Source organism: Muscardinus avellanarius, assembly GCF_963383645.1.
Source record: "Muscardinus avellanarius genome assembly, chromosome: 20".
NCBI classification, from domain to species: Eukaryota; Metazoa; Chordata; class Mammalia; order Rodentia; family Gliridae; genus Muscardinus; species Muscardinus avellanarius.
In genome coordinates this window covers 478,911-692,500 of record NC_137806.1, presented here as the reverse complement: position 1 = coordinate 692,500, position 213,590 = coordinate 478,911, and the positions used below count along the sequence as shown (strand labels likewise).

Genomic DNA, 213,590 nt, shown 5'->3' with positions numbered 1-213,590 from the left:
TGGAAAAGATGCTATTGGGTCAGGAGCATAAGTAACAGATTTGAGAGCGTTCAATACTTATGACTGTCTGGCATCCAGAGAGGGAGAGCACCATACTATATAAACAAGTGGGCCTGCTGAAATAAAAGCATTAAGGAGAATTATGCTGAGAAAAACTGAGCTTAGTAGCCCCCAACACTGTACAGGAGAATTTGTCATGAGGTTGTTGTAATGGAGCCCTTTTTAGCCAAGTAAGGTGATGCCAGTTGGGGTCCCCCAGCAGTTTGGCTGCGGTAGGTGTGGTGAAGATCACTGTAAAATGCCCAGACCACTGTGGTTGGAGATGTTTTGCTTGAAGCGACTTGAGGAGGACTTGGTCCCCTGGCTTAAGGGCCTTGGCTTATGGGTGTGAAGCTGCTTCTTCAGTCCCAGGTTGGGGAAGATATTGGCCAGCATGTTCCCTAAGGAGGTGCCTGAGAAAAGACAAGTAAGGGAGATAGGAAGCCAAGGGAGGGAGATCTGAAGGGAGAGAGTGAGTAAGCAAAAAAAGGCGACCATATAGCAATCCAAAGGGGCTCATGAAGGTGGGGCGTCTAGGGGTGGCCTGTATGAGGGCCAAAACCAATGGTAGGAGTTCAGGCCATGACACCTGCAGCTCCAGGGAAATTTTTGTTAGATGGTTTTTAAGAATCCCATTCATTTTTCTACCTTTCCTGATGACTGTGGTCCATATGTGATATGGAGCTTCCAAGAAATGCCCAGGGCTTGTGCCACCTGTTGAGTAACCTTAGAAATAAAAGTTGGTCCATTATCAGACTGTAAGGAATTAGGGAGTCCGAACCGAGGGAGCTCTGTGTCCAAGCATAGAGCATTGGCCACCATGCTGGCTGTCTCGTCCTTTGAGGGAAGAGCCTCTACCCAACCTGTTAGTGTGTCGACCATGGTAAGAAGATGTTTTAGTTTTTTGTGAGAAGGCATATAGGTGAAATCAATTTGCCAGTCCTGTCCTGGCAATTGTCCTGTCATTTGGTGGGTGGGAAAGAGGGGTGAAGGCCTCCCTGGGGAGAAACAGCAGCACAAGGAGAACAGGAGGCACTGACTTTACTGATCAGCTGCTGCAGGAGAGGAGAATAAAACAAGGAGTTTAGGAAATGTTTAAGTGTCATAGGCTCCACATGTAGGGAATTATGTATTGGGTTAACGAACTCTTTGGCCTGCGCCTCAGTCAAGGCAATTTTGTCCTATAAACAGGGCCTGTAGTGCATGGGCAGGAGAGCTTACCATCAGTCGCCTGTACTGAGATTGGAAAAGAAAAACTAGGACCCAAAAAGGATGGAAGGACTGAGTAAGCAACCAAAAAGGAGGTTGGCTTGCCTTGAGAATTACCCTGAGCTCGAGGCTGAGGAGTCTGAGAGCTGTCAGACTTCGGCCAGGCCAAGTAGGGCCAGCGGCAGGGCCTGGTCAGGAAGGGTGGTCCCACTGAGTTGATACCCCTGGGGCTCACTGCTTTTCAAAGGGCACTGTTCCAGTGTCCCTCCTGGCTGCACACCAGGCATGATTTGGTTGGTGGGCATGGTCTTGCTGCACTTGAAGCACTATCTTGGAGGTAGTTCTCGTTGCTGTCCTCCACCCTTAGGTGGCACTGTAGAGGGCTGAGCAGCCACTGCAGGCCCCAGGGCAGCTACCAGGGATCTGCCTTTTGGCAAAGTTTAAGGACTGATTTTTCTATGTCTGTGAGAAATGATCTTGGTAGTTTAATGGGCATTGCATTGAATCTGTAGATCACTTTTGGAAGAATGGCCATTTTAATGATATTTATTCTGCCTATCCATGAACATGGAAGGTCTTTCCATCTTCTAAGATCTTCTTCGATTCCTTTTTTCAATGTTTTATAATTTTCTTTGTAGAGATCTTTTACCTCCTTGGTTAAGTTTATTCCTAGGTATTTTTTTTTTTTTGTGGGTGATCCTGAGTGGAAGTGTTTTCTGAATTTCTTTTTCAGTGGATTTATGGTTGTTGTAAAATCAGAAAAGCTTCTGATTTTTTAAGATTGATTTTGTATCCAGACACTTTGCTGAATTTGTTGATCAGTTCTATAAGCCTTTTGGTTCAGTTTGTTAGGTTTTCTAAATATAGTATCATGTCATCTGCAAATAGTGAAAGCTTAAGTTCTTCTTTTTCTATTTGTACTCCTCTGATTTCCTTTTCTTGCCTTATTGCTCTGGCTAGAGTCTCTAGTACTATACTGAAGAGAAGTGGTGATAATGAACATTCTTGTCTTGTCCTGTTTTTAAGGGGGAATTCTTGAAGTTTTTCCCCATTTAATATGATGTTGGCAGTGGGTTTATTGTAGATTGTCTTTATGATGTTGAGATATGTTCCTTCTATTCCAATTCTCTGCAGTGTGATAAACATAAATGTGTGATGTTGAATTTTATCAAATGCTTTTTCAGCGTCTATTGAAATGATCATGTGATTTTTGTCTTTGATTCTGTTTATATGATGAATTACGTGGATTGATTTTCGTATGTTGAACCAGCAATGCATCCCTGGGATGAACCCTTCCTGGTCATGGTGTATGATTTTCTTTATGCGGTTTTGAATGCGTGTTGCTAATATTTTGTTTAATAGTTTTGCATCCAAGTTCATCAGAGATATAGACCTGTAGTTTTCCTTCCTTTAACTGTCTTTATTTGGTTTTGGTATTAGTGCGATGTTGGCTTCATAGATGTATTTGTGAGAGTCCCACTTTTATCTATTTCATGAAATAGTTTGAGGAGTATTGGGGTTAGCTCTTCCATAAAGGTTTTATAGAATTCACTTGAAAAACCATCTGGTCCTGGGCTTTTCTTTGATGGTAAGATTTTTATTGCTGTTCCAATCTCTTTGATTGCTATTGGTTGGTTTAAAGTTTCAATATCTTTTTGACTCAGTTTTGGAAGGTTGTATTTATCTAGAAAGTTGTCAATTTCCTCCAGATTTTCCATTTTGTTGGAGTGCAGTTTTTCAAAGTAGTTTCTGATAATCCTCTGGATTTTTACATTGAATGTAGTAAAGTCTCCTTTTTCATCTCTTATCTTCATAATTTGGTTTGATTTTCTCTTTTTTTAAGTTAAGTTGGCTAGTGGTTTTTAGTTAGGTTGGCTAGTGGTTTATCTATCTTGTTAATTTTTTCGAGAAATCAGCTTTTGGTTTTGTTGATTTTCTGCCTTTTTAATTCTCTACTTCGTTAATTTCTGCTCTAATTTTAATAATTTCCTGTCTTTAATTTCCTGTCTTTAATAACTTCCTGTCTTCTACTGGCTTTGGGGACCCTGGGGATCAGGGTCCTCAGAAAGTGGCATCTGCAACCCAGTTATTTCATGCCAGGAACCAGGAATTTCACAATGAGGCAACCAAGATGGCAACCTTGTGACTTCACCAGGTTGTGACTGTGCCATCACAAAATGGAAGCTGATGGGAGAGAGCAGTCAGAAGGATGGGAGTGCTGCAAAAAAAAAGACCTGGACATAAAGGACTTCCGACCATTTACCAGACCACTTACAAAAGTTGCTGAGACTGGTCAGGGTATTAAAATCCAGAGTTCCATTTTTGGGCCACCATGACACATTATTTTGAAATTCTGGCTTTCCATGTCTTGTCTGTGGGCAAGAACAAAGGAACAGGACACAGGCATCGCCAATTATCCTGGTCAATGTCTGGGAACGTGGGCCAAGAGGGCAGGAGAGACGTCTCACTCCCTTCTCAAGACCGGAGGATAACCTGGTCATTTGGGGGCAACTCTGACATGGCCACACATTTCATAACAGAGAAGCTGGAGACAAGAAGCCAGAAGGCAGAAGGCCAGAACCCACTGACCAGAGGAAGGGAAGGAATTTACCCTGTTTGAAAATAAAGGTGGTTGATCCAATTAAGAGTCGGAGAGTCAAAGTTCCCTGGGAATAAAGAGGAGGGCTCCTGAGAGGAGTCCCAGGGGGTCATGGAGGGGTAAAAAAAAAAAAATAGAAAAAATTTTAAAGAGTCCTCTTGGGTTTGGAGGGTTTTGGCACCAGATGCAATGTTGAAATTGAGTTGGGGGTCTCAAAGGAGTCAAACACCAGCCAAGTTATTAAAGGCCTCTTTAATTAAAACTGGCACCTTCAGACGAGGTCTGCCAACCGTGGGGGAAGGGACCGATGACTGAGCAGCAGTCACATGGTCAGCAGAGTCATGGTTGGCAGAGTCAAATGGCAGAGAGGAAGTGAGGGTATTTATGTAGCTGGGGTCTTGGGGTGGGGCTAGCAGCATGGGAATGCCGATCCTCTTGGAACATCTGGAGTCTGTCCTGAGATGTCTGGAGTCTCTCGATGTCTGGAGTCTCATGATGTCTGGAGTCTCACGATATCGGGAGTCTCATGATATCTCAACTCTGGCTTCCAGAGTTTAGCCTCCTGTCTCCACTGCAAGGTCCCATGGGGGAAAGGAGGGACCTGACCTATTAGTAATCACAGTACTTAGAAGACTGAGACAGGAGAATCACAGGACTGTTTCAACAAGTAGTGAGACTCTCATCAACCTAGTGAGACCCTGTTTTAAAATAAAAAATAAAATAGAGCTGGGGTATAGCTCAAAGGTAGAATGCCCCTGAGTTCAATCCCCAGTACCACACACACACACACACACACACACACACACACACACACACACACACGGAGCCCAGCCAAGAGCAATGCTAACTTACACATGACCACAGATTCATGTAGATGCTGAGCTGAGTCCAATCTACACTGCTGACCTGAGAATTGCTAGCTAAACGAATGGCTGCTACCCATGGTTAGGCAGAACAAGCTAACAGATACAGAGGTGTTTACATCTAGAAAGAAACCACGTGGAGTTTCTGGGGATGGGCATAAGTTATGCAAAAGGAAAGCAGGTGTCTAGGAAGAAAGAGCCCTGCAGGTTCTGGTTGGAAGAATGGTCAGAACCATAGGGAACTGAGAAAATCTTCACCAGTCCTTACCTCTGTCTACATCCTCAGTCTATGTCTACTACTCACATATGCTTTGGGCAAGTGAGCATTTTCCTGAAATCAAAGCAAAGGGCTATGTTATGTGTCTGTGAAGAAGAGAGAAGGGAAGGGGACACCTGTACTTGCAAGGGTGGGATTCAGGAGGGGCTTGAGGACCTATGATCAGGCAACAGTTAGGATCGCGAGGTAATAGGGAAAAACATATCCCACTTGATTTCTGGAAATACTGGAAGAGTGGTGTTTTTTCATTCTGAGTTGTTTATAAAAATCTTAGTGGATACGGTCATCCCACAAGCCAGACAACTTTGCTGATCAGGAGCTGACAAGCCAGGCAGCATTTCTATCTACCTTATATTTTATTTACCTTGATCCTATTGACACTTTCAATGGAAGGTGGCTGCTGAAGAAAATGTGGGGCCCCCAGTTCAGCTCTGGCATCTGTCAAAACCCCACACCATCACCAGACTCAAAATGAGTCTGGAGATGAAAGAAGAAATCATCTGTATCAACTGATGCTGGGAGCTAGGCCACTGCAGGGCAAATGTGAAATTAAAATGAAATTTGCATGAGGCGTGGTGGTGTACGCTTGTAACCCCAGCATTTGGGAGGCTGAGACAGGAGGATCTCACTGGTTCGAAGCCAGCTTCACCTACTTAGTGAGGCTCTCAGCAACTTAGTGAGATCCTGTTTCCAAATAAAGTATAAAATAGGTCTGGGAGTATAGCCCAGAGGTAGAAAAGCCCCTGGGTTCCACCCCCAGTACCACACACACACACACACACACACAAAGAACAACGTCGTCTGAAGGACTGCTTCAAAAGCATCTCTGCCAGCCACCACAGGTGCCCTGCGGGCTCAAGCCCCTGGAGTCCAGAGTGGTGCTCAACAATTTTAACTCTTATTCGACATCCATCTGAATTAATGACTGTTCCTCTTCATCAGCAACAAAACAAATGCACGATGTTAGTGAAAAATAAAACCGCTACTGCAACTACTGCACTGTAGTTCACCTACCCACTGTTCACAAGTGCTTGTTCTACTGGTGTGAATTTTAACCTGCCACAGACGCAGAGTTCTAGCAACTCGTGTTCTATACTCGAAGCTGCCAAGCACCAGGATATTGGGCTGCTTTGAGCATTTTCTTTCTGTTACCAGCAAAAAATTGAATCCACTAAGCCGACTCTAGGTAGCAGAAACAGAGCTTTGCCTGAGCAGGTTTGGATTATAGTGGGAGAAGAGCTATGCGAACAAGCAATAAATAAGAGGAATCGGAGTAGGATACGTCAGTTGGACACAAGTGTAGAAGGATGAGTCCATGGAGAGATTCGGAATGTGGGCGAAAGCTCCATGGCTGCACAGGGCGCCTGGCAGTCCTCGGAGTCCTCACAGTCCAACCTGGGGGAGCAGAGCCAGAGCGGGTCCCAGGGAGGAAGGTCTCAGTGTAGGGAGAGGAACAGTTGGATGGAAAGAAACAGAAGGCGCAGAACCTGCCTTTTTTGTGATGAGCTGAACCTTTTAGTTGTTTTGCAACGCAGAGACTGATAAGGTGACAACCTTGCAGTGGACCACAGCGTTCCTGAAATATATTCAGGAAAGGCCTGGGGATTCCCTTAAAAAGGACAACTCAAGCCACCCTTTGTATCCTGGAATCTAATGTCAAGTACTAAGTCCAGTATGGACAAATCTCTGCTCTGTAATGATGTAACCTGCCATTTATTAAATAATAATCACACCCAGGTTTGTTTATGAGACTACAGTATTTTAATGACTGTGTCAGTTGTCAGATAAGAGACTGAGCACCTGCTTGCTACGGTGTTCTGTGGTCGTCTGAGGAGCTCAGAGGATGTGTCTTGTCCTCAGAAGACTGCTCAAGGGAGGCAGCAAGAAGAGCAGCCGGAGCAGATGGACGTCCCCGAGTGTTTCCCTGGGACCCGCTGTGGCTTGTGAGACCAACGGCCCGTCAGTATTTGGAGAACCAAATGCCTGGTTTGAGGAAGAGTTCAGTTGGCCCCTCTCTTGAACAGCAGGGTCCTGGGAGAAGGTGGGCACCCCTAGGGAAGTCGTACTGCCCTCGTAGCAGCCCCATTCCCTGAGAAAGCAACGTCGGTTCTCCTGGTCCAAGGTGTGGACAGTCCCTGCCCTGTGGCTAGTGTTTGGGATGAGTTGCTGGCTCCAGGTTCATGCCTGGATTTTTTCATGAATCATAGGGGGCAGAGGGTGGTACTCATGGTGGATTCCAGCTGCACTGGGGGTGGGGGCTCAGTGCCTGGAACTGGTCTCAAAACTATGGCCGTCAGGCCCAGCAGCTCTTTCCTTCTGAGAGTGATCCTTAGTGAAATATATAAACTCAGAGAGTTCTCATCTTGTATCTTCCCAAGCTCTGGGTGTCGCTGCCTTGACCCCGCAGAAGTCCCCTAGAGGGCTGGCTCAGATGCAAGCAGCAAACCCGGACCCTTAGTAAGTGGCGCCACCCAGAGGCCTCCCCCAGCAGGGTGCTAGAGCTGGCCTCCAGGGCTCTCGGAGGGTGTTCTTGTCCCTTCCTGCACCCATGTGACATTTACCTCTGAGCTCACTGCTGTCGTGATGGCTTTACTGCCACTACAGATTTAATTGGATTTTAAAGCAATACCATGTCAAATTTCTTCTCATTGGACCATTTGTGATTATTTATAATATAGATGTTCTTTAAAATTGTTAGTGGCAAACTTCATTTGTTTTGATAAAATAAAGCTTTAATTTTTTAAAAAAATAAAGAATAAAATCCAGGGCTGGGGGTGTAGCTTGGAGGTAGAATGCCCCTGGGTTCACTCCCCAGTACTACAACAAACAACGAAATCCCCAATTTACTTGAGGTGAAAGGAGTACACAGACAAGAAAGGAAGCAGGAGACAAAATCCAGGATATTCAGTGAAGAGAAACAGTTTAGTTTGGCAGATGGGAACAGCCAATGTTTTGGAATACCATATGATGTATTTCTCCTCCTTAGTATTTCCAGAGTCAGTTTTTTTGTTTGTTTGCTCAGTTAGTTGGTTGTTTTTAAAATTCTGCAGCATTCCCTCCCAGTAAGCCAGGGGGCTGAAGACAATGTTTTGCAAGGAGAGGGAAACAGAAGGCCTCCCAGAACAAAGAAGCCCTGCTCATCTTGGAGTTCTAAACTAGACTTTCAAAATAATGTCTGCAAATAAAAAATAATACTCCACATTGGACTTTCCAGATGTAGTTGAGATTTTTTCAGGCTTTTTAGGGCAGATTGCAAGATAGGCTTCAGAAAATATGGAGGACAACCCAACTGAAAAGCCCTCCTGGCCGGGCGTGGTGGCGCACGCTTGTAATCCCCGCGCTTGGGAGGCGGAGACAGGAGGATTGCAGAGGTTCGAAGCCAGCCACACTAGCTTAAGAGACCCTGTTTCAAAAATGTCGCGCGCAGTGACGACTCTTACACGATCTTCCTCAAGCAGTTTTATTACCCCAGGTTCTTGTACAGTTACCATTCCTCTTTAATGCTCTCTCAACGCCCTCTCAGGTAAAAACAACATCAGTCTTCTATCCTCTCCCTCATCACTCCACCAACCCTCCTTCTGGCACTCTATGTCTCTGCTGCAGCACACACCGGTCACAATGGTGGCTTTGTGAACATGTCCGTCCCAGCTCGGAGCCCGGAGCAGTCCGCCAAGGAACCGCTCTTCCTGTCCACCAACCCTCTTAGCTCCTTCTCCTCTCCTTCTAGGGCATGCGCGCTTTTTAACCTTCTCCTGGGCGGGCAGGTGGTAGCACGAGGCGTTGCGTCACTAATTATCCGTAAGGCGCCTGATAGGGCTCACTGCGCAGGCTCAGGGCACCGCCAGCCTCGTGAGCCTCGTGACTTGGCTGCAAGCCCAGGCGCCATCTTGAGTCCACGCTGGCAACAAGCCTGGGTGCCACCTCGGTCCTGCCGAGTGGTCCCCAACATATCTCCCTTTTTGTTTTATTAAAATAAGGCTCGGGATCGTGCCTGTCTTAGGTTGCCGACCCTCAAGGACCATTCTTACCCGTCATTGGGAGAACAATAGCATGATTGTTTCCCTGTCTTAGGTTGAAAGGTCCCGGGGACGATCTTACCCGTCACTGACTACCGATCCAGCATACTGAGCCGTACATGGGGAGATAAGCCAGCTTCTAGGGCTGCCAGAGCTTGCACCAATATGCGCTGTTGTTGCAGTGCGCGTTGTCGAGTTCGCCTGATATATCCAACCATGAAACATCATGCTACCACCAGCAAGAATGCCCAGAACGCCATGCCACCCCAGTCTTTTAAAAAAACCCAATGTTCCGTGTATTAAGTCCATTCATTGTTGCACTGCGGCGACTTCCACGCGGGTAGAATTAATTGCAGCGATGGATGCTCATAGCTCAATCATGGTGTGTTCAAATTCACGGCTCCAAGTTCCTAGAAGCGTCTTGCTTAATTGACGAAACAAATTGCCTGCATGGGAGAAATTCTGATACTGCACATACGTTATACATATAGTCCAGATAATTGAGCTTGCTGAGCCATGCCAGCAGCCACATGTGAGGATAGAGCATTCATAGTGGCTGCAATAACTGCCACGGCCACAGAGGCCACAATTACAGCAATAAGAGCAGAAATTCCAAAGTCTCCAAGGGTGCATAGAAGCATAGCAGAAAGTCAGAAAACAGGTATCAATAAAACAACCTAAACTATCATTAACCAAGGTAAAGGAAGAGGGAAAGTAGAAATAATTCCCCAAAGATCTTAAAGAAAACAACTCATCTCTACGGTACCAAGCAGCAGCTTACAACTCTTACGTTAGGAACTAATCTTCTGACCTATCCTTTACACATTAGGCGCCTTTTCCAACTAACCTCAGGTGTCTTCCATCTATGGTGGCGGATTAGGAGAGGGAGTCGAATCAGGACCAGCCCGATTCTCTAACTTGCTTACACTAAAAAATATCCTCCTTAATGGAGCCCCCTTTGATCGGGGAAAATATCCTCCTTAATGGAGCCCCCTTTGATCGGGGAAATAACTTGCTTACACTAAAAAATATCCTCCTTAATGGAGCCCCCTTTGATCGGGGAAAATACAGCGCTGTCCCTCGCTTTTCCGCGAGCCTCGCTTATCCGCGAGCCTTATTTACTAAATATCCTCCTTAATGGAGCCCCCTTTGATCGGGGAAAATACAGCGCTGTCCCTCGCTTTTCCGCGAGCCTCGCTTATCCGCGAGCCTTATTTACTAAATATCCTCCTTAATGGAGCCCCCTTTGATCGGGGAAAATACAGCGCTGTCCCTCGCTTTTCCGCGAGCCTCGCTTATCCGCGAGCCTTATTTACTAAATATCCTCCTTAATGGAGCCCCCTTTGATCGGGGAAAATACAGCGCTGTCCCTCGCTTTTCCGCGAGCCTCGCTTATCCGCGAGCCTTATTTACTAAATATCCTCCTTAATGGAGCCCCCTTTGATCGGGGAAAATATCCTCCTTAATGGAGCCCCCTTTGATCGGGGAAAACATTAAAAAATATCCTCCTTAATGGAGCCTCCTCCTCCCTTTTCGGAGTCAAAGGAGTACTTACCAGCCGGCTGCCCGGGACTGCCGAGGTTCTGATCAAAGCGAAGTTCCCCGTACGGGCCACCACTTGTCGCGCGCAGTGACGACTCTTACACGATCTTCCTCAAGCAGTTTTATTACCCCAGGTTCTTGTACAGTTACCATTCCTCTTTAATGCTCTCTCAACGCCCTCTCAGGTAAAAACAACATCAGTCTTCTATCCTCTCCCTCATCACTCCACCAACCCTCCTTCTGGCACTCTATGTCTCTGCTGCAGCACACACCGGTCACAATGGTGGCTTTGTGAACATGTCCGTCCCAGCTCGGAGCCCGGAGCAGTCCGCCAAGGAACCGCTCTTCCTGTCCACCAACCCTCTTAGCTCCTTCTCCTCTCCTTCTAGGGCATGCGCGCTTTTTAACCTTCTCCTGGGCGGGCAGGTGGTAGCACGAGGCGTTGCGTCACTAATTATCCGTAAGGCGCCTGATAGGGCTCACTGCGCAGGCTCAGGGCACCGCCAGCCTCGTGAGCCTCGTGACTTGGCTGCAAGCCCAGGCGCCATCTTGAGTCCACGCTGGCAACAAGCCTGGGTGCCACCTCGGTCCTGCCGAGTGGTCCCCAACAAAAAATATAAAATAGGTCTGGGAGTGTAGCCCGGAGGTAGAAGGGCTTCCAGTACCACCAAAAAAAAAAAAAAGAAAGAAAGAAAAGCCCTCCTGCCACACAGAGGAGAGTCAACACCTTGTTTGGAGAGGAGATGACTGGGGAACACAGGAGAAGGAACGTGTTGCCTGTGAGAGCTTGGCCTACTTTGCAGTTGTAAGATATAAATGTTGGAGGCAGCCTGGAGGGGTTTGGGCTCCACAGAAGTCCTATTTCTGCAAAGCCAGGATGAGAGCGACTTTGAAACTCGTGAGCACAGGGCAGACTTAAGTCCCTGCCACCAGGCGCTCCTGCAGGACCCTGAGGCACCCAGAAGTTCCCAGAAGGGAACACGTGGTCTAGAAAGCCTTTAAGGTTGGAGTCTCTTGACTATGATTCATGAAAAAATCCAGGCATGAACCTGGAGCCAGCAACTCATCCCAAACACTAGCCACAGGGCAGGGACTGTCCGCACCTTGGACCAGGAGAACTGACGTTGCTTTCGCAGGGAAAGGGGCTGCCACTAGGGGAATACAACTTCCCTAGAGGTGCCCACCTTATCCCAGGACCCTGCTGCCCACAGGGCCAATGTGGGAAAGAGAAAGAGAAGGCAGAACACCCGAGAAAGGGAGGAGACCAAAATAGGGGGGGGGGGAGCAGTTAACAAAAAAGCTATTTAAATCAAGAGGTTTGACATTTTTAATTGGCCAAGTCAAGTTTCTCACCCGTTAGCAAAAAGACATGCAAAAATTAAGGAAGTTACGTATGTTTTTTTAACATCTGAGTCAACATATGTGGGGTTTTGTGGGGGGACCAGAGTACATGGAGAATACATTGGAAAGAGAACACTGTGAGTTAAGCCTGGGAGGAAGGTTGAAATGAGAGTGGATGGATTGCCGGAAGGGAACTCATGACCATTCTTGGTTCTGCTGATCTTGTCTGAATAGACGTGCTTCCTATCAACTAAGAATCAACAGGTTTTCTAGTGCTTATACGGAATCTTCATTCCTTTCCTGAAACATACATCCTCAGCATGATGGGCATAAATAAGAAACGGTCTACTTTTTGAGTAAATTGTTAACAATATTATCCCCAAAAGAAAAACTTTACACAACCACAGTGCAGGAAGAGTCTGATGGGCCAATGAGCAGGACGTGCCTTGGAAGTCCAGGTATACCAACCAGGAGTCTTGGCTAAGCACATCTGTCTTCCACATTGGCGACACCCATACACAGTGAAGGAAAGACCGCCCTCTCCTTAGACCTTCCAGATTGTTATTTTAGCTCATAATTAGATCAGTTTAAGAAAATAATCCAAATATATTGACCTCACAGATTAAAATGTGTTAGCTAGTCTTCTGTTTTAAATCAGAGTCAGCAGCTGTTTATTGCTTCAAACAGGACAAAATAATTAAAGTGATCCCTTAATGTTTTACACCTTGCAACTGAAGATTAGGAATAACCATCAAAACTTGAAAAAAGTGACACACGTTTCCTTCAAAGCAAAACTCGGGTCTGCGAGACCCTCCCCGTGTGTGAACAATGAAGCCAGACAACGTTTGGTTGGGGTGCCAAGTTCTCTGCAAACGGGGGGTCTGAACTCGGAGGGGAGGTGCAAAGGCACACAGAGGCTTTGCAAGCAGCCAAGCAGCATCTTGCCGTCTTCATGGGTCTGTCTGTAAGTGTGGACTATGTTCCCAGTAGAAGCTGAGCAAATGCTCATGGCAGTTTCCCACCCAAAAACATTTCTCACAGCTCCACCACAACTTCTCAGAGGCCTTCCGTCTCTAGAGTGCCAAGCTGCACAGGAATAGCAGGAACCTAGACTTTTCCTTTTCCCATAACCTAAACACCATGCAGTAGCACTTGGGAGAGTCTTAGTCTTTTCTTTCTTAAAGGCCATCTTGGTATTGTTACTTGCCCAGTTGCAAGATCTTACTATTGTTTTAAAAATGTAACTATAGCCGGGCGTGATGGCGCACGCTTGTAATCCCCGGGCTTGGGAGGCGGAGACAGGAAGATCACGCAGGTTCGAAGCCAGCCAAGCTGCCTTAAGAGACCCTGTTTCCAAATAAAAAAGTATAAAAATAGGTCTGGGAGTGTAGCCCGGAGGTAGAAGGGTTTCCTGAAACCCCAGTACCACACACACAAAAAATTAAAAATGTAACCATTCATTCTTAAACACCTAGTTTGCACCAGATCGTGTGCTGAGAGAACATGGGTCAGTTAGAATTAACAATATGCTGAATTGCCTGAAGTAATATCTTAGTGGGATATTACTATTATTGTGGGATATCTTAGTCTAGTCTGGCTAGTATAATAACTACTTTAGGGTAGGTCGTTTACAAACAATATGCACTGCTCACAGTTCTGGAGGTTGGATGTCTAAGCCCAAGGTTCCGGCAGAGAGCGCATGCCACATGGATGAAGAGCTCATGCCACATGGATGAGCTTCTGTCTGTCTTCATGTGGTGAAGGACAAAGGGGCTGACAAGCGTGCTCAGGCTTCTTTCCTCAGGCATCAGCCCTGATCCCCTCCTAAGTACCATCACACTGGGGGCCAGGTTCCAACATTTGAATTTTGAAGGAACAAAAACATTCATGCAAGGGGATTCTTGGGAGTGTGACTATGAAACTGTCCAAATCCTTAGTAAAGAGAGTCCCTTTCAGGCACTCTGAGTTGATCTGAAATTCGCTGACCCTGCTGTTAAGAACACCCAATCCGAGCCAGGCGTGGGGGCGCACGCTTGTAATCCCAGCATTCGGGAGGGTGAGACCAGAGAATCGCAGTTCGCGGACAGCCTCAGCTACTTAGTGAGGCCCTCCGCAACTCAGTGAGACCCGATTTCAAAATAAAGAGTAAAAATAGGGCAGGGGGTGAAGCTTGGAGGTTGAATGACCCTATCCCTAGACCCCCACACACAAAAATGCCCAATCCATTTTTTGTTACTATAGATTTGAATAGTTGACTTTTAAAATCAGCTGTTCCTACTTTGGCAATTTTAATACTGGTTGTATACACAAAAGAACAAAAAAGAGTGTCTTGCAGAGATATTTTTATGCCCATTTAATGGCATCATTATTCATGGTAGCCCAAAGTCAGCAACAACATATGGGTTCACCCACAGATGATCAGATAAACAAAATGTGGTTTAGACATACAATGGCATATGGTGTGTTCTTCCACTTTAAGGGGTTCTTCTTTTTTTATTTTTATTTTTTATTTTTTGTCTTTTTGGAACCGGGATTGAACCCAGAGCTTCACACCTGCAAAGCAGGCGCTTTGCCACTGAGCTGCGTCCCGGCCCCAATTCTTCCACTTTAAAATAGAAGAAAATTCTGACACACAACATAGATGAATCTTGAAGACATTGTTCTAAGTGAAATAAGCCAGATACAAAAGGACAAATATTATGATTCCATTTACACAAAGCATTTGGTATAGGCCAATTTATAGAGACAGAAAGTAGAATAGTGGTTACCAGGGGACGAGGAAGGGAGAATCAGAAAATTGTTTAATTAATGGGTATGTTTTATTAATGGAAATTTAGGTTGGGATGACAAAAACAATTCTGGAGATGCATAATGGTGATGATTGCATAACATTGCGAGTAGTCTCAATACCAATGACTTTTACACTTAAAAATGACTAAGATGGTAAATGCATGTTGTATGTACTTAAACTTATAAACTAGCTATGACCAATATTTAAAAGCACACCCAAATAAAATTTTAACTATATTCCTGTGGATGAATTGTATTGAAATTTACACATATTTGAATTCAAAAGCCCATCATGACAAGAGGAAAAACATGGCTCCGAGGAATTTGTCAGCAGGAGAAGGCAGTAAAACAAGAAGGCTGATCACTTGGCAGAGCTCAAAGGAATAACAAAACACACATGAAATGAAGCCAGTGTGTTGACTCAAAAAGCCCTATGATCTGAGCAGCTTGAGATCTGTCCAGCATGATGCCCCCTGGCCATCTATGTGGCTGCTGAGCGCTTGAAATATGGCTAGTTTGAATTGTGCTGTAAGTTCAAAATATAAAGCAGGTTCCAGACAAAATGAAAACATAAAAGATCATTAATTACTTTATATTGACTAAATGTTTAAAATTTTAGATGCATTGTGTTAAATATATTACAATTAATTTACCTGTCTTCCCTTTTTTGGTACTAGAGATTGAACCCAGGGGCATTCTATCTCTGAGCTACACCTCCACCCCCATTTTATTTTGTATTTCGAAACAAGGTATTTCTAAGTTGCTGAAGCTGGCCTTAAACCTGTGATCCTCCTGTCTCAGCCTCCCAGGTACTGGGATTACAGGCATGTGCCACCACATCTGGCTACCTGTATTTTTAATTTTTAAAATATGGCTACTAGAAAAAGTTAAGATACATAGCGGTTCATAGCATATTTCTGCTGGCCAACACTACTCTGAAAGTGTACTAGGGTGCTTCATGGAACCACAGCGTGAAGTCAGAGTTCATTTCATGGTTGAGGACTTTTTTAATGTAAGGCTTGAAATCAACATTGTTGGTTACTTTTAAGGCTTTTTCAGTAGTGCCAATTTTTTTTCTTAACATTGTTTTCTCAGGCACATTTCTTTCTATTCCTTCTTATTCCCTAGTTTGGGCCCTCTCAAGTTTATGCTGGATCTAATAAATAAGATGGTTCTTTATCTTATTTCCTCTCCTCCAATCTATTCAGTGTACCCTCCAAGATTAACCTTCAGAAAACCCTTACATAAATTTTTCTTCCTATGCTCAAAACTCAGTGGCTATAGTCTGGGGAATATGCAGGTCTGTGCTCCCTGGAGATTCTGATTCAGTATGTCAGGTAGGATCCAGGCTTTGCATTGTAATAGATATTAAGACAGAGGTCTGAGCAATACTGGTGTGTGGGATTAAGCTCAGATTCCTCCAAGTCATTTTCAAGTAATGATTTTCACCTGTATTACCTGGCTTTGGTCCAATCTGTCTGAGGGAGGATGGGAACATCTGTATCTAGAGAACTTCTGGAAGAAAATAGGCCTTTGTCCAGAGAAGTGTGTCTGCTTGCTTAGTTGAGGGCAAGGACCCTAAATTGACCATGATTGTCTAGAAAGTCAGATGAAGATTTTCAATCCTCTTCCTGAACATGGGACAGTCAGCCTGTTGAAGATTACATTTTTACACTTGATCTTAACCAAAAGTCCGAGAAGCGACGGTTACATATATTAGTGCTGAGATCATAACAGGAATATGTTGAAAAAGACAGATTTTTAAACTTTTTTCTGTGTGTGATGCTGGAGATTGAGTTGCAACCCTAGCCCTTTTTATGTTTTATTTTGAGACAGGGTATTACTAAGTTGCCCAGGCTTGCCTCGAATTTGTACTCCTCCTTCTTCAGCCTCCAGAGTTCCTGGAATTAATTACAGGCATGTGCCCATCCTGACCAAGAAGGTTTTAATGTGCCCTGTCTAACTAATTTTATTGGTTTTCTATTTTAATCAGCTACAAGCATCTTTAGGGATGGCGATATTAGAATTTCATCAAATAAATTCTCATTCATAAAAAAGTAACTGAATCATGAAACATCTGCCATTATATGACTGGGTGTGTTGATGAGATGGCTGGCTTATGTAAGGGGAAGTCTACCCTGAACGTAGGTAGATCTGTCCTGATAGGCACGGGATCTGGGTAAATAGGAGAAAGCTGCCTAGAGGAACGTGTGGTTCTTCCTGAGAGAGCACCTCTGCTCTTGCCTGGGATATCAGACTTCAACCATGAACTTTCATCATCATTTATCCAGAAAGTTGCCTGGCCTTTCCATCAGACTTGCTCTGTGCTTTGACAATCTATTCTGAAAGGCTCTCTACGTCATTCACTCTTACGCTTTCGTTCTGTGGTTCAATCATAATTGAACTAACCAAAGTTTCCCTAACACTTTTACCATTAGAAAAAATAGTGTAAAAAGTTAGCTTTTCATCACTATAACAAATAATGGAGACAACAAAATTACGGAGACAGGGTTATTTTTGACTCACAGTTTTGGAGGTTGCATTCCATAATCAGGAGGACCCTTTGCTTCAGGCCTGTTTTTTGTTTTGTTTTGTTTTGTGTGTGTGTGGGGGGGGGTACTGTGGTTCCTGGAAGCCCTTCTACCTCCGGGCTACACTCCCAGACCTATTTATGCTTTTTATTTGGAAACAGGGTCTCTTAAGCCAGCGAGGCTGGCTTCGAACCTGCGCGATCCTCCTGTCTCCACCTCCCAAGCGCTGGGATTACAAGCATGTGCCACCACGCCCGGACTTCTGGCCTGTTTTAAGCACACATCATGGTGGGCCGCCTGGCCGAACAAAAACCCACCTCATGGATGGAAAGTGAAAGAGAGAGGAAGAGACCACAGTCCCATAACCCCCTTCAAGGGCACACTCCCACCGATCTAAGGATCTCTCTGTAAGCCTCACCTGTTGACCTTTCCACTACTTCCCGATAGCGCTAAACAAAGGTTCTAATGAGCCTGTGGAGGAGGCTTGAGATCCAGACCATAATGGTGGAGAACACCACTACAGATTATCTTCTCGACATAATCCAAAAAGCACATACAATTATGAAGGTTTTAGTGTCCACTGCTAACTTGTCCTTGCAGAATAATTGTGCCCATTTAGATAGACCCTAGTAAGATACCTGAGCTTTTATCTTTATCAGTTCTCCTGTATTTTGCTATCAAAAGTATATAGTAATACTGTGCCTGAATTTAAGAGCATCATATAAAATTTGATTTTAGTTCCCTTCCCATTCCGTTCTCATTTAGGAGTGAAATCTACTTTGTGCAGGTAGTAAGTGCATGTGGACCTCTCCCCCAGCGCCTAATGCTTTTGAGGTCAAGAGACTTACATACATCACTTTCTTCATGTTGTCATTGACTCGTGGGAATTGACATAGCCTATTTCATTCCCAAATCTGCATAGAAAACAATCAAATTATTTGAACTGAGAATTTTTACCTTATTAACCTAATCCCATTAGGTCCAGGAAAAGGAAATATTTTACTCACTGCTTTGGGTTTTCTGTTTTCAGCAATAGAGGGTCTCATTTTCCCAAGTGAAAATCAATTTTCTAAGTGGTCTGAATCGTACTTTCTCAGTTACATGTAAAGGCCTTAGAGATGTATAATGAGCCGGGCGAGGTGGCGCACGCTTGTAACCCCCGCGCTTGGGAGGCGGAGACAGGAGGATCCGCGCTGGTTGGAGCCAGCCTCGCTGGCTTAAGAGACCAAGTTTCCAAATAAAAAGTTTAAAATAGGTCTGGGAGGGTAGCCCGGAGGTAGGAGGGCTTCCAGGAACCCCAGTACCACCAAAAAGAAGAAGAAGAAGGAGAAGGAGAAGGAGGAGAAGAAGGAGAAGGAGAAGGAGGAGAAGGAGAAATGTATAATGATAATACCAATTTTTATCCGAATAACAGGATCCACAGTGCCCAGTCTTAAGAAAATTAACCTCTGTTCAGTTTTAGATGCTAGAAAAAAAATCTTAAACATGTTGTCTTTTAGTGCAAATCTCCCTATATATATATATATATATATATATATATATATATATATACTCTGTGTGTGGCATGAAGATCACAGCAAAATTTCTAAAGGGACATCTTGAAAACAAATGAGATCAAGAGATCAAAGATCTACTTAAATTCCTCCCACCTTAAACTTCTTTCAAACTGAAAAGAGAGCACATTGCATTCCCTGGGTGTCCTGCTTGGGGGTAAAAAGAGAGGGAATAAAGTGTCAGAAAGAAACTGGCCACTGAAAATTTTTAAAGAATTAAAGTGCTTGATGTCAAATAGCACAACAGAAATATAACAAAAACCTACCCACAATATAAATAAAAACAAGTGAACAAAAGAGAGGGTTTTCACAGCACCCAGTAGCAGGACAATGGTGTGAACATCTGCGTCCGCATTTCCTGAAGGCTGTGGGGGCTTTCACTGCTTTGGATATTTTCTATTAAGACCAGAGTTTTCCATGAATGCTGTTTCACAAAAATAAGCCAAAAACTGACCTTTAAATTCAACTCCTCATTTGTTCACTTGAAAAAATACTACAATTTTCATGTTTAAGAATTTTTTTAAATTCTTGCTTAGAAATACACAAAATAACCTACCAGTTAACTTTCTGTTTCCAGATGGAAACAGATTCTTTTACAATGGCACTGTCACCTGTATTTTATGCGTTTGTTAAGCATAAAAACAGAAGCTCCAAGCTCCCTTCCACCCAGCACAATCCCATGGTTCTTTCTGTTTTTTTTTTTTTTTTTTTTTTTCCTGTTGCTTCCCTTTGCTTCCAGGAATACTTTAAACTCTGAAGGCAACGAGAGATACTTTCTCAACAATATTATCAGCATAACACATGTACTCGTTTCCTGGAGCTATCATAATCCATGGCTTTGGGATGTATTTTTAGTGATGTGAAACAGCTAAATGGTGGCTTTTAATGTTAGAAATATCCTCCACTTTTCCAAGTTCACAGATTCACTTTACTCTTTAAATTTAATTATTAGCATTAATGTCATTTCTCTGTTCGTGTTATTCCCTTTTAAAATCTTCTGTGAAAAGCAGTGAAGCTAACTGGTTGCGTTCTGAAACCTTAACCTTCTCAGAAATGCTTTATCTTTTTATTGGAGTGTCTCTCACCGGCATGATTTTCATCTTGTATGGTCTTTTCCTTTCATACAATTATTTACATTTAATTCAATTAGTTTTATGATCTTCTCCAAATTATGACAAACATATACAGTGCCTAATATTTTTCAATAAAACTGCCTTGTGCCTGCTCTTTAAAGTATTAACAGAGACTTGGCTCCTGGAGCTGATTCATACAGAGTTATTTTTCTGGCTATTAGGTGCTCAGGACAGTTAGTTCCCAAACATTTCGGCACACTGAGGCTACGTATGTGATTCTTTTAAGTGGATTCTAATGTTTCTTAACCTGATAAAATGCTATTAGTCTTTTGTAGCCACTTTTAAAAAAGAACTTCATGTGCTGAAAACAAGTTGAGTAATTTTATGTGAAATAATATTATCCTTACATCAGCATAAATTGATTTCTTTCAATAAAAGTTTTGGTAAAGCCCTGTGAGGGAAATAAAGTGTCTAATTGTTTATGCGGTCTAAGTCCAAGAGTCGAAAGCACTCTTGCTTATGTTTTTGTGATTTGAATGATCTGGTATGGTGGCACACCGACGTTTTCTCAGATGTTTGAAAGGACTAGGGAGAAGTATGGGTGACCTTGGGATGCTCTCTCCATCCAAGTGCTTAACTCCAAATTCCATCTAGTAGCCATTTGTGAAATCAGCACATCTCTGCCATGGGCTGCAAGTGAGCAGACAGAGCCCAAAGGACAGGAAAGCTGAGAGGTTTAACAGCAGGGAGTTCTAGACACTGGAGAGTGACTGTGAGCCACACAGGGACAGCCAGTGTGCTTTATTAAAATCACAACACATACGAAAGCATCATTAAAATGTATATATACACATATATTCTGTTTACATGTAGTCTCAAGTTCATGCAAAATTATCACAAATTTATTGGCTTTGCATTGCATCACATGGCATATCCCTAAAGCATGAAATGGAATGGTAATACCCAAGTTGTTTTCAGATGAAAAGTTCATTCTTAATCCACGTCTTTTCATTTACATTGTTTAAAGGAGTTGCTACTAGATGTTTCCCAATTAGGCTTTCTGGCCATGGGAGTGACACGTTCTGAGTTGTGTAAAATTTAGTAGCTCGTCCTGGCAAGAAACACTGCGAATTTCAAGTGTATCTTGCCTTTTCTGTAGCAAGAGCCAGCCTGCGGATGTTGGAAATGCAGCCAGCTGCAGCTTCCTGGAGATCTTGATCAGGGGACCCAACCATATCTAGTAGAAGCTGTCGCACACAGCAGAGAAAGAGAAAAAAACAAGTAAAGCCATTAATCTAAAGACATAAAGTGAGGCTTATGAACGTGATTTTAAGCAGTAAGTATTTTAAAAATTGACCAAAAGTATAAGAAATTTCACTTAGGCAAATGCAAATATAATGATGCTTAATTCTTCTTGCAGACCTGACCTTGTTATGTCTTGGAGGGGAGCTAGACTCCTTCCTCCTTTCTCGGTAGTGTGGATTTTGCTTCTGAACTTTTTCTTGCATCCTGGCTTTCTTTCTCCCAGAACGAACCATTGCACACCATCCCCGTTACCTAATTACATCAGTCCCTTAAGAGACTTTCACTCATGCCCAATGTCAAATAACTAGAACTTGGTTTATATTTGAAATATTTGCATGTGCATGCCTCAGCTTACCTTTCCAGCCATCATCTTTCTTCTACTCCATCATGTACTGTGAGATCATACTTCCCAACTTATCATGCCTCTTCTGATGCCTTCTCTCCACCTAACGTGCCTGCCCATCCTCTTCTGTCAAGTTTCTCAATCTACCTTTGTATGTGTACAGTACCGGGGTTGGCATGAACCCAAGCTCATTCTATCTTTAAGCTACACCCCAGCCCTATTTTATTCTTTTATTTTGTAACAGAGTCTCACTAAGTTGTGGAGGGACTCACAAAGTTCCTGAGGCTGGCGATCCTCCTGTCTCAGCCTTCCAAGTACTGGAATTACAAGTGTGAGCCGCCACACCCAGAAAATTTATCAATCTTTTAATATGGATCGAGTCAATTTTTCTATAAAACTGCCACTGATTTCCATCAAACAAACTATCATTTTTCTTTCATCAGAAATTTTATAGAAGTTTATTAAAATGTCTATGGCTATACTCCTTTTACCAAACATCTGAGCTAATGCTTTGTCCTTCTTTTTTAAAAAATATATCAAGCTAGAGGTGGTGGGCATACCTGTGATCCCAGCGCTTGGGAGACTGAGATAGGAGGATCACAGGTTAAAAGCCAGCCTCAGCAACTTAGTGAAGCTCTCAGGAACTTAACAAGACCCTCTTTCCAAATTAAAAAAAAACAAAAAACAATGTAGGGCTAGGGGTATAGCTCAGAGGCAGAATGCCTCTGAGTTCAGTCCCCAACACCAAAAAAAAAAAAAAGAAAAAAAGAAAAAACTCAAAAAAGAAAAATCATATCATATAGCTCCTAGCACATCGTTGATGCCAAGTAAGTGCCATCTACATAAATTGCAATTTTTAAAATCTAGGAACTATGATTCTAATTAACACATTGATATATGATTATAATGCATTAGTAGAAGTGTATTGAGATAGTAAAAGATAAAAGGTTAATTTGGATCAGATAATTTTTATACAGTAGCATTTGGGCACAGATGAGGATGATGCCAGAAAATGAAGATGACTTGACAAGCAAAGTCATGTTATAAAGAGAAGTCCGTGAAGTGTCTTAAATATGCCATGTGGCGGTGTATAGTTTTTATTCTCAACAAAGAAGTTATTTAAGCACTGTAATCAGGACAGTGACATGGGCATATTTGTATTTTAGAAAGCGGTCACAGCAAAATATAGAGAGAAAGATAATGCATTGCCTCATGCTACAGGTACTAAGGATTGAGTCAGGGTTAGATAAGGGGTGTGAGAATGGAATGAATTCAAGGGCTACTTAGGGAATAAATAACTATTTCAGTAAATGACCCCAAATACTAAACATTCAAGTGGAAGAAAATAAAAATGGTAATCTCAGATCATACCTAAATGTCAACTCCAGGGAGGGGGGTTAATGAAAAATAACAAACAAAAAGTAAAACGTTTAGATTGAATATGAGAATATATTGATCCAATCAGGGTCTGCAGGATGTGTAACTGAAGGAGAAGGTCAGGGAGGAGGTTCCTTGAGAGTCAATCTCTCTCTCTCCCTCTCCCTCTCCCTCTCCCTCTCTCTCTCTCTCTCTTTCTCTCTCTCTCTCTCTCTCTCTCCCCTCCCCTCCTCCCCTCCTCTCCTCCCTCTTCCTCCCTTTCTCCCTCCCTCAGTAACTCTCTTTTTAATGTCTATTTCAAATCCCTTTCATGTCTTTCATTTTTCTCCAGTCTCTAATGCTTCCATCCAGCCCCTATTTTCAGCAGGTGACCAGTAAGGGCTGCCTCTCAAAGTTAATAGACGCCACTGAACAGGAACTACTCTAACTAAAGCTGCAGCCTGTCAACGTCTTGGCACAGTTTTTTTCTTCTTCCTTCCAGCTGTGACAGATATCCCTCTTCTAGCAAGGGTTAGCATTCTCCACTCAGTCTCCCGCTGTCTTCTATTACATTTTACTAGCAAGTATTTTCTCTCTCTTCTCACTTTAACCTTTCTCATTTGTGTGTGTGTGTTTGTTTTGCAGGTCTAGGGATGGAACCCAGGGTCACTTGACCTCTGAGCTACACTCCCTGCCCTATTTTTTATTCTTTATTTTTTATTTTATTTTTTTGCGGGTTTGAGGATGGAACCCAGGGACATTTGACCTCCGAGATACACCCCCTGCCCTATTTTTTAATTCTTTATTTTGAAACAGGGTCTCACTGAGTTGCAGAGGGCCTCACTAAGTAGCTGAGGCTGTCTGCGAACCGCGATCCTCCGGTCTCAGCTTCCCGATGCTGGGATTACAAGTGTGCGCCACCACTATCAACGATAGATAGGATTTCTTAGTTGCTCAAGCCAGAAAGCTCCCTGCGTCATATTTATTTCCACCCTCATTTCCTTTACTTCTTCCCATTAATTACCGTATCTTTGAGATTCAACTATATGTCTTTCAGAGTCATGCATATCTATTGCCACTGTCCCCAGCGCTGTAAAGCCTATGGCAGCTTCAATATTGTCTTTGAACCCTGTCTCGAGCAATCATACTACATTCGGAGTATTTTTCTGGTCAATTTTCTCTAAATAATAGAGTATTACAAGTACTTTTTAAACATTTATATCATATTAGGTATTATAAATTAATCTAGATATGACTAAAAGCACATTGGAGGATTGTACAGGTTACTTACAAATAGTATGTCATTTATATATGGTACTTGAACATCTATAGATTTTGTTATCTCCTGGGGGTCCTGGGAAAATTTTCCTGGAACAAATTTCCTGGCCTCTGAGCAAAAAAAGCAGGGCAGTTTGGGCAAGCACATTTCTAGGAAATTTTGTGTATTTCTTCAACATCATTCAGTAACCTTCATGTAGGACAAAGGAAATCGATTACTGTACTGTGATCCGTATGAACAGTCATGTGGTCTGCACTGGGTTGAAAGGGAAGTGAAAACAGGAGGCTACTAATTTGGAAAAATTAGGGAGAGAGACTTTGATGATGCAGGAAAACAGTTCTAGTGGGATCAAAGCAAAGAAAGAAGAAATTTTATTCTGAAATTGTAAAATTTGGAGTTTAAGGTTCCATAGATACAGTTGTTTTGAGTATTGACAAAGTCCAGGGCATGGCCATGGAGCTGTAGATCAGAACAAGGGGTGCAAACACATGCGTGCATTTATATATTCTCATCATCCCTTTCTACCTCTACAGGAAGAGGAAATAGTGGGAAAATAATGGGAAGGAAGGATAGAGCAGGCACCTCTCCTTGGCCACCCTATCAGATGACACAGAGGACTTTGTATAGCGGCTCTTAAATCTCTTTCCTACCCACAACTTTTAAGTTATAAACCATAGTTTAGTATTCTCCTCAGTCTATTTGGTTATACCTTGCTATACTATAAAGTTTTAAAAACAGATATAATATACAAAGTTTAGACAACTTCTTCTAAATATTTATTGCATAGTTCATTCCCTGCCTTTCTCATATTTTTGTTTTTGTTTTTATTGGTACTGAGGATTGAACCCAGGATCGTTCTACCTATGAGCTACATACTCAAGTTTGTCTTATTTTTAATTTTGAAACAAGGTCTTACTAAGTTGCTGAGATAGGCTTTGCACCTACAATCTTCCTGTCTCAGCCTCCCAAGTACTGGAATTACAGGCCCGTGACACCTGTGCCTGGTTTGCCTTTTTCAGCTTTACAAAGATTTTACTGACTTCTGCTCACATCCACCATTTCCACCTTCATCGTCCCCGAGTGTTGAGTGGTAGCATCAGCCACTCACATTATTACCATCCCACATTATTACCATCACATGTATGCAGTTCTAGCCCTGATGCCACAGGAGCCTGGTGACTGTGCTTCTGTGTCCCAGCTGAGGCTTCCTTTTCATTTTTCTTTTATAATCTTGAACTTACTTCTTATATAAAAACAAAATGTTCCAGGGCTGGATTGGTAGCTCAGCAGTAGAGCATGTTTTAGCATGTACAAGGCCTGGGGTTCACTCTCCAGCACCCAAATAAAAACAAATGAACAACAACAACAACAAAAAAAAGCAAAATGCTCCAACCAGTTCCTTAGTAAATTGTGTAAAGTCTTAAGGATGTTTAAAACTTATTAATACTTTTCCTTTACATGACTTCCCTCTTCCTCCAAGTTCATGGTTTATAAGGGTTTATGGGTCCCCTCACTGATTTCATTACATTGTAAAATACAGTAGTAAAATTCTCCCAATAGTCTTTAATTTACAGTATTATGACTATATTAATTTTATTATTATAGCCAAGTTATCACAATGAGTTTGTTACCTGTAAACTTTTCAGGACCCTTGATTAGAGGTTCTGATGCTCCACTAAAAGCCTGACTTCCATAAGCAGTGGGACAATAAACATAATCTGACCTCCAAATCCCTGTATTTGTTGTTCAGTTAATTGAAGGAGAATAGATTGCCAGCTACTGCAGTTCCAGCAAATGTCTACCGTATGGAGCCAGCCTGCTCAGCTTCTAATCTGGTTCCTGGTCTCCCATAAAATAGTTTTGCCATTGTTCTTTAAATATAGGAAGAGATGAAACAGAATCCCAGGGGCAAACTCTAACTATCTTAGGAAGAAAGATGATATTTCAGCTTCTTTCTAGAAAATTCTATGTCAAACAGTATTCAAGAGTGTGGGTTTGAGGTCATGGCTTCTTAGATTTGCATCCCAATGTTTCTCCTGCCTAAGCAAGTTTTCAAACCTTGGAACCTTACCTTCTCATGTGTGTCATAGGTTTACCTACCTCTGAAGGTCCTTGTGAAGATGAATGAGATAATACACCTTTAGTACATGTCCAAAGACCAGTCTCACAGCCTCTTCCTGTTTACACCATTTGATCCCCCCTGCCTCTTCCAACTGATCCTCCCCTGAGCCTTCTGCTGATATGAGCTTGCAGTGCTGTGGTGGGGGAAGATGGAGGGCCCAGGCTGGGGAAATCTTTGCTGCAAAGGACACATGTGTACTTGCAGAAGAAGAAACAACAGATGGGAAAGGAAAGGAAAATGAGGGGCAGAGGAAAAAGCTTCCATCCTATTTTGAAGTCAGAGTTTGAAGGGCTTGGAGTAGGGATGTAATTTTAGGATCAACTCTAAAGTAAGAAAGATAAGCTGAGTATTAAATAAAACGATCTCCAAGAAATTTAATAAGAATATCAGTCCTGTGCTTTCTTTTCAATAAAGAGCAAAACTAGGATTAGAACTGTTTTAGCTGCTGTTTGTTTGACAGACTTTTCTTTCTCTGGCTGCAGCTCCATGTCAGGACTGGCCCAGGAGATGGCTTGGCTCCACAGGGGCCATGTATTTGAACAGCAAGTGCAGGGCCCAATACAAAATAAGTGCCCAACTAGTCAATGGGTTTATAAACTCCTGAGCCAGACAGGAACTGGCAAAACAATAGTTTATTTTCTGGAGGCCAGCCCTAGTTGGTTGCAGAGGAATGAGGAAAGAGGAGTGTTGGCCCGGAGGTCAGTCTAGGCCCCATCCCTTGGGTTCAGTGACCCAGGCCTCTCTGGGAATCCTGATCTGCAATGCTCTGTTAGAAGTAACCTCGCGCCCTGGGGCCTGTCAAAACCACACACATTTTACTCACTCTTCCTCAGACCAGGTTGCTGTTACTGCTTTCTCCCTCACCTTGGGCTCTGCAAGGGCCCAAACCCTTGAGGCCAGTGACATAATTTCACATTGAGTAAACCAGAGGCCTGTGAACTGGACAGCCAGCAGCATGCCAGCTGTTCCCAGAGTCAGCGGGGCAGGGCATTGGGGAGAGGCTCTCTGATTATGCTTTATGTTAGAAGAAAACGGTTAATCAATGCAGGTACCCGAATTTATTATTCCTTTTACCTGACAAACTTCTAGTCCTCAGTGTAGCAATAGAGTACTGCTCTTGATTTTTCCTAAGTTTCTTGCATTTACCATAGAGATTTATTCCATAGCCTTGATGGCTAGTAAATTTTTAGTCTATAAACTAGACCAATGAAGCTCGGCAGTCAGTCCACTATTTTATTATATTATTTTGTTTATACCGGGGAGTGAATCCAGGGACATTTTACCTCTGAACTACATCCCCAGCCCTATTTTATTTTTATTTTGAAACAGGGTCTCACTAAGTTGTGGAGGGCCTCATTAAGTTGCTGAAGCTGGCTGCGAACCTAAAATCCTCGTCTCAGGCTCCCAGGTACTAGGATTACAAGCATGTACCACCAGGCCCAGCACATTCCACTATCTTAAGTGCCTAAAATATGGACAAATGTAAACATACTAGAAAATAAATCGATTAAAGGAGGAAACTTGTGGCTTCAGATGATACATACTGCTTCGTTGAAATGTGAGTGTCTCGCTAGCATCAGATCACCGGGTTACCTAATGTTTGCATAACGCGAAATTATTTTTATTAGCTACAAAGCTTGCTATTTGCCAGGCACCATGATTTATTCTTTGCTGGTGAATATAGCCTTCTTTGCCCATTTTACTTGGCCAGAAACATTCTCAATCAAGGGCACAGAGCTACATTCAGAATTTTCTGGGTGCTCAGTTTATGTCATTCCAGAAGCACTCCCAGGACCTTCTTGGTTTTGCTATAAATTGGAATTCGTTGTTTGGGCTAAATTATATCTTCTTGTCTATGTTATTCCTTGTTTTGTTCTACACGCAAGGGCCATGCATCTAATGGTGCTTTACAAATTAAGTTAGCATAAGCTACTGCCCCAAGCCACCATCTGGACAATACGTACCATACGTGTCTTGGTTTGGAATCAGGCTCCAGAATATGTTTTTATTTTTCTAAGAGCTTCACAAGAAAATTAGGGCACTCCATGGAATGCTTTAAAACTAACATAAACAGCCACATAACAGAAACTTTGTACAAAATCCTGGATTTGGTAGGCAGCTAACAGACAAAGAACAGCATATGTTTTCAAATCACTAGCACACGGAGTCAGGTTAAGGAGATTTGTGATCTTCTATGATAATTATCTTTAAAAGAAGTGGTTTCTTTAGGAAAGTGAGATGTAAATTGGGTACAAGTGAATATAGAGTTTGGTATGCAATTTTTTTGCTATATATTTTTGATCTACTAACTTTTTCCAACCATAAGGACATTTTCAATATTATAAGGGGGAAAAACACCTCAGGTTTAACTTTTTGAAGTGTTTGTTCCTTTCAAAAAAATTTCCTCTTTATAATCCTCCTCCGTCTCAAATACATCTCCAACTTTCCTCTTTTTAATCCTCAATCTCCCCCAAACACACCCAAGGACTTTACATTTATTGTGAGCTTCATATATACACTAAAGGAAAACTAGCCCCCTTGCTTTAAAACTTAATTGCACAGAGCACTTTCAAACATCAAACAATTAACTTTTTACAACGTTGGAGTGAGCCGGACAAGGGGAGGGCACACTGAGCGCTCATGGCCGGAGCTGACGCAAGTGCTTCCGCCAGTGTCCAAGGCTTTGATCTTAGGCTGTGCCCTCAGTATGCAGATGTGACCCACAGCTCACATCCCCTGGAAAGAGGGACGTAGGTGGCTTGGGAACTGGTGTCTGCATTCGATTTTTACTTTTACATTTAACAGCTCATGATTTTATATAACATTTCAGTTGCATGAAAAATATGCACCAGTTTGAGTGATAACAGATTTTCTTGTGGTTGACTTCACATTGTTTGGGTGAACAGACTAGAAACATGAGTTTTAATTAGAGCCAGGTGAGCTCTGGAATACCTGCATGCACAACCCAACTTGGTGGATTTTCCAGAAAAATCTTGAGTGTCAGAGCTGATCTGAACAGAGAACACATTTGCCATTTTCCTGTTTACATGGCACTGTGCTGTGGTTGTAGCACGAATGCACAATTCAGTAACAGGAGATGTGTTTGGGCTCTGTCTGCTTGCAGAATGACTTCTCAGCTATTCGAGTTGGCCGGGGTTCTGCTGCTGCTTCAAGGGAGACTCCACCGCGGTTTCTTCACATCCAAGCTCTTGGCCCTGGTAATTCACTTCATATGACATCTCACCAAAACGCAGACCTCAAAACACACACACTTCACATTCGCTGGTGGGGGTAAAACTGATTCCTCTTGGTCAGTGAAAGAAATCTGGAGAGGTTTGGCTTTGAGTGTCATCTTCTACATGACAGAAGAGCGTGCCATGTGGGACGGTTTGAACGCCCCCACCAAGGCTCATGCTGGAATTTAATCCCCCATGTCAAGAAGAGCTGAAAAAGTTGAAGTTAGGAAATTCAGCTGAAGCAAAAAGACGTGGGGAAGACTACATAGAAGTAAAATCCGTTGAGAATATTTTGAATCATCAGTGCTAATCTCTTCCCCTGACTGATTATAAGTCCTAAAGAGGGGGAGATCTGTACCCAGCTCTCAGCTTCCCTCAAAGGTGAACAAGCAAATGGTGCGACTTGTGATAAGGGTCAAGGGACACGTGGGGCAATCCAGACTGACAATCACATGCTAATTATTATTTATAATGTCTCCAACAAAGAAGCAAAGTTACATTTGTTAAGGTCTCAGAGCAAGGTCTGGCCTACAGTAACCGCTCTCCAGTAGTTAGCCATTATTACTAGAAGACACTTTCGGTAGAAGACACTTTCGGGCACCGTAGTGCTCATTCTGACACTAGTAACAAGTCAGAAAATGTGCCCAGAATTGGCTGCACAATTGACCATTATGAAGAAGTCAGGTTGCTGCTTCTCGGTGGCAGGTAGCAGTCACGTGGATGGGCACCTCTACATGGACTTGTGAGCCCAGGTAAGGTCAGCAAAGCAGTCATCGAGCCCCTGTCAAATTCTGCTTCTTTGGCAGGTTCAAGTGAGCCCCAAGAGACAGGCTTAGAGTGCTCAGAGCCTTGGGAAGGCCGTGGTGTAGAATAGGTACTGAAGCCCTATAGAAATATAGTACAAGGAACACACTTCTCTATATTTTGTCCTTTGGGGTTCACTGTGGCCTCCCTCTGGTTCTAGTAAGAAATCAGAGAACATTTCTGTGTCATAAAAACTAAGAAATAGAACAGTCAACAACGTCATCAATAAGTGGTCAAGACAAGACCACATACAGGTTAGGATATCCGTTGGGCCCACCAACTGTCTATTCAGATGCTCAAAAGACAATATTAGCATAATCATACCCTGTAGTAGCTTTCTGAAAAATGTGCAAGGGAGGTAATCTTACTGTCTTATTGCTTCCAGTGTTACCATGCTATCATTGAAAAGCCCAAAGTAATTCTTACTGTTTCTTAGGGGGGTGTTATTGGTACATTATATCTCACATCATAGTGTAGTTCGTAGTGATGGTGACAGACATGTATGCTGCACTTGCTCAGTTTCCCCCTGGCTCCCTCCCTACTTCCCCCGCCCCCATGCAAGATTTTGAGATTGGCATCGGTATTCTCACATATGGACATAATGTCAGTGGGAATGTTTTCTTCTTTGATTCTCCCTCCCCCAAACCACCTTCCTTGCTCCACTGGGGTTTCTCCTCCATTATCTGAAATCCCTCTGGTGTCTGGATTACTCCCTAGTTCCCACATATGAGAGAAAACATATGACCCTTCACTTTCTGTGGCTGGCTAATCTCACCATAATGTTCTCCAGGGCCACCCATCTTCCTGAAACGATATAATTTTGTTCTTTATTGCTGAGTAGAATTTCATTATGAGTATATAATATTATAATCCATTCATCTGTTGATGGACACCTAGGTTGGCTCCATAATTTGGCTATTATGAATTGTGCTGCTATGAACATGGACACGTATGTATTAACATAATATTCTTATTTCAGTTTAGGAGTGGTATAGGTGGATCATAGGGTGGACCCATTCCCAGTTTTCTGAGGAGTCTCCACACTGATCTCCATAGAAGTTACTTTGATTTGCAATCCCACCAACAGCATGAAGAAGCACCTATTTCCCCACATAAGCATTATTATTGCTTGACTTCTTGATGATTGCCATTCAAATTGGAGTTAGAATACATAAATACTTTTCATGTATTTATTGGCCATTTGTGTCTCTTCTTTTGTGAAGAGTATATTTAGTTCAATTGCCCATTTCTTGTTTGGGTTGCTAGTTTTTTTAAGTGTCAAGTCTTTTAAGTAATTTGTGTATTCTAGATATTAGTCCTCCATCAGAGGACTATCTGGCAAAATTCTCCCATTTTGTAGGCTCTCTCTTTAGACTCTTGATGATTTCTTTTGATGATCATCAGAAACATTTTAGTTTAATGCCATCCCATTTATTAATCCTTGTTTTAATTTCCTGAGCTTTGAGAGTCTTGTTGAGGAAGTTTCTACTTGTGCCTATATGTTGGAGTGTTGGACCTATGCCCTCCTCTAATAATTTCAAAGTCTAATTCCCACGTCTTTGACCATTTTGAGTTGACTCTTGTGTAGCTGAGAGGTATGGATTTAATTCTGTTTTTCTACAATTGGATAACAAGTTTTCCCAACACCATTTGTTGAAAAAGCTGTCTTTTTTCCAACGTATGTTTTTGGCACCTTAGTCAAAAATCATTTTTTATTCTTGATGCTTGGTTGTGACATCCCTCTCTCCAGGTATATATCTTTTGAAGATTATAGAATCTTTTCTTTGTCTTTGTATCCATATTCTATAATTTCATAATATCCTAATATGTCATAGATCTATTTCTATCCACTGTATGTAGGGCATTTAAGGGGGCCCTTAGATCTGTCAATCTGTGCTATTCTAAACTAGAAAAAGGTTTTGAATCATTTGATTTCCTTCTCCCTATTTTCTCAGTCTGTTTATTCCTATCCCCCCCCACAAGCCATTGAAGAACCTTCTCTAATCCCTTGACAAGCAAAAGTCTACTCATCTTCATAACAGAAGGGGTCTAACCTCTGTTTTTCTCACCTTTTTCCCCCTGGAATTTCTGTCTCACTATACATGAGTTCCTATCTTACTGTTCACCTCTCTGTTGGTGATGTTAGCCTACCTGTGACTCACTCCACCAAGATCTATGTGCTCAGTCGTCAGGAACTCTTCCAACAATTGCCCCAAACCACCACCTGTTCTGTTCCATCACTCGCAACCATCTCATTCCCTTAATTCTGATAGTCTCGGCGACGCATTTGGAAGAACAAAGTTTAAGCACATTCTTACCAAGTTTTAACAACTGATAGCCTTGCTTAATCTTCCCAGATTCTAACTTTGTGTTCACAAATTTTAGAAAAGATAATTTTAGGGCAAATCTTTTATTTTTGGAATTTTAAATGATGTGTCAATATAACATGCATTTTATCAATGCAGTAAAATAGTTCTATTCAGGAAGATCTTTTGCTCCCTCCCCAAAAGAATGATACATGTAGACATTGCTTATATGTAATACTGACTTATCTCAGTATCCTGAGAAATTGGGATGGATCATATCCCTTAGCATATTCCAGGATAAATCCAGAGTTTCTGATAGAAGATTCAATAAAGTCACCCTTCAATATTGATCTTCTAACCTATTTTTCCTGCCATTTTGTACTTATCGTGTTATTTTTCTAGTTACGGTTCCAATTTCCACCCTATTCCCTCTCCCTCCCTCCTTCTCATGTTCGGCTTAGTGTTTGACATTGATGTTTGTTAAAGTACATCATGTGCATTAGAGAATTTCCTCTCCCCCTCCCATCACTCAGTTCACCTTATTTGCCCCTCTCTAGAATCTCCTTCTTTGTCTAGAGTTCTCCTATGACCCATTTTCAAATTAGTGCAACCAACTTAGGAAACAGTATGGAGGCTCCTCAGGAGAATAGGAACAAACAACATATGATCCAGCAATACTTCTGGGTATCTACCCAAAAGAAAGAAAACCAGACTACCAAACTAATGCATGTGTATCTATGTTCATAGCTGCACAATTCACCATAGCCAAACTAGGGAACCAGCCAAGATGCCCAGCAACAGATGAATGGATTACACAACTATGGAATAGTACACAATGGAATTCTACTCAGCCATAAAGAAAAACACAATTACGTCGTTTTCAGGGAAATGGATGGAACTGGAGGACATTATGCCTAGTGAGATTAGTCAGTCACAAAAAAATAAGAAATCAGATGCTTTCCTAATATGTGGAAGCCAGGGAGAATATGGGTTATAGGAGAAACTCTAGATGAAAGAAAGATTCTATAGATGGGCAAATAAGGTGAACTGAGGGATGGGAGGGGAAAAGGTGGAAATTCTCTGATGCACATGATGCACTTTAACAAACATATCAATGTCAATCACTAAGCCAAACATGAGAAGGAGGGAGGGAGAGGGAATGAGATGGGAATTGGGTACGGGCTGACCGGGCGATGCGTGCATGTATGTCTCCACCATCTTATACCTCATTAAGATGTATAACTACAACGCACCAATATAAAAAATAATTTAAAGTATTGATATTGCTTTAAAATCAGTTCAGATCTTAGGTACTAAGTAGCTGTGTTTTCCATTCTGGAAAGATTTTTCTTTTTTCTTTCTTTCTTTTTTTTTTTTTTTTTTTTTTGGTACTGGGGTTCCTGGAAGCCCTTCTACCTCTGGGCTACACTCCTAGACCTACTTTTTATATTTTTATTTGGAAACAGGGTCTCTTAAGCCAGCGTGGCTGGCTTCGAACCTGCGTGATCCTCCTGTCTCCGCCTCCCAAGCGCGGGGATTACAAGCGTGCGCCACCACGCCCGGCAAGATTTTTCTTTTATATCCATCTTTTCATTATTACATCTTTTTGGATAGGACGAGCAGGTGGGCAGGTCCTTGTTACTACTGACAAAGAAAGTCGGCAGAGAAGGCTCTATGAGAAAGTCAGCCCTCCAGGTATGTGGAGAATGGGGGTCCATGGGGAGGCTGTAGGCCAGGGCACCCAAAGGGAGACAGATGGCTATGCAGCTTTCTGGTGGTTCCATGCTCTCTGCTCTACATCTCCAGACCCAGAGAACAGGGTGGGAGGTGAGGACGATGTCACTCTTCACAAAGCAAATCCTGGCAGGGTGTAAGCCCAGCTAAGACTTCTCTGTGTTTATTTATAACTCTACTCTGGTTTTCTGTATTGCTGAGGAGTGTATTAGTCCATGGGGCTAAAATGCTATAAACTATATGTGTCATAGTTCTGGAGCCTGGGAAGCCCAAGATCAGGGCCCTGGCAGATTTGGTGTTTGGTGAAGGCTTTTCCCTCACAGAAGCCATCATCTCTCTGAGTCTTCAGATAAGGGGCCAGGGATTTCTGTGAGGTCTTTGTCTAAGGGCACTAAAATCTTATTCTTGAGGGCTCTAGCAGTGCACCAATCCCATTCCTGAGGGCTTGAATCACTTCCCAAATGACCCATCTCCAAATATCATGATCTAGGGAGTAAGAATTTTAACATATGAATTTGGACAGGCATTCAGACCTTAGCAGGAGTTTTGTGGTTTTCCCACATCGCAACTGGTGTCTTAGGGAAAGGCTGAAAGAGGGCGCTTGTAGCATAGGAGCCAGACTGGGTTTAAGCCAGAAGACCCTTTCCCTTTTCCTAGGAAACCTTTGCAGATAAGGCTGCTCAGCTTGTACTCGGATGGACCCTGGTCTATCTGATCAAGTTCTGGTTCTCTCTTAATAATGTATTCAAATAATATATGTGTATTGAAGGAAACATTCAAAACTATGAGACCTACATTTGTATATTATAATGTGTTAATATTTAAAATATTGAGACTATACATTTTTGTATCATAACCCAACCTCCCCCAAAATGATATTTTCCTTCCAATTTCATCACTACCAACCCAAGAAAGGCAAGAGCTAGGAAAAGGTGATGATAATAAAACAATAATAGCTAACACTTCAACAAGAAATCAGTGCTTACCACACATCAGGCGTTACTCAAAGTTCCTCATATGTACCAATTTAAAATACCCAGAACAAAATATTACTGTTAAAGTTCAAATGCTTCAGAGGTAAAAGTGCAGCTCAGAATAAGTAACTTGCCTGAGCCTGGGAGAATCAGGATTTGGAACTAAGCTCCAGGTCTCACACTCTTAACCTTCATGCATGTTGCCCTTCTTGGTTTTAGTGCTCACACAGAGTGCTGATCTGGTCTGGTCACAGGATGCCCGGGCTGGTACCCCTCACAGGAGCTGGTCCTGGGGCCATCACACCCATACTCAGTGTTGAACTCCACAGTGCTAGCCAAGCATCTCCACTTGCAAAAGTTCCACTCAGCAAGACCTTTGTTTCTGCGAACACTCCCTTGGGGATGTGTGGCTCTCCTGAAAGCCAGGTGCAACCTGTGAGGGCAGCAGGGCCTAGAGCTCACCTTTGTGGGTGCCTCTCTCTACCCTTGGCACATCATTGCTCCTGCACCATATTGGACTTATGGTTAAGCACATTCGGCACTTCTTCTGAGGTTGCCGTTACTTCCATCTTTGCCTTCTTGGGGCCAAATGCAAGAATTATTCAATAAACAATGTTTGGAAGTTCAGATGCTTGATGTATGTATTAGTTAGATTTCTGTCACTCTGACCACAATACCTGCCAAAAACAACTTCAAGGAAGAAAGATCTGGCTCTTGGTTTCAGAGGCTCAGTCCATGGCTGTTGGCTCCAAGGTAGAAACATCACCTCAGGAGCACACGGTGGTGGACAGCTCGGGGAAGCTAGAAGACGAGTTGGCCAGGAAGAGGCAGGAACACGTAGTCCTCAAGGCCGTGCCCAGCCCCTTCCAACCAAGACCACAAGCCTACAGTCACATTCTGTAAGCCCAACCAAATTGTCAACCCATCCATGGGTCAATCCACTGAGGAGGTGAGAGTCCTGACTCAGTTACTTCACCTCTGAACTGCTGCATTTCCTTTTCTGGGGGATGGTCTCTGTCCAAACCTTAACAGTGTATTTCAGTTCCATCAGCCAACAGGTTGAGCTTTAGAACCCACCACTCCTGAGTCTTTTTTCTTTTTTAACTGTAACTCACAATCCTTTCTCAACTCACCTGAATAATTTTTCAGTGGTACACAGTAGAGTTTACCTTTTTACTCTTTTGCCTGGGTGCAATGATTCCAGCTCTCAGCTGATTTGTATGTGCAGGTTTGATTTCATTGTGTCTGGTTCTTTCAAATGTCTTCACATTGTTCAATTAGAATCTTCTTAGGGCTGATCCTTGAATGACAGCTCTCAGTAACAGTACATCCACATGCCGAGGTGAACTCCATCTCTCTCTCTCACTCATTCCCTGGTGCCCCATCTCACATTCAGGTTCCCTAACTATACTCAAGCTTACCTTTCCCCCTCATGTTTTATGGCTCATAAAGACACTCTCACTCTCTCTCTCTCTCTCTCTCTCTCTCTCTCTCTCTCTCTCTCTCTCTCTCTCTCTCTTCTCTGCTTTCTTAAGACTCTTGTCAAAAACATCCTAGAAATATACATAATGAACCGGCTCACTGCTTTGGGAGCTACTGCAGCAAAGGAGACCATGAACTGTCTAGCGGCACATGTCATGCATTACCAGAATGCACGTCACAGGTAATGACATTTTCCCCATCCGTTTTATTGCTAACGCATAGGCCGAAATCATTTAATGTTGCATCCTGAAGGGTCTGCTCCTAACACAAGCACTGTTCACCATGACCCTATGGAGTGGTACAGCTCTCGTGTCTATAAACCAAGCTCTCACCTCTTTCAGCATATCACTTTACTCTGACGTAAGCAGTTGCTGAGATATCCTAGTAATCGTTAGAGGAATAAGGAATAGAAATAATTTTAAAAATCATTTCCCTAAAATCAAAGGGCAGAAGAAAGCGTCAGTGCCAGGTGTCTCTTCCCCATTTGCCATGGCAGGTGGAACCTGTGATGGAAGTTTTACCTTCACCACACGGGCTGGATTTCTCCCTTTCCCTGTTAGGCCTTCTGAAGTCCTCCTGGTATCACAAAATACATAATAAAGGGTAATTCAATTTACTCAGAATGGAGCCCCAGCTACATGACCAGGACAGACGTGGAGGTGACTTTGAGGTGCATTCCCGAATCTGGTACAACACTTTCTAGATTTACAGTCAGACTTCTAGGCCAGTTATGACTGCCAAGTACTCTGACACTGTGGCCAGGTTGTGGAGTTTCTGAAAATCATCAGCAATTTTAGAACATTAGCACCTGGCAATAGTTATACTCTGCAATGACTGCCTATATTCATCACCTCACTTCTCCAGGGTATAAGTTGGAAAAATATATATAGCAGAGAAATTAAAATTCTCCAGCAGCAGGTAAAATACATTTTAAAAATAAAATGCTTCATTGGAACTCAGCCCCTTTCTCTATTGCTTAAAAATTAAAACATGACAGGTGGTGTGGCACAGGCCCGCAATCACAGTACTTGGAAGGCTGGGAGAGCAAGATCGCAGGTTCAAGGCTAGCCTCAGTAACTTAGCAAGATCCTGTTTCAAAATAAAAATTAAAAATGATTGGGGGTGTAGCTCAGAGGTAGAACAAATGTCCCTTGGTTCAATCTCCAGTATAAAAAATTTAATACTTTAAACTCTGTGGCTCATGTGGCTATATAGATAAAAATACTGTAAATATCCTTCCTCAGACAATATTTATTTTGTCTTCACAAGTAGAGAGTATTTTGATATTCGGATATTATGGGTATGTGGCAAGATCAAAGTATGGGGAGAACAGCTCATTGCTTCCCTCCACAAACGTCTGCTATGCCCTTCTCTGTGGAAAGCCCAGGTCTAGCTCCTGGGAATGCGGGAGGAGACAAGGCAGGAATGGTTTCTCTCCTCTGAGATGCACAAAGTATATGACAGTACGGGAGGAGAGATGTGCAAGTCCCGGGAGACCACACACGGGGCAATGTAGGCTTCTGTGAGGAGCAAGAGTGAGTCTGAGACTTGAGGATGAGCAATTTAATGTGCGATGTGGGAATTTTCCTGAACCCCATGGGGAAGCTTTGGATTCAGAGATCAGCTAATGAATTGGAGATGGCAGAATGAGAGAGATGGCAGAAATTCCTCCACTGCCAATGAAGAGCAGTGGAGACCCACAGGGTCACCTTACCAGGACTGTGGTGAGTGCTTGGTGCACAGGACCCACTGAGGTGAGCAGCATCCAGCTTCCAGCTTGGACAGCCCTGTGCTCGGCTTGGCCCCACCCAAGAGCATGCTTTTCTTCACACATAACCAGCACATGATTGACAGGTTCCATGAGTGTATGAATTGAATTTGGGACAAACTGTTTAAACATAAAGATCCCCCCAAATAGTAGTGAAACAACCTGGAAGTTTCTTTTTCTTCATACAGGTTGAGCATACTAATCCGAAGCCCAAACCTGAAATTTTCAAAATTTGGAACTTTTTGAGCACTGATCACCACAAGTAGAAAATTTCACACCTAACTCATAGGATAGGTCACAGTCAAAATGCAAGCACACTTACACATATACATGTTATATAAAAGTACCTTCAGGCCATGTGTATAAAGTGTACGTGAAACATAAAAGAAAATGGGTCCCATCCTAAGGGCCTCTCATTTGTATATACCAATATTAAAATATCTGACAAAAACAATCGAAAACACCTGTGGTCCTAAGCGTTTCAGATAAGGGTTGCTCAACTTGAATAAAAGTCCATGGGCAAGTGGTCCAGCATTGTAGCATCGTTCTGCCATCTCCAATTCATTAGCTGATCTCTGAATCCAAAGCTTCCCCATGGGGTTCAGGACTAGAAATGTAATCCATGAAGATACATGCATCCCTTATGCAGGCAAGAAGCATAAATAGCACACATAACTTAGTTATACATTTCATTCATAAAAACTTAGTCACACACCAAGTCATACACACCAAGATTCAAAGAGAGGCTGGGAAATGTCCTCTGTGGCTGGATTCCATGTGCTATCATTAAAGAGAGAGGAGGATGGTGTTTGTGGACATCCAGCAGGCCCTGCTACAAGGGACGAAGGAGAGAGAGGCACAAGATAATGACAGAGGGGTAGACAGGGGTCAGAACATACAAGGTTTTGTTGAAAACAAAGAGATGCAATGTTAGTGTTTAAAAAAGTGCAAGGGCTAGATTAATGAATATTTGCTTACAGAGAAGGCTTTGATAAGGCTAGATACAAGCCAGTTCCCCCTATAATTCTCTCACTTAATTATCTATGTCCTTATTTCCCAACCACCCAAATTCTACATGAAGACATATCTGAGCCATAGGGTCTCTGAAAATATGTCCCAAGAACTGGGGTTTCAGCAGATTAAATATTTTCCACAGGTCCAGATATAAACCAGAACTAGCCTATATTTTCAGCTCTATACCGCCACCAACCCTAGGATGTACTCTGAGCTTACATGTGGTCCACCTTGGTCCCAGGAAACACCTAAGGACCCTGTATCTTAAAAGGGAAATATAGGCCCGTGTGTAACGTAGGAGGAACAAGGCTGCTTCACCAGCACACCCATATTTGTAAGTGCATTTCAGCCAAGTGACAGAGAACACAGTCACTCTCTCAGATGGCAGCGTCCTACCAGTGGGCTCTGGGAAGGGCATCGCATCCTCCGAGGACATGGGACCCTCCCCTACGGCACTGTGAGCACCAAGGTCTGCTCCTGAAACCCAGAACTGCAAGTCAGAGACCAAAGACTCAGCACCTGCTGTCTGAGATGAGTCAACATACAGGAACAGGATTCGAATATGGAGAGGTCAGGGGTGAGGAGAGGCAGCTTAGAAACCTCTCTCGCATCCCTTTCTTCAGCTCCAAATAAGTCCAAGAACACTCTGTACAGTAAGGAAGATGCTCTTTCTCCCTGCAACTCTCCGAGGAACATATTAACCTCTTTATAGAAGTGATGGGAGGACAAAGAGCCCAGAGAAGTCAGGGGGACTTGCAGCTGCAGCTGCAGCCAGGACTCAAATCCAGGCTCATCTGAGACCACACACACACACACACACACACACACACACACACACACACACACACGTGTGCGCGCGCCTTCCCCACACTCTTTCTCATTCAGTTGTTGGTACATTTTTTCCTCAGATTAATCAGTTTTCTAAATTTGATCAGTGAGATAATTTGGGAACATCTACTTACATCACACTTATATGTAAAGACATCTATATCTATGCCATCTAAAATTGTTTTCTTTCAGAACCCATCTAAATTTGCATATAAGCTATTGTTATATTCTGTCAAAAGTACATCTGAAAATTCTGATGTTCTTAATCTTCAAAAAAAAAAAATGGCCTATGGCAGCGTTTGGCAGTCTTTATCTTCAGGTTTTAGTGTCTTTGTCTCTATGGTTTTCTATCTGTAATGATCGGGTTCACATTACTAAAACACATACCTGAGACAATCAGCTTATTAGGAGAAAAGGTTTATCTCGGCTCACAGTTCAGTGGCTTTAGTCCATGATTGAGAAGCTCTTTGCTGTGGCTAAGGCAGTACATCAGAGAAGAGTGTGGCCAAGCAAAACCTCTCACCTCACTACTAGAAAGTGAAAGAGAGGAAAAGGAAGAGACTGGGTCCCAATCTCGTCTTCCCAAAGGCCCAGAGTCCTCCGACTAGGGTCCAGCTCTCAAAGTTCTTACCACCTTCAACAACTTTGAACTGGTAACCAAGCCTTTAATACACAGGTCTTTGGGAAACATTTAAGATCTAAACTATAGCACTATCTCTTTTTTAATGATAGAACACAACTCTTTAAGGATTTTTTTGTGTGTGTGTGGGCATGGGGATGGAACCCAGGGGCATTTGACCTCCGAGCTACACCCCCTGCCCCATTTTTTATTCTTTATTTTGATTTTAAGGAAAATGAAAAATATAATTAAGCTGTATTAGTGTTTTTTATTTAATTAATGATAATAATTACCACTTGGTTAATAACTTAAAAGTATTGGTTAATGATCACTTATTAGCCATGCATGGTGGTGTACGCTTGTAATTCCTGCACTTGGGAGGCGGAGACAGGAGGATCACGCAGGTTCAAAGCCAGCCTCGCTGGCTTAAGAAACCCTGTTTCCAAATAAAAATATAAAAAATAGGTGTCTAGGAGTGTAGCCCAGAGGTAGAAGGGTTTCCAGAAACCCCAGTTCCACCAAAAAAACCCTCAAACCAAATAATAATAATCACTTATTAATCAAATTGTTATTAGAGTAAAACGAAATGGTGTTGAAACATGGAGTACTGATTAAATAAACATCAAACTTAAAGGGTGTAGCTAAGTGAATCAAGCTAATGAAGACTTACCTGGTTTTTCAGAAAATACTGGGACCAGATGTTGCTTGCTATGATTCAGATGTGATCCCCCCCCCCCCAGAATTCCTGTGCTAGAAGCAGTGACCTCTACTGGCAATGATAAGAAGTGCTTAGACCTTCTGAAAGGGGATCTAATAAGAGGTCATTGGGTACTACCCTCAGAAGGGATCATGTGGTTAGTTTTCTTGGGACCCCAGTTAATTCTTGCAAGAGGGCTGTTGTACAAATGTAAGGCTAGCCAGGTGTGGTGGCGTATGCCTATAATCCCAGGACTTAGAGACAGAAGGACTGAGACAGAAGGATTGCAGGTTAGAGCCCAGCCTCGGTAACTTAGTGAGAACACGTTTCAAAAATAAAAAACAAAATAGGGCTGGGAGTATAGCTCAGAGGTACAACACACCACAGTTCCGTCCCCAGCACCACACACACAGAGTCAAGATGACGTACTCTGAACTCTGGTTCTCGGTGTCACCATGTCATTTCTCCCTCTCACATGCTCTACAAGGCCATGTTACATGTAGTGACCATGCAGAGTCAATGGGCCATCTCATCTTGGACTTTTGGTTTCTAAAACTATGAACAAACCTCTTTTCTTCACAAATTACCCCGTCTCCGGGATTTTGTTATGGCCATAGGAACTGGACTAATACACTGGTTAAGTTAGTCTCTAGAATAGTTCTTCCAGATCTCATACTTCCCACTATGAGGATTTCTGGGACTTACACAAGCATAACTAATGGCAGGTTTTTGTGTAAAAAAGGCATATTCAATCAGAGGGACAACACAATTTTACCTTAAAATAAGTCAGCCTATTTTCTGCCTCTTAGTCACATTAGTACAGTAATAGCAAGGATGCCCATATCCCTATCCTGGGCTCTGGGCCTGCAGCGTTCTACTGGTGGCACTCCGAGCATCTCACCACACACACCCCTTAGATGAATGTTCCCACCCCTCGTTGGCAAAGGCAGTGATTTTCGAAGAAGTAAATTTTTTTTATTTTTCTTCTCTGCATGAAAAAGGGAATGAAAAGCGCTGAGTTGATATCCTGGCATGTAGTTTCATTGGCAAGTGATCGTTCAGAAAAAAATACCTTAGAAATTTGTTTTTACAGAAATTTGATCAGATTCCCCACAATCAGAAAATTATAGTCTAGTGAAAAATAATAGCATTTGCAATAGCTAGTGCACAGATTTCAACTTAATTCTTCCAATACACAGAGGGATAAGTACAAACTGAGCATTTGGTTTCATTGCTATAAATAAAACAAAAAGGGTGCTTTTCTAGCTATTTTCCCCTTGAAGATTCAAAATAATTTAAGCGTGAATTGTGAAGAATGATAACATAAACGTTAGAAATATTTTCCTTACTTTTACTCTCAGGTAAACAAATATGTAAGAGAATGACTTATTATAAACTGAGACACTTTAGCCCATACGCTTTAGCCCATACGGACAAGCCTTTGTGTGTGATCACTTCACAGCCCCACATATGATTATCTGGGTTTAAATTTACATAAGCTAGAATTAGTTTGATCTTTCAAATGGAACCTTGTTTAGCACCTGTACTTTTAAATTTGTGTCCAAAGACATTTCAGAAACAGACATCTTAAACCACAGCAGTGGGCTGAGACTACAGAGAACACAGATCCTAAACACCTAAGAGTTTTGTGTGTTTCTTTTTAAACAACAAAAGCTAACTGATCCTGAAGAAAGCGCAAAAAGGAGTCTTAGAGGGACTGCTAATGCATGCATATTTTTGGTACATTAAAGTGTCCACTGTGCTAACTCCAGTACTGTTTGCTTCTTGTATATAACAGGATTGCTCTGTTCAAGGGAAAAACAGAAGATATTTTCTAAGTGCCAAGAACTACTTATTCATGAAGTCTGGAATGCCATTATTATTAGTAGTAATTCTTATGCTTAGCATCTGTGAATAGCATCTTAGGTGAGGAAACTATTTTGGGTCAACTGTAGGCCAAAAATAATGAGCTGGCCTCCTCGCCTGCCTTTGTATATTGAGTCAGATAGCTGCCAATTAATAAAACGGATTTTATTTTATTTTTTGGTCTTGGGACAGGTTTTAGAAAATGAAAATAAACAGTTGTTGGTATGTTTCATAAATTTCCAATGGAGGGAATATATTTCTTTAAGCTTAAAGGCTGACTGCACTTAGTAACCAAACAATTACGAGAAGCTGCCGGTGTGTTTCTGTGGTTTAGTGAAAGGGCCAAGTCGGAAGGAAAAGACATTCCCAACATTTTCTAAAGCAAGATAAATACAGAAACGAAATGTAGATGAAAGATGGAGCTGCTCTCTAGAGCTTCTGCCAGATTCCTCGACTTTTTGGCACCCTGATTGAATTTGGCAAATGGAACCAGCAGCAGTCTTTTCCACTAAAAGGAACAGTGCATACTTGACCATACTCTTTGTGCCTTTTTGACCCTTCCAAACAGTCTCTCTTGTTTAGAAAGTGAGTCTTTCTGCAATTTCATTGAAACGGATTACTTATCACCAAAAGAAAGCTGTGGGGCACAGCTTTTATTAAACAGCACCAAGGGACCTGCAGCTTAGCAGGAAAGTATCTTTTTTTTTTTTTTTTGAGAATAAAAGACAGATGTGCCAATCTTATGCCTTGATATCCAAATCTACTTAAATATGTGGAATCCCGGGCTCTATAATTCAGACAAGATAAGCTGCCTGGCACTGTTATTTGCTTTTATTTGTGATAAAAATTATAATTTTGATAACATGATGATGTTAAAGAAAAGAATAAGTCTCCCATTAAAAATTGTATTTTTATGGTCTCCAGTATTTTTCAACCCTGAATCATTTTCTTAGTTGGCAGTGATTCTAGAAAAAACTTATTTAAGTAGGAATCTCTACAAATACAATGCTCAGAAGTCAGAATCAAGGCTTCACTCAACCAAGGAAAGAGAAACTCATTCCTGATATGTCCTTTATGAAACTCAAATAGAAATTACTTTTAAAACAATCTTTTCTTTTGTTTCCTCTAAGCTAAACACAAATTAAAAATGAGGGGTGTTCAACTGTGAAATTCTTAATGTGATTTGATGGGTAAACGTTTGGTTCTTCAATGGCCCTAAATCCAGGCAGGCTTTGCATCCTGACAGTGATTTGAATTATTATTGTTTTCTCTATACCGTGCTTTCCTAAGCATTAGGTAGCAGCTAATTTAAAGCAGGGGAAGCACTGGCATATGTGAGTGCCAGATAAACCCTGCAGTTTCAGCCTAAAGTGTGGACCCAACAGTGACAGATATAAAAAGGAGTATCTGTAATTTGACAAATTTTAAATCCCCAAGCCAACGTATGAATGCTTCCCAGGTTTATATGTACATAAAATGAATGCTGTTTTGCATACATTTAAAATGGTGAAGGAGTATATTTTCTTAAACACAGGCTGACAATATAATAGTATACTTCATACAGTCACAAGAAATTTGACAAAAAGAGGGGAAAAAAAAGAAAAAGAACCAACTGTTACCTTGTTTAAATTTCAGACTGCTAAGTCCTACCTGCAGCTGGCAATAGCTAAGTCTGGAGTATCTTCAATAAAAATTATAAATAATTGCCTTACACATTTTACAATTTACATACATTTAATTTACAAAGCTTTCCTTATGCAAGAGCTCCTTTAAAAATAAAGTAATAATAAATAATATTAGCAAAAGCTAGCATGTAAAAATAAAGTAATAATAAATAATATTAGCAAAAGCTAGCATGTTAGAATTTTTCACTTTAATAAATAGAGCAGAACATTTTAGAATTTCAATATTATGTAAAATGCCCTCTTTTCATCTTTAAAATACTTGCAATAAATTCTGGGAAAAATATAGAAGACTCCCTAAATAACAGCATGACAAAACAGAGTGAATGCCAACTGACCTATCAATTTTTCCTGCCAGTCAGTTAGAAATTCACCTCCTGGTTCCTCACGGTAGTGCTGCCCTGCAGCACAGCTTCCTAGCTCAGGAGGCATGCACTCCATGTGTCTGCTCACCCTCTCCCCCACCCCAAACTCCGAAAGTCCTTCTGTAGAGTAGCACACTGCCTCCTTGTACACAGTTTACTGGATGGGTATTTTTTCTAAACGGACCAATCAGATCCCCTTCCTTGTAAATTGTAAATGGGAAAAAAAAGTGGCCTCCTTGGCGATGGAGAAGCAGTGGGAAAAATTGTGTGGAAACAGAGAAAGCCAACTTTTCAGAAAACAAAATAAAATAGCTAAGAGGGGTGGGGAAATGAGAGGTGCAAGGCTTTTGAGTGTCCTTGTTCCAGTACTTTCTTAGGGCTCTGCTGTTTTCTGGCTCATGAGAATGCTCTTTGGTGGGTGCCTAAGCTGACTGGAGTTCTAGCTGTTGCCTGCGGTCTACTGAATCCTGGTGGATCTTACATTGCAGCCACGGGTCTTGGATGCGCCAATTAGACTGCTGAGCTAAAGCTTACCAACTTTTGAAATGGAGACAGAGACACCTGTGTCATAAGGCCACTGTGAAGGCTAATGAAACAAGGAGTAAAGCACCTGGCCCAGTGATAAACACTCTGTGATTGATTGCTGCTGTTCTTTGTAAAATCGACTGTCCTGCACTGCGCATTTTATAAAATAGATATCATCCATTATCATAAGTATTGGCTAGAGACAAGCACCGAGCTGGGAGCAGCAGCATATCCTTGTACTCTCAGTACATGGGAGGCTGAAACAGAAGGACTGCAGGCTTGCAGCCAGCCTCAGCCTCCAGTAGTCTTCATCCCATCTCCATCTGTTTTCTTCATACTTTTCAACAAACTTGCTAATTATTTCGCCCATATACTTGCTTTTGACCAAGTTCTTCTTATTAACTGAAGAGGATTATGAAAACCTTGGGCCTGCTTTCTCCTGAATTTAGCAAGTGATGAATTGAAGGTTAGGTTGTGTCTATGTTGAGAATCTTCGTACTATATACTTATTTATTACTTTGAAGAAAAGTTACCTGGTGAAGATGGAGATACTTTCTACACTGGCACTAAGCAAATATGGTCATTCTTGAGCACAGAATGTGCTCAAGAATTTATTTTGGTGGTACTGGGGTTCCTGGAAACCCTTCTACCTCCAGGCTACACTCCTGGACCTATTTTTACATTTTTATTTGGAAACCGGGGCTCCTAAGCCAGCGCGCGTGGCTGGCTTCGAACCTGTGCGATCCTCCTGTCTCTGCCTCCCAGGCGCGGGGATTACAAGCGTGCACCGCCACGCCCGGCGTGAGCACACATTTTTCAGTCTTTCCCAAATAGCAATGCATAGTTTCCTGTGATTTCAGTAAATTTTCAGCTAATATCTGGGAAGGGAGTGAGGTAAAAATGTCCCTTTTCATACGTAGGTATTGGTATTCTAGCATTTTCAGGATTACTATGTTAGTCGGTATTCTTTCTGGTATAATCTATAAGATGTGTCCATCCATACAACTTGGAGAAGGACGATTTATTTGCTACAGTTTCCTTAGAGATTTTGGGGTTCAGTCCACGTGAAGACAGGGACCCTGGATCTCAGGGCATGGAGGCAGGGAGAGAGAGAGAGAGAGAAGGAAAGAGAGAGAGAGGGAGACAGGGGAGAGAGAGAGAGGGAGAGACAGAGAGGGAGAGAGAGAGGGACTATGCAGGGGGGAGGAAGAATATATAATCCCCAAGGATGCACCCCCAGGGACCCACCTCCTCTGGCCACGCCCTACCTGCATACGTTACCACCCAGATAAATCCACTAAACCTTCATGAGAGTATGACCCTCATGACTTAACTATATCAACCCTGAGCACTAATCCATGAGCTCCTCAGGGGGCATACTATATGCAACCATGACAATTATCTCGTTAGATGAGAAATTAAAAGAACATAAAAATATTTCTTAAAAGATTCTGTAGGGTCCAGGCAGGTAGCTCAGTGGTAAATCTAGCAGTTTCATAAAGTCCTGGGCTAGATCCACAGTACCACAAAAAACAAATAAATAATATAAAAAGATTGTATAAAAACATAGAACATGTCCAAATAGACTAAACTAAAGTAGATGCCAAGTAAGATCTTCAAATAGATTGATAATAGACTAAAAGGGAAAGTAATTCAGTTTATTTATTTTGTATCACAAACCATTTTTTTTATTTATTTATTTATTTATTTATTTATTTATTTATTTATTTATCTATGTACCTATTTATGATGCTGGGGATGGAACCCAGAAACTTGGGCATGCTAGACAAGTGGTCTACCACTGAGCCTCACTCCAGCCATTTTTGTTTGTTTTTAACTATTTAATATACAAGAAGTGTACTTTTTTCCCCCATGAGATTATGCCTTAATGTCCCCTGCGTCTGTAAATGATGGCCGGACCTTAGATCACAACTTCTTGGATTTCTGAGAGGGTATTGTTTAGAAGTCACACACCATTCCACCACCTTGACTGCTCTCCAGTGACACATACATACGTTACGCCAGTCAATCAGTTTGGTTGCCTCACTCCTTATAGTAGACTTGGATAATAGGAGGTGGATTGGGTAAGATTCTAGTTTAAAATAATAAATATTATCCCAAGCCAATTTAAGTAGAAGCTAGCAAATGAATCCTAATTTACAAAAAGGAAATGGTGGAGGTCTCATGATATTCTATAGGTGGGACTGTAGTTCAACTTCAAAAATAAACTAGAATCAGAAACTAGAAAGCCAGCACCTTGCTACACCTGTCTCGCTCTAACTCATCTCTTCTCACCTCTAGCTCTCAAGAAAGGGAGAGGAATTTATTTGGCTCAGGATGGGTTGTGGTGATGGTTGGATTAAACTTTGCAAAAACAAAGTGGATATATTATAGTGGAGACAGCTGCCTTGTGCAGGTGAAGAAGCAGGTATTCTGTTATTTCAGACCCTCCTGGGCACAAGCTTTCCCCCAAGTGCTCCCTAGATATTTTAGAAGACCACTAGCTCAGCTCACACGCAAAGGCATAGCCTGGAATGCACCAGAGTAAACTTACAAGGCACGAAAGAAGCTTCTGAAGAGTTGTTCTCTTAGATCAGAGTTTCATATGAATTAAACTTGTAAGAACCCAAATAACTGAGACTCAAATTTTAATTTCTGCTGAAAAGATTGTAAAACTTTCTATCATAAAGAAGGAAAGTGCTAACTAAATATTAAAAATGGCTAATTGGTTTAATAAACTCATGAAATACTTTCCAATTCTTTGTGAAGCAGCAAAGAGCACTTTGAAATAAGATCACATACACAGTTCTAATATATCAAGTGGAAAGCCCCACTGCTTGAATTGCCCCTGCATGCTGTCTTGCTTGCCCTGAGCACTGGCCTCTCATGTTTGCCAGGGAGCCCAAGGGTCCTTGAGACAGTTTGCAATCCAGTCATCTAATGCAGACGCACTGAAGCGAGCACCGCAGTGGTTTATGTCTCATGCCATGCATTGCTCATAAAGGTTTAGATACTTCACTTTCATGGGCAGTAGTTTCCTCACGTACACACTGTGTTTAAAATGGAAAATTCCCCTTTACCTGTTTGGTTCCAAGTTTCCATGCATTAATATGAAAGGAAACAAAAAGAAAATAAGGCTTGTGCTTAATGCCAAGATAGAACAACAGGTCCTGGGTTTACTTTTCTGTCTGAAATAATTTAAAAGTATAAAAGATATGTAAAACAATAATTTTCAAGATATCGGACATCGGATAACAAAGGACAGTGATTTCAAGAGAAGAAAAACAAAAAAGGTAAGCTCTAAGATCATCCTGGCCTACTTCTTGGAGAAAGTTCACCACCTAGAAAGACTTTACAAGCCATGGCAGGGAGGGAGAGATCAGACCAAGCTGCCAGTCTCCTTGACTTGAGCAGATGGAGCTGAGACCTGGGAAGGTGATAGGAGAGTCTTCAAGTCACACTGCCAGAGGGAAGAGAGCTGAGCAGAGAGCGCCCGCATGTCAGCAGACGTCTCCACTCTCCAGCACCAGGACCAGTCAGCAGCTGAGAAGAAAGTACTTCAGACAGGAAGCAAACCACCTAAAGAGATTGCATGAAACAATCACTGAAATTCAACAGAGAAAGGAAGAACGCCTGGGCCCACCACTTGGAGCAGAAGGCAACAAAATGCGTGTCAGGTGGAGAAGCCAGAAGGGTCTTGATTCAGTGGTGGGAACAAATTAGCCCTATTCTCGTCCTGCTAATGAAGAATAAAATCAAGGCCTGAAAGAATCAAACTATCTCAAAGTAATGTAACAGAATGCTAGGTCAAAGTCAAGAATATATATAGGTATACTTTAAAAAAAAATAAAAGCCAGCACTCAGCATGTTGAGTGGGATAGTCTAGGATCCAGAGACTCAGAGTGAGAACAATCAAGAGCCCAGAAATGCAATTCAGAAAAAAGACACTTAGAACTGGATTGTGCATGAAGGATATTTGTGTGAAGCTAAGATGAAACATGTTACATTGACACATGAAAGGTGAAGCCGGGCGTGGTGGCGCACAGCTTATAATCCCAGCACTTGGGAGGCTGAGACAGGAGGATCACACAGGTTCGAAGCCAGCTTCAGCTACGTAGTGAGGCTCTCCGGAACTTAGTGAGACCCTGTTTTCAAATATAATATACAATAGGTCTAGGAATATAGACCAGAGGTAGAAAGCCTCTGGGTTCCATTCATAGTACCACACACACACACACACACACACACACACAAAGGTGACCCAAATCAAAGTTCAAGAGATAAAAACTATAGTACTGTAGATATAAAGCACACTGTATAGAATGAGGCAAGCTAAATATTACAGAAAATAAATGAACCTTATATGAAAATAGATACATCCTAAATTGAAACACACAGATTAAAAAAGACTAAAATTAAAAAATAAGCAGAGCCTCGAAGATGCAGGAAACATAAGTAGCCAAATATATATGAATTTTATTTTAGTTTCTAAAGATAGTAGAAAGAGAGAGGGACAATAAAAATATTTGGAGGAATAATGGCTAGTTTTTTAAATTTTTTTGCAAGATTGGAGAAGCTCAACAAACCTCAAGTACAAAATACATGAAGAAAATCACACAAACGCACAAAGGTTACCATAAGCAAACTGTTCAAACCAGAGGAAACGATGAGATCTTAACAGCAAAGAGAAAGATACGATAGACAGATGAGCGGAAACAAGGGTTAGGAGATTTCATCTCGAAAACACGGTGAGAACAGCATGGAACAGTGTGTCTGTCATTCTGAACGTCAACACAAAATTTAATACCCAGGAAAAGTATTTTTTCAAAAGGAAAAATAAATCTCTTAAAAACATATCAAAAAGAAGCTAAAAGAATTCATCATTACTTAAATACATACTGTGTAAGTGTTAAGTTTTTATACTTCATATAGATTGGTGACGGCTTATTAGAAATCTGCAATTGAAATCATGAGATACTACTACAGACCTAATAGAACGTCTAAAATAAAAAGGGCTGCGGCCAGGCAGCGCAGCTTCGGAAGGGCCCCGGGGCCGTGGCCAGGACGCCCAAGGCGAGGCCTGCTCTGCCCGGGCGGCCAGGGGGAGCCCAGAAGGTCAGCGGTTGTCCGCCAAGCCTGCTCCTGCCAGAGTGGAAGCCCAGGAAGGCGGCGGGAAAGGATAAATCTTTGGACAAAAAAGTGCAAACCATAGAGAAGAGGGGGTGAAGGCAAAACAAGCCGAGTGGCTAATGAAGAAACTAAAGAAGACCTGCTGCAGAAAGCGGGGAGAGGAAAGCGAGGAGCGTCCGGCTTCCCACGAAGCCCAAGAGGAAGAAGCCGCGGATTAATCCCACCGCGGGTCGCCGGGGCTCCCTGGGTCCCTGCTCGTATTTTTATCAGCTATTTTGTAAACGCACGTTTTTTAGTGGCACTTAGAAACATTTTTAAGAAGGAGGGCGGCCGGGCGTGGTGGGCGCGCTTGTCATCCCTGCACTTGGGAGGCGGAGACAGGAGCATCGCGCAGGTTCGTAGTCAGCCGCGCTGGCTTAGGAGACCCTGTTTCCAAATAAAAATATAAAATAGGTCTGGGAGTGTAGCCCGGACGTAGAAGGGCTTCCAGGAACCCCAGAACCACAGAGGAGGAGGAGGAGGAGGAGGAGGAGGAGGAGGAGGAGGAGGAGGAGGAGGGGGGGGAGGAGGGGGAGGAGGAGGAGGAGAGGAGGAGAGGAGGGGGAGGAGAGGAGGAGGAGGAGGAGGAGGAGAGGAGGAGAGGAGGAGGAGGGGGAGGGGGAGGAGGAGGAGGGGGAGGGGGAGGAGGAGGAGGGGGAGGGGGAGGAGGAGGAGGAGGAGAGGAGGAGGAGGAGGAGGAGGAGAGGAGGAGGAGGAGGAGGAAGAGGTGGATGAGGAGGAGGAGGAGGAGGGGGAGGAGAGGAGGAGGAGGAGGAAGAGGTGGATGAGGAGGAGGAGGAGGAGAGGAGGAGAGGAGGAGAGGAGGAGGAGGAGGAGGGGGAGGGGGAGGAGGGGGAGGGGGAGGGGGAGGAGGAGAGGAGGAGAGGAGGAGGAGGAGGAGGAGGAGGGGGAGGAGAGGAGGAGGAGGAGGAAGAGGTGGATGAGGAGGAGGAGGAGGAGAGGAGGAGAGGAGGAGAGGAGGAGGAGGAGGAGGGGGAGGGGGAGGAGGAGGAGGGGGAGGGGGAGGAGGGGGAGGAGGGGGAGGAGGAAGAGGAGGGGGAGGAGGTGGAGGAGGGGGAAGAGGAGGAAGAGGAGGAGGAGGAGGAAGAGGAGGAGTAGGAGGAGGAGGAGGAGGAGGGAATCCCACTTCATCCCATTTTTTAAGTGTAAATGATTTTTTTTAGAGGTGAAACCATCTGCTGGTTGTCGTATTTTTTGGTACAACCAGAAAATAGTGGGCTATTGGATTGTGGGCGGCTTCGACTGTCTTTGGTGTCGAAGAGGTGGATGAGGAGGAGGAGGAGGAGGAGGAGGGGGAGGGGGAGGAGGAGGAGGAGGAGGAGAGGAGGAGGAGGAGGTGGAGGAGGGGGAGGAGGAGGGGGAGGAGGAGGAGGAAGAGGAGGGGGAGGAGGTGGAGGAGGGGGAAGAGGAGGAGGAGGAAGAGGAGGAGGAGGAGGAGGAGGAGGGAATCCCACTTCATCCCATTTTTTAAGTGTAAATGATTTTTTTTAGAGGTGAAACCATCTGCTGGTTGTCGTATTTTTTGGTACAACCAGAAAATAGTGGGCTATTGGATTGTGGGCGGCTTTGACTGTCTTTGGTGTCGAAGAGGTGGATGAGGAGGAGGAGGAGGAGGAGGGGGAGGGGGAGGAGGAGGGGGAGGAGGAGGAGGAGGAGGGGAGGAGAGGAGGAGGAGGAGGAGGGGGAGGAGGGGGAGGAGGGGGAAGAGGAGGAGGAGGAGGAGGAGGGAGAGGAGGAGGAGGAGGAGGAGGGAATCCCACTTCATCCCATTTTTTAAGTGTAAATGATTTTTTTTAGAGGTGAAACCATCTGCTGGTTGTCGTATTTTTTGGTACAACCAGAAAGTAGTGGGCTATTGGATTGTGGGCGGCTTCGACTGTCTTTGGTGTCAGCCTAGCATTCCACAGGCGGGGGTTAGTTTTATATCCCACAAAACAAAGCACACTGAGTGGGAATCTGGAGTCGCAGCCACGCATTTAATGTCTTGAGTATTTTAAGTTCTGTCTCCATGTTACTTTTTAGTAGAATTGCTTCCTCAAGAAAACCACTCCCTGGTCATCTCCCTGTCAGAGTTACGTGTACTCTGAAACATCTTTGGTCGTGGTAGTCCAGTTTTCTTAATAATTTTCTTTATGTGCTGCGAAAAATTGGAAATTTGCATATGTAGTGTATATGATATAAATTGTAAATTGGTGAGACTTAACAGCTTCTGAGCATTTTAAAATATGGCACTTGATACCTCCTTTGGGAAAATTTGCCTCCAAATTGGAAGCTGGAAATTCACTGGAGTAACTGAAAAGGAATCACAGTATGAGGCTTTTTAGATTTTCGGTACATGAGTTATGTGTGCACAAAGTGAAGTGTCTGTGAACTGATCCTCAAAAACCAATAAATATCAATAATGACAATGTTAAAAAATAAATAAATAAATAAAAAGGGCTGGCTGTACCCAAGTATTGACTTGGAGGTTTTTGTATACCACTAATTGGAATGTAAAATGACACAGCCACTTTGGAAAACAGTTTGAAAATGTCTTAAAAAGTTTATATGTCTACTATATGAACAAGTCACTTACTCCTAGATGTTTAAGACTAGAGAGAACATATGTCCACACAGATTTGTACATGACTATTCATACCAGTATTAAATTTCATGCGGGAAAAGATAAATATATTGTGATACATGCATATGACAGAATACTAATCAGCAATAAAAAGTAAAATATTTTACTTTTTAGAACATGGATAAATATAAAAATAATTAAGCTGAGTAGACGAAGCCAAACAAAAAAGCAAGGACATTCTGTATGTACCTATTCATATTAAGTTCTAGAAACTGAAAAATAAGCTAAATTGACAGAAAACAGATCAACAGTTGCCACAGGGTAAAGAGGGAAGGAGAGGCGGATTATAAGGGTATCAGGAGACACTGAGGGACCATTATCTTGGATTGGTAATGAACCATGTGTGAGAGTATATGTGTGTGCACAAACTTATCAAATTATATGGCTTACATATGCGTATGTATGTCAGTTTTCCTTTAATAAAGTCATGAGGATTTTTAAAGTTAAAATAAAAAGACTAAAAAATAGGGCTGGGAGTGTAGCTCAGAGGTATAATGCTCCTGGGTTCCATCCCCGATACCACAAAAAAAGGAAAGAAAGAAAGAAAGAAAGAAAGAAAGAAAGAAAGAAAGAAAGAAAGAAAGAAAGGAAGGAAGGAAGGAAAAGAAAGAAAAGGAAAAAAGGATAATCCTTTGTCAGAGTCTTACCGGAAAGAAGCTCTTGTAAATGAACCAACCACTTCCCTGCCCTGGCAAATACAGTGGGATAGGAATAATGCACTTCTGTTCTTTCTGTAATTTTTACACAGAACTGCTCAAAATTATCAGCCAGAAATTTGCATCATTACATTGAAAATATGAGAATTCTAAGAGATATATCAAAACGATTTGCTATATTCTCACTGGAGTTATTTATTTATTTATTTTTAAAACAGAGTCTGAGTTGTGAAGGGCCTCACTAAGTAGCTGAAGCTGTCTGTGAACCACGATCCTTAGTGTCCTGAATGCTGGGATTACAAGCATGCACCACCACACCGCGCTCTAAAGTATTATCTTTTAACATAAGCAAATCAAAAAATCCTTGTCACCACCTCTTGGCAGTGTTTCCACACAACCTTTAGAAACCTACTCTTCCTTTGGCTTCTGTATCTCCAGTTAGCCTGTTAATCACCCCAAGTGTACTTTCAGCTCTTCTCCCTGGTGTGTGTGCCCCTACATAAAACTGTAGACATTTCCCAGGCTTCTCTAAGTGCTGCCAGCCCCACCTTAGCCACCCTGCTTCCTGGCTTCAGACTTCTCAGCTGCTGCTTCTAACCGCCCCTACCCCACCCCAGCCTCAGGGCTTGCACTTCTGGAGAGGAAACCATGAGTCCCTAGGTGAGCACTTGCAAAGTGGCCAGTTCAACAGGTGCACTACATAACACATATTGGATCTTGAAGATTTGGTACCCTCAAAAAAGTAAAATATTAGTAATTTTAAATTAATACGTTAAAATCATATTTTGGATGAATTGAGCTAAATAAAGTATTTTACTAAAACTAACTTCACTATTTCTTTTTACCTTTGACTATAAGGAAGTTTAATTAGTATTATGTATGTGGCTCACATGACCTTTCCCTTGGTCAGCATCGCTCTACACCTAAAGTGTGGGCCATTAGAGTGAACAGCTCCTTCCTTCAGTCCCAGCCACTGACTCCTGCTCCTTCGCTGAACTGAGATGGACGCAGTGCTCGGTGTCAGCTGTTGCTGTGGAGGAAGTCATAGGACAAGGGAGCCAGCCCTAGAATGCGTGCTGAGGAGCCTTGGTCACTGAAATAGTCTGTGGACTTTGCCGCTGCAGTAGGGAAATGACACTACAAATGTTTTCCTAGAGAGGGGCAAATGGACCACCAGTAAAGGACCTGTGCTTTATTTATAGTTATCCACCAGCAAAATTAAGAGGCTATTAGGCATTGCAAACATGTGAAAGAAAGTCCCCCAAGATACCCGCAGACGACCCAGGAAAAGCTCCAACCAAAACAAACGTGATTTTCTTTGCTTCCTCTTCTTGGTCTCCACCCTCTTCAAACTAACTGCCTTCTCTTCCTAACTCATTAAGCTGTGGGGTGGGGAGCAGTTTCATGCTTCACATGGTAGGATACAATTCATATGTGATTTTGGATTTTCTATTGATTTGCATTAGAAGAAATCATCGGAAGCTGCATAGACACCTGGCACCGAGATGTCGACTGAAACACAGCCATGTAAACTGACGAAATGTGAAAACACTTTAGATTGTGTAATCTTGCTCAATAGCAGTAAATAATGTTAAATTAGAAATTTCTTCCTTTTTGAAATGGTGGGACAACGTAATCATATACAAGTGAAAACATTTTTATTATTCTTTATCAACATGAAGTTAACATCCTAGTATATGCTTATAATTTAGTTTTAGGAATTGTTACTTAGTTCATAAGGTGCTTTTTATGCCAGATTTTGCTTAACAGAGCATGTAAGACCAATTTGGGCCACAAAAACAGACTTATAATGAAAAGACCAATGCATTTTAATGAAAATAGAGCTTAATTTCAGAAAAAATTAATATATCTTTCAACTACAGTAGGTTTGAAAGATAAAATAATTGCCAAGATAGTATTATTTTTCCAAGATGTTTCATATGTGGCATGTCTAGATTTGACTAGATATGATTAACTAGAGATTTTAACTCTTGTCTAAAAGATCAAATTTGGGTATACATTTTAAAATGTAAATGCACCTGGTTGTCATTAGTTCCAAATTAAGATAATAATCAGTTATATATTATTATAAATTATATTATCAAGGAAACAAACTATAGAAAAACTCCAATGTGTATGCAGTGTGTGTGTGTGTGTGTGTGTGTGTGTGTGTGTGTGTGTGTGAGAGAGAGAGAGAGAGAGAGAGAGAGAGAGAGAGAGAGAGAGAGAGAACATTTTACCTCTGAGCTATACCCTCAGCCCTTTTTTATTTTTTTGTTTTGAAAACAGGGTCTCACTGGGTTACTGAGAGTCTTACTACATTGCCAAGGCTGTCCCTGTCCTCCTGACTCAGCCTCCCAAGTACTGGGAGTACAAGTGTGTGTCATCGTGGCTGGCTAAGAAGCTAACATTTTAGTTTTTCTAGTACATGTAAGCTATTCATATACCCTAAGTATTTTTATATTTATTACCTTTAAATATTCCAGTTGACTTCTAATGTGTAGATATATTAAATCCTATGTACAGAAGTTTTTCTAACTATATAATTAGCTAAAGTCAAAGAAAATATGACACACAGTCTTAAAACATATATCTTTGAAGTGATGCTTTGTTGTCATGGCTACTATTGTCAAGCCTTAGTCTAGGACTGTTTCAGCCATTTTTCTCCACTGTTTAATTGGTGCCTATGGGCATACTTATCATTTATTATTTATGTACTAAGAAACATATATCAAATAGATTTATTAATACTTATAAATTAATACTAATTAATACTGTTCTTGTGTTGTGCATTTTATTTAACTTAAATTATGGAATGATTGCTTATTTGACTAAGAACATTTATATGAGTTAGAGAAATTCTATTTCCATGCAACATCTCTGCGGCCTAAACCAGCATAACATGGGGCTCAGATATGGCTATGACCCCCAAAGGAGGGAGTTCTGTGTGCGCAGGCATCCCTGTTAGTACCTTAATGATTCTTAAGTTTCTTAGCAGCCCACATTTATAAGACTTGGACTACACCACAGACTTGCCCAACTTTACCTTTACTGCGCCATTCTCATGCATGGTGATACAGTTATCAGCATCTTCTGAGAGTTGGTACAAGGCTTGTGCTGTCGCTCGATGCACATTGGTGTCATTCGATTTCAGGTAACGCACCAACGGGGCCACTGCCCTGTGCTCACCAAAGGCCACTCTGTTTCTGCCCCACATACAGCAGCGTGAGATTGCCTCTGCAAGATGACGTCTCAACCTATCGTTATTCTGCATGAAGAAAAGTTAATAGACGGGTGTGCCTTGCAAGGGCTCTCTGATACCATGTTTGTGTACTCCTGCATACTATCAAGCAGATGCCAATGATCTAGACAGGTGCACTAGCTGGCTGCTTGGGTAGTGTCTTGCAGGAACTTGCATTTCGGTGGGTTGCCAATGGACCAACATTTAATTCAGAATTTTTTTTAATGAACAGGATGTAATCAGTGCCCGTAAAGGTGAGAAAGGTATCTGACACTGGTCATTTGCTCAAGGCTTAATTTCCTTTTGAGTAAGTGTACTCATAACGAAAAAGCTACAAATCAGCAAGTTGTTCAGTAATTAACATATTTATACAATATTTAATATTCTTGAAGAAATATTTCAATTAACCAAGATAAGTGGATTCATTCTGTTTCTTCACCCTAAGAACTCTACATCTTGGTAATATGCCTTGGTCCACAACAGGAAGAAGTCAGTGAAGCAATACAATGACATATCCTGGCTCTTTCTTTTTTCTTTCAGTATTCATTATTATGTAATTACCTTGCACAGTTAAAATAGGACAGAATCGGGTGCGTTTCTGTTCATTATTTGTACTATTATCTTCACTCAGGCAACAGTTTGGTGTGCTTAGTAACCTGACAAACCCTCTTAGGAACTCAGTCTTCTACACCAAATATTCTTCCAATATTTGAATTTCTGCTCTGCAAATTTCCTGTCAAGGGGTAGTCCAAGCTATGTGCAAACACTTCTCTGGTCACGGTGAAGTCATTGTCTCTCAAGTCTATCTGGCAGAACTCTAGGTAAACAATATAGTAATTGCCAAAGCTTTCCAGCTCAGAAATACCACCAACCAAAACTTGTTAAGGGGAGGGAGCACAATTCAACTTTTATTGTTGGCACTACCAACTATCTTAAGAAGAAAAATGGTGGTGGTGAAGACGATAGTTAACACTTACATAGTAGCACTTCTATTTGCCACCACTTTACTTGCCAGAGGAAAAAAAAAGTCAGCCTCAGTTCCCTAGGATCTTTTATATTAACGTTTTATGGCTTAAAATATACTTTTGCATATAGAGTGAAATGAGTTGAGGAACATCTCATACTTCACAAGCAATTACTATTAAACTTGAGTTCAGGACTCTAGACTTCAAGTTCCTACATCACGATCTGACAATACACATATAAAATTAAAAGCTGTGTTACTTACTGTATTTGCCAGCTTGGACAATAAAGGAACAACGCCATGATCTGTAATAACAGCTAAATTCTCCTGATCTTTTGCGATATTGGTAATAGCAGCACAGATGCTGGCCAAAACTTCTTTGTTATCCGACTTCAGTAAATTAACAACAAGTTCCAAACCACCAACAAAGGAACGAACCATTTCCCCTGCATCCTAGATAAAAATAAAGGAGGGGTCAGAAATAACCTATATACTTAGACAATATAAAAGTAACAAAGTTGTGAAGTATACTTTTGGGATAAAAACAAATTTATTTATTCTATAATATACATAATTTCTATGTATTTATGTATAAAGAATATATGTACATACATAACATGAATATATATAAAATATATACCAAACAAACCCACAAAATTTGGGTTTGTTTCTTTGTTTGTTTTTGGTATTGAGGATTTTACCTCTTAGCTACACCCCATTCCTATTTTATTATTTTGAAACAGGGTCTCACTATGTTTCTGAGAGTTTCCATACTTGCTGAGGCTGTGCTTGAACCTGTGATCCTCCTGTTTCAGCCTCCCTCGTACTGGGATTACAAGCATATGCCACCATACCTGGCTGACAAAATTTGAATGACTATTATGTGCCAGGCACTGTGAAAGCTAATGAGTACATGAAAGTTAATATAATATAAAGCTGATTCTTAGTACTTACAGTTGCTTCGTTTTATAAAGTCACTGCAAACACTGGGTGTGTCAATAATGAATTACTGCTCTTAGGGGAAACATCATTTGGGTTCTTACATTCCTCAGCTTGCTAGTTTCATCATCTGATCAATATATAACCTTGATTTGTGTGGTCCTGTTTGAAGACATCTTATTCCTTAGATGTTCTGAGTTCATTAGCATTGAACTCATGGCCTACAGCACTCTAACTCACGCAATGAAGCTTGTCTAACACGTGTATTCTCTCTGTAAGGTGCATCGAAGCTTTCTTGCCCTTAGGAACATTGGGCAGAGCCAGGCGTGCTGGCGATTGCTTGTAAACCCAGTACTTGGAAGGCTGAGACAGAAAGATTTCAAGTTTGAGGACAGCCTCAGCAAGCAGCAAGACTCCCATCAACCTAGTGAGACCCTGTTTTTATAAAAGAATAAAATAGGGCTGGGGTTGTAGCTCAGAGGTAGAATGCCTTTGAGTTAAATCCTCAGAAACACGCGCGCACGCACACACACACACACACACACACACACACACACACACACCCCACTAGGCGGAAGTCAGGGGTGTGGTGGGTGGTAGAGTGCTTGCCTTGCGTCTCGGAAGTCCTGTTTCAATCCCTAGCACTGAAAACTGAAGCGCAGCCAGGCAGCACTTCAGTACTACTCCACTTTAAGCATGAAATAAGAAGCACAGAAATGTGGAAAAAGCGACTCTATGTAGACTGAAAATGGGCTCTTATTCCCAGCTGAGGCTGAAACACGAAGGCAAAGCATTGCCTGTCTGAGCTCAGCAAGGAATATCTGCTCAGACAATTCAAGCGTTTTCACCTTTCTGTGCTGATTCAAGGATGTTCATGGGAATACTTTGTATATTGCTTTGGGGGTTACAAATAAAATTTAGCAAGAATTCATGAGTAACGTAGATCACCATACGCACTCTTTTGCCATCAACAACTGGTGGGAAGGGGGTATTAAGCAATTACAAACACAATGAACAGCACTTGGGGAGGAAGAGAAAATAAAGATACTACATCAAAGTGAATTTCAGTTCGTGTGAAGATTCAGTGAATACCTCTTAGAGAGAATACCTGCAGCTAAAGCCTAAGGGATGAATCATCACATAACATAGATTTGAGCATGAAAGCAAAGAAGGTGGCTTTTTTCTAGTTCAGAATTGTTGAAACATAAGAACGGGAGCTTGGGCAAAAATGAGACTTAAGACTTGAGATCTCAGGGCTCTTCTAAGGCGTGGTAGGGGGCATATGAAAGCCACCAAAGAGGTTTAACTATAGGGAAAGGATACTTTTTAATCATATAATTTTATTACTACATTATAGTCTCACATCACAGTATAAATCATGTTTACAGTGACATACATGCACACAGCACTTGGTGGGCCCTGCCCCGCCTCCCCATTTTTCCTCTTCCCAATACAGAGTATTGAGATTGATGCTTGTATATTCACATTTGTACACACAGTTGATGATAGCATTTCCATGAATGAATCTCAGTCTTTTCCCTCCCCTTCAGGGAGAAAGAATTCTTATCATTTGTACCCTAGGATATCTCTCAGGATATGGATGCTGAGTTGGTGTTAGCAAAGGGGCAAGAATGTGGGAAGAAGCCAGAGTTCAGATGAGAGGTAATGATAGTTTGGAGGAGGGAACCTGGAGTAGAAGGATTCATTGATGATTCCAATGTTTTTGGGTTGACTTAGTTGTACCTATGTTATAAAGTCAGGGTGTTCTTTTCTCTTCTTAGGGTGAAGAAGGGTGGTATTCGGTATGAAAATACCTAATTTTAATGATGTAGCCACAGACATTTAAGTGGAGATGTCTAGGAGTTTGAAAAGAGAAGCAGGCTGGAAATATAGGTTTAGAAGTTACCAGCATAAAGATTTGACCCTGAAACAAAGAGTATGGAAGTGTAGGGAGTGAGATAAGAATGTCCCGGTGTTTGGCCACTGGAAAAGCCAAAGTTTTGTCAGAGGATTCCGAAAACAGATGTTTGAAAAGAAATCCCCATTTCCTATGAGGTTGTATAGGGATGTTTATAATTTTCAGCAATTATTTGGCTTTATAACTTTCTTAAATAATAGAAATTAACTTCTTTGAAGTCCCAATTGTATAACACATACTTCATATAAATCATCGCAGTTAAACCTCATAATAACTATGCAAGGCAGGTATTATTACTTCCATTTTAATTTTTTTAACTGAACTTCACAGATGTTGACCTTATAAACTAGACTGTGGCCCCTGTAAAAGCAGGAGCTATGTCTTACTAACCTGGTGATCTTTATGAATTAATTTGGTTATCTCATCTCCATACCCCTAAATGCTCCCACAGTGTTCTCTGCCCTTGGCATAAAATTCAAACTCCAAAACTGGTTTACAAGTCCCTCCTGCTGTACCCCTGGATTACTTCTCTAGCCCTTCCTTTTTGTCTTGCTGCTCCAGCCCCCTCTACCCTAGCACAATGGCTCCCATATGAGCTAATCATCAGAACCCTGGGACTGTTCCTTGAAACTGTGATTCATTAAGTCTGGGTGGGACCTGTAGAAACTTCTGAAAGCTCCTTTGGAGAGGATGAACTTTAGCCAGTGTTGAGAACACTGGTTTGCACTGGTCCTGCAGGTGCCACGCCCTCCGATGCTGCTTGCACCCACTCCGTGTCTTTGCACATGTCTGTTTGGCTGCCTTCCTCTCAGCCTGGGAATCCCTACACATTCTCAGCTACCAACTAAGGAACCGTTTTCTTCAGCCTGTGTGAAGCAGCGCCTCCTATAATAGCTGGTTCTTCTATATATTATAGCAATCGTCACTCTGCGTAGTCCTGGCTTGTTTGCCTTTGAGCTTGAATTATAAGCTCTAGGAGAGCAGAGACTCTACCTTGCCCGTTATTGTATGTCCAGTGACTATTCTGGGTTTTAGCAATTGGTACATGCTCATCAACATTCACTGAATTCAACTGTAAACAAAGGGCGACAACAGAAAACTTTCCTGCAGGTGTAAACAACCGGAGTAAGCTTCTAGTGAACTCATGCCTGTCGTTGTAGAAAAGTAAGGGCAAAGTGACGTCACCTTCTCCACAACGCACTAACCTCTCCTGGTTGCCATAGTAACTAACATGGGTAACTATTAGTTTCCTAGTTTTCGATGACAAATAAAATTTTGATAGGACATTCATAAAATTATTTTGCAAACCTTAATTGCTATTTTTCTAAAATTTTATAGTAAAGCTTCTTAGTAGTACAACAGACATGGTATTTTCAGTTATAGTCTACATTGTTGCCTTACCACATATCTAAGCATTAGGATGCTATCAAATCGCAAAACTATAAGCATAATTTGATAATTTGTTAGCAAAATAATTTTTAACAAAATAATTGTTAACCTTCAAATATGCAACAAAATTAATTTTAACTCCCCTTTGAGGGGACATGGTAGTAATGTTTCTGAATCCCCCTCTATAAACAGAACCATAATACAGCAAAACAGAAACACAAGGGAATCATATACAGAACAGTACTAAGTGACAAGGTACCTGAACTGACTCCAAGATAAAGCAGATGGGAACAAGCCAGCAACTTCAGAGGGAAGGCAGAGAGATCTGTGAGTGCGCAAAGTGGCCAGAAACCCAGACTGCTCTCCAGTGCTCCCTGCAAAGCTCAGAGCAACAGCAGAGCTAGGAATGGCCTTCCGGGCTCCCGTGAGTGGACAAGACAACAAAGACGTGGGTTTGATGGTACTGGGGAGCACTGAGGAGAAAGAACTAGAAATTCCATCCAAATTGAGCACGGAGAGGACACTGGGATGAAGGAAGAAAAAGGTCTAGATCAAAAGGGGGAGAGATGGGTGAGGATATATCACCTATCACTGTGAAGACAGAGATTTTGAGAACTGAGACTAGTAATGCTGTCTTGATCCACAGCTCTCCTAAAAATCAGGAAAACTTGTTTCTCTTACTATTGAGTGCTATTTAAAAAACCCTATGGTCAATTCCCATATAGAATTATTTATAAGAAATAAAAACAATAAACAGCATAATAACGTCCCTATAAAAATAAAAGATGTGCCTATAAAATAGATGAAAACTGAAATATAACATTTTAATTTCACTTCATTTTACTTACTTTGCCGTGCTGGGGACTGCACCCAGGGCCCTACTCATGCTAGACAAACACTACCATTGAATCACTTCCCCAGCCTCTACCAACATTTTTAAATGACCTAAAATAAAACCATAGGAGCAATTCAAGAAAAATAAGTTAGAATTGTGCAGTTCAAAAATTAGGTGATTAGTGAATAAAACAATTTTTAAACAGAAGTGGAGCCGGGCGTGGTGGCACACGCTTGTAATCCCCGCGCTTGGGAGGCAGAGACAGAAGGATCGCACAGGTTCGAAGCCAACCTCGCTGGCTTAAGAGACCCTGTTTTCAAATAAAAATAAAAATAAAAAAACAGAAGTGAAACACAAAGTTTAGAAATGAAAAACATTATTTTGGAAATTAAACTAGAAGAAAAACGATAATGAAAAGACATAATGAGTAATCTGTTTAAATAAATAGAAGACATGAAAATTGCAAAGTGCTGGAAAAATAATTAATGAAAAAATTCAAGAGAGCAAATAGGCAGAGAAGATCTAACACACATGTGTAGGAGTTCCCAAGGATGAGTGTAATACAATTGGCAGGGTTTTTTTTGGGTACTGGGTTCCTGGAAGCCCTTCAACCTCCAGGCTACACTCCCAGAACTATTTTTTTTTTTTAAACAGGGTCTCTTAAGCCAGCGCGGCTGGCTTCGAACCTGCGTGATCCTCCTGTCTCTGCCTCCCAAGCGCGGGGATTACAAGCGTGCGACACCACCCCTGGCACAATTGACAGTTTTTAAAAAAAAAAAAAAACTATAATTTAAATAATTTTGCCCTGAAATAAATAAAATCTGAGAGTACACGGAACTGTAGCCTTTATACCTGTGAGATTGTATCTAGAATGGGCTAACATGAACATAAAGACACATTCTAGTGTAATTATTGGATTTTAGAAAACTCTTTGGCCCCCCAACAAAAAGAACCAAGTCATTCATGAGGAAAAATAAAATAGTATCATTAGACTTCACAAGAGCAATATTTTATAATAAAGGTAAGATAATAACATCCAAAATACTAAAGGAGAAAAATATTGATCAAGGTTCTAATATGGAGCCAAAATGATCTTCAAAGCATCAAACCATTAACATAAGACTTTCCTGAGAAATACACTTTGAGAATGAATGTCAGACCTCCAAAAGACTTTATAAAAAGACATTGACAAAAGTGCTATGGATATATACTTATGTTCTTTTTAATGTTGTATTTCATATTTGATTGACATGTATCAATTTTACATGCTAATGGGATTCGGTGTGATATTGCAACACATGCATGCAAGGTACACTAATCGAATCTCATCTGTTCAGCTGGCCATCATACATGTAAACTGTGCTAACATGTGTCACAGAGGACTTTTAGTGCACTGTTAACTTTGTCACCAAAATGAATCTTAACATTGGCAAGACACCATCCTAACCTTGCCATTGTGCAAGAAGTTTAAGGCAATTATAAATATGTAGGTGGTATCTCAATTTTCCTTAATAGTACTTCAGCAAGTGAATTATATAGTTCAAAATACTACAAATATCTGTAAATTCCATAGGAAAATATATCCTGCCGTTCTTGCATGTAGTGATGTTCTGCCACTAGGAAAATCACTGCATCTGTGAATTTCATATGAAAGTTATTTTTGTTGTTTTGTAAAGAGTTTAGATGACATGTTTTAAAAAAGTTAATGTTTTATAGTTAATAGTTAATAGTTTTTAATAGTTAATAGTTAGATTTCATCTAACTCCAATTAGAATGGCAACAATTCAAAATACAAACAACAAATGCTGGCGAGGATGTAGAGAAGTGGGAATTCTAATACTTTCTTGGTGGGATTGCAAATTAGTGCAACCACTTTGGAAAACAGTATGGAAGATCCTCAGAAGAATGGGAACAAACCTACCATATGATTCAGATACCACTTCTGGGTATCTACCCAAAAGAATGGAAACCAAACTACCAAACTAATGCATATGTATCTATGCTGATAGCTGCACAATTCACCATAGCCAAACTATGGAACCAGCCAAGATGTCCATCAACAGATGAATGGATTACAAAACTGTGGGATATGTACACAATGGAATTTTTTTTTTTTTTTGGTGGTGGTACTGGGGTTCCTGGAAGCCCTTCTTCCTCCGGGCTACACTCCCAGACCTATTTTATATTTTTGAAACAGGGTCTCTTACGCCAGCACGGCTGGCTTCGAACCTGCGCGATCCTCCTGTCTCTGCCTCCCAAGCGTGGGGATTACAAGCGTGCGCCACCACGCCCGGCCTTACACAATGGAATTTTACTCAGCCACAATGAAGAACAAAATTACGTCATTTACAGGGAAATGGATGGAACCTGAGAACATTATGCTAAGTGAGATTATCAAGTCACAAAAAGTAGACACCCAGATGCTCTGCTTAAAATTCAGAAGCTAGAGAGAAAAAGGGTCATAATAAGGTCACCTAACTACTGGGGATGTGAGAAAGGAAGAGGGAAATTTCCTAATGCATATGATATATTCATAAACATATCAAAGTCAATAAGTAAGCCAGACATAAGGAGGAGGGAGAGGGAAGGGAAATGGAGTAAAAATTAAGGATAAATAAGCGATGTGTGCATGGATGCCTCTACCATCTTGTATCCCATTAAGATGTATGACTACAATGCACCAATAAAAATTTTTAAAAAGAGGGCTACAATTTTAAGATACCTAGCCACAAACAAAAGAAGACCATTTTTAGCTCTGTGTGATGAATGGTACAGAAACTGATAAGATCAGAACAACAAGACAAATTTCAAATTATTCTTGTTTCTCTGGGGTCAACATCACAGAGCCTAATTTCTTAATTATCTTGTTCCTCTATCAGGAGACATACTAAGCCACAGAACTGGGGCTGTGTGGGAAAAGTGACAGAAGTGATCACATCTACCTCTGATCCAAAAACTTCCTAAGGTACATGGCATGAGATGCAAGGAGCCAAGCTCTCAGTGAGCATGGGCCTCCGCCACCAAGGACTTGGAGTGTTTATGCTCCGCGGGAGAGCAGAAGGCTAGACTCCAAAGCCTACAGGCCTGCCAACATTTATTTGTTTAGAAGGTGAGATTTCTCTCTCTTCCTTTTTTTTTCTTTTTGTATTTAAAGATTTTGAACATATGATGTCTTTCCTTGCATAGTTTCTATAGAAGGGGAGGATGGAAAAAGTACTTACGCTGCCAAGCCTGTCTTTCACTAATGCTAAACGACTGGGCAAATTCACCACATTTTCCACTTTCTCACATGCCTTAAAAACTGGTCTTTGCCAATTTCACCAGTGGTACAATATTGGTTTATGCACAATTCAAATGTTCATCTATAATGGGAAAATTCCTAGTAATAATAGTAACAATGACAGCCTAATCTTTTGCAGTTGATGAAGGACTTTCATACACATTGTTTCATAGAATCCTCAAAAAACATCCTCAAGGAGGCAGGCCTTCCTCATTTTATAATAAAAAAGGCTCAAAGTCCATGAATATTTAGCAAAAATAAATAACAATTAATCTAAGATCCCCGCAGGTCCCTTGGGGTCCTTCCCACTCTGTGTAGTGTACTTAGCTATGGAAGCCCTCGCTATGACATGTATGAAATCCAGCTCATAAACAATCAGAAAAATCTCCACAATCTAGGGGGTTCATAATTACAAAGAAGATAATGTTATGTTGCCATTAAAATTTCCTTAGACAAACAAGTCACTGAAAAAGAGAATATGAAACACCTTCATGGTGCTCTAAGGTAAAGGTGAAATGGTCGAGCAGGAAGAGGTGTCGAGTCCAAATTAAACAGAGTCAAGTCAAATACACAAATGGGATGAAAATATAAAATAGCAAAACACTGACATTTGGTTAAAATTCAACTAATAGGAAAATATTAAGATATTATTTATAGATAATGAATAAAACAGAAAACTGGATGTTTTGGCATAGCACAATTAAATTAATGGGTATGAAATTCTTTCTCTTGCCCCAAGCAAAAAAGACTGGCAGTTTTCTGATGAAGTGAGATACACTTAATACAGCTTTAAGGCACATACAGGCAAGTGCAGGATGACTTAAGACAAAACTTCTTAACCAGAAGAGCTATAAAAACACTGCTCGGTACCACACAGAGACCATATGACGCATAATATAGTATTTGAAAAATATTTAAAAATAGCACACTGTCTATAAAATTTTCAAAAATCCTACATTCACTTCAGAATAGCATGGCAGAGAAACCCAATCTGAACAGGCAAATATCCTAAAAGTATATTCAATTATTTATTATATTTAATTTATTTATTAAATCCTTTTAAAGTTCTAAATGCAACCTACATATAAGTGAGAGCAGTTTACTTGTGTTTTTCTACCACAATATCAGATTTCTATCTACTCCTAGTATTTAACAAGTCCTATAGCTTTAAAAAACGTACTGCTGAATTAAAATTACCTTACACTCCTAAATGTAATTTTTCTTTTTTCTTTTTGTAATTTTTTTTTTTTTTTTTTTTTTTTTTTTTTTTTTGCTGGTACTGGGGTTCCTGGAAACCCTTCTACTTCCGGGCTACATTCCCTGACCTATTTTATACTTTTTTTTTTTTTTTTTGGTGGTACTGGGGTTCCTGGAAGCCCTTCTACCTCCGGCTACATTCCCACAGGCTGCACTCCCAGAACTATTTTATACTTTTTTTATTTGGAAACAGGGTCTCTTAAACCAGCGCAGCTGGCTTCAAACCTGCGCGATCCTCCTGTCTCTGCCTCCCAAGCGCGGGGATTACAAGTGTGTGCCACCACACCCAGCTTTTTGTAATTTTTAAAAAAAATGTTATTGGTGCATTGTATTTGTACTTCTTAATGGAATACAAGATCATAGAGGCATACATGCACACATCGCCCAATTAGCCCCTACCAATTCTCACCACCCAAAGCAAATTTAGAATATCAATTATTATCCTTTTCCTTATGGACTGAAAGAAATATAAACTGGTTTCAGATAAAAATGATACAGTCCTTACAGTACAGATTTATACAGCAAAAATTAGACAATATACTTTGAGGGTTTTAGCCAATTGGCTCTCAAGAAAAATAAAGCATAGAAGTTAATGATTCTGATTTCTTTCTATTTCCCTAACCTAATTCAGATAACTTTCTTAAACATCACACATAACCGTGATTTTTCCATTTTATGGAATAAACACATCCTGTGTTTATTCTAGATTTTGATTCAACATTCCATTAATGAGGAAGTCTAAGTTGTGAGACGCCATTGTGCATCCAGAGGCTTACAGTTAATTATGTGACATTCTTAATCCATGACACATTCAAAAAAACTTTATAACAAATACAAGGTGCTAAACAAACATGTCATAAAATAGCTATCATTTATAAATTACACATGTATATATTTTCATTTATTTTTACATGTGTTTTTATTTTTAAATGTATGTATATTTATTTCATATATATACATATTTAAAAGTTCCCCACTAATACTTGGTAACCCACAGAATAAGGTGAACAAAGCAGATCCCTACTCAGATTCAGAAATATGCTTCTGAACAGTATGTTGTATAGTTCAGGCTAAGAACAAGACTTGGAATGATAAACTTGACAGAAAAAAATTAACTATATAATATTCTGTGTTTCCAAAACAAGAGTCAACAACATGTAAGAAATCTACTACCAAAAGTTTATTTATTGGGCTTGGTATCAAATTTCCCTATAAATATATGGTTAGTGTGCCAATTTGGTCTCATGATGAATATAAAATATATCATTTTATTAACTGTAACTATTCCTCATCTTCTTGAATGCTTTCCTAATTTTTTATGTGCTGTACACATTTAACCAACTTCCATATGTAATGGTTTTCATAGAACTCTTCTCTCGTTCCTCAATTTTTCTCTTAAAACAACCCCGATTTTAATGCAGGATTCCAGATGTGGTCCATCTAAGACAGAGTGTAGTGGGATATTTATCTTGCACAACCTTGACACAGTGCTTCACTGGAGCATGAGCTATTTAAGCAGTCATGTTACTCAATTTTTTCACATTAAGTTTTAAAGTCAGGTGAAATCCCTGTATCTTTTACAAATGAATTACTATGCAGCCAGCACTCCACTCTCCTGTACTTATGGGATTTCTAGCTACCCTTTATTACATTAATGAAGTTGAACAGTTTTCACATAAAAATAGAAGCTTTTAGATATAAATTTTACCTTGTGGAATTTGTCTATTTATATTTAATTATTAGAAAAAGCAAGTGAGTCTGGATACTTTATCCAATGATTCTTATATCAAAAAAAAGTCCTTGGGACTTCTGGGAAGATGGCGACCGAGAAAAGCAGGGCTTAAGAGCCCCGCTAACAACTAATCTCCATTACCACAAAATCAGCGCCTTTCATAGCCAGAAAACACCATCACCAGAGAAACAAAAAAATCACCAGGCTCCAGAGAGAAAGCAGACTGAGAACAGAGCTCAGAGCCACAGAGGAGATACACCGGCCTCACGCCCAAGGACGCGGCAGCAGCGCCATACTGCCGGTGGCAGTGGCGATTTCACCGGACGGCTACAGCAAGCCGAGGTAAGCCGCTGCGGAACAGCCAGGCGGGATTTCTCGCCGCAGGTAAAATCTAAAGCTCCCAGTGGCTGAGCTCAGCACACGCTGCAGGGATTCAGAGTGGAAATCAAAACCAAGAAGAAATACGCCAGCCTCACGGCCGAGGGCGTGGCAGCGGCGCCATATTGCCACCGGCGGCAGCAGCAGAGAATTCACCGAATCCAGTACAGCTACATCTGCGTACTCAAGAACAGTGAGTCAAATTGCGGGCCAGAGGAGAAATCCCAGTACTGTACTCCCTGGGACTTGACCCAGTGGGGGAGGAGCGGTGGCAGAGATATCACACCATAGGAGAATGTGCAACCCGGCACCCCCCACAGTCTAAAGCAGCCTCTATTGACTCTCTGGGTCGGAGACTCTGTGATACAACCCAGTAAAAGAGTAGTGGGGTCTGAGATACTACAGACTCGAGATCCAGAACACCTTAAGTGAAGTCATAGTGACCCAAGGGAAGAACCCAGAAGAGGCACAAACTTCCGAAATCATGGGAAAGAGGAATAATACTGGAGCAATGAATGCCCACAACCCCACAACATCAGAACCCGATAAAACAGAAAATCAGAGATTTCTAGAAGATCAAATCAGGAAAATAACTGTAGAAATAATAGAGGTGCTTCAAAAAGAACTCAGAGAGAGCCAAAAAGAGATAAAGGATGCAATTAATGAAGTAAAGGCCTCAATTCAAAGCACAAATAACCGATTAGACCACATGGAGAACAGAATTTCGCTCTTAGAAGATGATCATTCCAAAAATAAACGCATAGTTTCTAATGTAGGAAAAAATATCCGACAGCAGGAATCTGATATTGAAGAAATATGGGCCCATTTTAAGAGAGCTAACCTAAGAATAATTGGAATAGAGGAGGGAAAAGAAAGTGAAACCAAAGGGATCAACAATCTCTTCAAGGAAGTAATAGCAGAAAATTTTCCAAACATAGAGCAAGAGGTTGATACACAGGTCCAGGAAACTTATAGAACTCCCTTTAGACAGGATCGGAGAAGAGGATCCCCACGCCACATAATTGTCAAAATGACCAATGTGGAAGCCAAGCAGAGAATCTTAAAGGCAACAAAAACAAAGGGCCAAGTGACATTCAGAGGCAAACCAATTAGAATCACTCCAGACTTCCCAAACCAAGTCATGAGAGCCAGAAGGGCTTGGAGTAACATATTCCAAACTCTGAAAGAAAACAATTTCCAGCCAAAAATTTCCTACCCAGCAAAACTTTCTATCAAATTAGATGGAGAAATAAGAAGCTTCCATGACAAACAGAAACTGAAGGAATTTATGTCTTCAAAACCAGCGCTAGAGAAAATACTCAAAGAGATTAACTACAAAGAAGAAATAGGTAACACACACCAGAACCAGAGAAACAAGAGTTTCCATCCAACAGACAACTAAGATTGGTTATCTGTGGAGATTCATTATTTATGTTAGTCTTTTACCTATCTCTAAATGGTATTGTTTGCCTTTATTGTTGTTAATTCTTAGGATTTCTAGTTGGAATATTAATATACCTTCAGATATAGCATTTGGAAATATTTTATCCCATTCTATTAGTAACTGTTAACTCTGTTTACATTGTCTTTGGATATACAATATTTTTTTCTATTTTTTAAGGAGTTTGTATACTCTTCTGTTGCCTGTGCCATTGAAATCATATCCAAGAAATCACTGCCAATTTCAATGTTGTGAGGTTTTATGACCCAGATTTTCTCCTAAAAGTTTATAGTCTTAAAATTTATATTTAGGTCTTTTATCTATTTTGAGTTAATATTTGTATATGGGATTAGGTAAGGGTCCAACTTTATTCTTTTCCATGTAAGTATTATGTTTCAACAATATTTAGTTAAAAGATTATTGTTTCTACCACCAAATGTTCGTGGAAACCTTGTCAAAAATAACTTGACAATATAGGGAAGAATTTAGCTCTAGGCTTTTATTTAACTCCAATGGTTTATATATCTGCCTTTAGAATAGTACTACACTGTTTCAATTATTGTAGCTTTATATGGTTTGAAATCAGAAAATATATATCTTCTAGCTTTGTTCTTTTTCAAGATCGTTTTGGGTATCTAGAGTCCATTTTCCATATTAGGATAGATTTTTTTTCTGAAAAATAAATATATAAATATATGATAGTTTCACCTAAAAAATAGAAAAAAAATATTCTCTGGTAAGAAAGAAAGTAAAAAGAAATATTGAAATGTTATCTTTAAGTCATCAAAAGCTTGGTATCAGACAAATGAAACTGTTATGTGAGATTATCATTTTTAATTTTGGATAAATTGCTATGATGTCAACCACTAAGCCAAGCATGGGAGGGAGAGATGGGGAGAGAATGGGGTGGGGATCGGGTGAGGGCTGACTGGGCGATGTGTGCATGTATGTCTACAAATGTTTGTATCCCACTATGATGTATGAATACAGTGCACCAATAAAAAATAAAAAATAAAAAATTAAATAAAAAAGTCCTTGGGAGGCAATAAACATTGTTTGTAAGATGTTAGTTCTCAAACCTCATCGCACATGAGAATCACCTGGGAAGTTCGTGGAATTTCCTAAGCCCAATGGCATGGGTTGGGCTTCAAAATGCATAGGATGAAACTTAATCACCAATGTGATAGTATTAACAGGTGGGACCTTGAAAAGGTGGTTATGCCATAAGGGCAGAGCTCCCAGAATAAGTGGGAGTAAGGACTCTTTAGAGAGGCTTCACGTAATCGTTTTACCCTTCTGTGTTCTTCCAGTACGGATGCTGCGATAAGGCGCCATCTTGGAAGCAGAGGGCAGCCCCCACCAGACACAGTGCTAGCATCTTCACCTTGAACTCCCTAGCCTCTTGAACCATACGAAACACATTTCTGTTCTTTATACGTTACCCAGCCTGTAGTGTATTTTGTCATAGCAGCAGAAATGAACTAAGTCACCCAAATTGTACCCAATAACAACTGAATCAGAATGTATGGGGCTGGGAGCCAGCACTGTAAGGGTTTTTAGGTGACTCCAATGTTTGGGACCTCTGGGTGAAGAGTGTAAGTCTCATATGAGAATACCTGGGAACACAGGAACACATCCTGGTTTCATCACTGTTTACATAATAATATTGCTTATCTCTTTAGACTTTTAAAGAGCAGACTATATATAATATTTACATATGTTTCATATATAGCATATAACAAGGTGCTGTTACTGCTTTTAAAAATGTTTTGTTGCTAATAGTTTATATAACTAAAATATCAATATAATTAATTTTTCTTGAAATGTACTTGATTCCACTTATCATTCAACCTTATAAAGGTATTCAAAATACATATTTCAGATAACAACACACAAGTTACTATATATCCAATACTGCTTTAGACCCTAAAGAAAAAAGAGTTGATAAAATACAGCTTTGTTTTTAGATAATAACTTTATGCTTACTTATATGACTGAAACAATTTTCATTCAGACATTCATTTGGCAAATTAAGGGCCTCAGAAGTATAAGATGCTATGTTTTGCATTGTGGGAAAACAATAAATTCTAGACTAGTGGTTCTCACACTGGTTCTACTTTACAATCATCAGCAGTGACTTCTTAGAAATATGACACCCAGGCCTCAATCTCAATGACACAGATTTATTTCAACCTAGGCAGGATTCTAGTGTGAGAATATTTTCTTAAAGCTTTGAAGATTATTTTAATGTGCAGTCAGGGTAGAAAGCTGCCTATCTGGATAATTAAGAAACTGAGTTGCTATTATTTCCCAAATTATGCCATCAATCACTCAAGTGCCTTCTTTTATTTTAGGTATAAAGAGATAAACCAGGCATGGTGGTACACACCTATAATCTCAGTACAAGGAAGGAGGAAACAGGATAACAGGTTTCAAAATAAAATAAAATGGGCAGAAGGTATAGTCAGAGTTAGAATGGCCCTAGGTTCTATCCACAGAACAAAAAATAAATAAAATGAAAGAAGAAAGGAAAGGAAGGAAAGAAAGAAGAAAAGAAGGACTGGCTGGCATGGAATGATAGAATAAATACCTCAAAAACATAAACCTGAATAATAACAATAACACTGGCAAAAATTTGCAAAATCAACTTTTTTAGAGGCTTGAGATAAGGAGCATTAAAGAAAAATGCCTGAATCTCAGTAAAAACTATGAGCTCTGTGGCAATTTTAATTTTCCCTATTCCTATCCGCTCTCTTCCAGCTTTCCAGCTTTCCTTTAAAATGTATTACCATCTAGAGTTCCTCCTGGTACCCATCTCTCCCTAACTCTCACATATTAGGGAGAGCATCTGATTTATTTTTTGTGACTGACTAACCTCACTTAGCATAATGTCCTCCAGTTCCATCCATTTCCCTGAAAATGATGTAATTGAGTTTTTTTTTAATGGCTGAGTAAAATTCCATTGTGTACATATCCCACAGTTTTGTAATCCATACACACAAGTTTTTTACCACAATATGATGTATGAATATAATGCACCAATAAAAATTTTTTAAAAAATGTATTATCAGAGGAACTCTGCAACCTAGCAACCATAGGGAAAAAAAGGCCTGGGTTCGGACTTCCTCCAGCTCCCCCATTCTAAGACCAGTCACTGAGCTGTATGGCGACTCCTAGGAGAAACATCGTTTACAAAGCTTGTCTTTACTTGATCTCAGAGCTCGTCCATGAGAGAACACTATCCCTAGATAATTTATTATAAAATTTCTGCAGCAATTGTTTAGCATAAAATCTATTTGAGGTAGTAATGTCCATTGGGAGAAGCAAGAGGCTGGCCAGAAAATTAAGAGAAAAATCTTGGAAATGAAATGTCCAGTGAAAAGCTGCAGCATATTCCTGGATTTAAAATTCCATATACATGTGCAGAATTGTGTGCATCTTCTGAAAAGACCCAAGAAGGCCATAATTCCATTCTCTGCTGAACCTGGACCTTCTTTATGTAAGCAAAAGGAAAGTCGAAGACACAGTTGCAAGCTGTCATATGCACACAGGGCCCCTGATCAAAGAGTAGGAGACACAATGGTGCAGGACATTTGAGAAATGTCTTTCAACTTACTAATCGATGAGATAACTGAAGAGACCTCGGGGGCCACACAGAATAAAGAACACACATTTTACAAGTAAGTAAACACGAATAAAAAATAACAAAAACAACGAAAAGCAATGAGCAGAGACCCTAGAAAGAGGTGATTTGATTTCTAGTGTCTTCACATTTATTATTTAAAATATTGTTTTCAGCCGGGCGTGGTGGCACACGGTTGTGATCCCTGTGCTTGGGAGGAAGAGACAGGAGGATCGCGCAGGTTCGACCCTGTTTCCAAATAAAAATATAAAAAAATAGGTGTCTGGGAGTGTAGCCCAGAGGTATAGAAGGGTTTCCAGGAACCCCAGTACCACAATGTTGTTTTCAGCAACAAAACATGAGACACACAAAAAAGAAGAAAGTATGCCTCAAAGTGTGTTCCATGAAAAAACAGTGGTGAATAGACTCTGACCTCAGAAAGCCTGAACAATGTTAACTTTTTAGACAAAACTTAGCTCTTATAAATATGTACAGGAAATTAAGGGGAACCGTGCCTAAACAATCAAAGCTTGAGAATGTTTCAAGTAGTACAGAATATCAATAAAGAGATTTAAAATTTGTTTAAAAATTTGTTTCTTCAATTTGGTTGAAAGTATAATAACTGAAATGGAAAATTATTTAGAAGGACCTAATGGCAGATGTGAGCAGGCAGAAGAGGGGTCCAAGGGGTTTGAAGACATGTCAGTTCAGATTATCTAGTGTGAGAAGCCAAAAATAGGCATTGCCTCAGAGACTGCGGGACACCACCAAGTATATCAATATACACGTACAGTAGTTCTGGGGTAAAGACGACAAAGGGACAAGAAAAATATTTGAAAACAATAATGGTCAAAAATTTCCTAATTTTGATGGAAAACTTTAAAATTTGTTAACAAAACCTAACAAATTTCATACAGGCTGAACACAGAGAGATCCATCTTAAATATATCATAGGCAACTGTTGAAAAACAAAGAAACAAAGACATCTTGAAAGTTGCGAAAGAAAATGACTCATATGAGGGAACGCATTAACAGCGGACATTTCAGAAAACCTGGCCATGTCACTAAGACGGTGGACTTGGAAGCTTCAGACCCTCATTCTCCAATAGAAACATTAAAGAAACTACAGGGTGAGTCATACAGCTTCACAAGAGCTTCGGAAACCAGAGATCAACAGCAAACACGCAAACACCACACCAAGAAGAAGCTGCCTTCCAAACATTAGGACATTTCCTAGCATTTTTGCTTCTGCTTGCTCTGTCCCTATGAGCTGAGGGAGGAAATGTGGAAGCTGTTTCTTTTTTTTTTTTTTCTTTTTCTTTTTTTGGTGGTCCTGGGGTTCCTGGAAGCCCTTCTACCCCCGGGCTACACTCCCAGACCTATTTTATATTTTTTTTATTTATTTGGAAACAGGGTCTCTTAAGCCAGCTTTGATCCTCCTGCAGGATCCTCCTGCCTCCGCCTCCCAAGGCGGGGGTGGGGAGGGATTACAAAGGTGCGCAGCCACCATGCCCTGCTGGAAGCTGTTTCTGAATCTCCAGCGGAGCAGCGCTGCTTGAGGGGCGGGACTCAGATGAGACAGGACACTGGCCAAGTCGGGATCTCAGATCTCAGTGGTCCTTGAGGCTCTATTTAAGCAGAATGAAGTCTAGGACACAGTTGCAGAAAGTACAGAAGTTAATGGAAGGCACAGTGACACATAAAAACTACAGGGGGATTTCAGACTCCTGACACTCTGGGGCTGGAGATCACAGGCAGAGGAACACAGAGTATCTAAGACCCCAAAGACATAGTGTTTTGGTAAACAAGAATAGATGGAAAGTGACTTGTAGTATTCTAGTAATGTTTAACACCACCTTTATTTTTTATAGAATTTAAAAGTACATAAAGTAATTATAAATCTATGGTAATGGATACACAATATATAAAAAGTACTCATGACCTCAATACCATAGTAGGTGGAAAAAAGTGAAGTGCAATGGTATGCGGTTGAAATTAAGTTATTAGACTGCCATAACTATAGAATTTAGGCTATCATAACTTTAGAATTTTATATGCAATTCCTAAGGTAACCACAAAGAAAAACACACAAACTGAAAAGGAATCCAAATATGTCACTGGGCAGGGTCCTGGGAGGAACACACCAAGTGCTCTATGTTTGTCTCTTTTAATCTAGGATATATAATTACAACGAGCCAATAAAAGTATAAAAAACCAAACCCAGACACAAAGGAAGGGAGAATGAGAGAATGAGGAAAAAAATGTTATCCAACACGTAGAAAACAAAACGTCAAAAGAGTGTGTTTCCCTATCAGTCTTCACTGTAAGTAAATGGAGGGGCTCCCAACCGAAAGACAGATTTGCAAAATGTGTTACACATCAGGACCCAACAATATCCTGTCTACAACTGACTCACTTCAGATCTAACAATACATACTGGCTGAAACTGAAAATATGGAAAGAATTCCCTGTAAATATCAATCAAAAGAAAGCAGGGGAAGCTATACTCATGATTTGCAAAATGGACTAAGTCAAATTGTTACAAGAGACAAAAAGTGGACAAAAGGGGTCACTTCAACAAACTATAATTACAAACACACATGCAGCAAATATCAGAGCTAATAAAGTCAGAATCAAAAGAAGAAATAGTTACCTATGATAACAGTAGGAAGCCTTAATATCCCATTTTTATTCGTGAATATAACAACCAGAGAAAAGAGAGATGAGAAAACAGAGGACTTAACAGTACAGGCCAAGTGGACCTAACAGACGTATACACAGAGCCACAAGAGCAGCAGGACATGTGTTTTTTCTCAGTGCACACTGAACATTCTCCAGGATAGAACACATGTTAGGGCATAAAATAAGTCTTAAAATTTTTTGAAAGACTAAATTCATATCAAGTATCTTTTCTAAACAATAAAATAATACTAGAAGTCTATAGCAAAAGGAAAACTGGAAAATCCACAAATTTGTGCAAAATAAACATTTGGAAGTGATCAATGGATCAAAGAAAAATCACTATGAAAACAGAAAAACAACACAAAAGAGCAGTGAAAACAAAAAATGCTTATTCAAATAGATTAATAAACTGACAGACCTTTAGCTAAACTGATTAGGATAAAAAAGATAAAACCTGCCTGGCCTGGTGATGTACCCTCGTAATCCTCATAATTGGGAGGCTGAGACAGGAGGATCGCAGGTTCCAGGCCAGTCTCAGCAACTTAATGGGGTCCTTGAACTTGCAACTTAGCAAGTTCCTGTTTCAAAAAAGGGGGGTGGGCCAGGCGTGGTGGCGCACGCTTGTAATCCCCGCGCTTGGGAGGCAGAGACAGGAGGATCGTAGGTTCAAAGCCAGCCGCGCTGGCTTAAGAGACCCTGTTTCCAAATAAAAATATATTTTAAAAAAATAGGTCTGGGAGTGTAGCCCGGAGGTAGAAGGGCTTCCAGGAACCCCAGTACCACCAAAAGAAAAAAAATGGCGGGGAGTGGGAAGCTGGGGATGGTGGTGCATGCTTGTAATCCCCGTGCTTGGGAGGCTGAGACAGGAGGATCACGCAGGTTCAAAGCCAGCCTCGGCTGGTTTAAGAGACCCTGTTTCCAAATAAAATATAAAATAGGTCTGGGAGTGTAGCCCGGAGGTAGAAGGACCCTGGGTTCAATCCCCAGTACCACACAAAAAAAGGGGGGGTGGGGCTGGTGTTGTGGCTTGAAGGTAGAATGTACCTCTGAGTTCAACACTGAATATCACATAAAGACAAGATTTAAATTATTAAAGTTAGCAATGAATAGTCTATCATTAATTAATCTAATAATTGGGGGTGAGGCGGGTATGATTGACAGATGTGATGATTAACTTAATAAAGTAATTGGTGATAACAACCAACCATGCTTTCAATTCAGCAAACGGTTTTATAAGCAGCCATTTTGCATACACATCATCTGTTTAGACTGGGCTCTCCCTTCAGCCCATTTCCATTCTGCATACTTCTCCTCTGTCACTTTTACCCTTCTTACCCTGTCAGCTTCTGGTGTCGCTGTCTGTGGAGCGGAGACTGAGGAGCAGGGCATGTGGGGCGGGAATCGAGGTGAAGGCCACAGACAGGACTCGCAGCTAGGCCTTCCTGCTGGGCTCGCAAGATGGGCTTTGAACACTCATTTTTTGCATTTGGCCCTTCGTGACCCTACTTGAAAATCTGAATGCAAAAAAAATGTATAATAGAGTTTATTACTTTCATCTTTAGGATTTTAGGGACTGGAAGCCAGATGTGACTACAAATGATAGGAGACCTCAACAGGCAGGCAGAGCACAAGCGTGACCGCAAGGGTTGTGTACTGCATATGCTTTTCTAACGCTTTGTACCTCAACATGATGCAAAATTACAGTGCACCCAATAAAAAAGTTAAAAAAATTGAAGCCAGGCATGGTGGTGTATACCTGTAATCCAAGTCCTTGGGCGTCTGAGACAGGCAGATCATAGGTTCAAAGCCAGTTTTGGCAATTTAGCAAGGCTCTAAGGCAACTTTGTGAGATCCTGTTTTCAAATAAAAAGTAAAATAGAGCTGGGGGTATAGCTCAAAGGTAGGTTGCCTCTGGGTTCCATCCCTAGAGCACACACACAAGAGAGATTTTAGGTGTGTTTTTAAAACTCCGTTGGTTTGTTTGGCACACTATTGGACAGCTATCCGTTCTATGGCCCCAAAATGGCCAAACTGAAGCTCATAAATGGCGTTTACAGTGGTGCTTTCAGTATGGAACCAAACCCTCCAAACACCTTCTCTTTGGTTCCCTGATTGGGCATGGCTCACTGAACAGCCAGAGTCAGACGGAGAGTGATGTCAAATTCCTGTCCTGTTTGATCAGCTGTGCTCCGTCACACCTGTGGTCAGGAAGCTGGCATCATCCCCACTCTGCGCTCAACATTCCTGGCCAAGACTGCCAAGCATGTATTCCAACCTCACAGCAATTAAAGACATTTCTTCTCCTTTGGGAAATAATTCTCAAACTTCTCTGATTAGCTTCTCTGTTCAGAGAAAATCTTTATGTGATTGGTTTTGAAATTTTGGAGAGTTTTTTCTCACTCCGAGATCAAAATTCAAAAACAGACACTGTTTTTTAAACAAGTGGCAAAATTAAATTACAGAAGGTTACAAGACTAAAATATCTCCCAGAACTATTACAGACTTGGAAAAGAAATCATTTGCATTTTCTTCCTAAATCTACAACTGACTTATTTTACATCCACAGTATTCATTCTAAAAATAAAAATGTTTCCTTTCCAATTCATAAGAAATTGGTGATTATAAATTAATATGAATTATAGGCATTTTATAAAGAGGCAAGTATATTTAAACCATTGCTTTTTTTCTTACTAAAAACCGTTTAAAACTCATTAATGGAAAGAAATTGAATTAAGTAAATTACTGTAAATACTATTTAGTAGCACTCACAAGAAGTAGTGAAGTAAAGGCCTGAAAAGTGGCTGTGACACAATTACTCCTGTCCACGAGTCCCTTGCTACCATTCGATGTCTTGCTGTTCGAGGATCACCTATTTGAGCTGACTTTCTGCAGGAGAGGGTTTTGCTTCTTAAGAACAAAGAATTGAATACAGGGATTTTGCAGATTCAGTCGCAGCATTCTTTGCATCGTGACTTCCTAATACTGAACACCTGTTCAGCTGCCAGCTTTCTCCAAACATGTGTTTGATCATTCATCTTAAAAGCAATAGATTTTTACTTCCACATACAAATCTCTCACATTTTTAAAAAGCAGTTATTAGTCTGAAACTAGACTTGCAGCTCATGAAATGTACTATATAACATCAGCGCCAAGGTCAAATCTTAGAATCTCTGTTGTTTTTAGTGACCATAATTGGAAAATGAAAACCAAAATTTTTCCAAAATCTAACACAAATAATACCTTAAGGGGTAAAGTTTTAAATAAAAGTCTTTAGAAAAATGTACAGTGACTCTTTTGCAATTAGGTAACTTTAGTGTGACCTTCTGTTCTTCAGTTCTTGCTTGACTCAAGAATTATAGCTTTCTAACCAAAGAGGCTTATTTCCTGTCTTAAATATTTTTCATGTTTTATAAAGACTATAATACAGATTCACATTTCACACTTTATTTCCCAATCACATAATAAATATTTATTATTAATATTAGATAATTATTAAGCTGGAAAAGCATATCTTTTTATCCATAAGTTATCAAAAAGTCTTACATACTTGCTTTTCCAAAATGAAGGAAAGTTTTCTACTTTCTAATTAATATACTAATCTATTGCTAAAAAGGTCACTATTTCTTACTACAAAAATCCACATAACATTTGTGTACACTTAGTAACAAAATAGCTGTGATGTAAATGCAATGTCAACTGTCCTCAGGAGTCTTATCTCCATTACCCTACTCCATTACTAAAACCTTTGAAGCTGGTACTCTGCTGTCTGGCTTCATCACTGACAAGTTGAGTTAGATATTTCCCACAAGAAAGATGCAAAACATGCACTAGAAACAATTTCTACATTTTTTTTTTTTTTGCAGTACTGGGGATGGAACCCAGTACCTCTGAGCTATGCCCCAGCCCATTTTTTATTCTTTATTTTGAAACAGCATCTGAGCTGCAAAGGGCCTCACTAAGTAGCTGAGGCTGAGCTTATCCTCGAATCATTTTCTTAACTTAGAGATCTGAAAATATGTTCTACTGTAATATATATGCTGTTAACAAAATAAAAATAGGTGACATCTCTTTCAAATAGTTGACATTTCTCCACAGCCATACACATGGATGGACAAATGTGTGTAGTGGACCTGGGTTTCATGCTGTCTGAAAGACACAGAGGGACACTGAAGTGGAACACTCGGGCTGAAGATGTGGCATATGCTTGTTGTGCTGCCCTCAGCCACATTTAACAGGGACTTATTTCTGCAGCATGATTATCATGGTCATTAATCCAAAGGAAAAAATTATTTCAAATGATGTCAAATGCTATGATTTGTAAGTTAGTAAGCCCAAAACTTCTTGCAAATAATCATATGTGAAAAAAATGTGAAAAGGCCTCTTTGCACAATAAAAGGACATCTTTTTTGAAAGCTGGGCCATCAGCCGACTTCAGTGGGGAAAGGCTGGGAAGGATGCTGGAAGAATAGTCCAAATGATTTGCCAAGATCTTGTCCAGTCCCATTATCTTACTGGAAGCTAGACGCCTTGGTATGTTCAGAAAACATTCCCTGCCCCTACTCTTTCTCAGGATTTATGAGCTCATTAGAAAGAAAAAATGTATAAAATACTAGTTGATAATGAAAAACTGAATATAAATTGTGAAAATTTTTGTATGATAATGTAACATCAGACACACAATAGCCTGAGTTACAAGTACACATCACCTCTGTGCATATTCACATTTACATATGCCTTTGTATTAGCTAGCTCGAGAGGCAGTTGAGTTGAAAATGCACTATTAGATTACATCCCACCAAAAGAGTGAAAACACTTCCCATTAATCTGTGACATTAGAAAGCATATACGGAGGGAGCTATGTTCAAAGTTTTACAAGTCACGGGTAACTTTGTTTTCTCTATGTGAAAGAACATAACAGAAAGGCCCCAATAAAATTTTTATTTCACCTCACCTCATTCTTTTTTAACACTGGACACCTAATTGCATAAATAAATTATAATATAGCCATACAATAAAATACTATAAAGTTGCCGGGCGTGGTGGCGCACGCTTGTAATCCCCGCGCTTGGGTGGCAGAGACAGGAGGATCGCGCAGGTTCAGAGCCAGCCCCGCTGGCTTAAGAGACCCTGTTACCAAATAAAAAAAATATATAAAATAGGTCTGGGAGTGTAGCCCGGAGGTAGAAGGGCTTCCAGGAACCCCAGTACCGCAAAAAAAAAAAAAAAAAAAATACTATAAAGTCAAAGAAAGTTAGTGATAAAAATATATAAAGAATCAGAAAGGCCAGATGTGGTGGTGCACACTCGTAATCTCAGTACTTGGGATGCTGAGACAGGAGGATAATGGTTTGCAGACAGCCACAGCTACTTAGTGAGGCCCTCTGCAACTTAGTGAGACCTTGTTTCAAAATAAAGAATAAAAATAGGGCTAGGGGTATAGCTAAGAGGTAGAATGCCCCTGGGATTCATGTCCAGTACAAAAAAAAAAAAATCAGAGAGATATTCATTGTTAAGGGAAAAAATTAATTATTAATAGTGGTTGTTTTTAAGTATTTTTTTCCTCCTCTGCTTTTCTTTACTCTCTAAAACTTAAAGAAAGAACACCGTAACAAATTTATTTCTTGAAGCTTACTACTTACTTTTTAGCAGTTATCTTACAAAAGCAACTCTCCATTGCTTTCTATCTCCGATTTGGACACCAAAACAATACTCCCTAGTCAAATTGACCACTTAAGCTTTAATTAAAAAGTAATAAATGAAGACTCAGTTCCTCAGTCACACTAGTGACACCTCAAGTACCCCTTGCCACATGTGGCTAGCCACAGACAGTGCAGTGTCATCGGCATGGGGACTTCATCAGCTAGACCTGCTCACACCATGGTTTGACTGGGATCTGCATGAGTAAGAGGTCATCAATGTTAAATATTGTAAATGTGGTTTTTTCCTCTTAGCTATCTGAGCATACCATCTCTCGCACGCTCTACTCCTGAACTGTCCTGCCTTGGGAGAATGAGCTTTCTGGTAGTAAGATGCAAAGAAGGGCTGGGGTTGTCACTCAGTGGCAGAACTCTTGCTAAGAGGGGCAAGACCCAGGGCTAGATCCCAGCAATGCAATAAATAGATAAAGAAAGAGAGAGAGAGAGAGAGAGAGAGAGAGAGAGAGAGAGAGAGAGAGAGAGAGAGAGAAATTGCTGGGCATGAATACACCTGTCATTTCAGGTACTCAGAAGGCTGAGGCAGGAGGATTCAAAAGTTCAAGGCCAGCTTGGGCAACTGAGCCCCTGCCTCACAATAAAAAATTAAAAGAGCCAAAGGGTATAGCTCAGTGGCAGAATAGCGCTGGGTTCAATCCCCAGCGTGCGCGCGCGCGCACACACACACACACACACACACACACACACACACACAATGCAAGGAAGAAGATCAATACAATATTCAGCTTCTGACTTCTGACCTTAGAAAGTAGAATATCTCAAGACCACCAGAACATTGCAAATCACACTACTTCCTTGAACAATGCTAAATTTCAAGGGTCAGACCTGTATACTAAACTAATGGTCTCTGAAATTTTGTTCACATATCTCAGTAGACTTCTGAAGTATCCTCCTCATCAATTTTCAACAGACACCTAGAAATGTTTTCATCATAAATTTAGTGACAAAATTTGTATTTTCTGATAGCATATAATTAAAACTTTGACTCTGCATATTGAGTTAATTTGATTTACGGAAATGTCCCCCATAGATCCTAACCAGAAAATCAAGCCTTTATTGTTAAAATAATCATTGGTAACCTCCCAGTAAAAGTCTGTCTTCAAGTTTTAAAATTTATATAAGAGTATTAATTTCACATCTCTAATCTTTCTCAGTTCTGAATCAAAGTCAAATTGAAGGAAGGAGGAAAAAAAGGGGGGAGAGAAATAGGCCCTGTGCACGCTGCCTGGAGGAATAGGGAGTTTCCCCTTCTGCTGGTATTTCTTCCCAGAAGCTCCTTGGCTTGGCTCTCACTGGCCACACCCTCAGGAATTTTGTATCCCGAACGGTCTTTTTGCTTGGCATTCCACAAATGTTTTAAACTACTCCAAGCAATGTGCTTGTAAGATTATGGAACAATGTGAACCACACCTTTGCATCTTTCTCCATCTGTGTGCTTTTTCTAGATCTACACATGCACACACGCGCGCACACGCGCGCACGCGCACGCGCACACACACACACACACACACCTCACACATTATCCATTCCTTAAACTTGACCTATCTGGATTTTATTTAGTCTCCTTCTAGAAAGAACTATTAATTATCTTTTCCCTCCGTTTCCCTCTCTCAATTCACTTCTCACCCATTGCCATTTGGCTTAGGCTAGCAACTCTCAATGGACATGGCTCTGAACGGTGACCACCTACTCCCATATATGTCTTCTTCTCAGCTTTTGCAGGTAGGTGTCTTCTGAGAGGCAGATGGCACCGCTGAGCATCCCTTTCTTTCTAGATTGTCCATCTGGGCTCCTTGCAATCAACCTCTCCTGGTTGTTAAGTTGGGTCCTGCACTCATGTGACTTTGTGTCACATGACCTCTGCAGGGCAAGGGAGGGGCTGAAACCCCCCGCGAGAATTGGGCGTTCCCACGAGTAAAACCCCCATCTCGCGAGATGCATGCCTTTAAAAGGAGAGTCCGCGTCCTCTAGCTTCGGACAGGCGCGCGGGCCCCACGGTGCCTCGCCCTGATCCCCGGGAGAGCCGTGCCATTAAAACTTTACATGCCACGTGTACCGGACCTCTCTCGTGTTTTTCACACTCCGCCGTACTCACTTATTTTTATTTTACTCGCATTTAATTTTTTATTTTACTTATCATTTGGTGCCGAACCGGGAGAACTCTTGGGTCCCTCCCCATTTTTTTCCTTTTTTTTTTTTTTTTCTGTTTTTTCTTTTTATTTTTACTCTCTTTTTGAGCCCCGGACTCTCCGACCCGCCAGCAGCTCGACTGCGAGGTCCCACACCAGCGCTCCGCTTGCAGGCGTTGCTCCCACCACTGCCGCCGCTGCTGCCCCGTGCCTGCCCGGACCCGTAAGCCTTCTTCCCCAGCCCCGCGCTCTCCGGGAGAGCCGGCGGCCTTCTTCCCGCCCCGGGCTCTGCTGAGAGTCCGCGGTCATCTTTCCAGCCCCGAGCTCTGCTGAGAGCTCACGACCATCTTTCCAGCCCCGCGCTCTGCTGAGAGCTCACGGCCGTCTTTCCAGCCCCGCACTCTCCGGGAGAGCCGGCGGCCTTCTTCCCATCCCGGGCTCTGCTGAGAGCTTGCGGCCATCTTTCCAGCCACGAGCTCTGCTGAGAGCTCGCGGCCATCTTTTCAGCCATGAGCTCTGCTGAGAGCTCGCGGCCATCTTTTCGGCCCCGAGCTCTACTGAGAGCCGGTGGCCATCTTTCGGCCCCGAGCTCTGCTGAGAGCCGGTGGCCATCTTTCCAGCCCCGAGCTCTGCTGAGAGCCCGCGGCCATCTTTTCGGCCCCGCACTCTGCTGAGAGTCTGCGGCCATCATTCCAGCCCTGCGCTCTGCTGAGAGCCAGTGGCCATCTTTTCCTGCCCACGTGCTCTCTTCCGGAGCGCCGGCGGCCATCTTCCGCGGCCACCACCGCCGGGGCGTGCAGGCTCCACCGGCCGCCAGGCTGCTAGTTCCACCCGCCCGGAGCCAGGCTCCTTGGGTGATGCTGGCACCTGTTCTACTTGCTGACCTCCTGCACGGGCCAGGACCTCTGCCTGCTGCTTGGACCTCCTAAAACCGCCGTTCCCGCCTGCCCACGCCGCCCGCCGCTGGAATGGGACCGCGCCGCCCGCAGACTGCGCCACACTGCGCGCCTATGTCTTCTCCGCGCCTGGTGTTGCTTAGACCCGCCTGCCGGGGCCACCTGCCTCCTCCATCTAGGCGGCCGCCACTCTGCTAAACAGCCCCCAGCCCGCCAAGTCCAGCCCGCGCTCCAGCTGGTTCCTCCACTCGGACTCGCGCCCTGGCGCCCTTCACCCTGTGCCTGCCCACCCCTGCTGCCTGGGCCTGGCCATTCCGGTAAGCAGCCACATGGGATTACTGGGGGGGGGGGTCGCCAGCTTTGGCCCGCCATCTTGCACACGTGGAATCACTGGGGGGCCGCCATCTTGGCCCCACCATCTTTAACCCCTCCCACCTCATGGCCTCACTGGAGGCCTCGCCATCCTTAACCCCTCCCACCTCATGGCCTCACTGGAGGCCTCGCCATCCTTAACCCCTCCCACCTCATGGCCTCACTGGAGGCCTCGCCATCCTTAACCCCTCCCACCTCATGGCCTCACTGGAGGCCTCGCCATCCTTAACCCCTCCCACCTCATGGCCTCACTGGAGGCCTCGCCATCCTTAACCCCTCCCACCTCATGGCCTCACTGGAGGCCTCGCCATCCTTAACCCCTCCCACCTCATGGCCTCACTGGAGGCCTCGCCATCTTTAACCCCTCCCACCTCATGGCCTCACTGGAGGCCTCACAATCTTTAATCCCTCCCACTTTCCACTCCTAACCAATCCTAGGAGTCGGCGGCCATCTTTCCGGCCCGAGCCAGGTAGCTTGGCACTTGCTCTGCCTGCCAACGGCCTGCGCGGGCCAGGACCTCTGCCTGCCGCTTGGACCTCCTAAAGCACCGTTCCAGCTTGGTTCTCCGGTCACCGCCGGGACCTCTGGCCGGTTTGCCCCACCCGCCCCGAGCCAGGCTCACTGGCGGTGCTCCTCGGGGCCCAGCCTCAGCGTCTGGCGCATGCCTGGAAGCCCTTTTGTCTCCACGCCGCGGGCCCGGCAAGCCATGCCGCCTGCGCACCCCCACTGATCCCACCTGTGCCAGTGCCGTCCACACCAGCCACCGGCATCCGCGTGCCCTGGCTCCACCGCGCCCCCAGCAGCTTCTCAGCGCTTCTGTCACAGCCAGCGCTGGCCGACATCACTATACTCCGGTAAACTGCCTCCTTCCCTTGGTTAGCGGGTTCCGGACTTGGGTCTTCCAGTCCACTGGGACCTTAAAATCCAAGCGCTTGGTGACCCATTGTCCCATGGTCCACTGGGACCACGCTGTGGATGACCAGGTCATCCTCCGGTTTTGAGAAGGAATGAAGACGTTCTTCCCTATCTCTTAACCTCTGTTTCCGAACGATTGAGCAGGGAAATCGGGGACGCCCATTTCCTGTTCTTCGTTTCCGCCCGCGAACCAATTATGGGGAGTCGAACCTTTATACTAGCAGATGCCCTGAGAGCCTGTCTGCCTTGATACGAGTTGGGAAATAGGTTGCGGTGGCCCAGGAACAGTTAGAAACTTTTCTAAGTGGTCTGGTATCCCTCCAAATGCTCTTCCCCATCAGCTTCCATTTATTTTCCCGCCAGCTGCCATTTTGTGATGGCTCATAGTCGCTGCCTGGTGATGTCACAGTCGCCATCTTGGCCCGCGCCAGACTACAATTTTGCTGGGCGGCCTGCGTGGGCGTGCCCTAGGTGCTGTGGGAAACGCCGGGCCGGGGCTGGGGCGACACCCTCTGCCCGTGGGGAGTCCGCATTGCCATTCTTGCTGGACACCCGTCTCGGGACTTGCTCTTTGTGAGTATAGGTCCGTCGCAGCTGACAGAACCTTAACATAGCATCTAAGTTTTAATTCCAGAGAGAAACAGGCGGAAATTGAGCATACACTCCGACTTTGCCAAAAAGCAGATCCCTGGTAGCTGCCCTTCGGCTGGCGGTGGCGGCTCAGCCCCCTGGAGCGCCACCTAGGTGTGGAGGACTGCAACAACAACTACCTCCAGGAGCCTGCCTCAAGTGGGGCAAAGCCACGCCTACCAATCAGACTGCTCGGCGTGTGGCCAGGAGGGCCACTGGAACAGTGCCCTTGGAAAAGGGTGAGCCCCAGGTGCCTCAACACAGGGGGAGCACCTTTCCAGACCAGGCCCCGCCGCTGGCCCTACTCAGCCTGGCTGAAGACTGACGGCTCCTGGATCCCTCAACCTCCATCCTCTTTGCCAGCTCAGGGTAGCTCTCCAGGTACTGAGTAAGCCAGTCTCCTTTTTGGTCGCCTGCTCAATCTCATGATTTGTTTTTTTCTTTAATAGCCCTTGCCTGTTCAAGCCTCCTCAAGCGCACATCACTAAGCTGTCCAGGGTAACCTCCAATTCGCACTGCAGCTATGCACCCACCTGCACCCCCTTCTGGGGGACTGAACTCCCGACTCCTCCCGGCCTGGGGCCCCTGACGACGCCCCTTGACAGCAGGAAGAAGCTAGAGGGTCCAATCGTCATCCATTATCCCTACCATCAAAAGGCCGGAATGTTAAGTTGGGTCCTGCACTCATGTGACTTTGTGTCACATGACCTCTGCAGGGCAAGGGAGGGGCTGAAACCCCCGCGAGAATTGGGCGTTCCCACGAGTAAAACCCCCATCTCGCGAGATGCATGCCTTTAAAAGGAGAGCCCGCGTCCTCTAGCTTCAGACAGGCGCGCGGGCCCCACGGTGCCTCGCCCTGATCCCCGGGAGAGCCGTGCCATTAAAACTTTACATGCCACGTGTACCGGACCTCTCTCGTGTTTTTCACACTCCGCCGTACTCACTTATTTTTATTTTACTCGCATTTAATTTTTTATTTTACTTATCACTGGTCACTCCGCTTCTCCTCAGTTTCCCTTGTGATTCTGTGCGGTCACTGGTGACCTCCTGTCACCCCACTCCTTTTCCCTTTCACCCCAAGAATCAACTGTCCTACATGCCGATAACACCCACATTTGTATTTCCAGACCAGAATTCCCTCCAGACGTCCAGATTCGTATACTTAAGTGGTTGGACACCTCTGCCCGATGAAAGTAAATCTACCATCTTTTCTAAAATTGTGTTCTTCTCGTTTGGTAAAGGTCACAGCATATTCCTAGTTAGTCAAGTAACAAAACAAATTCAGAATCTTTTATGACCTCTTCATATCCAACATTCAGTCAGTCAACAATGCCTGATTCTACTTCTCCATAATTTCTTACATTGACTCTTCTAGTATGTGGCTAATGTACTAAGAAAATTATTCAAAGTATAGTGTATTTTTTCTAATTAGTCTAATCATTTTCATCCCAGTTATTGTAAAAGCTTAATTAGTCCCCTGCCCACTTCTTCTCTGACTTTTCCTGCTTCTCATGTCACTTACTCGTCTAAGACTCTTCAGAGGCTCAGGTGACCTGAGCTGCACACACAGAGGAGAGCTCAGGAGAGAAGGGGACAAGCGGTGGCCTCTTTTCCCTCAGTCTACCTTTCCCTCAAAGCAAGTAAGAAGAAAGCTGAGATCAAGGATTCAAAACACTAAGTTGGTGGAAACATGGAGGGTGCGGAGGACATATGAGGGTCAAGAGAACAGACCAGCAGGCGCTCTCCATGGCTCCTTGGGTCAAGTCTAGCCCTTGAGGCCAAGGGCAAAGACAGAGGAAGGCCAGGCTACGCTGAAGCTTTAACTGTAGCTCAGTTTCGGCTGCTAGCATAGGAGACCAGCCAGGTAATCAGAAAGGCTGCACAGGAATAGTGAATATATAAATACTGGATTTATCTCTGAAATCCAGGAATAAATAGGCAGATTTAGAGTTGAAGTCTGTAAGAAGATAGAATACAATTTATACACAATAATGGTACTAAAAATATTATCTATATAAAATAGCATCTCACCATAACATATTAAGCTCTATATTATATAAAGTAATTAAAAGACAATACAAAAATACAATCAAGAAATGGGCCACTGCACTAAATAGACACTTCACAAAAGAAGAAATACAAAATAACCAATAAATATATGGGGGGAAAAATGGGAATACCATTGACAATTAGGGAGATGCAAATCAAAACTACATTGATATTTTTAACTAAATTAGAATGGTAATCATCAAAAAGTCAAACAATAAGGACTGCTGAGGAGATTGTGGAAAAACAGAAACTCTTCTACACTGTTGGAGATTCCTGGAAATGGATCCACTATATGATCCAGCTATCCCACTCCTGGGTATCGTTCTAATCTAGTACTTTGAATAATCATTGAGAATTAATTAGTGTCTATAACATACTTTTCTAGGAAGTGGAAGGGCCTTTAGCATGCTTCTACCTCTTGCTTCTCTCTACCTTCCTTAATTAATTCACTCATTTTCTCATTTTTTTTGTGGTACAGGAAATTGAACCTGAGGCATTCTGCCTCCAAATTATACCCCCAGACCTATTTTGTTTTTATTTTGAAATAAGTCTCTAAGTTTCTGAGGGCCTTATTAAGTTACTGAGGCTGACCTCAAACCTGTGATCCTCCTGTCTCAGTCTCCCAAGTATTAGGATTATAGGTGTGTACTACCACACCCAGCTCAAAAATGTTTTAATTATCTGGTAGTTTGCAACCAGATTGTTATAGTGATAATGTTACCTGTTTTAATTTTATTTTATGGCATTACTTTGAGAAAAGTTCTTTTTTTAACATTTTAACCAATTTTGAAAGCCATATTATCAACACAAATTCATATTTAAATAAAATTCTAATTATATTTTTGTTCACTGTTGTTTCTTATAACTCATTCTGTTTCTTAGAATCTTTTGTTTTACCAGACAATATTCTAAAATTTAAAACATTATTAAAGAAAAGGTTCACAGCCAGGCATGGTGATGCACGCTTATAATCCCCGCGCTTGGGAGGCGGAGACAGGAGGATTGCGCAGCTGGCTTCAGAGACCCTGTTTCCAAATTTAAAAAAAAAATAGGTCTGAGAGTGTAGCTCAGAGGTAGAAGGGCTTCCAGGAACCCCAGTACCACCAAAAATAAAAAAAAGAAAAAGAAGAGGTTCACAGAAGGTAAACTTTCTAGGCCCTGTCATTTCTAAAAGAAAGATGTTTTCATTCTGCCCGAGCTCTGTCTCTGTACATGGTCCCTCCACAGCAGTCTTGTAGAATGCAGAATTCCAGGATAAAAAAAAAAAAAAAAACTCCTTTGAAGACAGAAAAGGCTTTGTTCCTCTTAGTAAATTATTTTTACTGTGAATGATGCTAGGTCTAAGGACAGTATGGTTCTTTCTCTTTTGTGATTTTCTTTTCTTTTTTTCAGTTTCTGGAAACCCTGGGTTTAGATTTGTGCACGTTTTCGTTCACTTGTTCTCCTGCTTGGCACTATGTGAATCTTTCCAATCTGAAGTCTGGAATCTCTCTTCAGCAATTCAGCTTTTGGGAACTTTAAAAAAAATGACTATTTCTTTCCCTCAACTACTTTCTTTTTATGTGTGTGTCCTATTTTCTTTTTACTTTAATTTATATTCTTAGTTATTTATTAGACTTTACCTTCCATAATCTATGGTTAATTATTTAACCATATTGATTCTAGTATTCATTCATCCTTCCTACTAAATTTTGCCAAAAAAAATCTAATTTCAAAAAACCTTTCTGACTATGAATTTCCCTTTTTTAAAAAAATAAGACGATTTGAACACTCTATTTCCCCTTGGTCTCTCTGAGAAAATTTTAATGGCATATTTTTTTCCTTACAGTTGCCCTTAAAGTTAGTTCTGCTTAGTAATCTTGGTTTATTTCTTTCATACTATTGGTATTCTTAAGAATTAGGTGACCCTGGGTGTTCATATTTGTGAATAAAAATCTGAGGTGATGAGGAAGTGACTGCAGAGGGTTTTCCTCAAGGGTAAGTGTACTGACCTTCACCCAGCAAGGTCATTTAGGGAATTCTTGTTCCCTAAACAGTCTCATTTAAATTTTGCATTTTAAAAAATGTCTTTGAACTTGTGTTTAAAGGATGAGGGGAAGGTACTGGGGGTTGAACCCAGGGGAATTCTACCTGTAAGCTACACCCTCAGGTCTATTTTATTTTTTATTTTGAAACAGTGTCTTGCTGAAGGTCTGGCTCAAAACTGCGATCCTCCTGTCTCAAGCTCCTAGGATTACAGGTATTCTCCCAGCTATCTTTAAACTTTAATAGGAATTATATTATTATATTTTATAACTAGTTCTGCAATTTGTTTTTATTTTGCCTAATATGTTTGTGAGATTTACCAATATCGATGAATACATTGATAATCAAAATTATATTTTAATTACTGTATTGTATGATATGGGATGAATAGACTACTACCATATTGTCCGTTTTCTTAGAAAGGCACATTTGAAATGTTTTTTACTTTTACTATTTGCTGTAATAAAAAATGGCCTGCTTAATAAATAGATTACCTCTACTCCTATCACAATTCACTTTTTACAGAAGACTACATTTAGGATGATATTCAGAGTCATTGTTAAATTTCCTTACTAAAAGTAAAATCCTTTAGATAAAAACAATTAACAGAAAGTAATAGCAATAGCAATAAGGATCTTCAAGGGAAATCTCTAAAACGTTAGAAAAATGCTAAGTAAAGATAAAGGCTGAAAAGAGGCTTGTAAAGAAAAAGGAAACAATAAAATTCACAAATGAAGAGCAAAAATAGACATCAGAAGTGTGTGTGTGTGTGTGTGTGTGTGTGTGTGTGTGTGTGTGTGTGTGTGTTGATACTGGGGATTGAGCCCAGGGGCATTCTACCTCTGAGCTATACCCAACCTTGTTTTATTTTTTATTTTGAAACAGGGTCTCATTAAGTTCTGGAAGCCCCGGCTAAGACTTGTAATTCAGTTGTTTTGACAGGTAAGAACAGTGAGGTTCAACCTACCCATGCGGCCTTTTCAAGGTAACACAAGCTAGAGTGGTCTTCCACTTTGGGCTTTAACTGCAATAGAAGCAGGCAGTTACATGATAGAGACTCATGCTTAATCTCCGTAAGTATTTCCCTTTTACTCAAGAGATAAGCACAGTGAACTTGTCTTTATCCTGATTTACTGGGTATTTGTTTCAATTGCACGAAATGACAGAAACTGGCAAGTACACCATCTTAGACTAGTTTCATCTGGCATTTTTAAACTGAGCAGAAAAAAAGGCATTGCTCAACAATTATTTTTGCATAAACACTGTTTGGCACTCTTTCCTCAAGATAAACATGACCAAAGGTAAGTCACAGGCACTTAGTGACCTGTGGTGGCGTTATTCGACAGTCCTGGGAGCCCTGAGGGCGAAGCACAATCTATTCCCACCTTGGCATTTTCGATGCACGGACAGAGGGCCCAGGCTGCGCTGGCCTTCACATCTGGGTGCGGGTTTTTCAGCAAGGACCATAACAATCGAACTCCATCTAAGCGATCGATTATTCTGTGGCAAAAAAAGTGAAATAATCTGTAATTGGTGCCTGAAAACGAAAACTTAAATATCCTACCTATTCACACAATGCCATATTTTTCTCCTCTTGACATTTTGCTTGAGTTTTGGGGATTTGGTTTTTTGTTTTGTTACAAAACATCAAGAACAGCAGGATTATATCATGCTGTTGAATCACTAGCCCTCTGATTTCGGTTTTAAGTTCACAACATGTAGAGCAAACTGCATGATAATTACGATTCATATAAACTTAAAATCAAGCCACATAACTTTTAATTGGCTGTACACACACTGTTACCTAAATGTAAAAACACTGGTTTCTTTCATATAATAACATCTAAATACTTTCCAAAACAAATATTTATGCCTCGAAGCTGCGCAGTTACCTTCTTTATTTGGTCTAGGTGTAATTGACTTACCTTACCATATGACATATTTTAAACTCCTTCGTCCTAATCTAGCATTAGGAATTAAAACCATTACACCACAGAGCATCCTTTGTTGGGCATGAATAACACATAACTTGTTTTCCATGTGCTCCCTTCCCAGCAGGACTAACATTGCAGACTGTGTTATAATTACTTAAACACACTGTAATCAAAATATCTTCATGACTAGCTGAAAATGAATTCTCATCAGGGTCATCTCTGCTCCGTCTGTCTTCTGTTTATCAATCAGTCCAGAGGGCACAACCTTATAACAAAGTCCACTGGGTACTCGCAGTGGCCAAACAAAACTTAATATCATTTACAAACATGGCTTTGTTCAGAAAGATATATTAAACTCAAGCAGATGAAAAGTTAAAGAACATCAAAAATCCTTTGATTTTTTTTACTCTCCTGTTGAATTAAACACATGTAGTATTTAGCCACAGAATGCCATTCAAATTTTTCCTCAGATATAAAATGCTACATTTCTTGATTAGCTCAGATGAGTTTGCCAGAAAAAAAATATTATTCCAAAAATTCCAAGAAGGACAGCAGCTTTGCACAGCCTTTTAAAACAGGATACAAACGGCCTGCAAGATATAAACTCATTTTTAAAATGACTCCTAATTTTTAAAAAAGCGCATTGAGAAAGTGTTTTATGGCAGAGTTTCACTAAATACTTAAAGCTTTCTGTCAGCATTTGCTGTGAGAACACAGAGTTTTCTCAATTTATGGAAATTGTAGAAACATACTTGGGACATCACAAAGAATTTACTTTTTAAATTTGTATTGCAAAGACCGTTGCCGTCTGTATGTGCTGCTGAAATATAATTAATATGGGTTTTTGCATCCTATATTTTTCACACAATATTTCATAATGAACAATAGTGAATAATAGTCTGCCCTGCTTTTTGGCAAATTTTGCAGAAATTTATCACTAGAAATATTTCACTCTCCACTGTTAGACCTAAGTTAACATTACGGTGGAAGTCAATTAAATGGTACAATTTCTGGCTTAAAAAGAAAAGGACACGTCAATCCTGGATACCCCTTCCCAGGCAAAATTTCACAAATATAAAAAATCGAATAATTCCAAAACTAGATCTATTTCTCCCCACTCTCAGGTTTAAGTGAGCTGTTTAGTTATGAAGAATGAAAATCATAGCTTCCATTACTAGTATCTTAAAAAAAATTCAGCCCAGGATGTATCTGAGGAAAACATTATCAAAAAACATCTGCAGGCGCAGGAACTAACACAGAACTTAGAGTTTAGCTTTTCCCTTCGATCCCCCAACACACACGCTTGGACACACTGCCTGCCTGCGCTGACTTCACCTCGCTCACGCGGCTGCACGGCTTCTCTGTTCTCAGCAGCAGCACCCTACCCCCGTCTCTGTCTTCTCGCATCAGGATTGCCACAGAAGACGCAACTTGGTTTTATGTCTTCAGTTTCCCTTCTTTTCCATCCATCCTATAAAATCCTTGTGAAATTAATCCTCCTGAAGAAATCTTTATAAGTTTCTGAAGCAGCTTCTTACAATAAGGAACCCAGCTCTGCAGCACAGGATTTCAGATTCAAGAGGAAGAGACTGCATATTTGTCCCTCCCAATATATTGAAGCAATTGCTCATAAAAGTCCCTGACCATCACTAAACACTAAGTACTAAGTACACAACCTAACATAGACAGTCAGTTCTTATTAGCAGGAGTGCTATGTTCCATAACGTCAGTGCAAACCGTGAGCGATGTGTTCATATGAGAAATACAACCTTTTCTTCCTGTGAGACTCTGGACTGAACCTTTCATAAACTGATCAGTATAGAGCTTAGTTTTGTGTGCTTCTGTTTTTAAAAAATCCTTATCTAACCTGTATTGTTGAATCATTAACATGACCGTAGGGCCAACAGCACCGTACCTCACCCTTCACACAAATGTTTCTTCTCTTAGGCACATTGCAGCCTTCTGATGCTTGGGACCCGGGATAGGGCTTCAGGAATGTGCACAGGGGCCATCTGAGACAGCTAAGGCACCAAGGCACAGCACAAAAACGCAAAACACACAACAACAGTACCCACAGACACCCTTGCAGGGTGAGAGCGGAAATACGGAGGCAGGATGCCACCTTTTCTGGTCTCGGCAGGCAACGGGTGCTCTGGACATCTCAAAACTGTCCTCTGGTCCCATGTATTCCCAAATGAGAGCCAAAGTATTAAAGTCCATTTGTACATTTTATTTACCAATAAAGTTGTGAGGACATGAATTCATCAACAGAGAACTTGTAAATAATGAGGACTGATTATATGTTAATTGCCCTTCAAAAAACTCCAGTCTAGTAAGAGAAACAGAGGTCATTATAACCTGTCTTAATACTGCTGCACTAGATGTACACATGGGATTCCATGTGAAGAGAGAAGACGCTATTTACACACCAAAGAAACCCTTCTCTCAACTATAAGAGAGTCCTGGGTCATCTCCATCTTTTACTAGAACACCCCACCATGTAATGTCTATAACAAAATCTTTGGTTTCTTCCTTCTTTAAACTTTTTCAAAAAATTTGCTGCACCCTCTTCTGGAGGCCATAGCATACTGTTTTGCCTAATAGTCATATACATGTGCTTTTTATTTTCCCCCTTCTTGGCACTGAGGATTGAACCCAGGGCCATTCGACCTCTGAGCTATAGCCCTAGCCCTATTCCATTTTTTATTTTGAAATAGAGTCTCACTAAAGTATCTGAGGCTGGGCTGACCCTGCCATCCTGCTGACTCAGCCTCACAAGTACCGAAAGCACAGGCGTGTGTTTCACCTTTGCAGTGACTGCCATCTTCTCGACAGCAGACTCACTTGCCCCAGATGCATGGGGCACACTACCACAGCTGAAAGTGACGGCTAAATTGAGCTTTCACAAGACAGTCATTGATCACTCTTTCAATAAATAAAAATCTCTCTCAGCAGAGATATATTTCTTTTTAAACTTCATACTTGCAAATTACATGTTCAAATTCTAAATATAACCAGTAATATTTTCATTTAAAGTTATCTCCAGCCAGGCGTGGTGGCGCACGCTTGTAATCCCCGCGCTTGGGAGGCAGAGACAGGAGGATCGTGCAGGTAGGAAGCCAGCGCGCTGGCTTAAGAGACCCTGTTTCCAAAAGTAAAAAAATATATAAAATAGGTCTGAGAGTGTAGCTCTAAGGTAGAAGGGCTTCCAGGAACCCCAGTACCACCAAACAAAAACAAAACAAAACAAAAAAAAACCCTCCAAAAAAAGCAATAAAGTTATCTCTAAGTTAAAAGCATATTTACACAGACTCTCTTTACATTTTTGCTTTTACATATACAGTGATGGGCTTATAGGCAGTATTAATAAATGTCATTGCTCCTTTTCAATAGGTCTACCCCCTTTCATATAGTGCTTTTTTTGATTACCGTCTTACTCTGAATTTATTTCCAATGGTATATTAGCTCTTCTCATTCTTATGTCAACTGAATTTTATATCAATTACTTGACTTTACAAAAATAAAATTTGATTAAATGTTTTCAAAATCTTCAACTTCATCATGCAAATCAAATCGCCTGACGAGCAGGTTAACAGCTCTAGAAAGATAAATAGATACTCATATTCTGGCTATTTTTACAAAGGCAAACCAGAAAAGACACAGCTGCTTGCTATGTTTCTTGTTTTCTCTTGCTGTATCAACATCTGGAGGACTGTTAGGAAGTTGGCTGGCTTGCCTGCCTATTGAGGCCACATATGTGAACAGCTTGTGTCTGTATTCATGGGCATGGGGAAGATGGTACGGTTTCCTTCTAGCAAAACCAATACATTTGTTTTGAAACTATAATTTTGGATGTTTTCTAAAAATTTCATAGTATTTGCCAAAAATTTCCCCGATGAATACTACTGTATAATAATATAGTTTAAGTGTGGCTGGCAGAATGACATAACATGGCCCCAAAGAACATGATGTTCTTCTAACCACAACATTAAGAGATGCAACCAACCCGGCATAGTTGGACTTAGAAAACTGGTCATAGGGAAGAAAGGAGTCTGTGAAACTGAATATAAAAGGTATACAAACTTAAAAACAAGGAAAAATCACAAAAACGAAATAACAGCTCAATGTCTGGTATATATTATTTAAAAAGACAAAATATATGTATAATTGGAGTTTTAGGAAGACAAGAAAGAAAGCAAAAGTGCTTGTAAAGTCAATAACTGAGATATTCTAAATTGCTGGGAGACAATGTACAGGTTCAAGAAGCTCAGCGAACTTCAAGCAGGATAAATGCAAAGAAAACCACTAATCTGCACACTATAACCAAAGTGCCTAAATCCAAAGATAAAGAGTATATATTAAAGACAACCAAAGCAAAAAGATATATTTTAGTACATCTGGGCTTCAATAACAAAATTCAATAAATTGAGTGGTGGCTTGTAAACAAATACTTATTTCTCATAGTTCTGGAGACTCTGAAAGTTAAAGGCATTGGCAGATTTGGTGTCTAGTGGGAACCTGTTTTCTGGCTTATAGAGGGCTGTCTTCTTCTGTATCCTTACTTGGTAGAAAAGGAATGGGAGTTTTTCAGGTCTCTTTTTAAAGTATAGTAGGTGTCCATCAACAGATGAATTAATAAAGAAAAAAAAGTATATACATATAATGGAATTTTACTCAGCCATGAAGAAGAACAAAATTATCTCATTTGTAGGAAAATGAATGGAACTGGAGAAATCATGCTAATTACCAATCACAATAGCATAAACAGACACCTCAAAATATAGCAAAAATGTGCAAGATATCTACATTGATAATTACAAAATGTTAAAACTGAAGACCCACATAAATGGATACATATATACCCTCATAATGGACAGGCAACAGCAATGTCATAAGATTTCCATTCTACCTACATTGATTTATATATTCCTAACATTACTTATTAAAAGGCCGTGAGGCTTTTTAAAATTTGTAAACAAAATGATCCAAAAATTTATATATAAATGCAAATCATCTAAAGTATCCTAAAGCTCAAACAGAAAGAGCTAAGAGTGGTGGCACATATCTGTAATCCCAGTACTTGGGAGGCTGAAACAGAAAGATCCCAGATTTAAAGTCAGCCTCAGCAACCAACTGAGGCCCTCAGCAACCCAGAGAGACCCTGCTTCAAAATAAAAAGTTCAGAAGTAGAAGACTCCTGAGTTCAATATCCCAGCCACTAAAAAGAAAAAAAATCTAGATGGTTCATACTACTTATTAAAAAGATATAACAATGAAGGTTGTAGTATAGTTCTAGCATAGAGAAAATATAGATCAATGAAAAAATATAAATCAGTGAATAAAAGAGTTCAGAAATAGAGCCACTCATTTATAGACAATTGAATTATAGCCGAGATACCAAGTTAATCAAGTTGGAAATAAATCAAGTTAATCAAGTTTCAATAAATGATAGTAGAACAATTGGATATTGTATGAAATATTAACTTCATCCTCCTTTCCCTCCACGCTTTAAAAACTAGCTTGTGGCTGGGCATGGTGGGACATGCTTGTAATCCCAGTACTTGGAAGGCTGAGACAGGAGGATTGCAGGTTCACAGCCAGAAAAATTAATAAACTGGATTCATCAAATTTCAGCTGTCTGCTTAAAGGCGACCTTAAAGCTTACTGGAAAAATGATTTTACAGCTCATGTATAAAGCAATAATTTGTGTCCAGAATATATAAAGGACTTCTTCAAATCAACAAAGGCAATCCAGTTAAAACTGGACAAAAGTCTTGCTCAGACCACAATAGGGTATCTACAGGTAGGCAATAAGGACATGAAAACTAATTCAATGTCATTAAAAATCAGGAACTAAAAGTGAATCTACAATGGCATGCTATTTCATTTTATCAGACTCACTCATTGGCACTGGTAGGGATGAAAAGTTATACATCCACTTTTGTGTATTATCTGGAAGTTTGTAATAAGCATTTACTCTGTAACCAAGAATTTCATGCCAAAAATATGCAAAACCAATGCAATGGGAACCAGAAAGTGGCTTTTGGGGTGGATGTGAGGATACACTTGAGGACGGCATGACCAAACTTTCTGGTGTGAAGGAAATGTTCCCTTCCTATGTTGGGCTGGTGAGTGTGTGCAATTGTTAAAACTTACCAAAGCAAATAATTAGGTGTAAAAACAACCCATCAATTTTGAACAAAAGTCAGACAAAAACAAGCCCATACAATATGATTCCATTTAGTTATACTCCAAATAAAAACAAAACTAAACTACACAGTTTATGGACATGCATTCTTAAGTAAAAATTTATGAAAACAAAGAAGATACTAGTAATCATAAAAGGCAAGAAAGGAGCACTCCCCAGAGGAAGCCAGGGTGCCTGGGTCCCAACGTGGGGAGCCAGCCAGGCTCTACTCTCGCTCCCTCGAGTGTTTGTTTCATAAATCTTTTCATTCTAGTACTTTATGAACGTATTCACCCGCAGCATTTGCTTTGCTTTATGTGTATTATACTTTGTAAACTAAAAGGTTAAAAAATGTTTTTTTCATTTTAAACACACATACATTACTCTCTCACACTGGAAATAGCACTAAGTATTCCATTTATTCAGCTATTACACTGAGCACATATTGCAACTAACTGGATGAGATATATGCAATAAAATCTGTGCAATTCTCAAATTTAAAAATCCCTGGAAGCCGGGCATGGTGGTGCACGCTTGTAATCCTAGCATCTGGGAGGTTGAGACTGAGGGATTGCAGTTTGCGGACAGCCTCAGATACTTAGTGAGGCCTTCTGCAATTTAGTGAGACCCTGTTTCAAAATAAAGAATAAAAAATAGGGTGGTAGGGCCAGGCGTGGTGGCGCACATTTGTAATCCGGCCCCCCCCGCGCTTGGGAGGCTGAGACAGGGGGGTCACACAGGTTCGAAGCCAGCCTCAGCTACTTAGTGAGGCTCTCAGCAATTTAGTGAGACCCTGTTTCCAAATAAAATATAAATAGGTCTGGAGTATAGCCCGGAGGTAGAAAGCCCCTGGGTTCCATCCCCAGTACCACCAAAAAAAAAAAAAAAATAGAGCAGTAGGTGTAAATCGGAGGTAGAATGCCCCTGGGTTCCATCCCCAGATCCAAAAGAAAGAGAAAGAAAAAGAAAGAAAGAAAGAAAGAAAGAAAAAGAAGGAAAGAAAGATCCCTGGAGCTTGTTTTAAATGAGTTTTAAGATAAGATTGAAAAGATTCAGTGATTCATTTAATTATCTTCATTCATATTTTCATCTCAGTTAATGCAAACTAGTTCAGCCACTATGGAGATCTGTGTGGAGATTCCTAAGAAAGGTGGGAATAGATCCACCATATGATCCAGCTCTACCACTCCTGGGTATCTTTCCAAAGGGGTTGAATTCAGAGAAATATAGCAACATATGCATACCTATGTTCATAGCAGCACAATTTGTAATAGCCAAAATATGGAACCAACCCAGATCTCCATCAACAGATGAATGGATAGCAAAACTGTGGGAAATACACACAATGGAATTCTATTCAGCCATAAAGAAGAACAAAATTATATCATTTGCAAGAAGATGGAAAGCCCTGGAGAACATTATGTTAAGTGAGATCAGCCAAGCACAGAAGGAGAGAAGGTACATATGTTTCCTCTAATATGCCCAAACTAGGAAACACAGAGGATACCAGTGCGACTCCAGATAATGGAGGGGAAATACCAGCAAAGTTTGAATGGAAAGATAGGAGAGGAGGAAGGCTGATCTTGATTAATGAGGGTCTACATCTGAACATGTGTAAAATTATGAATATGACATGGTTACCCTGGACAACCATTGGTGGGAGGGGTTGGGGAGGAGAGGGCACCAAATATAGTTTAAATGTATACTATTTATGTTCAATAAAAAATTGTTAAAAGAAAAAAATTTAGATGTTTATAAAAGTATACAGATGAAAAACAAAATGTGAAAGGAAAGGAAAACAATGTTATTGATACAAACATATAAAACATATATTCTTGTCTTTTATATACCCTGAAAGGTCAGAGACACTGGTTCTCTGGCATAAAGGATTATCTGGTAAGCCACAAAGAGATTATATCCCTTCTGTATACAAACAAGCATAGCTTTATTTTTTTTCCCTTTTAAAAAGAACACATAAACCCAATGTAAGAAGTCTTTAAATACTATGTAAATGTAACATAATTATGTTTCAACCACAGAAGAGAAATTTCGACTTACAGATTCCAGGACGTTACTTATTCTGTCCTTGTGTGCATGTTTTACAGAGGAGCCTTTCCTTGCACAAGCACACAATGCTGGACCGTGTAACCATCAGCTCAACAAATGTTTATTTTACAACATGCGGAAGGAAAATGTTTTATAGGATAAATTGTGGGAAGTTAGTATATCATTTAGGTAAATGGTGAGGTAAATTTTCTTAGAAATCTGGGCATTTCAGAACATTAATAAAACCACTTTGCCTTATTACCTTCTAAAGAATTTGAAATGAAACTCTTTATAGAAAATATTTACTTATATATGAAAGCTGAGCTTTAAATTTTAAGGTTATTTTGATACAGTAGAAAACTCAGGTCACTAAGATTTCAGCATGTTTTAAATCATGTGTGACCAAGCATTTTGTATACAAGAACAGTGGAGACTAAATAAATCATGAAGAGTTGATGCTGCTTTTTTTAAAAAAACTGCTGCATGTATGCCTCTATCATCTTTACTCCATTAAAATGTATGACTACAATGCACCAATTACAATTTTTTAAAAACTACTGGAGTTTGCTAGGATTCTTGACAATTCATATATCTGAAAGTTAATTATTTTAAGAAGAAGAATAAGCTGGGCACAAAGGCACATGCTTGTAATCCCAGAGTCAGGGAGGCTGAAAGGAGATCACAGGTTTGAAACCAGCCTCAGCAACTGCAGTGGTACGTGGCCTCACCCTAGACCCAAAGCAATGCAGCCAACCATACATGAACAGAAGGCCCTAAAACTGTAAGCCAAATAGCTATTTCCTCTGTATAAGTGGGTTATCTTGTTACAGTAATAGAAAACTGCCCGTTTTTCAACAGTGGAAGGAGAAAAGCATTTATATACACCAACAAAGATGATTAAATAATTAGGAATGAAATGGGTAAAAGGGACCTAAATTTAACCTTTAAACACTCTTTAAACCCCAAACCCAGACTTGAATCATGGAAGGTTCCTATCATTCTGCTGTGGTTCTGTGAGATGTGAAGGTCAGGTGAAGGTGGGTAAAATGTATGGGGACCTTCTGGACTCTGTTTCTGCAACTCTTCTGAAAGTCTAACACTATTTCAAAGTAAAGTTAAAGTGAAATTTTTGAAAATCAAAGTAAAGATCTGAGATGTGGACAATAAATCATAGATATTTCAGGAGTTTCTGGCTTTAGTACTTTCAGATGTTTAAAATTTTGTAATATTTTATTAGAAAACTATGTTTCCCTAAAACACAAGTGTTAATGGTTTTTTGCAATGTTGGTGTGATTTTATATACTTGAAGGTTAAATTACCTCCAGATGAATTCCATATATATCAAATAGAGACATTAAAATTCAACAAGAAAGGAAAATTCAGCAGGAATAAATATACCTTTTCATAAGCTTAACATTTCAGGATATCTACTATTCTGTTTGAGATCTCAGGGAGGGGAATAATTAATATGATACTATTTATATTGAGTTTTTAAAGCAGTAGTCTGAATTAGTAAAAAAGCCAATAGAGTTTTACAAAACCATGCTTTCAAAAAATCACTTTGGATTTATTATTATTAAGATGATATTTCTCATTCTTACTGAGAAATATATTAGGGATAAGAGTTGTATATTCAATGTATTTTACAAAGTTAATAAAACTAGGCTAAGAACATATATGTTTATCCTGATGATATGTGACCCAAGTTTTAGCCAGTTTAGTGACAGTCAAGTCACTAAAACATAAAACTGCTAGTCATTAAAACAAGTTCTTAACTCATGAATTATGTAAGACTTACCTAGGGGAGAAATATTTATCATTTCCTTACATCTAGTTTAAAGCTCAAAGATCCAATAAATTTTCCAATTCTAGCAATAATAGCCATGTCTGAAATATGAGGCCCAGCGTAGTAGAGTTTGGATTCTTACCAAAATAAAAATACTGTTTTCTGAAATTACCTTAGTGTGTCTATACAACCTGACTTTCCTTTTGGATTCATATATTATCATTTCAAATTGCTATTAATTGGAGTTACTGCTGTATTAGCTAACATTTACCTACCACTTACCACATGTCAAATACTTTATATACACTAACACACTTAATCATTATGCCAACCCAAACAAGGAGGTATCGGTAATATTCACATTTTATGTACATGGCAACCAAAGCATTAAGTCATTTTGTAACTTGCTGAAGGAAAAATAATTGATAAGTCGTGAAACTGGCATTGCACGAAGTGGTTCCAGAATCTATATGCTCAACCATTATACACCACTGAGAACAACATGAGATTATGCAAAGTGTAGGGACTTTGGTTGTATCGAGGCTATCATATAAAAACTGTACAGAACAATACAAAGTAATGACCCCGGGTGCTAACCTCAGATTCTACCATCCCGAAATAACGATCATTAACAGCTAATGCAAATGATTCTGGGCATCTCTTTGTGTCTGTAAGTAACATAGAAACGTGGACGAACACATGATAGATGAATAATACCCATAATATCTGGTGCAGTATCTACTGGCTTATTCATGCAAAGGATGATGTTTGCACATGTGCACACACTCACTCGGCACCAGCTCTGTTTCCATGTCAGTTGTACTGACATCATCAAGTTCTATAGGATTCAGATGATTCCTCTAATGGTAATTCCTCCACTGTTCTGTTTTAGTTTAATATTTAAATGAGTTCAATAGTCTCCAATGGTACCTTTTGCCATCGTCTGCTACTTTGAAATACCTTGAGTAATTTATTGATTGACTGGGTTTCTGTTAGTTTTTTCAAGGAGAGCTACTGAGTCTGCATTCACTAATCTCTTGTATGTTTGAGAATGTGTTATTGCCTTCATATCTGAAGGACTCCCTGGCTAGGATGAAATACTTGGCAATAACTTCTCTCCCTCAGAACGTCTCTTGTTTTAATTTTCTGCGTCTCTGCTTTATTTTTCAATAAAAAGTTTTAAAATAAACAAACTGAAACAATACGACTAAATAACCCAATCAATCTACAAATAGTAACAATAGACAGCTGTAACAATAAAATAAAAGAGATGGTTTTAGTAAATACAGACTCTGATAAGAGTCCAAATCAGGAGTGGGTACGCTTTCTCTGTAAAGTTCCCAATAATGCATATTTTGGGCTTTGTGGGCGGCAGAGGCTCTGTTTGAACTGTTTAACTCAGCCATTGCAGACGAAAGCAGCCATAGACAATATACAAACAAGTAGCCAGGGCTGTGGTTCCAAATGATTTATAAATCAGGCTAATGAGTGAATTTGGTCCAGAGGGCTGGCTTCTGTTCCCTAATATAGTTTTTATTGGTGCATACTAATTTTACAATGAGTGGTGAGTTTCATTGTGGCATATTCATATATGCATGTGACATAATTCGGTCAGTTCCCCTCCCCATCACCTCTCCTTGCCCTCTCCAGCTTCTTCCTACTTATCCCCTTCCTCTACCCAACAGTTTTCTTTGTATTTTCACAATATCCTTCCGTTCTCCTTGTTTTTCTTTCTCTCCAGTCTCCACATATGAAAGAAAACATTCATCTCTTCACCTTCTGAGCCTGGCTTATTTTGCTTAACATAATGCTCTCCACTTTCTTACAAATGGCACGTTTTGCTCTTCTTTATGGCTGAATAAATTTCATTGTGTGTGTGTGTATATATATATGTGTATATATATATACACACATATATATATAGTCACATTTTCTTTATCTATTCATCTGTTGACACATAGGCTGATTTCATAGCTTGACTATTGTGAATTGTCCTGAGATAAACATGGGTATGCATGTATCATGCAGACATTCCCAAACTTATTTTGCTTAGAGCACCCCTTTTCAGGAAAAAAAATTGCTATTCAGCACCACCTGAAAATCCAATTTCTGTAAATGAATAAATAGAAAGATGCAGTGACAACCTGCTTGCTTTTATATACCTATACTTTGTTCCAGTATGTCTCCTTCTGCCACCTAGGAGCAGTGTTACCTATTCGGGAACCTAAGCCTGAGCTTAAAGTATGCTGACTTTAATTCTTTTGAATAAATACTGAGGAGTGGCATAGCTGGATCACATGGTAGTTTGACTTTTAGTTTTTAAAGGAACTGCAACAGTGATTTCTGTGGAAATTTATATTCCACTAACAGTGTGTAAAAGTTCCTTTCTTCCTTACATCCTTGCCAGCATTTATTGTCATTTGGTTTATTACAATTACCATTCTAAATGGAGTGAGATGCAATCTCAATGTAGCTTTGATTTGTACCACTTATTCAATATAGTGCTTGAAATTTTAGCCAGAACAATTAGAGAAGAGAAATAAATAAAAGGAACAAGAATAAGAAATGAAGAAGTCAAATTATCTCCCTTTTTCATAATTCTATACTTAGAAGAATTTAAACAGTTCCATCAAAGGACTTCTAGATCTAACAAATTCAGCAAATAAGCAAAATACAAAATCAACATACAAAAAAATAGCCCTTTCATACACCAATAATGAATATGCTGAGAAAAAAAGTCAGGAAGAAAATTACATACACAATAGCTTTAAAAATACATAGGAATACATCTTTTTGTTTGGTTGTTTTTTGTTTTTTTGTTTGATTTTGTTTGAGTTTTTGTTTTATTTTGTGGGATTAAACCCAGGAGCATTCTACTTCTAAGCTACACCCCATCCCTACTTTTTATTCTTTATTTTGAAAAAAGTTCTCACTAAATTGTGGAGGGCCTCACTAAGTAGCTGAGGCTAGATGTGAACCTGTGATCCTTTGTCTCAGCCTCCCAAGTACTGGAATTACAAGCATGTACCAACATGCTCAGCAGGAATAACCCTAACTAAGGAGGTGAAAAGGCCTCTATAATGAAAATCATAAAACACTAAAAGAAGAAATTGAAGATGAAACAGAAGAAACTAAAAGATGGAAAGACCTCCCATGTTCATGGATAGGAAGAAATAATATTGTATAAATGGCTATATTGCCAGAAGCAATCTATAGATCCAGTACAATCATCTTGAAAGTCCTAATGATTCTTCACAGAACTAGAAAAAAACAATCCCCAAATTCATATGGGAGAAAATATGTCAAGGAGAGTCAAAACAATCCTGAATAAAAAATAAAAAAATGTTGGAGGCATCACTATATTCTATGTCAAATTATACTACAGAGCCATGTAAACCAAAACAGCATGATTCTGGTATAAAAACTGAAACACATAGTTCAATGGAATAGAAGATACAGAAGCAAACTCACACAGCTATAGTCATCTGATTCTCAACAAAGATGCCAAAAATATATGTTAATGAAAACAGAGTCTGCCGTGAGGCAAGGCTGATGTCAGGGCTTTCAAGGCCAGAATCAGAGACTGCTGAGCGATGAGGCCAGTGCTGAGGCCAGCATGGCCCGGATAAGACCCTGCCTTAAAGGCAAGGATGGTGCCAGGGGCAGCGAGGCCGGATCAGAGCCTGCCATGAGGCAAGGCCAGTGGTGGGGCCAGCGAGGCCTGGATAGGAGCCTGCCTTAAGGCAAGGCTGGTACTGGGGCCTGTAAGGCCAGGATCGGAGCCTGCCGTGTGGTGAGGCTGGTGCCGGGGCCACCGAGGCCAGGATCGAAGTCTGCCGTGAGGCAAGACCTGTGCTGGGGCCTCCAAGGTCAGGATTGGAGCCTGCCGAGGGGTGAGGCCAGTGCTGAAGCCAGCGAGGCCGGGATTGAAGTCTGCCATGAGACAAGGCCAGTGCTAGGGCCTCCAAGGCCAGAATCAAAGCCTGCTGAGAGGTGAGGCTGGTGCCGAGGCCAGCAAGGCCTGGATTGGAGAGTGCTGTGAGGCAAGGCCAGTGCTGGGGCCTCTGAGGCTGGGATTGGAGCCTGCCATTTGGCGAGGCCAGTGCTGGGGCCAGCGAGGCCAGGATAGGCGCCTGCTTTAAGGCAAGGCCAGTGCTGGGACCTCCAAGGCCAGGATCGGAACCTGCTGGGGCGTCAAGCCGATGCCGGGGCATTTGAGAGTGAGGTTGGAGCTTACAATGCAGCATCCACAGAGAAATATCACAGAAAATAAAAAATCAGATGCTTTCCCTAATATGCAAAAACTAGGAAGAAATGGGTAATATGAGGAAATCTAGTTGAAGAAAGGGTCCTATGGAGGAGCAATAAAGGTGATCAATCAGAGGGGATGGGAGGGGGGAAGATGGAATCTCTTTAAAGCACATGATGTACTTAAATATATCAAAGTTAATCACTAAATAAAGCATGGGATGGAGGGAGAGGGAGGGCATAGGATGGGGATTTGATAAAGGCTAATTGTATGATGTGTGCTTGTATATCCTCACAAGCCTTGTATTCCATTGAGATGTTTGAGTACAATGCACCAATAAAAATATATTAAATAAAAAATAAGTAAATTATTCAACTAGAAAAAAGATATTTTCTCTACTCCTATGATTTCCAAGTATGATTAATTTTGAATTTCTAAAATATACTTTTTGTGTATATATCAGAGTATAGATTGTCTTAACATTTAGAAATATGTTTTGTTTGGTTTGTACAATATACATTTGATAAAAAAAATTTTTTTGACTGATTTGTATGTTGAAATAAATTGATTTTTATAAATTAAAAAAAAAGAAAAGAGAGTCTCTTAAACAAATGGTGCTAGGGAAACTGTGTACACATATGTAGAAGAATGAAACTAGACCCCTCTCCCTCACTCTGTACAAAAGTCAATTCAAAATGGATCAAAGACCAAAACTTTACAACTGTTAGAATAAAACATAGGAGAAACATCCCAACATATAGATATAGGCAAAAGTTCCTGAATAGGACTCTTATAGCTCAGGAAATAAAACTAATAATTTATGGAATGGCATCAAACTAAAGCGCTTTTGTGTAGCAAAGGAAACAATCAACAAAGTGAAGAGACAGCTTACAGAACAGGAGAAAATCTTCTCCAGCTACTCTGTGACAGAGGATTGATATCCAGAAATCTAAAAACTCAACATCTAAAAAGCTAAATAACCCGTTCAATAAATGGGTAAGTAAACTAAACAGACACTTCTCAAAAGAAGTAAAAATGGCCAAAAATTATATAAAAAATGTTCAACATCTTCAGCCTCAGAATGTTTTATTATTATTATTATTATTAATTATTATTATTATTATTATTATTATTATTATTATTTTGGTGGTACTGAGGTTCCTGGAAACCCTTCTATCTCTGGGCTACACTCTCAGACCTATTCTTATATTTTTATTTGGAAACAGGGTCTCTTAAGCCAGCGCGGCTGGCTTCAAACCAGAGTGATCCTCCTGTCTCCGCCTCTCAAGTGCGGGGATTACAAACATGTGCCACCACGCCCAGCTAGAATGTTTTAATTAATATCTTTTGGCATTAAAAGAAGTGGTGGAGAAGCTGAAGCCAGCGTGTCCTCATGGTTTGCTTTTTTGCCCATATGTGCTTATTTTTTCCTTTATTTTTGAAATACAAGTAGCTTTATCAGGCTATGTGCTACTGTTGGTCATTCTGTATCAATAGTACTAGGATCTGTTTGGATTTTTTTTACTTGTACAGTCATAAGAAAGATTTCTTCTGTTATATCTTTAATTAAGACCATGTTTGAGCTGGGCATGGTGGTGCACGCTTGTAATCCCAGCATTCAGGAGGCTAAGACTGAAGGATTGTGGTTCGCAGGCAGCCTCAGCTACTTACTGAGGCCCTGTTTCAAAATAAAGAATAAAAAAATAGAGCCAGGGTGTAGCTTGGAGATAGAATGCCCCTGGGTTCCATCCATCCACAGACCCGCAAAAAAAAAAAAAAAAAAAAAATTATCAGTTCCAACTGATACTTGAGGAATACCAATTATGTTTATGTTGGATCACCCTGAGTTCCATATTTATTGACTTTTCTATTATCTTTCTCTTGGAGGTGAGTACTAGGTTTGAAACCAAGGGCATTCTACCTCTGAGCTATACTCCCAGCTCTCTTAATTTTAAAACAAGAACTCATAAGGTTGATGAGACTGTCCTTGAAGGCGAATTTCTTTTGTCTCAGCTTCTCAAATACTGGGATTATGGTCATGTGCCCCTAAGTCCAGCTTTTATCATTTTGATATTTTTTATTTTTCACTTATTTTCCTATATGTATATATACCACATTCCTGTCTGTTATCAGCTGTTTATTATATTTCCTTTGTCTCTATGCAGGCTTTTAGTCTAAAGATTATTTTCTATTTCTTTTCTGTTTTCTAACCACTTATCTTTTTAAAAAAACATTTAGGTTGCCTTATAGAAAATCTTTTGTAAAGCTTCATAATTTCTTTTGGCCATCTTACTAAGAGGGTAGATTTTATTTTAATAGCATTCGGAGTGTGGGGAAATTGTTTAAATTTATCTATTTGCCTGTGTGATGAAATTACCTCAAACACCATCCCACAAAAATCTCCCTTTCTCTTTGCTGTGGGAACACATCTCCATCCAGTTTTACACATTCAGAATGTCAATCCAGTCCACCCTACATCTCTAAAATTTTAGTTTTCCTGAGTGCAAACTGGTAATCATTGTCCTTCAAACTCTTTTCACTTTACTCTCTATCACAGCCTCCCTGAGCTCAGGAACTTGTAGACAACGTACAATGCTAAGTATATGTGACTTTTCCTAAGGCTCAGTTTCTCTTTATGTTTTATAATGTAAAATTAGGTGTGTGGTAGGAAATTTTCCACCAGAGTATTCTCCAGTTACTGCATTTTCAGGTGTACACAGAATGGTTATATCGTGCTATTCTCTAGAATAGTCTCCCAAGACCTGTCCACACCCCTAATCTCTGCTCTCTTTGAAAAAAAAAAAAAAGGTAACTATGCATTGGATGATATTGATGATATTGACATTTATTTGAAGAAAAACCTTTAAATCTAAAGAGGCATGTACTATCTGTCAGCATATGACATAGATCAATCATTCACAGCATCTTGAGGTGTGTTTCACAGCTTAAGATTTGGAGTTGTGTCTGGGCATGTGAGCCACACCTGTTATCCCAGTACTTTGAAAGCTGAGACAGAAGCTGAGACAGACCAGTTATAGAAGTGCAGATTACAATTATCATGAACATTTCTTCCCATTTTATTATGAGTATGTGTATATATGTATATTGCCTTACCCACTCATCATATCCTATAGAATTTATTAACTTTGTATCACTGTATTTAAGTTTTTGAACTTTATATGACATCATTTAAGTTGGAAAATACCAAGAAAAGTAAACCTCATTCAAGGATTTTTCTGGAGAAACAGTTACTGCATTTTCAGGTGTATATAGCATGGTTATATCATGCAAATATCTAGAGAATACAGAGAACTCAAGAAACTCACCACTAAGAAAACAAATAACCCAATCAAAAAATGGGCAAGTGAACTAAATAGACACTTCATAAGATAAATTCAAATGGCCAATAAATGTATAAAAATGTTCAATATGATTATCAAAGAGATGAAAAATCAAAACTACCCTGAGATTTCACCTAATTCCAACAAGAATGACAATCTTTAAAGACACAAACAACAGATGCTGGTGAGGATGTGGAGAAGTGGGAACTCTAAGACATTGTTGGTGGGATTGCAAATTAGTGCAACCACTTTGGAAAACAGTAAGGAGAATCCTCAGAAGAATGGGAACAAACCTACCATATGATTCAGAATACCACTTCTGGGCATCTACCCAAAAGAAAGGAAACCAAACTACCAAACTAATGCATGTGTATCTATGTTCACAGCTGTATAATTCATCATTGTCAAACTATGAAACCAGCCAAGATGCCCATCAACAGATGAATGGATTACAAAACTGTGGGATATATACACAATGGAATTTTACTCAGCCATAAAGAAGAACAAAATTACATCATTTGCAGGAAAATGGATGGAACTGGAGGACATTATGCTAAGTGAGATTAATCATTCACAAAATGTAAGAAATTGGATGCTCTCCCTAATATGCAGAAACTAGGGAAATAAAAGGTTTTCAAGGAACTCTAGATGAGGAAGGAGAAACCATACATGAGCAAATTAGGTGAGGAAGACAGGATGGGGGTAAAGGGAAACACCCTCACGTACATGATGTACATTCACAAACATATCAAAGTCAATCACTCAGCCAAACATAAGGAGGAGGGAGGGGAAGGGAATGGGGTGGGAACTGGGTGAGGGCTAAATGAGGGACGTGTGCATGTGGGCCTTACCACCTTGTGCTCCATTAAGATATTTACAATGCACCAATAAAAATGTTTTAAAACTGTGAAAGTGAGCCAGGAATGGCGGCACACGCTTGTAATCCCAGCACTTGGAAGGCTGAGACAGGAAGATCGCACAGGATTGAAGCCAGCCTCAGCTACTTAGTGAGGCTCTCAGCAACTTAGTGAGACCCTGTTTCCAAAAAATAGAAAATAGGTCTGGGAGTATAGCCTGGAGGTAGAAAATCCCCTGGGTTCTACCCCAGTATCACACACACACACACACACACACACACACACACACACACACACTGTGAAGTGCTTTTTGGATGAGAGTATTGTTTAAGGGTATTTCTGTGAAAATGTTTTTGGGATGAGAGTAAGGTGCTGGATGTTAATAAAGTAGTTTACCCTCTACAATGTAGGTGGGTTTCATCTAGGCCTTAAAAGGACAAAAACGGACCTTCCCTGAGATAGAAGGAATTATGCCAGCAGGCTGCCTCTAGATCCGAATTTCAGCTCTCCTGAATCTCCAGCCTGTCAGCCTACTACATCAAATTTTGAACTCACCAAACCTCACAACTGGATAAACCAGCTCCTTAAAATAAATTTCCCTCATAGATAGATAGAAAAGACAGACGTATAAAGATACACAGTTGTCCTTTGGTGCCCATGGATGATTGGCTCTAAGATCTTCCATGGTTTACCACAATTCATGCTTAAGTCCCTTACATAAAATGATATATTTGCATATAACTTATGCACATCTTCCCATATACTCTATATAATCTCTATATTTTTATAACACCTAATGAAATATAAATAGGTGTTTTACTATATGGCGTAGGGAGCAATATCAAGAACAAAATCTGTACATATTTAGTTAGTATAGATGAAATTATTTTTCTAAATATTTCAATCCATATTTATATCTTTTGTTCCCAAATAGCCAGTAATTTGCTTGAGGACTACGAACATGGCTTAAAACTTTTTGTCTCTTTCCCCTAATCAGCTTACAGTTCATACTGAGTTCTCAAAATGTGTGTGCTGAATTGGCAAGAAATAGGAGGGAGGGTGCCATGACTATGCTACTTAGAACTACAGAGGACTCTAGAGAATGATGGGTAGTTCTTCCATAAGAGGCAGAGGAAAACATTATTGACTGTACTAAGGTTTCCACATGGAATCTGATGACTGGTTGTGTAAATCCTCCCACATGCTCAGCTTAGCCTTCAATTTCATTCCAGGCATTTTTGCTCAATCAATAAAGCTTTGCTAAACTGTGTTTCTTATATAATAGCACATGTTATCTTTCATCATTTGTATACCTCAATTTAAGTGATAGTGCTATTCTGTGACCACCAAAGGTCTTCTGTAACATTTGTATGGAATCTCCCCAACACTGGGGCCACTTACATCATGCTTTCGGGTTCTACTGCACAAGAACCAACTGCTTTCGTGACATTCACCAGAAGAGCTTGGTTTATTCCAACGAGGAGGTTCACAAGTGGTTGAATACCACCACATTTCCGGACAATGACGCGGTTTTCGTGTTCCTGGCAGCACTCGCCTAAGGCCCCAACCACATTCACAAGCACTTCTTCAGGCTGATCAGTTAAAAGTCCCACCAGAGTCTCAATAGCTTTGTATTCCCGAAACCTAGGTTCATAGGAAAGTGAGAAACATGGAGAATAGTATTATTTTTAGCATAAAATTACCTGGGAATAGAAATGTCAGCTACAAATTACTAAATGCCTGCCACATTCTCATTCAGTCCCTACAACAACCTTACAGTGTACACACTAATTAATCCCCATTATCAGATGGCTGACCTGAAGCTTGGTAACCAGTAAAGCTGGCAGCCACAGACAGCTGCTCCAGATGTGTGCCCTGGGTCACTAAACAGACCAGCCTCTAGGACAGACAGCGTCCTCCCAATCTGAGTTCTGCAATCCACTCTGCTAAGAGCTTTTCCCATTTTATAGATTATTTTACATGAACAAAGTATAGTAAATATTTTATTAAATGAATGCTATATATCTTACTGTTAAACATATCATTTACATATTTTGTTTTTTTAAAACTCATTTTTAACAATTTTCGTTTTTAAATATCAGATACTCTTGCTTTAAACACATTGCACCTATTTGGGTTTAATACGCCTCTCAGAATAAGTAGTAGCTTCTGCTATTTACATAAACACTGTGAGCCTCAGATATTTTCAGTATTAACTATTTAATACATTTTAGTGTCTCTCTTATCATGCAGTTTCACTGTTTCTTTCACTATATTTTAAAACAAAAGGAAGCAAAGCATATATAGGTAAATGTCTGAGAATTGATAGTTTATATATACAACACTTTTCCTTTCAATAAATTTCAGCAGCATTTTCAAGTATCATAATTTGGCTGAATCTAGTGGTGGTGGTGGTGGTGGTGAGTGAGTGTGTGTGTGTGGTGGTGGTGGTGGTGGTGGTGGTGGTGAGTATGTGTGTGTATTAATTACTAGGTATTGAACCCAAGGGCATTGTGCCACTGAGATACTGTCCAGCCCTTTTTATTTTGAAACATGCTAGTCTTGAACCCATGATCCTCCTGTCTCAGCCTCCCAAGTACTGGGATTACAGGTATGTACCACCATACCGGCTGACAGAACTTGTAATTAAAATAAAAAGCTTAATAATCTTAGGTTGCCTTTAATCTAGCCAAAACTTCACTAGACATTCTCTATTGAGTAAACTTATTTTGTTAGTTAGGACATGTGAATTTCTTGTTACAGGAAGTTTCAGATGAGAGAGAAGAAGTTGTCCCAGAACACTCATTGAAGTATAAATGAACTCTAAACATGCATAAAGATAAATCTGAAGATTAAAATAGAACTTACAAGTACTTTGAAATAAATTATTTGGAAATAATTAAAATTCAATGAGCTCATGTTTGAAAATAACTTCTCTTTATGAACTTCTTTTTGTGAGTGGTTGACTGGCATTTGCCAACTCATCTGTTTATCTTTAGAAAAGCAGCAAGAACCATGTCTGCCTCTAAAGGTTCAGTGGAGATTCATCCCCTCGCCTTGACAAGCCTCGTAGACTTCTAATTCCAGTGGCGGTCTATACACAAAGCAGCCCGTTCACCTGGGACCGCGTCCAGCAAAGCCCCTGGCCCGCTGAGGTGCACTGCAGGTGGTGGGGGTGGGGACGTTTCTAAGATTGTCATCATGCTGCTACCTCAGCCTAAGATGAAAACTTTTCCCTTTTTGAAAATGGCATTCTAATCCCAAGAATGCGTTTCTGCGGCCAGGCCTTTGCCGCAGGATGCTGAGCACCGTCCTTACTTGATCACGTTCTCCTTGCTGATGGAGCATTTCCATATGGCCCCCGTGACGGCGGCTAGCCGCTCTTTATTGTCTGTGTTATTGAGCAGACTGGCCAGGGGTTTCAGGCCTCCGTGGAGCCTCACCAGGTCCCGAGTTTCCTCATCTTCAGCACACTGCAAAACAAGTCGCCCGAGTCTGTCAGTGATCAGGCATCTCTAGCATTATGTGGCACTGGGGACTGAAACCAGGGGCAGTCTACCTCTGTGCTACACCCTCAGCTATTTTATTTTATTTTATTTTATTTATTTTATTTTTGAAACAAGGTCTTAGTTGCAGAAGACCTGGCTAAGTTGCTGAGGCTGATCTTGAACCTAAAATCCTCTTGTCTCAGCCTCCCAAGTACTGAAATTACAAATGTGTACCACCACACCGGGCTCCCACTTTGGGCTTTTTTTAATTTGAGGACTGTATGAAAGTTATATGCAGCCAGTAGATTTTGAATTTTAACCTTTCCCTTGGTTACTGACGTGCAGCGTGCTACTCTCTTGCAGTACTGGGTACTGCCGTAGTGAGCTGTAGTTCTCAGGTGCTCAATTAAATCGACAACCAACACGCCACGGAACACTGTGCTATTAAGCTGTGGCCTTCTGTAGGGCGGGCGAATTCAACTTACCATGGGGTTATCAGGGTGCAGACTGATCAAAAGTCAAGGAGCAGAGTAACTACAAGACTCCATTTTTTCTTTTTGGGGGCGAAGTTACTGGAGATTGGGATCATAGGTGTGTACCACCATGCCAGCTAAGTAAATTTATTTATTTATTTATTTGTTTGTTTGTTCATTTATTTATTGGTGGTCCTGAGGTTCCTGGAAACCCTTCTACCTCCGGGCTACACTCCCAGACCTATTTTATATTTTTATTTGGAAACAGCATCTCTTAAGCCAGAGAGGCTGGCTTCGAACCTGCACGATCCTCCTGTCTCCGCCTCCCAAGTGCGGGGATTACAAGCGAGCGCCAGATATATATGTTTTATAGAAATGCATGTAATCAGATATATTGCAGCAAGTTTTATCTGTGGTGTATGAGCATGGTGTCTGCCATTACTATAGGACAGTGGTCTCTGAACCCACACATGCATGGAAACCTCTGGATGCTTGTTTAAAATGCAAACTCCCGCCTCCCCACCCTGAGGGTCGCCTGCGGGAACACTGCCCTGACACGCAGGCGAGGCGCTCGGGCGTCCCCACCTGGTAGATGGCCATGGCGCAGTGCTCCTGCAGCTGCTCATTCTCACTGTTGAGGTTCTTCACCAGGTTCTCAATGATCCGTTCTGCTTTGATGGCAGCACGGTAGTTTTCCTAGGAATAGAAACAGATATGTTTGCCTAATACATGGGTATATGTATGTGTATGTATTCATACTTATGCCGAACAAACTCTGCTTGTTTGTTTGTTTTGAAACAGGGTCTTACTAGGATGCTGAGAGCCTCACTACTTGAGGAGGCTGACCTCAAACCTGCCATCCCTGTCTCAGCCTAGCAAGTGCTGGGATGACAGGCTTGTGCCACCACACTCAGCTACTGAACAAACTACATAAACAACAAAGTCCAAGCTGAGAGTACTCATCCGACACAAAAGAAACAGTCAGCACTGAGAAAAACACTTTCACAAGGGTACCGAGTGAATTAATATACTGTTATTTGGCGTTCTTTTTCTAAAATGAAGCTTGACATTTTGAAAAAGTTCTGAACAGTCATAATGTTTCGATTTTTAAAATTACAGAACATCAAGGTAAGAGGGCAGAGGAAGCAGAATGGGTTTGGATACCTCTGATGCACATTCTTGCAATGTCCCTACCACTGGAATTAGCATGCTTTCATGAGACGTCTTCAGTAAACGTGCCAGCAGCGGGATGCCCCCTGCCTTTCGAATGGCTTCTTTATTCGAGTGGCTCTTGCTGCAGCTCCACAGGGCCAAAGCCCCGCAGCGAGCCACTTCCACATCTCTGGTTTCATACAGACTCGACTGGAAGGGCTCTGCTGAATTATGTGCACAGTCAAGTAAAGCCACCTAGGAGAAGGAAGGAATGCAGTGAACATGACGTCTTTAAACCCCAGCACAGCCGGGCGTGGTGGCGCACGCTTGTAATCCCCGCGCTTGGGAGGCGGAGACAGGAGGATCGCGCAGGTTCGAAGCCAGCCGTGCTGGCGTAAGAGACCCTGTTTCAAAAATATAAAATAGGTCTGGGAGTGTAGCCCGGAGGAAGGAGGGCTTCCAGGAACCCCAGTACCACCAAAAAAAAAAAAAAAAAACAACAAAACAAAACAAAACAAAACAAAAAAAAACAGCACATTCTTCACTATTACAGGGTTGCTCCCAAGATCACATCTATTAAACCAAGAATACTGTGGGGGTACTGGAGATTGAACCCAGGAGAACTCTACCTCTGAGATAGATCCTCCGCCCCTATTTTACATTTTATTTTGAAGCAGGGTCTCACTACGTTGCAGAGGGCCCTGATAAGTTGCTGAGACTGCCCTCTAATCTGTGATATTCCTGTTTTAGCCTCTCAGTACTGGGATTACAAATGAGAACCACCATGCCCAACTCCAAGAATACTTTTTTTTTTTTTCCGCAGTACTGTGGATAGAACCCAGAAGCATTCTACCTTGAGCTGCACCCCCAGCCCTATTTTTTTATTCTTTACTTTGAAACAGGGTCTCACTGAGTTGCAAAAGGCCTCGGTAAGTAGCTGAGGCTGTCTGCGAACCATGATCCTCTGTTCTCTGCCTCCTGAATGCTGGAATTACAAGGGTGCACCACCATGCCTGGCCCAAGAATACTTTTTAAAAAAATCAATGTTTATACTATACTGTAGGCAGTAAAAATTAAAAAAGGAAATGAAACCCTTCAAAACACCTGTAGTCCTAGTACCTGGGAGGCTGAGGCAGGAGGATTTCAGGTTTGAGGACAGCATCAGCAAGCTAGTGAGAATGTTTCAAAACAACAGATGAGGGAGTAGCTCTGAGGTAAAATGCCCCTAGGTTCAATCTCAAGTTCCACCAAAGCCAAAAAAAAAAAAAAAAAAAAAAAGCGAACCCACTTGTAGTTTCCACTTACTCATTGCTGTTCCTTAGCTCCGGGTCTTTACCAACACACCTCCATCTTCCTGTAATGCCTCTCCCTGGGGGGTGTGCCTGAAAAATACTCACCTCCCCCAAACTTGGGAAGCAGCGACTCTCTCTGACCTTTCTTCCTCCTCTGACAGAGACCTCTTTTGTCCCTCCACCATTCCCTCACAGATTTAATTACTTAAAACTCACCATAACTCTTAGTTTCATCTATATCTTCCCTGCCCCCAAACTGCCTCTGCCGCTAGGTTGTGACGCCACTGTGATCAGGGCCATACAGACCTCAGTTCCCAGCACTTCCTTCCATTAGTTAAGCAGAAGAATCATGATGGTAATAATTCATTCTCCCAACATTTAACTAGGAAATACTTCAAACACAGAAGTTGGTAGAACTGTTCAGCAATTGCACCAGAAGCAGTGGTATTCCCATGGGTTCTACAATAAACACCTTGCCATATTGGTTGCATCATGTGTCTGTCTATTCGTCCATCCATCTACATCTCTCTTATTTTTGAAACAATTAAATTGTATATGCCCTACAGATGACAAATCAGCGAAACTATCAGTAAACTTCTGAACACATTTCTCACTGTACACATTCACATTAAAATCCATATTAATCCAATATATTTACTAATCCTTTATGTGATCAAGGTTCTAGATATTGTATTAATCCTTTACTTGATCAAGGTTCTAGATATTTATTAATCCTTTATGTGATCAAGGTTCTAGACCACACACTATGGAAAACTCTCAAGTGCATCAGACATGTCCCAGGTGCCCAGGCCTCAAGGTGCAGACAGAATCCGTTCAGATAGAAGCTGAGGGACATCGTACTTGTTCTTACTAAGGAGGATGGACGCAGATTTATACACTGCATTCACCTTTGTTTTGTTTTGTTTTGTTGGTTTTGGTGGTACTGGGGTTCCTGGAAACCCTTCTACTTCCAGGCTATACTCCCAGACCTATTTTATTTTTTATTTTTTTTTGGTGGTACTGGGGTTCCTGGAAACCCTTCTAGCTCCGGGCTACACTCCCAGACCTATTTTATACTTTTATTTGGAAACAGGGTCTCTTAAGCCAGTGCGGCTGGCTTCGAACCTGTGTGACCCTCCTGTCTGCGCCTCCCAAGTGCAGGGATTACAAGCGTGCGCCACCACGCCCGGCCTGCATTTACTTTTAAAAAATTTTTTTTGCAGTACTGGGGATTGAACTCGGAGGTGCAATACCACTGAGCTACATCTCCTGCCCTTTTCATTTATCTGTTTTGAGACAGGGCCTCGCTAACACACACACACACACACACACACACACACACACACACACACACACAGTAGTTTTGGCGATACTAGGAATTGAATCCAAGGGTATTCTAGAGCTACGCCCTACCCCCCCCTTTTTCTTTTCTTTTTTCTTTCTTTTTCTTTTTCATTTTTTTCTTTTGAGACAAAGTCTTGCTAAATTGCTGAGGCTGTCCATGAACCTGTGATCCTCTTGGCTAAAGCTCCCGAATTCTGGGATTATAGGTATGTACCACCATGAGAGGTTAGTAAGAATAATTCCTAAAGACATATAGCAGCAAAAGAAGACTCCTAGAATATGCTTCGGCAGCTTCTGCATGTCTGCGGTGGCCGGGAAAGCCGGGGCGCCCCTCCCGCTCCCTGGTGGTACTCACCAGCTTGGTGATGCCCCCGTGCTGTCTCACCACCCGCCGGGCCCTCTTAAACTTGGCCACATTTGCAATGGTCTCGGCTGCCAAACACTTCAGGCTCTTGTGTGGAGAATCGAGTATATTAACCATGATTGGTAAGCCCCCAAGATCAACAATATTACGTCTGATTTGAGGATTGTAACTGATTTCCTTCAGGATTTTTAATGAACCAATCTGTGGGGGAAAGGAATAGATGCATGAATGCTCAATACACAACTAATGCTGTTTTCAGAAACTCCAAGTCTGCCTAAAATCCTTCCCCAATTCAGTTTTTTAAGAAATAGTTTCCATCCCCAAGGGTTATACACATACTCTATGTTTTCTTTAATTTATGTAAACAAACATCGTTCCTGAAGCACAAGGAATTCATTTAAATAGAAAGAGGAAAAGCAGGGAGAAAAGAAAGCACAGCTCAGAGAAAAGGCAGGTTGGTTATCAGCAACAGCAGCAGATAAAGAAAAGAACCCGACAGCAAAGCATGGGACCCAGCAAGTGCGTCTAAGTCCACAAGGAGGTGGTCCGAGACCGCCCGTCCACTACAAAATGCCACTCACCTTACATTTGACCTCATCCGTGTCAAGCAAATTTATTAAAACTTCAAGGCCCCCAACATCTCTGATGGCCAGCTGACACGTCTCTTGAGATAAGTTGAAGTCCCTCATTGAACACAAAGCAATCACTGTTGCCGTCTGATTTCCTCCCTGCAAAGACATAAGCCATAGAAAGGTTAAGCAGAAATTTGTACCCATAGAAATGTACCAAATGGTCATGAATCCGCCAACCAGGAAATGTGTCTACCTATATGTGGCGCAGTACATTTGTTTAAGTTCTCTGAGTGGGCTATAATTTGCTAAGTGAATCGTGTTGGGCTGAAGCATGGAAAAAGTGTACATAGCTTGTAAACTGCTATTCCAATTAGGAGTCCAGGTTTAAAGGTGGTCTGTCTTCTTTAAACAGCTATAATGTTTAACATATTAAAGAGTGTCAAGGGGCATGCCTTGGAGAGCCACTGAGTTATACGTCCTGTTGGGGAACGTTCCTCAGATCTTGAGCAGTGTGGCGTGCAATGGAACTTAGGTCTGAAAATCATTTTTACAAACTATGATATCGTGAAACACACACATAATATATATACAGATATATATTACATATATATACATATACCCCACACACAGACATACACACACACACACACACACACACACATACACACACACACACACACACATATATATGAGTTTTGTCCTAGTTTCCTAAAATCCTTGTATTTTTAATTTATTTATTTATTTATTTTTGTATTGGGGATTGAAGCCAGGGACATTTTACCACTGAGCTATATTCATAGCCTTTTTATTTTTTATTTTGATAAAGGGTTTTGTTGAGTTGCCCAGGCTGGCCTCAAACTTGCAATCCTCCTGCTTCAGACTCCTGAGATGCTGGGGTTACAGGTATGAGCCACCATGCCCCAGCACATCCTTGTGATCGTTACACCCATGGTGTCTTTTTTATGCTAACATTGACTGATGGCTGGTCTCCTCTACTTGGCTTCAGGATAGGAACTGATCACCAGAAAGAGTGAGGTGACAGTAAAGGGTTGGGACTGTTAGCCCCACGCCTTGACCTTACCAATGGCCAGTGACTTCATCCACTATGCCTACGTCATGAAGTCTCCATAAAATCCTGAAGGCTGGGGGTCGAGGAGCTGCCAGAGAGCCGAGCAGGTAGAGGTCTGGGAGGGCGCCCACCCACGCCCTTCCCTGCATCCAGCCCTATTCTCTGTTCATCTGTAGCCTTCTTAAGGTGCTTTGTAATAAAGCAGAAGTTCCTTTCTGGGTGTCCTGTGAGCCGCTGTAGCAAGTTCACAAAACCGAGGAGGATTGTGAGAACCCTACATTGTCCCGGCTGGTGAGAAGCACTGGCCACGACCTGGGCAGTGTGGGGGACTGAGTCCTCGACTGGGAGCTGATGCTCACTCCAGCTGGACCGGTCAGGACAGGTTGAATGTGGGGACACCCAGCTGCCCTCTGGGATGCAGGACTGCTTGCTTGGCCGTGGGAGAAGTCCCCATCCTGCTGTGGTTTCAGAAGCCTTCTGTGAGCCCTGTGGTAGCATGGGGAACATAAAACCTGAGAAAGAGGAGCATGCGGGAGGCAGCAGTGGAGACCACCTGGGGCAAGTGGAGCCAAGGGTGTGGGGAGGAGGAAACAAGACCTGAGACAGGTAGGACGGGGGGAGGAGGAGGGAGAACACCTCAGCACTGTGAGCCATGGCAGTGGCCTCAGAGCCACACCTTCCTGATGCAGACATACTGTGTTAAGACACAGACATACCATCTGTGATACAAAATACATTTCCAAACTTTTACATCTATATACTGTAAAACATGACTAGATAAAGATATAAACATAAAATAGAAATAACTATATATTGAATATTTAAACAGATAATGCTTATAGTATCTATTTTCTGTCTGTCGATCCACTTTTTCTGATGCTGTAACGGAATAGCAAGACTAGGTAACTTATGAAGAAAAGACACTGATATCTGGAGTCTGGGAAGCCAATATTAAGATACAATCATCTGGGTAGGGTCTTTCCTGGCAAAGGGCATCACATGCTAGAGGGCTGCTCTTTTAAGATTAAAAAATAGAGAGATTAAAAATATATAAGGATTGCTCACTGAACCATATCTGCCAAGAAACTAAAATCAGACAGGTCAGGACTGCTGTGAAAATCTGAAGAGTGTGTCATAATGCAGGTTACTTCTACTGCTTCTGAGACTGGGTGGTGGCTAAAAGTCCTGAGATAAATGCCAAAGTTGTTCATAAGACACAAAAGTAGTATTTCATTGGAGCTAAAAGTAAAATATTTTTGGATTGAACGTTTTTTAGAATTGTATTGATGTAATAGACTATACACAGTAGTGAGATGCGAAGTGTATGAGCACAGCCCATCTCATGGAGAGGTTCCCTCCTAACCCCACACACATGTTGGTGAGGTTGCCGATGGCACCTTCAATATGGACATACTGTTTGGTCTGTTTCCTTCCTCAAGCCTCCTTTTTCCCTCCCTCCTTCCCTCCCCCAATCTCCTTCTCCTATTCTGAAACTACAGAGAAAACAAGAAAGAAAAGGAAATTCATGAGGATAAACTATTTTTGTTAAAAGGTGCTCAAAAAACAGCCTCTGACTCCTGCCTTAAAAGAGTAACAATGGCCCCAAATCACCCTGTTTTAAAACAAATTATGTTTGTTTTCATTTTAATTATTGTTTCCATAATCTGTTCTACATATATATGTAACTATAATTCTGTATATTTTGATGGTTTGAATCTCTCCTCCTGAACTCATGTTGAAATTAATCGCCATTGTGACAGTATTAGGAGGGGGAATAGCCAAGAGGCCGAGAGGCAATGGGATCGTGAGGCTCTGCCTCCCAGGATGGGCTTGCCATTGTCTGGAGTGGGTTCGCTGTCCCGGGAGTGGCTTCATGGTAAAAGAAAGCTAGGGTGCTCTCTTGCTCTCCCCCGCACCATGTGCACCCTCTCCTCTCCTCTCCTCTCCTCCCTCTCCTCTCCTCTCCTCCTCTCCTCTCCTCCCTCTCCTCTCCTCCCTCTCCTCTCCTCCTCTCCTCTCCTCTCCTCTCCTCTTCTCTCCTCCCTCTCCTCCTCTCCTCTCCTCTCCTCTCCTCTCCTCTCCTCTCCTCTCCTCTCCCTCTCCCTCTCCCCCTCCCCCCTCTCCCTCTCTCTCTTTCTCCCTCTCCCTCTCCCTCTTTTCTCTCTCCTCTCCTCCTCCTCTTTTCTTTTTCTCCTCTCTCCTCTCTTCTTTCCTTCCTCCTCTCCTTTCCTCTTCTTTCTCCTTCTCCTCTCTTTCTCCTTTCCTTTCTCTCCTCTCTCCTCTCCTCTCTTCTCTCTCCTCCCTTTTCTATCTTCCCTCTCTCCTCTCTTCTGTCCTCTCCTCTTTTCTGTCCTCTCCTCTCTTCTCTCTCCTCTCTTCTTTCCTTCCTCCTCCCTCTCCTTTCTCTTTCCTCTTTTTTCTCTCCTCTCTCCTCTCTCTTTTCTTTTCTATCTTCCCTCTCTCCTCTCTCCTCTCTTCTCTCTTCTCTCTCTTCTCTCCTCTCTTCTTTCTCTTTTCCCTCTCCTTTCTTCTCTCCTCTCTTCTCTCTTCTCCTCTCTTCTCTTCTTTTTCTTCTCCTCTCTCTGTCTTCTCTCTTCTCTCTCTCTTCTCTAGCTCTCCTCTCTCTTCTCTCTCCTCTCCTCTCTCCTCTCTCTTCTCTCCTCTCCTCTCCTCTCTTCTTTCTCTCCTCTTTCCCTCCCCTCTCTCTTCTCGCTCTCTCTCCTCTCTTCTGCCCTGCTCTCACCCCCTCGCTCTCCCTTCCTCTTGCACGGGCCCTCTCCATGTGAGTCCTCTGCCTCTCCAGATGACAGCACCATGATATCAAGCTTCCCAGCATCCAGAACCGAGAGCGAGCAATACCTTTTCTTTATGAGTTACCCAGTCTTGGTATTGTTACAGCATCAGAAAATAGACTGACTTATAGGAAATAGAAGATAAGCTTCATATATTTGTGTATTACATTTAGTTATTTATATGCTCATATTTTACTCATTCATATGTTAAAATATGTAAATATTAATTTTAAAAATATGTTATATAATATATAATAGGCTTAGTACAGAAATGGAAATTACATACAAGCTTCCCCTCCATACAAGCCACTATCCCCCTTCATATCACATAAGTGCACAGATGCAAATCAACTTAGGAATTTAATACAATAATTACTGTTAAGATAAGAAAGAGAAATGGATTATTATAGGGCATGTATCAAAAAATGAAGAGAGCCAAGCATGGCAAGGACACACCTGTAACCCTAGCTACTCAGGAGGCTGAGCCAGGAGGATTGTATGTTTCAGGCCAACTTGGGAAACATAGCAAAACCTGTTTCTAAATTAAAAATAAATAGCCAGGCGTGGTGGCGCACGCTTGTAATCCCAGCGCTTGGGAGGCGGAAACAGGAGGATCGCACAAGTTCAAAGCCAGCCGCGCTGGCTTAGGAGACCCTGTTTCCAAATAAAAATATAAAAAGTAGGTCTGGGAGTGTAGCCCCCAGTACCACCAAAAATAAATAAATAAATAAATAAATAAATAAATAAATAAATAGAGCTAGGGCTATATGTCAGTGGTAGAGCACCTGGGTTCAATCCCTAGTACCCCAAAAAGTAAAAAAGTGAAGAAGGAAAGCCTTTATTGTTACTCTTTTTAAGAAAATCCCTTAATTTCCTTCTCTAGAAATGTTATGAACACCTTATTCTACTGTGACATAACTGGCAATGTCTATTTTTCAATGACTAATCCTCCCTCTGGGTAATTCCAGGCTGTCCTTATATTTAAGGTCACATTTCAATGACAAGGTGACAAGGCTCAGGCAAGGTTGTGCATGTTTATAATAATCCCAGTACTTGGGAGGCAGAGAAGGGAGGATCCCATGTTGGGAGCCAGCTTCAGCAACTTAGTGATACCCACAGCAACTTAGTGAGGCCCTGTTTCAATTTTTTCAATAAAGGGCTGGGAGTATCGCTTGAAGGTAGAGAGCCCTGGGTTTAATCTATAGTCTCTCCCCCCCCCCCAAAAAAAAATAGAATGCTAAGATATTTAATTTTATTATTTGCATTAAAATAAATTGTTTTGTAGCTTTTAGTGTCTTTTTTCCTTACTGTCAAGAAAAATGTTACCACCACTATTTCCCTACAATTTTTTTCTCTATAGTTGATTTTAAAGTATAAAATAATAAATCTTCTATTACTGTCAGGATATTAACTACCCTAACTAGAACTTTCTGTTTCTCTTATATAATTACTAAAGACAGGTATTTTGTAAGCCACAAAGAAGAATGTGCATGCTAACCATAAATAATTAAAAGAAATGAAATGACACACATAAAGAAGAAACAAAGACAACAAGAAAACCAATTCCTTCAAAAAACCTCATTCTCTGAATTGGAATGGTTAAAGGAGGCAGGAAGTCCCCCTACAGGGGCCCAACCCTTCCAACTTAGGAAACAAGAAGACACAGGGCAGGATCACACCTGTCAGCCCTGCCTGGCCTCTTCAGGATGGAGAAGAATGTGCTGTTGGGATCAAGATGTGCATAATCAAGGACTTTTCTTGATTGCTATTCTTGTACTGGGGATGGAACCAGGGGCATTGTAGCTTCGAGCTACAACCCCAGCCCTATTTTTTTAGTATTATTATTATTATTATTATTATTATTATTATTATTATTATTATTTTGGTGGTACTGGGGTTCCTGGAAGCCCTTCTACCTCCGGGCTACACTCCCAGACCTATTTTTATATTTTTTATTTGGAAACAGGGTCTCTTAAGCCAGCACGCGCGGCTGGCATCGAACCTGCGCGATCCTCCTGTCTCTGCATCCCAAGTGCGGGGATTACAAGCGTGCGCCACCACGCCCGGCTTTAGTCTTTTTACTTTTAATTCTTTAATTTTTTTGTGTGGGTTTGAGGATGGAACCCAGGGTCATTCAACCTCTGAGCTACACCCCCTGCCCTTTTTTTTATTCTTTATTTTGAAACTGGGTCTCACTAAGTTGCAGAGGACCTCACTAAGTAGCTGAGGCTGTCTGCAAACCATGATCCTCCAGTCTCCACCTCCTGAATGCTGGGATTACAAGCGTGTGCCACCACACCCCGCCTCTTGAGTGCTAGTCTTTATAATATTTGTTTGGTAGCAATATTCTGCTTATGCAGTTAGCACAATCTTTGTTTCTTGTTCCAAATTGTCTTCAATTTTGTTTTCTAGACTATTTCTACTTTTGAGCTCTTTCATTATTTATACTATAACCAACAGCATACATTTTTCAAAAGTCACTTTATTGGTAGATGCGTAAACAGTCTATGTTTTGCTGAGATATCTGTCTCTAGGCTGATTTTGAAGTCAAAGGACTATTTACATTATTGAGAAGTTAGATTCTTATAGAAAAATTGTAAATCAGCTTTTTTTGAAAATCTGGAAACATATTCATAGACTTGAGGGATTTTTTTAGAACAGTTTTATGTTAGGGAAAGTTAGTTTTTCCACATTTCAGGATTTAGTTCTGCTCTTGTCACTGACCACACTCCCCAAAGGATTATAAATCTTTCCGAATGAATACCAGAGGACGGGAGCCCAAATATTCAACATACAGAACCACAAACGTTAGCCAGTTGCTAGTCTTTAAATACCAGCCATGTCAAAGGATTTTCTAATGTTCGCGCCACTCTGTCCAGATGCCATAAACATCGAACAGAGGAGAAGCGGTGCAAATGCGCTCCTTTTTCAATTAAGTCTCCCCTGAGAACATAATTAGTTGCCAATACTTATTTTAACATTTTTTCATGCATTTACATTTGTGAGGTTTTTAAGAGCTGGATAAAATATAGTAGAATAGTGTTTTATTAGCTTCTGAAGGTTTTGTAAAACATTTCCAATAAACTTTTCCATCCCCAAATTGGTGCAATTCTTTTGGTAGCTGTCTGCCCCTGCCTCCTCGCAGAACTTTCCAGCTCCCATCTTCTGAACGCACACTCCTTCCTAGGACCAGGACCCATTTGTTCACTGTCACGACCAAGCCGCAAACACGCGAAGACAGAAGGAATGCTGTGTCCCCTCTTTCCTCAAGATTTGTTTTTGAGCCGGGCGTGGTGGCGCACGCTTGTATCCCCGCGCTTGGGAAGTGGAAACAAGAGGATCGCGCAGGTTCGAAGCCAGCCGCGCTGGCTTAAGAGACCCTGTTTCCAAATAAAAATATAAAATATAGGTCTGGGAGTGTAGCCCGGAGGTAGAAGGGTTTCCAGGAACCCCAGTACCACACACAAAAAATTTCTTTTTGAGAGACAAGGTGGATATAAGACATTTTTATCAGTAATGTTTTTATTATTATTATTATTATTATTATCATCATCATCATCATCATCATCATTATTATCATTGGCACTGGGGACTGAGCTCAAAGGCATACTACCCCAGTGTTATTTATTTATTTATTTATTTAATTTTCTTCCTTTCTTTTTTTTTTTTTTTTTTTTTTTTTTTTTGGTGGTACTGGGGCGGAACCCAGAGGCTTTCTACCTCCGGGCTACATTCCCAGACCCATTTTTATATTTTATTTGGAAACAGGGTCTCACTAAGTTGCTGAGAGCCTCACTAAGCAGCTGAGGCTGGCTTTGAATCTGTGTGATCCTCCTGTCTCGGCCTCCCAAGCGCGGGGATTACAAGTGTGCGCCACCACGCCCGGCTGTGTTTTTTTTTTTTTAAACAATAACTTTTGCTGATGTGTAATAACACTTTAGCTCTAGAATTACACTGAGACCTTGAAAGCGTGAAAGAAAGAAAGAAAGAAAGAAAGAAAGAAAGAAAGAAAGAAAGAAAGAAAGAAAGATCTTGCTGAATTGCTGAGACTGGCCTCAAACTTTAGATCCTCCTGTCTTAGCTTCCCAAATACTGAGATTACAGGCATGCAACAGAATGCTCTAATAGTTTATTACTTTAAATAAAATATTTGAAATAAGGATATATTACACTATCTGAAATATAGAAGCAGAAAAATGCTCCTCCTTTACTGTCAATAAGGAAGAAATAAACTGTGTGTGTGTGTGTGTGTGTGTGTGTGTGTGTGTGTGTGTATCTGTGGATGTAGTGTGTGTACTAGGGATAGCCCAGGGGGGTTCTACCACTGAGCAACACCCCCAGCCTTTATTTATTCATCTATTTATTTTTGCGGTGCTAGAGATTGAACCCAGTAGCATTCTATCTCTACGCTGTACCACCATCCCTTTCTTATTTTTTGTTTTGAAATAGGGTCTCACTAGGTTTCTGAGAGCCTCACGACATTGCTCAGGCTGTCCTCAAATCTGAAATTCTCCTGTCCCAGCCTCCCATATACCTGGATTAGAGATGCAGGACACCATGCCCGGCTTTATTTTTATTTTGAATCAGGGGCTCACTGAATTGTTGAGGCTGGCCTCAAACATGTGATCCTCCTGCCTCAGCTTCTCACACACTGAGATTATAGGCATGTGTCACCACTCCCAGCTAAAAATAAACTTTTACTGAAGTGAAATGAGCAACGTATTCCAGGTGCCTCAAGTCACTTTTATATTCTTTCGTTCAACATGTGTTCCACACTTACTATTCGCCAGTTCCGACAAGGCACTGGAGGTATACTAGTGAAAAACACCAGACAAGATTGTTGCCCTTATGGGACTTACAGTTAATGGAGGAGAAAGTTTTAACTTTCTTCAGCTCATCCAAATAAATGAAAATTTTAAAGTCTGAAAGTGCTATGAGGAGGCTCGTGGGCTGAGGAAGCACGGGCCAGGGACTTCACCCCCACCTGAGTGTTCCTGCAGAAGAGTTTTGCTGAAGCCTGGAGCGTGAGCAGGGGCTGGTAGCACAGGAGGCACCTGAGCTGACGGTGCGTTGCCAAAGCCCTGTGGGGATGGGAAGCGTGATCTGGTGAAGGGTTCAAGAAAGCCAGTGAGGCCATACCTGGTGGGAGAGTGGTACAAAGCGAGCTAAAGGCCAGAAGGCCGTGACAATTGTTAGGCTGGAGGGTGGCCAAAGGATTTGAGTCTTTAACTCACAATCGCCTAGCATAACTGGACAGGGTGGCACAAGCTGTAATCCCAGGATTTGGGACACTGAGACAGGAGGATCACAGGCTCAAGGACAACCTCAGTAACCTAGTGAGACATTGTTTCAAAACAAAAAATTAAAAGCATGCTTGGGGTATAGCTCAGAGGTGGAATGCTCCTGGGTTCAGTCTCCAGGAATCCCACCACAAACACTGATTAGCATGAACCAGTGACATTTTCAAAGATCCCTTCATCTGCCGAGATCCTGGCTAGAAGGTGAAAGTGTTGACATGTGGAGGCCATTGAGGTTACTGCAGAAATCCAGAGAAAAGAGGCTAATTTGGAGCAGGAGGTTGACCTGACTCATCATGTGCTATCAAAAGGGACTCTAAAAAAACCAACAACATGTTCTTGTTTTTTCTTTGTTCAGTAAAGGAGAGCATAAGCTGGTAGCTGAAACTCTGGTGGACAGGACACTTGGACAACTGTCATTGAACTTACTGTCAGCAGCCCCAGATGACCTCTGTGAGACAGGAAGGAAGGCACAGGCATGATCAGGACGAGCATGCCTCTCCTGTCCCTCGCCTCACCCCTGGCCCATCTCAAATGAAGAAGCAGTGGGTGAGGCCTGGCCAAGCGACACAGCCATGACGCAGCTGGCCGTCCAGCTGGCTTTGAACCTTCTCGCCATTTTCCCTCCAAACATGCCACTCAGAGCAAGAAAAGTGAGTCTTTGCCAATGACTGCCCATTACTGTGACAGAGGGCCCGATGCCCGGCAGAGGCTGGCTCAGACAGACTCTTCTTCTCCCAGGATAAGCAATGCAAAAGGTGCTCAGAATGAGTGGCAAACAGCCCTGTGAGTCAAAGTAGCAGAAATACACTGCTTTGCTTCTGTTTATTTGAAAACTATTTAATACTGATGATTCAGTGCTCATAAGTAAGGATCAGTGGAATCCCAAGGAAAAGAGAAAATACTTTCTCCAGAAGAAACATCTAATATATGCATATAATACATATATGTAAATGTACATGCACATAAATTAGATTAAGGTTGTCATGAGCTTACTAAAATCTTACATCAGAAATGAGTAAGGCAACTTCCGGGAAGATGGCGACCTAGAAAAGCAGGGCTTAAGAGCCCCGCTAACAACAAATCTCCATTACCACAAAATCAGTGCCTTTCATAGCCAGAAAACACCATCACCAGTGAAACAAAAAATCACCAGGCTCCAGAGAGAAAGCGGACTGAGAACAGAGCCACAGAGGAGATAACCGGCCTTGCGCCCGAGGACGTGGCAGACGCGGCAGCAGCGCCATACTGCCGGCGGTACCGGCGAATTCACGGGACGGCTACAGCAAGCCGAGGTGAGCCACTGCGGAACAGCCAGGCAGGATTTCTCCGCGCAGAGAGCATCTAAAGCTCCCAGTGGCCAAGCTCAGCACACGCTGCAGGGATTCAGAGTAGAAATCAAAATCAAGAAGAAAAACGCCAGCCCCATAGCCGAGGGCATAGCAGCGGCGCCATATTGCCACTGGCGGCAGCAGCAGCGAATTCAGCGAGGCCAGTACAGCTACATCTGCATACTCAAGAACAGTGAGTCAAATTGCGGGCCACAGAGGAGAAATCCCAGTACTGTACTCCCTGGGACTTGACCCAGTGGGGGAGGGGCGGTTGCAGAGATATCACACCATAGGAGAACGTGCAACCTGGCACCCCCCACGGTCTAAAGCAGCCTCTATCGACTCTCTGGGTCGGAGACTCTGTGATAAAACCCAGTAAAGGAGTAGTGGGGTCCGAGATACTACTGACTCGAGATCCAGAACACCTTAAGGGAAGTCATAGTGACCCAAGGGAAGAACCCAGAGAAGGCACAAACATCGGAAATAATGGGAAAGAGGAATAATACTGGAGCAATGAATGCCCACAACCCCACAACATCAGAACCCGATAAAACAGAAAATCAGAGATTTCTAGAAGATCAAATCAGGAAAATAACTGTAGAAATAATAGAGGTGCTTCGAAAAGAACTCAGAGAGAGCCAAAAAGAGATAAAGGATGCAATTAAAGAAGTAAAGGCCTCAATTCAAAGCACAACCGATTAGAACACATGGAGAACAGAATCTCGCTCTTAGAAGATGAGCAATCCAAAAATGAACTCATAGTTTCTAATCTAGAAAAAAATATCCGACAACAGGAATCTGATATTGAAGAAATATGGGCCCATTTTAAGAGAGCTAACCTAAGAATAATTGGAATAGAGGAGGGAAAAGAAAGTGAAAACAAAGGGATCAACAATCTCTTCAAAGAAGTAATAGCAGAAAATTTTCCAAACATAGAGCAAGAGGTTGATACAAAGGTCCAGGAAACTTATAGAACTCCCTTTAGACAGGATCGGAGAAGAGGATCCCCACGCCACATAATTGTCAAAATGACCAATGTGGAAGCCAAGCAGAGAATCTTAAAGGCAACAAAAACAAAGGGCCAAGTGACATTCAGAGGCAAGCCAATTAGAATCACTCCAGACTTCCCAAACCAAGTCATGAGAGCCAGAAGGGCTTGGAGTAACATATTCCAAACTCTGAAAGAAAACAACTTCCAGCCAAAAATTTCCTACCCAGCAAAACTTTCTATCAAATTAGATGGAAAAATAAGAAGCTTCCATGACAAACAGAAACTGAAGGAATTTATGTCTTCAAAACCAGCACTAGAGAAAATATTCAAAGAGATTAACTACAAAGAAGAAATAGGTAACACACACCAGAACCAGAGAAGCAAGAGTTTCCATCCAACAGACAATTAAGATTGGTTATCTGTGGAGATTCACTATTTATGTTAGTCTTTTACCTATCTCTAAATGGTATTGTTTGCCTTTATTGTTGTTAATTTTTAGGATTTCTAGTTGGAATATTAATATACCTTCAGATATAGCAATTGGAAATATTTTATCCCATTCTATTAGTAACTGTTAACTCTGTTTACATTGCCTTTGGATATACAATTTTTTTTTATTTTTTAGGGAGTCTGTATATTCCTCTGTTGCCTGTGCCATTGAAATCATAACCAAGAAATCACTCCCAATTTCAATGTTGTGAGATTTTATGACCCAGATTTTCTTCTAAAAGTTTATAGTCTTAAGATTTATATTTAGGTCTATTATCTATTTTGAGTTAATATTTGTATATGGGATTAGGTAAGGGTCCAATTTTATTCTTTTCCATGTAATTATTATTTTTTAACAATATTTAGTTAAAAGATTATCATTTCCACCACCAAATGTTCGTGGAAACCTTGTCAAAAATAACTTGACAATATAGGGAAGAATTTAGCTCTAGGCTTTTATTTAACTCCAATGGTTTATATATCTGCCTTTAGAATAGTACTACACTGTTTCAATTATTGTAGCTTTATATGGTTTGAAATCAGAAAATATATATCTTCTAGCTTTGTTCTTTTTCAAGATCGTTGTGGGTACCTAGACTCCATATTCCATATTAGGATAGATTTTTTTCTGAAAAATAAATATATAAATATATGATAGTTTCACCTAAAAAATAGAAAAAATTATTCTCTGGTAAGAAAGAAAGCAAAAAGAAATATTGAAATGTTATCTTTAAGTCATCAAAAGCTTGGTATCAGACAAATGAAACTGTTATGTGAGATTATCATTTTTAATTTTAGATAAATTGCCATAATACTAGATGTCAACTACTAAGCCAAGCATGGGAGAGAGGGATAGGGAGAGAATGGGGTGGGGATTGGGTGGGGGCTGACTGGGAAAAGTGTGCATGTATGTCTACAAAAGTATGTATCCTACTATGATGTATGAATACAGTGCACCAATAAAAAAAAAAAAGAAATGAGTAAGGAAAAATGCAAGGATTGCATACCTATTCTTTTTAAGTAGACATGGGAAGTTAACAGAAATGATTATTTACCAGAACATCCTGCTGACTACCATGAATAAAAGTTGGTAGCTAATTTAATTTGTCTTCCTTGAGTCAAAAGAATGAGATTAATAATTACAATTAATAAAAGAGTCAAGTAAAGTGGCTGAGTACAAGGGTTATATTTATAAATGAATAACTCTGTATTCTATGAAAAATAAACTGGAATGGGTGATTTGTAAAAAAAAAATCCTCATGCCAGTATTAGAAAAATGATAACATCTATGACAGAATCTCACAACAAATGCTTTAGATATGTATAGGGAAAGGCTATGACATTTTGGTAAAGTACAGAAATGAATGATCACATGATGTTTCTAAATCAGATAATTCAGTGTTATTCCAGTTTATCTGAAAGTCATTTATATTTTTATGCAAACCAACCAAAATCAAATAGATGAAAAATCTGAACTTGCTCTTAAATAAAAGCCATAAAACTACCAGAAGAAATGGAAAATATTTTTGCTCTCTTGGAATGGTTTCAGAACAATTTTCTCAGCTCCTAAGACCCAAAACCTATACACCATGTGAAAAGGAGTTGATGCTTACCGATGTGCAAGAGAGTGGATAAAATGCCATGGCACAAACAAAGAAAAACCGCAGCTAATACGTTCAGCAAAAGGGTTAATTTGCTTCATTAAGAATAGCCACACAGCAAAATAAGCAAAAGCTATAATACAATGGTTATGTGACATATCAAAATATCATCAACCTCACAACTATTTAAGAATATGCAATTTCAAACTTTTCCACATCAGAAGTAGACAATATATAAAATATCAAAACAACTAAAAATCAGTGAGAATTTATAGCAATGAGTTTTAATACTGGGTGAATCCTAGATAAATCCTAGATTTTAATCTTAGAGACCAAAAACTGCACATTTTAAATCCTAGATGATTTTAATAAAACCTTGGGAAGATTTTAAAGACTATTATTTTAATGTCTAGACTTCATCCCAGACCAATTTAATCAAAACTTCCATGAATGGTACCGGGGCATTGGGCTCTTTTGTTTACTGTTTTTTCTTTTTAAAAGCCCTGGCTGAATTTACTGCATCCAGAGTTGAAACCCACTGGTATATTACTGACACTTTCTGCAAAGATCCATTGAGGCTTATTACTCATCATTTTTCTTTAATTAAAAAAGTTATGACATGATCGCTCAAACAGTAGTGTGTCTATCTTTCTTTTAAAAATATCTTTATTGAGGTATATTTGATATACAAAAAACTGCACCTACTTAAGACCAACAATTTGGTAAATATAGACACATACAAATGCCTATGAATCACCACAATTAAGGTAAAAAAGCATTTTTCACCTATGAAAATTTCATTTTACCCTCTGTCTTGTGGTAAGAATAACATGAGATCAACCTTCTTAAACTATTTAAATACACAATGCATATTAGTAACTATATGCACTGTCTTACAGCAGATCTCTAGATCTTATCCGTCTTGCATAAATATTTTATAGTCTTTGAATCCTTCCCCATTAAAATTCTCAAATATTTAAACTGGGCGAGGTGGCGCACGTGGTGGCGCACGCTTGTAATCCCCGCGCTTGGGAGGCCGAGACAGGAGGATCGCACAGGTTCAAAGCCAGCCTCAGCTACTTAGTGAAGCTCTCAGCAACTCAGTGAGACCCTGTTTCCAAATAAAGTGTAAAATAGGTCTGGGAGTATAGCCCGGAGGTAGAAAGCCCCTGGGTTCCACCCCCAGTACCACAAAAAAAATTTTTTTTTCAAATATTTAAATGTTTATTTCCCTTGACCCAAGCATCTCAAACTTAAAAAAATCCATTCTGTGGAAACAGTGTACATATCCAAATAATACACAAAAATATTTACTGTGGTATTTCCTATACTAACTAAAACTGATTTGAGATAACCTAAAAAGTTATCAATCAAGGAATTGTTAAATTATGATGCATGCCTATAATGAAATACCATATAATAATTAAAATGACTGAGGAAGATATGAAAGATCAAGAAGATATACTAAATATAGAAAGCAGAATGAAAGATTATGTAATGCACTTGTAAATATAAATGATATATGTCTATATAGAGACTGAAATATATAGGAAAGGGTTCTCACTCCTTTTGTGTGGCTTGAATTTTGACAATGAACACATACTAGTGTGTTATTCTGTGTATTTTAAGGACTTCAACCAGAAGTAAGGCACTGGGCCCCGCATGGGCTTCTGCTGCACCCTGCCGTCACAGAGCATCAGCAGGCCACAGGACAGCCACACAGCTCCAGGGGGAAAGGGAGCCCAGGAGCCCAGCCCTGGCCAGCAGGGACTGCGAAGGCTGGAAAGCGACTGGAGTTTCATGTCCCTACAAATACGAAACTTCTGATACTGACTACAGGAGATTCATACTGAGATGCAAACTGGGACATCCGTGTGCCCGGCCTGGACCTCTCACTCCGTACTCGTGGTCTACTGCACGTTCTACCCGCTGGGAGCTAATCAGCACCACTTTCCTCCCGTGCATTTCGTTTCCTCAAATAGGTTTTTTGGGGAAAGCACACTTTGAGGAATGAAAAATAAACTTATTGCTGCAAATAAAGAGGAAAATAAATTTCTCCAACAGGTCTACTCTAGTTTTAGATCATTACATACAACTGAATCAGGATTCTTTGCCATCAGTGATCATATGACTAACTAGACAGGCATGTGTATCATGGACTGCTGCTCCAGCCAGGCTGGCTCATCGCACACACTCATGAATAAATGCATGAATTGAGTGAATTAGCAAACAAGTTAAAGCTCCAGAGGTCCCTTTGAGAGTCAGATGGTTGGCTGTTTGTTTGTTTGTTTTTATTCTGGCAATTGAACCCTGAGCCTAGAGCATTCTGCGCATGAACTCTACTACAACCAAGCCACACCCCAGCCCTGAGCTCTTTTCATTAGTTTCTGTTGGTGCCTTAGTCCCCCATTGCAATATAAATAATGTTGACAGTGACGTCCAAGCGCATGGCACTTGATGCCCTGCACCCCCATTTTCCCCTTCCAGTAAAGAGTACTAAGCTTTTGAACATTGTCATTATTCAGTAGTTAAGTCAATGGGGCCATATAATGCTAATTACTAGTAGTATAAACAATTATGACCCAGTAGCATTGTGTTACCAAACTCATCAATTACTCTGCTTTTCCCCATTTATTTATAATAGCCAAGAGGTAAGGAAAGTTTCAAGCTTAGAAAATAAAGCAGTTTTATTTATTTGTGGAGGACAGATTTCCCACTGGAGAAGCAGAAACTGCATTGCTTCCTACCATCTCCTTCACAGTAAAAATAACAGGACAAATGCCTCTTTGTGGGAAATATAAACATACAAATAACATGCATCCCAAGGAGCCAAACACTTCAAACGCATTCACTTCTTACTCTAAGGTATTTATGAGACACAAATGAGTAGAAATTTTATTGAGTAGAAATTTTGTTACATGATGGAATTTAACTATGATTTCTAACAGGTCATTTTTTTAAAAACACAAATGTCTTCCTACTCATCTTGCCACTGAAACTTTTTTAAAAAGCTTAACCCACATCAATGCAGCAGCATGTGTAATAATTTAAATAATGTTTAAATTTAAACATTAAACTTTAAACATTAAGATGTTTAAAGGAAGTGGTACTTGAGTTGACTCAGGGACATAAACAGTGACCACTGGTTTCCATTTTTTTTGAGTGTAGTTCTGGGGATGGAAACCAGGGCATTCTACCTCCAAGCAACACCCCTGGCCCTATTTTTTTTTTTTATTCTTTAGTTTGAAACAGGGTCTCACTGAGTTGCAAAGGGCCTCTCTAAGTAGCTGAGGCTGTCCACGAACCATGATCCTCCTGTCTCAGTCTCCCAAATGCTGGGATTACAAGTCTGCGCCATCACGCCCGGCCTCTGGTTTCCATTTTTGAAAGATCCATTGCGACAAGACTAAATTTACACTATCACAATTCTTCTCAACCTTTTTAAGTAAAAATATAGAAAATGCACACACTCTAATACTGCCTTCCAAAAATGAATATTGAGTGCTTTTACATGAAGTCGTCCTCATTTAATTGCTAACCTGAAAAATCTAAACAAGAAAGTAGACAGTAAGGACCAATTGCAAGGTCTGCAGGCCCACTGGGTCCTGAATCTCCTGACAGTGGGACAAAGTAACCAGGCAAGGGGCAGTGAAGATAGATGCTGGACATGGTCCCAGCCAGCAGCCGCCTTCTGTGTGGCCTGCAGCAAGTATGTCTCAGCTTTTCCACCAATGAAGCAGGGATCAAACTTCCTACCACTCCATACCCCAAACTCAAGTAATGGGAATGGAATGTAATTAACTGTAATTGATTTCAAAGTACATCAGATTCCTGGGATGAAAAATCATTTAGCTACCAATTACCACGTAAAACTCTGTAACCAGCTAAGGGTGTGCATGTGTGATCAGTTCTTGTGAGATCATTAGGGAACTGAGCCCTACAAAAGCAATATTTAACAAAAGTTTTAAAGCTTGAAAAATGTCTCTGCCAAGAATCCTCTCCGGAGAAAAGAATCCAAAACACCCATGGAGGGAGTCTAGGCGCCTCTTTTGAAGCTTAACGCCTGGCAGCATTTCCGAAGTGAACGTCATTCAGACGTCACTCTGACGCGGCTACTCCTCTCTGGTTATGGGGGAACCACTGGCCGTCTTCATTTTTCACAGTCTAAAAATTTAAACTCGTGGATTCAGAATAGAACAGAACAGAAGAAAAACAAGCTCCCTGGCTCACATGAAAGGTGAAGTTGGCATCACTGTTTTATGAATTCGAGCATTTAGAATAAACAAATTGGGTTCCTCCACTCACCTGCCATGTGGCCCTGCCTCTCTCCTGGGGCAACCCCCTGGCACCACCGCCTGTGGCCCTTCCTGCTCAGATTCACTTTGCACACCGGCTGCTGCGGACACCTCTTTCTATAAACCACTGCTGTCATCATCCTGCTCTCCACTCTGCCAGCTGGACTCTGTTCAAGATTCCAGGTGCAGAAACAGACGTCTCGTGGGGAGGAGGAACTCCTGGGGAAATGGGAATTAACTCCTGGGAATTAACTCTGGACTGCTTCATTATGTAAGTCCACAGGATAAAAGCATTAGCGTGAAGCACTTCAGAGAGGGGCAAACATCTCCACCTGGCTTGCTAGTATAACCCAGGTAAGCCTATAGCCGAGGCCAGGATGGTACTAATCATTAGCTCCATACAACAGCCCTAGAAAATGTCAGCAGGGGAGAGAAAGTATGATTCTACGTTCAGCCTTTGAGACCCCTGTGAACTCACTGAGGCCTAGCGACCATGTTCTTGACACTAGTCTCACCTCAAGCTCCTCTTACAGTGATGGATCCGTTAACACTGAATCCCTTACTCAGTCCATCTCTAATCCATGTGGACTCTTGTAGGCCTTCAATTTGGGGTGGAGTAATTCATTCTTCAGTTTAAGGACACTTACACTAATGTGTTTGAAACACAGAACTACTTACAATTGTGTCCTTTCTACATCTTACTTCACCTTTCTCTCTCTCTCTCTCTCTCTCTCTCTCTCTCTCTCTCTCTCTCTCTCTTTCTTTGTACTAAGGATTGAACCCATGGTCATTCTACCTCTGAACTAGACCCCCAGGCCTAATTATTTTTTATTTTGAAATAGGGTCTCGCTAAGTGGCTGCAGGTCCCTTCACTTTACCAAAGACTACCCGCATACATTTATTTATACTATTACAAATCTTATGACTAAGAAGTCCACATTTTCAAGGAAACAACATACCTCTTGATTATCCTCCTGTTTCACAAAGGGGTTCTCTACATAATTTAGAAATGAGTGAAACATCACTGTGTTTTAGAAACTCATGAAATTAGTGTGGAGCATAAATATTAATGAACCATCTTCTTCAGTCTCTGGAAATAAAGCAAAATCTTTTCCTTGCCAGATTTGGAAGCAGTCCTGGGCAGGGGAGAATAGAGTATGTATGTGTTTAAAGCTGGAAAGTGCAGAAATAAAACAGTATGTCTCCAAGGAAAAAGCAAGCTATTAGAAAAAAGAGAGAGAAGGGTGCAAGAGAAGTAGGGAAAGATACCCACAGCAGAAGGAATGGCACCGGCTTACAGGCAGGAAAGCCTGATCCAGAAGCCGAGATTGAGAGCAGCGAGCCCCATGCCTCGGGAGCCCCTCTTCCTTTGCATCGTTTGGGCACAGGGTGAAGGTACAAGTTTGTGCTCATTAGCAAGCACTCTGGCAAAATACAGAAATGAATTTAACATGATCCCTCAATACAAAGAGCAGCTAATAAGACAACCTGAATCCTCATGATTCCAACAGCAGAAAGGAAGTACTGATCAGTATGGTAGCTGTAAAGGGGAAACAGCTCACTTAGAATTAGGGTACAGAAGCAGACGTGGTGGCGCATGCCTGTAATCCCAGTACTTGGAAAGCTGAGACAGGAGTATTGAAGGTTCGTGGCCAGGCTCAGCTACTTAGTGAGGCCTTCTGCAACTTAGTGAGACTCTGTTTCAAAATAAAGAATAAAAAATAGGGCTGGAGGTATGGCTCAGAGGTGAAATTGCCCCTGGGTTCCATCCCCAGTACTGAGAAAAAAAAAGAATCATCAGAGTCACCAGAATTACCAGCTATGGATGATAAAAAGTTTCAGGAGGTTGGTGAATACATTTCAATATATTCATTAATTTAAATGTTAAATTGTGTTCTAAAAGTCCAGACAAAAGAATATAAACATATATAAAACTTCTACTAGTTAAAGTGAATGTATGTCAAAGCCAAATAATTAAATTCAAATTCTCTTTGCTTATGTGCCAAGATCTGAGCTCATAGTACTGGATAAATAATAAGCTATAGTTCATTGACCTGTTTGGGTATTAATGAGCTCATCAAGTTTTTTTTCAACAATCACAGACATTGCTCTACTTGGAAAATGGTAAGTAGAAAGTCAGGTCAACATTAACATTCTCTGCCAGTTTAAGTCTACATTGAAGCCATAATTTATAAATTAAAATGTCATGTGTATTTATTTTGAGATTACCTAGAGACATTCAATTTTGTATTTCAGAGACTTTTAATATCCTTTTGTGTCTCCATATAAAACATTTACCTGTGTCAAAAACCTTGAAATCATTGGTAGATATATTTTCTCTTTTATTGGCTCTGTTAAGAATATTTACCTGTGGGAACTATAAGAATTCCAAGCAATTTACTGTCTGGCCAAGAGTATCACATTTGCACATGATTTATTGATGAATAACTTGTGCAAGCTTAAATAGCACTTCATCAATAAATGTTTTCCTTAGCTGTTCTGGGACAGAAATAGTGCATCCTTTTTGGCCCAATATTATATGGACCGATCCTAAATAGTTGGATAGCTCACAAGAGCTATTCAATAATTAGGTTATTATGAGAAATTCTCTTTGCCGTTGTCATTGGGAGATATTGTCAAGGATGTTGGTTGCTCTTTCATCTCATGTCTGCCCCATTCAGTCCTAAGGGAGAAAATTTCTTCTGCTATTAGCACCAAGATCAGTTAACACTCATTGGCAACTGGTTTATTTTTTTTAAAAGATGGTAAGTCTTTCCCTCAGTGTATTAGCTCACTCTATTTTCCTCCTTTTATTGGTTGCTAGAAAACCTAAAGCAAAAACTGAAAGCCACCTGAGCAAGCCAAAAAGACTCCACATCACACATTTTCTGTAATAATAATCATACACAGTAGAAATGATTATTACTGCCAACAGTCAGAGGACTTTGCACTAAGTACTTTACACACGTTAAATTTCATTACTATTCATACCAATCCTAACATATGAGCACTTTTACTTTTCCATCTTGGTCAATGAGGAAACTGAGGCTTAGAGAGGCTGGTCAACACATCCAGGGCCATTGAGTACGTGGCAGAATCCCAGCCCAATGGATGTCTTTCCAACATCAAAGACAATGCTCTTAGCTACTCCATTATTCTACCCCCTGGCCCATCTCACACGTCTGCACCCTTACCTCTGCTTCTTTTACTAGTAAAATGAAGACAATGGACCAGGACTCTTCAAGAAAGCATTGAGTGCTCTTCTACTTACTTTTTTGAAAGGCCATATCTGAGCTTACAGGCCCTGTACAGCTGGAGGACTGGGTGGGAATGTTCTCTTTCTGATAGTTTTCTCAAAACAATTGAAGACAGGTGGGTGGGCATGGCAGCAAACACTTGTAATCCCAGTACTTGGGAGGCTGAGACATAAGGACTGTAGTTCAAGAATGCTATTCTGTATATACCTATAAAGTATATTAAATATTCTCTATATACCTATCAGGTCCATTTAGTTTATACTTTTCTTTAGTTCTGAAGAGTCTTTACTCATCTTTTGCTTTGAAGATTGATCTAGTGTTGTGAGTGGTGTTTTGAAGTCTCCCAATATTATTGTATTTGGGTCTATTTGAGATCTGATGTCCTGAAGGTTTTTTTTTTTTTTTTTTTTTTTTTTTTACAAATGTGGGTGTAAATATTTCTATCATCATATCTTCTTGCTAAATTGTTCCTTTTAATAGGAGGAAGTGTCCTTATTTGTCTCTTCTGATGTGTTTTAGCTTAAAGTCAGTTTTATTGGATATAAGCATTGCTACCTCTGCCTGGTTTTGGTCTCCATTCGCATGATATATCTATTTACATCCTTTTGCTTTTAGCCTATGAATATCTTTTGCAAGCAGCATATATTTGGATTATGTTTTTAAATTCACATTGCCAGTTTTAAATTCACATTGCTATGTCTTTTAATTGGTGAGTTAAGTCCTTTGATGATCAGTGTTATTATCTAGCTATGATTTTTGTTTCTTGTCATTTTGTGTTCTATCTTCTGTTTCATTTTGTGTTCTATCTTGTTTGATATAATATTATTTGATCTTTGTTTCCTTGCCCCACTGACTGAATTCATTGCTTCTCTGAATCTGAAATTTGCTTCTTTTTCTTCTTTATGATTTATTTCTTTAAGTATTTTTTCTACTGCTGGCTTAGTAGTTATGAACTTTTTGAGATTCTACTTATCATGAAATACTTTTATTTCTCCATCAATTTTGAATAATAACCTTGCTGGACATAACAGTTTTGGCTGGAAGTTTTTTTCCTCCAAGATCTAAATTGCATCATACCAGTCTCTCCTGGCATTTGTGACTTGGGTTGTGATGTCTGGAGTAATTTTTTATTGTTTTTCCCCTGGATGTCACCCATTTTTTTTGTTCTCACTGCTTCTAAGAGTCTTTCATTAGCCTCTATGATGGTCATTTTTATTATTACATGGCATGGGGAGGTCCTTCTTTGATATTAATGGTGTTCTGTATGTCTCTTGCACTTGTATGTCCAACTCTCCTCCATACTTGGAAAAATTTTCTGAAATTATTTCTCTGAAGAGATTACGAATACCCTTGGTCTTTGCCTCTGTCCCATCTTCCATGCCATTTATCTGTAAGTTAGGACATTTCATATTGTCCCATAGTTGTTAGATGTTTACGTTCTGTTGCAATATCTTCTGTATACAGTTGACTGTGCTTTTGGTTTTGAATAAACTGTCTTCTGACAGTAATATTCTGTTTTTCATTTCATTTAATCTTCCAGAATTTCTTTCTATTACTGTCTTCATTTCATTTATTGACTCTTTCATTTCATTCCAGGCCTCTTCCTCTTTCTTAACATCTCAATTTCTTTTTGCATTGCCCATACTCTTACTGTGATGCCTTTCATCATATTGAGGATCAGGATTCAGAATTATCTTTCTTGCATTTCTTAGCAGTCAGTATTTGTGATTTCCCTTATTTCCTCACAGTTCCTGGTTTTCATATTTTCAGAATTATTGGGCTTGTGTTTCTGTTGTCTTAGCATCTTCTTTCTTTTTATGAGTGAGTCTGTGGATAACCTGTCTGATCTAATTTTAGCAATAGGGATTTAGAGGTGTCAACAGGTTCATGCATGGGTAAGTAGTATTTTTTTTTCAATAATGAGGGTTAGGTGAGGGGGTAGGAGCTTCGGTAATGGGTACAGAAGTAGGATAAAGTAGAGAATCTGATTGAGTTGAGTAAGAACTTAAGTATAATAAGATAGTGTCTGGTTGAGAATGAGAGATGGTGATATAGTAGATTCTTGTAGTTACTATAGAGCGTTTAAGTATGGAGATATAAAATAGCTTGAGTATAAAACAAGGAGATGCAGTAAGAAAAATAGTTTTGAGAGAAGAAAGGAGATAGGATAAAGGGAGGGAGCTTGTAAAAGGAATGGGGAGGGAGCAAAGAAACATGCATATAAAAAAACAAACCACAAAAACTAACAATTATAAGTATAAATAAAAGACAAAAACCAACCAAAAAAATACTAAGAGAGCAGTACTACTAATTTATATATACAGGGCCTATATTATGTTTGTTCATTGTAGTAGATTCTGTAGTGTGTCCCAATATCTCTCATTTGCTTTGTAACCTATTGTCAGCTTTTGGACCCATTTTATGAGTGTTTGCGCCCCTCTCTCACCTCTGACTGCTTTGTTTTCAGATGTCAGGGTGGCAGGTGCACTGTATATGAGTTTCATGTAGGCACAGGGTTCTGCATTTTCCAGCCCTAGGCTCTGTGATTTTTGGCCCTGGGCTTTGAGCTCTCTCTCCACCTTCTGGCTCTGGACTCTGCACCTCCCATCCCTGGGCTTTGCACTTTCAGACCTAGGCTCTGCGCGCTTGGCTCTGGGCTCTGTGATCTCTAGCCCTGTGCTCTATTCATTTAGGCCCTCAGCTCTATGCTTTCCGGGCTTGGGCTCTGTGCTTTCAGGTCCTCAGCTCTGCGTCTTTCGAACCTGGGCTCTGCGCCTTCTGGCTCTGGGCCTGTGCCTTCCTACCTGTACTGGCAGAGGGTGTTCAGTGTAATTTCAGAGTGACTCCCTGTGATCCTGTGCTACTATGGGCCTTTCCTGTGTCTGTAGGTTATTACCTGACCATCTCAGGGGTGAACCACCAGATCTTAGCCTGCTGGGGTCCCTGAGGCTGCTCTGGGTGGTCATCCACTGAGAAACATGGTTACCTTACTGCTCTGCGGGCCCACATCTCTGGAGGGCACAGTGCACCACAGCAGGTATCGTCTTCTGGTGAGCGTACAGGCTTTTGGATCTTTTTCTTGGTCCCTGAAGCATGGTGCTTGTCGCTTGAGATGCTGGAGCTCTGCCACCACTTTCTTTACTTGCTAGAATTTCTTGGGGCTTCAGAGCTGGCAGCAGCAGTTCAGCCAGCAGCACAAAATGGCGCTGGCTGCCACACCAGGTCAGTCATGCGCTCAGGCTCTTTGCAAGGGATCTTGCAATCTGAGTACTGGATATTCTTCTGCCATGGTTCCCTTTTCTGTGTTTTCATTAATAAAAATTTCACTCCTTTGTTTTTCTTGTCAAGGAGCTGCCCTCTTGGTAGTTGCTTTTTATTTGTTACAGCTACTGAGATGTGCTGCATCCACAGTTGCCATTTTCTTCAAGCTCCTTTAGTCCATTTTTAGCTGACTTTTGTTTATGACATGAGATAAGGGTTCAGTTTCATTCTTCTGCATGTGAATATCTAGTTTTCCACAATTTCAGTCATTAAAGAGATTATCTTATCACCACTGTGTGTTCCTGGAATCTTTGTCAAGAATAAGTTGACTATACACCCATGGTTTATTTTGTCAGAGTCTCTGTATTTATGCTGATATCTTGCTTATTGGTTTGTTTGTTCATTTGTACTGGGGATTGAATTGAGGGGCATTCTACCTCTGAAATATACCCACAGCCCTTTTTATTTTTTATCCTGAAACAGGGCCTCACTAAGTCGCTGAGGCTGGGCTCAAACCTGTGATTCTCCTGTCTCAGCCTTCCAAATACTGGGAAAACAGGAGTATACCACTGCACATGTCTTCTGTTTTATAGATTTATAGCAGATTTTGAAGTCAGGTATAAACATGAAAATATTGTACACCTTGACCTTGACTTTGGTTTGGTCGTTGAATTTAAATTATTTTTGCTAGTTCAGAATTTAAATCAGTCACATGTCATATGGTGGAATGGACTACAACTTACATTCACATCTTCTTTGTATTTCTTTTTTAAAATCACTCAGAAAGAATGAATTTGAATATGTTACATATTAACATAATTGTAATATGTTATATGTACAACATATATGGCAAATATTCACACCCTGAAAATGATAAACATTATTGGTTATTTCCAAATAATGTGACAATTCAGAACTCTTAGCAAGATTGATAAGGTACATAGACTCACATGTCAAAATTTCAAATGTAAAGACTTTTTGGCTTCCATTCTTTTTTTTTCCACTGTTTTATGGACTGACTCAAGGGGCATTCTATCTCTAAGTTATACCCCTTACTTTTTTACTCTTCATTTTGAAACAGGGTCTTATTAAGTTGTGGAGGGCATCACTACATTGCTGAGGAAAGCGGTAAAGCTGTAATTCTCTCTCAGCCTTCCAAGTACTGGGATTACAAGCATGTGCCACCATGCCTGGCTCAAAATTTTTATTTCTTAGAATACCAGTAGTGGGCTTATATGAAGTATGCTATGTGTAGAAAATTACTAATATTTATTTCTGCAAAAATGACTCACATTAGCAGCGGGCACACATTCAGAGTGTAGAAACAGCTGCAAGTCCAGCTGACTGATTCGACTGTGACCCTTCTTCCCCCTGCGTTGCCTGGTTCCTGAAAGTGAGCACCTCGCCTTTGACCCTGCCATCAGCATTTTCTCCTCTTGTTTTTCATGATGTCTGTGGATCCCTTATACCTAGTAATAATTATTACACCTGGGTTCTCTAAGGAGAACTAGAATACATTTTCTCGTATTCCTAATTTCCTCTGTAACTTTTCTTGGGGTTCAGGGTTCAATAAAATAATTTTTTATCCTTCTGAGAAATACTGGTAATTTCCACTGAAGCCACGCCCATTAGAAGAAAGGAGAACATTTTTCTTGGAGAAGCTTCTTTAGCTCTCTTATGCCGACAAGACTGTGTCTATGTAAAGGACCTTTGTCAAATTCACACACAAAAAATGTGCTACAGACTTTTTTATATGCTAACTTGAGGTCACCTCAAAGCATGGAAAAGTATCCTTTTAAGTCCAGGAGTTACATAAATGTCTTTAAATGTACAAAGCTACTGGAAAATGCCCTTGGGCAATTGACCAAAGATATGAAAAAGAAGGAATGAGCATGAGGTAAGTAAAAATGTTTCTTTCCACAAGTACCTCTGGACTTCAGCTTTAAAGGAGTCCTAGATATAATCACTATCAGTTATCTGATGTCAAAATTTAACATTAATCTGGATTTTGACAAGTCATTTTCCCTGCCCTGCTCTTCCTTCAAGTACTTAAGTACAATATATGGGCCAGTTATCATAATATATATATATGTGGTACTGGGGATGGAAGCCCTTCTATCTTCATGCTACACTCCCAGACCTATTTTATATTTTTTTAAATTTGGAAACAGGGTCTCTTAAGCCAGCATGGCTGGCTTCGAACCTGCATGACCCTCCTGTCTCCGCCTCCCAAGTACAGGGATTATAAGTGTGCGCCACCACGCCCGGCTCATATAAAATATTTTTATACTTATCTGACATAAGAGAAAAATGGAAGTGAGACAATACATATTTTAGTCACCTACAATGGATCAGACACCATACTACTTATTTCAAATATTTTCTCAATCTTTAAAAAAACAGTCCTAAAGAGTGCAAGCCTGTTATGGTTAGATATATAATGTCCCCTAAAGAGTTTATATATTAATATTCAGAGTTTATTTCATTTCATCAGTGTGTAAATAAACCCACCCATTGTGATGGGTTTATTGGGTAGTAACCTAGGTGGTGGGTCCAGGCGCGTTGTCTTAGGGACTGTGCTTTGGTCTTTGGATCCACTTGCTTCCTCACTCTCTCTTCCTTCTGGCCTCCATGATGTGAGCACCAACCCTTTGCTCTCTCCCTCTCTGTTTGCAGATGCAATGCCCTGAGCTCTGCAGATGTAACCCAGCCTGACATGAACTGAAACTCTGAGATCTCAGAAAAACTGTGAGCAAATAAATCTTCCATTCTCTAAGTTATGTGGTCAGTTTTCTCGGGTTTTAGCAGTGAGAATATTGTCTGAGACAAGGCCTCAGTCATTTCATTCAATAGAATAAGAAAATTAAGACTCAAAACCATAAATTTTCAATAGCTACCCTGATAATAAGTGGTACAGCTTAAAATTTAACTTAAGTTCAGCTTTAAATATCCGTGCTCTTTCCATTATGCCATACTGAAATCATAAAATGGTGGCAAGCCACAATCTCTTGTATCCATCAGGCCCATCCTCCACTCCTCAGCCAGGTGAGAAAGGTGGTACCAGGAAGCCTGGCTGCACCTTGAGGACTATCTTGATGTCTCAAGGCAATAAGACCTTCCCCTCTGCACACCCAAATAACAGTGGTACTAACTACTCTTAGTTGAAAGAAACATATAATAAACTTATAAGCAGAATATATATTTGGGGCAAAGAATTAAAATGAACATTGCAAATAGAGTTCAAAAGGTCTTTCTCACCTTTAAGTATTTCACCAGCTTCTGAATTTGCCAGTACTCTGAAGGCAGGTCTGCGTTTGCTTCCTGACGGTGCTCAGTTGGCTCCTCATCTTCCTCACTCTCTGAGGAGCTGTCACTGATGATGTCCTCACCCTTATCAACACTCTTCCTAAAACACAGCAACACAGACCCACATGCGTGAGCTACAGCAAAGGCACGGGGGTAATTATCATATTTTAGTAACATGTCTATAAATAATAAATACACCAATACCTTCTAAGTTCTACAAGTGGGGACAAAGTTTCTGTACTCCTCTCCATTTGGTAAAGGTCACCACTAACAAATTGTGGCAAGTTATGTATATATAAAACATAGTACCTAGAACACACAGAAAAGTCTATACACAGAAATGCGCCCAAAAATACTATAAACAAATAAAAGTAGAATTCTAGAAAGGAAAGTGTTCAAGTAATCTACAGAGACAAAAAAGTATATAAAATGACAACTTAGGCCCTAAAATAACAGCAATTAAATGATAGTTAAATTATCTAGATATACCAATCAAAAGATAGTTTGACAGTAGATTTTTTTAAAAAGAGTGGAAGCTAGGTGTGGTGGTACATACTTGTAACCCCAGTACTTAGGGTGCTGACACAGGAGGATTGCGAGTTCAGGGCCAGCCTCAGCAATTTAGGGATACCTTGTTTTGAGGGGAAAAAAATAAAACAGAGCTGAGTGTGTAGCTCAGCACCAAAAAAATAGAAATAAAAGACGGAAGTCAATTATATGCTGTCTATAAAAAGTTCAATTCAAATAAAATGAAATGGAAATTTTGAAGGTAAAATGAGAAAATAATATATACAATGCAAATGGAACAGAAGTCGCTGTATTAATATCAGATAATGTAAACTTCACAAAAGGAAATTACCAGTGACAAAACATTAATTCACCAGAGAGAAGTTGCACTCTTAAATTTGTATATATCAAACAACAGAGATATAAGTTACATGAAGAAAAACAGAACAGAAATGAAAAAGATCTACAATAGTAGTTGTAGGTTTCAAAATCCCCTCTCAACAATTGATAGAATAACCAGAAATAAAATAAGCAAAGATATAGTCTAAATCAACAACACAATAAAACAACATACAGTGGTCCCCCTATGTGCTGTCTGCTTTCCATGATTTCGGTTACCCACTATGAATTGCCATCCAAAAATACTAAAGTGGAAAAAATTCAGAAATAAATAATTCATGAGCTTTAAGTTGCACCATTCTAAGGTCACATGCTGTCCCTCCATTGCTGCTGAAATGTGAATCATCCTTTGTACAGCATGTCCAAGCTCTATGTGCTCACCACCTGTTTTTATTAGTAGTGTCTCAATGGCAGATCAACTGTGATACTGTCACAGTGCTTACGTTGAAGTAGGCCTGGCATCATAACCTGACTCACAATGTCTACGGCATCGGCCTCATTTCATATCATTCTGTAGACACCGTATTATCTCACATCATCCAAAGAAGAATGAGGACTGTGCAGCATGATATCCTGAGGAAGACCACTCACACAGGCGTCACCACAATGTGCTGTTAATTGCTCTGCTATTAATATTGTTAGTCTATTATACTGTGCCTCGTTTAGAAGTTAAACTTTATCATAGGTATGTATGTATGTATACCTAAGAACATTTGGTATTATTTGCAGTTTCAGACACCCACAAGGGGTCTTGAACATAACTCCTGAAGATAAGGAGGGACTACTGTAACTTAGTTCTCATGTAACTTCACCCAGCAAAGGTCGCCATCTTGGTATTCTTATCCAGCACCCAAAGAATCTATACTGAGATTTCCTGGGCCATCAAACACTTCACCAATTATGAAATAACAGAAATTATAGAGAGCATATTCACTGATTACCATGAAAATCAGCAATGAAACATAATAGGAAAAACCTCCAAATACCCAGCAACTACACAGTGTACTTCTAAATAAATCACGAGTTGTCTTCAGCTAAAGCAGTACAGAAAGGACAATATATAGCACTGTGCTTACATTAGAAAATAAAAAAGTCTCAATTAAATAATCCAAAGAAACTAAAAATAAATAAACAAAAAAAGCAGAAAAAAGAGCAAAATAAATCTAAAGCAAACAGAAGAAAGATCATGATAAAGGTAAGAGCAGAAATAAATAAAATAAAAACAAAAAATATTAAAAATAAATAAAATAAAAAGCTACATCTTAGAAAAATGAGCAAGGGGAGACCCAGGCAGGTGACATAGACTTCACTAGAACTTAACCATTCAGAGGAAAGAGCTCAGTTTGGAATTCAGTATTACTAGTACTCAGACCCCTGCTCCTGGAGTCAAATAACTTTGTATTAGAAAGATATATATTCGATATATTTAAAGACGCAAACCAAATAATATGTGTGTGTATGATTTTTTCACTATAAATCCCACTATCATATACAGTTGCAATGCACCAATACAAAAATTTAAGAAATGAAATTTAGGATTAACATTTATTAGAGTTTCAGAGTGGTGGCTGGAAGAAATGGCGGAGATTCTACATGTGAAGTTTGTATACTAAAGGGGGAAAACTTTAAGACACTACTATTTTATGCTCTTTTTGCTTCTTTTCTAAGTGCAATATCCAATTTGTTTAATAGTTAATCTTTATAACATTTTATTTGGAAATAATTACAGGCATAAAGAAAGTTGTAAAGATGGTGTCGTGTGGTCTTACATGCCTTTTACCTTGCTTCTCCCTGTGGTTATATCTCATGTATAATACCATAGTAAAACCAGGAAAGTCTCCTTGGGACATGTGTATGTCTTTGATCACATGTGTAACTTTGTGTAATAACCACAGCAATCACTATACAGAACGTCTCTGCTGCCACATAGAACTCCCTCATGCTACCTCTCTATAAGTCATGCCAACCAGCTCCTCTTCCCCCACCATGCCCAAATCCTGGCAACCACTAATCTGTATACCACTTCCATAACACTGCTAGATGTCACAGTGTCAATATAAATATCTCAGAACCTAATATAATAGTAAGAACCCCATTGATCAATATATTAACTAGCCCATGTGCAAGGGGAGCTTTAGGAACTGGCCATGCTGACAAAAACATACCGAAGCATCTGTGTTCTTCCATGCGAAACAGACTGTCTTGCCTTTTCAAGTCTTCCATGTTTTTCCTCTTGGTCTTTTGTATCTTTTGGTGTGCTTTTTTGCCTAAATTGTAAATAAACTTTATTACTTTATGCTGATGCATAGGAAATAAAAGAGAGAAACATATACAAATGGTCCATTTCCTTCAGGCACACAAATGATGGGTATTCCTTTGAAAGAATAACAATTCCCAACTTCACCTGATACTTGGAGCTGTCCCTTTTGTTCCTCAGACACAGCCATGCATTTTAGAGACTGAAGGAGCACCGCATGCAGTATTTCTTTGTATTGGGAATGGATCTTCATGGGGGGCTATCACCTTGTGAGTCCTTCACACCATGCCTTCTCCTCTGGGTGCTTATTGCTTTCAATTTTAACTGCCTATGATTTCTTATATTCCCCATCCAATACTACAAAAGGACCTGCACCTCACTTTCCAAGTGCACTCAGGCTTAGCACAGTCCTCAACACACACTCTTTTCTCATTAAGGGAAGCCATAATTGAAAGAATAAGCACATGAAAAAAGTAGTATTAAAAATCCACTCCCCAGTTTACAGAGTTGCCCATACACTTTATTGCCAGACTCATTCTTTAAAACAGAATCACAAAACAGAAAATTTGATGAGAATCAGAAAAGTAAGAGTGTCTCCTCTTTCTACAGGACTCCTGCTTCCTGACAGTTCTATGGGTTTGTTTCAAAACAGAATCATCAAGAGGTTCTCAGAATCCCTGCAGATGAGGGTTCCCATGTCACCAACCAGGAGCCAGCTTTTTTTTTAATCATGTGACAGACACAGAACATTAAATATAAGCTAAAGTTTGTAAGTTATTGGTTAAATTTTTAAAACAGATGACAGTTTGGATATTCAATATCCTTCAAAGATCTGCATGCTCAAGGCTTGATCCCTAGGTTGGTAGTACTGAGGGGTTGTGGAATATTTAAAATGTGGAACCTAGTGGGAAGTCTTTAGGTCACTGAGGGAATGCCCTTACATAGGACTGTGAGAGCCCAGCCACTTCCTCTTTCTCCCTTTTGTTTCCTGGTCATAAAGCAAATGTCTTTGCTCTGTCACACCCTCTGCCATCTGGCATCTCTACCAGAAGCCTAAAATCAGTAGGTTTACTTATCATGAACTGAAATCTTTCAAATCATCAGCCAAAATAAGCCTTTTCCCTTTATAAGTTAATTACCTCAGGCATATTATTATAGTGACACAAGCTGACTAACACAGTGCTTCTGACTTCTCAGCATTGAAGGAACACTAGCTCTTAATTTTGGTACCTATTTATACAAGGTCCCAAATGGAACTAGTTTTGTATATTTCATACATTCATTAATAGAACGTTCACTTTACATAAGTTTGTTAATATTTTATACACTCTATGCTTTTTTATGGTATGAATGGTTTCTCTATTTATAGAGAAAATAACCTTTGAAGATTTCTCTAATTAACCCCATGTACTTTAAATCATTCCAAAGCCTTCCAGCACACATATAATCAGGTCCCTATCACTACGTTTACATTTCCTGTGCTATTTTTCACGTTTTATCATCTTTTTCATAATTTTATTTCATCCTGACTCATCAATAACATGAAAGCAAATTGTGCTCTTTCTTTCTCTCCAGAGTGCTCTAAACAAAAGCCAGGTGCTGTCAAAATCTTTCCACTTGGAATAGAGAGAGCGGCAGGAAAGGATAAACTCATACTAGAGAGGGATGTGCAAACGTCCACTTTGTATTTTTCTACCATGAAATAACTTCACAGAAAAAATAAGGCAAATATGCAGTGACTAAAGGATATATAAGAAAACTCATGCAAATGTCTACATACTCTTTGAAGTCAGCAACCGTGGCCCTCCAGTTTAAGCTTGGCTCCAATCTCTTGGTCATATGAGTCTTTCCAAAATTAATTTGGTTCTTCTCCACAATACTTTTTTCTGAACCAGTTATAGCTTTGTAGGAAGGAGCTTCTTCCTTCCTAGATGCCTCATCAATATGACCCTTTTGTTGTTCTTCATTGAATCTAATATCCTTTATAGGAAATTAAGAATACTTTTTATAATGATATAACCTCTGAATTACCTAGTCCCATCTGATGATTAACACTGATCATAAATCCAGGAAAGGAAATCTCAGATGCATCCAACTTGTGTTGCTTAGTACACAAGTTGAGTAAGAAAAAATTTCAAGGCCAAGGCCACTACTGGAGTTGGGCAGACAGTAGTATATTGCTACTAGAGCTCATGTAGACACAATAGCAGTTAGACTTACATACTCCTTACTACCTCTAGAAAAAATTAAGCTTAATCTCTGTTTTGACTGGAATATAGCATATGCAAATTGATTAAACCAAAAATAAACTGTTTTTCTTTTTTTTCTTTACTTTTATTTTTAATTTTTGGTAGCAGTGGGGATTGAAACCAGGGTGCTCTACCAGTGAATTATATCTCCAGTCCATTTTTGTTTTTGAGATATTGGAATAATCTCACAATATTTTAAGGCAGCCATCATAAAAGTACTCCAATTAATAATTATAAAGACTTAAATGAAAAACTAGAAATTCTCAACATATTCAATATTCAATAAATAGAAGGCCTCATCAGATAAAAAGAAGATATAAAGGGCCATATATAAATTTTGGAAATGAAATATAAAAACTAAAATAAGAACTATATAAGTTCAACAGGATAAAAATACAGAGGATAAAAGTCATGACATTAAAGGTTTTAGAAATTGCCCAACCTAAACAACAAAAAGGAATATATTTATAAAAGATGAATAGACCCTCAATTTCTTTGGGATTATCACAATAATAAAACTGCAATATTCATAGAGTACCAGAAGAAAAGGGTCACACTGAAAATGTATTCCAAAAATGCCTGAAATTTCCTCAAAGTTAGAAAAAGACATAACCCTAATATAATAATTACTGCACATTTCTCATGAAACAACATGAAGGTCCGAAGGAATTGGAACTTTTTTCAGGTGCTAAAAGAACACAATTGTCAACCCAGAATACTCTATCCAGTGGAAACATTCCTTAGGGATGAAATCAAGACATTCTCAGATGGAGCACTCGTCACCAAGGAACTTACCCAAAAGGATGCTAAAAGGAGTTTTTAAATAGAATGGAAATGACAAAAGAAAATTATATAATCAGAAAGCAAGAAAAGAACAACGGAAAGATCAAAAGCATGGGTAAATACGGAAGACACTCTTTCCCCTCTTGAGTTTTCTAAATGATGTTTGATGGTTGAAGCAAAAATTCTAACTCTGTCATCTTAGCCCATGTATGCAGAGGAAATAAAGACAAATATATTAGAAATGAGAAAGAATAAAAGGGACGTAAAAGAAGAGGTCTGTATATTTCACACTAATGTTGAAATTTCAATCCAGTAGATTATAAGAAGTTACTTATGTATCATATAACAATGTCCCCTGAAGAGTTCACGTATTCATGTTTAAGGCTGATATGATCCAACCATGAGGGTGGACAAATCCATTGAGACGGATTTACTGAGTGGTAACAGGCAGTGGGTGTAACTGGAGGACGTGGGTCTCTGTGGCCGCGCCCTTGGGGACTGTACTTCTCTCTCTCTGAATCCTCTTGCTGGCTCTCTTGCTTCCAGTCTCCCTGGGTGGGCACTGTTGGGGTTGGGGTGGGGGCTGAAGACTTGAAACAAATGAAGGACATGAGAATAGAGCCCATTGCTCTTTCTTCTACTTCCCTCTGCTATGCACCGAGCCCTGCGCTCTGCAGACTATGGCCTCACGTGGACTGAACCTCAAAATCTCCCAAAATGGAGCAAATAATCTCCCTTCCTCTAAATTATGGGGTCAGTCATTTTGATTATATCAGTAAGAGATTTTAACTGAAACACGGCTCTCATGACCCTTTTATATCAACCCTGAACATCAATACATGGGCTTGTCAGGGGATAGTCTATAGCTAACCCTAACAAGCAACCATTTAAAAAGTTATGCTAAGAGATATAGTCAAAGCACTATAGGTTAATAAAAATTGAGGTTTAAATGCTCAAATAATTCATAGAAAATGGTAAAAAAGAGAATAAACATAAAACAAAATTAACTGGTAGATTTAATCTCTAACATAATTAAGTTTAAATGATCCAAGTTTACCAACAGATACATAAACAGAATTGCACAAAGTGATTTTTCAGAATGGCCCAACTGCATGCTGTCTATAAGAAACTCACATCAAATAAAGTAATACGGGTAAAGTTCCTCAATTATTAGCACCAGGAGATGAATGATTCCCCTGAATTCCCTTGGTCAAAAAAGAAATCGATTCTCTGGAGCTTAATATAGACATAAGAGAATTATTTTAGCTACTGTGAATATTTTTACTGTAAGACCCCTTGTACTATATGCTCCAAAATAAAATATTTATAGCTAAAATATTTAAAGCTTTTAAATGTAAATATGCATAGATTAAATTTATCATAAAGTTTATTTTTAGTAGATAAATAAGAGTAAATGAGGGGTTAGGGATATAGCTCAGTGGTATGGCTTGGCCGGGTGTGGTGGCACACACTTGTAATCCCCGCACTTGGGAGGCTGAGACAGGAGGATCGCGCAGGTTCAAAGCCAGCCGCGCTGGCTTAAGAGACCCTGTTTCCAAATAAAACATATAAAATAGGTCTGGGAGTATCACCCGGAGGTAGAAGGGTTTCCAGGAACCCCAGTACCACCAAAATAAAATAAATAAATAAATAAACAAACAAACAAACAGTAAAGCTTACATTTTGAGGACAGTACAATATTTGGAAGAGAAAAAGAATGTTTTTAGAAAGGCAAGCCAGGGTGAGGTGGGATGAGAAGAGGAACCCAGAAGATCCGTGTCAGAAGCTCTGCATCCAACTAGCAAATTCCAAAAGAACAGAGAAAAAATAATTAACGATACAGTGTGGAAAATATCTTTCCATCTCTGACGGCCATGTGTCACCATTTATAAAAAATGAACAAAAACCATACCACCTAAATTAGAGAACATCAGGAAAGATCCTAAAAGTTCCTGAAGGGGGAAAGGCAAAATAAATGGGTTACATAGGGGAAAATGCCATCAAATGTTAAAAGTATTTTCAAACAAGTATTATAAAGACAAGTGAGAAGAATAAGATACTTTCAGGCATGCTAACCCTAAAGTTAGTTCCCTCCCCTGTGCTTCTTGTACCTAGGAAGTGCCATCAAATGATGACACCCCAAGAAAAGGACAACTCAAAGGAAGAGACATTCCTCGGCACGACGCAGGCCACAGCTTATGACGCGCAAAAGTGGAAGCCCAACGGCATTTCCCCTCAGGTGAGAAGCACATCTTGTGAGGATGGAGCTGACACACTCTTTAGGATAAACCAAGGAAGTAGTAACCATGAGATGCCCAGAAAGAAGAAAAATGATGAGCATCCATGCATCATGAACAGGGCTGCGTCTTAGTGTCATTATTCAGAAAAGAGGAAAAAATCCTACTTAGCGACTTGAAATATTATGTTGATCACTTAAAATCAGAAACAGTTTGAAAGTGCTACATTTGCAATATTTTTTTACTTTATGTTATAATGTGAAAAACACTGCTAATTAAAGAAAGTATCCAAAAATAAGTAACACTACTCTCCAATTTTCATACTATCGAAAGCTGTAGAAAAGTAATATAAAGTTGTGAAAGTTCAAAAAAGACTGTAAAACTTACCTGTTTTGACATATTTTCTGAAAACTTTACAGATTTGTCTTTTAAAAATGTGACAAGGTCTTTATAAATTTCACTTTTTCTCTCATAATTAATTTCCTCCTTATCATCAGTTTTGCCCTTTAGAAGAAAGAAGTTGGTGCTATGATTAATGTAATAGCAATAAAAAAAAAATCTGGTCAACACATGACAGCTAAGCACACTCTTCTCTCTAAAATATCCACGTTTTTTTTTTTTTCTTTTGTTATCTGTTTTGAGATGGAGTCTCACAGAGTTTCCCAGGCTGGTCTTGACCTCCTAGGCTCAAATAGATCCTCCTGCCTCAATCTCTTTAGTAGCTTGGACTACAAGTACGCACACGCTACCATACTTGGCCATGTCAAAGTCTTTGTCTAAGAATTGTACAGGCGAAAACCCTTCTCCCTTAACCCTATTCACCCATCCACTTAGCACGCACTGAGCACCTCCTGTCTGCTCAACACAGAAAAGCTCTTTGCTTCTGCTCTCCTCTACTGTGGAATGCATTATGACTTCAGGAGTCCTGGTTGATGAGGTCATAGTAGACCTGAAGGTCACAAGTCACTGTAGGAAGCCCAGGAGCTTGCCTCCTGCTCACTGCTCTCCTCCGCATGTTGTCTCGTTTCCTAGGGTTATTTTCTCTGTAGAGCTATCTGTCCTTCTGTCTTGCCTCTTTCCTTAATTTTCCTCCTTTCCCATCCCATTATTGTACCATAACTGATTATTCACATGCGTACTCATGGTGTGTTTTTTAAATTTTTTAATTTTTGAATATTATCCTTGTTTTTCTTTTGAAAACTGAGAATACTTAGGTGTTTTTTTAACAAAGTTTTATATATCTAGATCAATAGTCTTCAACTGAAACAAAGACTCTTTGAACATACTCTTGAAAGTCAAATAAAAATTCTTTTATCTTTTATTTTCTTTCTTCTCGTGTGTGTGTGTGTGTGTGTGTGTGTGTGTGTGTGTGTGTGTGTGTTACTGAGACTTGAACCCGGGCCTTCTATCTGAACTACACCCCCAGTCCTGTTTTATTTTTTATTTTGAAACAGGGTCTTGCTAAGTTTCTAAGACTGGCCCTCGAAGCCATGATCCTCCTGCCTCAGCCTCCCAAGTGCTGGGCGGGAGGAATGGCAGGGATGCACCACCATACCTGGCTTTCTTTTGATGCTTTAGAAAGATAAAATCTCTCATTAGGAAACAAGAGACAAAAGAGCTGAAGCCTGTCCCAAGTATTCTTTCTAGGGTTGGCTCCATTGTCCTGTGGTTTCCAGTGGCAGCTGGCATTGCAATGCATGTGTCTCCTGTCGAATGATGTGCGGCCTGCAGTAAGAGTGAAGGATGTAGCTTTTCCATGAATGTGCCTATGTGACGTGAGTATAATATTGTTAACCTGGATGTTCGGTGTTGGGAGAGATGGAAATGGGGACGAGGTGGGGGGGCTCCAAGGAATATATGCCATTGTCAACACGATCCACATTATGGTGTGAGACTATGTGCACCAATAACAATTTAAAAATAAAAGTATATTAAATGTGAAAAAGAGTGAAGGAGCAGGCTCCAGTGGCTGGAAGGAGAGCTGTTTTCATGTGTTTAATTTGAATGCCTGTTTAACATTTTGATGTACAGCAGTGCTGACCATAGGAAAGTCATGTGAGCCCTTTATTTAATATTAAATTTCTAAGCCGAGTGTGGTGGCACACACCTGTGATCCCAGTATTTGAGAGGCTGAGACAGGAGGATTGTAGGTTTGAGAACAGTCGCAGCAAGTAATGAGACTTTCATCAAAGTATTGAGACTCTGTTTCAAAATAAAAATAAAATAGGGCTGGGGGGATATACAGTAAAGGTTCAATCTCCAGCCCACCAAAAACATAAAAAACAAAGCTAAAAGGTAAATCATGGTCTACCTCCTCTGTTCATAAACAAACGATGTATAGTGCTAACAAGAAAATCCCCAAGGAGTGTAAGAAGAGATCTTACAGGTTATCAGGGAAGCCACACCAATATTTTAATCCCAGCCCAACCCAGGAATAACATCCCTCCACCTGTCCCTCACTTAAGCTTGAGTCCTTGTAGAATTTTCCTTGTGAGTCCAAAATTTATATTAAAGGCAATGAGGACAGGGTGTTGCAAAGGAGAAAGCTAAGCTTCTTCTGAGACATAAAAATGAAAGGCCTGATTTCCTCATCATGTCTCCATCTTTAAAGATGCTTTTTACTGTATGTTTCCCAACATAGGCCTATTTATGCCACCGGCTTCCCTCAAAGCCTACAAAGGGGCTCTCTTGCAGCCTTGCATGACACGGAAGAACTGGGCCTGACCTCCACACGATTTTGCTAGGGCTGCAGTACCTTCTGCCATTTTTCTGCCAGCACAGCAGAGATGGACCCAATGCACAGGCACAGATCACGGTGCAGCCTGCAGCAGAGGAAGCTGAGCGCACAGATCAAAGATGCATGTAGAAATCCTGGACCGAGAAAGGCAACCGCCACTGTGCCTGCATAGCCTGCAGCCAAACTACAAAAACACTGACATTTCTTTAACGTCAGGCGGGGAACCCTATCCTGAGTGCTGCCCTTTTATGCTTGAGTGTAACACCCAGTACAGCCTCGCTCACTCGATATTATCTGCCTCTTTATGATTTACATCTCAGATTGAAGAAAAGGATACTGGACTGACTGGTACCACTTCTAGCTAATTCAGTAAATTGGGATGAGACCAAAAACCAATGCTCTAATCCTGAAGACTCAGAAGGCTGTGTGCTATTCAGCTCAGCTCAGAGCCAGCTACTCAGGCTCTGTTCAGACCCTGTTTTGTAATATTTGGGCTGGGAATATGAAAAACTGTTTTTCTTCTTTGCCAGGTTAGATTGGATTTAATCGGGAGGAAGCTAAAAAAAAAAAAAAAGCCAAAGCTGGAAGAGGAAGGAGGGACAGGCAACCTGCCCCTTGTGCTCAACGCCTCTGTTAGAGGTCACCCAAGGGCAGTGGTGGTTGCTTCCAATAGGAACAGTTGGTAGTGATTTCTAGTTGGTTCTGGCTGGTTCTTAGGTGTTGTTGTTGTTGTTGTTGTTGTTTTACCCCCACAGCCATACAACCAGGCTCATCACACCCCCTCAGAAATGTCATTGTCAATCCAGCAGTGTTTCCTTTTAAAAGGTCCGGGTCCCAGCAGAGTCAGGTCTACAAGGCTCTAACTGGATAGCACCTCCTCCCCAGAGGTCTAGGTTCTGGCTTCACGGGGCACATCCTCCTGTGTAACTAATCCATGAACCTATTGTGTTAAAGAGATCATAGCTTTATAAAATGAAATGGGTCACTTTGAAGCCCATTTCTTAGAAGACTGGCTTAATGACCAGCAATGAGGAATGAGGCTGATTCTGAGACAATTTTGGATTTGTCCAGCAAATACATACCAAAGGAATCTGCTTGAATCCCATGGGACTGTATTCTACCCTCCACGGCCATCGGGACACAGCCCAAGAGATGACCCAGCATCGCAGAGACCCAGCAGGGAACCCACAACAACTGGCTTTGATTATGTTTTTTTTTCTAATTTAACTTATATTTATTTTTTAAATTTTTTTATTGAACTACTTACACCATTTAAAAATACTCCTTCTGCGCTGCAAGTAATGCACAAGGTTTCAACATCATGTGGCTTTACCAGCACATAACAAATTTCCCCACGGATCTGTCGCCAAGGTGGGGCTCGACATCCATTTGAAAATTCATAATCTGAAACCAATCATCAAGCCGTTAAAAGGAACTTAGAATTTTGGAAAATGTGTTAGCTTCAACCAAATAAATATTGCTGATTTTTTTTCATTTTCTTTTCCCTTTTTTTGTGGTACTCGGGATGGAACCTAGGGGCCTTCTACCTCCAGGTTGTACCCCCAGACCTATTTTTTTTTTTTTTTTAGAAACAGGGTCTTTTTATGCTGCTGAGAGCCTCACTACGATGCCGAGGCTGGCTTCAAACCTGCGCTTCTCCTGGTTCAGCCTCCCAAGTACTATGATTACAGGTGTGCAGGACCAGACCTGCTCATTTTCTTAAATATTTCATTCTAATATAGCTAAGAAACGTGTTTTAGAAATAGAGCTCTGAAAATGGAAATAATGAGAGCATACAAACCTGAAGTATACTGGATAGATTCCAAGACCGTATGGTCTCCTTTTCCAGAGAAACGCTGGAGGAGCTCTATATCTTTCTTAACAGTTCCTGGATTTAAACTTATTTGCCTAAAATAAAATAAATTTTGAAAATTTAGTATATTTTTTGTATAACTGAAGCTTGAACCCAGGGGCATTCTATATCTGAGTTACCCAGCCCTGTTTTTCATTTTTTTAATTTTGAAACAGGGTCTCACTAAGTTGTGGGGGGCCTCACTAAGTATCTGAGGCTGGCTGAGAACCTGTGATCCTCCTGTCTCAGCCTCCCAAGTGCTGGGATTGCAGTGTGTGCCACCACGCCTGGCTTTTAGAATAAGTGTTTTAAAACAATTTATTGGAAATGCATAAATATAATTCATTAGATCAGTGGGGATTTTTGTAATTAAAATTGCAGTTAATTTCAGCCTTTTTTTTTTTTTTTTTTTTTTGGTGCTACTGCGGTTCCTGGAAGCCCTTCTACCTTAGGGCTACACGCCCAGACCTATTTTATATGTTTTATTTGGAAACAGGGTCTCTTAAACCAGCACGGCTGGCTTGGAACCTGCACAATCCTCCTGTCTCCGCCTCCCAAGTGCGGGGATTACAAGCGTGTGTCACCACGCCCGGCTTCAGCCATGTTTTAATCTTATATATTGTTAAAATATCAAGCAATTAACGACTCATGTTGAATGTAACATTAATTATACTCAAATATTCATTTCATTTTAATGATGACATCATGCTATTAAAAATACTATAAAATGAAAACATTTTGGATGACACAAATTATGATATTTGTGCTATAAATTAATACTTTATATAATTGAATTAAGAGTCTTTGAAGATTAACAGGTAATTTAATGCCTTCAGAACCACATGTAATCTCACAAGGACAGTTTGTTTGTTTGTTTGTTTGTTTGTTTGTTTTGGTGCTGAGGATTGAACCCAGGAACATTTTACCTCTGAGATACACCCCCAGCCAGATTTTTTTTATTCTTTATTTTGAAACAGGGCCTCACTAAGTTGTGGAGAGCTTCACTAATTAGCTGAGGCTGGCTGCAAAGTTTTAGTTTTTAGGAAGGACTTGAATAAATAAATCCAATAAAAATGAAATATTGTTCCAATAAAAATGTAATATTAAGCCGGGCATGGTGGCACATGCTTGTAACCCCAGCATTTGGGAGGCTGAGACAGGAGGATTGCTGTATGAGGACAGCCTCAGCTACTACTTAGGCCCTTTGCAACTCAGTGAAATTCTGTTTCAAAATAAAGAATAAACAAATAGGGCTGAGAGTGTAGCTCGGAGGTAGAATGCCCCTGGGTTCCATCCCCAGTACTTAAAAAAAAAAAAAAAAAAGTAGCCGAGCATGGTGGTGCACGCTTGTAATCCCCCACACTTGGGAGGCGGAGACAGGAGGATCTCGCAGGTTGGAAGCCAGCCACGCTGGCTTAAGAGACCCTGTTTCCAAATAAAAATATAAAATATAGGTCTGGGAGTGTAGCCCGGAGGTAGAAGGGTTTCCAGGAACCACAGTACCACCAAAGAGAGAGAGAGAGAGAGAGAGAGAGAGAGAGAGAGAGAGAGAGAGAGAGTAATATTAACTCAATAACAATAATAGCCATATCTTTCTATTTCTTGCATTAAAATATTTTTTTGCAGTAGTAGGGATTGAATCCAGGGGCATTCTACATATGAGATATGCTCTTGGCCCATTTTTTTTCTTTATTTTGAAACAGGGTCTCACTAAGTTGTGGAGGGCCTCACTAAAGAGTTGAGGCTGGCCGCAAACCTGCAATCCTTCTGCCTCAGCCTCCCAAATACTGAGATAACAAACATGCCTCGCCATGCCCAGCCTCAAATCCTGAGAGCAGTTCTTAACAGGTTCTAGGAGCGCCTCTGGTGGACTCACAGTGAGACGTATTTGAGAGTGTGATTGAGGAGGTGCAGGTCGAGCTGTTTCAGCAGAATGGCGGTCTTCATCTTCGTCTCACTCTCAGAATCATCCTCTTTGGTAATTTTATCAATAATGTTTAAAGCAACAAAATCTTCATTCATTGTACTAAAATCTGAGCCCAGAATTTTTGCTACAGGGTCTCTGTTAGCTGGCAAGAAATAAATAAAAAGTAATTTTGTTTTAAAGAATAACAAATCCAGGAAAGCCTTCTTTCTCTTTTCTCTTTGAACAGGAGGAGGGTAGGAAGCAACCACACAGAGAGGTACTGTGCGCCTCTGCGAACGCACACTTTGAATCTCACCATAATGCATAATTATATTGGGCCAATAAATGTGTAAAAAATAGAAGCCTCGTTGAATATGTTTCTTGCATTAACTTTCCTCTGACCGACCCACCTAGAATCCATCTCAACTTCTGAACATCCACTGTGCTCTGGAACTTTTTCTCTCATATGTTCTGGCTTGTCTTCTATTATCTGTACTCATCATGTCCTTCATAGGACAGAGGCCAAGACTAACTGGCATGATGCTCTTTTTCTCTTATCTCTGTATCTCTACTATGAGGCATGCTCAGCACAGGCATTCAGTTAATATATTTAAAATGATTTGAAGACAGAGAAACACTTATCTTGTTAAAACTCATCACTAGAATTGTGTGTATGTGCTCCATTGCTTCATGTGCATAACTGCTCTCTTTCCCAAACAGTATGCTTCCTCCAGCCCACAGGTCTCCTTTCCCTATTGAGACTGAACTCAAGGGCATTCCACCTCCATGCTACATGCCCAGCCCTTTTTATTGATCTTTTATTTTTAAACATGGTCTCACTACATTTCTGAGGATTTCCCTAAATTGCTGAGGCTGGTCTTGAACCTGTGATCCTCCTGTCTTAACCTCCCAAGTGCTGGGATTATAGGTGTATACCATCATACCTGGCTACTGTCTGTCTTTTCCACTTGTTCAAACTGTTCATATTCTCAATGCCTTTTGATGTTAGAATTGAAAAAACAAATAGAACCACTATTTACACATTGTACCAAAATTATAGTGAAAAACTTAAAATACTAATTCATGATCAAGGCTAACAAAAGTGTGAAATTTAAACTGAGAGATGCTAGTAAATATAAAAAATGTAATATTGTTGAAAGTGAGGGAGAAAGTGGAAAAATCTCATTTAGCATGCTGCTATTCAAGAAAGATGAAATTATGTATTCATTGGGGCAGGGATGGGGAATGACTACTGGGCTAGCTTAGAAAGTCCGACCTGATTGAAATGATGACATTAACTCTCCACCTGAAATGGCTAGGTCTCCAGAAAACTGCACAAAAGGCTTAAGGCTGGGGAAAGTGCTGTGCGGGGAAGGAAGGAACAAGCCATTTACTCAGAAGTCCAACTTGCCAATCTATGGCTGTCATAAAGATTTATGAAAATACATATCGGTGAGTTCCAGGGAAAGACATCAACCTGACTACCGAATTTCACTGTGCAAGTGAGTTCTGAAACTAACGGTTGTTCTAAACTCTTACACAAATGGCAAATGCAGTCAAGAATAAATTAGCCAAACCAGATACACAGCAGTGTAGGTATGATGTTTCCTCTATTAACTACTGTTTTGAATTCAGCTTTATACTCAATTCCGATGTCCTTCAAAGGAAAGCAGCTTTGATAAACACATCACTGAGTAACAAGAAGGAGGCATGAGATAAAAGAAGCTACTGTAATGAGACTGGCATCTTTTTTGCTTGTTTGGTTTTAGTTTTTTTAGGACCATTTTTTTCACCTCACACAGAAATGGGCAGAACTGAGGTATTGGTCCTGGTGACCTGTCTTCTCTCTCAATGTAACTTGACAGTTTACAGGCCACGAGGCTTTCTAGAAGCTGAGGATATACTTTATAAATCATGTGCAAAAATTAAATGCATACAAATGGTAAAAGATCTTTTATTTTAGAGAAGACATTTGATATGAGCATAACTGTTCAGTTAAGGAAAACTAATGACCTTTTTATGAACTGGTATGTATAACTTTTCACCTTCCAGACTGTAGACACAATTCACAATAGCCAAATTAAGGAACCAACCAAGGTATCTGTCAATGGATGGACAGAGAAAATGTGGTATATATGCACAACGGAATTTTACCTAGTTTTACAAAATTATACCATTTGCAGAAAAATGACAGCCAAACTCAGAAAGTCAAAGGTCATAGGTTTTGTCTTATAGTGGAAGTTAGAAATGGGAAGCAGAAGAGATTTCGGTCAAACGAGGAGAGATTATCAATAGAATGGCGGACGAGGTTTGGAAAGGGAGTGGGGGAAAGAAGAGCAAGTCTTGAGGAAGGGAACAGTTCAAAGAACGCTGTGTTCACGTATGAGGGAGTCACGACCAGTGTCACCAACGTGTGGGGAGGGAGGAAGCGAAAACAGGTTGAGATAAGTAAGAAAATACGCTGAGCGATGTGTCCACGTGCTACCTCGTCACTAGGATTCTCACCACAGAAGTGTGAGAAAGACACCTAGTAAATGGAGCCCCAGGGGGCCGTGTTCCCCAAGGTCGAGTCCCGGATCACCTTCGATGCATGCCTGCACCTCCTTCAGCTTCGCATCTTTGGCAGCATATAACATGTGAGCCAGCTGCCCAAAGCTCCGAACTTGAATTTGTGGTATGGACAGAAACAGCAGAGGTTGATCATTTTTATCAACTTCTTCTGACTTGACTGTTGTTTCACTAAAATAAATGAGGGGAATAAAAGCTTACTGTTACCTGGATATCAGCAGAAGTTACGCTTAAGATGTAGACAGGCTATTCCTTTGTGTTAGGATAAGCAGCCCAGTCATGCCAAAGATGGCTCCTCTCCGGCTTCTCTTCCGGATTGTGCTGGCTGCCTCATAGCCAGCCGAAGGGGCCACGGGATGCCCAACAACCAGTCCCCTGATAACACACACTGGGGTATGAACCATCCAATCAGTAAGCGCCCCGTACTTTGCGATCTTCCGCTGTGAGCGGAAGCCCCCTCCTCCCAGCTGCCTGATATAAAAGGGAGCTGGGCTGTCTTAATAAAGCTTTTGCTTGCTTGCTTGCTTATCTCCGACGGCTGGCCTTGGGTCTTTCCTGCGCCGACCTTTCACTTTGTACCATCATAAAAAAGAAATATACTTTTTATTAGAAGCACATCTATTTTCCAACTTTATGTACATTCAGACACTTAAACCCTCAAACTTATCAGCATCCATACTGAGCAACAGGATATATCCAGGAAGAAAATTTTAAGCAATTTTTGGAATTTACAACTGAACTCAACTAATCAGTTTTTATTTTTGTTTCTCTAACAATGTATCGGTTCCTGGCATCTTTTAAAAATCACTATTTTTACAAAATCATTTGTGTTTTGTGGATTTCTAATGTTATTTTACTTATGAAATTTTTATGCCACAGTAGTTAGTGGTTAGAGAGTTTCTTGGCTGCACCATGTGTACAAAAAATAAAGCTATGAAAAAAAGCAAACTAGTTTTTCTGCGGATTATCTTTCTATTCTAAACTCACTAGTTTGGTTCACATTGGAAAAATAAGCTATTTTTTTAAATAGGCTTTTCCTGATCAGGAATATTTGGTCTCCTGGATTTATGTTTTTCTCCATTTTAATATTTGTTTAGGTTGACATTTAGTAAACATTAAGACATTCTTATGAAAGTGCTATTTTATTTATTTATTTATTTATTTATTTATTATTTATTTATTTATTTATTTATTTTTTGGTGGTACTGAGGGTGGAACCCAGGGGCTTTCTACCTCCAGGCTATACTCCCAGACCTATTTTATATTTTATTTGAAAACAGGGTCTCACTGAGTAGCTGAGGCTGGTTTCAAACCTGTGTGATCCTCCTGTCTCAGCCTCCCAAGCCTGGGGATTACAAGCATGCACCATCACGTCTGGCAATGAAAGTGCTATTTCTATAGATTTCTACCATTTAAATATGAATTTAATTATCTAGATTTTTTATTACATGTTGATATCCCTGTTAAAACTGTCTACATCTTGCTGGGCATGGTGGTATACGCTTGTAATCCCCACGCTTGGGAGGCAGAGACAGGAGGATCACGCAGGTTCAAAGCCAACTGCGCTGGCTTAAGAGACCCTGTTTCCAAATTTAAAAAATTATAAAAATAGGGCTGGGAGTGTAGCCCAGAGATAGAAGGGCTTCCAGGAACCCCAGTACCACAAAAAAAAAGCTGTCCACATTTTAAGACCTGATCTAACATATTTAAGTGACAATACAGATAAATAGAGATAAAATGTTCCTAGTTCATCAAGAAAAGCAAATCCAACAGATAATTGTTTACTTGCTACTATGCTATATTATTCAGCTTCTTGTTACTGAAATGAACTACCTAAGATAATCTACTTTAAAAAAGAAAAGATAGTATTTTTTGACTTACAGTTTCAGAGCTTCAAGTCCATAATCGTTTGCTTTGGGCCCATGGCAAGTTAGTATGTCATGGTGAGGAATAGATGGTACTGCAACCTATTTACCTTATAGAGTTCAGGAAGCAAAGAGAGAGGAAGAGGAGGAGCTAGGGTCCCAAAATCCCCACTCAAGGCCATACCCCCTCATGACATCACTTCCTTCTACTGGGCTCCCCATCTTAAAGGTTTATCGCTTTCCCAACAGTGTCCAGCCAGGGACCAAGGCTTTAACACATTGGCCTTTGGAGACATTTAGTCAAACCATATTGCTATTTTACTAGAATATAAATAAGCAGATAGGGACTAAGTTACCAAATAACCCCCCCCCGCAAATATCCTCATCCTAATTCCCAAAACCTGAAATTTTATTTTCTTACATAGAAATGAGGATTTTGAAAATTGATTAAGTTAAGGTTCTTGAGATGGGAAGAGTATTCTCAATTATGTGGGACAAATGTTAATCACAGGGATCTTTCTAAGAGGGAAACGGGAGTATTAGCGTCATAGAAGGCTATAAAAGAAAATAACAAATCATCCTTGGTCCTCCAGAAGTAATGCAGCCCCCCAATGCCGTAATTTAACTCTAAAACTTCATTTTAGATTTCTGACCTGAAGAACCATAAATAAAATATATGTGCTGTTCTAAGTCATTACGTTCAGGGTAATTTGTTACAGCAGCAACAGGAAGTTAATGCAGGTAATTGCCTGGTATCCAGATAGATACTGCTCTACCCTCAGCACCTCAAAGAGAAGGTACTCAAAAAAAAGCCTGTGGGGTAAATACATGGATGAAATATATCTAGACTTACCAGTGATTTGATTGTCTGCTGAATGTACATTTTTCTCTAAGATTAAGCTTCAGAAATAAAGTCTTTAGAATTGAGATTCCTTAATGGCCTATACGTAAAGGTTACCCACATTAAAGTACTTATGCTAAGTCTGACAGGATATCAAGCATATTAAGTTATTTAACTGGAGAAAATGAAACTCCTGGTGAGAGATTGGAGGACTCAAGGCACATGTGACATTTTTCACTGCTCTTACCAGTCGAAGCCTGTAACTTAGAGAAGTAGGTAAAATACCAGTTATAGAGAGGGATAAAGAATAGAGTTATAGCTTTCAGACTCAATTTTTCCTTGTTCTTTTTGCTTTTGGTACTGGGAATTGAGTGCAGGGCTATTCTATGTCTGAATTGTACATCAGATATTTATTTATTTATTTATTTATTTATTTATTTATAACAGGACTCCCTAAGTTCCTGAGATGGACCTCAAGCCTACAATTCTGCTGTCTCAGCCTTCCATGTACTGGGATTACAGGCTTGTGTCACTACACACAGCAAGTTCACCATTTTTGTGTGTATGTGTGGAACTAGGAATGGAACCCAGGAGCATTCTACCTCTAAGCTATACCCCAGCCCTATTTTTTTATTATTTAATTTGAAACAGGGTCTCACTAAATTTCAGAGGGCCTCACTAAGTAACTGAGGCTAGCCATGAACCTGTGATCCTCCTGTCTCAGCCTCCCAAGTACTGGGATTACAAGAGCGCCACCATGCCAGGCCAAGTTCAACATTTCTAACACCCAAAGAATGAGCCCTCAGACAAAAAGTACTGTGCCCATCTCTGGGAGGTCAAGAGGAATGTGCTGCAGATTCAATCCAATATATTGATGGAAAAATTTTAATACTGGAAATGGGGAAGGAGGCTAAAATTACTAAGTTTATACTAGAAAGTAAGAGGGCAGAAAAAAAGTCTTTGTTTTTCAATTTCTAACATCCAGTTTAGTGTCCAGAACATAGTAATTACTCAACATATATTGTAACATAGGAAACAAGGTTATACTGCAAAACTATTCAGCAGTTCTCAGGGGCAAAAAATAAGACCTCAGTAATGAAACCTTTGGCAGGGCTGGGGACATAGCTCAGTGGTAGAGTACTTGCCTAGCATGCCTGAGGTCCTGGGTTTGATCCTCATTACCATCACCACCAACAACAACAGCAACCAAAAAAACCTATTATTGCTAATTAGACTACTATGACTTAGAAAATTGACTAAGATATGAGAACTATCATCTCTTAAAATAGCACAGTTTAACAAAAATAGAAAATAACACAACTTTGTAGGTTGGGTATAACCTTAGAGATAATGTAATTCAGCCCTTCATGATATTAATCAGAAAACTAAGGCCCAGACAGGTATGAATTACATTTTAAATGTGGGTTACTGGGGGCCAAAGGTCTTTGTTCAGGCAATCTGACTTTGTTTTCACAGAACTCCAGCCAGTATATACTTCTGTTCTAACTCATACATATCACTGAGACACAATGGAGTGATATTTGCAAGTAAATTTTTTTTGAAAGGAGCAGACATAATTCAAAAAGCATAGTTCCACCAGAGGAGGGAAAATAACAGGTAATGACATTATTTCCATAGTGATTCTGAATACTATTCCATTTATAAATTTTCCATTCTAGAGGATCAAAGCACCACAGCTCTGTGTGCCACCAACAGAAGGTATCTTTTTTTATATTATGGTATAATTTTTCCTTAATTACAATGGTTGAGACTTCATTTTGAGGTGTGTTAGGAAGATTCTTAATCTCATTTTTCTGATAAGAACAAAAGCAAATGCAGATGGTATAAAAAGAGAGTCTATGACCTGCAAAAAATGAAAGTGAACTAAATAGACACTTCACAAAAGAAGAAATTCAAATGGCCAATAAATGCATGAAAAAAATGCTCAACATCACTGACAGTCAGAGAGACGCAAATCAAAACTACCCTGAGATTTCACCTAACTCGAACTAAAATGGCCATCATTCAAAACACAAACAACAACAGATGCTGGCGAGGATGTGGAGAAGTGGGAACTCTAATACATTGTTGGTGGGATTGCAAATTAGTGCAATCCCTTTTGAAAACAGTATGGAGAATCCTCAGAAGAATGAGAACAAACCTACCATATGATCCAGCAGTACCACTTCTTGGTATTTACCCAAAAGAATGGAAACCAAACTACCAAACTAATGTATGCATATCTATGTTCATAACCACACAATTCATCATAGCCAAACTATGGAACCAGCCAAGATGTCCATCAACAGAAGAATGGATTACAAAACGATGGAATATATACGCAATGGAACTTTACTCAGCCATAAAGAAAAACACAATTACGTCATTTACAGGGAAATGGATGGAACTGGAGGACATTATGCCTAGTGAGATTAGTCAGTCACAAAAAATAAGAAATCAGATGCTTTGCCGGGCGTGGTGGCGCACGCTTGTCATCCCCGCGCTTGGGAGGCGGAGACAGGAGGATCGCGCAGGCTCGAAGCCAGCCGCGCGCGTTGGCTTAGGAGACCCTGTTTCCAAATAAAAATAGAAAATAGGTCTGGGAGTGTAGCCCGGAGAAGGGTTTCCAGGAACCCCAGAACCACCAAAAAAAAAGAGAAAGAAAGAAAGAAAGAAAGAAAGAAAGAAAGAAAGAAAGAAAGAAAGAAAGAAAGAGAGAGAGAGAGAGAGAAAGAAAGGAAGGAAGGAAGGAAGGAAGAAAGCAGATGCTTTCCTTAAAATGCTGAAGCTAGGCATAAAAAGGGTCATAGGAGGAACAAGGAAGGAAGGGGAAACTATAGATGAGCAAATAATGTGACCTGAGAGGGATGGGGGGAGAAGAGGGAAACTGTCTAGTGTAGGTGATGTACGTTCACAATCATATCAAAGTCAATCACTAAGCCAAACATGTGAAGGATGGCAGATTAGTGCCACCTCTTTAGAGATCAGTGTTGGGGTTCCTCAGAAGACTGGGAATAGAACTGCCATGTGACCCAGCTATACCACGCCTGAGTAGTTTTTCAAAGGGACTTAAATCGAATCATTACAGTGATAAACGCATACCATGTTCATAGCAGCACAATTTACAACAGCCAAATTATGGAACCACCTAGGTGTCCATCCCTAGCCATAAAGAAAAACAAACTGTGTCATTTTCAGGAAAATGGACGGAACTAAGTAAGATTAAACAGTTGCAGGAAAATGGTAGGTGATGTTTTACCGTATGTGGGAGCTAGGGAGAAACTGGGATACAAGAGGGACTCCAGATAAAGGAGGAGAAACCCTAGCAGAACAATGGAGGGGAAGGGAGAGGGAAGAAGGATGCGGGAGGAAGACTCAATGAAGTAAACACTTCAGTCCATCAGTGTACATCGGAAACTATCAACGCCAGCTCCACATCACATACTGGTAAGGGGAGGGAATGCTGGGATCCAGGGACAGCTCACCAAGGGCTGCGAGCATGGATGTCTCTGTCGTTCTGAGCTTCGTTATGATGTATAATTACAATGCACCAAAAAAAGTATATTTTAAAAAAGAAAAGCTACCCTAAGGAAAAAATGCCTAGTAAGTCCGACAGAAGTAAATTATTCATGGAGTAGTTGTTTCAGACTACACAGAATCCAAAACGTCAAAACATCTCACTTAAGAGGGAATGCTGTACATGAAGACTGTATGCAGAGATGTAAGTATGGAAATAAAGCATAAAGAATTTGGACAGAGAGAGAGAAGGAAAAATCATGACACATTTGAGGAGCGTGTTACACCCACCTCACTAGGAGGCAGATGTGGTCATGTTTGTGCTTGGAACACAAAATTAGTGTGGAGGCCAGATGCAGTGACAACCTTAATATTCTTTGCTGTCATCTGCCTCAAAGCCATCATTGTGCAAAGCAGTTAATATGTTTTTAATTGGTTTTGCAGTGAGCTCATCTTTCAAAGGTTAAAAGAAACACTGAACTTAGTTGGGACGAACAAAGAATGGAGTAGGCATCCAGAAATGACAAGCACTTTGGGAGAAAGTGACTCTTGGAAGCGTTAGGCATAAAATACACCAATTTTTGTAATTCGCTGAGAAAGAAGACTAAGATAAGAAACAGAAGTTCTTAAATGCAGTGAATTAACGTTCTTGCATTCCAAATATTAAAGTCTGGCTTTATTGTCACAAATAATCCCCAAAGGAACAGGAGAAAGGCATCTACAGGAGGCTACGGCGAGGGAACTGTTTAGCTAGGGAAGTATTTTTTCTAAGATCAGACACTGAAACATAATTTCTATGCAAAACTAAAATAGGACAAGGTGGTAGAAAAGAGAATGCATGATGCACACAATAAACCCAGGCTGCATCTCCCCCAATGCACAACCATTTGCTTCCTTATCTGTCATACAATTCATGGTGGTATATTATTTAGAAAGTAACACATAATTATGTTTATATAATTTGTGTGCATACACGTAAGTATATATATTTAGCTGTGATCAAAAGGGAGAAATTGATAGCTGTCAGAGCAGGTGGTAGGGATTCTTTTATTTAATCCCAGTTTTGAAAACATCTGAGTACAGCACTAATTGTAAAGTCTCAATTCTCCACCTTCTCCCTGTTGCCTCCGGAAATGAGAGCTTTAAGTATTGAAAGGGCACGTGATTATACTTTGAATCACACAATACACCGAGAAGCACAAAAATAAAAATAAATACTGGAAGGGCTTTTGTTTGTATCAAAGGTCACAAACCAATGGCCACTGGCATCTGAGTGTAAGACAGGTGGAAAGATGTGCGGAGCAGAAGTGGGGCTGGGATGGGGACCTGGAGGATGCATCCTTTACCAAAAGAAAGTGAAGTCAAAATTTAAAAAGCAGGTAAGGGCTGTTTTGACCTGCTGAAATATCCCCAACCTTTATGTGAGTGTCTCCAGTTTGCAATCCTTCATTTAGCAGATTTCTGAGATTCCGAGAGGCTAAGTGACTTACCCCAAACCCAGAACCAATCAGCAAAAATGTGAACCACGGTGATATTAACTTCTGGAAGCAACTGAGCACCTTACCTGACAACATAACCTGACTCAAACGCCGAGGGTTTCAGATCTGTTTTCCATTCAAGTGGTTCCATAAACACAAATTGTGCCTCTTGGTGATGTTTAAAAAGGAAACCCTCTACAAATGTAATGATTTCTTTCAGTATCACTTCGTTCAGAGGCGTCATCTCCAGGGTTCCGGTCCCGTACCCAGCAGCAGTCCACTGGGCCAGTCTGGTCAGCGCCACACCCATGTGGTCCACGTGCAAAGCTGAGCTCAGGACGCGCACTGTGGCAGAGGAGAGACAGAGGGAGACAATGGTGCCCGCCTGTTCATGGGAGCAGCTTTCATTTCCAAGACTTTAAACTAGAACTACTCTGCTTCTTTTTCTTTCTTTTCTTTCCTCTTTTTTTCTTTTCTTCTTTCTCTTCTTTTCTTTTTTTTCTTCCCTGTGCATGTGGTACTGGGGATTGAACCCAGAGGCATTCTACCTCTAGGCTACAGCTCAATCCTATTTTATTTATTTACTTATTTACTTACTTACTTACTTACTTATTTATTTGGTGGTACTGGGGTTCCTGGAGACCCTTCTACCTCCAGGCTACACTCCCAGACACCTATTTTATATATTTTTATTTGGAAACAGAGTCTATTAAGCCAGAGAGGCTGGCTCGAACCTGAGCGATCCTCCTGTCTCCCCCTCCCAAGCGCGGGAATTACAAGCGTGAGCCACCACGCCTGGCCTTCTTATATTTATTTTGAAACAGGGTCTTGCTAAAGTTACCCCAGTTACTTGCTAAAGTAACCTTTGTCCTCCTGTCTCAGGCTTCCAAGTACTGGGATTATAAAACTGTGCTAGCCGGGCGTGATGGCAGGCTTAATCTTAGAGATTCTTAATCTTAGAGATTCCTTTTAAATTATCTAATTACTCTTCAATTCAATTAAATAAATAGTTCTAAGTAAAACTGACTAACATTAAAGGGTTTTCTAATTATATGACTGTCTTGAGATTTATGATATATGTAGGCCTAAGAAAAAAATTCAGACAGTTGGATGGAAAACCCAAACAGAAAATTCCAAGAGTGGAAAAAGAATTGGATAAGGTTGGCAGCAAGGTTCTGGTTCACAGCTCTGCTGGGGGCTGGAGGTTCAAGTGAGAAATGTTCATTCTACGTGGCCATGCATCATTGAAATTTCTGCTGGTAAACTGAACTCTGTCCTTCTCACTTTCTTAGACTATCTCTATCGTCTCAGTAGTGACGATGGACATGATCCTGTGAGTTCCGCTAGCTTCCCCAAGGACATTCTGATTAAGGATAAGAATGTGCTTGTGAATTTTAGTTTTTCCTGAAAATAGTAAGGAACATAATAATCCTATACCAGAATATTTGAACAATCCAAATCCTAAATTTCCTGCCCCCTACATTTTACACAGAATGAGAGTATTTTATTGTAATTCACAATTTTCTTAAGAGTAAATGTGACAGATGTAAAAACAAGTTAATTTTTTTGTGTGCATGTGTGGTACTGGGGATGAAACCCAGGGGCTTTCTACCTCTGGGCTATACTCCCAAACCTCTTTTATATTTTATTTGGAAACAGGGTCTCACTAAGTTGCTGAGAGCCTCACTAAGTAGCTGAGGCTGGCTTCGAACCTGTGTGATCCTCCTGTCTCAGCCTCCCAAGAGCTGGGATTACAAGTGTGTGCCACCAAGGCTGGCTTAAATTAGTCTTTTTTTTTTTTTAGAATGTTTACCTAATTTGATTATTAAAGTAGTATAGCAATAAAACTTAAAATAGAAATTCAAATGAAATAAATTTTCCTTCAGCTAAATTGAAATTGGTCATTAAAAGATGTTTTTAAAGATCTGGAGAACATAATAAGAAAATAATAAACACATGAAAAAACAAATTCTGAAGCTGGATGAGGCGGTGTACGCCTGTCATCCCAGTATGTGGGAGGCTGAACTAGAGGATCACAGGTTCGAAGCCAGCCTCAGCTACTTATGGGAAACCCTCAGCAACTTAGTTAGACTCTGTTTTAATATATATATATAGAGAGAGAGAAAATATTTATTGATAAATAAATAGGGCTGGAGTATAACTTGGTGGTATAATGCCCTCCAAGTTATTATAGGGTTCATTATTATCAAGGGTTCAATCCTTAGCACTAAATTTAAAAAATTAAAAAAGAATGCAAACAACTTCTGACATTAATTCAAAATGGGTATTTTTTTCAGAAATTCTATACTTTTTTCTCATTTGTCGTAAGAATGATATTGTTAGTACAATTCAACCTTCCTACCAGAATAAATGTACATAAAGTTAAATAAATGGTTATAAAGTCAAGTATAGAATATGCTTGGACTATTTTCATTCATACTATTACAAAGTTTTAGAAACATAAGATTTTAGAGAAATGACCTAGAGATTTTATTTTCTGCACTGGAGCAAATGTTGAAATTCAATAACAGAATTTCAGCACTTTCAAAGGGTCATATTTCCTGCTGGGAAGGGGTGCAGAAATATTGTAGAGATGTTTAGCTACCACAATAACAGGAAAGGGCTAACACTGGCATTTAATGATGAGGACCAAGAATGCAAAATGTTCTTCTCTGTGTATTACCCTGGAAGAAAGAATTGTGTTGTAACCTCTAGACATCTGGCTGGTGAAAGTCTTCAGTTAAGTAATACGTGAGCCTGGAATTTTTCTGTACTTACCAAAAATCCCAAAATATTTTTTTACTGTTTTAACGTACACTGAATTTTCCAGGATTGTAACTATCATGTAAGTAAAAAGGCTATACATAACTTATTTTACATGGAACTTTACCAAGAGCTCAGCATTTTGAAAAAGGGTGTTGGCAATGTTATTCACAAAAAAAAGTTGCAGTGACATATGTACCAACCGGCCCTTGGTTTACTACGTTCACAGTCCTTCTGGGTAAGGCTGGAACATGCAAAACTTCCTTATATAGTTTAGTGTAGTGGTACCAAAACATTTACAATTATTTCCCTCCATTTTACAGCTAGAGCACTCTCAGTGTTTAAAACCACATTTTATATGAGGGATTATTATCTGTGATTTTGATTTCAGAATAGAAAAAATAGCATTTTAAAATATTTGCTATAAAAACCAAGAGTTGAATCAGATAGCAATAGAGCAACTGATTTTACTTATATGATACATATCCATGTACACATGTGTACACTTATACACATATAGGCATATATATTAATTTTTTGCTAAAAATAGTATAAGATACAATATAAAAACAAATATGTGTGTATAGCTATACATATATGTGAATACCTATTTATATGCTTGTTTATATACAAAACATATTTATATACCTATATATTCACACATACATATATAGATAAGTACTAGTAAAGTAAAATATACACAATGTAAAAAATTTACTGTGAATTCTTTCTATTTCTAATTGATAGAAAATGCTTTAGAGTCAGTATTTGTGTTTGCACTGGCACTTGCGTTTACCAGTATTATGAGAATAAATATAAACTAAGAATAAGTGCAAATACCTTTATCTTATACAGAAAGGCTTAAGTGGACAGTCCTGCTCATTTTAAATTTTAATCATATTTGTTTTGGTGATCTCATCAAGATATATATATAGTACATGTAACATTTCCTTCCTGCACCTTTTTAAAAGGAAAATGTGAAATTATGTAAGATTGCACAGATCGATATAAGTAATATCTTAGGAGAGTCTTAAAGGAACTAAGAAATGCAAAAATCTTTACATCCTGAGAAATTTTTATAGAACCGTAAATGAAACTTACATTTGAATCTCTTCAAAGTGATTTTCTAAATCGCGTGATCTAGGAGCCTCAGCAATTCAGATGGCCGGCGAGCAGAAGTCCTAAAGCAAACCTCCCTCCGGTCTAGGACGGTCCGGAAGGCAGGTACAGTGTTAACAGAAAAACAAGAGGAACCTTCAGGTGCAGTCAGCATAACTAGGTAAAAAGTTCAGAACTAAGACTTTACCTACAGGGTGCTTCCTGTCGCTGCTCAGCAAATCCGTTCGGTTTTTTTTTTTTTTTTTTTTTTTTTTGCCTCACAACTATGGTTACAAGGTATACATGTAAGTTCCTAGTACAGAGTTTAGAACTAAAATTAAATTTTACAGAAAAGAATCATAGCCAGGCGTGGTGGCGCACACTTGCCACCCCCGCGCTTGGGAGGCTGAGACAGGAGGATCGCACAGGTTCGAAGCCAGCCTCAGCTACTTAGGTTCTCAGCAACTTAGTGAGACCCTATTTCCAAATAAAATATAATATAGGTCTGGGAGTATAGCCTGGAGGTAGAAAAGCCCTGGGTTCCACCCCCAGTACCACCAAAAAAAAAAAAAAAAAAAAAAAAAAAATTAGAGATAAAACAAAAGCATTTTAGTGCGTGCACTCGTTTTGTCTAGGGGTCCAGTAGAATTTGTTTTTCATTTTACAATCAGTTTCAAGCTTCCGCTCTCTTTAGTAAAATAACCACTCGGGACCGATTTCTGTGACAGCTGAGAGGAAGCCAAAGCAGACCCTGGAGCCAGGGCTGGAGACCTGAGCACAGCCTGTGGCCGGTGGCCGGGGACCCAGGCGACGGCAAAGCTCGACCAAGGGAAATCGACGACCCCCCCCAGGAGCGGACCGGCCGCGGAGGGCTCGCCCGGGCCCTGGTGTGAGGCTGGTGCTGGGAGCCGAGCCCACGGGAGGGAGGGCGCCGAGGGGTGGGCCCCGGAGAGGGCACCTCGGAGGGGGCGAGGGCCGGAGCAGAGGACGGGGGCTCCTCCGCCCTCGCCGGGACACCGGGCCGCGGGACTCACCGCTCGGCCGCTCGAGGTCCCGGCGGCGCCTGGGTTGCTAGGACGCGGTAAACACTCCTCGCAGGCTGCAGCTCGCGGCCTGGCCTCCGGGCGGGGGCCGGCCGGGTCGTCCCGCACCCCAGGCCACTCGGTGCCACCCCACTGGCTGGACTCCGCCGGCCTCTGCGTGGTCCGCGGGGCCCGGGCTCCCCGCAGAACCCCGAGGATGCTCCGCGCCCGGGTTCCACCGCGACCACCTGCTGCGGCCGCGCCCCTGGAGACCTGCATCCCCCCACCCACCCCCCCGCGCCGACGGCCCGCGCCCCTGGAGACCTGCATCCCTCATCCCCACCCCCCCGCGCCGACGGCCCGCGCCCCCTGGAGACCTGCATCCCCCCCCTCCCCGCGCCGACGGCCCGCGCCCCTGGAGACCTGCATCCCCCCCCCCTCCCCGCGCCGACGGCCCGCGCCCCTGGAGACCTGCATCCCTCATCCCCCCCCCCCGCGCCGACGGCCCGCGCCCCTGGAGACCTGCATCCCCCCCCCTCCCCGCGCCGACGGCCCGCGCCCCTGGAGACCTGCATCCCTCATCCCCACCCCCCCCCGCGCCGACGGCCCGCGCCCCTGGAGACCTGCATCCCCCCACCCACCCCCCCCGCGCCGACGGCCCGCGCCCCTGGAGACCTGCATCCCCCCACCCACCCCCCCGCGCCGACGGCCCGCGCCCCTGGAGACCTGCATCCCCCCACCCACCCCCCCGCGCCGACGGCCCGCGCCCCTGGAGACCTGCATCCCTCATCCCCCCCCCCCCCGCGCCGACGGCCCGCGCCCCCTGGAGACCTGCATCCCTCATCCCCCCCCTCCCCGCGCCGACGGCCCGCGCCCCTGGAGACCTGCATCCCTCATCCCCACCCCCCCGCGCCGACGGCCCGCGCCCCCTGGAGACCTGCATCCCTCATCCCCCCCCCCCCCGCGCCAACGGCCCGCGCCCCCTGGAGACCTGCATCCCTCATTCCCCCACCCCCCCGCGCCGACGGCCCGCGCCCCCTGGAGACCTGCATCCCTCATCCCCCCCCCCCCGCGCCGACGGCCCGCGCCCCCTGGAGACCTGCATCCCCCCCCCTCCCCGCGCCGACGGCCTGCGTCCCTGGAGACCTGCCTCCCTCATCCCCCCCCCGCCCCCCCCCAGCGCCTGGAGACCTGCATCCCTCATCCCTCCTGCGCCCAGCCGCTCCCGACCAAGGAAGAATTCGAGCAGCCAGGTAACACGAAACAGAAAGCAGAGGAAACAGTCCTTACAAACATTGTTGTAATTCTCCAAAAGTGTCCAGACAAGTGCATGCCTTGTGCCTTATCTCTTCAGAACCCTAAAAAAAAAAAAAAAAAAAAAAAGCGTCAGCTTTTCTTAGGATATGTGAAGCTTCGACTTCTCTCCAAAGTGCACAGCAGAACATTCTAATATATATCAGAAACGTAAAAGCTGCTCTTCAATAGTCAGACGGAGTGGAATGAGCCTTCCCATCTTTTTTTAATGTCTTCTGTTTATTAAGATGAGTTCGACCCCACCAGTAGAGATCACACTAAGAAGGACCCAACTCTGGAAACCCCCCCGGGTGGGGGCTGAGGGAGGAGAAAAAGAAAATATTGGGGTGGTGTAAAAAGGAGAATGAGAAGCATACTATTTTAGGGCGCAGGTTGCTTAGGAGCAAGTGCTAGGTCAATTAAGGTGAAAGAGTGCACCTTAAACTTTAGGAACGTCAAAGAGGCGAGTGTGGAATGAAGTCGGGGTCACATGCCAGGCCTGACCGGGGGTTCAAGAACAGAGCCTTTCTGCAGACATAGAAAAATATGAGGCAAAGACATCTGGCCTTTTGTTTTATTTTGTTTGGGTTCTTTCCTTCTTTTGCTGAAAGTATAAACGCTGTTAGTAGAATAGTTTTGACCAAAGGAGCCTCCATCTCTAGAGGAATCTAGGCTTGCAACTGATCAGAAAGGGGTCAATGCCAGCAGGTGTACAGGGAATGCCGGCAGGCGTACAGGGAATGCCGGCAGGCGTACAGGGAATGCCAGCAGGTGTACAGCGGAGTCTGTCAAAGAGGAGGCTGGCTGGGTGTGGTGGTGCTGGCCTGTAACCCCTGTACCTGGGAGGCGGAAACAGAAGGATTGCAGGTTCGAGGATAGCCTCAGCAGGTAGTGAGACACCAACCTAGTGAGACCTTGTTTCCAAATAAATAAAATCAGGCTGAGGGAGTGGGTTGAAGGCATCCACACACACACACACACACACACACACATACACACACACACACACACACAAAATGGATGTATTCGTCACTCCTGTGTGGCTATGCAGGCCACACGCTGGTGAGGAGCAGAGCCCACCCTTCAGAAGGGGTTGGGATATTCCTGAAAGGTTAGCTTCTTCAGGGACTTTATTTAACTTGTATATTTTAATTATCGACATAATATCATGGAGTCATTTCCAGGCACAACACAGAGAGCAGCCAGATATCCACAACTATTCAGGACATTTGACATTGGTTTGCAAGTTGGAAAAAACCAGTATCACCAAAACCTGAGCATTCACTCGCCTCTTGACAGAGTCACACCAAGTGCTGCCATCTATCATCGCTTAACCCCATGGCAAAATCTGAGCCTATTTAACCTGAGATTTTCCAAGAAAAAAGTACATAATAGAAGCCAGTATTCTAAACATGTAGAACCCAGATTTGTGATGACGGGGACCACAATCCCCACATGAGAGGTGAGTCTGGCCACGTCCATCTCCGTCTCTTGCCATTTGCCTTTAGGAGTCACGACCTTACATAGTAACTGTTGGATTAAGGCACACAGTGGACTGGAGAGAGGCTCCCATGCCTCACAGGGCACAGCTCTGAGCTGGCGCTTCACGGCGCCTTAGGAGAGTAGCCAGTAACTCCAAAGACTGTCAGCGCCCTTTGCTGAAAGTGCAAAGCCTGGCTGATCATCTATAGGAAGAAATATAAAAGAAGGTGGCAGGGATGGAGAGGAGGTTTGGGCCCAGTGACATGAGTGCCCTCTTGCCCACACCAATCTACCTAATGCCACTGCTAGGGGTCCAATCTGCCAATAGTAAAACTTCCCTGTCCCTGAGGAGACCAACCAGGCTATCATGGCAGGTCCCTTCCATCTTGGGAATGCCAAAAACATCCTCCCTTGCTAGTGCTGATATGCATTTTTAAAATGGATTTACCTTCCCCACCCACAGTACCTCTGCCAGCCCTATCGTCTGGATGGTATCTCACACAAGACTGATCATCTCCAGGAAAGAACTCGTTTTGGGCAGCAGAGACACAGCAGTAAGCTCGTGACTGAGGCCCCAATTTCACCATGAACCACACTGGCCAGAGGCAGCCATCCTAGTAGGATATCAGAGTAGCCTGTTGAAGGCTCAGCTTAGGTACCAGTATGGTGCAACTCCTCTCGAGTTGAGTCTCCATCCTCCAGGATGTGGTGCACGCTGGGAATGAATGGCTGGTGTGTGACACCTATGTGGCGTGGTGCACTTTTCCTTAATAGCTAGAAAGTATGGGTGTATGAAACAAGAAGAGAACAATTTTACCATAGCTAGCAATGATCTACTTATGAAATTCAGACTGCCTATTGATTTCCTCTAGGGAGTGTAATATATGTGTCCAACTGAACTTGAAGTTGTGACCTCCATTTGGTCACTTTGAGACCCTTATAGTGAACCACCAGGGAGAAAGAGAAAAGGAGACATACGCAGACAGATGGTCTGATTACTGATGGACCATGATCATGTGAGCCAGCATGCCACCACCATGAAGGAAGATATTTAGAACACAGGGCCCAGAGAAGTCACTTGGTTTACTCTTCTGTTCCTTCTAACAGTTGTGAATTGAAAACTCATAGCACACCTGACCAGGGCATAGCACACCTGACCTGCATCCCTCATCCCCCCCCCCCTTGCGCACACCTGACCAGGGCAGAATAACTAGGTGCTCAGATCCAATAGAAACAGAACTGTGGGTCATCCTACCAGGCAAGAATCCCATACCAGACAAGCTACAAAGGTTACGGTGTTCAAATACATGATCAGCTACCTTCTTCTAACACGTCTTCACTACTCCCTTCCTGTAGCGGCATTCCAACTCTTCAGGTGAGAAATGACAGGAAAGAGAGAAAAGGGAACAGGGCCTGGACGTCCTCATGGACCTTGTCCTAGGCCGGCTCTGATTCCCGTGATACTTTCTGATTACTGTGATACTTAGTGGGCTCTTTCCCCTGTGGATACTTTTCTTGGTTCTTCTGAAACCTAATTCATTGGTTCCCATTGTGTTTCGCTCTAGCCCAAAACAAGCACTATTCCTGCCCTGGTCTTGGGAACCGGGCAGCCCACTGCATCTGTTTACTGAGGGTTCATTCCACCTCCACTTCCCCAACTGTGTATTTTCCTCCTAATAAATCTGGCCCATGGGAAGCAGTCACATTACCCCCACTCTGGAAGTCCAGGCCAATCCCAGCACTGTGGAAGCTCTTTGCCGCCGCTTGCAAAGGTTCCGACTTAGAATGCCCGGTAGGCCTCAGGAAAGCCAGGCAGCCACGTTGGAGGTGGGCTTGCTTGCGGAGGAGGAGTCCCTGGGGGGCGTGGCCTTGGGTCAAGCCCTCCCCCTCTTGTTCTCTCGCGCCATCCTGACGAGAAAATGGAGTCTGTGATCTCAGTCTCCGCTTCCCACCCTGGGCCTTAAGCTCTGCAGTCCAGCTTCCATGGACTGAACTGAACTTCTAAAATTGCCGAAATCCATGAGCAAGTAAGTCTTCCTTTCTCTCAGTTGTGTGTGTCCAGGCTTTTTTGGTCAGAGCAATAAGAATGTTGGCAAGACAGCACTATACCCAGCCTTTCAACCCCAGGACTGCTCAGCTAGGAGCCTGCTATGGTCAAATACAGAGTACCCCTGAAGAGCTCGGGTGTTAATGTTCAGGGCTGATATGTTTTAGTCACAGGGCTGTGATCTTATCAGTAGATAAAAACGTTACAGTCCACTACAGTGGATTTCCCCGGGTGGCATCCTGGGCCAGTGGGGTGTGGCTAGAGAAGCGGGGTCTTTGGAGGTGGTGCTTGTGTTTGAGCCTCCTTGCTTGCTTGTTTCCTTGCTTTGGCAACCCAGGATTTGAGGAGCAGAGCTCTTGGGCTCTTCCTCTCTGCTTTGCTGCCATGGCCTGAACTCTAGATCGCACCCTTGCTTCACACAGACTGAATTCCGAGACCCCCAAGAATCTATTAGCAATAAACTTTCCTTACCGTAAGTTGAGTGGTCAGGCTTTTTGGATTATGGCAGTGAGACTGCTAGGACAGAGGCACACACGTGTGCATGCGTCCAACCCAGCCCAAAGGCAAAGGACATGCTTCTGCTCCCAGCACCTCCTGAGAGCACCTCTTTGTCCTTCCCCCTCATCTGGGGCCAGAGCACCTCTTTGTCCTTCCCCCTCATCTGAGGCCAGAGCACCTCTTTGTCCTTCCCCCTCATCTGAGGCCAGAGCACCTCTTTGTCCTTCCCCCTCATCTGAGGCCAGAGCACCTCTTTGTCCTTCCCCCTCATCTGAGGCCAGAGCACCTCTTTGTCCTTCCCCCTCATCTGAGGCCGGGGCCAGAGGAGTGGTGAAGAGAGGAGATGACCAGCACGGCTCTTTCCCAGGAGCTCTCCCCGCAAACCCACTCATTTCCCTTCTCTAGCTTCAATGTGTGAGTCACATAATTGATTTTCCAGTTGAAGCTTTCACAATGCTATATCTCAGTCTCTACCTCGTTCTGGAGTGACTTGTCTAATGTATGTATGTATGTATGTATTTTTGAGGAACTGGGTGTTGAACCCAGGGGCATTCTACCTCTGAGCTACACCCTCAGTCCTATTTTTTATGAAACAGTGTCTCACTAAATTGTGGACAGTATCAGTAGCTAAGGCTGGCCACAAACATGCAATCTTCCTGTCTCAGCCTCCCAAATACTGGGATTACAAGTGTACACCACCATGCCTGGTTTGTCTGTTGTATGTTGAGCTAGTGAAACAGTTCTAATTTACTATTTCTTAGGGATGTGTTCAAATTGCCAATAGTTATACAGCAAATCTATAGCGCATCTTGCCTTAGAAAGTGAACTGGGCATGGACTCTGTAATTTGGATCTTAAGTGCCAACTGAAGGCTCATCCACGAGGGCCTTGGTCCCAGCCTGGCACTCCTGGGAAGTGGCATAAACTTTCAGAGGTGGGGCCTAGTGGGAGGCCATATGTCACAAGTCCTTGAAGAGGATGTTAGGACTCTAGTCTCTTCTTTCTCTTTGCTCCTAGCCATTAATTTTGAAGGGGCCTAGTCTACCACCCTCCATCACCACTATCCTCTGCCTCATCACAGGCCCCAAAGCAGCAGGGCCAACCAAGCATGGACTAAAATTTCCAAAACTGTGAGGCAAAATACACCTTCCCTTTTTATTTTTACTTTCCCTGGTGTTTTATTATAGTAACAAATGGCAGAATAATACAATGGGAAACTATTTGCCCACAATGAAGCCATGGGAAGGTGTAGAGACATAAAACCCTGCGATAGAGTGAAGAACTAATGGAATAACCTAATCTGCAAAGCACCCTTCTTCATAATTTCATTCATCATTCATTAAATGTACTATAATCTTGGTCATTATTTCCATCCCAGTATTATATTCCAACCTGTAGGAGAATACCTAGGACGAATAGTAGAATTAATGGTTCACATTTGCTTCTTTTTAATGCAGGTATTTTAGATCTTTTATAATCTTCTTATACAGTGTCATATACAAAGTTTCACTGTTTTACTATAAGTTCTCTTTTATCTCAATAAGAATAAACAAGAAGATAGAATATTGTGAAAGTTTGAAACTCATTTTATGTCAAAATGTACTTGTTCTGGATTTTCAAAAAATACAAACTAAAGCAAAATACCCTGGAATGTAGGGAAAGTTATTTGATATAAAAATGTGTAGTCTGGCCAAGAAGTGATTACTCCAGAAATCCTCATGGAGAATAAAAGACTTAGTGTGAGACTAATATTTTGGAAAAACAAACTGAGGATTAATAATATCCGGGTGATGTCTCTCAATAACACCAAAGGAGACACTGATGACGTCTTCAAAGAATAGCTTCCAGATGCATAGTGAATCCTTGGCCCACACCACATGAAAACATGGCTACAGAAAGATAGCCCTTATTTTGAGAAGAGGATCATTCTTTGGGAGATCAAAGTATTTTCAACTTCAACTTTATGATATTATTAAGGAGATCACAGCCAAGAGCATTCACCTTTTCAAGTAATGAAATAAAGGATAAAGTATTTGCAATGCAAATTTACCATTCAGCATAATTACTCTGGTAGAAAATAAATAAGTTAGTGTTCATGGTGAAGTTTACTGATGTCATTGGCTGAAATATATATCAAAAACCTAGTGAACTGAGGAAAAATGATCATAAAAAGGGAGATAAGACAAGAGAACCAGGATGATGCTTTGCATGTAGGAATATTTTTAGGTACATATATTTTTTTGAAGAATCGGGAATCTGGGAATTGATTTTCTATAAACAATTTGTACCCACAGGCCCTTTGGGAAGAGTTCACATGTCATGAGTGGGAGACCACTGATTCCATCACTGGTAGAGCGCCCGCACTCTCATGCCCCTGAGGTCTAAAGTCATTATTGTCTCCAACACTCTCCTCTAGGATGCACACCTATCAAAATGCGCTGGGACGCCCTAGCTTCAGAGCTGACCTCATGCGGCACATTCAGTGAGATCACTGGCTTTTAGTCTTCCACATTAAATCTTCCTTTGACTTTCCTGGTGATTAATTTTTCATTCCATCTTACTTGCCAAATGTTTACACTTGGACCAAAAGCAACAGCAAGAGCGGCAGAAGCAGCCAGATGTGGCGGTGCACACCTGTAATCCCAGTACCAGGAGGCTGAGCCAGGTGGACTGCAGATTAAAGACCAAGTTACTTAGCGAGGAACTTGGCAAGTTAGTGGGACACTGCTGCAAAGTAAATTAAAATGGGGCTGGGAGTGAATTGCAGAGGTAGAATGCCCTGTGTTCAATCCCCAATAATAAATAGATAAATACTGTTAAAACAAAGGAATGGTATGGTCATATGTTTGATATAAAATATTAAAATTTGAAGCCCAGAGTGGTGGCACATGCCTGTAGTCCTAGTACTTGGGAGGCTAAGACGGGACCAGAAGCAGCAACTTAATGAGACCATCTCACATTTTTTTGTGTGTGTGATACTTTGGTTCCTGGAAGCCCTTCTACCTCTGGGCTCCCAGACCTAGTTTTTATATTTTTATTTGGAAACAGGGTCTCTTAAGCCAGTGCGGCTGGCTTCGAACCTGCGCGATCCTCCTGTCTCTGCCTCCCAAGCGCGGGGATTACAAGTGTGCACCACCACGCCCGGCGACCACCTCACATTTTAAAAAGAGTCCAAAGGTAGAATGCCCCTGAGTTTAGTCCTCAAACCCTGGGTCCCTCCTCCTCCTCCTCAAAAAAGAAAAAGAAAGAAAAAAGAAAAAAGAAAAGAAAAGAAAAAGGTAACCGAAGCAAAACTAGTTTCTAAGTAACACAAACAGACTGCAATCAGATATTATAGAATATAAATTAGAATGTGTGCAGTCTCTGAGGAATATTCTTGTAATCAATTAAGTTTCCTCGAACAAACATTAAGCACAAATGGGCCAGTTGGCACTTTGAATCGATATTAAGTGCTAGAACGAAGCGAGGGGACAAAAGAGGAAGTTTGAGTGAGTTGAGTAAAGCTTCCGATCTCCTGTTTCCTTCTAAATGGGTTAATTGACTGAAAGTAGGGGTAGAAGCGTAAATTAACAAACCGACTGTAAGCCAGCACCAGCTGTCACCGAGAGCACTGCTGTTGTTTTCTGTCATGATTATACCTAAGTATTAAAATAATAGTTCAAGAGCACATTGGTATTATGAAAACAAAGATAACTTTTTTCCTTCCTTTACAAAAATGTTTTTGTTTCCTGGGCTCCAGGAAGCTCACACTCTGTATTAAGTAAGATCAGATTGTGGGGTAAGAAACAGACTCCCCAAATGATGGCTTCCAGAAGAGAGAAGTATTCTCTGTAGCCTCAGGTAAATGGTCAGGGTCTGCAGAGATGTTTTCACGCTGCAAAGCCCCACAGGATCCAGCTCCTCCGGAGCACGAGGACCACGTCCCCAAGCTGCTCCAGCACTAGCCAACAGGAGCCTATTATGACGAGGCAAAGCTCCTGAACTGGCTTTAAAAAGAAAACCAGCACACCACATTTTCCTTTATAGTTCATTGGCCAAAAGTAATCATATAGAACTTTTTTTACTTTGTATATTTTGAAGCTATTTTAATAGGTACATAGAAATCTAAATTTGTTATTTGGCAGGCATTTAATTATTCATTTACATAATATTTAGCAGACATTTAAGTATTCATTTACATAATATTTACATAATATTTATTTACATAATATGTCATCCTATTTTATGCTATTTGCCCCATCTTTTCTGCTTTTCCCCTTTTCTTCTGTTGCCTTCTGTTTGAATTGATTCTTTTATTTTAACTTGACTTTGCTCATTAGCATTTGGAAGTTCTCAACTCTGATACTGTTCTATCAGTATTCGCCCCAAATATATATGCATATTGTTAATTTATCACAATCAAATCAGTCAATACCTTTACCTACCTCCTGGACATTATCAGAATTGTACCTCTGGAGTTAGATGAAATATGAGTGAGGTTTTTATTCACACTCATCACGAATATAAAGGATATGGGGTATGGTGGTCCCTGGCCGTAATCTACATACTTGGGCTGATGAGTTAGGACACTTGCAGGTCTGAGACCAGCCTCATCAACTTTGTAAGTTTCTGTTTTTAAATAAAAAATATAATAGGGACGAGGGTATAGCTCAGAGGTAGATCACCCCTGGCGTCAATCCCTAGTACTGCTAATAATAATAATAATAATAATAACAACAACAACAACAACAACAACAACAACTGAGTTGCCCTCTGCAACTCAGTGAGACCCTGTTTCAAAATAAATGAATGAGACAAGATGTGGAGGTGCTGGTCCTTGGAGCTGTAGTTCACCATCCAGTACTGACATGGTCCGAAAGGTAAATGGCTGAACGCAAGCGGCTTTCTCAGAATAAGTCACTAGCTGGCAAGCACTGGAAAACTCAAGTCTCCTCAGTGGAGTAAAGTCATATGTAAGTTGTGTCCTGGTCTGTTCTGTTAAATGGCGATAATCAAGTAATGTGAAATCAGACACAGACACAGCAGGGTCGCAGTCATCTGCTAAATTACTGCCTCTGGAACTCTCTGTATTTAGGGATAGGATATTAACCAGGGTCCAAAGATATCAAGATCAGAAGGGAAGTCGCACAGCCAACAGAAGGTTCTTGAATACTGGTATAGAAACCAGACCAAATCAACAGGGAAAGTTAAGACCCTAGAATTACAACAGGACACCAATATCAGAGAAAAGCTAGTATGCTTTAGCAGTGGCTTACACTCCTGAACACAAAAGTACCAGAACGAAGCACGCAAGAAGGCCTTACCTTGTAGTCTACCCTTAGGAAAAGCCTTCAGCTTTCCCAAAGAGTCCTGGAGATCTGCTCCATCTCAGCAGACAGGAAAGGTGAGCTCCATGACTGATCCTGTTTTATAATGATAAATGTAAAAATATCATTAAGTATATGGGCGTACAACTGCTTATTACTGTTATTCTATCACAAAGACACATACATTCTTTTAAACATATCATCTATGCAGACATTGATTAGCAGTATAAATGACTTCTATGAAGATTTACAATCCAAATATTAAACATACTACTTGGTAGCATGTTAGCAATGTGTCTAGTAACTACAATTTCCTTTGTTAAAGGAAAGTTAACTGACTAGTTAACTCCATACTTAACTATTCAAATCAGCATGTACACGATTCAATCAGTCATGACATTCAATAAGTGAAACTAAATTTTGGGGAATACCACCTTAAGGAGAAAATGTGGTCATTCTTCCCATGCCAACACATACGCTCAGACTGAATTTTTAGCTTTAAAGTGCCTTTTTAAAAATTCAGAGTGATCAAGAACCCAAATACTAGCAAAATGCTTATATCTGCAAAAGTTAAAGGAGTGTTTCAAATGACTACCACTTTCCACATTTAGAACTAAAAACTGAAGCTGGGTGTGGCAGTACACTACTTTAATCCCAGGATTTGGGAGGCTGAGACAGGAGGACGCAGGCTCAGAGCCAGACTCGGAAACTTAACAAGGTCCTCAGCAACTTAGGGAGGACATGTTCCAAAATAAGACATAAAATAGGGCTGGGGTGTAGCTCAGAAGCAGAACACCCCTAGGTTCAACCCCCAGTACCACAAAAAAGTAAAAGTGACATTAACAGCCCTCAATGACTTATTGTCACATTTTTGTCCTCTAAACACATCTCCAGGACATTTACATTGAATTTTGGGCCCTGAGAATAGAATCCCAAACATGAGCTACATACATATGTCTATTGTATTGTCTATTGTATTTATTGGGCCCAGTAAACCTTAGAAATATATATGAAATTATGAACATAAAAAGTTTGCTTCTCTCTCTTATAAATTTTGTTTACGAGTACAAATATTCTCTCATTAATTTTGTTTACGAGTACAAAATTAATATTCAACTTAGAAAGCAGGATACAAAGTTGTATATAAAAATACACACACAAAGGGGATGGCCAAATACCCACTAAAATTGTAACAGTGGTCGCGTTAGGGTTATAGGTACACGGAGGGTTAGTGTGTCTTCATTTCCCAAGTGACATAAAATAGGGTTATGCTACCAGTATGTACAGAAATTCTGGCACCACTGTACTCTGATCCAGATGCCTCCTGCTCACTAGTCCTCTTTGCCGAGCGTCTCCAAAAAGAATTTACTCAAATATAAGGAAGAGCCAGGTTTGGCAGTGCACACCTGTAATCTCAGTACTTGGTCTGCTAAGACAGGAGGATCACAGGTTCCAGAACAGCCTCAGCCTTTAGCAAGACCCTCGGCAACTTAGTAAGATCTTGTTTCCAATAAAATTAAAATAGAACTAGGATTGTAGCTGGGAGGTATACTGCTCCTGGGTTCAATCTTAGAGACTGGGGGAGCGAGAAGGAGAGAGAGAGGAGAAGAAAGGATGCGCAATTTAATGGCAACTTGATAGGAGATGTTCAACACTCACTCCACAATGAGAATTGAAAGTACCTTTGCCATTTCCCGAGTCCCTTCTGAGCTCAGGACCAGAAGACTCTTCTTCCTTGTTTTCCTTCCTCCTCCCGGTAGCTCATGGCCCCAGCCCCAGCCTTTGGCTTCCAGAATCCCGCACTGCTCTCTCTTGAAGTTATTCAGGAAATTTTGCCCACATCTTAGTCACTGCCTCGAAACTTGTTTACCAAGCCCTTCAGTGAGACACTCAAAAAGCAAAAGGATTCTGTAATTACTTGCCAGGAACTTTTCTCCTTTAATTGTTATTAAATAACCAAAATGTCTGCTTTAAAATAAAAAAGAAAGCAATGATCTGTACATTGTTTTGTGAGTATAAATTAGACTAATATTCCAAGACACCTTAGTGATAGCTACTGATGTGAAATGTACTCACCCATTGAGTTCCACTTCTAGAAACTCATCCTTCAGAACCATCAGAAAAGCTCACTAAAAAAAAAAAAAATGCCCACGGAGGTTTACTGCAATGGAATGTGCAGTGACAAAGCTGGAAGTATCGAAAATAGACTCCTCATCGTGAGATTCAAAGTGGTACCTCCATCTATGCACACAGCATCTCCCGACCCATCCCGCTACCCCTCCCTTCCACGCCAGTAAGGTTCTTGGTGGCGCCTGCCGATGTGGACCTGATATTACTTGTTTCCTTCCTCAAGCCTCCTGTTGCCCCTTCCCTCTTCCTCTCACTGTTCTTCTGGTGCCATACTTTACCATGAAGTTCATTTTTTTTTTACCTATTTTCTCTCTAGTTTCCACACAGGAGAGAAGGCACATGACCCTTGACTTTTTTAACCAAATTCACTTAGCATAATACTCTCTAGTTTCATCTATTTTACTGCAAATAGCATGATTTTGTTTTTCTTTACCCCCAAGTAAAACTCCACTATGTATAGACCACACTTTCTTTATCTATTCATATGTTGATGGACCTAGGTTGTTTCTATAATTTTTGTCTATAGATAAGCTTATGTATATATTTTAAAGTCAAAATATTAAACAACCTTCAAGTATTTTTCGAGGGTAAAGTGCAAACTATCTCCTAAGCCAAAGACTCTAAAGAGAAGGAAAGAAATGTCTGTGGAGGAATACGGCCAGCCCAAGCGCACAACTGTGGAGTTTCTGGTGTTCCCGGCAGCCAGACCAGAGAAGCGATGCCCAAGTCTTCCTTTTCCAGCCCGAGCGATGGGCACGGGAGATCTCCTTTCTGAGCGCAACCGTAAGAGTGGCCCAAGTGACCACCACGACAAGAAGTTACAGAAGTATGTAGATCTAACTCCTGCCACCAGGGACGGCGGACTGGGGGTCAGCCCAGCAGGCTGGTGAACTCCGCCGCGCTGCGCTCTCAATGCTGGCCTTCCTAGAGCGCTCCTGTTTTGTGCAATGGCACCAGATGGGCTCGAGTTCTCTGGTGAGTTTCTGTCAAACAAGTGACCTCTGCTCGTCGGTTTCTTTCATTACACCCCTTTCAGACGGCGAAACATCAGCCCTACACTTTAACAAATAGCACCTGGGCTTTTCTCATCTTGTTCCTTTCTGAAGCAGTCGGAAAACACTTTGGTATAAAAGATTTATGACAGCTTTGCTATTTTTTCTGTTTTATTTGTCTGCTAAATTCCAATTTTTAAAACATTATGCAGAAAGCCACTGGTGGAATCACAATGTCTAGAAATGTTAACTTTTCTGTAAAAATAAGGCCACTCAAATCTCGTTAAACTGATATTGTATTCACTGTGCCTCTTAATGCCCACGATCATTCCAAAGGACTTATAAAGTGAAGTCATCAAAAGGTTCCCAGCTGTACAAGTCTTTTGAAACTTTTCTGTCATAACAGTCTGTGTTACACATTACAAAACCATGCAAGGGGGCTTAAAGATAGTTTAACAAAAAGAGCAGAAAGGGAGAATATCCAGGTGGCTTTTTAAGTGTGGAACATAATAAAATGGTGTTTGGAAAGTATTATGCCAACATGTAATAACTAGAAAACAAGAAGGTCCATTTATCAGCTGAAGTGTGACTTGGAGTCAGAAATAGAAGAAATGCCGAGAATGCAGGGGAAACGATAAGCAAGCTCTTGCTAACTGTGCACCAGACAGAGCCCTTCAGCTGCAGGATAGCAGTATGGCAGAGGCTTCGGACCCCTCCTCAAGCTCTGCACCAAGGCCTTGGGGTCTGTGGAACGTCAGTCAGGGGCTTCTCGGGAAAGATGAGCCACTTGAGTATCTGAAGCAGAAGGGGTGGTGCAGAAGCTGGTCATCCAGGAGGAAGAAATGCTTAACAGTCATCAGAGACAGCTTAGAGACTCAGAGTCCCAGGGAGCCGCTGCCTCCTCTGGGCCAAAGGATCGAGGCCATCGTGGGGAGGGAGAAGAGATTCGCAGGTAGCGTCAGATGTCGCCTGGGCCAGCAAGGGATAGAAATATACCCTGGCCACTCCTCTCTGCTGCCCCATGCCCCTCCAGTGTCTGTCCCAGCCATTCTCAGCTTGGGAAATATTCTGCAGGCTCATTCTTTGTGTAAGAAAGAGCAGAGTAGAGAAAGGGTGTGCAGTAGATCCAAACACCGACAGGAGCAGGACCAGCACAGCGCCTGTGTCCATCGGCAGGTGCTGACTGAGTTCTGGGCAGACATCCTATCGGGAGGGACTCGTGTCGCTCTGGGAGGACACCGAGTGCTCCCGACTGAAGGGTGCAGTTGCTCAGAGGACGCAGATCCACCCCGATTGTTCCTTGCCATCTTGACAGTGCTGCTCTGCCGCAGTACTTATAGCAACCTTTCATTTTGCCCAAGCCCACTTTTCAAGGGCCCATTGGGCTCATCGTCTGGGTGCCCTGCTGTCATGCAGCCACCAGCCTTGCACAAAGCATACTTTCCAGCAACATCAGAGGGAGGTGGAATGGAAGCACAGCTGGGCAGCTGTCCATGGCACCACCTCTGAGGGACACTAGGAGACCAGTGGGGCATTAAAACAGCCGTGGAAATGTCACCATCTAGAAAAAAAGCAAACAAGAAACAACCTTGCATTTCTCAAAAAAAAAAATCTGCTAAAGGAGATACAAAGTTTATCCAGTTGGACCTCTTAACCCACTTCTTTTTTTCTTTCAGTACTAGGGATGAAACACAGGGGCATTCTACCTCTGTAGACTCTGAGCCCTTTTTAGTTTTATTTTGAAACAAGGTCTCACTAAGTTTCTGAAGTCCAGCCTTGCTAAGTTGCTAAGGCTGGCCTCAAACCTGTGATCCTCCTATCTCAGCCTCCCAAGTATTGGGATGACAGATATGTACCACCATCCCCAGATTTTGACCTACTTTAATACTCTGCCTTCTGCCACGCCCCAATTTAAAAGGCTGCTTTTTGTATCTGCTTAGAAACAAACAGAAAATAAAGTCTACGCAGTAAAATAAATGTGTTGGCTTATATAATTAAAAAAGGATTGGGATAAAATTCAGACCAGTCTTGATCCAGAGCTCGATGGTCAGCAGGTCCCTGCCATCTCAGGTTGGCTTCATGGTTGCAGGATGGCTGCAGCGGCCACACCTGCGAGGAGAGTGGTTCCCTTCTCAGCACTAGGCCTTGAGGTTGGCAACGTCTAGTGGCCAGGCTTGTGACTTCTTTGTATAGTTGATGTAAACACTGATCTATGGCACTTATGGATGAGCTAAGGTGTTTGAGATGAATAAGGGGAGTAGGGAATTCAGATCAAGGCTATTTGCTACTTACTATAAGTAATTTCCACCTTCTTGCTTTCTCTGACACCAACATTAGCTGGTGAAAATTGAGGATTTTCAACTATGAAAGGCACTGTGGATGGCTGGCCCAGCTGAAAGTTCTCTCTTAGCAAAGCCTGACGTTAGAAACTTCTCATCCAACATGTTAGGACTGCTATTGGTTAATTTAAATAAAAAATGAAGCATAATGGATACATTGCAAACATTTTATTTTAACTCATTTATGTTCACTAATATTTTGGCAGGAGGTTAAAGCCTTTGAAAATGTAGGTCTTTTCCTCATAAACCTTAACTGCAATTCAAAGTCAATTAAGATTTCCTGTTTCTTGCTGGGTGTTGTGGCGCACACTTGTAATCCCAGCATTCGGGAGGCTGAGACAGGAGGATCACGGTTCGCAGACAGCCTCAGCTACTTAGTGAGGCCCTCTGCAACTCAGAGAGACCTTGTTTCAAAATAAAGAATAAAAAAATAGGGATGGGGGCATAGATTGGAGGTAGAATGCCCCTGAATTCCATCCCCAGTACCACAAAAAAAAAAAAAAGATTTCTAGTTTCTTTTTTGTTAATGAGAGTGAGAATTTTAGGATTCCTGTGAAATATATGAGAATTAAATAGTTTTAAATTTTTATGAGTCCTCCTACTATTTTGGGGGGGGTTATGAGGATTACAGTAGAACTCAGGAGCATTCTGCTTCTGAGCTACATCTCCAACTCTACATTTTTTATTTTGAAACGGAATCTTGCTCAGTTCCTGATGCTGGTCTTAAAACGGATCTTTCTGTCTCAGCCTCACAAGTGCTGGGGCTACAGGCATGCACTACCATGTCCAGCATGAGTTCCCCTATTTTTTACAGTTTGAGAGCAATTTTTAAACCAATAGGCCTTTATAAAGTCTTTTCAAAGCTATTATTTTTATAGCAGAAACTATTTTTGCAATCAGTTCACTGAATTCTTTAACTGTGTAATATTTAATTAAAATGTAAAATTTTTACAAACATAGTTGGCATAAATAAGGTTGGGAGCAAAGATAAATTTGTTAGCCACAAAGCTCAGTTGGTGGAAATGGGTGTTCATGGTAAGCTTAGGGCAGCATCCCAGCCATGAACACACCGAGGACCAGGAGCCTCGGCAGGTGCTGCAGTGCAGGGAGGAGCACGGTAGGCGCTAGGCAGAGATCGGTGAAGATGGCAGCTACTGTGTTATGTTTCTTTCCTTCCTGCTTTTGGAAAGACCACTTACAGACGAAGCTTATATTACTCTCACAAGACCTAATTCAAGGCCACAAAATGCACTCAAAATCTCCCAAATCCTCAAAGAGGAACTCTTTTACACTGTTGGGAGTGCAAACTAGTTCAGCTACTTTGGAGATCTGTGTGGAGAGTCCTTAGAAAACTGGGAATAGATCCACCATATGATCCAGCTCTACCACTCCTGGGTATTTTCTCAAAGGGGTTGAAATCAGAGAACTACAGCAACATATGCATACCTATGTTCATAGCAGCACAATTCGTAATAGCCAAAATATGGAACCAACTCAGGTCTCCATCAACAGATGAATGAATTGCAAAATTATGGGAAATACACACAATGGAATTCTATTCAGCTATAAAGAAGAACAAAATCATGTCATTTGCAAGATGGAAATTCCTGGAGAGCATTATGTTAAGTGAGATCAGCCAAGCACAGAAGGAGAAGGAACCTATGTTTTCTCTAATATGCCCTAACTAGGGAGTAGTGGGATACCAGAGGGACTCCAGATAATGGAAGGGAAATCTCAGCAAAGTTTGAAGGGAAAGATAGGAGAGGAAGAAGGCTGAACTTGATTAATGAGGGTCTACATCTGAATATGTATAAAAGTATGATTATGGCATGATTACCCTGGACAATCATTGGTGGGAGGGAGGAAGGGAAAATGGGGGTGGGGGGAGAGGGCACCAAGTACAGTTTAAATGTATACCATTTATTTTCAATAAAAAATTGTGTAAAAAAATCTCCCAAATTCTGATTTTTTTTTCCCTATTGGGTGTCCTAATACTATATAGCTTTGTTTTAACCAGCTTTTTGGTGCAACGTACAAAGGTCTCTAGCTTTCCAGCTTGGGATAGATAGACTCACCCTTGTTACCTTCCACAAAGTTCAGTTAATTCTACATTTTAGAACTTATCCCTTTCTTTCTTTCTTTCTTTCTTTCTTTCTTTCTTTCTTTCTTTCTTTCTTTCTTCTTTCTCCCTCTTCTTTTCTTTTCTTCCTGTTTCTTTCTTCCTTTTTCTTTCTTTCTCTTTTTTTCTTCTTTCGTGGTGCTGGGGATTGAATCCAGGGGTATTCTACCTCTGAACTACACGCCCAGCCCTATTTATTATTCTTTATTTTGAAACAGGGTCTTACTAAGTTTCAGAGGGCTTCACTAAATAACTGAGGCTGGCCATGAACTTGTGATCGTCCTGTCCCAGCCTCCCAAGTCCTGAGATTACAAGCATGTGCCACCATGCCCTACTAGAATCTATTCTTTTAACACCTTATTCTATAATAACAAATTGTGAATATTATTTTAAGATTTAACGTTAGGACTATTTTTTGGAATTTAATGCAGGAGTTAAAGGGGAAAGGTGGCTTGAGGAAGGGAGCATCACATAGTATGCTACTTGTGATTGCAAGTAATAGGAAAGACTACTCAAACTGGCTTCCTCAGGAAGAATTGATTGGCTCATGTAAAAGCTCAGGAGGAAGAGGTTTCAAGAAGGCTCAGAGGTCCAGTGCTGATTGGATAGATTACGTACCATGCTAGGTGCCTGGATAATGGAAATTGCAGCTTACCATCCACATGCTTGGGCTTGGGGCTGGATTTGCTTGAAGGAAAGGATGTTGTCTTATTACCCGTCTCTGGATTAGCCAGCATTTCTGTGACCAAAACACCTGACAGGAACATCTTAGAAAGGTTGATTTGGGCTCACAGCTTCAAAGGTCCACTCCATGGTTGGTGGGTTCCTAGGCAACAACGCCATGATGGCTTGGTATAGGAAGCTGCTCAGCTTATGGCAAGCAGATAGAGAAAGAGAGGGGGGTGAGGGAAGTGGCCAGAAACAGACAGTCTTCAAGGCTACAGTGACCACCTCCTCCAACCACACCTAACCTCTGAACCTTTCTGAATTAGGGGCCACACTTTCAACACATGAGCTTCCAGAAGGCCATTTTAGACCCAAACCACAGCCCCCTCGAATTGCAAAGCCATGCTTCTGCCAGCTGTAGCCACCCAGCTACATCCAGACGGGCCTTAGGTGCTAAAGTAGGGGCTCTGAGATCAGCAGCGACAGTCGGGTTGGTTTGTTTTGACCTCTCTATCCTACTTTCCTTACACCAGGCACGTCACTTTTCGATGTGCATCTGCAGGTTGCCCGACTCGCACGCAGCAGATGGAGGCTGGCACCATCTGAGTCTTACTGCTCCTTGCATACCAGAACGAGTTCCTCAGCCACTCAGAGGCCGATCGCAACCTGGGCTGTGCGGTTCCTGCTGGCGGGTCGCCGTGGCAGGACCGACCTCTGCCATTTCGCTGCTTGTTCTCTCCTACGTCCTGCGTCTTTTTTGTTGGTTTCTCTTTCTCCAGCACTGTGTTCTTTTTGTTAAGCACATATCTTCTGGTCATTTTAGTTTTCTCGTTTTTCCTGTAGTTCCCAATTTATTTTCTCCTTGGCTGTCCTAGGGATTACTATGAACATTTAACCTAAAATAATCTAGCTCGAATTTTTGCCAGTTGAATTTCAATCATATTTAAAACCTTGCTAGAGGATGCTTCCTTCACATTCCTCTTCTTTTCTGCCACTAGTGTTACAAATTACACTTTTATACATTATAAGCCCATCAACACAGTTTTATTTTTGTATTATGTTAGTTTCATTTAATTTTTTGTAGGGGGTTTTCTGGAGATTGAACCAAAGGGTATTCTACTTCTGGGGTATGCCCCCAGCCCTATATTGAAATAGGATTTCAGTAAGTTGCTGAAGCTGGACTTGTGATCCTGCTGTCTTAGCCTCCCAAGTACTAGAATTACAGGTGTATCCCACCATGCCTGGCTGCTTTTTTTAAATTTTGAGATAACTAAAGATTAATGTGCAGTTGTAAGAAATAATGTAGAGACATTATATAAACAGTTTATCCACCTTTCCCCAATGGTAATGCCTTGAAAACTATAGTATGATATCATTATTAGAATGCGGACATAGCCGAATGTGGTGGTACACGCTTGTACTTGAGAGGCTGAGACAGAAGGACCACGGGGTTTGCGGACAGCCTCAGCTATTTAGTGAGGCCATCCACAACTTAGTGAGGCCCTATTTTAGGATAAAGAATAAAAAATAGGGCTAGTGGTGTAGTTTGAAGGCAGAATGATGCTCCTGGATTCCATCCCCAGTAACACACACACACACACACACACACACACACACACGAAACATGTTGACATTGAAACACGAAACATGTTGACATTGAAACAGTTGAGACATAGAACACGTCCTCCACTCAGGAATCCTTCCTACTACCCTCTTAAATCTACACCAGCCTTCCTCCAGTGTTTATCTTCTCCTTAAATTTTCTTCCATAATTGGATTTGCTCTCCAACTATGATTTTTTTGTTTCAATATTTTTTATAAACAGCATTCATTTTATATAACCAGTTTGGATTGACTTGTTTTATTCAAAGGGATTTTCTGGAGATTCCTCCAGATTGTTACAAATATTGCCAGATTATTGTCATTGCTAAGTAATATTCTGTGGTACAGATGGACTCCTGTTTGCCTAACTATTCACTGTATTGCAACTAGTAAAATCATATACAGACTTTTGTGTGAACACAAGTCTTTATTTCTCTGAGGCAAATGGCCAGGAGTAGAATTTCTTAGTAATATTGTACCTGCATGTTTGCTTTGAAAACTGCCAAACTTCTTTCTCCAGAGTATCTGTAGCATATTATACTCACATCTGCAAAGCACTGCCATTCCCTTTTTCTACTTCTTCACCTGTGTTTGCTATTTGTATTAGTTTGCTTACGCAATTATAACAAAATGACCAAGCACTGGGTAACTTAAACAACAGATATTTATTTCTCATAGTTGTAAAAGCCAGGAAGTGAAGACCAGAATACTAGCATATAGAGTTTAATGAGGGCCTTCCTTCTTTCCTTCCTTCCTTCCTCCCTCCCTCCCTCCTTCCTTCCATCTTTATTATTAAGATCAGGGACATTCGACCTCTGAGCTATACCTCCAGCCCCTTTTAACTTTTTTTAAATTTTGAAAATGAGTCTCGCTAAGTTGTGAAGGCTGGCCTCACACTGGCAAATCTCCTGCGTTAGCCTCCCAAGTACTGGGATTACAGGTGTGTGCTACCCCACCTATCTCTGGTGAAGACACTCTTTCAGCTTTTAGACCACTACCATCTCACTATGTTTCACATGGTGTAGAGGATGTGATTTCTTTCCCTTGTTCTCTTCTTATAAAGGCCCTAATCCCATCACGAGGACCCTATTCTTATGACTCATCTCACCCTAATTACTACCCAATGCCCCATCTCTGAATGCTATCACAATGGGGGCTAGCGCATCAACATATGAATTTAGAAAGACAAAATTCACAGGACACGCAGATTGTATATCCAGAGACTAGCTCTGAAGGGCGGGGAACGGGCCCTGCGATGTTATACATCCCCCTCCTGGGCAGCTGCATGCTGACGTCCTCCATAGTGCAGTGGTTCTCAGGTGTGGGCTCAGGACTGGAAGCCTTGCCTCCCTGAGAACTTGCTAGAAATGCCAGTTCTCGGACTCCCTGAATCAGAGTTGCCCAGCTAACGCTAGGACCTCAGCAGAGATCCTTGCCTCCTGATCTAAGAAGAAAAGCAGGATCACTTGGACTCTTACTGACACCCCTTCCCTTCCTCCACTCCCACACGAGGAGTGACTCTGTTGTGGAGGGTTCGTGCTTCCCCAGTGCCCTCGACCCCTGACCTTGCCATACCTCCCAGGCCCTTGCTCCCTAGGGCACTCTGTTTTCCTCCTCCATCCCCAGTCCTTTCCCGTCTGCATTCTCCAGGCCTTCGGCCTGTGAATATGCTCTACATATGCTTATGTCTTCCACCCTAGACAATTTCTTCCCGACACTCAGCTCCCTTGGTGAGGCCTAGCCCCAATTGCCATTCTTGTTCCAGCCTTGCAAATGAGCAAGCAGTGCACGTTTGGCCGTTCCCATGACCTCACTTCTGTCTGACTTCTCCCTTCAGCAGGCACCTGAAAATGTCTTTGCAGAGTAACCAGTGCCCATGCCAAGGCCAACAGGTGTTGCTCAGTCTCCACGCACACCCACTCCACCCATCCCTGTTGGTGGCTTCTCTGACACAGAAATGAGAAGTGAGGATCAATAAATGGATGACATCGCATTAAAGAGCCTGAAGAGAGAGACCATAGAATGGGAGGAGAACTTTCTTAGCTACTCCTCTGACAGAGGACTAACATCTATATACAGAGAAGTTTAAAAACCTAACACTAAAAAATAAAAATAAAAACTGGCAATTGACCTGAACAGACATTTCTTGAAGAAATCATTAACAATCAGGGAAATGGAAATCAAAACTATACTGAGATTTCATATAACTCCGATTGGAATGGCAATCATCAAGAATACAAGAAATAATAAAGTTGGCAAGGATGTGGGGAAATAGGAACCCTTATACACCGTAGGTGGGATTGCAAGTTATAATAGCTACGATGGAGATCAGTGTGGAGGCTCCTCTGAAGATGAGGTATGGCACCTCCATCTACCCAGACACACACTCCTGGGAGTCTTTTTAAAGGAACTGAAGTCAGAACATTCTAGTGGGACACGCATGTCCGTGTTTACAGCACTACAAGTCACAAAAGTCAAACTAAGGAAACAAACTAGGTGTACATCAACAAATAAACGGGATATTAAACTGTGGTGCACACACAATGGAACTTTCCTCTCCATAAGGAACAGAATTATGTCATTTGCAGGAAGATGGATGGAAATGGTGAGACACGAGTGAGACTAGCCAGTTTCAGAAAGTCAAAGGTCATATGTTTCCCTCATATGTGGAATCTAGAAAGAAACTGGGAAACAAGAGACTTGAGATAAACGAAGGGAGAGGTCAGTAGAAGGGTGGAAGGGGTTTTGGAACAGAGGTGGGGTAGGGCGGGAGGACTGGGATGATGGGATCAGTTCAAACAATCCCGTATACATGCACGAAGCTATCATTACCCGCTTCATATTATGAACAGGGAGGAGGAGGAAGCGGGCGAGACCCAGGGAGAAACGCCCAAGTACTGTGTGTGGATGTTCTTGTCACACTAAACCTCAGTATGACGTATGGTTATCATGCGCCAATAGAAATATCTATTCTTATAAAGTACAAACAGGCAAAGGCCTAGCGGTGGGACCCATGTGGTAAGAGAGAAGGGAGAGGTACACCTGAGACTATAGTGGTCATGTTAAACATGAACATAAAGGGAAATTTCTCATGCAAAGGAGCCATCAAGGTTACTGCGCTGGTCTAGGTAGAGATAGTGAACTTCTGAAGGTGTAGGAGAAAGCCAAGAAGAGAGAATGGAGATAGTTTCTCCCAGTGTTTGGTGGCTGTATGTTTCTGAGGGGTGAGTATACTACTGTTTAACATGTTACCACCTACATTGAACAGTTGGAAACAGCCTTCATTTTTAGCTCACTTCTGTGGGTCAGAGGCCTAGGCACGACATGGCTGAGTTATTTGGTCAGGCTCAAGTCAAGGTGTCCGCAGGGCTTCCCACCCACCTCATCCGGAGCTCAGGCTCTTCCGAGCTCATGTGGTTGTGGCAAGACACAACCTTGCGGTTGTCGCGCTGAGCTCCTTGCCGTCTTGCTGACTGCAGCAGGAGCTGCGCTCAGCTCCAAGTGGCCAGCCTAATTCCTTCATCCACTTTGAAGCCAGCAGCAGAGATGCTGTCAGCTCAAACCTCTGCAATGCACTTGGAGTGCGTTCCTACAGGAAAAACCTGACCTCTTTTAAGGGCTTACCTGATTATGCCAGGACACTCTCCCTTTCTTAAGGTCAACTAATTTTGGACCTTAAGTTGTATTTTAAAAATTCCTAGCCAGGCGTGGTGGTGCCCGCTTACAATCCCAGCATTTGGGAGGCTGAGACAGGAGGATCACGGTTCTCAGACAGCTTCAGCTACTTAGTGAGGCCCTTTGAAAAACAGTGAGATCCTGTTTCAAAATAAAGAATAAAATAATATATAGGGCTGGGGGTGTCGTTTGGAGATAGAAAGCCCTTGGCTTCCATCCCTGGTACCGCCCCCAAAAAAAAAAAAAAAGTTCCTTGAGACCAGAACCTAGACTAGTGTTTGGCTGAATAGCTGGGAGGTGTGTGTACTCAGGGAATGGGGATCTAAAGTGTGTCATATCAGAGCTAAAGTGTCGCCCGGTGAAGGACAGAGTAGTGAAGAGGGACCGTGAGCACTTTGTCTAGACACAGGAGAGACAGTGGCCCATTCATTCACTAAACCTGAACATTTTGGTGGAAACGAGAGTTCAAATTTAGATACACGAATTGCAGTGCTAAAAAGAAAACCAATCTTATACAGCAGCTTTTTGTACAGGTAGAAGAATATCTCCTACCATGTAAGCACTGAGCCTCAAAAGGATTTATTTTTTGAGAATAGGAAATTATTGATGGAAAAAAATAAGTTAAAGGAAACTGATCTTTAGGGCATGTGGGGTAGAAGAAATGTACTTTATAAAAATACTTTGCTGCACTCGGCTATCAGAAAGTTCCAAAGAATATCCTCCAACTCATAATGGCTTATAAAATGTGCCTGATAATTGGGGGCCAGGATTTTAGTCTTAAGAGAACCTGGCCCCGGGTTCTCATTACAGCAGCATCTCCATCTCGTGGCAGGGACAGGCAGTGGGCCAGAGCGGCCGTGCATCTTCCGCCGACTTAGACCTCCATGTGAAAAGTTACAAGTGATTTTCCTTCTTCCTTCAAACATATTCTTAAATCTAGAGCATCAGCCACGCAGGGAAGAACCTTCCACAGACTGCCAAGCAGCCTTGCTTTGTCTAGTTAGACACATTCCCACGATCCATCCCACTTCACATTAAGTCATTCAGATGCCAGGCACTGCGGGCAAGAGTGGAAAGCAACATATTAAGCGTTTCCCGCATACATCTGCAGAGATGGGGAGGCAAGGGCAGAGAAACTCCGGAGCAAGTAATTACACTGTCATCTGACCGGGGCTAATGAATGCACGCAGGAGGAGCTGGGGAACTCTAAGGATGGAGGCTAAGGTCAAAATCCACCCAATGGACCGCGAAGACAGTCTAAACGCAGGATTGGGCTGTCTCGTTTCCCTCTAGATCCCTTAGAGCCAGGACTCCACGTTAGTCATTAGGGTTTTCCTTTTAGAAGTTGTATATTTATTAATATGTTGTTAGTGTGCCGGAGCCAGCTGGCAAAAGTTCAGGTTCCGAAGAGAGGAGTGAGGACGAAAAGAATTCAACCTAAGAAATTGATTAAAAAATATTTAATTCTATTATGGAAAGATCGCCAGTACACTCCCGGGTCGCTATCTCTACTGACCGATCCCAGGTTTTTCACTCTCGTCCTATTTATACAGCTCCAGGTCAATTAACCCTCGTGCCGTCCACCTGTGCGCGTAACGGTCAAACCAATCAACCCTTGTGAGGTCACCACCTGTGCGTGCAACGGTCAAGTCAGTCCCACCCGAGCCTCTCAGACCTTGAACTTTCCATGAGCCCAAACCTTATTGGCTCTGGGCAAAGGATAGTCAGAAGTATCCTTTTAGGGGAAAACCTTAATGGCTCCCCACACTAGTGCATTACAATTTGACGCCATCGTGAGGCTGGACGTGGCAGAAGCGTGCATGCGCACCACAGGGCAAGGTGGTCAGTGCCTGCACTGCCCGCTGTGCACTGCCCTGTGCCTCCCTCAGCCTCCGTTTCTGCCTCACCTCCCTTCCCAGCCTCTCTTTACTTACCTGAAATCCCTGCTGTTTCCTATTTCTCTCTACTTCCACGTATGAGAGAAAACACTTGCCCTTTGATGTTCTGAGACTGGTTGATCCATTTAGCACATTCTCCAGTTCCATTCTCATTTTGCAAATGACAATTTTGTTCTTTATCACTGAGTAGAATCCCACTGTACATATATACCACACAAAAATAGTCTTTTTTTATCCTTTTTTTTTTTTTTTTTGTATGTGTGGTACTGGGGGTGGAACCCTGGGGTTTTCTACTTCTGGGCTATACTCCCAGACCTATTTTATACTTTTATTTGGAGACAGGGTCTCACTAAGTTGCCGAGAGCCTCACTAAGTAGCTGAGGCTGGCTTCGAACCTGTGCGATCCTCCCGTCTCAGCCTCCCAAGCGCGGGGATTACAAGCGTGCGCCACCACGCCCGGCTAGATTCTTTTTACAAACAACTTCATTGAGGTAAAACTTAAGTACCACAAATTGCAGAATATCTAATGTGTACAATTTGATCCATTTGAGAAGTATATATCTTAGAAGTTATTACCATCATTTAAATAACAAACATATCTATTTCCTCAAATTTTCTTTGCACTTTTTTCTTCCCACCCCCCTCTGCACCCTGGCTACCATTTTCTGTCATTGCGTACATTTTTTTCTAAATTTTCCAGGATGGAGCCGTTTAGTCTGCTCTCTTTTCTCTGCTTCCTTCCTTAGCATGGGTTGGAGATTCATTCATACTGCTCCCTGTCCCACTGTTCATCTTTCTTTGGCGTGGGCTTCTGGCTCATTCTATGGCTACCCCATATTTGTTTACCCTTTCACTTGTTGGTTCCAGTGTGGAGCTGTTACAACTGCTAATATTGACGCTTGTGTATGACGTTTTAGGTGCCCATGTGCTTCCACGTCTCTGGTAGCTGTCTAGAAATGAAATGGCTGTGTTCCATGGAGGAAGGATGTTTAAGAAACTGCAAAACTCTTTTCCAAGGTACTACACCGGCTTGCTTCCCTCCCCAGCATGTGAGTTCCAGCAGCTCCGCATCCTTGGAAAGCTAGTCAACCCGGGCGTGTCGTGGTGTCTCGGGCTTATTAGTATGATCTCTTTTGAAATATCTATTCAAGTCTCTCACCCACTTATTATTATTATTTAAGACACTGAAGGATTGAAGAGAGTATCACAACCAAAATTATGTTTCAGCTGAGCATGGTGGTTCACGCCTATAATCCCAGTACTTGGAAGGCTGAGAAAAGAGGGTCACAGGTTGGAGGCCAGCTTCAGCAACTTAGTGAGACTTTGTTTCAAAATAAAAGAAAAATGAAAGAGGGCTGGGGTATAGCTCAGAGGTAGAATGCCTCTGGGCTCAATCCTCAGTACTGCCCACCCCACCACTATCCCCACCCCCTGCATAAAAAGAAAAAATACATTTTAGAAAGTCACATAAGTAGGAAGCGTTGATGATGAGTTACACAAGTGAAATTGCAAAGGTGGGCAGTTGAGGGATTTTAGGGTAGGTCCAATAGAAATGGGTCTAGCAAAAGATAAAAATCATGGCAGTAAATTAGGAGGCATCTTTGAGATAGAACTGACAGGTGCTGGTGACCACTTTTACATATGAGAGCTAATTAAGAGAGAGAGGAAATTTGATTTCAATGGAAATGAGTATTTAGAAAGAAAAAGAAAAATACTACCTATTGCAATGGTTTGAGTTTTGACCTCTCTGAAACCCAATTTAAGATTCAATTGCCACAGTGGTGTTGTTGGAGGTGGGACCTTTAAGAAGCATTTAGGACTTGAATGGGGGTGGGAAGCCCCCCCCCCGTCTCTCTCTTATAGGATTCTCTATTGTCAGGGTCTGCAAATTTCAGAAAAAAATATCTAGATTCTTTGTAATATTATAATAGGATAATAAGTGGGGATTTTACTTAAAATATATCTTCAGTTTAAGGCCGGGTGTGGTGGCACATGCTTGTAATCCCCGCTCTTGGGAGGCGGAGACAGGAGGATCACGCAGGTTTGAAGCCAACTTTGTTGGCTTAAGAGACCCTGTTTCCAAATAAAAAATAAAAAAACAGGTCTGGGAGTGTAGCCCAGAGATAGAAGGGTTCCATCCCCAGTACCACCAAAAAAAAATTATATATATATATATATTCAGCTTAGAAAAAAATAATTTTGTTCTTTATTTTATATCTTTAGCTCAAATCCTTATGGTAAGTCCTAGTTAAGGTAGAAATTAGATCTCTTTTCAATGTCTCAAACCATTTTCAATTTCTGTCTTTTATTTATTTTATTTATTTATTTTAGTGGTACTGGGGTTCCTGGAAACCCTTTCTGGGCTACACTCCCAGACCTATTTTATATTTTTTTATTTGGAAACAGGGTCTCTTAAGCCAGCGGGCTGGCTTTGAACCTGCGCGATCCTCCTGTCTCCGCCTCCCAAGTGTGAGCCACCACGCCCAGCGTCTTTTATCTTTTTTAAAGTTATATTCCGGAAGACTCTGTCAGCTTGATCTTTTAAATTAATATTTAGGTCTGTAGTAATTTCTGTTATCTTATTCAGTCCTATTAGATTTTTTAAAATATATTTTTAATTTTTTCATTGGTGCACTGTAGTCATATATCTTAATGGTACACAAGATGGTGGAGACATACATGCACACAAAATCCAATTAGCCCTTACCCAATCCCTACCCCAGCCCCTCCCTTTCCCTCCTTCTCATGCTTGGCTTAGTGATGGGCTTTGGTATGTTTGTTAAAGTACATCATGTGCTTTAGGGAATTTCCCTCTTCCCCCCGACATAGCCTCAGGTCACCTTACTTGTTCACCTATAGAATCTCCTTTTTCATCTAGAGATGACTTATTTCTCCCTAGTTTTCACATATTAGGGAGAGCATCTGATTTTTTTTTTTTTTTGTGGCAAGTTATCCACTTAGCATAATGTCCTCCAGCTCCATCCACTTCCCTGTAAATGATGTCATTGTGTGTTTATGGCTGAGTAAAATTCCACTGTGTACGTATCCCACAGTTTGGTAATCCATTCATCTGTTGATGGACATCTTGGCTGGTTCCATAGTTTAGCTATGGTGAATTGTGCAGCTATGAACATAGACACACATGCATTGGTTTGATAGTTTGGTTTCCTTTCTTTTGGGTAGATACCCAACAGTGGTATTGCTGGATCATATGGTAGGTTTGTTCCCATTCTTCGGAGGAGCCTCCATACTGTTTTCCAAAGAGGTTGCACTAATTTGCAATCCAAACAGTGTTTTAGAGTTCCTACTTCTCCACATCCTTGCTGGCATTTGTTGTTGTGTTTTGAATGATTGCCACTCGAGTTGGGGTTATATAAAATCTCAGGGTAGTTTTGATTTGCATCTCTCTGCTAATGATGTTGAGCACTTTTTCATGCATTTATTGGCCCCTGGTTATCTCAACTGTAAGACATGAAGATAATATCTCCACACAAGACAGGTGTGTAGGGTTAGATGAGATACTGATGAACACTGCATAGTTCTCCTCTGATTATTCAGTATCATACAGCCTGGCAATGACTAGTGTAGTATGTGTGTTTAAAACAGGTTTTTTTTTTTGTTTTTTTTTTTTTTTTTTGGCCTTCCAGAAGCTTAAAAGTAACTGGGCAAGCATTTATAAAAGGGTGACAGCAAAAGAAATGACAATGAAATAATTATGGGACATTTCTTTTAAATTATCAACTATACTGCTTCATGCCCAGTGGTTTATTTATTTATTTATTTTTTGGGTGGTACTGGGGTTCCTGGAAGCCCTTCTACCTCTGGGCTACACTCCCAGACCTATTTTTTTTTTCTTAATTTGGAAACAGGGTCACTTAAGCCAGCAAGGCTGGCTCCGAACCAGCGCGATCCTCCTGTCTCAGCCTTCCAAGCACAGGGATTACAAGCATGCGCCACCACGCCCGGCATGCCCAGTGGTTTAAAGTAAAACTTGACTGTGTGTAGTGGTACAGGCCTAGTACCTAGTACTAATCCTAGTACTTTGGAGGTTGAGACAGGAGGGCTGTGGGTTCCAGGCCAGCCTCAGCAACTTAGCGTGACTCTGGTCCATAAATAAAATAGAGTTGCGGATGTAATTCAGAGGCAGAACACCCTGGGGTCCAATAACCAGTACCATAAAAATAAATGAATAAATAAAATGAGCTTGGCTTGTGGGTTATTTAGTTTCTCATTCATTGTTTGGAAGGGAGCAATGGAAATGTTTGAAGTAATAAAGCTTATAATAGAAATCATTAGGAATTTCTAATGACTTTACTACTACTATCGGTGAACTATGTAGGGTGATTAAGAATACCTATACACTTTTAGACTGTGAGAAGCACTGAGGACTGAGGCCGCCTAGCCCAGGTTTTGTTCTAAGTACTGACCTGGATTCTGTTACTTCACCATCACAGCAGTTCTATGCGTGAATTACTTATCTGTATTTTCCTGGGGAGAAAGACTGGAGTCATCAATGAATGTTATTCCCCCCCACACACACCAAAGGATGCAAAGCTGCTAATATGCAAAACTAGAACTCAAACTCAAGTTTGTTTGTGTTTTCAGTACTAGGAGTGAACCCAGGGCCTCATGTATGATATACAAATGATCTACCATTTTTTTGAGACCAGGTCTTGCTAAGTTGTGCAAGCTGGCCTTGAGCTCACGATTCTTCTGCCTCAGCCACCTGAGCTGCTGGCATTACAAATGTGCACCACCCACCTGGAATATCCCAAGCTCCTAATTCTTCATTGTACTATCTTTCTGGGGAAGCAGGGCTGGGGTTAACTGGCTCCACTACAGCAAAGCCAGAAAACAGCTTGTTCTCATGGGCATAGCTGAACAAGTTTAGTTCTAGGTGACTGGACCAGGAAGAGGCTGTGAAGCTCATTCCTGATGGGGCTGGGGTACAGGAGCTGGGAGGAGCAGAGCTTCCCATCATGGGCGCTCTGGGGCTATACTTCTCCACGTCTTTATACTACTGTGCTAAAGGGAAAGAAAAAGAGTAGTGAACTCCTTTTTTCAAACAACATTGATGACAGCACTGTTTGAAAAAATACATATGTAATTTAATTTGTGAAGTGGCAAATACAAGCCAGGAGTGGTGGAGCATACTTGTAATCCCAGTACTTGGGAGGCTGAGGCAGGTTCACAGCCAGCCTCAGCTACTCGGCGAGGCCCTGCAACCTACTGTATCACTGTTTCAAAATAAAGAATTAAAAAGAGGACTGAGGGTGGAGCTTGGAGGTAGAATGCCATGCCCCTGGGCTCACTTCCCAGTTACACCACACACACACACACACACACACACACACACACACACACACACACACACGGCAAGTTCAAATAAATCCTTTCATATCATAGTAGAAAGAATTTGTCCTACCATAGGAAAGAGTATGACAGACTAGAACAATAGTCTAATAGAATATTCAGGCACAAAAACAATTTTCAAGTACATATATTATTTGAAGATACTTTATTAAGATCAAGGCTTTCTACTCATTTATAAACCCATCCTAGTCCAAAAGAAAATAAATACAAAAACTATCTTCAGGAAGATTTTAGCAACATAGTTTCAGACATCTGAGTTTATATGTTTTTAGTTTTAAATTATTATAATTTAGATACATTTAACCATTATACAATACCAGGAATATCAGCCTTAAAAGATACCAAGAATTTCCAGGATCAAAAATTGTATTTCATTCTAACTCTAATTTGTCAATCATGGGAAGATATAATTACTTTCTTTGTCCTCAATTTTAACTATAAAGACTTGAGAAATTAATCCCTGATCTTCTTTCCAACTGTGGCTGATGCTGTGTCAGGAGTGGGCTGCTGAGAGGAGTGCACACTGTCCCCATGGGGAGCCAGGGGTGGCTGAAGAAATTTCAGAATCAGGGGCTCCTGTACAATTTTCAACTAGCCCTTGGAGCTGGCCCATCTTACTGAATTTTAATCAAGTCTCTTTCTAAGCACCCAGAACACCATGTGTATGGCTATGTGTACCACCTAATTTCTTGAACTACCCTTCATTATTTTATAAATAATGTTCAGCTCTGGTCCAAAAAGGAGAAAGGACTAGATGGTTCTATTTTTTATAATATTCCCATTAGCACTACCACCTAGGAGGACTCCGTTTCCACTACCTGCTCTATACTATCTCTATCCCCATGTAAAGAACTGAAGCAATTATCAGAAAATGAAGTAGATATTTCAGAGTAAAGAATTTGTGTTGCTTAATATAATCAGAGGATTGACTATTATTACATTACTTCTCATTATTCGTGCATAAGAAATCTTGTTTTATTGTTTACTTAATGGTCAAAGATAGAAGATGCCACCCAAACCAACTACTTAAGACTGAACTACTGTTCGACCTGCTGAATCACTTTTAAAGTGGGCTTCAGTCTGGATTTGGTAACCCCTCTCCTGCAACTTTTTTGTTTGTTTTTAAGTCAAATGACTCGCTACTTAATTAATAAACTTGGATTGGGTTATTAAATAACATTTAGAATGATTGCTTATTTTGGTGTGGTGTGGATGTACATCAAGGCTGTTGGAATAGATTTTGTTCCTTTTTCTAATATAATTTGATATGTCTAAAGAAGTCCAGTGATGAAAACCATCAATATGCAGCACATATAACATGCTTGAAGGTCAAATACTTACATGGAATGTTGACCTTGATTTATAAAACTATTTTAAATTATGACATCTTTATATATAATCAATTTATTTTATGAAGAGCCCCATCTGATAATTCAAAAATATGCTTTTGAAACATTTCATAAATATATAAAATCTCACTGCATTCTATTTTTTAAAACATGTCATCTAAACTCTTTACAAAACAACAAAAATAACTTTCATATGAAATTCACAGATGCAGTGATTTTCCTAGTGGCAGAACATCACTATATGCAAGAACGGCAGGATATATTTTCCTATGGAATTTACATATATTTGTAGTATTTTGAACTATATAATTCACTTGCTGAAGTAGTATTAAGGAAAATTGAGATACCACCTACATATTTATAATTCCCTTAACTTCTTGCACAATGGCAAGGTTAGGATGGTGTCTTGCCAATGTTAACATTCATTTTGGTGACAAAGTTAACAGTGCACTAAAAGTCCTCTGTGACACATGTTAGCACAGTTTACATGTATGATGGCCAGCTGAACAGATGAGAAAAACCATCACATGTCCTTAACTGTATCACTAACGTGTAAAACACATTTTAGGATAAGAATCACATTCTTATAATTTATTGGGAAAATTCAAAGCCACCTAGCAAAACAAAATGAAACAAACGAAAAACAACAGTTATTGGTGACTCCAGAAGTGTCTCCTAAGGATTTACAAATAAAAATGTCCTTTGTAATAATTTCTGCCCATTCTTACCAAAGAAAATTTTTGTTATATTTACAATACCTTTTAAAAGTCTATTTTCTGAACTAGGCATGGTGGCGCACACCTGTAATCCAAGTAACTTGAGCCTGAGGGAAGGGGATGGTGAGTTAAAGCCAGCCTGGGCAACACATGGTTGTCCTCATCTCAAAATGAAAACTAAAAGTCCATTTTCCCTTGTTAAGTATCTGTAGAATCACTAATATATATTCATATGGAC

At 41.1% G+C, this 213,590-nt stretch overlaps 1 protein-coding gene and 1 pseudogene across 3 annotated transcripts; one reads left to right on the top strand and one right to left on the bottom strand.

The window, feature by feature from the left end:
• The first annotated feature begins 5,859 nt into the window (after nt 1–5,859).
• Nucleotides 5,860–6,641, top strand: LOC308277719 (transcription factor-like 5 protein; annotated as a pseudogene). Its single transcript has one exon. The product of its transcript is annotated as a transcription factor-like 5 protein (transcript).
• Nucleotides 6,642–20,966: 14,325 nt separating this feature from the next.
• Nucleotides 20,967–175,649, bottom strand: ODAD2 (outer dynein arm docking complex subunit 2; the record flags this gene model as incomplete). 2 transcript variants are annotated; one of them, XM_080717060.1, is made up of 19 exons in its annotated part: nt 175,072–175,649; nt 167,299–167,456; nt 164,688–164,880; nt 162,761–162,867; nt 162,227–162,363; nt 158,610–158,726; nt 154,734–154,933; nt 152,862–152,963; nt 149,743–149,890; nt 122,111–122,257; nt 121,521–121,730; nt 118,542–118,784; nt 117,963–118,073; nt 116,735–116,889; nt 114,818–115,060; nt 94,402–94,516; nt 59,077–59,265; nt 57,654–57,875; nt 20,967–21,080 (listed from the first exon to the last, which is right to left on the bottom strand). In XM_080717060.1, the coding sequence occupies exons 1-19, from the start codon at nt 175,293–175,295 to the stop codon at nt 20,967–20,969; spliced, it is 3,135 nt and encodes a 1,044-aa protein (XP_080573186.1). In that variant the 5' UTR covers nt 175,296–175,649. The 2 variants fall into 2 exon arrangements, with proteins under 2 accessions (XP_080573186.1, XP_080573187.1); XM_080717061.1 differs by lacking the exons at nt 152,862–152,963; nt 154,734–154,933; nt 158,610–158,726; ... (3 more) ...; nt 167,299–167,456; nt 175,072–175,649 and having other exon boundaries at nt 20,967–21,128; nt 149,743–149,862.
• Nucleotides 175,650–213,590: the final 37,941 nt, after the last annotated feature.